The 250,953-nt window shown below is 37.6% G+C and overlaps 2 protein-coding genes, 6 long non-coding RNA genes and 1 pseudogene across 8 annotated transcripts; 4 read left to right on the plus strand and 5 right to left on the minus strand.

The window, feature by feature from the left end:
* Positions 1 to 14,514: 14,514 nt before the first annotated feature.
* Positions 14,515 to 15,493, minus strand: LOC145734902 (uncharacterized). The gene is made up of 2 exons (XR_014179546.1): positions 15,361 to 15,493; positions 14,515 to 15,297 (listed from the first exon to the last, which is right to left on the minus strand). It is a non-coding gene; the product is annotated as an uncharacterized LOC145734902 (long non-coding RNA).
* A 1,715-nt stretch (positions 15,494 to 17,208) lies between these two features.
* Positions 17,209 to 18,788, plus strand: LOC145734901 (uncharacterized). The gene is made up of 3 exons (XM_081988527.1): positions 17,209 to 17,415; positions 17,508 to 17,681; positions 17,739 to 18,788. The coding sequence occupies exons 1-3, from the start codon at positions 17,344 to 17,346 to the stop codon at positions 17,850 to 17,852; spliced, it is 360 nt and encodes a 119-aa protein (XP_081844653.1). The 5' UTR covers positions 17,209 to 17,343; the 3' UTR covers positions 17,853 to 18,788.
* A 13,656-nt stretch (positions 18,789 to 32,444) lies between these two features.
* LOC145734361 (uncharacterized) lies at positions 32,445 to 146,439 on the minus strand. Its single transcript, XR_014179416.1, has 2 exons — positions 144,778 to 146,439; positions 32,445 to 36,272 (listed from the first exon to the last, which is right to left on the minus strand). It is a non-coding gene; the product is annotated as an uncharacterized LOC145734361 (long non-coding RNA).
* Positions 60,699 to 101,549, minus strand: LOC145734860 (uncharacterized). Its single transcript, XR_014179533.1, has 2 exons — positions 101,365 to 101,549; positions 60,699 to 61,008 (listed from the first exon to the last, which is right to left on the minus strand). It is a non-coding gene; the product is annotated as an uncharacterized LOC145734860 (long non-coding RNA).
* On the plus strand, positions 98,143 to 100,076 carry LOC145734859 (myb-related transcription factor, partner of profilin-like). Its single transcript, XM_081988479.1, has 3 exons — positions 98,143 to 98,525; positions 98,618 to 98,791; positions 98,849 to 100,076. Exons 1-3 carry the CDS (start codon positions 98,337 to 98,339, stop codon positions 98,960 to 98,962), a joined length of 477 nt encoding a protein of 158 aa, XP_081844605.1. The 5' UTR covers positions 98,143 to 98,336; the 3' UTR covers positions 98,963 to 100,076.
* Positions 128,505 to 133,937, minus strand: LOC145734362 (uncharacterized). The gene is made up of 2 exons (XR_014179417.1): positions 133,703 to 133,937; positions 128,505 to 128,820 (listed from the first exon to the last, which is right to left on the minus strand). It is a non-coding gene; the product is annotated as an uncharacterized LOC145734362 (long non-coding RNA).
* An 834-nt stretch (positions 146,440 to 147,273) lies between the features above and the next one.
* Positions 147,274 to 147,693, minus strand: LOC145735043 (uncharacterized). Its single transcript, XR_014179579.1, has 2 exons — positions 147,413 to 147,693; positions 147,274 to 147,353 (listed from the first exon to the last, which is right to left on the minus strand). It is a non-coding gene; the product is annotated as an uncharacterized LOC145735043 (long non-coding RNA).
* A 3,274-nt stretch (positions 147,694 to 150,967) lies between these two features.
* LOC145734363 (uncharacterized) lies at positions 150,968 to 152,948 on the plus strand. The gene is made up of 2 exons (XR_014179418.1): positions 150,968 to 152,809; positions 152,869 to 152,948. It is a non-coding gene; the product is annotated as an uncharacterized LOC145734363 (long non-coding RNA).
* A 36,182-nt stretch (positions 152,949 to 189,130) lies between these two features.
* LOC145734904 (uncharacterized) lies at positions 189,131 to 190,057 on the plus strand (annotated as a pseudogene).
* The last annotated feature ends 60,896 nt before the right edge of the window (positions 190,058 to 250,953 follow it).

Raw genomic sequence — 250,953 nt, forward strand, 5'->3', positions numbered from 1 at the left:
ATAGGTAAAACTACACAAAACTTAGATAACGGGGTAAACCTGAAACTTCGGTCTAAAAATAGATTGGCACGGTCACAAGCAAAGCAAAAGGGCAAAAGGTTAAAAATTCAACGATAGTACGATAAACCAACAATTCCAAACTGGACACTCTTTAATTCAAGAATAAATTATCTAAACTATCAACACGTCTGGCACCGTGAAAAAAACTAAGTCAATATTGTAGCCATGCAAAAATACACATGCACAAACAAGGCAGTCTGATAACCCACAATCCAAGCGTGCTCAATCCACTAAAAATCAAAAAGGCCCTACACGTGGTCGCCACATTGTTAAGATGAACACTCACGTTAATGAGATTTCAACATTTTGAAATTAGATAGCTCAAGGTCGTGGAATAATTGCATGAGTTCATAAGTATCTATAAATGAACACACTTGGATATTTTGCAGGAAATACAAACCGTTAGTTGTATATGTACACGTGTTTATTTACAAATTAAAAACAAAACTACAATATTTACAACTTAACGAATATTTACAAAATTTACAAAAGTTGCCACAAAAAGGTTGAAAATAAAAGAAAGTTAGATTTTAAATAAAGGAAAAAAAAACAGGAAACAGTTTTTCCCAGTGCCCAAACTGTAACTGACTGCCCTTACCAGTTGTAAAAAGACGATGTTTGGGTCCTGGACCTCCAGTATCATCTCCCAGTAGTCAGTAGTGGCCACCGCTGATTTCCAGGTAGGAAATGGGGTCCAGAGACTGGTGACAGGTACCTAAGGCAGAAAACAGCAGAACACCAGGGAAAACGAACAAACAGCTTCAACACTTGTTCCGGCAACCAAAAAGGTGACCAGAGGTGATGACAAGTGTTGAAGTTGTTTAAAGCAAAACTAATATAAACTAAAAAGAAATAAAATAAAATTAAATAAAACTAAATCAAGTGAGGAATTGTGGTGGTTCGACTCTGACCTTCCGAAACTCTGTGGCCGGTGGTCGGCTCTTCCAACACGTGGATTGGTCCGGAAAACTCTGGACAAAGCAGTCCCGGTCAGGCTTATTCAATCCCCGATTGAAATGTTCTTTGGTCGGGAAAACCCTTAGATCTTTGGTCAGAAAACCCTTGGATCTCTGGTCGGAAAGCCCTTGAAATTCCGGTCGGAAAGTCTTTGGATCTCCGATTGGAAAAGTCTCTGAATCTCCGGTTGGAAAAGTCTCTGAATCTCCGGTTCGAAAAGTCTTTGAATCACCGGTTGGAAAAGTCTTTGAATCTCCGGTTGGGCCGAACACAATGCTGTGTTGGAAAATTGGGCCGATACAAAATAATTCAAAAGAACTAACAACAAAACCAATTTCAACACGACCACAAACCGACGCTTCCCCGACAAAAATCGAAACTAATCACGTGACTAAGGCACCTGATAACTTATCAGGTCACGCACCCACATTTACAACAAAATGTGCACAAAGTGCAATTGGAGGATTTAAGCAATCGGAATCGGTCTACTAGTGTAACTAGGCCCACGGACATTAAAAACACAAACCAAACGAGGTACGGACGAAAACTCTATTTCGTACGTAACAGTTTATCTCCAAAAAATTGGAAAGAAACAGAACGCAGACTGCTGGTTCTGCGGAGAACGAGATACTCCTGAATATACAGTGTTTTTATGCGGCAAGTTCAACGATCTAAGGAGGATCACAAATATTGAGTGTGTCGTAACGCTAACTAAAGAAAACATTAGCAGCGTAATGACGGAGAGCGAACACAACTGGCAATTAGTCACATCAATGTTGGAAACAGTAATGAAGAGCAAAGTCAAAGAAGAGAAACGCCTGGAAGGCATGAGATAAGCGGGATTCCCCCGAAGTATTGCTGGAAGGCGGTTCCGGGGAAGGGTGGCAGAGGGCTCCGCCTCCACCAGCGAAGTTTTTTAGTGGGTCGGCACTACATCGCCACCCCCACACTACCTGGCGATGGGGATTACTAACAACGATCCCCCCGGTGCCTGTTTGCAGGTTTTTCTTCGCTATAAAAAAAAAAGGTTAGGTTAGGTTAGGTTAGTTTAGGTTAGAATAGGTTGAAGTTCCAATCGAGACACCGTGCGGGTCGGACGTGATTTCTCGTCGCTCCGAAAACGTGCCTTGTTTAATTTAAAAAATAGTGGAACTTCGGAGTTTTAAAAAAATTAAAATTGAAAATTGGGAGGATCGCGGATCGGATTCCGGAACATAATCTGGTTAAGGACTGGCGTACGTTAATTTGCTGAATCGAGTAGGTAAATCATACGCTAAGTTACTTTAAATAGCCAAGGTCAGGGCACCACAATCGACGATCGAACCATTTATTGCAACCTTGTCGATTCAGGGTTTTATAGTAAAGTAAATATTGAATATAGGTCAAATACTGTAAATATAAATTAACCCATAAACGCGACCCCTGGGAACGGACAGACCGCACGACGCGACACTGTCGCTCTTAAATGAATTTCCTGCCCACAAAAAAGCCGACACGACAACGTGTCAGAGAGCATCCAAACTGTCGCCCCTGCTCCTTTAGACATCGAAAAGCCCGCTCTGCTGAAAACTCAACATGCCCAGCTTCTGGATGACAAAACGCGGAGACAGGGCCAACACCAGCGACTTGGAAGAATTTCCAGGGAAGGGGGCAACCCCTGGAAGTGCACACCCGGCTCAAAAAAGCCGGCACAATTACAATTACAGAGACAGGGCCAACACCAGCGACGACGAAGAACTAATGCCCTGGCGATCCATGACCCCGAAATTGAGCACAACCACGTCCCCACCGTGGTCAAACAAAACTTAAAACCCAAAATCGAAAGATTCCGTGACCCCAAGCAAAGTGGCGTGCGTCGACTTGTGCTGGGACGACGCGAAGGGTAATCCATCAAAAAAGAAAGAGGGAATAATGACAAGATGACAACTTCTAGTAGTACAAAGGACGACACCGACTTTCAAACAGAAGAAAAAGCCAAATTAAAAAAACTAAAACCAGCTCATCAAATCTCTGGATGAAACTACAAGGGAACTGTCCAAAATCGTGGCCAACAACCAAAATACTAAAAAATAAATTACAAGCGCCGTCTCTAAACTTACACCAAACGCTACCATGTGTGGACTCTCATAAACGGCCTCCGTATTGGAGGAGAGCTAAACGAAGACAGAAACACTTCCACTATAGACAGCTCAACTCAGACGACACAGACACCACCACAAAACACATCAACGACCCGGACAACAACCACAACACCATCCGGTCTCAACTGCGGAAATCAGAGCAAATCGAGGACATCGTCAAGTTATCAACCTAAAATGGAACAACAACTGCTACGTTAAAACAAGCCATGAGACGGGAAACCCGCTCTCCACAGAACTTAATACAATAGTTATCGCCGACTCAGGAAACCAACCAACGCAAAATTGGATAAAAAAAAGACTGAGTAACTTATACCCCCAAATAAAAAGCCTTCTGGAGGGCGGAAAACCTGCAGAAGGTAAGTCTATCTGCATAGACACTACTGTAATGACCGACGAGGCCGATGATACAAACAAGAGAAAATCCATATACATACTAGGCGCAAAAAACCCAGAAACTGGAAATGAACCGAGGAATTCATAAAAAGCTGGTCAAACCTACTTCAAGGAGTAACAAACCTTGTGAGAAAAGAACAGCAAAAAGGAAATAATAAAATAGTACTTTACAATGCCTCCGGGGTTGACATTGTAAAAATCAGAAAACAAAGAAGAAGAGAAGAAGAAAAAGTCCCATCACGGACAATTCAACAACGTATAACAAACCTACAAAAAACGCATCCAAACTCTACAACGCTTCCCAAACAGACAGAGTAAAAATAAGGAGATTAGCAGAAAAAGCCCTTCAAGACTACGACCTAAAAATTACAATCATTACATACAACACAAACCAACAAAACAACTTAACCACCCTGAACCAACGTACAACAAGGACCAAATACCCGTCTCCCATTAGACAATCCGCAGAGTTGGACCGAAATCAAAAACCGAAGGAAAAACGAAAGCGACAAGGATTTTATCAACGAAATCTCAAAAAACATCGACAAAAACATGAAACTGCACTTGTCAGCCCACTAAAACATCTTTATAAAATATATGACTCACTCTACAAGCAAAGTGAACTGGAAGAGGCACTAATCGACACCCTAAAATAACCACTACAGACAGCTTACAAATACAAATGGCACAGAAACCAAACAAAAATAACTTTAATTTAGTGCCTTTAGTAAAACTCCCGACTGACCAAGCCACAAGCTTTATACAATCCAGGAAAATCAGATAGGCTGCGAATTACTGCCGTGTGGAGGAAACCAACCAACCCAAATTATGGAAAGAAGTAGTAGTCCATATTCTTTCAGTGGAGTCGCAAGAGTACGAAAGGAAGGAAATGACAAACAGTCTTCTCCACAATACTTTATTATGACCTTAGATGGTAAGGTCTGCTCAACAAGTTTCGGTCACATAAATGACCATCTTCAGGAGCTTAAATCGATCGATCAATGTGACTACTGTCTTTTTACAAGGGGAGAGACAGAGAGACCCATGTTATAACGAATTAGTGACTATAACATAGTTAAGTAGGTGAACAATGCTCATTATGGAGAAAAAACTAACTATAGCACATTAAATTAAAATTAAACAAAAAACTTAAACTAGACCCATTTAGGGCTGGGTGAGACCCTAGGGGGAAAAAAAGATCTTAAAACTCGTGCACCATCCACTGAAGAAGGTTCAGTGGATGGTGCACGAGTTTTAAGATCTTTTTTCCCCCTAGGGTCTCACCCAGCCCTAAATGGGTCTAGTTTAAGTTTTTTGTTTAATTTTAATTTAATGTGCTATAGTTAGTTTTTTCTCCATAATGAGCATTGTTCACCTACTTAACTATGTTATAGTCACTAATTCGTTATAACATGGGTCTCTCTGTCTCTCCCCTTGTAAAAAGACAGTAGTCACATTGATCGATCGATTTAAGCTCCTGAAGATGGTCATTTATGTGACCGAAACTTGTTGAGCAGACCTTACCATCTAAGGTCATAATAAAGTATTGTGGAGAAGACTGTTTGTCATTTCCTTCCTTTCGAACCCAAATTATGCCTAAACTGATATAAATATGGCCACGTTACAAAAAACTGTACTATAGAGAGCAGAGAACGCTCCTGCCTCAAATGCTGCTCAAAAGAACATGGCATCAAAAACTGCAAAGAGAAACCAAAATGCCTAAACTGCGGAAAGGACCACAAAACTTACAGTTTTGCGTGTCCCACTTACAAAAAAGCACTTAAGGACATGAGACAGACAAGATTATATTCTAAATATAATTTATGACACCAAAACAGAATTTGATTGTTAAGAAGCTGGATCAAATTCTGCAAAAAGGAGACAATAACAGAAGAAGCCACTCTCCATCTAGAAAAGATGTAAAATGTTACAACTGTGGACGCAAAGGACACTACAGTAGGAATTGCAGGCAGCGGTCTCGTTCACCAAATCCACATTACCGAAGTAACCAGGACCAGGAAAATTCGAGGTTGCCGGAGTAAGGGGGCGACCCCTGACAAGTAACCCTTCAGCCCCCAAATTAAGGATTTTTATGATAAAGAGGTGTAATGGTAGTTTAATCGCTCAAGGACTATTGAACAACAAAGAATGTGATTTTACCATTGACAAACGCCTATTTTGGGAGACATCGAACGGTGATCGAATAGTTGTACCTGGCGAAGCAGTTGTACAGGTAACAATTGGCAGCTTTAAACATCAAGCTAAAGTCCTTGTAGCTGATATCGTCGACCCATTCATTTTGGGACTAGACCTAATGGACGAACCGGACGTGAAAATCGACTTTAAGAACAAGCTTTTAAGGATTGGAAATGAAGAAATAGTTTTCTCGGCTGAAGAAACACCGATAGGACGACGTGAACGGATTAAACTGATTTTGGACCAAGATACAGCTATCCCAGCGAATTCAGAGATTATTGTAAAAGCCCACTTGGAAAGGGAAACAGACTTGGGTTTGGTCATCGTAGAACCCCTTGAACATGAAATGGAGGATCTTTTAACAGCAAGATGCTTACTGGATTCGAGCGATTCTTCACATACTATTCCAGTACGAGTTGCCAACCTCAAGGACAACCGGATTAGTTTAAAGCAAGGAAAAGCATCTGTGAACCAATTGTACGTGTGGCACGCTGCAGCTAGGATGTTCAAAGGACAGCATTACGTCATCCTACCACAGAGGAACTGTGGTGCTAAAAAAAAAAACCTTCAAGAAAACCTGGACGCATCTGGACCAACATCAAATGGCAAAGGCTGTTGAATTTATTTATTCTGAAGCAGACGTCTTTGCATGGGAGAAACTTGAAGGACGTACATGTGAAGGTTGTACCATTGTTGTACAACATGGCATCAATTCCCGACTAGAGCAACCCATTCGACAACCACCCATGCGACTTCCTTTTATGCGACAAAAAACGGGTTGTTTATTGTATTATTGTTAACGGGATCATTGAAAAATCTAGCAGTCCATGGTCATCTCCAGTCGTACTTGTGACAAAGAAGGATGGTACAACTCGCTTCTGTGTTGACTATAGGAAGCTTAACGACATCACGAAGAAAGACAGCTACCCACTGCCGCGTATCGATGACACATTAAACACACTGGCTGGTTCCAGATGGTTTTCTACCTTGGACCTGAAGAGCGGCTATTGGCAAGTGGAAGTTCATCAGGACGACAAAGAGAAGACAATCACTTCAATCAATTCAACGTTATGCCATTCGTTTTGTGTAACGCACCTGCCACTTTCGAACGACTAATGGAGCTTGTTTTACATGGACTTACGTGGGAGACGTGCTTGGTTTACCTGGATGACATAATGGTTATTGGAAAAGACTTTAAAGACCACATGCGTCACTACTGCGTCACTCGTAAAGAACTCTTGGCAGTTGGGAAAGCTGTAGAACATTACCACAGCTTCTTATACGGGAGGAAATTTCTTATCCGATCAGACCAATGAAGGAAATAATCAGTTTGGAACGGCTCTCATTGGTCGAACTAAAAAGGTTTTTTAATTTTATGGGCTCCCAGTACAATGAAGGAAATAATCAGTTTGGAATGGCGCTCATTGGTCGAACAAGAAAGGTTTCTTGAATTTTATTGACTCATAGTAAAATGAAGGAAGTAATGAATATTTTACGGCGTCCAATGATGGAACTAAGGTTTCTTGAATCTTATTGGCTTCTAGAACAATGAAGGATACAATCAGTTTGGAACGGCTCTCATTGGTCGAACTTAAAAGGTTTTTTAAATGTATGGGTTCTCAGTAAAATGCAGGATTTAATCAGTTTGGAATGGCTCTCATTGGTCTAGCAAGAAAGGTTACCTGAATTTTGTTGGCTCCTAGTAGAATGAAGAAAATAATGAATATTTTACGGCTTTCAATGGTGGAACTACAAAGGTTCCTTGAATCTTATTGGATCCTAGCGAAATTAACGAAATAGTCAGTTTGGAACGGCTCTCATTGGTCTAACAAATAAGGTTTCATTGACTCCTAGTAAAATTAAGGAAATAGTGAATATTTTACGGTTTTCAATGGTGGAACTACAAATGTTTCTTAAATCTTATTGGCATCTAGAACAATCAAGGAAATAATCAGTTTGGAACGGCTCTCAATGGTCGAACTAAAAAAGTTCTTTAAATTCATGGGCTCCCAGTAAAATGAAGGATTTAATCAGTTTGGAATGGCTCTCATTGGTCTAGCAAGAAAGGTTACCTGAATTTTATTGTGGTACAAAGATTCCTTGAACCCTATTGGCTCCTTGTGAAATGAAGGAAATAAACAGTTTGGAACGGTTCTCATTGGTCTAAAAGAACAAGTTTTATTGACTCCTAGTAAAATTAAGAAAATAATGAATATTTTACGGCTTTCAATGGTGAATCTACAAAAAATCCTTGAATCTTATTGGCTCCTAGCGAAATGAAGAGGTTTTAAAAACTGTTCTGCACAAATCTTCATTTGACATACTCAAAAGAATTCCTTTGAGTAACAACACTGTACAAAGACGTATTGATGAAATGAGCTCTGATATTGAACGTTTCTTGTGTACTTATCTACAAAAAACTCATTTTTCTATTCAACTGGACGAGTCAACTTTACCTGGTAATGAAGCATTATTATTGGCATATGTTCGATTTGTTATGGACGAAGAAATTCACGAAGAGCTACTATTTGCAAAAACTTTGAAGACGGACACTAAAGGTGAATCAATAATTCTGAGTGATTTTTTTAAAGAAAAGTCGATTCCAATCACAAACGTTCTGATTGTCATTGAGATTCCAGCCTCCACGGGCGAACGTGACTTCGGGCCTCGCGAATGTATATATTTTGAAAATCGATTTGGCTGAAACTTTCAGGACCGACATAATTTTTTCCGTGTCAAAAAAAGGGTTGGGTTCATACGCAGTAGGATTTCAGAAAATTTCTGCGCAGCGCATTACTGCACTTCTGCGCAGTTGCCAAGAATCGATGCAGGAGGGGGGTCTTATTATATACTGCAAGTTTCATGACGGCGACTCAACCCGTTCGGGAGTTATGGAGGTCTTGCTTCCTTAATTAGACAGGCTGTTGTGCCCAGGTTTATTTACGCATGCGCGAATTGTTTTTAGCTCATAACTCGGAAACCCCTTGACCGATCGGGATGAGCTTTGGCATGGGGGGAATCTTGGGACGGCCCGTTGGTGGCTCCCAGTTAGGGGCGGCACCGGGGGCGGCAAGGGGTGGCAACCATTGAAAACCGTAAAATATTCACTATTTCCTTAATTTTACTAGGAGTCAATAAAACTTTTTTTGTTAGACCAATGAGAGCCGTTCCAAACTGATTATTTCCTTCATTTCACGAGGAGCCAGTAGGGTTCAAGAATCCTTTGTACCACCATTGAAAGCCGTAAAACTTTCATTATTTAATTCATTTTACTAATGGTCAATCAAATTCAAAAAACCTTTCCTGTTCGACCAATGAGGGTCGTTCCAAACTGATTATTTGTTTCATTGTTCTAGGAGCCAGTAAGATTCAAGAAACATTTTGTACTTCGACCATTGAAAGCCGTAAAATATTGATTATTTTCTTCATTCCACTAGGAGCCGATAAGATTCAAGAAACCTGTGTCGTTCCATCATTGAAAACCGTAAAATATTCACTATTTCCTTAATTTTACTAGGAGTAAAATAAAGCCTTTTTTTAGACCAATGAGAGCCATTCCAAACTGATTATTTCCTTCATTTTACTAGGAGCCCATAAACTTAAGAAACCTTTCTAATTCGACCAATGAGAGCCGTTCCAAACTGATTATTCCTTTCATTGTACTAAGAGTCAATGAGAATCAAGAAACCTTTGTAGTTCCACCATTGAAAGCCGTAAAATATTCATTATTTCCTTCATTTTACTAGGAGCCGATAAGATTCAAGGAACCTTTGTAGTTCCACCATTGAAAATCGTAAAATATTGTTACGATTTTCCCGTGGGTTTACACAAAGTCAATTTAACTCAACAATTAATAAATTTATTCACACTTTAAAACACTCCGTACAATAATTAACTCAGCTACTGAAAACACCACTACAATTCAACAATTATTCCACTATTTAGACTTTACCGCGTTCCCAAATTAACAACTCCCGCGGTCGACACCGCTTCTTTTATATTCGCAAACCACGCTCTAGAATGACCGCGAAACGCTTCGCGATTTGCCTCGAATATTAAAGATTCTTCCAGGTGTGGCGCTTCCTAACTGTGGCCTACTTTAACACGCGCCCGGCCAGATATTGCGGCGCATCGGTTTCATCCCGAAGCGAGCGCTCGTTCAGAAGTATCGAGCATAGTAGGCCCAAACCGTAACAATATTAATTACTTCCTTAATTTTACTAGGAGTCAATAAGACCTATTTTAGACCAATGAGAGCCATTCCAACCTGATTATTTCTTTCATTTAACTAGGAGCCGATAAACTTAAGGAACCTTTCTAATTCGACCAATGAAAGCCGTTCCAAACTGATTATTTCTTTCATTGTACTAAGAGCCAATAAGAATCAAGAAACCTTTGTAATTCCGCCATTGAAAGCCGTAAAATATTTTTTATTGCCTTCATTTTACTAGGAGTAAATAAGATTCAAAGAACCTTTCCTGTTCTACCAATGAGAGCCATTCCAAACTGATTATTTCCTTCGTTTTACTAGGAGCCCATAAACTTAAGGAATCTTTCTAGTTCCACCAATGAGAGCTCTTCCAAACTGATTATTTCCTACCTTGTTCTAGATGACAATCAGATTCAAGAAACCTTTGAAGTTCCACTATTAAAAGCCGTAAAATATTCAATATTTCCTTCATTTCACTAGGAGTCAATAAAATTCAGGAAACCTTTCTAGCTAGACCAACGAGAGCCATTCCAAATTGATTAAATCCTTTATTTTGCTGGGAGCCCATAAATTTAAAGAAATTTTTCAGTTCCACCACTGAAAGCCCATCCAAACTGACTATTTCCTTCATTTCACTAGGAGCCAATAAGATTCAAGAAACCTTTGTAGTTCCACCATTGAAAGCCGTAAAATATTCATTATTTTTTTCATTTTACTAGGAGTCAATAAAATTAAAGAAACCTTCCTTGCTATACCAATGAGAGCCATTCCAAACTGATTATTTCCTTTATTTTTTTTCATTCTAGATGCAAATCAGATTAAAGAAACCTTTAAAGATCCACCCCTGACAACCGTAAATTATTCATTATTTCCTTAATTTTACTAGGAGTCAATAAAACCTGTTCTTTTAAACCAATGAGAACCGTTCCAAACTGTTTATTTCTTTCATTTTACTAGGAGTCAATAATATTAAAGAAACCTTTTTTGTTCGACCAATGAGAGCCGTTCCAAACTGATTATTTCCTTCCTTGTTCTAGATGCAAATCAAATTCAAGAAACCTTTAAAGATCCACCCCTGACAACCGTAAATTATTCATTATTTCCTTAATTTTACTAGGAGTCAATAAAATCTTTTTTAGACCAATGAGAGCCATTCCAAACTGATTATTTCCTTCATTTTACTAGGAGCCCATAAACTTAAGGAACCTTTCTAATTCGACCAATGAGGGCCGTTCCAAACTGATTATTCCTTTCATTGTACTAAGAGTCAATGATAATCAAGAAACCTTTGTAGTTCAACTATTGAAAGCCGTAAAATATTCATTATTTCCTTCATTTCACTAGGAGCCGATAAGATTCAAGGAACCTTTGTAGTTCCACCATTGAAAATCGTAAAATATTAATTATTTCCTTAATTTTACTTGGAGTCAATAAGACCATTTTTTAGACCAATGAGAGCCATTCCAAATTGATTATTTCCTTCATTTTACTAGGAGCCCATAAACTTAAGGAACCTTTCTAATTCGACCAATGAGGGCCGTTCCAAACTGATTATTCCTTTCATTGTACTAAGAGTCAATGATAATCAAGAAACCTTTGTAGTTCCACCATTGAAAGCCGTAAAATATTCATTATTTCTTTAATTTTACAGAGTCAATAAAAAACTGTAACTTCCAAACTGTTTATTTCCTTCATTTCACTGGGAGCCAATAAGGTTCAAGGAACCTTTGTACCGCCATTGAAAGCCGTAAACTTAAGGAATCTTTCTAGTTCCACCAATGAGAGCTCTTCCAAACTGATTATTTCCTTTCTTGTTCTGGATGACAATCAGATTCAAGAAACCTTTGAAGTTCCACTATTAAAACCGCCATTTGTACCGCCATTGAAAGCCATAAACTTAAGGAATCTTTCTAGTTCCACCAATGAGAGCTTTTCCAAACTGATTATTTCCTTCCTTGTTCTAGATGACAATCAGATTCAAGAAACCTTTGAAGTTCCACTATTAAAAGCCGTAAAATATTCATTATTTCCTTCATTTCACTAGGAGTCAATAAAATTCAGGTAACCTTTCTTGCTAGACCAATGAGAGCCATTCCAAACTGATTAAATCCATCATTTTACTGGGAACCCATAAATTTAAAGAACTTTTTTAGTCCGACCACTGAGAGCCGTTCCAAGCTGATTATTTTCTTCATTGTTCTAGAAGTTCATTCAGGAAGCCTTCATCATTTTTATCACACAGTTGGGCAAATAAACGCGTATTCAATGCATTGCTTTTTATTTTGTTAATTGCATTAATCACAAATTGAAGCGATTGATGCAATCTATCACTCAAATTTTTAGCTACTAGGTGTTGTCGGTGGATGACACAGTGAATTGCAGTTACTTCTGGTATAATTCTTTTAAGATAACTTACAAACCCACGATATCGCCCGACCATGGCAGGGGCTACATCTGTTGCCACCGACATAACGTTTGTGATTGGAATCGACTTTTCTTTAAAAAAATCACTCAGAATTATTGATTCACCTTTAGTGTCCGTCTTCAAAGTTTTTGCAAATAGTAGCTCTTCGTGAATTTCTTCGTCCATAACAAATCGAACATATGCCAATAATAATGCTTCATTACCAGGTAAAGTTGACTCGTCCAGTTGAATAGAAAAATGAGTTTTTTGTAGATAAGTACACAAGAAACGTTCAATATCAGAGCTCATTTCATCAATACGTCTTTGTACAGTGTTGTTACTCAAAGGAATTCTTTTGAGTATGTCAAATGAAGATTTGTGCAGAACAGTTTTTAAAACCTCTTCATTTCGCTAGGAGCCAATAAGATTCAAGGATTTTTTGTAGATTCACCATTGAAAGCCGTAAAATATTCAATATTTTCTTCATTTTACTAGGAGTCAATAAAATTAAAGAAACTTTTCTTGTTCGACCAATGAGAGCCATTCCAAACTGATTATTTTCTTCCTTGTTCTAGAATTTTTATAAATTCGTCAATGTCAAAATTCATGTCGTTGGATTGAAGATGCGATTCAGGCATATCAACCAAAAGCTCGGGGTTGTTGCTTGTCCATTTTCTGAGTTCAAACCCGGCGGAACCCAGCAGTGAAATTAGCTTATTGCGGATTACGAGTCCCTCACTCACGGTTTGCGAAAACCCGGTAATTACATCGTCAACATAGATATCTTCGCTTAGAATGCTCGCAGCTTTCCGCAAGCGGAAACCTTCATCTACAATCAACTGCCGAATACACTTGTTGGTCAAGTATGGAGAACTTTTAATGCCAAATAAAACACGTTTAAAATACTGTCTCATAAATTCTAAATTTTAGTAAAATTGCGACAAGGTCTTTTTAGAGTTTAGCAGCACCTGTCAGTAATGTGTCATTCAAAGAAATTCCGTCCCACATTTTCGCACTTGCGTTAAAAACGATTCTAGTTTTCCCAGGCTTTATTATGCAGGTATGCGGGATATAAAAGAAACTAGTTGGATTGCCAGTAGATTTCTCGTCGAGCAGCTCGACTATATCAGTGTCTATGTATTCTTGAATAATATTGTTATACTGAGTGCGAATATCTTTATTGAGTGATAAACGTCTTCCTAAGTAAACAAGTCTTATATACTCAATAGAATAACAGCTATTTGGATCAAATGTAGGCTCATTAGGTTCTTTAAAAGGTAGTTTTACTATATATCTGCCACTCGAACATGCGTGTCTTCAAAAATTTGATCGCAAAGCTCGTCCTCAGGAGATAACAAGGTCTTTTGAGGAATGCTTTCAATCTCCCAAAACCGTTTCAGGGTCTTTTCCAGATCATTTAAATCGTTATCAATTGTACTATGAGAAAGTGAAATAAAGAAGTAGTACAAGTTGAATTTTTAAAATTAGGAATCGTTCCCATAAGAATATAGCCGAAAACAGTGGGTAAAGCGACGGGCTCGTTTTCTTTGCCCGGTATAGGAAGTCCATTCAAGAGGTACGGGAAATCCTCAATGCCTAATAAAATATCAATGGTGCGCGGTTTAAAGAATTCAGGGTTCGCTAACTTTAAATTAGCAGTATGGGGCCAGCTATTTGACCCAAGAACGTGTGAAGGTTTAGAAGGACATAGTTTTGGTAGTATGATAGCTTCAAAGTTAATGCGGGGGTTTGTTTGACCGGAAGGTTTAATTGTACAAGAAACTAACCTTTTAGACGTGGTTTTGTGACCTAAACCCTGAATGTAGAATGACCAGTCGGTACGGGACAGTCTCAACCTTTTGCATAGGTTTTCTGAAATGTAATTTGTCTGACTCCCACAGTCGAATAATATACGGACTTTGTGTGTATGACCTAATGAATCATAAATGTCAACTACAGCGGTTGATAGTAGTGCGGAAGTTTGTGAATGTGTTCGCTGACTGTTAGTTGAGTGTGTTATGATGAAACCTCACGTTAATGAGATTTCAACATTTTTTAATTAGATAGCTCAAGGTCGTGGATTAATTGCATGAGTTCATAACTAGCTATAGATGAACACACTTGGATATACTGCAGGAAATCAAACGAACCACTTGTTGTATATGTACACGTGTATATTACAAGTTAAAAAACAAAACTACAATATTTACAACTTTACAAAAATTTACAAAATTTACAAAAGTTGCCGAGAAACAAATTATCAAAAGAATTTAAATTAAAATAAAAGAAAACAAAATTGAAGTTAAATTTAAAACAAATGGAAAAGAAACAAGAAAAGTTTTCCCAGTGCCACACTGTCTCTAATTGCCCTTACCAGCTGTCAAAGACGATGTTTGGGTCCTGGAACCTCCAGTATCCTCTTCCCAGTCGTCAGTAGTGGCCACCGCTGATTGCCAGGTAGGAAATGGGGTCCAGAGACTGGTGACAGGTACCTAAGGCAGAAAACAGCAGAACACCAGGGAAAACGAACAAACAACTTCAACACTTGTTCCGGCAACCAAAAAGGTGACCAGAGGTGATGACAAGTGTTGAAGTTGTTTAGAGCAAACTAATATTAACTAAAAAATAAAAATTAAATTAAACCAAACTGAATCAAGTGAGGAAATGTGGTGGTTCGATTCTGACCTTTTGAGACTCTGTGGCCGGTGGTCGGCTTTTCCAACACGTGGGTTGGTCCGGAAAACTCTGGACAAAGCAGTCCCAGTCAGGCTGATTCAATCCCCGATTGGAATGTTATTTGGTCGGGAAAACCCTTGGATCTTTGGTCGGAAAGCCCTTGAAATTCCGGTCGGAAAGTCCTTGAAATTCCGGTTGGAAAAATCTCTGAATATCCGGTTGGAAAAATCTCTGAATATCCGGTTGGGCCGAACACAATGCTGTGTTGGAAAATTGGGCCGATACAAAATAATTCAAAAGAACTAACAATAAAACCAATTTACCTGTAATTCGGCCAGATGATCACGGATTAAAAATTCACACGCGCCACACCGCTCAGAAAAAAGATCAGATGTCGGCAGTTCGAGTGCTGTAGTGGTAAAGAGACCGATATCACAAAGTGGGGTGATTAAATAGGCACATGGCACCTGACACAAAGAAACACGACCACAAACCGACGCTTCCCCGACAAAAATCGAAACCAATCACGTGACTACGGCACCTGATAACTTATCAGGTCACGCACCCACATTTACAACAAAATGTGCACAAAGTGCAATTGGAGGATTTAAGCGATCGGAATCGGTCTACTAGTGTAACTAGGCCCATGTACATTAAAAACACAAATCAAACGAGTTAACGGACGAAAACTCTATTTCGTACGTAACAAGTGAAACACATTTGTCTGAGCGGAAGGCAAGGTATTTCTTTGCGAATTAGAAGCGGTACAATTTAGAAATTCGTGTGATTTAGTTGATTGATCTCCGCAGTCTGTAGAGATAGGAACATGCTGTTGATAATTATTATCGACAGCGTTTGTTTTCAATAGATGAAGAAGAGAATGATGCTTCTGCGAACAAGTGCGACAAGTAGACTTAGAATTGCAGTTTCTCGTTGCATGTTGAGGACTTAAGCAGTAAGTGCATATGGAGTTGATTTTGGCATAAACTAAGCGTTCTAAAGAGTTTATTTTAAGAAAATCTGGGCATTTGTAAAGAGGATGATTTAATGGGCACATTTTACATTTTATATTGTAGTTGTAACCAGAAAAGCCTCTACCAATTGTAGGTCTTTTTACCTTTTGCACTAGATCCGTTTGACCGAAATCAACAGAATCCAAAGCATTGCACTGACGTAATACAAAACTTTTTAAAGAATCAAAAGTTGGAATTTTAAAGATATTAGTGCATTGTTCAATTTGGTATTTTTCCATGGTTTCCTGATCAAGGTGTTTACTAAACAAGTAATGTAAAATAAAACTCTATTCCACAACGGAAAACTGCAGATTCTTTAGAGCAGAAAAGTTTTCAAAAAATGTGTCACATAATTGTCGAAGCACCCTAGGACTTCTAGAACTACTACTAATATATGGTGTGTTTTCTATAGCTTTTAAGTGAGATAGAGCAATAATTCTTTTATTGTCATAGCGGTTTATAAGCGACTCAAAAGGCGTTCCATATTTATTTGCGGTTATAGGTGTACATTGCACCAAAGTCAAAGGTGGGCCTTCTAGAAGTGAGATTAATTATATACCAGGTGTCCAAGAGCACCCTGGACATAAGAGATTAACATGGGAAAACGGTTTTGATTTTTTTGCGCCTGTACGGTTGATTTGATTGAAAAATTGTATTAATGAAAGTTGTAGTACCTATCACGGATTAGTTTTATGTATTTTTTTCAGATCTCCAACTTGAGCCAAAACACGAACAAAAATGAGAATATTTAAACTTTTAGCCTGCACTGTATAAGCGGTTGTCGCACAACGGATAAACAGCAGTGGGATTGCGAACGCTCTATTCGATTCGTATCGGTCACGTTTCGAAGTGAAACGCGATTGGGAACCTTTATTTGTCGATACGATATCAACTCGATACGAAGCCAAAAACTCGATAGCTAAGCAGTCATCGAATACACACCGAATGGTTTCGAATTGGACCATTTTGCGAAAGAGAAGACTTTTTTGTAGTTGTTTTCTTTTTCTAATAAACTTAACCTAACATAGTTTAGACTTTAGAGTTTGTTGTTTGTTTACTGTTTTGCTTTGAGGTTTGATTCATAGGATTCACTGCTTCACATAATAACTATTATAGATATTCATTATAAAATCGCTATTGATTTATTTATAGAAAAGAAACTCTAAAATGTCCTGTAAGTTGACCAATGATCATTGGGAAGTGTTGGTGACTTTCATGGAAAAGCACCCACAGTTCGCAAGAGGGCAATCATCAATCAATTTCAGGCCCGTCTGGAAAAATTAGCCAAAAAAAATGTGGGAAGAATTGGCTGCAAGACTGAATTCGTTGGGCCATGGAGAAAAGACTACTGAAAAATGGCAAAAGGTAAGTTTTTGGTAGTTAAAAGTAAGTATAGCTATACCACTGTTATTATTGTGAGTATTGCATCAGCATTCCTGACCTTTTTGTATTTTTAGACATGGTCTGACATAAAATATGCAATTAAAAAGAAGGCTAGTACAAATAAGTCAAATTTATTCAAAACTGGAGGAGGACCTTGCACAGCCAAAAAGTTAACTGAATATGAAGAGCGGATTTTAGCCCTTTTGGGCAAAAGTTTTTCTGAGGGTGTTGGTGTTCCAGAATGTGGTGTAAAACAGGTCATAGTGTCGAAACAATAAGATTGTTTAGATATTTTGATTTTTCAGCTTCCGAATTCTGGTTCTATGCAAGTTCCCTGTCATTCATCACCCTCAACATCAGTGTTAGAATCTTCAGTTCAAGTAATTGAGGTAGAAACGTGCAAGGCAAGTACAAAATAAATAGTAGTAAGTAGAAATAATAAATGAGTTCCCTTTTCTTTTATTAATTAAGACTTATCTTTAAACTTGACTTAATATTTTTTATTTTACAAAGTTTATAGGTATTACTATCTGGTTCTTTTCTAAGGGCATATAGGTCAAGGAATATATGGGGTATTTATTGTTTTTGTGGATAATCTGTTAAAACACACACTAACTTGTCTTAGGTCCCAGCAACAGAGTTACAAATTGAGCCTGACCATTCAGAATTATTTACTCTACCCTTGGATACTACAACCTATGTTAATTATGATGAAAATCCAATAGATGTTACTCTTGCTGACCATACTTATATAAAAGCCACACCAAAGAAAAGGAAAAAAAACATAACAGCAGAAGAAGGAGAAAATGCCTTTTGTGAGGAATCAGTCAATGAACTGAAGGAAATTAGAAAAGAGCTTCAAATATTAAACCAAAACATGAATACAACTTTTAGAGGATTTTCACCTTAATTATTTAACATAATAAAATTCAGCTGAAATAAATTAAAAATAAAGTCACATTATCATGATGTGTGGGTCTTATCGTCTCATTCGAGTAGTATGTGTGTTGAATGTGTTAAATATCACTTCAGAAATACCTTATTACAAATGTATGATTTTCCATTTGTATCAAAAAAAAAACTTGAGTCACTTTTTAAATCAGTTGTCATTTTTTCATAGTAAAAACAAATTTAATTATTCTTAGTCAATGCAACATTTTGACTTGTTATTCCATGTAGGTAGGTAAATTATCATGTGCATTTAGAAAAAAAAAATTAAAATTTATCAATCAGCAGTTTTCTTATCGACACCTTCGCGGCGATGCGACTAGACGAGTGCAATAAGGCAAGTCGGTCACACCGGCACGCGGCGTCAAATAGAACTAATTAGTCTGCTTTACTTGATTTTCCACTAATGTCGCAATTTTTGGAAGCAACCAAATAATAACCTTCGGTTTATTATGTACAGTTCGTTTTCAACGGTGGAAACATGGCGCTATCCTGCTGCTTGCTTTTATTTAAAGCGGGTACTACACATAATAAGTAAAAAATTATTTATCGACAATTAGAAGTTTTATTCCGGCACATTTTTTGTCGTTATCGGGAATGCTTGACTTCGACATCGAAATATCACAATCCGCTCTTTTACAGTGTGGATTTAATTTGTTATTTCCGATTTAGAAGACATGTAAAAATTTGTTTAGTAGCATGTCGCAGTATGTAAAATTCTATTTTTTCTCCAAAATATTTGATTCCTAGTTTGGCACTTGGTCACCTACTGCTCCACGTTACGTTACACAATAGGCATACCCAGACTAACCCAGAGATCAGTCAGTGACCTCCCTCTGGGGAGACCCCAGAGTTCGGTAATCTGTACGTGCTTTTGGTGCATTATTTATACCCACATCATGACCCCAATTCGCCAATCTTGCTGTGAATTATTTGGGTCCAAAGTCCTAGTAACGCTTTTGTGACTCCCAAATGTTGCACTATTCCTGGTCGTTGTATTTCTTAGTGTAATTCTCATAAATGGTATAAAGTCATGTCATACAAATGTAATTTGACATTTATGTCCGAAATACATCGGGCATAATATAAAAACATCACTATCCACTCATTTCTTCAAAACTTTCGATCGGCAATTATTCAAGGAAATGCACTTGCGGTACTATTACGGTACTTCACTAATTAAAATGCAAATTCATGTCAGCACTTTTACGGGACGCATGCGGTCACATATTATTTATTTGATGCACTTTATTTTGACCGAATACATTATGCTGGTAAAAAAAAATATCCAACACTAAAATAAAACGAAACTCGTTATTTTAATCGGTCTACCCCCCAATATCACATACCCCTGACATTTATATTTATTCAAGTATTAACTGGTTCGGCACATACGGCATTTCCCGATATATTTAACGTCCCTCGTATTTTTGTCTAAGTATGCCATTTCAATTATATCATTTTCCATTGTAGTCAAATATCTTGTAACACGCGCGCTTAAATAATCATTCATTTTACACACTTTTGGTAACTGCGGAAAATTAGACTAATGTCCGTTCGTGAATTTTTCAATTGCGCATTAAATTCAGACGCGGATAAGAGAATAAAAATCCCTGAGCTCAGTAACTTAAAATTTTAGGTACAACTCGGTATGTGAAGTTTGTACCCAACAAACGTAATATGTGTATTTCAACAAAATTAATACTTTGTATACAATCTTCATGTCAGTTAGGGATAGACGGTGCCTTATTATCGTTTATTTATTTTACTTATGCGGCACTGCATTCACAGCAGTTTTGTCATTTTATGGACGAAACGGTCCTTTACATTTTCGTCTCCAGTCACTTTCTTTGTGAGTCTTAGTGAACAAAGTTGTTTCTCTCCGTTCAAAACCAATAATTTTCCTTTTTTTTTCCCTCTTCCTTGTAACCTCGTGTTTTTCCTTTATTTTATAGACAATTCTTCACCACGATTTACACCAACTCCCGACAGTGGGTGCGCGGGAGCGGTTTCAGAAGACTTTTAAGTATCGCTCACAATATAAAAGTAACGTGTGTAATTGCGGTGATTTAAATACATTTACATATTTTTCTGGTCGATTATGTTACATGCTACAGTAATTCCAGTGATGCGTAACTGATAGTAGAGCTGGACTGGATTTATCGATAGGTCAGTTCCTCGAAATTGTTTCCCAGTGATTTTCTGGGAGAATTTATACAAAAATTATTTTAATATCGTTTTTACATGATGATTCCTAACTAAACTAAGAAAAAACAAAACAATCTTAATCTTGAATATAGTCCAATTTGGAACAGTGATCAAAAATTGTACCTGTAGGATGATTTTAATTTTACAACTCTTGAGGATGATTCTTAAGAATTTGAGATAAAAAATTGAATAATATTATCCCAAAAAGCTTATACAAAAGAGGTTTCTGATGAAAACTCTATATCTTCTAGGCAACGAAGCAAACAACTGCTAGAAAATACTTGAAATAGCCTGAAAATTTCAAACAAGATATTTGGTACGGAAAAACTACACATTTCAAACAGTTGTCTATTCAGAAAGTGTCAAATAGTCTGAAAATTTAAATTCTTAAAATAGTAATCTAAAAATGTTGGTTGGAACCAAAAAACGTGTCAGTTGACAAAAAAAAAGTCGAAATTTAAGCTTGACTAGTCTGACAATTTAAGAAATAAATTTAGACTTGATTACAAGGTTATACAGGGTGTCACAAATAATCTGGTTGATTGTACCTTCAGGCTTTAAACCTTCTAGATCAAATTAAGTATCTACATCTGTCTGTATACAAACGAAATTCTCAAAAACCACCCCTTAGTGGATTTGCATGGAGGGGTAGTTTCGATAACACCGACAACCAACCATCAATAACCGATAGACGAAATTGCATCACCAGCATCCCAGAGTGGCAAAGCACCGCCCATTTCTGGGATTCCCCCACCCTTCTACACGGTACCGCCCTACCCCCGCCAGCCCCTCTCGGTGCAGTCTTGGCATCTTTCACGAAATCCCACACCTGACTCACTGAAGGCTCGATCTATGGTAGTACCGCACCGCACGGCAGTACTTTAGTTTTGAAATCCAATTCAGTACGAGAATACTGTGACGTATGCGATACTTGTTTGGCGTCAGTTCGGGGGTGACTCTGCACGCTGTTGACACAGTGTTGTGAGGTGATTTTGAGTGCTAGTAGGATGCAATCAGTGAACGAGATTAATAAAGTGAAGAGTTGTCATCATTATTCCACAGACGGATTTAAGGTTTATATTTTAGTTTTTACACTAGTTAGGTTGAGTCTGGTACTGTCTCAGTCCAGTTAAGTTAAACTACCCTCAACTGCTTAAGTAGGTTAGCAGTTTTTCACTCAATTACTGCCTGTTTGTGAGTTAATGAGGTTTGAATGTGACAGATCCGGTGATGACAGTATAAACTAAACTCACGCATCGCCGCCCTATAGGTCATGGGCTGCATGGGGCGCCCGTAGGGATGGTGAAAGGGGTGAAACCAGTTCCCGACCACCCACGCATCGCAGCAATCCGTGGGTGTCCCCTGAGCCGTCGAGGCCTGCGACGCCCCCGGCCCAAGAGCAGGAACCTACAAAAACGGGAGACAGGGCTGCAACCACTGCGACACAGCCCGCTGCTGAGGAGGCCCCTCTCCTAAGCATGGAGCCACAATATTCATCACTGGGTCCAATTGCACAGTTAATTTTAATTATTATTGATTTTTTTTTATTTTTTATTTTTTTTTTCCGTTCTTTTTTAAACAAAATGTTTCAATCACAATAAAATCTTTGGTGTGTAAAGTTGTTTCTTTTGTGTGTCCTTTCCCATATTTCTTTGTTCTATAAAGGCGTGCATTCTGGGGCCAGGGATCATAATAGGGTAATATTCTGCTTACGTGCACAACTTCTCTCTTTGCTTTATCTGATCTACCTTTTTGTATCTCATAGTCCACGTCCGACATCTTTCATCTTATATAATAAGGTACGAACCACCTAAGCAGCAATTTTTCACTTTTCCCAACATTCCTTACCGGGGTGAGGACTTTCACTTGGTCACCCACATTAAATTATTATCTGGTTGCAGTACCGGATATCTACTTACACAGTCAGCGTCTTTGTGCGCAATCCCTGATTTATGGCACACCGTGTAATCAAACTCTGACAGTTTTAATGACCATCTGGCTAATCGACCTGTGGTATCTTTTAATGTTTTTAGCCAACATAAAGCATGATGATCAGTTACGATTTTTACAGGTTTACCATAAATAAAGTGTCTTAAGTATGAGAGTGCCCAAATAACGGCTAATCCTTCTAATTCAGTTATAGAATAATTTTTCTCCGCTTTGCTAAGACTTCTGCTTGCGTAAGCGATAGGGTGTAACTTATTTCCTGTATCTTCCTGCAATAATATAGCGCCAATTCCATCCTTACATGCGTCAACGCGTAACACACATTCCTTGTTAGGCCGAAAATGAGCTAATACAGGTTCACTAATCAATTTGATTTTTAATTCTTGAAAAACCGTTTCAAGCTCTGTGGTCCATACGAATTTATTATGCTTTTTTGTCAACTCATGCAATGGACGTGCAATTTTCGAAAAATTTTGTATAAACTTAGTAATTACAGAGTCCTAGAAAACTTTGAACATCTTTGATATTTTTCGGTTTTGGAAAATTTTCAACTGAAATTATTTTGTTTTTGTCGGGAAAAATCCCATCTTTAGAAATTGTGTATCCAAGGATATTAATTTTTTCCTTTAGATATTCTCACTTTTTAGGTTTTAGCGTTAAACCTGCGCTTCTCAAACGATCAAAAACTTTGCGTATTTTTTCTAAATATTCACCTATTGTTTCTGAAAAATTATTATGTCATCCATGTAAATTAAAATTCCTCTCCATTTTAAATCCCTAAACACAACATCTCCAAGTTGCTGAAAAGTAGCTGGAGCGTTGCACAAACCAAATGGCATTACATTAAATTCCCATAGACCATGTCCAGGAGCCGTAAATGCTGTAAGTGGCTTACATTCTTCCTTCACTTTAACTTGCCAATAACCGGAGTACATGTCTAATGATGAAAAATATTTTGCATTTCCCAAATAAGTCAACATGTCATCTATATTCGAGCTAGACCAAACATTTTTTATAGTGACATTATTTACCTTATGATTCTCAACACAAAATCGTGTTTCTCCGGATTTCTTCTTTACCAACACTACTGGACTTGACCATGGAGAATTACTCATTCTTATTATGTCATTCCTTTCCATTTCCACTATTTGTTGATCTATAATTCTCTTTCTTTTTGTGAAACGCGATAAGCCTTTTGCTTCTTTGGTTTGGCATCTCCCACGTCAATTTCATGCTCAATAACGTCCGTTTTTCCCATGTATTTTGGCGATTTCGAAAAAACATCCCTATATTCCAAAAGTAATGTTTCCAATTTGTGACGTAATTCCACATCATCGATGTTGGCCAAATTATGGTAAGCTATGCTTACCAACTCGCTATCTCTTTCCTCCTCGGTTACGCAATAGATTGGTATTTTCGTCATGTCCATTTTAATTGTTTTCTCGAGATTACCAATCGTGGAATTTTTTATTACAAAAATTCTACGATGACCGACATTTTTAAGCCTAATATAAAAATGTCCATTCTGCAAAAACGGCAATTCTACGCAAATAAGACCTCTCGGTCGTAAAAAACTATCTTTCTCAATAAAACAATATTCTGCTAAGTCGGTCGGTCGCAGGTTCAAGTTCAATCGAGTAATTATATCATTTCCGGGCTTCAACACGTAGTCGGTGGCGACGGTAATTTTCAGGAAATTTACTGTCGGCTCGTTTGCTATGTTTACGAACAAATCTTGCTGTGGCTCGCATTCTTAACAAATCTTCGCTTTTAAACAATCATTTAACGGTAAAGGTGTATGATTATTATTTAGGTATATTAATTCAATCAATTTATATTAATTTTAGCCGGACAGTCCCGTTTGCCCAAGGAGATTTTTCTCGTTAAGTCTTTTTAAAGACTCCGAAAAATACCTAACTCAATCAAGGTAAAAACAGTTAAATATTTAAGTTATTATATTGTTGTTCCGGCAGAATACCTACTGAAGTAACAGTTCAGTGATTGGTTAATTATGAACCATAGTCGGGTATCTTTTAACATCAACATATTTGTAGTAAGATCAATAAAAAATGATGTGAAAATTGAGTTAGATAGGTTGGAAAAATTAGATATAATAAGTAAAGTTGAGTATCCTACAGATTGATGTCACCCACTATTAGTAGTTAGAAAACTATCAGGCAATGTGAGAGTCTGTCTGGATCCTAAAGAATTAAATAAGGTAATTTTAAATTCTCTAAAATTGATTTTTCTGGTGTATCAACAAATTAAACTTACCGAAGAGTCAAAAAAATTGGTTACAATTTCTACACCTAAAGGATTATTTTCCTATACACGGCTACCTTACGGAATAACATGCGCACCTGCCATTTTCCAAAACATTATGGAGCAATTGTTTACAATGCCGGGAGTGTGTTTTTTGGACGATATTCTTGTTACGGGAGAAACCGATGCGTTACACATTGAGCGTTTAGAGAATGTTTTTTGTAAGCTACAAGAATGCGGTCTGAAACAATCTGTACAATATTTAGGACATAGAATTGGCCAGCATGGTTTGCATACTACAGATGAAAGGGTTTCCGCAATAAATGATTGTAAAATGCCTAAAAATGTAACTGAACTTAAATCCTTTTTAGGAATGGTTAACTATTACTGCAGGTTTATTAGAAACGCTTCCTCAATTTTAAAACTTTTATATGACCTGTTAAAAAAATGTTAAGTGGAATTGGACGATTGTACAAACACGTTTCTTTAACGCAAAAGAAGTGTTATTGTGGTCAAACGTTTTAACTCATTTTGATCCAGTCGTAAAGATCAAATTATCAGTTGACGCGTCACAGTTTGCATTAGGAGCTACTTTAAGTCACGTGTTTGAAAATCAACAAGAAAAACTTGTTGCTTTTGCGTCACGATTGCTGAATAAAGCAGAAATGTCATATTCGCAAATAGAAAAGGAAGCTTTAGCTATCATTTTTGGTGTTTAAAAGGTTCAATTCAGTTTTTCAATATTGGTACAATCAGAAATGTACTCTTGTTACAGATCATAAACCGTTGCTGGCGATCTTCGGAGATAAGAAAAGTATTCCAGTTTTTGCAGCAAATCGTTTGCAAAGGTGGGAACATATTTTGTCTGCTTTCCGGTTTGATATTAAATAAGCAAGTTCGTCTCAAAATACAGCTGATTTTTTATCTCGAGCACCGTCTAGAAAACCGGAATCTGAAAATGATAGTAGGATGCTGTTTTTTTAAATTAATAACTCAGCATCTTATCTACTTTTGATAAAACAATCTAATTTTCCGATGATTTTTTACGAGTAAAACAGGAAACTAATAAAGATCCTGTATTAAAAAAGGTTACTTTTTATTTAAGATTTGGTTGGCCTCGAAATTGCCCTGGCAATAATTTTAAACAGTACATTTTAAAGAAAAACGAGCTCAGCGCTGAACAGGGTTGTATCTTTTGGTATAGGATAATTTGTTATGATGAAACCTCACGTTAATGAGATTTCAACATTTTTAAATTAGATTGCTCAAGGTCGTGGATTAATTGCATGAGTTCATAATTAGCTATAAATAAACACACTTGAATATTCTGCAGGAAATCAAACGAACCGTTAGTTGTATATGTGCACGTGTATATTACAAATAAAAAAAAAAACTACAATATTTACAATCTACAAAATATTAATAAAATTTACAAAAAGTTAAATTTGAAATAAAAAGAAAACAGGAAAAGTTTTCCCAGTGCCAAGCTGTCCCTAATTGCCCTTACCAGTTCTCAAAGACGATGTTTGGGTCCTGGAACCTCCAGTATCCTCTCCCCAGTAGTCAGTAGTGGCCACCGCTGATTTCCAGGTAGGAAATGGGGTCCAGAGACTGGTGACAGGTACCTAAGGCAGAAAACAGCAGAACACCAGGGAAAACGAACAAACAGCTTCAACACTTGTTCCGGCAACCAAAAAGGTGACCAGAGGTAATGACAAATGTTGAAGTTGTTTAAAGCAAACTAATATAAATTAAAAAAAATTAAACAAAACTAAATCAAGTAAGGAATTGACCTGGTGGTTCAACTCTGACTGAGGCTCTGACCTTCTTAAACTCTGTGGCTACTGGTCGGCTTTTCCAACACGTGGGTTGGTCCGGTAAACTCTGGACGGAGCAGTCCCGGTTAGGCTTATTTAATCCCCGATTGAAAAGTTCTTTGGTCGGGAAAACCCTTAGATCTCTGGTCGGAAAACCCTCGGATCCCTGGTCGGAAAGCCCTTAGATTTCCGGTCAGAAAGCTCTTGAATCCCCGGTTGGAAAGTCTTTGGATCTCCGGTTGGGCCGAACACAATACTGTGTTGGAAAATTGGGCCGATACAAAATAATTCAAAAGAACTAACAATAAAACCAATTTACCTGTAATTCGGCCAGATGATCACGGATTAAAAAACTTATGACACACACGCGCCACACCGCTCAGAAAAAAGGTCAGATGTCGGCAGTTCCGGTGTTGTAGTGGTAAAGAGACCGATATCACAAAGTGGGGTGATTAAATAGGCCACATGGCACCTGACACAAAGAAACACGACCACAAACCGACGCTTCCCCGACAAAAATCGAAACTAATCACGTGACTACGGCACCTGATAACTTATCAGGTCACGCACCCACATTTACAAAAAAATGTGCACAAAGTGCAAATGGAGGATTTAAGCGATCGGAATCGGTCTACTAGTGTAACTAGACCCACGGATATTAAAAACACAAACCAAACGAGTTACTGACGAAAACTCTATTTCGTACGTAACACACTCCCCTAAGTAACCAAAAAAAAAGTTACTTAGAGTGAAAAAGCACCTCGAAACTGACCTGAAGAAAAGCAAACCAAAACGGTAAACCACCAAAATCAAGAAAACAAATGATGGGCGCCAGTATACCATTTGAAGGAGGCATACAACCTTTCAAGCAAAAATTAACCTCATCACAGCTATAAAGTAGCTCTGAAGAGGGACAAAAAAACACAAGGTACCAGTTGACTCGCTCCAGTCTCCCACTCAAACAATATTCCCAGGAGAATTCGTCATGACCCTACAAATCTCTAACCGGTTTATGTCCAGAAAATTGAAACGGGGTTGAACATGAAACCAACGTTGCGTAAACCTCGTTATGTGAGAGGAAACCTCATTCATTGGTCTCGGTAGAGATAAACAGAGACAGGACTCAACGCTCAGGAAAACCACAGAAAGAGAAACCAAAACAAATCACCTGGCTGGTGGAAATGAAATAAAGAAAACTAACAGGAAAGAAGACAATCGTCCACCAACAAAAGGAAAGGTTTTTGATAGGAACCCTCTCTAGAAAACCCGAAAAATACACCGAACGGTTAGTGTATTAGTAACCACACAAAAATTAAATCTACTGGGGTGCTCCGAACGAAACCACTGACGCCAAATCTCACGTAACCAAGCAATTGGGGCTGAGGTCGAACACAGTAGAAAGTCCCCGTACTCCAGGGCCATTAAGGTACTGATAGGGACTCTGAGACTTTCCCCCCATGAACTACCCTCCCAAAAACCTTAGAGGTTAAGTGACTATGGCGGCACCCAATTCCGCTCCGCCCTTTACAACAAAGCAAAGTGGTTACAATGTCAAATCCGGTAAAAGTCAAAATCAGGTAAATTGTCAAAACTGACAACAAGACAAAATAGAAAATAGAAAAAAAAACGAAATTCCCTACATGTACGCAAGATTAAACATTAACGCATACAAGTTGCGGTGAAAAACAATTGACACAATCGAGCAAAAGAAAAATTGACGCCCTGACACTCCTAAATCGTCCCAAGAACCCTGACCACACGGTAACACTCGATCCTGAACAAAAAACTAAGAGGAGTATCCAAAATGGGAAAAATGAAAAAAGACACAATTGAGACAAAATATACTCCCTGACACTCCCAAATCATTCCAGGAACCCTGACCACACGGTAACACTCATTCTAGAACAAACAAATAAAAGGGAGTATCCAAAGCGGGAAAATCAATTAATTAAAGTCACACATAATAAACAAGTCAAATTAAATTAAATTAAAAATGATACACGATGTTAAAATGTGTTATTCTGGGTAATACGGTATCCACAGAATCTTTCAATTAAACAATTGAGTATATAAGTACCCTCCACTGTCCCTTAATAATGACACTTATTGAAAAAGGTGTTAGGTAACAAATGTCATTATCACCAAATCAAGAAAACACAAACTTGTTCATTATGAATTCCATCAATTAGAAAAACATACGACCGACTCAATTCGTGTACACCTATTAAACCAACGGAATTGCATACAAAGTTAGAGTCAATCCTAACAAAAACTAAATCTCAACAAACAGGAGTCAGATGAATGAGCATCAGAATGCTCAGACTCGTCATTTAAAGTCACATCCGGTTTAATGTCGGATACATGCCAATCTCCCAAATTATTTCCATCCCTGTCAACCAAACGGTATACTAAATTAGAGAGGACTTTAGAAATAGTACACGGAATGTACCTAGGTGCCAACTTGGCAGCAAAACCGTCTACTGCTTTAGATAAAACATAATTTTTCTTCCAGACCTGATCTTCAACATGATACTCAACATCTCTCTTTCGAAAATCATAACGTTGTTTACTTTGAATGTAAGATCTATGAAGTCGCTTCCGAACTTCTTCATAGATGTCTTCATAGATGTGAGGTAATTCCTGAACTGTATTGGGGTTATGCACTTTATCAGAAATTTCCACCTTATTGTCAGCATTATCACTGATTAAACCATAAAATGAACCATCAACAGGTATATTCCTGCCAAAGTTTAAAAATGCAGGAGAGAAACCAGTAATTTCATGTTTAGCCAGTCTAATAGCCTGGGCAACTTGGAAAATAGATTTATCCCAATCCCTGTGATTTTCATGAATGTAGGATCTTATTGCAGTGATTATCACTTGGTTGACTCTTTCAGTATGGTTCACTTGTGCATGATATTTAGCGTTATACCAAATTTTCTGGACATTATACTTAGTCATGAGATTTTTAAACTCATTGCTAGTAAACTGACTACCATTGTCACAAGAGAAAATTTGGCAAACCCCAAACAAAAGAAAAACTTGATTTTCAATGAACTTAATTATGGCCTTAGAAGTCGCTTTCGCCATAGGGTGCACAAGTACAAATTTAGTGAACCAATCCACCACAACAAGGACGTACTGGTTTCCCGATTTTGATCTTGGATAAGGACCAATAAGATCAGCTGACAATAACTGGAAAGGAAAATTAACATTTCGGTATTGACCCATAAGACCTGCCTGGGGTAAATGACTAGATTTACTAGCAGCGCAAATAGAGCATTTTCTAACATAACGGTAAACAGAATCTCGCATATTTGCCCAATAATACACTTCAGCAACCCTAGACAACGTTTTAGAGATGCCTAAATGACCGGCTGTTCCATGATCGTGAAACTTTTCAAGAATTTCTCGTCTATGAGCCGTAGGCACAACAATTTTGCAATTGGAAACATTGCCATCCAAGTTGTACTTAGAAAATACATGTTTATAAAGACAATTATTTTTCATCCTAAAAGTAGGAAATTTATCAGGTGATTCTTGAACTTTCACTAACATGTCACGATACCATTTATCCAAAATTAGATTGGTCAAATTTAAAACTGCAACATCTCCCAAACTTCTCGAAAGAGCATCAGCTACAGTATTGGCAACACCCTTTCTATGCACAATATTAAATGAATACTGAGATAACTTAACAATCCATCTAGCTATACGAGCAGAAGGATTTTTCATGTAATTCAACCAAACTAAAGAGGAATGATCAGTATGGACCGTAAAATGTGTCCCTTCCAAATAATATCGGAATTTTTCAATGCCAAACAAAACAGCTAACAATTCCTTTTCAGTGGTTGTATATTTACGTTGACATTTGTTCAAAGTTCTACTCGCATAGGCAATAGGGTGTTCCAAACCGTCCTCCTCTTGATACAACACACAGCCAACTCCTGTGTCAGAAGCATCACACATTAAACTAAAAGGCTTGGTATAATCAGGGCTGGCAAGAACAGGAGCAGTAGTAAGTGCCTCTTTAATTTTAGCAAAAGCAATGTTTGCTTCAGGGGTCCAAACAATAGGTTGACCTTTTTTACGCCCTTTCAAAAGATCGGTAATTGGACTACATAGAGACGAAAAATCCTTAAGAAACCTATCAAACCGACAAGTCTACGAATTTGCGTAGTATTTTTAGGAACAGGGTAATCCAAAATAGCAGAAACTTGATCAGGGTTGGTCCTAAGCCCATCACGATCAACAATATAACCTAAAAATTTGAGAGACGACCTACAAAATTGACTTTTGTCCAAATTAATAGTCAAACCAGCATCCTTAAGACGCATAAATAATTTTTTCAAAATCTCACAGTGTGTGTCAAAGTCAGGTGTGACAATAATAATGTCATCAAGATAATAAAATACATAAAGCTCTAAAGCCGGTCCTATAACCATGTGCATTAATCGACACATACTTTGGGCACTATCATTCAATCCAAAAGGTAAAACTTTATAATGGAAAAGCCCTCTACCATGCACTGCAAAAGCGGTTTTCTCTTTTGAATTGTCATCAAGTGGAATTTGATGAAAAGCTTGCTTTAAATCAATTGAAGACAGGAACTTCGCATCTCGAACCTTGGTGACAAAATAGAATCAATAAGAGGCATTGGATATGCACTAGGAATACTAACAGAGTTAAGCTTCCGGGCATCCAAGCACACTCTAAATGAGCAATCACTTTTTTTGACAAGCCACATAGGCGAACACCAAGGTGAATTAGAAGGTTCTATTATACCAAGTTCCAGCATTTCATCCACCTGCTCGTTAAGACACTTTTGCATTGCATATGATAATGGGTATTGTCTCTGTTTGACAGGCTTTTCATTACCGGTGTTAATGGTATGTTTAATTAAATGGGTTAAACCCAATTTATTTTTTGGTGCAATAGTTTTATACAGATCCTTGATCTTATTAAGTTCTTCAGTCTGTGTCAAAGTTAACTCTTCAGCAGACTGAATCTTATTTATAACAGACACTGAATTAAAGATTGATTTATATGACAAGTTTCTAAAATTTAATTGAATATTAAATGCTTTAAGAAAATCAATGCCCAAAATGAACTCATGTTTTAAAGAAGGAATAACTAAAATTTTCAAAAGTCTGGTAACATTACCTAAAGTTATAGGAGCCCAAAAATATCCTGACACACTCTGTAAGTTCCCGTCAGCAGTAGTGACCTGAAATGACGAATCTTCGGTCAAACATAAGTCTACGTCCTTAAGTATCTGCAGACCATCAAAACCCAAAATAGAGATTGAACTACCACTATCAATCAAAGCCAAAAACGAACAATCAGAAATTCTAACATTTAAATATGGACGATCATCAAACGATTTTTTAGCGCAAACAGGGTTAACGGAAATTTCCGTGGACAAAGACAACGCACCGTCTTCAGTAACTTGACTATCACCAACAATAGGAACTTTTTCAGACATAAAAAATTTCACTTGGTCCAACCATTTATGCCAATCCAAAAGATCAGTCACTACTGACTGTCTTTTTTGTTCTCTTCCTTTTGAGAATTTTTTGTCGACCTGACAGAAGGATTGTTGGTCTTCCTGCCAGGTCTTGTGACGTTTTTTGAACAATTAGGACAGTTGGACTTCGTAAAATTTTCTTTACCACAACTGTAGCAATACAGACTCCTTTCGGCAGTACATTCAGTGTTTATATTGTCACGTTTAATTTATGAGCCCTTTCGGATTCATTAATTAAACTGACTCACGACGATAAACGTCGTGCCGGGATCTCAGTTTTAAGGATGGAATCAAACACTGAGTTTTCTATTAAACACTTAAATCTATTAACCAAACAATACAGTCATGAACACACTAAAAGTTGACAATTTAACAATTCGTACTTACATATCATAAGCTAAGGACTTAGCATTTTCTGGCGGCTGGCTTGGTCACTTTGGAGAACGGACTACTTAACTTGATCTTCTTGACCGAGGAGAGTCGACATCGCGACTTCCTGGGTCAGCTGGCCGCACTACCGTCGATTGGTTCACACTCTCCTTATACTGCTAAAATCGGCGTATTTTATACCCGATTGATCGGCTGACGCAGTTTGTTATTGTCGCTTGTTTTTCACATTTCTGCAAAGCAGGTGGTGGTGACTCATCACCGATACGGTGCACTCGGTGCATGACACATTCGGTGCATCGTGATGCGACCTTGCCTCGTGCGCTTATTATTTCGCAATCCTCGAATACTCTTATGTTTTTTAAGTTAATCAGTCCATCTTTCCAATTAACGGATTTTCCATTCGTGACATATGCCTCCGCCCCAGAAAAACTGGTCCCCAGTTTTAAAATAAAGGACACTTATATACTCCCTTTAAAAACAACCATCTTGAAAAAATATCTAACTTGTAACAGTATTATACAATTAAACCAAAATTTCAGATTGACGTACATAAAAACCATTAGAACAATCGATAAGCTACGGTACTATTAAGTACATTATGATTAAAGCATAGTATTGCTTATGATGAACACAAATAACTTACTAACACTAATAAACCCAGAAAAGGATAATGGAGTAGATTTATAAAGAAAGAAGTATCTAGGCTTCGAAAATACCAATTATTGAATGTGCGTAAAATACTTTACTCCATTTGCCTTACATCGCTTCCATTTAAATAATTTTTTAAATCTAACATAGTTTAATAGCGCAACACAGAGCACATTATTGTTAAGCCGAGAATAGTTCACTCTTACCACGAAGATGTTCACTGCGCATAAGTAAATGCCAACATAATGTTACGTGTTCCTTATTACTTGCATCAAATTGATGGATGTGACGTGGGTAAAAGTCCAATGACGTGTTGGTATTGCGTGTGGACTATGTTGTATACCAACGTCAACAGTCGTGGAAGAAATTAAATGTCTTCAGCAGAGCAGGATCAACGTGTGGTATTGTTTCGATCTGGCTTGTTGACTCTCATGTGTGCGTTTACATGAAATAAAAATAGGAACAAAGGTTAATATGTGTTCATTAAGGCTTAATATACTTATATCCAAAGTATACTCTGCATGCAGTGTTACGTATTACTTTATGAAGTTAACTGACATGTTAAAATAAACAGGAATCCGGTCCTGAAACTAAAAAGTTTGAACTCCGTAAGTATGAGACGCTCTAGTTTTCATTTTATGGAAAGTAGAACGTATCTGCCGGTTTAAAAAAAAACAGAAACATTAACCGTTCCTAATTAACTTCAAATCCTTTTGGAGAAGTTTGTTTTAAAAAAAAATTGGATGTAATATCTTCAATCAAATGTTTTTCCTTCATTGATTTTTGTAAAAATAACAATATGCCATTAGTATGTAAATGCAAGTAGGTATTAAATGATCAACTTAAATCCTTTCTGGCGTATTAAAAAAACTCTAATTATTGCATTACCACAAATTTGCATTGTTTGTCTTGGTTTCACTTTGCCTTACAAAGCTGAATCAAGGCTAAAGTTTGTCTTACTAAAAATGTCACGTTTAAAAACTCAGATGTCAAGTAGACCTTATCAATCAAATCAAAATGTCAAGTAGACCTTATTGCTGCTCATAAGCAGAGTATGGAATATTCTTCCCTATATTTCCAAAAGGCTCTAACTGAGCAACAAACGGCTGTGCTACCGCTTGCTCTAGATCATCTCTAGTTTGAGGATTAATGGGCCCCCCTGCTCGCACTTGCGCCTGGTTATCCGGATTCGGGCACAGTGCCGGATTGCGGACAACCTGACTTGCGTGGGATTCAGGTGGTCCCATAAGTTTGTGGTCCAAACGCACCTCCAGAAGATGCGCCAGCGGAATTCACTTCTGATGTTTCAACCCTTTGTTGTGTTTGGGGTACTACTGGTACCCGAAACTGGTGAAACGTAGCATTCGGTATATAAGTATGCGTGTATTGGGAATGATTCGGTTGATTCAAAAATTACGTAATGAAAATCAATATGCACATAATGTAAACCGTCTTCCTAACTCGGACTATTTAAATTAGTCATTTATTTATGCGCGCAGCGACACATTCATTTCTCATCGCTCGCGAATTAGTTGCGTTCCTCGCAAAAATGCATAAACAACTATATGTTCAAGGTGATTATTACACCGACAATATTAATTTTTTCATATATTTACCTTTATTCGTTGGTAGGTACCTACATGGTCTCATTGAGATATTCCGAATTGGTTAACCAGCGAATTCCATGGTTTTAAGCATGGTGCACTCATTAACCTTTGGGAAAAATTTCTCTGATAACCTAATATGACAAGTGTTCAAGTTTCAAAATTTGCTACTAGTATCTTGACATCTTGACCGTGCAATACAGTCTTTACTTGTCAATGTTCAATAATTATTTAGCCCAGTTTTATTTCGTAAAGTCTTCAATCAATCCATTTACTCATACAATAAAAAATCACGATACAAAACTCAAGTGTACACTTTTTAACTTTTATAACAACAATGGCCATTTCTCTTAATTATTCTCATATGCTAAAAATTTGCATGTCAAAATGAAATTACAATGATATTTATCCATACGCAGTTTTTTAGACGCGTCGTTACCACGATGACTTAAATAACAAAGTGATTACCATACTGTATGCGGCATAAGAAAAGAATTATCTAATCAATTGGTTAGGTACTTACGTACCTATATATCGCATTTTTTCATGTGCACAAAAAACAAAATATATCCTACTGTAGGATAATTCATTTAAGCAAATAAAAGTAAATCATTTTCATAACTTAATTATGAGCATTTTGACTTTATCGGGCTTGTAACTTGTAACTTTGAATTATTCAGCAGTTCAATATTTGTTTTAAAAAGTAGTCGTAGTCAGTCTGCTAGAAATTTGTACAACTTATTGTACATCGTAATGAGACGATCCTATAAACGGAATTAAGGTAAACGATTTAAGCAACTAATACGCAAACTTCCAGGATAACGTATAACCGGTTGCTGTCAGGAATAGGAATCTCCGTTGCCTGAAAATATTGACAAATTTAGCTACTTTATATGGACCTTTTTATATCCGAGTTTAAAGAAGTCTAGTATCAATTTGCTTCAAAGACCCAATTTTCAAAACATATGTTAAGGTGTAGCATACACACAATCATTTCAGCCTGCTACTAATTTCGCATTCAACGAGTATTTTTGGTTTGTTCCTTAAGAAAAATTCATGCACCGCCCTAACCTCGCTAACAGCAAACAGTATTGCTGTGTGGCACTAAAACAAATATTTATCAACATGTACAGACCTTTCTGTATCAGAAACTTCTCAACTGAGAAGGGAAAAATCAGAAACAACTACTTTGAGAGCTAATACTCCTACCAACATTGAATTATACTGTTTTTCCTGTTGAATTCTTGAGTATTTAAATTACTCCTTTATAAAAGATACCAATATTTTTTCATTGGCAATTCAATAATTATTTCATTTAATTATGAATCCTGAGCTGGACATCTTCGTACAGATGCACCAAAAATAGTTCAACTGCATGTAAGTTGAAACTTTATTACTCATAAAACTCATTACAATGGGTCGGTTAAAGAAACAAACTCTATGTGCCACTTACATAATAAGGTATTACGCTCAGCTAGCGTTTTTCACCTTAATTATTTAACTTAATAAAATTCAGCTGAAATAAATTAAAAATAAAGTCACATTATCATGATGTGTGGGTCTTGTCGTCTCATTCGAGCAGTATGTCTGTTGAATGTGTTAAATATCACTTCAGAAATACTTTATTACAAATGTATGATTTTCCATTTGTATTAAAAAAAAAAACTTGAGCCACTTTTCAAATCAGTTGTCATTTTTTCCATAGTAAAATAAAATTTAATTATTCTTAGCCAATACAATATTTCGACTTGTTATTCCATGTAGGTAAATTATCATGTGCATTTAGAAAAAAAAAACATTAAAATTCATCAATCAGCAGTTTTCTTATCGACACCTTCGCGGCGATGCGACGAGACGAGTGCAATAAAGCAAGTCGGTCACACCAGCACGCGGCGTCAAATAGAACTAATTAGTCTGCTTTACTTTATTTTCCACTAATGTCGCGATATTTGCAAGCGACCAAATAATAACCTTCGATTTTTTATGTACTGTTCGTTTTCAAATGGTGGAAACATATCGAAATCCTGTTTTAACTCTGCACTACGCTTTTATTTAAAGCTGGTACCTACACATAATAAGTAAAAAATTATTTGTCGACAATTAGAAGTTTCATTCCGGCACATTTTTTGTCGTTATCGGGAATGCTTGACCTCGACATCGAAATAACACAATCCGCTGTTTTACAGTGTGGATTTTATTTTTTAACTTTAGATTTAGAAGTCATGTAAAAATTAATTTAATAGCATGCTGCAGTATGTAAAATTCATTTTTTTTTTCAAAATATTTGATTTTTTAGCTTAATTTCTATACAAACTTCTACTAAATAGAAATGCTAAAAGCATACATTTTGCTTTGAATATTGTAATCCATAAAATTGGGATACTGGGAATGTTACATTTTTTTTTTACAAAACATTTTTTGGATCATTTACCTATTTTTGATACCAAACTTGTGCTGGTCGGTCCAAATAATTATTAAAATAAAATCTTTAAAGAATAAGTCCAGTTGTTTAATCTTGCGGACTTTTCATATTTATTTAAAAATATAATGGGGCAATCACTTGATGGATTAAACGTAGGTGGACACGTAAATTTAGGGATGGCCGGGGCTTTTTGTTCGGCCAGTGCTGTACGTAAAGTTATATTAGCCATTAATTTCTTGACTTTTTTAACATAAAACACGATCGTTTCAGTAATACCGACATGCTTTTAACAATTTAGAAAACAAATATTCAAAATGACAATGTAGGACAAAATTAATTATGCAAAAAGAAAAATATATTTTTGTTTTAAAGAGGTAATTTTCATTCACGATAAGAAAAATCAAAAATATTTTTTCTGGTTTAAAAATTCACTTTTTTTTAACAGTGTTTTTGTTTTTATTTGATAATCCTCCGCTGTTTCCTGCTTGAGAGATAATAATTTCTTCCTCTTTTGAAGATGTACCACCCATATTAAACCAAAATTTTATCAAATGAGCGCTTCAATAGCAAAGGTAATCCCCAAAAAATCACTAAATAAATCAACGTTACTATCCCTAGCCAAAAGATAATAATACTTAAAATTTCTTTTATAGCCCACACATTATTTTCCTGAATCTGTATCATACCCCAAAAGATAAAATAAAAATAAAAAACTCAACTATTGTTTTTCATCCATCTCAAAACAGACCGGCGCCTCCACCAAATGTCACGTTTAATTTATGAGCCCTTTCGGATTCATTAATTAAACTGACTCACGACGATAAACGTCGTGCCGGGATCTCAGTTTTAAGGATGGAATCAAACACTGAGTTTTCTATTAAACACTTAAATCTATTAACCAAACAATACAGTCATGAACACACTAAAAGTTGACAATTTAACAATTCGTACTTACATATCATAAGCTAAGGACTTAGCATTTTCTGGCGGCTGGCTTGGTCACTTTGGAGAACGGACTACTTAACTTGATCTTCTTGACCGAGGAGAGTCGACATCGCGACTTCCTGGGTCAGCTGGCCGCACTACCGTCGATTGGTTCACACTCTCCTTATACTGCTAAAATCGGCGTATTTTATACCCGATTGATCGGCTGACGCAGTTTGTTATTGTCGCTTGTTTTTCACATTTCTGCAAAGCAGGTGGTGGTGACTCATCACCGATACGGTGCACTCGGTGCATGACACATTCGGTGCATCGTGATGCGACCTTGCCTCGTGCGCTTATTATTTCGCAATCCTCGAATACTCTTATGTTTTTTAAGTTAATCAGTCCATCTTTCCAATTAACGGATTTTCCATTCGTGACAATATGACCACGTTTCCTACAATTCCAACAAACCACACTGGAGGAAACAGAACTAATATTTCCAGAAAAGCCTGGCCTACTAAGATCAGGTTCCATTAAATTACCTCTATGTGTAGTTGGTCGGTACTGATTTGAAACATAGAGACTGTTCTCTATTCGTTTACACAAAGAAGTCAAGTCACTAACAGCGGTTATGTCATGCAATGCCAAAGTCCTAACATAATCCGGCATTAAATTTTCTCTGATAATGTCTACAACTTCTTTTTCAGAAGGAGCCTCAGTTAATCGATTAAAAAGACCCTCCATAGAACTAATAAATAAACAAACTGGTTCTTTAGGGTTTTGTTTCCTAGCTTTGATTTCTTCTAATAAGTTTCTATCATAGTGGTCACGCAAAAAAGTCTCTTTTAATTTACCCACTAAATCATCCCAATCAATAAAACGCCCCTTTTTATAATGATTATACCACCAAGTCCAAGCTTGTGAATCAAAAAGGTCTCCAGCAGAAGCAAAAACCTCATCTGTTGAGCAGCCACGAGACATTCTAAAGGTTTCTACCTTTTCAAGAAAAGCCATTAATGAACTCTCGCCAGTAAACTTTTGCAGTCCCCATTTATGTACAGGCACAGACTTGCTCACAACCTGAGTAACTGCATTAGCATTAAAACTGACAGAACCCAAATTTAGGTCGAGAGGAGTCGAAGCAGCTGGAAAAACTTTAGCATCGAGATCACCTTCTAAAGTTAATATCTCAACATATAAATCATTCTTCCTTTGAGTTTCCTCATCAGAAGTATGATTCATACGATTAAGTCGGCCTGAGACATGCCAGAGCCGAGTTGAAATGTTTTTGTATGAAGGATCACTGGATGTACCGGTAAAACCTACTATTTTAACCTTAATTGATGCAATAGATCACACCAGCTCTTTTTCATCAAAATCAAATTCAAATGGGTTCGACACTTGACAAATACTACGATTGGCATTTTATTGAGCCAACAGTCCCCTCAAAATTTTACGTCTCTGATCAACAGTACCCGATGGCTTAATAGATCTGATGGAAATTTCATAATCCAGCTCATGGGCTTGCAAGGCATTAATTTGGAGAGCCATTATTAAAATTTCTAGTTTAACCCCAAAAACTAAATAAACACAAGTGATATATAAATTTTACAGCTAAAGTGCAACAAAAACAACTGACTTGGACAACAATCAACAACTTGATCACTACCTGTGATCCAAGTTACTCAAAACTGATCAAATAAATCAATCAATCAATAATTAAACCTTTAATCAAATTAAGGAAAATTAAAATTGTCCAAATCGGTACAAATAAAATCTCTACCAAAAGAGAAAATTAATTCGCACTTTTAACTGCAAAACCGAACCACAATGTTATAGGTAAAACTACAAAAAAACTTAAGATAACGGGGTAAACCTGAAACTTCGGTCTAAAAATAGATTGGCACGGTCACAAGCAAAGCAAAAGGACAAAAGGTAAAAATTCAACGATAGTACGATAAACCAACAATTCCAAACTTGACACTCTTTAATTCAAGAACAAATATCTTAAACTATCAACACGTCTGGCACCGTGAAAAAACTAAGTAAATATTGTAGCCATGCAAAAATACACATGCACAAACAAGGCAGTCTGATAACCCACAATCCAAGCGTGCTCAATCCACTAAAAATCAAAAAGGCCCTACACGTTGGTCGCCAATTTGTTAAGATGAAACCTCACGTTAATGAGATTTCAACATTTTGAAATTAGATAGCTCAAGGTCGTGGATTAATTGCATGAGTTCATAAGTATCTATAAATGAACACACTTGGATATTTTGCAGGAAATCAAACCGTTAGTTGTATATGTACACGTGTTTATTACAAATTAAAAACAAAACTACAATATTTACAACTTACAGAATATTTACAAAATTTACAAAAGTTGCCACAAAAAGGTTGAAAATAAAAATAAAGTTAGATTTTAAATAAAGGGAAAAAAAAACAGGAAAAGTTTTCCCAGTGCCAAACTGTAACTGACTGCCCTTACCAGTTGTCAAAGACGATGTTTGGGTCCTGGAACCTCCAGTATCCTCTTCCCAGTAGTCAGTAGTGGCCACCGCTGATTTCCAGGTAGGAAATGGGGTCCAGAGACTGGTGACAGGTACCTAAGGCAGAAAACAGCAGAACACCAGGGAAAACGAACAAACAGCTTCAACACTTGTTCCGGCAACCAAAAAGGTGACCAGAGGTGATGACAAGTGTTGAAGTTATTTAAAGCAAACTAATATAAATTAAAAAAAATTAAACAAAACTAAATCAAGTAAGGAATTGACCTGGTGGTTCAACTCTGACTGAGGCTCTGACCTTCTTAAACTCTGTGGCTACTGGTCGGCTTTTCCAACACGTGGGTTGGTCCGGTAAACTCTGGACGGAGCAGTCCCGGTTAGGCTTATTTAATCCCCGATTGAAAAGTTCTTTGGTCGGGAAAACCCTTAGATCTCTGGTCGGAAAACCCTCGGATCCCTGGTCGGAAAGCCCTTAGATTTCCGGTCAGAAAGCTCTTGAATCCCCGGTTGGAAAGTCTTTGGATCTCCGGTTGGGCCGAACACAATACTGTGTTGGAAAATTGGGCCGATACAAAATAATTCAAAAGAACTAACAATAAAACCAATTTACCTGTAATTCGGCCAGATGATCACGGATTAAAAAACTTATGACACACACGCGCCACACCGCTCAGAAAAAAGGTCAGATGTCGGCAGTTCGGGTGCTGTAGTGGTAAAGAGACCGATATCACAAAGTGGGGTGATTAAAGAGGCCACATGGCACCTGACACAAAGAAACACAACCACAAACCGACGCTTCCCCGACAAAAATCGAAACTAATCACGTGACTACGGCACCTGATAACTTATCAGGTCACGCACCCACATTTACAACAAAATGTGCACAAAGTGCAAATGGAGGATTTAAGCGATCGGAATCGGTCTACTAGTGTAACTAGACCCACGGACATTAAAAACACAAACCAAAAGAGTTACTGACGAAAACTCTATTTCGTACGTAACACACTCCCCTAAGTAACCAAAAAAAAAGTTACTTAGAGTGAAAAAGCACCTCGAAACTGACCTGAAGAAAAGCAAACCAAAACGGTAAACCACCAAAATCAAGAAAACAAATGATGGGCGCCAGTATACCATTTGAAGGAGGCATACAACCTTTCAAGCAAAAATTAAGCTCATCACAGCTATAAAGTAGCTCTGAAGAGAGAAAAAAAAACACAAGGTACCAGTTGACTCGCTCCAGTCTCCCACTCAAACAATATTCCCAGGAGAAGTCGTCATGACCTTACTGTCGTTGAAGACCAGTAAAATTTGCTGGTTTAGGTTTTATCGAAAAATAATATAATTAAAATTCGAAAACGGCGCACCACCTTTCTGAACGGGACTCACCTGTCTAAAACTTCCTGGCTTGAAGGAGAGCGCTCTCGTTAAGAAATGTGGATTCGTCGGCTTGGATGGACTGGAGTGAGTAACACTCGCGAGTCGCGGTAATACGAAAAAAAGTCAAAAAAAGACGTGACAAGTTGAGTACGCTTTTAGCTTGATGCTGCTAGGTCGACACTTTGAATGGTACTGTCGCTATTGCGCACGGAGTTCTAGGTGTCCCTTATGATAGACAGTGTGCCGTATTGTCGCGAAAAAAAGGTAAAAAAAAGAAATACGAAATTTATAGGTCCTTAAGCGCATAAAAAAAGAGACAAGTTTTAGAGTTTATGAAACACAAGATCAAGTCAATAAATAAACTAAACAGTAATCAACATTCCACCCACCAAAACATATGTGTTTTAATCTAGTTAAAAAAAAAGAAAACAAATAAGCAAATAAAGATACTAAACTAAATTACGTGGAGTTGCAAAGACTTTAATTTATGGGTAAAGGACATACTTTTACTACGGGGCGTTGTAAAGTACCCTTGGCTGTTTTTAATGTGACCACTCGTACCACGCCGTCGTTACCGGGGTGCAATTTGAGCACTCTACCCAAATCCCACTCTAGAGGCGATTTTTGTTCGTTCCTAATGACAACCAATGTATTTTCCTGAATGTTCGGAGAATGACTTGACCACTTTGTACGTTGTTGTAAGGTATGAAGGTATTCATTGCTCCAGCGCTTCCAAAAATCGAATCGCATTTTCGACAGTAGTTGCCATCTAGATAGGTGACTAGTATGAATTTGTGTCAAATCGGGCTCTGGAAAACTCGAAAGGGGTTCAGAAGTCAGAAAATGGCCCGGTGTCAACGGTAGAAGGTCGTTTGGATCTTCACTTATTGGACCCAAAGGCCTTGAATTAAGAAGGGCCTCTATTTGGGTAAGAAGAGTGTAAAACTCTTCGTATGTCATGATTTGACCTCCAACTACACGAAATAGGTGAGTCTTGACGGACTTGACACCTGCCTCACTCAAGCCATTGAAATGGGGAGCCTCCGGGGGATTAAAATGCCAGCGAATGCATAATTTTGAAGCTGCGGCCTCCGCCAAAGAGGTGAGTTCGTTGCTAGCTCCTTTAAAATTTGTTCCTTGATCTGAATATATGTCAGATACGCGGCCTCTTCGAGCTATAAACCGGCGCAAACACGCTAAAAAAGCGTCCGTTGTCAAGTCTGAGGCAAGTTCTAAATGCAATGCCTTTGTGGCACAACACACAAAGACGCAAATATAGGCTTTATTTAGACTTTTGATGCCTCTGCGCTTGGTTGGGGTGACTGCAAAGGGCCCTGCGTAGTCAACACAAACACGAGAAAATGGTTTGACTTGAGAAACTCTATATGACGGGAGGTTTGCCATGTACGGTTGCAAGCTTCGAGGTTTTGTGCGGAAGCACTTTATGCATGTCGAAAGACAGCGATAAATTGCACTTCGCGGGCTAATGATCCAGAAATTTTGAAGAAGTTTATTATGTAGGGTTTTTAATCCTGGGTGTAGATTTTCTCGGTGGGCGTGTTCTATAATTAGATCGGTTAGTCTATGATTTTTAGGCAATAATATAGGATGTTTTGTCTCGAAGGCGAGAAGGGAATTTTTCAATCGACCACCCACCCTAAGGATACCCTGGTGATCCAGGAAAGGCGAAAGTTTTCGAAAAGGTTTCTGGATCGTCAAGGTATGTTTAACCGTACGAATAAGGTCAGAAAAACATTTTTGCTGTACGAATTTCACCAAGACGTGCATGGAAGTTTGCAGTTCGTCGGGTGAAACATTTTTCGAAGTTCTCGAGTGTAAAAGTCTATGTTTCGGATTGAGGCGAAGGATATAAGCGATAATGCGCTGAACAGTCTGAATGGCCGAAAATTTTGAGAGCAGAAGATCAATTATGTCCAGGTTCTCGATTGCGACGTGGTTAGTTAGAACGTTCTGTTCTTGCGATACATCTGGAAATTGTGTTGTATAAAATGCAGGCTGCTCAGGCCAAAGCTCAGGGGGGGACTCAAGAAATTCAGGTCCGTGCCACCACAAGTCAAAATTAACGAGCTCAGAGGGTGTAAGACCTCTGGAGACACAGTCAGCTGGATTTATTTCCGTGGGAACATAGTGCCATGTAGAAGCTTTAAGATTTTCTTGTATATAAGAAACTCTATTGGCTACGAAGGTTTTCCAGCGATGAGCAGAGCCCTTGACCCAAGTGAGCGCAACTTGGGAATCACTCCAGGCATAAGTAGCATCGAAAACATACTTATCGGAGGATGACTTCGTCACATAAACGATCAATTCGGTCAGAAGGTGAGCCGAGCAAAGTTCAAGGCGTAGAATCGATACAACTTTTAGTGGTGCAACTTTTGACTTTCCGGAAATCAAGACCACCTTTGGCGTTCCACAAGAGGTAATGAGGCGAAAATAAACAACGCATCCATATCCTATGGAGCTGGCGTCGCAAAAGCCATGCAATTCTACTCGTAAAACTGAATCAGACACAATCAAACGAGGAATTCTTATATTAGAAATATCGGGTAATTGTTCTTTAAAACGTTTCCAGACTTGTATGATGTCCTTTGAAGGCGTTTCGTCCCAGTCTGTTTTTGCAAGCCATAATTGCTGCATGATATGTTTGGCCGATAGAACACAAGGTGATAAAAGACCTAACGGATCAAAGATACGTGCGATTTGGGAAAGAATACTCCGTTTTGTACAGAGAGAGTCAATTGGGTTAAACGAGTAACTAAAAAAGTCGGACTTTGGATCCCACTGTAGACCTAAAACTTTCAGGAAAGTAGGACCATCACTGTCGAAGCTAATTTGAGTGTTTTCCGAAGGCACATTAGACAGAATATCTGGACAATTACTGGCCCATTTGCGTAACTCAAAACCTCCCTTTTTGAGGAGTAGAATCAAATCGTTCTGAAGGTTTAGAGCTGCTTTAAGATTATCTGCACCCGCAACGCAATCGTCAATATAGACAGAGCTTTGAATTACTTTCGAAGCTAATGGATAATTTTCCTGTTCAATTAAAGCTAGCTCCTTAAGCGTACGAAGGGCCAGGTAGGGAGCTGAGGAGATCCCGAAAGTAACTCTATTCAGAACATATTCTGAGAGAGCTTCTGACCTTGAAAAACGCCAAAGAAATCTCTGGTAATTTCTATGTTCAGGCTGAACGAGAATCTGACAATACATCTGTTTTATATCACTTATAAAGGCAATAGGATGAGTTCTAAATTTGAACAAAATATCAGTTAAATCTTGATGGAGTTTAGGTCCTGGAAATAGGACGTCGTTGAGGCTATAACCACTTGTAGTTTTTGCACTGGCATCAAAAACTATTCGGAGCTTCGTGGAGACGCTGTCAGGTTTGATGACGCAGTGATGAGGCAAATAAAATGCTGTAGAGCATTGATAATCGCGAGGGGAGATTTGAGATATATATCCTTGTTCGATGTAATCTCGAATGAAGTCGGAGTATGCTTTGTATAAATCAGGGTTTTTACTAAGTCGGGATTCCAAAAAATTAAAACGACGCAAGGCTTGGGTATACGAGTCGCCAAGGTTAGGTTTTGAATGTCGAAAGGGAAGAGACACAACAAAACGTCCCGACGAGTCTCTGTATACAGAACTTTTGTAGATATTTTCACACTTAATTTCATCGGCAGACATAATGTCAGAAGGACAAGAAGGATTTTCAATTTCCCAAAATTTCTGCATAAGCTGGTCAACTTGTGGCTCGAAGGACACATGACTGATCAACAAAGACGTGTGCTGGGCAGAAGGCATATCGGCTTTTCCTTGAAGTACCCAACCAAAAACTGTCTCAAGCGCGACAGGTTGCCCAGGCTTTCCGAAGATGCGACCCGGGCCGAGAATATAAGGCATAAGTTCTGCCCCAATGAGCATATCCACGGAACCTGGAGTATCAAAAGCAGGATCTGCAAGTTGCAAATTAGCAATATGATTCCAGTCGGTTTTCATAACCTGCACTTTGGGTTGATTTGAACAGACTTTTGGAAGAATGACCGCGTGAAAATTGAAAGTAGGCTCTTGGTTAGAACACGGTTTTATGAGACACTGCGCAACTCCTTTGTTAGATATTGAACGTTGATCGTTAATGCCTTCAAGCGATATGGACGAATGTTGGCGTCGCAGACCAAGGCGATTGACAAAACGTTCCGAGATAAAATTAGCCATTCCCCCTGTATCGAGGAGTGCCCGAATTTTGTGGAAGTTACCCTGATTATCTTTAATTTGAATGACAGCAGTTGAAAGGAGAACTGTAGATTGTGTGAATGAGTGGGGAACTGAACTGCTGCTGCACTGCAAAGCTTGCAAAGAACCCGAGTTCTCAGAAGAAACTGCAGAAGTACTTGCAGAATATTGTGGCCCTGTAATATCGTTAGAGGGATAAGAAACCGCAGGGTTTTGGTTTAGATGTAATAGGGTGTGATGTAACTGATTGCACACGCGACACCTTGTAGAAGACTTGCAATTGCGTGCTGAATGACGAGGGTGCAGACAATTTAGACAAAGACTATTAGATTTTGCAAAGCTGAAACGATCGTTGGGAGATTTGGAAGTGAAAATGTAGCAACGATAGAGAGCATGACTTTGGGAACACAAGGCACATTTGAAGTTGGAGGCTTGATTTGAACACCGCCCAGATACAGCATCTGAATTCAGAAAGACAGAGGAGGGTTTTCTGTTTCCATTACCCGAGGAAACGTGCTTGAAGTTAGTAGAGATTGAAGCATGTTGGACAGTCTCCAAAGCCATTGCCGTGGCACTTAAAAAGGCGGTAAGCATTTTATACGTGGGAATAGTTTCTTGGTTATGTTGGAGTTCAAACTCTGTTCTGGATTTTGTATCTAATTTGCGAGCCAAAATATTGAAAAGCACAAAATCCCAACCGTCCGTATCAATATTTTGAGCCTTTAAAGCATCTATATTTTCCGTAAAGGTATTTAATAAATGTCGAATATCTTTTGGAGACTGTTTTTGTAAGCAAGGAGCGTCAAAAATTTCATTTAAGTAGGCAGTGGCTAAAAAACGTTTATTTTCATAACGAGTTACAAGAGAATTATAGGCAGTTTCATAATTGTCTTCAGTTAGGGGTAAGCCCTTAATAAGATTCAGTGGTTCCTGCTTCAATGAAGTAATCAAATAGTGAAACTTTTCGACATTCGATAAATTAACATTAGTGTGAATGATGCTCTTAAACAAATCGAAAAATGATGGCCACATTTTAATGTTGCCCTCAAAAATAGGAATATTGATTTTTGGAAGCCTGGCGGCCGACAGAGGTGAAGTATTTTGCGAAGTGTTAAAATCAGAGGCAGCGGGAGCTTGTGCAGGCGATTGAATAGAACGGACCTTGGACTTTACATCATAGAGATATTTATCTGCTAATTTTCTTATTTTGTCTTGGGCAGCAAAGTCAGTATCACTGGCAATTAAAGAAATAATGTCATTGTGAATTGATTGAAAATCAGCATAAATTTCCTGCAGAAACTCCGCACGTGAAAGTAAGTTTTCCTTGTAGAATGAGTCCGTGGTAGAGTTCGTTCCATACTCATAGATCTCTTTAAGCCTATTAAAATGTACCGTGCGCTGAAAAGTCAATTTTGCGATTTCCTTTTCAGAAGTAGCCATAATTAATTATGTAAACGAAAAAACTTTCGAATTGTAAGTAAAGTCACGGAAGATCAATCGCACGGAGCGAACTATACCTAAGAAAATTATTAAAAATCTCCGAACGTCAACAAACACAATGTTGCAAAGTGTAAAGTTAAAAATCGATATGGTATGTGGTATATTCTGCTAAACCTGGGCGCAATGGAATGTTGTTTATTAGACCTGATAAAAAAGAAACAATGAAATGAAGAGAGTGTAGTTTGAACGAGGTGATAGCAAAATGGCTGATTTTAAAAGTTTAAGTTAATTTTATATGTATTTTATAAGTAAAAATTTTAAATTTTCAAAGAAAATAGAAAAGTGGATAGTGATATCCGGCTCGAAGGACCATAAATGTCGTTGAAGACCAGTAAAATTTGCTGGTTTAGGTTTTATCGAAAAATAATATAATTAAAATTCGAAAACGGCGCACCACCTTTCTGAACGGGACTCACCTGTCTAAAACTTCCTGGCTTGAAGGAGAGCGCTCTCGTTAAGAAATGTGGATTCGTCGGCTTGGATGGACTGGAGTGAGTAACACTCGCGAGTCGCGGTAATACGAAAAAAAGTCAAGAAAAGACGTGACAAGTTGAGTACGCTTTTAGCTTGATGCTGCGCTCGGTCGACACTTTGAATGGTACTGTCGCTATTGCGCACGCAGTTCTAGGTGTCCCTTATGATAGACAGTGTGCCGTATTGTCGCGGAAAAAAGGTAAAAAAAAGAAATACGAAATTTATAGGTCCTTAAGCGCATAAAAAAAGAGACAAGTTTTAGAGTTTATGAAACACAAGATCAAGTCAATAAATAAACTAAACAGTAATCAACACCTACAAATCTCTAACCGGTTTATGTCCAGAAGATTAAAACGGGGTTGAACATGAAACCAACGTTGCGTAAACCTCGTTATGTGAGAGGAAACCTCATTCATTGGTCTCGGTAGAGATAAACAGAGACAGGACTCAACGCTCAGGAAAACCACAGAAAGAGAAACCAAAACAAATCACCTGGCTGGTGGAAATGAAATAAAGAAAACTAACAGGAAAGAAGACAATCGTCCACCAACAAAAGGAAAGGTTTTTGATAGGAACCCTCTCTAGAAAACCCGAAAAATACACCGAACGGTTAGTGTATTAGTAACCACACAAAAATTAAATCTACTGGGGTGCTCCGAACGAAACCACTGACGCCAAATCTCACGTAACCAAGCAATTGGGGCTGAGGTCGAACACAGTAGAAAGTCCCCGTACTCCAGGGCCATTAAGGTACTTACAGGGACTCTGAGACTTTCCCCCCATGAACTACCCTCCCAAAAACCTTAGAGGTTAAGTGGATGGCGGCACCCAATTCCGCTCAGCCCTTTACAACAAAGCAAAGTGGTTACAAAGTCAAATCCGGTAAAAGTCAAAATCAGGTAAATTGTCAAAACTGACAACAAGACAAAATAGAGAATAGAAAAAAAACGAAATTCCCTACATGTACGCAAGATTAAACATTAACGCATACAAGTTGCGGGGAAAAACAATTGACACAATCGGGCAAAAGAAAAATTGACTCCCTGACACTCCTAAATCGTCCCAAGAACCCTGACCACACGGTAACACTCGTTCCTCAACAAAAAACTAAGAGGAGTATCCAAAACGGGAAAAATCAATAAAGACACAATTGAGGAAAAATATACTCCCTGACACTCCCAAATCATTCCAGGAACCCTGACCACACGGTAACACTCATTCCAGAACAAACAAATAAAAGGGAGTATCCAAAGCGGGAAAATCAATTAATTAAAGTCACAATCGAGAAAAATTAAATCCAATAATAAACAAGTCAAATTAAATTAAATTAAAAATGATACACGATGTTAAAATGTGTTATATCAATTAAACAATTGAGTATATAAGTACCCTCCACTGTCCCTTAATAATGAAAAAGGTGTTAGGTAACAAATGTCATTATCACCAAATCAAGAAAACACAAACTTGTTCATTATGGATTCAATCAATTAGAAAAACATACGACCGACTCAATTCGTGTACACCTATTAAACCAACGGAATTGCATACAAAGTTAGAGTCAATCCTAACAAAAACTAAATCTCAACAATCAGGAGTCAGACGAATGAGCATCAGAATGCTCAGACTCGTCACTTAAAGTCACATCCGGTTTAATGTCGGATACATGCCAATCTCCCAAATTATTTCCATCCCTGTCAACCAAACGGTATACTAAATTAGAGAGGACTTTAGAAATAGTATACGGAATGTACCTAGGTGCCAACTTGACAGCAAAACCGTCTACTGCTTTAGATAAAACATAATTTTTCTTCCAGACCTGATCTCCAACATGATACTCAACATCTCTCTTTCGAAAATCATAACGTTGTTTACTTTGAATGTAAGATCTATGAAGTCGTTTCCGAACTTCTTCATAGATGTTAGGTAATTCCTGAACTGTATTGGGGTTATGCACTTTATCAGAGATTTCCACTTTATTGTCAGCATTATCACTGATTAAACCATAAAATGAGCCATCAACAGGTATATTCCTGCCAAAGTTTAAAAATGCAGGAGAGAAACCAGTAATTTCATGTTTAGCCAGTCTAATAGCCTGGGCAACTTGGAAAATAGATTTATCCCAATCCCTGTGATTTTCATGAATGTAGGATCTTATTGCAGTGATTATCACTTGGTTGACTCTTTCAGTATGGTTCACTTGTGCATGATATTTAGCGTTATACCAAATTTTCTGGACATTATACTTAGTCATGAGATTTTTAAACTCATTGCTAGTAAACTGACTACCATTGTCACAAGAGAAAATTTGGCAAACCCCAAACAAAAGAAAAACTTGATTTTCAATGAACTTAATTATGGCCTTAGAAGTCGCTTTCGCCATAGGGTGCACAAGTACAAATTTAGTGAACCAATCCACCACAACAAGGACGTACTGGTTTCCCGATTTTGATCTTGGATAAGGACCAATAAGATCAGCTGACAATAACTGGAAAGGAAAATTAACATTTCGGTATTGACCCATAAGACCTGCCTGGGGTAAATGACTAGATTTACTAGCAGCGCAAATAGTGCATTTTCTAACATAACGGTAAACAGAATCTCGCATATTTGCCCAATAATACAGTTCAGCAACCCTAGACAACGTTTTAGAGATGCCTAAATGACCGGCTGTTTCATGATGATGAAATGACCGTAAAACTTTTCAAGAATTTCCCGTCTATGAGCCGTAGGCACAACAATTTTCTAATTGGAAACATTGCCATCCAAGTTGTACTTAGAAAATACATGTTTATAAAGACAATTATTTATCCAAAATTAGGTTGGTCAAATTTAAAACTGCAACATCTTCCAAACTTTTCGAAAGAGCATCAGCTACAGTATTGGCAACACCCTTTCTATGCACAATATTAAATGAATACTGAGATAACTTAACAATCCATCTAGCTATACGAGCAGAAGAATTTTTCATGTTATTCAACCAAACTAAAGAGGAATGATCAGTATGGACCGTAAAATGTGTCCCTTCCAAATAATATCGGAATTTTTCAATGCCAAACAAAACAGCTAACAATTCCTTTTCAGTGGTTGTATATTTACGTTGACATTTGTTCAAAGTTCTACTCGCATAGGCAATAGGGTGTTCCAAACCGTCCTCCTCTTGATACAACACACAGCCAACTCCTGTGTCAGAAGCATCACACATTAAACTAAAAGGCTTGGTATAATCAGGGCTGGCAAGAACAGGAGCAGTAGTAAGTGCCTCTTTAATTTTAGCAAAAGCAATGTTTGCTTCAGGGGTCCAAACAATAGGTTGACCTTTTTTACGCCCTTTCAAAAGATCGGTAATTGGACTACATAGAGACGAAAAATCCTTAAGAAACCTACGATAATAACCTATCAAACCGACAAGTCTACGAATTTGCGTAGTATTTTTAGGAACAGGGTAATCCAAAATAGCAGAAACTTTATCAGGGTTGGTCCTAAGCCCATCACGATCAACAATATAACCTAAAAATTTGAGAGACGACCTACAAAATTGACTTTTGTCCAAATTAATAGTCAAACCAGCATCCTTAAGACGCATAAATAGTTTTTTCAAAATCTCACAGTGTGTGTCAAAGTCAGGTGTGACAATAATAATGTCATCAAGATAATAAAATACATAAGGCTCTAAAGCCGGTCCTATAACCATGTCCATTAATCGACACATACTTTGGGCACTATCATTCAATCCAAAAGGTAAAACTTTATAATGGAAAAGCCCTCTACCATGCACTGCAAAAGCGGTTTTCTCTTTTGAAGTGTCATCAAGTGGAATTTGATGAAAAGCTTGCTTTAAATCAATTGAAGACAGGAATTTCGCATCTCAAACCTTGGTGACAATAGAATCAATAAGAGGCATTGGATATGCACTAGGAATACTAACAGAGTTAAGCTTCCGGGCATCCAAGCACACTCTAAATGAGCCATCACTTTTTTTGACAAGCCACATAGGCGAACACCAAGGTGAATTAGAAGGTTCTATTATACCAAGCTCTAGCATTTCATCCACCTGCTCATTAAGACACTTTTGCATTGCATATGATAATGGGTATTGTCTGTGTTTGACAGGCTTTTCATTACCGGTGTTAATGGTATGTTTAATTAAATGGGTTAAACCCAATTTATTTTTTGGTGCAATAGTTTTATACAGATCCTTGATCTTATTAAGTTCTTCAGCCTGTGTCAAAGTTAACTCTTCAGCAGACTGAATCTTATTTATAACAGACACCGAATTAAAGATTGATTGATATGACAGGTTTCTAAAATTTAACTGAATATTAAATGCTTTAAGAAAATCAATGCCCAAAATCAACTCATGTTTTAAAGAAGGAATAACTAAAATTTTCAAAAGTCTGGTAACATTACCTAAAGTTATAGGAGCCCAAAAATATCCTGACACACTCTGTAAGTTTCCGTCAGCAGTAGTGACGTGAAATGACGAATCTTCGGTCAAACATAAGTCTACGTCTTTAAGTATTTGCAGACCATCAAAACCCAAAATAGAGATAGAACTACCAGTATCGATCAAAGCCAAAAACGAACAATCAGAAATTCTAACATTTAAATATGGACGGTCATCAAACGATTTTCTACAATTCCAACAAACCACACTGGAGGAAACAGAACTAATATTTCCAGAAAAGCCTGGCCTACTAAGATCAGGTTCCATTAAATTACCTCTATGTGTAGTTGGTCGGTACTGATTTGAAACATAGAAACTGTTCTCTATTCGGTTGAAAATGGTGAGGTTTTGTTTTTTGTTTATCAATCCCAATCCTCTGACCGGTTTCGCCGTATTACGGCTCATCAGAGAGGCTATAGGGCTTGATAACCAAAGAACAAAACCTTCGTTCCAGTATAGTCAACTGGATGCCAGAAATGATAGTTGTGTGCAACATCTGGTGACATCTGTACTCAACTCTATGAGTTAGAAAGTACAGATGGCGTTCCAAAATCTAGGAACAGCACCATTAATGCCGCATCATAAAAAAAAAAAAAAAAAAAACAAAAAACAAAACCTCACCATTTTCAACCAATCAGATCGGTGTTTACCGAATGATGCGGCATTAATGGTGCTGTTCCTAGATTTTGAAACGCCATCTGTACTTTCTACCTCATAGAGTTGAGTACAGATGTCACCAGATGTTGCACACAACTATGTGTTCTCTATTCGTTTACACAAAGAAGTCAAGTCACTGACAGCGGTTATGTCATGCAATGCCAAAGTCCTAACATAATCCGGCATTAAATTTTCTCTGTTAATGTCTACAACTTCTTTTTCAGAAGGAGCCTCAGATAATCGATTAAAAAGACCCTCCATAGAACTAATAAATAAACAAACTGGTTCTTTAGGGTTTTTTTTCCTAGCTTTGATTTCTTCTAATAAGTTTCTATCATAGTGGTCACGCAAAAAAGTCTCTTTTAATTTACCCACTAAATCATCCCAATCAATAAAACGCCCCTTTTTATGATGATTATACCACCAAGTCCAAGCTTGCGAATCAAAAAGGTCTCCAGCAGAAGCAAAAACCTCATCTGTTGAGCAGCCACGAGACATTCTAAAGGTTTCTACCTTTTCAAGAAAAGCCATTAATGAACCCTCGCCAGTAAACTTTTGCAGTCCCCATTTATGTACAGGCACAGACTTGCTAACAACCTGATTAACTGCATTAACATTAAAACTGACAGAACCCAAATTTGGGTCAAGAGGAGTTGAAGCAGCTGGAAAAACTTTAGCATCGAGATCACCTTCCAAAGTTAATATCTCAACATATAAATCATTCTTCCTTTCAGTTTCCTTATCAGAAGTATGATTCATACGATTAAGTCGGCCTGAGACATGCCAGAGCCGAGTTGAAATGTTTTTGTATGAAACATCACTAGATGTACCGGTAAAACCTACTATTTTAACCTTAATTGATGCAATAGATAACGCCAGCTCCTTTTCATCAAAATCAAATTCAAATGGGTTCGACACATGACAAATACTACGATTGGCATTTTCTTGAGCCAACAGTCCCCTCAAAATTTTACGTCTCTGATCAACAGTACCCAATGGCTTCATAGATCTGATAGAAATTTCATAATCCAGCTCATGGGCTTGCAAGGCATTAATTTGGAGAGCCATCATTAAAATTTCCAGTTTAACCCCAAAAACTAAATAAACACAAGTGATATATAAATTCTACAGCTAAAGTGCAACAAAAACAACTGACTTGGACAACAATCAAAAACTTGATCACTACCTGTGATCCAAGTTACTCAAAACTGATTAAATAAATCAGTCAATCAATAATTAAACACTTAATCAAATTAAGGGAAATTAAAATTGTCCAAATCAGAACAAATAAAATCTCTACCAAAAGAAAAAATTAATTCGCACTTTTAACTGCAAAACCGAACCACATGTCATAGGTAAAACTATAAAAAAACTTAAGATAACGGGGCAAACCTGAAACTTCGGTCTAAAAATAGATTGGCACGGTCACAAGCAAAGCAAAAGGTAAAAATGCAACGATAATACGATAAACCAGCAATTCCAAACTTGACACTCTTTAATTTAAGAATAAATATCTTATACTATCAACACGTCTGGCACCGTGAAAAAACTAAGTAAACATTGTAGCCATGCAAAAATACACATGCACAAACAAGGCAGTCCGATAACCCACAATCCAAGCGTGCTCAATCCACTAAAAATCAAAAAGGCCCTTCACGTTGGTCGCCAATTTGTTAAGATGAAACCTCACGTTAATGAGATTTCAACATTTTGGAATTAGATTGCTCAAGGTCGTGGATTAATTGCATGAGTTCATAATTAGCTATAAATAAACACACTTGAATATTCTGCAGAAAATCAAACAAACCGTTAGTTGTATATATGCACGTGTATATTACAAATAAAAAAAAAACTACAATATTTACAATCTACAAAATATTAATAAAATTTACAAAAAGTTAAATTTGAAATAAAAAGAAAACAGGAAAAGTTTTTCCAGTGCCAAGCTGTCCCTAATTGCCCTTACCAGTTCTCAAAGACGATGTTTGGGTCCTGGAACCTCCAGTATCCTCTCCCCAGTAGTCAGTAGTGGCCACCGCTGATTTCCAGGTAGGAAATGGGGTCCAGAGACTGGTGACAGGTACCTAAGGCAGGAAACAGCAGAACACCAGGGAAAACAAACAAACAGCTTCAACACTTGTTCCGGCAACCAAAAAGGTGACCAGAGGTAATGACAAATGTTGAAGTTGTTTAAAGCAAACTAATATAAATTTAAAAAAAATAAACAAAACTAAATCAAGTAAGGAATTGACCTGGTGGTTCAACTCTGACTGAGGTTCTGACCTTCTTAAACTCTGTGGCTACTGGTCGGCTTTTCCAACACGTGGGTTGGTCCGGTAAACTATGGACGGAGCAGTCCCGGTTAGGCTTATTTAATCCCCGATTGAAAAGTTCTTTGGACGGGAAAACCCTTAGATCTCTGGTCAGAAAGCCCTTGAATCCCCGGTTGGAAAGTTTTTGGATCTCCGGTTGGGCCGAACATAATACTGTGTTGGAAAATTGGGCCGATACAAAATAATTCAAAAGAACTAACAATAAAACCAATTTACCTGTAATTCGGCTAGATGATCACGGATTAAAAAAACTTGACACACACGCGCCACACCGCTCAGAAAAAAGATCAGATGTCGGCAGTTCGGGTGCTGTAGTGGTAAAGAGACCGATATCACAAAGTGGGGTGATTAAATAGGCCACATGGCATCTGACACAAAGAAACACGACCACAAACCGACGCTTCCCCGACAAAAATCGAAACTAATCACGTGACTACGGCACCTGATAACTTATCAGGTCACGCACCCACATTTACAACAAAATGTGCACAAAGTGCAAATGGAGGATTTAAGCGATCGGAATCGGTCTACTAGTGTAACTAGGCCCACAGACATTAAAAACACAAACCAAACGAGTTACGGACGAAAACTCTATTTCGTACGTAACAAATTGTACCTCAAAGTTTACAGGTAGATATTCTAAATCAATTACATTCCACCCATCTGGGCATTGTGAAAATGAAAATGATGGCAAGGGCATACTTTTGGTGGCCTTCTTTAGATACGAAGTTGCTATATAGACAACCTACTGCCAAATTTTAGAATTGCTCCTATTCGACGTAACATCCCCATGACTTGATTAGATTACTTCAACAGAAGAAAAAAAACCTGCTTGTTGCACTGGTGCTACGAACCCCAATTAAAAGGGGACCCGATCAGGAGGATGACGTGGAATGTAAAAAAAGTGATAGAAATATTTTGTATGTCCTGGATCTGGTATCGTGGTTGTCGCATTATGTCACATACGCGTACCAAATTGCGCAAATTCTTTTTCCTCTTGTGCCCTGTGCTTAGCCGCACGTTGGTGATTGTCTGTACTCTTCATACAATGTGCCGAGTGCCGTTCTCGGCTCTTCGAAATATGGTTACTGCGTCGCTGATGTTCGTATGTTTCTTAGCCAGGAGTTTTGCTTTCTTCGTGGACCTCGATGCCTCTATATTTTTCTTGTAGATTTAGTGTAGGAATGTGATATTGGCCTCCTGTAAGGATAAGGCCGAGGTAGGAAACTTTTCTTTCTTTAACCATGTTAAGTATTTCTAGTTCGTAGACTGCAGTTCTTAAAATTTCTTCATTCGTGGCATTTGCGGTAAACGGCACGCGCAAAGGTATCCGGTGGGTTCACATTTCAAAAGCTTCGATGCGGTTCAGGGTTACAGCTTTGAGAGACCACGTTTCTGCGCCGTATAGTAAGATGGGCCATATGTAACACTTTACTACCCGTAGTCTAAGTGCTAGCGGCAGACTGCAATCTAATAGGAAGTTTTAAAGTTTGAAAAATATTGTTTTTGCATAGTTCCTTCTAAGTTTAAGCGCGACTACAACCAGACAAAGAACACCGAACAGGTGGAGGTTGGTAAGGCATAAATAAATTCGGTAAGTAAGTTTGATAGATATTGTTACGATTTTCCCGTGGGTTCACACAAAGTCAATTTAACTGAACAATTAATAAATTTATTTACACTTCAAAACACTCCGTACAATAATTAACACAGCTACTAAAAACACTACTACAATTCCACAACTATTCCACTATTTAAAGTTTACCGCGTTCCTAAATTCACTACTACTACGGTTGACACCGCGTCTTTTATATTCGCAAACCACGTTCTAGAATGACCGCGAAACGCTTTGCGGGTTGCCTTGACCATTCAAGAATTTTCCAGGTAGCGCTTCCTAACTGTGGCCTACTTTAATACGCGCCCGGCCAGATATTGCGGCGCATCGGTTTCATCCCGAGGCGAGCGCTCGTTAAGAAGTATCGAGCATAGTAGGCCCAGACCGTAACACTGCCCCCCTCTTAAAGCTGATCGTCCCGATCCGCTTCATCTAATCCCTGGTATTTCTTGAGTCTGTCCAGAGGGACAATTTTCATCTTGCCTTTGGGGCTGCGTTGGACTCAGTATGCGACGTCGTTTAACCTTTTTACCACATTGTAAGGTCCCTCCCAGTGTCGTTGCCATCTTTGACTTAATCCTTTGCTCCTCCTGGGTTGAAACATCCACACAGCATCACCTTCCTCATAATTGCCACCAGTTGGTCTGTGGTCCAGTTTCATCTTCATACGGTCGTTGTTTGGTTTCATCTTCTCTCTCTCAAGTTCCCGAATTGTGATGGATCCCTTCTGTAACGAACACTGGTCACACCGTTTACACCATTCCTCAACGTCCTTTCTTAAGTTAATCCAGTAAAATCGATCTCTTATTCTAGCCAAAGTCTGGTTTACTCCAAAGTGTCCTCCTCCGCGACTGTCATGTAGTTCTCGCAGCACATTCTCTTTGCAGGAATTGGGCACTATTGTTTGGTAAACAAAGCGTTTTCCGTCTGGACTTTCCCATTTGCGAGTAATTAAGTCATCTCGCAGTCGAAGCGAATTCCACTGCAACCAGTAACCCCTTACTGTTGGTCCATATCTGGAAATCTGTTGCCAATCCGGTTTCAAATCCTTTTCCAACCATCTTCTGATGACTTTCAAATCAGAGTCTGAGCGCTGTCCTTTTATTATGTCCTCCTTAGAAACGCTGCTCTTCATTCTTTTTGTAGCCTCTTTATCTGTCACCATCGCGATTTGACCAATCCTCCAACCATTATGAATTTGTCCTTTCCGGTACCTTAAATCACTATCAAAAGCTTGACGATCCTCTACATATCGCGGTAAATGTCCTTCCGGGTTCTTCATTTCCTGCTCCTGGTTACGCCAATTCTGCGGGGTCGGTAAACGAGACTGCTGTCTGCAATTCCATTGGTAATGTCCTTTACGTCCACAAACATAACATGTAATGTTTCTTTTAGCAGAGGAGTTCCGGTGATTTGTTCTGATGTCCTGGTTTCGTCGACACTGTGGGTTTGGAGAACAAGACCGCTGTCTGCAATTCCTTCTAATGTGTCCCGTACGTCCGCATCGATAACACTCCACTCTCGTGATCGGGCGTGATCGTTCTAATTGTGTGGACTGACTATTTCCTGATGCTGCCATTTGTTGCACTAATTGGCCTACCATTGCTTTAATTTCATCTAATGTAGCAGCATGATCGGCTGGCGGTACTCTTTCCTCTTGATTAGGCTCTGGCTTTAAATCATTGCACGCAGCTTCAATTTCCAGCGCTCGAATCAGTAATTCGCTGTTGTTGCTCCCTTTGAACATCTTCAGCCATTTCTTTACCTCCGGATCTCGAATCCCATCTACAAAATACTGTGCCACAAGTTCTTCTTGGATTTCATCCGGGACGGCTGGGTAAGCCAGATGCACAAGGCGACGAATTTCGGTTTCAAACTCTTCTAGATTTTCACCAGTTTTCTGCTGTCTTGCCATTAATTGCGTTCGATACAGTCCTTTCTTATGTTTATCCCCATAACGACGTTCTAATGCAGCTACTAATGCGTCATAGTTGCTTTGTTGGGCGATAGGCAGAGTCTGTAACAGCTCCAATGCAGGTCCTCGTAATGCCACCACCAGTGCTACAGCCATTTCCTCGTTACTCCATCTATTTGCATTTGCAGCGGCCTCAAATTGGAGTTGGTACGTTGCCCATGAAGTTTGACCATCATATGTGGGAGGCTTGATCTTGTTGAACCCGTTTCCGGTGAACACTGTAGAGCTGACTCCTCTGCTGTCAATTTTCTGCTCTAAGTCGCGTAGCTTTATCTCAACATCATTCTGAATTTTATTAATGTCGTCCCGAACATCATTTAATTTTCCCTCAACATCACACTCCATCTTTTTGAGACTATGGGTTACATACTCTTGGATTTCTGTCTTGTTCCGTGCTAGAACGTTCAATATTTCTACGTTACGTTTTTCTTGCCGCTCTCTATCTTCTTGACGCATTTCTATATCTTGTTGTAGCATTCTTTCTTGTTGTTGTCGAATCCTTTCTTGTTCTTCCTTCTCTTGTTGTCGAATCCTTTCTTGTTCTTCCTTGTCTTGTTGTCGAATTCTTTCTTGTTTCTCTTCTTGTTTTTCAAGCATTGCCATAATAGCTGCAAATTGGGCCTCCATGTTTGCACTTTGACGTCTTGTTATTGGCATAAAATAAATTTAACACACCACTGTTCCGAAAATCTCTAGTCCGGTTCTGAACACAAGTCTCTAACCCGAAGTTTAGTTCCAATTCACGTCGCACTAAAGTCTGATCCCACTTCTGACACCAATTGTTACGATTTTCCCGTGGGTTCACACAAAGTCAATTTAACTGAACAATTAATAAATTTATTTACACTTCAAAACACTCCGTACAATAATTAACACAGCTACTAAAAACACTACTACAATTCCACAACTATTCCACTATTTAAAGTTTACCGCGTTCCTAAATTCACTACTACTACGGTTGACACCGCGTCTTTTATATTCGCAAACCACGTTCTAGAATGACCGCGAAACGCTTCGCGGGTTGCCTTGACCATTCAAGAATTTTCCAGGTAGCGCTTCCTAACTGTGGCCTACTTTAATACGCGCCCGGCCAGATATTGCGGCGCATCGGTTTCATCCCGAGGCGAGCGCTCGTTAAGAAGTATCGAGCCTAGTAGGCCCAGACCGTAACAATATTAATGGCTGATTGCTTGTCTTTGTTCACTCCCAATGCCAACTTCTGCATAGTTACTCAGTTCGCCATGCGTAGATTGACATTAAAAGGAATGACACTTTCCCTAATACATATTACTGACATTAAATACGAACTCTTCGGTCAAATACTGTGGAGCTGACAAAAGAATAAATAACCCACATAATAAATGCTGCATATGGCAATACAGTACAAGAACGGTAATAGAAAAGTAAAATAGAAAATAAAACTATACACAACTCAGCCGACCATCTTTAGTTTATTATTAAAATAAATAAGAATTCCATGCTATGAAATTCCATACATTTATTTATTTTTTAGCAGATGCATTGAACCTTTTTCAAGGCCAAAGTATTTTTGGTACCTATACTTGGTATAGATCACAATTGCTAATTCGGGTTGCCGACAGAAGTACTTGCAGGATTGTTGATGTTGGTGACATTTGACCTCGTGACGATCCTTTCGCGGTTCTAAGCGCGTCAAACATTTCTAGTAAGGTTGTTATGCGTCATGATCCACATTTGAAAATTGTTTACACAGCAACTTGTGCCTGAAATAAAAACTAGTTTACCATCAATTCTCAGCCAACGTAAATGTAATTTGTGAAAGAACAGAATATGTATATTTATTAAAGTGTCTCAATATATAAAATTTGATAAAGTCTTACAAAACTTTTTTTGACCTGTTTTTGCAATAGATATGGCAACCAAAAGATCGATGGCCACGCACATACATCATCAGTTTTAAATAAACCTCAACTCTGGTATTAAACAAATTAAAGCATTTCAGCCATGTGAATATAGATATAATAATTTTTGAGCTGGTGTTGAGCGCTTTTGCTTAAGGAAACACTGAATAAGTTCAAATACAGAAAAAAAATCATAAAAATATGATGTAGAGTTATATTCTGCTGGACAAACGCTTGAATTAATCTAATCATTGCATACCTTGGTTATAAATTCTACTTTTCATAATAATGTTTGAGGTAGATTGGTTTTAACCACGGTGTAAGTTCTAGTATAGTGCGTTGCAAAGAAAGAGAACTAACCTGCCGCTATCTAGTTGGTGAACACAGAATTGCTTGCCGCTGCAAAATCCCTAAATTCTAGTAGGTTTTAAGTAGTTTCTTTTTATCGAGGTTTTTCAACGAGGTAGGTTAAACTCACTTTCAGCGGTAAAAACCGGGATTTCATCGATGTGAATAACAGTTTATGCAATAGTAAAGTGATCTGATTGGATGGAAATGCCACGTTAAATTGTGAATAATACCTATTACACGCGAGGCACGGTGGTAAATCTGGGAATCTATTTGGACATAAATGATGTTTTTTTCTGCAGAACTAAACATTTTTATTATCTACAGTTAAGTAGTTAAATACGTTTTTTTTTTTAAATTGGTGGTGTATAACTTCAAGCATATGTTACTGAAGTATTGAAAAGGTGTAAGGACTTTAAGCTTCACAATTTATTACAGATGAATCGGATGACAAATTTCCAGTTTAAATTTTGTTCTCATCCGGTGGTTAATTAATTGATTGTTACTTTGAGAGTTATTAAAAAATACAGTGAATACCACACTTTGTAAATAGCGTCTTATTTCCTAGAGAGATTATTGTGCATATTTGACATTTTGTATGGTTTACTTGTATTTTGTTTTGTTCGTTTGCTTGAAATAAATTTGTATGGAGCCACTTGAAAAATACTTTATTTTTTACCACAAAACCGTAAAATTTAGATGATTAATAGCTATTTATATAACCAGTTACGAAAAGTGCGATTTTGTGTAAGGAATGAATGTTTGCAGGACGAGCAAAGCGAGTTCCTGCAATTTGAATGAGTTACACAATTAGACATTTTCGAAACGTGTTTTATACATGATTTTTTCTAGTTTTGGATGGTAAATAGTTAAAAGTGGTACAAACTAATGTAACGAAGTTACTAAGTTTTCGCTGATTTAGTTAAAATACGCGTGACCTTCACTGCTGGGTGCTAGACCGCGGCCGTCGTGGCGTCGATTCTATCGGGACCGTCCGGGGCCGTTTGAAATGGTTCGGTGGGCGCTGAGAGTGGGTACCGCCACTAACAGCCCCCACCGTGGGATTTGTGTATAAAAGAAGGCCCCGAGCCGGAAAATAGGGATTCTTCGATCATCAAAAGATCGAAACCAGCCAGCTAAGCCGATCCGTGCCGACCGTTATCTCTTATCTCCGCGAATTTGTAAGTAAAAAATAGACACATACCGACCGTCCGGTATTTGTTCTGTTTGCTGTTTAAAACCCGTACCGTTAACTGTACATATTTTAATAGACTGTAAATTGGGGCATTTTCAGTATTTTCCCGGGGTTTCCGTTTGGGGCATTTTCAGTATTTCTCCGGGGATTTTCATTTGGGGCATTCACTGAATTTGTCCGGGGTTTTTTTCATTTGGGGCATTCACTAAATTTGTACGGGGATTTTCATTTGGGGCATTTGCTATATTTTTCCGGGGTTTTCCGTTAGAGGGTATTTCTGGTGAAACGGCGCCGGCTTCAGTTACTTTGTTTGTGAAACAGTCAGGTAATCCTTCTGGTCCTGTTCCTGTTTGTTGAACACCGGGGAAACGGTGTAGCAAGCGGGAACGGTGAAACCTGTGACTCGTTTGCTTAGCTCCGGGGAAACGGAGCAGTAAGCGGGTTTGGGGATACTGGAGGGATTAGCGGCTGTGTGACTGGCAACGTCACGAGACTTCAAACCTCTGTTGCCTGCTTGGGGAAACAGTGTGCAACGGAGGCTCTATTTGTCGAACCCCGGGGAATCGGGGAGAGGCACCTAGAGGTTAGGTCGAGTGACGGGAACACCGCTGGTCACGTAATTGGGCCTCTTTGGGTTTTGGAACGAATTCCGGCGCCGAATAGTCAGTTTTACATAACCGTACCGTACCGCTGTTCTTTCACCGTGTCACAGTCAGTCTTAATCTACCGTAGTCAGGCTAATCAGTAGTGAAGGGTCCGTAGGTAGTTTTCATTATCGTTACACGCTTTCCCCGTACCACCGTATAAGGTAATTTCCGTTTCATTGGGTATTCGTTACCGTGAGTATTTACTGTAAGTATTGAGAGCCGTAATACAGTGCAATTAGTGAAAACAGTTGTTTTAATTTTGTTTTCTTCCCGAACCCTTTGGAACTTTTCTCCATCTGTCTAAAGGCTACCCAGGTACCGCAAAGTGGACCTTCAGCCACTATAAATAACGAAGGTGGCGCCCGAGGCAACGTAACCGAAGAAAACCGCGAGAAAAGCGCTACAAATTTGGCGCCCGAGCAGGGACCGATTTTGTTTTTTCCCCTTTATTATAGACTGTTTTCTTTTGCCGGTTTTCTTTAGCTGAAAAGAAATGGACGAGGAAGGCTACAGCGGAGACAGGGCCGCTGGTGGAGTGACCGAGGGTCGAGACAGCGACAACATGGAGTTGTCAGTAGTACCGGGACCGACTGACGTGAGGGTGAGTTGGATTTACGGGTTGAAAAAGGAAGAGTTGCAGGGTCAACTCAGTAAGTTTTGCCTGGATGTGACTGGGACCGTGGAAATGTTGCGTAGACGACTGGTGCGTTACATGCGTGAGGGTGTGGCAACACCGTCCCCACACTTGCAACAGTTTGCGTTTCCTGCAGTACCGGTTGTTGGGTTTCCAAACCACCCACTGTCACCGCCAACCACTACCGCCGTAACGTCGACGACCACCCGGTATTTTACGACTGTTACAGGTACTTCTGTGGTGACAACGCCTCCTGTCACTATGACAGGCTTGCCAGCCGTCACGTTTGCCCTGCCGCCGACCGTTCACTCACCGCCCGCCGTTTCTGGATCCCCGTTTACCACCGTACCGCCGCCGACTGCCCATGTGCAAGTACACAACTGGAAAGTGTACTTTGATGGCCGAAACGACCCCGTGGCGTTTGTGGAGCGTGTCCAAGAGCTCTGTGACGCTCAAGGCATTTCCATGGACGTCTTATTGCCACATATGCCTGATTTGTTACAGGGTGAGGCCGCTTTGTGGTTCCGTAACAACAGGGGAAGTTGGCGATCCTGGGGGCAGTTTCTGGCTGATTTTCGCAGCTTCTACTTCCCCATAAATTATGCCGAAGATTTGGAGCTGGAAATCAGTCGGCGACGTCAGCGACCGAATGAATCGGCTGGTGCGTATATAACTGAGCTGCAGACGTTAATCCGCCGTCATGGGGGAATTAGCCCGGAAGAAGAGCTGAGGTGGCTCTATCGTAATTTGTTGCCGGAGTACCGCCAACAAATCCGTCGGGGCGATTTTTCGGATCGCACCAGCTTTGCCCGATCGGTTCGAGAAACCGAACTATTGTTCAAGGAGCTGCACTCACCGCCGCCGCCTATAATTCCCGCCTCCGTACCGTCGTCACGGCCATTCTCAGGGCCCCGAAATTTTACTAACACCCGTCAATTTACAGAAAATCAAGCAAACCGGGCAATTAGGCCAACGACAGTGCCGCCAGCTAGACCATCCACTGGGACCGAAGAACGAGCCGGACCAAGCCAACAGGCTACGGATAACGGCCCTCAATGCTGGAACTGCGGTCAAAAAGGTCATTACCGTTCGGCCTGCAGAAACCAGGCAAGGCTGTTTTGCTCCCGTTGTGGCAAGGCCGGTGTATTGAGCCGGGATTGCACCTGCCGGACGGGAAACTAGATCGGTGTTGCATTGCAGCAAGGTCCGTCCAGCACCGTCAAACCGAAACCTTGCCTGTCCGTACAAAAGAAGATTGCCGTCCGCACCTGCCTGTTACAATTTTAGAAACACCGTTTAGTGCATTAATAGATACCGGAGCAGCTCATTCTTTCATAGGTGACGCCGTTAGGGAGTTGTGTGTTGCTAAACGTTCGCAACAGATCACCCCGCACACCAGTTCCGCTCAAGTCGCTAGTGGAGGCGTGGTCAAGATCACCGAAGCTTTCCGGCTTACCGTCTCTATTAATGATCTTAGTTTGCAGGCAGATCTCAGCTATTTGCCAAATCTCACTTCCGACGTTGTGTTTGACATGGATTTGTTAAAACAACATGCTTTTCAGATTGATCTAAGCACCAGTCAGGTTACCGTAGTACCGCTGCCTCTTCCATGCAGTCCGTTGGGTCTTACCGCACCGCCGAAACTGTTGCTAACCGCCGATGAAGAGGTCCGACTTCAGAACTTTTTGGCCGCCGAACTACCCGGTTTTGAGTCTATAGAGGGCACAACACTGCTGATTTACCACCACATTAACTTGACACAAAGCGACCCCATAAAACAAAGATACCACCCCCGCAATCCGAAAATGCAGGAAGTGATCAACACAGAGGTTGATCGGATGCTGGAAGAGGGCGTTATTGAGCCTTCCATGAGCCCTTGGAGCTCGCCGGTGGTGATTGTCAAGAAAAAGGATGGTAAGCACCGGTTCTGTATCGATTTTCAGAAAGTGAACTCTGTGTCTCGTCCGGATGCGTACCCGTTGCCGTTTATCAACGCAATACTAGACAAGCTGCGCAGAGCCAGATACATTTCTAGTATAGACTTGAAACAGGGTTATTGGCAGGTACCGTTGACGGAAGAAAGTAAACCGATTACCGCGTTTACCGTACCGGGTAGAGGCCTGTTCCAGTTCCGAGTAATGCCGTTTGGTCTTCATTCCGCCCCCGCCACCTTTCAGCGCCTAATGGACCGTGTGATCGGGCCTGAGTTAGAGCCGTACTGTTTCGCCTATTTAGATGATATAATAGTACTGGGCGAGACATTTAACGAGCATTTACACTTTTTAAAACAGGTATTTGACCGTCTACGAGCCGCCAACCTGAAACTGAATCCAGAGAAGTGTCAATTCGGGCGCCGGTCGCTCCGGTATTTGGGTCACTTTGTCACATCCGAGGGAATCCGCACTGACCCGGAAAAGGTCTCGGCAATACTCAGTTTACCGCCGCCGACTAACGTGAGGGGCGTCCGAAGATTTCTGGGAATTGCATCGTGGTACCGCCGTTTTGTGGAAAATTTCTCACACTTAGCCGCCCCGTTGAACCACCTGTTGAAGAAAAACGTACGCTGGCAATGGCAGGAGGAACAGCAGGCTGCATTTGAGCAGTTAAAAATCCGGCTTTCAGAGGCGCCCGTATTAACCTGTCCTGACTTTACCAAGCCGTTTATTTTACAGACCGACGCCTCCGACGCTGGATTAGGGGCAGCTCTGATTCAGCATGACACCGATGGTGACCATGTCATTGCGTACGCCAGCCGTAGTCTGTCCGCCGCCGAAAAGAAGTACTCCGTGACTGAAAAAGAGTGTCTGGCCATAGTTTGGGGCACCGAAAAGATGAGACCGTACTTGGAGGGCTACCGGTTTACCGTAGTGACTGACCACCAGTCGCTCCGCTGGTTACACTCCTTAAAGAGCCCGTCCGGCCGTTTGGCTCGATGGAGTGTGTATTTGCAACAGTTTGACTTCGAAATTAAATACCGTAAGGGAATACTTAATAAGGTAGCCGATGCTTTATCTAGGAGTCCGGTAGGCAAGCCTGAAGACGATGTGGACCCCGTTTCCGCTCTCGAAGACTTCGTACCTTGTCCTTGGTACAGTTCGAAGAAAACCGCCGTGGAAAAGAACCCCGAAGCTTTTCCGGATTTTTGTGTGCGCAATGGCCGTCTCTATCGACATTTCTGGGACACGACCGACTTGACTGAGAACGAAATGGCCGATCCATGGAAGGTTTGCGTGCCTAAAGATGCTCGAAGAGCTGTACTGGATGAAAACCACTCTCAACCGACCGCCGGCCATCAGGGCATAGCCAAGACAATAGCCCGCATTGCCCGCCGCTATTATTGGCCAGGGATGTTCCGAGATACCGCTCGGTTCGTCCGGAATTGCTCTGTTTGTCAGCGATTTAAGGGTGAATCTCAGAAACCGCCTGGAAAGATGCAACCGTCCCGCAACTGTCAACCGTGGGAAACCGTTAGCACTGACCTAGTGGGGCCGTTACTGAGGTCCTCTAAGGGTAACTCTTATTTGGTTGTGTTTCAGGATAGGTTTACAAAGTGGGTCCAGTGCAAAGCCATCCGCAAAGCTACCGCCAAGGCCGTCAGTCAAGCTTTACACGAGGAAGTCTTAATGCGCTTTGGGTGTCCGAAAACCGTGATTTCCGACAACGGGACCCAGTTTACTGGTAAACTGTTCCGTGGTTTACTGAAGGAAATGGGAATAAACCACCGTCTGACTCCGCCGTACACACCGCAAGCAAACCCGGTAGAGTGTACAAATAAAACTTTGAAAACTATGGTGGCTTCCTTTTGTGAGGAAAACCACAGAAAGTGGGATGTTTATCTTACAGATTTGGTTTTCGCCGTGAACACGTCCCGGCATGAGTCTACAGGGTTTACTCCGGCTTTTCTGAACTTCGGCCGAGAGTTGGAGCCGCCCGCTGCATTGTCCCGTCCGCCCGTCACCGACCTTACAAACGACCGCCCGTCCGCCGAAACCGACTACCAAGGCTATACCGAACATCTCCGAAAGCTTGCTGAAGTTTATGAGTTGGTCCGAGTTAATCTGGGCCGAGCTTTCTCCGCTCAGAGCCGTAACTACAATTTGCGCCGGCGAGAATGGAGATGTAAAGTTGGGGACCGAGTTATGAAACGGGAAAATCCGTTGTCATCCGCCGACAAGGGTTTTGCTGCAAAGTTAGCCCCGAAGTTTTCCGGACCGTACTTGGTAAAACGAGTTGTGTCACCGGTGGTGTACGACTTAAGGGATGAGAACGGAAAATGGTACCGCCGTATACATATCAAGGACTTAAAACCATTAAGTTCTGCGGAGGTGATGTATTAATGTACCGTAGAGTCCCGGGGGTTGTAATTGAGGTTGTGCCGTTTTTTTTTGTATCGTCTAGTGATTATGTGGGCAGGTAATGTGCCGAAACACCCGTATTTTACGACTATGTTTACAGAGAATGACTCCGCCGCCGTCAAAGCGCCCCTGTCTCGAGCAGTTTCCCCACCTTCGGGATTGGCCAGAGGAGCTGCTCGAGTTCCTCGGCGATTTAGGGGAGCCGGACAACCGGGTGTTCGCCCCGCCGTCGCGACCGTCACCGCCGACCGTACCGCCACCCCCGCCGCCGTTGACCGACTTATTTGGCCCGCCGACGCCGCCGCCGTCTGTGCCGTCCCCGTTTGCGTCGCCTCGAACGCCGCCGCTGCCATGTCTGTCCCCCATGCCGCCCTTATTGTCACCGTTGCCGCCGTCGCCACCGCCGCCGCCGACATGGAGGTTAATCCCGGTCACTCTGCCGCCCCCAATACCCGGCCTGTCGGCGGCCGAACTACTACTGGCACGGTATGGCGGTCGGGCACCGCGCGACGGAGAGGCTTGGCCGGACCACCTGGTTGCGGACTTTGCCGGAGTGTATCCGGACCCGAGGGACTGGCCACCCGATCTTGTGGCGGCATTGGGGGGAAGGTTCTCGGCGCCCAGCGGACGCCGCCGGGTCCTATTGACAAGCTCCACTGGGGCGCGGGTACGCGTGACGCTGCCTAGACGGTCGCAGGCACCGCCGTAGGGCACCGAAGAAAAAAAAAAAACAGTTGGTAACACCGTAATGTAGAAAAGGGGGTAGCAAGCATTGTGGGAGTAGATTGTGTTGTCTATTCGTTCTGTTCCTGGGGTACTGTACCGACACTTATTGTTTTTTGTATTTTTTTTGTACTAGCCGACATGAGCGACAGTGACGCGTCGTCAGATGTTTTGGTGGTAGTCCCAACGGGGGGTGACCCCTTCTATCGGGAGGTGGACCGCCACGCACCGTCGCCGCCGCCCCCGAGCCGACCCGAGACGCCAGTGGCAATCCGGCGCCTCCGAGAGGAGACACGGTGGATGGAGGACCACCGGGTAACGGTGCACCCAGACTCGTGCTGGAGGTGCGGTCACCGGGGGCATTACCAGACTGAGTGCCAACTGTCGCCTCTGCTGTTTTGCTCGCAGTGTGGGAGGCTGGGTGTCACCACCCGTCGATGCTGCCCACAGCCGCTGCCGCCTCCGCCGCCACCGCGACCTTCGCGCTCCCGCAGGTCGCCCGCCAATCCGTCTCCTGTCCGCCGCCGATCCTCGTCCCGGGGTTGCCCACGGTGTGGGTGCCCCGAGAGACGCCACCGTCTAGTCGATTAGTTTTAGATTAGGTTAAGTTAGGTTAAGCTTAGTTAATTATCCTAGAGTTTCTTTTTTTTTTTGGTTTTTTTTTTCTCGTTTTCTGTTAATAAAAAAAAAATATTATGTTGGGGTAAATATATTTTTTTTTTCCGTAAGAAGGGGGGGTGTGTAACGAAGTTACTAAGTTTTCGCTGATTTAGTTAAAATACGCGTGACCTTCACTGCTGGGTGCTAGACCGCGGCCGTCGTGGCGTCGATTCTATCGGGACCGTTTGAAATGGTTCGGTGGGCGCTGAGAGTGGGTACCGCCACTAACAGCCCCCACCGTGGGATTTGTGTATAAAAGAAGGCCCCGAGCCGGAAAATAGGGATTCTTCGATCATCAAAAGATCGAAACCAGCCAGCTAAGCCGATCCGTGCCGACCGTTATCTCTTATCTCCGCGAATTTGTAAGTAAAAAATAGACACATACCGACCGTCCGGTATTTGTTCTGTTTGCTGTTTAAAACCCGTACCGTTAACTGTAGATATTTTAATAGACTGTAAATTGGGGCATTTTCAGTATTTTCCCGGGGTTTCCGTTTGGGGGATTTTCAGTATTTCTCCGGGGATTTTCATTTGGGGCATTCACTGAATTTGTCCGGGGTTTTTTTCATTTGGGGCATTCACTAAATTTGTACGGGGATTTTCATTTGGGGCATTTGCTATACTTTTCCGGGGTTTTCCGTTAGAGGGTATTTCTGGTGAAACGGCGCCGGCTTCAGTTACTTTGTTTGTGAAACAGTCAGGTAATCCTTCTGGTCCTGTTCCTGTTTGTTGAACACCGGGGAAACGGTGTAGCAAGCGGGAACGGTGAAACCTGTGACTCGTTTGCTTAGCTCCGGGGAAACGGAGCAGTAAGCGGGTTTGGGGATACTGGAGGGATTAGCGGCTGTGTAACTGGCAACGTCACGAGACTTCAAACCTCTGTTGCCTGCTTGGGGAAACAGTGTGCAACGGAGGCTCTATTTGTGGAACCCCGGGGAGTCGGGGAGAGGCACCTAGAGGTTAGGTCGAGTGACGGGAACACCGCTGGTCACGTAATTGGGCCTCTTTGGGTTTTGGAACGAATTCCGGCGCCGAATAGTCAGTTTTACATAACCGTACCGTACCGCTGTTCTTTCACCGTGTCACAGTCAGTCTTAATCTACCGTAGTCAGGCTAATCAGTAGTGAAGGGTCCGTAGGTAGTTTTCATTATCGTTACACGCTTTCCCCGTACCACCGTATAAGGTAATTTCCGTTTCATTGGGTATTCGTTACCGTGAGTATTTACTGTAAGTATTGAGAGCCGTAATACAGTGCAATTAGTGAAAACAGTTGTTTTAATTTTGTTTTCTTCCCGAACCCTTTGGAACTTTTCTCCATCTGTCTAAAGGCTACCCAGGTACCGCAAAGTGGACCTTCAGCCACTATAAATAACGAAGGTGGCGCCCGAGGCAACGTAACCGAAGAAAACCGCGAGAAAAGCGCTACACTAAATTATAGTTTCACATCCAACATCTATTCCTACCTCCCAATCCCCCACCAGTTGTTCCAAATGAAATATCCATAGTGACTTGTGCGTGTATTATTAATATATCAAAATTTTGCCAGGTCAAATATTGTTTATGCTGTAAACAAACATTGCGAGAAATTTTGCGACAGATATTTAATGGTGCGATAATTTAACTGAAAAATGAACTTAGATTCAGAATTACCGAGTGATATCGAAGAGGCTGCAAGAAAAGTTGTGCTGACTCTCATTCCCGAAAAATCTAAGTCGCTGTACAATACAGCTTACGAAAAATTTTAAATATGGCTTAAATCAAAAAAGGTAAAACCCATGATTCCAAGTGACTGTTAGCTAAGGTAGGCCTAAACTATTACACAAAATTTCGATATAATCACTTAGATCATTATTTTCATATTTCAGGTGGTCCTTATTGTAGGTGTAGCAGGCGCCTGTCGAAAGGTGGAATTAACGTTTCTTCGGAATGAAGATGTAATAGATGCACGCATTTTCGGGTTAACATTCCAATCACAAAACCAAAAACATCACGTGAATTTGTCATAACGGAAGGAGGTATTGAGGGAATCAGTTTTGTAGATATACTAAGAAGATACATAAATATGCGACAAAAAAATTGGAGCACAACAGATTTTTTATTAACTACCTACATGGTAAATGCAGTATACAACCAGTAGGTATTAATAGTATTGGCCAGTTAACAAAGAAAATTGCTGAATTACTTGGTTTAAAAAATTCAGGATTATTCACTGGACATTGCTTTCGAAGGTCGTCTGCTACATTTCTTGCAGACTCTGGAGCCAATTTGTTGAAAATAAAACAACATGGGGGATGGAAATCGAACTCTGTTGCCGAGGGATATGTTGAAAACTCGATTGAAAACAAAAAAAGCATTTCTGCTAGCATTCTTGGTGAAACAAGCAGTGCCAAATCACTTGCTGTAACAACAAATTCAAGCAACAGCAAGACAAATTCGGGCATCAACTTGTCGAACTGTACAAATTGTGTAATTAATATTTACAATAACTGATTTTTTAAATTGTTATGTTCCTTTTGATATTAGATTGTACTTATTTTTTACTTTCACAGAAAAGCTAATAAATTGTCCTATTCATTTATTAACTAGTTAAGAAATGGCCATTTCATCACTAGTTATAAAAAGTGCTACTTTTCATAACTAGTTACGAAAAGTAGGACGTTACGTCACTGTTGTCAGTTTCGAAAAGTGCCAATTTATATGTAAAAATTAGAAGAAAAAATATATGGATGAATGCAATCTGTAACACGCGACAGGTTACAAAACGTCATTGAACATTTTTATTATAATTCAAGCACATTTTTAGCCTTTAATCAAATAAAAAATTGATCATTACGTGAAATTGTAGTTTCCTTTAATGATTAGTAGCTGCCAAACTGTACAAGTTAACCATACAACATGTTTCATGAAATGTGATCAGAATGAGAGACCGAATCAGAAAATGTCTTTGAAACATAGTCATTCCATAAGAAAAAACTTAACATCAATTCATTGCCATCTTGTGACTTACCCTGTAAATTCATTAATCACATAACGGTAAACGTTTAAAACGCGTAAATTTTTAAATACAATGTTTTTCAAATTGTAGAATATTTTTCGAAACAATTAAGGCTTGCCGGTTATTTTACACACATTTTTTAACCAAAATACATTTTTAGTAAGTAAACTACAAATTCCGACATTTCAGACTCAGCTTTCCGATTTATATGTAATCAAACGCAGTTTTAAGTTATGTGGGATATAACTAAACTACGATAAATGTAATATGAAATAAAGGAAATCTAAACTAAACTTACTATCAATGCAAATAAACTCAATTTAGTCCTAATATGGTAAATTCTCCAATATTGTCCCGTTCGCTTGTCGATAGGTCTCGAAATTTTTAGCAAACTGATTTAGATAATTTTTTAAAATTATTTTGGATGTTTGATGAAAACGACATTGATTAAGTACTATTTGCATGTCACTGCTACCTTAAAAATTGATTTTTATTTATTTTTTTTTTTAATATTGTTACGGTTTGGGCCTACTATGCTCGATACTGGATGAAACCGATGCGCCGCAATATCTGGCCGGGCGCGTATTAAAGTAGGCCACAGAAGGAAGCGCCATACCTGGAAGAATCGAGGCAAATCGCGAAGCGTTTCGCGGTCATTCTAGAACGTGGTTTGCGAATATAAAAGAAGCGGTGTCGACGTCGGTGTAGTGTGAGAGTAGAGTAGTAGTGAATTTGAGAACGCGGTAAAGTTTAAATAGTGAAATAGTTGTGGAATTGTAGTAGTGTTTTTAATAGCTGAGTTAATTATTGTACGGAGTGTTTTGAAGTGTAAATAAAGTTATTAATTGTTGAGTTAAATTGACTTTGTGTGAACCCACGGGAAAATCGTAACAATTGGTGTCAGAAGTGCGATCAGACTTTAGTGCGACGTGAATTGGAACTAAACTTCGGGTTAGAGACTTGTGTTCAGGACCGGACTAGAGATTTTCGGAACAGTGGTGTGTTAAATTTATTTTATGCCAATAACAAGACGTTGAAGTGCAAACATGGAGGCCCAATTTGAAGTTATGCTTAAACAAGCCAAAGAAGATCTAGAAAAGATTCGAAAACAAAACAAGGAAGAACAAGAAAGGATTCGACAACAAGAAGAAAGGCTTCGACAACGAGACAAAGAAGAACAAGAAAGGATTCGAAAACAAAACAAGGAAGAACGAGAAAGGATTCGACAACAATACAAAGAAGAACAAGAAAAGATTCGTAAACGAAACAAGGAAGAACAAGAAAGGATTCGACAACAAGACAAAGAAGAACAAGAAAAGATTCGAAAACGAAACAAGGAAGATCAAGGAAGGATTCGACAACAAGAAGAAAGAATTCGACAACAAGACAAAGAAGAAGACAGAGAGCGGCATGAAAAGCGTAACGTAGAAATATTGAACGTTCTAGCGAGGACCAAGACAGAAATCTATGAGTATGTAACCCATAGTCTCAATAAAATTCAGAATGATGTTCGGGAGGACATTAATAGAATTCGGAATGATGTCGAGATAAAGCTACGCGACTTAGAGCGGAAAATTGACAGCAGAAGAGTCAACTCTACAGTGATCACCGGAAACGGGCTCAACAAGATCAAGCCTCCCACATACGACGGTCAAACTTCATGGGCAATGTACCAACTCCAATTTGAGGCCGCTGCAAATGCAAATGGATGGAGTACCAAGGAAATGGCTGTAGCACTAGTAGTGGCATTACGAGGACCTGCATTGGAGCTGTTACAGACGGTGCCTATCGCCCAACGAAGCAACTATGAAGCATTAGTAGCTGCATTAGAACGTCGTTATGGGGATCAACATAAGAAAGGACTGTATCGAACGCAATTAATGGCAAGACAGCAGAAAACTGGTGAAAATCTAGAAGAGTTTGAAACCGAAATTCGTCGCCTTGTGCATCTGGCTTACCCAGCCGTCCCGGATGAAATCCAAGAAGAACTTGTGGCACAGTATTTTGTAGATGGGATTCGAGATCCGGAGGTAAAGAAATGGCTGAAGATGTTCAAAGGGAGAACAACAGCGAATTACTGGTTCGAGCGCTGGAAGTTGAAGCTGCGTGCAATGACTTAAAGCCAGAGAGTATTCAAGAGGAGAGAGTACCGCCAGCCGATCATGTTGCTACATTAATAGATGAAATTAAATCAATGTTTGGCCAATTAGTGCAACAAATGGCAGCATTAGGAAATGGTCAGTCCACACAGTTAGAACGATCACGTCCGATCACTAGAGTGGAGTGTTATCGATGCGGACGTACGGGACACATTAGAAGGAATTGCAGACAGCGGTCTTGTTCTCCAAACCCACAGTGTCGACGAAATCAGGACATCAGAACAAATCACCGGAACTCCTCTGCTAAAAGAAACATTACGTGTTATAATTGTGGACGTAAAGGACATTACCGCTGGAATTGCAGACAGCAGTCTCGTTTACCGACCCCGCAGAACTGGCGTAACCAGGAGCAGGAAATGAAGAATCCGGAAAGACATTTACCGCGATATGTAGAGGATCGTCAAGCTTTTGATAGTCACTTAAGGTACCGGAAAGGACAAATTCATAATGGTTGGAGGATTGGTCAAATCGCGAAAGTGACAGATAAAGAGGCTACAAAAACAATGAAGAGCAGCGTTTCTAAGGACATAATAAAAGGACAGCGCTCAGACCCTGATTTGAAAGTAATCAGAAGATGGTTGGAGAAGGATTTGAAACCGGATTGGCAACAAATTTCCGGATATGGACCAACATTAAGGGGTTACTGATTGCAGTGGAATTCGCTTCGACTGCGAGATGACTTAATTACTCGCAAACGGGAAAGTCCAGACGGAAAACGCTTTGTTTACCAAACAATAGTGCCCAATTCCTGCAAAGAGAATGTGCTGCGAGAACTACATGACAGTCGCGGAGGAGGACACTTTGGAGTAAACCAGACTTTGGCTAGATTAAGAGATCGATTTTACTGGATTAACTTCAGAAAGGACGTTGAGGAATGGTGTAAACGGTGTGACCAGTGTTCGTTACAAAAGGGATCCATCACAATTCGGGAACTTGAGAGAGAGAAGATGAAACCGAACAACGACCGTATGAAGATGACACTGGACCACAGACCAACTGGTGGCAATTATAAGGAAGGTGATGCTGTGTGGATGTTTCAATCCAGGAGGAGCAAAGAATTAAGTCAAAGATGGCAACGACACTGGGAGGGACCTTACAATGTGGTAAAAAGGTTAAACGACGTCGCATACAGAGTCCAACGCAGCCCCAAAGGCAAGATGAAAATTGTCCATCTGGACAGACTCAAGGAATACCAGGGATTAGATGAAGCGGATCGGGACGATCAGCTTTAAGAGGGGGGCAGTGTTACGGTTTGGGCCTACTATGCTCGATACTGGATGAAACCGATGCGCCGCAATATCTGGCCGGGCGCGTATTAAGTAGGCCACAGAAGGAAGCGCCATACCTGGAAGAATCGAGGCAAATCACGAAGCGTTTCGCGGTCATTCTAGAACGTGGTTTGCGAATATAAAAGAAGCGGTGTCGACGTCGGTGTAGTGTGAGAGTAGAGTAGTAGTGAATTTAGGAACGCGGTAAAGTTTAAATAGTGAAATAGTTGTGGAATTGTAGTAGTGTTTTTAATAGCTGAGTTAATTATTGTACGGAGTGTTTTGAAGTGTAAATAAAGTTATTAATTGTTGAGTTAAATTGACTTTGTGTGAACCCACGGGAAAATCGTAACAATATAAAACAAAGTTTTTCTTAACATGTTATACCTGGTGTCCAAGAGCACCCTGGACATAGGAGATTAACATGGGAAAACGGTTTTGATTTTTTTTGCGCCTGTACGGTTGATTTGATTGAAAAATCGTAATAATGAAAAATAATTTTTCAATCAAATCAACCGTACAGGCGCAAAAAAATCAAAACTGTTTTCCCATGTTAATCTCCTATGTCCAGGATGCTCTTGGACACCTGGTATAGGGTAATTCACGTTAATGGTAGATTAAAAGTATCTAGAGACCGACTCAATATTTTGTGTTGAAATTTGGCGTGTAGCTTAGGTTAGGTCCAAACTCTCTATCTAAAATATTTTGAACTTTGCGGCGTTGCCAGATCATTCGGAAAGAATATCAACTTTTGATTCTCAAATGGGGCACCCTGTTTCTAATCTCATTTTTGAGTTCCTCGCATGAAGACTAGTAATTAATGTTAATGTTTTGTGGTTTACGATCCTCGGTTGAACGGTTGATGTTAGGTTTCGGGAGTTGGATCATCAATGTCTTGAAATCAAACTTCACAGAGTAGCAAGGTTGGCTACACTGAAAAGTTTGATTTCAAGACATTGATGGTGGATTTGTCAGCAAAACGGTAGTCTAAACATTAATTAAATTCTCAAGTTCTGAAAGGTTTGCTTATGTGACCTTTTGTCTTCAGTCAGACAATACCACATGGTGGAAAAGCCCAGAGACTAAAAATGAAAAAACCTACAGGGTGGTCAATATTTACCTTTATCGGACAGATAGAAAAACTACCAGAAGTTCGTTTTATAAATGGATACACTAATGTATTATGGTTTGTAATAAAAGAACATTAAATTTAGAACTAATCTATGTATACTCTTATACATAACCGTTGCTGATTTATTAAGAGTTTTTCCTTAAAGTGCGTATAAAATCGTGATCCATACTGTAATGGCCCAAAAATGCCTTCTTCCAATTTTGGTTCTTACAAGCTTATTTTTGGGGTTCGAGGGGCAAGCGCTATACCCTAAATGACACAACCACCAATTTCGGATCAAACATTCATTCAGGTTCCAAAAACATATGAGATGAGTGTGAAAAAAAAAATCGTATATCGTTGAATTGGCCTTTATAAGTACTCTTAAAAGCTGAAGTAATATACAGTGTGTTAGGTTTGAATTAAGAAAGTTGGTATACTTTGTGACTGACCCTGTATACTTGCGAACCTCATTTCACCCTCACGTCATGCGCTGTTATTTACTATAACAAGACGCAAATTTTGAGAAAAATAAAATCAGCAGTTTTCGAGATATTTACAATATTCCAGACTTTTTAGACACCCTGTATAATTACTCAGCTAGGTACGGTTCGGTTCCAGCGACTTAGGTCTAGTTAGCAATTCTGGCTTTAACGTACCTTCTGGACATGTTGAGTTGCGTTGGACAAGTGACCGACTTTAGGTCAAGCGGCTACGTGGTTTGTTTACGAGAATTTTGAAAGGTTTTCCAAACACCTTAGTTTCACAGATCTTGCACACTTAAGAATTTTGGTAGAACTTATTTTGCACTACTGAACATAACTAGAACTTGACCCCATTGGGTCTTTTTTGGACTTTAACCGACTTTTCACACTTGTCTTCGACTTGACGACGTTTCAGTTCTGACTGCCCGATTCTGACTGACTGTTTGCCAAAATGGTGGAAATATTTATACTACGAAATTTACGTCATTCTGGGAGCAGGAATGCGTCAGTCAAAAAGAAAATTGCTAATATTTTCCCGGAGCATCACAATACTAATCTGAATACGGACACCTGCTTGTGCTCAGTTTAAACCAGGGTGAATTTGACAAATATCTGTCAGAACATGTTGTTGTTATAGAAACGACAACTGGTCATTAAGCCCAAGCAGGTGTCCGTATTCAGAGCAGTATGGATTACGATTGTATGCGCCCTTTAAGGAAAAACTGTTAGTAAGTCAGAAACGGTTGAAGTAAGGTATAGGAAGTGTATACATGGATTTGTTCTAAATTTAATGTTCTTTTAATACAAACCATAAAACAACGATGGATCCATTTAAAAAAACGAATTTTTGGCAGTTTTCCTATCTGTCCGACTAAGAGGTAAATATTGACCACCCTGTAGGTTTTTTCATTTTCTCTCTCTGGGGTTTTTAACCATTTAGTATTGTCTAACTGAGGACAAAAGGTCATATCAGCAAACCTTTCAGGACTTGAAAATCTAATTAATGTTTAGACTACCGCTTTGCTGACAAATCCACAATTTTTATGAAATATCTAAGACACGATGCAAGATAGGTATAAGTATTAATATTAATTACTAGCCTTCTTACGAGGAATTCAAAAATGAGATTAGAAACAGGGTGTTCTATTTGAAAATCAAAAGTTGGTGTTCTTTCCGACTGATCTGGCAACATCGCAAAGTCCAAAATATTTTTTTGGAAAGAAAGTTTGAACTCAGCCTAGGCTACACTCAAAAAATATGAAGTCGTTTTCTAAATACTTCTAATATACCATCACCGTGAATCACCCTGTATACTTTTGTGACGCTATATATTCGGGTGTTCGAATTAAAGGGTGTTCCAGGACAAAAGTTAATAAGAATTGCCTCGGGCGCCACCTGGTTGCAAGAAAGTATTTAGAGTTTTCGAAATGTGAACCAGGAAACACAATTCGTATGCCTTGGTAGCTTTTAAACAGCTGGAGACAAGGTTCCCGTCAATCTGTGGTAACAGTGGTTCAGTTGGTGACAACGCTAATAAAAGCCAAAAGTACCAATCAACCAACGTTTATTTTCTTTGCTTAGTCTAAAGCGCCAGCAAACTTAACCAAATCAATTAATTATTCAAACAAGCGTATCTTAAATCCCCCCTCCCCTTAATTAGACAAGAACGAGAGTGGGAGTGTGCAACTTAGTTACGGTACGGGTCCGATGCGATGCAAGACAGGTCAACGGTATAATGCAGTAACTTAAAAGCCACGCAATATGTGACGCGTTTTTGAAAATCCTTTTAACCAACCGCTTTGGACTCGGGCGCCACCTACTGAATTGTTACGTGCCAGCAGGAACACGTTTGCCTTCGGGCTGCTTTTAAACAGTGGAGAACGAAGTTTCTGGGTTTGTGAGCTCCGCAAGAATGAGTAAAACAAACTGGTAACAAATCAACTTTCTTTATTCGGGAAAGTAAACATACGGTGAAACTTAAAACAAACTTAAAACTCCGCACGGTGCAAGAAACTTAAAAAGTACCCCTTAACCATAAACTTCCGGTCTTATACTAGCGAACGCGTGGTAACCTACGGTGCCTAAAACTAACGCGGTAATGTTCGGCGGCCGTCTCGCTTTGGTGAGAACTACCATAATAGAGAACAAGAGACGGTTTCCGACACTACGCCAGGACCCAAAAGGACGAACGTCCGTACGACACTACGCCATACTTGATTCGGGACAGGACCACGTTCGACCATACGCCAAAACGTGTTGCGGTGGGGTGACGTCATGCGAACTACGCCACCAAGCCACGGTACTTACGGTTACGGACGGACGGAACGGTACGAATTGGTTTACCAGAGAGGGTCTTGCGAAGGCGGTGCGAGACTGCCTGCTTAGTGCTACGGGGCCACATTTATACTATTCTCAGGGCCCCCACTATAATGACGCGTCGGTAGTGGGGCCGCCCACTCAACGCAGGAGCGCCACAGTTTCGATCGGCTCGTCGCTCGAGGCTTACCCCCTCCACAATTTCGCCAAACCGCACACGGAAGCGTATTCACAATATTCCACGGGGCACAGTTTCACCCGCTTGGTTGAATATGAGTAACGAATCTAAAAACTTCGTTACACACCCCTCCTTCTTTCGGAAAAAAAAGCGATCAAGAAACTGTTGTACCCCGGCTTCCCTTAAAACAACCTTTATTCAACTATATCTAGAATAATGCGGAAAACTAAAACAATGCGGAAAACTAAAATAACGTGGAGCACCACAACAATGAGGAAAACTAAAATAATGCGGTGACCTAAGCTCTAAATAACGGTAAGAAAAACTTATTTACAAAACGTACAACGGCATGCTTGCTGAATTTTCTTTCTGAATTCTGTGTTGACTATAGGAAGCTTAATGACATCACGAAGAAAGACAGCTACCCACTGCCGCGTATCGATGACACATTAAACACACTGGCTGGTTCCAGATGGTTTTCTACCTTGGACCTGAAGAGCGGCTATTGGCAGGTGGAAGTTCATAAGGACGACAAAGAGAAAACAATCACTTCAATCAATTCAACGTTATGCCATTCGTTTTGTGTAACGCACCTGCCACTTTCGAACGACTAATGGAGCTTGTTTTACGTGGACTTACGTGGGGGACGTCCTTGGTTTACCTGGATGACATAATGGTTATTGGAAAAGACATTAAAGACCACATGAAGAACCTTATTCCTCTAGAACCTCCCTAGAACCTCTTAAAGAGTTATCTCAAGGCTCAGGAATGCTCATTTACAATTAAATCCAAAGAAATGTTAATTTTTCCAAGAAAAAGTTAATTTCCTCGGACATGTCGTTTCTTCAAATGGAGTGGAAGCCGACCCAACTAAAATCGAATCTGTGAAGAATTGGCCCATACCCAAGACTAAAGGAGATATCAGAAGCTTTCTTGGATTGTGTAGCTATTACCGAAGATTTGTAAAGGGTTGTAAAGGTGTTGGATTTATACTTCTCGTTTGTAGTGGACTGTATGATTCGATTGTTTTAATGAAATGAACTTTTTTGCTAATTAAACGATTATATTCGGGAATTAAAAAACGGTAACGTGTCGGCACGGCGACGGCTTCGTACGAGAGAGAGAGATGCAGCGTTGCCAGTTATTAAAGTCCAACTTTAGGCATCTCTTGGTGTGGGTAAAATTATAGGGCGCTACTCTCCCTAAGGGTTCAAATATTTACAATGTTTACAACATGCCGCCGGCCTTGAAATACAAAGATATTTCAACAGTTCGAACAACATGTCCATAGTTAAAAGAAAAATAATTTAAGAGAACAAATTCTTAAGAAAACATTAACAGTCACTGCCATTGTCCGTTATCGGCAACGGACATATTTTCGTAATAGCGCGTGACAGAACACCTTTCTTCGTGCGCACTGACACTACACGCACTAATTTATCAGCTCCGGGGTGAACAGCCACTATGCGACCCATAAGCCAATGCAAGGGAGGTTCATTTTCTTCCTTGAGTAGTACGAGAGTTCCGATCTTGATGTTTTCTTGTCGAGTCTTCCACTTGGCTCTCTGCTGTAACGTGTTGAGGTAGTCTTTACTCCTAAGACTCCAAAATCGTTGCGCTAACTTTTGCAGTTGTTTGTACTGACGTAATCGGTTGGTTGGAATGTCACTGTCGTGGGATTGGGGTACAGCGACTAGACTCTCGACGATTAAGAAGTGTACAGGAGTGAGTGCATCAATATCTGTAGGGTCATTGGATAGGGGTAGGATAGGTCGAGAGTTTAGGATGGCTTGAACTTGTGTAAGAAGCGTATAAAATTGTTCAAAATTTAAATGATTATCCCCAATGACACGTTTCAAGTGATATTTAAACGAACGCACCGCAGACTCTCAAATACCTCCATGATGAGGTGATCGCGCCGGTATAAAATTCCAATTAATTCGATGATCAGAAAAGTAGTTAGAGTATTTATTAGAGACGCAATCTGGCACAACCTATCAAAGTCTAAGTAATTCACGGTTAGCACCCACAAAATTGGTTGCATTGTCACTAAAAATATGCTGACATAAACCGCGTCTCGAGACAAATCGTTTGAAGGCATTAAGAAATGCTTCAGAGCTTAAGTCCGTTACAAGTTCGACATGAACAGCGCGGGTATGTAAAAACGCAGGTAAATAAAAACGCAAATATATGCCTTAATAGTTACCCGATTCCGCGTTTTACCATCTTTCAGACAATAAGGGCCAGCATAATCAATGCCGCAATGAGAAAAAGGTCGAGATGGTACGACTCGAGGTTTTGGTAATGCTCCCATTAGTTGATTGGGGCTTGACGGTTTTATTCGGAAACTAATAACGCATTTCCTTAACACCTTTCGAACTTCGTTTCTTCCGGTAATAATCCAAAATTTGTCCCGAATTTGATTTAGAATGAATGACGGACCTGCATGTAGAAATTTCCGATGATAGTGATTGATTAACAACTGAACAAATGCATGTTTAGATGGTAAAATAATAGCATGTTTCCTTTCAAAATTCAAATTAGAATTTATTAATCGTCCGCCTACTCGTAGTAATCCTTGTTCATCAATGAACGGATGAAGAGAAAGAATTCGGCTATTTTTAGGCAAAACTTGAGAATTCTGTAAGCAACGAATTTCTTCCGAAAACCTTTCAGTCTGCACTAGCTTACATATTTTGTAAATAGTGCTGTCTAACTCACGGATAGATAACGGCCCTGAAAGTTTTTCCTTATTTCGAAGAAATAAGGAAAAGTCCTTTAAGACCATCTAAAAAATATCTCATTAGGATTACCGATGATTTGTTTTACGGTAGAAAAAGATAAGTTCATATTTTGTTTTCGCGCTTCGTGCAATGCTATTTTGACGTTTGGACATTTAGGCCACTGCTCACAATCTGTCAATAAAAAAGGAGGACCATGCCAGCAAAGAGGTTGAGTTTGAATGGCTACAGGATCGGAACCTCTGGAGACTATGTCAGCGGGGTTGATATCAGACTCTATCTGATAACAAGTCATATTTGCGGTAAGTCGTTGGATTTCGGCAACTCAATTTGAGACAAACACTTTCCATCAACTCGGTTCAGAATTTAGCCAATCCAGAACGATCATAGAATCGGTGAAAAGATTTACTTGATGTATGTGAATTTCTAGAGACTTTAACAGCTTGTCGACTAATTGAGCTAATAACAGTGCTCCGCACAGTTCTAAGCGTGGCAAGCTCATCGAACTTAATGGCGCTAATCTAGATTTAGAACAAATCAGATGTGAAGAGGGTTTGTTTGAATTATCGCAAGATACGAGATAAATGCAAGCTCCGTAAGCGAGCTGTGACGCGTCCGAAAAACCACAAAGTAAAACTGATCTATAACTTATTTCGGTATCTATCACGCAACGTGGAATGTGTATAGAATTGAGTTTAGGCAATTGGTAGACAAAAATTGACCATTGATCAGCTATAATTGCAGGCACTGGAATTATAGCTCCCAATCTAGTTGACTTTTCCAAACCTCTTGTAAGATTAATTTAGCTGTCACTATTACAGGATTAATTAAACCCAATATGTCGTAAATCTGTCCAAGGGTTGCTAGAATGGTTCTTTTAGTTATTATAGAATGATCAATTTTTAATTGAAAATTATAATGAATAGTATCAGATTTTGTATTCCAAGCGGTACCTAACGTTTTTGTTTCATCGTCTCCTAGTATATAAAATTCTGTATTCTGTGAATCGCCAGAGTTTTTGATCACGCGGGGATTATTTGACACCCATTTTCTTAATTGTAATCCATGTTTAGACAATGTTTTGTTGATATTTGCTTTTAATTCAATTGCTTTGTCAAGGTCGTGGTGCCCAAAAATTAAGTCGTCCATGTAGAAATTGTTTAAAATTATTTTACTAACTTCGGGCTGTCAATCTTTATATTTAAGTCCGATGCGCTAGCTGTGCCGTACGTCACGGTATTTAATTCGTAATAAACGAGGTTTCCAGTGACGTCATCTCTCCAAAGAATGCGTTGCAATTTTCGATGGGATTTGTCAATCTATAACATACGGTACATTTTTTCAATGTCTGCGTCAATCAAAATTGGGTAAGTGCGCAAACGCAAAACCATATCGAATACGTCCTTTTGAACTTTGGGCCCTATCTTGAGCACGTCATTTAGACTATAGCCAGAATTAGTTTTCAAATTTGCGTTGAAAACGACGCGTAATTTTGTAGTGCTACTACTTTCCCTTATGACGGCATGATGGCTGAGATATACGCAAATTTCACCTGGTAAATCTAAATCGTAATGCGGGACATATGACCCATTTTCTCGTATTCCTTTAGAAAGTCAGTGTACTGGGTTTTTAACTCGATATTCTTTTCCAAACGTCGCTCCAAAGAAAGTAAACATTTTAATGCGATCGAATAAGATTCTCCTAACTCTACATAATTTTGCTTTAAAGGAAGTTTAACTGTATAACGTCCGTCTGTTTCGATTTTATGATTATTTCGAAAATCTAACTCACATTCGAGTTCTTCATTAGTTAGCTTATCTTGTTTGCTTCCTACATTTTCAATTTGCCAGAATTTTTGTATGGTGTTATGTAGGTTTTCGTAAGATTTATTGAGATTCAAAAAACAATGACTGATATTTTTCTTTCGGTACACGGTATAAGTTTAAAGGACCAACTAAAACCCATCCGAACTTGGTATTTTGCAAGATAGGACCGTCTTCACCTAACATAATTTTTTGGTCATTTAAACAACGGAAAAATAATTCGGTTCCGATTAAGATATCAATTTCGTTTGAGTTACAAAAATCGGAATCCGCTAATTGAATGTTTTCGGGCAAGTTAAGAAAAGTAGGATCGAAAGAAATTTGCGGCAATTTAGTGGTAATTTTATTTATAATTAAAAATTCAGCCTTTGCCTGGAATGAATCATTTAACGCTTTAACCGTTGTTTTGACTTTGACTGACACATTACAGGACGCGCCTCCTACTCCAAGAACAGGAACGTTTACTATACATCCTGGTAAGTTCAACTTTTGATACAAAGCTTCAGAGCAAAAGTTGGATTGACTCGCAGAATCCAATAACGCGCGACACTTTAAAGCTTGCCATTTGTGTCTATAATGTTAACGATTGCTGTTGCAAGCAAAATTTGAGTTTCACCCGAGGAATTAGTGTTGTGACAACGAGCAGCTGATGACGCTGTTGCATTGCTGACCGTTTCGTTAGCACCTGTATTTATGCTAGGTACATTGCCTCTGAAGTGAACTATCGAGTTCTTGTATCGATTGACGCGTACTGTTGTAATTTTGATCGGACATTTGCAAGATTCTGGAACCTTGTTCGCTATTTTCAAGATTAACGGTATTTTCAGAACTGACGTTTGTGGGACTAATGGCGGTAAAGGTATTATTGTTATTATAAGGAGTGTTTCGATTAAATTGGAAATTAGAATCATGTAAAATGGAGTTATGTTTACGCTTGCCAATCCTACATGTTTTACCTGTACAATTTTCATTATTGTGACCACTTCTTAAGCAATTAGTGCATATTCCTAAACGCTTCAGCTCAAGATAACGATCTTTACAGGATAACGCAAGTAATTTAGGGCACTTGTATGTATAATGATTCTTTTCTTTACAAACGTAACAATAAAAATTATTAAATTGCCCTTGATTTGCCGAATTCTGATAAAACTGTTGTGTGGAATCTCTTGTGTTTACATGAGCTACTGTACTGCGGTTTTGAGGAGCTTTTTCGTACGCGTTGTGTTGTTTATTGTCAATAGTTTCAAGTTCTTGACATTTATTTTTCAAGAAATTTAATAACTCATCGAGCATTGGCGAATCTTTATTGTTCAACACTTCCCACTCTTTACGGGTGTGATTGTCTAACTTTTGTGAAATTAAATATATTATCAACGTATCCCATTGGTCTACTGGTTGACCAAGACTCGTTAATGCTCGAAGGTTTCGAACTACGCTGTCTATGAGTTTTCGTAAATTTTGATGAGATTCTCTAGATACTGAGGACATTTCAAATAAATTTCGAACATGATTGTGAATTAACATGCGCTTATTTTCATATCTTTCACGTAGTAACTTTAATGCCTCATCGTAATTAGCTTCGCAGATTTCTAGAGATTGTAATACTTGTGTTGCCTCACCGCGAAGGCACGACTGCAAGTAATAAAATTTCTGAATTTTTGTTAAGTCGCTGTTTTTATTAACTAACGCTTGAAATACTTAGTAGAATTGAATCCACCCTTCGTACGATCCACTAAACTGTGGCAGGGAAATAGATTGTAACTTTGCGTTATTATTACATTTAAATTTGCTCCAGCACTCGAAACTACGTTATGTTCTTGTTGTTCAATTAAATCAAGCGCTATCGCAACGCTACTGTAATAATTGTCTTCAAACGACTGTCTTTCAACATCCTGTTTTGAATCTAATTCTTCGATTTTTGATTGAATGTCTTGAAACTCTGCCCAAGTTGTATCGAGATCTTTTACACGCAATTTTAAGCTTGTATATCCGGGATTTGGACTGTTCAAAAAATTAGTAAAACGAATTAGAGTTGCCTTTAATTGGCCTCTTCGAAATACCAACCTTTTAAGCTCGTCTGTTCTTGAATCGACACCATTATCTGTGTCATCGGGCATTGTAAAAAATTGATGTAAGTTGACCGTTTAGACGTTTTTAAAAAACTAAATCTGATTATTTGCTTTAAGCTTCTCACACAAACTTTAGCATGCAGATGGATGTGTTCAGGTAGGAACACTAACGGAAAGGACCTACTTTATATTTTGACGTCTTGCTTCTTTCTCGCTGCTCTACGTGGCAACGCTGTGTATGGCTCGCTGTTGTTGATCTTGCACCCGTTCACGGAACACGGCACGCGGAATTTACATCAAACCGATGCTTTTTGAGGTTACTTATCACTTATCACTTTGCAATCCGCTCGTATGTACCAAAATGTATGTTGGATTTATACTTCTCGTTTGTAGTGGACTGTATAATTCGATTATTTTAATGAAACGAACTTTTTTGCTAATTAAACGATTATATTCGGGAATTAAAAAACGGTAACGTGTCGGCACGGCGACGGCTTCGTACGAGAGAGAGAGATGCAGCGTTGCCAGTTATTAAAGTCCAACTTTAGTCATCTCTTGGTGGGGGTAAAATTATAGGGCGCTACTCTCCCTAAGGGTTCAAATATTTACAATGTTTACAACAAAAGGGTTTTGGACAGATCGCGAAACCTCTTCATCGACTGACAGAGAAAAACAACCAATTTTCCTGGACAACAGATTGTCAGCAAGCTTTCACGGAATTGAAGAAGCGTCTTATCACAGCCCCTATTCTGGCTTATCCATCGCAAGAAGGGACGTTTGTTTTGAACACAGATGCTTCGCAGTATGGTTTAGGAGCCTTTCTTTCTCAGATCCAAAATGGCCAAGAAGTGGTCATTGGCTATTACAGCAAGTCGTTGGGAAAATCTGAGAGGAACTACTGCGTCACTAGTAAAGATCTCTTGGCAGTTGTGAAAGCTGTAGAACATTACCACAGCTTCTTATACGGGAGGAAATTTCTTATCCGATCAGACCAATGAAGGAAATAATCAGTTTGGAATGGCTCTCATTGGTCGAACAAGAAAGGTTTCTTGAATTTGACTCATAGTAAAATGAAGGAAGTAATGAATATTTTACGGCGTCCAATGATGGAACTAAGGTTTCTTGAATCTTATTGGCTTCTAGAACAATGAAGGATATAATCAGTTTGGAACGGCTCTCATTGGTCGAACTTAAAAGGTTTTTTAAGTTTATGAGCTTCCAGTAAAATAAAGGAAATAATCACTTTGGAATGGCTCTCATTGGTTTAGCAATAAAGGTTTCATTAATTTTATTGACTCCTAATGAAATGAAAAAAATAATGAAAATTTTACGGCTTTCAATGGTGGAACTACAAATGTTTCTTAAATCTTATTGGCATCTAGAACAATGAAGGAAATAATCAGTTTGGAACAGCTCTCAATGGTCGAACTAAAAACGTTCTTTAAATTTATGGGTTCTCAGTAAAATGAAGGATTTAAACAGTTTGGAACGGTTCTCATTGGTCTAAAAGAACAAGTTTTATTGACTTCTAGTAAAATTAGGAAAATAATGAATATTTTACGGCTTTCAATGGTGGAATTACAAATGTTTCTTGATTCTTATTGGCATCTAGAACAATGAAGGAAATAATCAGTTTGGAACGGCGCAGCGCATTACTGCACTTCTGCGCAGATGCCAGGAATCGATGCAGGAGGGGGGTCTTATTATATACTGCAAGTTTCATGACGGCGACTCAACCCGTTCGGGAGTTATGGAGGTTCAAACTTTTGAACCCCCCAAAATGCTACTTGCTTCCTTAATTAGACAGGCTGTTGTGCCCAGGTTTATGGGGGGATTCTAGCCAATTTTGGGGGTCATGTTAAGGTCCCCAAAAACTTTTTATGTAAGACTTAGTTTTTCCCCCCACAAAGTTTATACCTGTATCTCGGCAGAGTCATGACTTGGTGGCGAGTTGAGCCCGGCACTGTTGTCCACTTGCGCACTGCGTTCGAACGAAAAGAAGAATTTTTTGTACGCATGCGCGAGTTGTTTTTAGCTCATAACTCGGAAACCCCTTGACCGATCGGGATGAGCTTTGGCATGGGGGGGAATCTTGGGACGGCCCGTTGGTGGCTCCCACTTAGGGGCGGCACCGGGGGCGGCAAGGAGTGGCAACTTTTTTACAATCATGTGCACGCGTTGTCCCTTGGGGAGGTGTTAGTCCAGGGCCCGAATGGTGTCCAGAAAATAATTGGTGTCAATTTTGGGGGGCGGCAACCTTCGTTCCGGGGGCGGCAAACACTTTGAGGCTCCATAACTTAGAGGGGATTAGATCTAGGACCAGCAAACATGAGGGTCATATAGAAGAGTCGGGGGGCAAAGAGGGGTCATCCCCCCAGCCCCCCCCTTTGCACATTTTTTTGTATCGGACACAATATAACTTTCGTAGAGGACGCCTCAAGGTTCTTGAGGTCCCTATGACCGATCTACTGACCCCCCCGAAGGTCAACTTTCTGCGCAAGCGCGTAAGGTGGCTACAGTTTATTGCCCGAGACCTAAGAAACCTTGATGCGATCAATTTGTACCTTGGGATGTAGGCGTAGTTTGGGGGGACCATTTGGGGCACCACTTCCTTTTTGCCCTCGGGGATTGAAAAGGGGGGATAAATCCTCATCTTTGGGATATCTAAATTTTAACTCCGTCGCTATAGAAATGGTCTCCCGCAGACCGACCTGCCAAAATTTAAACTCTTTTCCATCTCCCTTTTGAAAGTGGGGGGGAAAAAACCGGTTTGCGGATCGGATTTTTGAAGATTACGCCGGAAGGAAGCTGCGAATGCGCCTGACATCGATCAGAAGCATGTCTACAAACGAATTACGCACATTTTTTATAGGGTGGGAAATTAATTTTCCAGGGGTGAAATTTGGGGGGAATTTTTTTAAAAAAATTGGAAAATTGCATATTTAACTTCGTAGGGTTGTAGAGCGACCCGATTTAGTCAAAAAATTTTTGTCCCAAAATTTTCCGGGGAAAAATACGCCCAGGTGGGAAAATTGAAAAAATTGGATTTCATTTTCAGTCATTTTCCGACCTGGTCCGGGCATATTTGTATAATGCAAGTTTAGTTTATATGACTCAGGAGGTCCTAAGAAATCGCTAGAGCCAATAAAAATTTTCTAACTAATTTTGGACTTATTTTTTTGGATTTTTATGTTCAAAAAAAAAATATTCAAACTAAAAATATAAAAAAAAACATAAACTTATTGAACCTTTCTAGTTCTACCAATGAGAGCTGTTCTAAACTGATTATTTCCTTCCTTGTTCTAGATGACAAAGAGATTCAAGAAACCTTTGAAGTTCCACTAGTGAAAGCCGTAAAATATTCATTACTTCCTTCATTTGACTAGGAGTCAATAAAATTCAAAAAACCATTCCTGTTCGACCAATGAGGGTCGTTCCAAACTGATTATTTGTTTCATTGTTCTAGGAGCCAATAAGATTCAAGAAACATTTGTACTTCGACCATTTAAAGCCGTAAAATATTGATTATTTCCTTCATTTCACTAGGAGCCGATAAGATTCAAGAAACCTGTGTCGTTCCACCATTGAAAACCGTAGAATATTCACTATTTCCTTAATTTTACTAGGAGTCAATAAAGCCTTTTTTTAGACCAATGAGAGCCATTCCAAACTGATAATTTCCTTCATTTTACTAGGAGCCCATAAACTTAAGGAACCATTCTAATTCGACCAATGAGGGCCGTTCCAAACTGATTATTCCTTTCATTGTACTAAGAGTCAATGAGAATCAAGAAACCTTTGTAGTTCCACCATTAAAAGCCCTAAAATATTCATTATTTCCTTCATTTCACTAGGAGCCGATAAGATTCAAGGAACCTTTGTAGTTCCACCATTGAAAATCGTAAAATATTAATTATTTCCTTAATTTTACTTGGAGTCAATAAGACCTTTTTTTAGACCAATGAGAGCCATTCCAAACTGATTATTTCCTTCATTTCACTAGGAGCCAATAAGGTTCAAGGAACCTTTGTAACGCCCTGGAAAGCCGTAAAATATTCATTATTTCCTTCATTTTGCTGGGAGTCAATAAAATTATAGAAACCTTTTTTGTTCGACCAATGAGAGCCATTCCAAACCTTTCTTTTCTTGTTCTAGATGCCAATCAGATTCAAGAAACCTTTGTAGTCCCACAATTGAAAGCCGTAAAATATCCATTATTTCCTTCATTTTACTAGGATTCAATAAAATTCAAAGAACCTTTCTTGCTAGACCAATGAGAGCCATTCCAAACTGATAAAATCCTTCATTTTACTGGGAGCCCATAAATTTAAAGAACTTTTTTAGTTCGACCATTGAGAGCCGATCCAAACTGATTATTTCCTTCATTGTTCTAGATGCCAATAAGATTTAAGAAACATTTGTAATTCCACTATTGAAAACCGTAAAATATTCATTATTTTCTTTATTTCACTAGAAGTCAATAAAATTTAGGGAACTTTCTTGCTAGACCAATGAGAGCCGTTCCAAACTGATTATTTTTTTCATTGTTATAGATGCCAATAAGATTCAAGGAACCTTTGTAGTTCCACTATTGAAAACTGTAAAATATTAATTACTTCCTTAAATTTACTAGGAGTCAATTAGACTTTTTTTAGACCAATGAGAGCCATTCCAAACTGATTATTTCCTTCATTTTACTAGGAGCCCACAAACTTAAGGAACCTTTCTAATTCGACCAATGAGAGCCGTTCCACACTAATTATTCCTTTCATTGTACTAAGAGCCAATAAGAATCAAGAAACCTTTGTGGTTCCACCATTGAAAGCCTTAAAATATTTATTATTGCCTTCATTTTACTAGGAGTCAATAAAATTCAAAGAACCTTTCTTGTTCTACCAATGAGAGCCATTCCAAACTGATTATTTCCTTCATTTTAGTAGGAGCCCATAAGTTTAAGAAACCTTTCTAGTTCCACCAATGAGAGCTGTTCCAAACTGATTATTTCCTTCCTTGTTCTAGAATTTTTATAAATTTGTCAACGTCAAAATTCATGTCGTTGGATTGAAGATGCGATTCAGGCATATCAACCAAAAGCTCGGGGTTGTTGCTTGTCCATTTTCTGAGTTCAAACCCGGCGGAACCCAGAAGTGAAATTAGCTTATTGCGGATTACGAGTCCTTCACTCATGGTTTGCGAAAACCCGGTAATTACATCGTCAACATAGATATCTTCGCTTAGAATGCTCGCAGTTTACCGAAAGCGGAAACCTTCATCTCGGAAACTGCCGAATACACTTGTTGGTCAAGTATGGAGAACTTTTAATGCCAAATAAAACACGTTTGAACTTATACACTCGAACGGGTTCCTCAGGTGCGAATCTCCAAAGAAAACATTGATAAGTTTGATGATCTTTCGATACCATTGTTTGATTGAACATATTTTTTATGTCGCATCGCAGCTAAATACTGTCATAAATTCTAAATTTTAGTAAAATTGCGACAAGGTCTTTTTGGAGTTTAGCAGCACCTGTCAGTAATGTGTCATTCAAAGAAATTCCGTCCGACATTTTCGCGCTGGCGTTAAAAACGATTCTAGTTTTCCCAGGCTTTATTATGCAGGTATGCGGGATATAAAAGAAATTAGTTGGATTGCCAGTAGATTTCTCGTCGAGCAGCTCGACTATATCAGTCTATGTATTCTTGAATAATATTGTTATACTGAGTGCGAATTTCTTTATTGAGTGATAAACGTCCTTCTAAGTAAACAAGTCTTTTATACGCAATAGAATAACAGCTATTTGGATCAAATGTAGGCTCATTAGGTTAATTGTACTAATTAACTAATTGTACTATGAGAAAGTGAAATAAAGAAGTAGTACAAGTTGAACTTTTAAAATTAGGAATCTTTCCCATAAGAATATAGCCGAAAACAGTGGGTAAAGCGACGGGCTCGTTTTCTTTGCCCGGTATAGGAAGTCCATTCAAGAGATACGGGAAATCCTCAATGCCTAATAAAATATCAATGGTGCGCGGTTTAAAGAATTCAGGGTCCGCTAACTTTAAATTAGCAGTATGGGGCCAGCTATTTGACCCAAGAACGTGTGAAGGTATAGAAGGACATAGTTTTGGTAGTATGATAGCTTCAAAGTTAATGCGGGGGTTTGTTTGACCGGAAGGTTTAATTGTACAAGAAACTAACCCTTTAGACGTGGTTTTGTCACCTAAACCCTGAATGTAGAATGACCAGTCGGTACGGGACAGTCTCAACCTTTTGCATAGGTTTTCTGAAATGTAATTTGTCTGACTCCCACAGTCGAATAATATACGGACTTTGTGTGTATGACCTAATGAATCATAAATGTCAACTACAGCGGTTGAGAGTAGTGCGGAAGTTTGTGAATGTGTTCGCTGACTGTTAGTTGAGTGAAACACATTTGTCTGAGCGGAAGGCAAGTTATTTCTTTGCGAATTAGAAGCGGTACAATTTAGAAATTCGTGTGATTTAGTTGATTGATCTCCGCAGTCTGTAGAGATAGGAACATGCTGTTGATAATTATTATCGACAGCGTTTGTTTTCAATAGATGAAGAAGAGAATGATGCTTCTGCGAACAAGTGCGACAAGTAGACTTAGAATTGCAGTTTCTCGTTGCATGTTGAGGACTTAAGCAGTAAGTCCATATGGAGTTGATTTTGGCATAAATTAAGCGTTCTAAAGAGTTCATTTTAAGAAAATCTGGGCATTTGTAAAGAGGATGATTTAATGGGCACATTTTACATTTTATATTGTAGTTGTAACCAGAAAAGCCTCTACCAATTGTAGGTCTTTTTTCCTTTTGCACTAGATCCGTTTGACCGAAATCAACAGAATGCAAAGCATTGCACTGACGTAATACAAAACTTTTTAAAGAATCAAAAGTTGGAATTTTAAAGATATTAGTGCATTGTTCCATTTGGTATTTTTCCATGGTTTCCTGATCAAGGTGTTTACTAAACAAGTAATATAAAATAAAACTCTATTCCACAACGGAAAACTGCAGATTCTTTAGAGCAGAAAGATTTCAGAAAATGTGTCACATAATTGTCGAAGCACCCTAGGACTTCTAGAACTACTACTAATATATGGTGTGTTTTCTATAGCTTTTAAGTGAGATAGAGCAATAATTCTTTTATTGTCATAGCGGTTTATAAGCGACTCAAAAGGCGTTCCATATTTATTTGCGGTTATAGGTGTACATTGCACCAAAGACAAAGGTGGGCCTTCTAGAAGTGAGATTAATTATATACCAGGTGTCCAAGAGCACCCTGGACATAAGAGATTAACATGGGAAAACGGTTTTGATTTTTTTGCGCCTGTACGGTTGATTTGATTGAAAAATTGTATTAGTGAAAGTTGTAGTACCTATCACGGATTAGTTTTATGTATTTTTTTCAGATCTCCAACTTGAGCCAAAACACGAACAAAAATGAGAAAATTTAAACTTTTAGCCTGCACTGTATAAGCGGTTGTCGCACAACGGATAAACAGCAGTGGGATTGCGAACGCTCTATTCGATTCGTATCGGTCACGTTTCGAAGTGAAACGTGATTGGGAACTTTTATTTGTCGATACGATATCAACTCGATACGAAGCCAAAAACTCGATAGCTAAGCAGTCATCGAATACACTCCGAATGGTTTCGAATTGGACCATTTTGCGAAAGAGAAGACTTTTTTGTAGTTGTTTTCTTTTTCTAATAAACTTAACCTAACATAGTTTAGACTTTAGAGTTTGTTGTTTGTTTACTGTTTTGCTTTGAGGTTTGATTCACAGGATTCACTGCTTCACATAATAACTATTGTGGGAAATTATAAGTTGCCGCTGCCACTGGCAAAAGCCAGACGGACGAGAGGAGGCGAAGGGGACGCGGGCAGTGTTGCCAACCGTAGCGGAATTCCGCTACTGTAGCGGATTTTCGATCTATGTAGCGGCGTAGCGGCGGAATTAACATATTGTAGCTCGGGTAGCGGAAATTTAAATATTTTCAGACATTAAAAATTAAGCAGTGGTATGTTAAAAAAAATAACCACATATTAAAAATTAGATTATTACGCATTTAACTGCATAACAGTTTTATAAAGGTTTGGTATTCGGTGAACTCCCTTCTTGATTTACTTGTTCCGGTAATTCCCCCAGTACCCAGTAGCCTTGTCAGTTTTTAAAGACGATGATTTGTTTTAGATAGGGGAATCCCCTGTCGATTTCGTGTAATTTCCCTATTTCGGATTTTTACTTTTAGTTTAGTCAAAAGGGACAAAAGGTTGTGAGTAGTAATTAGTGCACGGTGCTCACGCTTCTTTTTATACTGCGAATCGGAAACGAATAAAATTTCTCGTCATTTTGTGTGTGTACTGTGTGTCTAGTTTACAATGGATCAGGTAATCTAAAAAACAGACTAAAAGTTTCAAAATAGTTTAACATATTTTTACTACGTATTAAAGATTTCAAGCGACTCGGAAAACTTAAGCGACAGCAATGAAGCCAAACTGATAAAACAGGCAAAAAGAAAACGCCGCCTTCATAAACAATGTTCAAGAGGAAAACAAACTCCTAGTAGCCCTAGTCCGAACAAATCGAGCGCCGAACCTGCAGAAGATATTGAAATTCAGCAATGGACTTCTTTGGAGATGTTGGAAAATACTCGGACAATGAGCACTGCCAGCACCTCTGCCAGCACTCTCCAAGATGAATCTTCTCCAACTACTCAGGTGAAACTTAAGAGAGTTAATCCGGTTAGTCGAATTCAAAAATTTTCGCTGAAATGGTTAACGGACCCAAAATTACAAAACTGGATTGAGGCTTGTGACCCTTGGGATGGTGAAGACAACACATATGCCAAATGCAAAGTGTGTTTGGTTAAACTCAAGGCTAAATACAGTGACTTAGTTTATCATTCCAAATCAAATAAACATCAAATAGCAGAAAGAAATATTAAATTTTCAAAAAAAATCGATTCTATGATGAAAACTAATCTCGCACAAAATCGAGAACATGTAGACGTTGTTTTGGCAAACCTTCGGTCTTCACTATTGGTAGCTGAGCATAATTTAAGTTTTAACGTTGTGGATCACATTACAGAAGTTAGTAAAATAAATTTTAAAGATTCGAAAGTGGCCAATTATTTACAATTAGGCCGAACAAAATGTACAATGATTATTAAAAATGTCTTAGCTGATGTCATAAAAAATGAATTAAAACAACAAGTAAAAGACAAATATGTATCAATTCTATTAGACGAGGCTAGTGACGTTAGTAATAAAAAAATATTATGCATTTTAGTTAAGTTTATACAAGGAAATGAAGTTAGAACTCAAGTCCTTGGTATGAAGGAGGTGGACAGTGATCATGGCACAGCAAAAGGGCTATATTCGCTGCTAAAACAGTCACTAGAGGAATTTGAAATTGAAGAAAAAAATGTAGTTGGTTATTGTGCAGACAATGCCAGCGTAATGATGGGCAAGAAAGAAAGTGTCAAACAGTATTTATTAAATTCCAATCAGTTTTTGATCTCTAATGGTTGCATTTGCCATTCTATCCACTTAGTGGCAGTTTCAGCAGCAGCCTGTTTGCCTGATCATTTGGAGAACTTGCTTCAAAATATTAGCACATATTTTTCCCGCAGCCCAAAACGCCAATCAGTGCTTGAATCATTTCAAGAATTCATGCAAAACGAGAAATTAAAAATTTTAAAACCAAGTGCAACCCGTTGGTTAGCTCTTCATAAGTGTATTGAGCGGATACTAAATATGTGGGATGTTTTAATTGAATTATTTAGATTAGCTGATTTTGAGCGAGAATCTGAAGTTGCACAAGTAATATTTAACCAATTGTGTAATCCTGTTAACAAAGCATACTTGTTATTTTTAAATTATATTTTGCCACTTTTTAATCAGTTTAATGCCTTCTTCCAGTCCAAAAAATCGTTAACTCCAACAATTTATTCAGAATGTCTAAGATTTTTAAAAACATTAGGTAGCAATTTTTTGAAAAAAGAATATATTACAGATGAAATAATATATATAAATTGTTACCATCCCCATCACCTTTTACCATTAGAGTGTATACAAGCTGGTCCTGCAACATCTGATTTAATAAAAACATTTGACAACAAAGTAAAAAATCAATTTCTATTAAAGTGTGTAACTTTTTATCAAAAGGCCTTTGAAAATTGCTTAAGTAGGTTTCCCTTAAACAATTTTTTTTAAAATTTAAGTTTTGTTAATATTAATGATGCTTTAAATCTTAACGTAGAAGTTGATATCAAGTGTGTAGCAGAACAAATTAACCCTCAAAGAGTAGAACAATGCACCTTAGAATACAACCAATTAAAAATATACTTTTCAGAAACAGAAAAATCAATGCTTCCAACAAATCCCATAGAATTTTGGCAATTTTTGAGTTCTGTTAAAAATTTTAATGATGAACATATTTTCAAAAATATATCGGAGCTGGCTTTAATAATTTTTACCATTCCACATGGAAACGCGGATGTGGAAAGAATATTTTCTACGGTCACTGATATTAAAACTAAAAAAAGAAATAAATTATCGACAGAAATTCTTGAGGCAGTTGTTAGAATTAAGGTAGATTTAAAAGAAAAAAAATTATGTTGTCATAATTATAATTTTACTCAAGATCACTTTGATCGATACAACAGTAATATGTATTCGTTTAAAAAATAATTATTTAAGCTTATAAATAAGCCATTATTTTTAGTAGTGTTAAGTTTAGGCTTATTAAGTTTATTTTACATAATTTGTTTCGAATGTTTTACAGTGCTTAAAACATTTGATTGGTCGTCCATATGTACGTTTTCAGTGTTTTCAGTTTTTTATATATATACAGATAATCTTATTTCTAAGTTTTAATATGTTGCAATAATGTATATTTTAAATAAATGATAAAATATCAATCCTGTATTATTTTCTGTAACGTATACCTAGGTAGTTTAATTTTAATAGGGTATACAGTTAAACGTAAATCTGCAGTTTTACCAAAAAATTTTACAATTTAAACTACGCATTAAAGTTAAACTGAACAAATAAAACTAATTCTCAAATAAAATACCATTTAATCGCGCTTATGCTACTTTTTTTTGCTTGTAGCGGAATTTTGACAAATGTAGCGGAATATTCGATAGCCGGTAGCGGCGAAGAACGTGAAACGGTTGGCAACACTGGACGCGGGTCGAGATGGTGTAAACAACAAAGTGCGCGAGCGTGACCGCGACAGTGAGTAGTAAGACGTACGAATTGAACAACAAAACGACGCGTAAACGTTTACTAAACGACGAACGTTTTATTAATTTCTATCATAATTACCATTTCCTCAATATAGTTATTTTGTTTTACGGGTGTGTCTTTGCGTTATCCACAACAACCCACACTATTATAGATATTCATTATAAAATCGCTATTGATTTATTTATAGAAAAGAAACTCTAAAATGTCCTGTAAGTTGACCAATGATCATTGGGAAGTGTTGGTGACTTTCATGGAAAAGCACCCACAGTTCGCAAGAGGGCAATTTTCAGGCCCGTCTGGAAAAATTGGCCAAAAAAAAATGTGGGAAGAATTGGCTGCAATACTGAATTCATTGGGCCATGGAGAAAAGACTACTGAAAAATGGCAAAAGGTAAGTTTTTGGTAGTTAAAAGTAAGTATAGCTATACCACTGTTATTATTGTGAGTATTGCATCAGCATTCCTGACCTTTTTGTATTTTTAGACATGGTCTGACATAAAATATGCAATTAAAAAAAAGGCTAGTACAAATAAGTCAAATTTATTCAAAACTGGAGGAGGACCTTGCTCAGCCAAAAAGTTAACTGAATATGAAGAGCGGATTTTAGCCCTCTTGGGCAAAAGTTTTTCTGAGGGTGTTGGTGTTCCAGAATGTGGTGTAAAACAGGTCATAGTGTCGAAACAATAAGATTGTTTAGATATTTTGATTTTTCAGCTTCCGAATTCTGGTTCTATGCAAGTTCCCTGTCATTCATCACCCTCAACATCAGTGTTAGAATCTTCAGTTCAAGTAATTGAGGTAGAAACGTGCAAGGCAAGTACAAAATAAATAGTAGTAAGTAGAAATAATAAATGAGTTCCCTTTTCTTTTATTAATTAAGACTTATCTTTAAACTTGACTTAATATTTTTTATTTTACAAAGTTTATAGGTATTACTATCTGGTTCTTTTCTAAGGGCATATAGGTCAAGGAATATATGGGGTGTTTATTGTTTATGTGGATAATCTGTTAAAACACACACTAACTTGTCTTAGGTCCCAGCAACAGAGTTACAAATTGAGCCTGACCATTCAGAATTATTTACTCTACCCTTGGATACTACAACCTATGTTAATTATGATGAAAATCCAATAGATGTTACTCTTGGTGACCATACTTATATAAAAGCCACACCAAAGAAAAGGAAAAAAAACATAACAGCAGAAGAAAGAGAAAATGCCTTTTGTGAGGAATCAGTTAATGAACTGAAGGAAATTAGAAAAGAGCTTCAAATATTAAACCAAAACATGAATGAAATGAATACAACGTTTAGAGGATTTTCACCTTAATTATTTAACATAATAAAATTCAGCTGAAATAAATTAAAAATAAAGTCACATTATCATGATGTGTGGGTCTTATCGTCTCATTCGAGTAGTATGTGTGTTGAATGTGTTAAATATCACTTCAGAAATACCTTATTACAAATGTATGATTTTCCATTTGTATCAAAAAAAAAACTTGAGTCACTTTTTAAATCAGTTGTCATTTTTTCATAGTAAAAACAAATTTAATTATTCTTAGTCAATGCAACATTTTGACTTGTTATTCCATGTAGGTAGGTAAATTATCATGTGCATTTAGAAAAAAAAAACATTAAAATTCATCAATCAGCAGTTTTCTTATCGACACCTTCGCGGCGATGCGACTAGACGAGTGCAATAAGGCAAGTCGGTCACACCGGCACGCGGCGTCAAATAGAACTAATTAGTCTGCTTTACTTTATTTTCCACTAATGTCGCAATTTTTGGAAGCAACCAAATAATAACCTTCGGTTTATTATGTACTGTTCGTTTTCAACGGTGGAAACATATCGCTATCCTGCTGCTTGCTTTTATTTAAAGCGGGTACTACACATAATAAGTAAAAAAATATTTATCGACAATTAGAAGTTTCATTCCTGCACATTTTTTGTCGTTATCGGGAATGCTTGACTTCGACATCGAAATATCACAATCCGCTGTTTTACAGTGTGGATTTAATTTGTTATTTCCGATTTAGAAGACATGTAAAAATTAGTTAAGTAGCATGTCGCAGTATGTAAAATTCTATTTTTTCTCCAAAATATTTGATTCCTAGTTTTACCATTATACAACCTTCTACTAAATAGAAATTTTAAAAGTACACATTTTGCTTTTAATATTGTAATCCACAAAATTCGTATAATGGGAATGTTACATTTTTTTACAAAACATTTTTTGGATCATTTACCTATTTTTGATACCGAACTTGTGCTGGTTCGTCCAAATAATTATTAAAATATGAAATCTTTCAAGAATAAGTCCAGTTGTTTAATCTTGCGGACTTTTCATATTTATTTAAAAATATAATGGGGCAATCACTTGATGGATTAAACGTAGGTGGACACGTAAATTTAGGGATGGTCGGAGCTTTTTGTTCGGCCAGTGCTGTACGTAAAGTTATATTAGCCATTAATTTTTTGACTTTTTTAACATAAAACACGATCGTTTCAGTAATACCGACATGCTTTTAACAATTTAGAAAACGAATATTCAAAATGACAATGTAGAACAAAATTAATTATGCAAAAAGAAAAAAATTATATATTTTTGTTTTAAAGAGGTAACTTTCACTCACGATGAGAAAAATCAAAAATATTTTTTCTGGATTAAAAATTCACTTTTTTTAACAGTGTTTTTCATCCTTAGCTGACCATGAATTATCTTTTCCCGAATTATTTGATAATCCTCCACTGTTTCCTGCTTGAGAAATAATAATTTCTTCCTCTTCTGAAGATGTACCACCCATGTTAAACTAAAATTTTATCAAATGAGCGCTTCAATAGCAAAGGTGATCCCCAAAAAATCACTAAATAAATCAACGTTACTATCCCTAGCCAAAAGAAAAAAAATACTTAAAATTTCTTTTATAGCCCACACACCCCAAAAGATAAAATAAAAATAAAAAACTCAACTATTGTTTTTCATCCATCTCAAAACAGACCGGCGCCTCCACCAAATGTCACGGTTAATTTATGAGCCCTTTCGGATTCATTAATTAAACTGACTCACGACGTTAAACGTCGTGCCGGGATCTCAGTTCTAAGGATGGAATCAAACACTGAGTTTTCTATTAAACACTTAAATCTATTAAATGTAGTATACATAAATGGGTCTGCACAATACGGTCATAAACACACTAAAAGTTGACAATTTAACAATTGTACTTACATAGATTCATAAGCTAAGGACCTCAGCATTTTCTGTCGGCTGGCTTGGTCACTTTCGTGTTGGAACAATTCTGGAGAATGGACTACTTAACTTGATCTTCTTTTCCGAGGAGAGTCGACATCTCGACTTTCTGGTTCAGCTGGTCGCACTACTGTCGATTGGTTCACACTCATCCTATACTGCTGAAATCGGCGTGTTTTATACCCGATTGGCTGACGTAGTTTGTTATTGTTCGTCGCCTATTTTTCATATTCCTGCAAAGCAGGTGGCGGGGACTCATCACTGATATGGTGCACCCGGTGCATGATACACTCGGTGCATCATGGTGCGACCTTGCCTCGTGCGCTTAATATTTCGCAATCCTCGAATATTCTTATGTTTTTAAGTCAATAAGTCCATCTTTTGAATTAATGGATTTTCCATTCGTGACAATATAATATAGATATAATACATGAAACAATACTGTTTCACTTGTCTTGTTCGGTTTGGGTCCCTCCAGGTATCTCCTGATCAGTATCAGTGTTCAACTGGTTTTCCACGTACACGTGTATGATTAACTCTTCTTCGAATAGGCGTGACAGTCACCTGCCGAATCCAATTTGGCGTATTTGCTTCGTTTGCTGTATTTGGTGCTGGCACAACGGGGTTCCAATTCGATCGCATAGTCACCCTCGGCACTTCAACTAACGTCGGTTCACGTTTTGATGGCACCCTAAATTGATGTCCTATCATTCTAGGTGGCAAATGGGGTTGTGGAGGTTGATATTGTCACGTTAAGGGTTGGTTGAGGGGGAAGAATACACAGGATTCCACAGGTAACCCACTTTTATTAAGTAATAGTGCCTTAATGACTAGACCCCAGATGGCCAAGATGGCGGGGAGCATGATGTGATCTGGCTTCTAGGCAAAGGGTACACGGGGGGCAGCGCTTTAGCGGTGATGAATGAACCCTAGACTTAGGTCCGAGGGCATTCACCGAGCCGGCAAAGACGTGAAGAACCTAACAAAGGGAGGTAAGTAGGAACGGCAACTTAAGCTGCTCGCCCACACTATTTCCTTTGCTAGTGCTGATCTAGGGTGTGGCACTTGGTCACCTACTGCTCCACGTTACGTTACACAATAGGCATACCCAGACTAACCCAGAGATCAGTCAGTGACCTCCCTCTGGGGAGACCCCAGAGTTCGGTAATCTGTACGTGCTTTTGGTGCATTATTTATACCCACATCATGACCCCAATTCGCCAATCTTGCTGTGAATTATTTGGGTCCAAAGTCCTAGTAACGCTTTTGTGACTCCCAAATGTTGCACTATTCCTGGTCGTTGTATTTCTTAGTGTAATTCCCATAAATGGTATAAAGTCATGTCATACAAATGTAATTTGACATTTATGTCCGAAATACATCGGGCATAATATAAAAACATCACTATCCACTCATTTCTTCTAAACTTTCGATCGGCAATTATTCAAGGAAATGCACTTGCGGTACTATTACGGTACTTCACTAATTAAAATGCAAATTCATGTCAGCACTTTTACGGGACGCATGCGGTCACATATTATTTATTTGATGCACTTTATTTTGACCGAATACATTATGCTGGTAAAAAAAATATCCAACACTAAAATAAAACAAAACTCGTTTTTTTAACCGGTCTACCCCCCAATATCACATACCCCTGACATTTATATTTATTCAAGTATTAACTGGTTCGGTACATACGGCATTTCCCGATATATTTAACGTCCCTCGTATTTTTGTCTAAGTATGCCATTTCAATTATATCATTTTCCATTGTAGTCAAATAACTTGTAATACGCGCGCTTAAAAAATCATTTTACACACTTTTGGTAACTGCGGAAAATTAGACTAATATCCGTTCGTGAATTTTTCAATTGCGCATTAAATTCAGACGCGGATAAGAGAATAAAAATCCCTGAGCTCAGTAACTTAAAATTTTAGGTACAACTCGGTATGTGAAGTTTGTACCCAACAAACGTAATATTTGTGTTTCAACAAAATTAATACTTTGTATACAATCTTCATGTCAGTTAGGGATAGACGGTGCCTTATTATCGTTTATTTATTTTACTTATGCGGCACTGCATTCACAGCAGTTTTGTCATTTTATGGACGAAACGGTCCTTTACATTTTCGTCTCCAGTCACTTTCTTTGTGAGTCTTAGTGAACAAAGTTGTTTCTCTCCGTTCAAAACCAATAAGTTTCCTTTTTTTTCCCTCTTCCTTGTAACCTCGTGTTTTTCCTTTATTTTATAGACAATTCTTCACCACGATTTACACCAACTCCCGACAGTGGGTGCGCGGGAGCGGTTTCAGAAGACTTTTAAGTATCGCTCACAATATAAAAGTAACGTGTGAAATTGCGGTGATTTAAATACATTTACATATTTTTCTGGTCGATTATGTTACATGCTACAGTAATTCCAGTGATGCGTAACTGATAGTAGAGCTGGACTGGGTTTATCGATAGATCAGTTCCTCGAAATTGTTTCCCAGTGATTTTCTGGGAGAATTTATACAAAAATTATTTTAATATCGTTTTTACATGATGATTCCTAACTAAACTAAGAAAAAACAAAACAATCTTAATCTTGAATATAGTCCAATTTGGAACAGTGATCAAAAATTGTACCTGTAGGATGATTTTAATTTTACAACTCTTGAGGATGATTCTTAAGAATTTGAGATAAAAACTCGTTGAAGACCACGTTTTCCAATAATATTATCAAAAAAGCTTATACAAAAGAGGTTTCTGAAGAAAACTCTATATCTTCTAGGCAACGAAGCAAACAACTGCTAGAAAATACTTGAAATAGCCTGAAAATTTCAAACAAGATTTTTGGTACGTAAAAACTACACATTTCAAACAGTTGTCTATTCAGAAAGTGTCAAATAGTCTGAAAATTTAAATTCTTAAAATAGTAATCTAAAAATGTTGGTTGGAACCAAAAAACGTGTCAGTTGACAAAAAAAAAGTCGAAATTTAAGCTTGACTAGTCTGACAATTTAAGAAATAAATTTAGACTTGATTACAAGGTTATACAGGGTGTCACAAATAACCTGGTTGAATGTACCTTCAGGCTTTAAACCTTCTAGATCAAATTAAGTATCTACATCTGTCTGTATACAAACGAAATTCTCAAAAACCACCCCTTAGTGGATTTGCATGGAGGGGTAGTTTCGATAACACCGACAACCAACCATCAATAACCGATAGACGAAATTGCATCACCAGCAACCCAGAGTGGCAAAGCACCGCCCATTTCTGGGACTCCCCCACCCTTCTACACGGTACCGCCCTACCCCCGCCAGCCCCTCTCGGTGCAGTCTTGGCATCTTTCACGAAATCCCTTACCTGACTCACTGAAGGCTCGATCTGTGGTAGTACCGCACCGCACGGCAGTACTTTAGTTTTGAAAACCAATTCAGTACGAGAATACTGTGACGTATGCGGTACTTGTTTGGCGTCAGTTCGGGGGTGACTCTGCACGCTGTTGACACAGTGTTGTGAGGTGATTTTGAGTGCTAGTAGGATGCAATCAGTGAACGAGATTAATAAAGTGAAGAGTTGTCATCATTATTCCACAGACGGATTTAAGGTTTGTATTTTAGTTTTTACACTAGTTAGGTTGAGTCTGGTACTGTCTCAGTTCAGTTAAGTTAAACTACCCTCAACTGCTTAAGTACGTTAGCAGTTTTTCACTCAATTACTGCCTGTTTGTGAGTTAATGAGGTTTGAATGTGACAGATCCGGTGATGACAGTATAAACTAAACTCACGCATCGCCGCCCTATAAGTCATGGGCTGCATGGGGCGCCCGTAGGGATGGTGAAAGGGGTGAAACCAGTTCCCGACCACCCACGCATCACAGCAATCCGTGGGTGTCCCCTGAGCCGTCGAGGCCTGCGACGCCCCCGGCCCAAGAGCAAGAACCTACAAAAGCCGGAGACAGGGCTGCAACCACTGCGACACAGCCCGCTGCTGAGGAGGCCCCTTCTCCTAAACATGGAGCCACAATATTCATCAGTGGGTCCAATTGCACAGTTAATTTTAATTATTATTGATTTTTTTTATTTTTTATTTTTTTTTTCCGTTCTTTTTTACACAAAATTTTTCAATCACAATAAAATCTTTGGTGTGTAAAGTTGTTTCTTTTGTGTGTCCTTTCCCATCTTTTTTTGTTCTATAAAGGCGTGCATTCTGGGTCCAGGGATCATAATAGGGTAATATTCTGCTTACGTGCACAACTTCTCTCTTTGCTTTATCTGATCTACCTTTTTGTATCTCATAGTCCACGTCCGACATCTTTCATCTTATATAATAAGGTACGAACCACCTAAGCAGCAATTTTTCACTTTTTCCAACTTTCCTTACCGGGGTGAGGACTTTCACTTGGTCACCCTCATTAAACTCCACATGTCTATGTTTACAATCATAACGCAGTTTGTCTATATCCTGTCTTCTTATATTTTCAGCTGCAAAATTACGTATTGCCCGACTAGTTTCCCTAAGTTGATTGCTATCTAGAGGTTCAGTATGCGGCATAATATTTGCCTCAGTTGGTAAAACAGGTTCTCGCCCATATACTAGCATAAAGGGTGAGAATTGCGTGCTGTCTTATTTCGCTGAATTATAGGCAAAAGTTACATGTGGTAAGTATTGGTCCCAATTTGACTGATTTGTGTTGGTGTACATTGCCAACATATTTGCAAGTGTCTTATTAAATCGCACCGTAAGACCATTTGTTGCTGGGTGATATGCCGTTTTAAATTACAAGTCAATTTCTTTCAATAGTTTTGTTACCAATTCTGATTGAAACACTTTTCCTGTCACTTAATAATCCCTTAGGCGCTCCATGCCTCGTAATTATTTTTTCCAAAATAAATTTTGCTACGGGCGCTGCTTTTCCACTCGGTAAAGCATCAGTTTCTGCCCAACGTGTTGCATGGTCTGTTGCTACCACTAGCGGTAGCCATTCCTTTCCATAATCCTATCGGTTTTTGATTCTGCTGACCTTTCCTAGCTTGACAATCGGAACATCCTTTTTGCCAAACCCTTGCCAATAATACCGTTGCTTAATTTTTGATTGAGTTTTTGCTATTTCCAAATGACCACTCAGCGGTTCCAAATGGTGAGAACACAAAATTTCTCCCACTTACTGTTGTGGTATTACTAACAGCTTATCTCGACCTAAATCATTCGGATTTACTCGGTATAAAATTCCGGATTCGATTCTGAAGTTTTTTGCCTGCTTACGTATCCCAAAAGTAGCATTTTCTGGTTTTTTGATCGCCATTATTATTTGAGGAATTTTTTCATCTTTCTTTTGTAACTCCTCAATATTACGAATATCCAAAACAAATGTTGGTATTTCCTCAACGTTGTGTTTATCCGTATCTGGTTGCAGTACCGGATTTCTACTTACACAGTCAGCGTCTTTGTGCGCAATCCCTGATTTATGGCACACCGTGTAATCAAACTCTGACAGTTTTAATGACCATCTGGCTAATCGACCTGTGGTATCTTTTAATGTTTTTAGCCAACATAAAGCATGATGATCAGTTACGATTTTTACAGGTTTACCATAAATAAAGTGTCTTAAGTATGAAAGTGCCCATATAACTGCTAATCCTTCTAATTCAGTTATAGAATAATTTTTCTCCGCTTTGCTAAGACTTCTGCTTGCGTAAGCGATAGGGTGTAACTTATTTCCTGTATCTTCCTGCAATAATATTCCATCCTTACATGCGTCAACGCGTAACACACATTCCTTGTTAGGTTGAAAATGAGCTAATACAGGTTCACTAATCAATTTGATTTTTAATTCTTGAAAAACCGTTTCAAGCTCTGTGGTCCATACGAATTTATTATGCTTTTTTGTCAACTCATGCAATGGACGTGCAATTTTCGAAAAATTTTGTATAAACTTAGTAATTACAGAGTCCTAGAAAACTTTGAACATCTTTGATATTTTTCGGTTTTGGAAAATTTTCAACTGAAATTATTTTGTTTTTGTCTGGAAAAATCCCATCTTTAGAAATTGTGTATCCAAGGATATTAATTTTTTCCTTTAGATATTCTCACTTTTTAGGTTTTAGCGTTAAACCTGCGCTTCTCAAACGATCAAAAACTTTGCGTATTTTTTCTATGTTCACCTATTGTTTCTGAAAAATTGTTATGTCATCCATGTAAATTAAAATTTCTCTCCATTTTAAATCCCTAAACACAACATCTCCAAGTTGCTGAAAAGTAGTTGGAGCGTTGCACAAACCAAATGGCATTACATTAAATTCCCATAGACCATGTCCAGGAGCCGTAAATGCTGTAAGTGGCTTACATTCTTCCTTCACTTTAACTTGCCAATAACCGGAGTACATGTCTAATGATGAAAAATATTTTGCATTTCCCAAATAAGTCAACATGTCATCTATATTCGAGCTAGACCAAAAATTTTTTATAGTGACATTATTTACCTTATGATTCTCAACACAAAATCGTGTTTCTCCGGATTTCTTCTTTACCAACTCTACTGGACTTGACCATGGAGAATTACTCATTCTTATTATGTCATTCCTTTCCATTTCCACTATTTGTTGATCTATAATTTCTCTTTCTTTTTGTGAAACGCGATAAGCCTTTTGCTTTTTTGGTTTGGCATCTCCCACGTCAATTTCATGCTCAATAACGTCCGTTTTTCCCATGTATTTTGGCGATTTCGAAAAAACATCCCTATATTCCAAAAGTAATGTTTCCAATTTGTGACGTAATTCCACATCATCGATGTTGGCCAAATTATGGTCAGCTATGCTTACCAACTCGCTATCTCTTTCCTCCTCGGTTACGCAATAGATTGGTATTTTCGTCATGTCCATTTTAATTGTTTTCTCGAGATTACCAATCGTGGAATTTTTTATTACAAAAATTCTACGATGACCGACATTTTTAAGCCTAATATAAAAATGTCCATTCTGCAAAAACGGCAATTCTACGCAAATAAGACGTCTCGGTCGTAAAAAACTATCTTTCTCAATAAAACAATATTCTGCTAAGTCGGTCGGTCGCAGGTTCAAGTTCAATCGAGTAATTATATCATTTCCGGGCTTCAACACGTAGTCGGTGGCGACGGTAATTTTCAGGAAATTTACTGTCGGCTCGTTTGCTATGTTTACGAACAAATCTTGCTGTGGCTCGCATTCTTAACAAATCTTCGCTTTTAAACAATCATTTAACGGTAAAGGTGTATGATTATTATTTAGGTATATTAATTCAATCAATTTATATTAATTTTAGCCGGACAGTCCCGTTTGCCCAAGGAGATTTTTCTCGTTAAGTCTTTTTAAAGACTCCGAAAAATACCTAACTCAATCAAGGTAAAAACAGTTAAATATTTAAGTTATTATATTGTTGTTCCGGCAGAATACCTACTGAAGTAACAGTTCAGTGATTGGTTAATTATGAACCATAGTCGGGTATCTTTTAACATCAACATATTTGTAGTAAGATCAATAAAAAATGATGTGAAAATTGAGTTAGATAGGTTGGAAAAATTAGATATAATAAGTAAAGTTGAGTATCCTACAGATTGATGTCACCCACTATTAGTAGTTAGAAAACTATCAGGCAATGTGAGAGTCTGTCTGGATCCTAAAGAATTAAATAAGGTAATTTGCAGTAATTTTAAATTCTCTAAAATTGATTTTTCTGGTGTATCAACAAATTAAACTTACCGAAGAGTCAAAAAAATTGGTTACAATTTCTACACCTAAAGGATTATTTTCCTATACACGGCTACCTTACGGAATAACATGCGCACCTGCCATTTTCCAAAACATTATGGAGCAATTGTTTACAATGCCGGGAGTGTGTTTTTTGGACGATATTCTTGTTACGGGAGAAACCGATGCGTTACACATTGAGCGTTTAGAGAATGTTTTTTGTAAGCTACAAGAATGCGGTCTGAAACAATCTGTACAATATTTAGGACATAGAATTAGCCAGCATGGTTTGCATACTACAGATGAAAGGGTTTCCGCAATAAATGATTGTAAAATGCCTAAAAATGTAACTGAACTTAAATCCTTTTTAGGAATGGTTAACTATTACTGCAGGTTTATTAGAAACGCTTCCTCAATTTTAAAACTTTTATATGACCTGTTAAAAAAAATGTTAAGTGGAATTGGACGATTGTACAAACACGTTTCTTTAACGCAAAAGAAGTGTTATTGTGGTCAAACGTTTTAACTCATTTTGATCCAGTCGTAAAGATCAAATTATCAGTTGACGCGTCACAGTTTGCATTAGGAGCTACTTTAAGTCACGTGTTTGAAAATCAACAAGAAAAACTTGTTGCTTTTGCGTCACGATTGCTGAATAAAGCAGAAATATCATATTTGCAAATAGAAAAGGAAGCTTTAGCTATCATTTTTGGTGTTTAAAAGGTTCAATTCAGTTTTTCAATATTGGTACAATCAGAAATGTACTCTTGTTACAGATCATAAACCGTTGCTGGCGATCTTCGGAGATAAGAAAAGTATTCCAGTTTTTGCAGCAAATCGTTTGCAAAGGTGGGAACATATTTTGTCTGCTTTCCGGTTTGATATTAAATAAGCAAGTTCGTCTCAAAATACAGCTGATTTTTTATCTCGAGCACCGTCTAGAAAACCGGAATCTGAAAATGATAGTAGCATGCTGTTTTTTTAAATTAATAACTCAGCATCTTATCTACTTTTGATAAAACAATCTAATTTTCCGATGATTTTTTACGAGTAAAACAGGAAACTAATAAAGATCCTGTATTAAAAAAGGTTACTTTTTATTTAAGATTTGGTTGGCCTCGAAATTGCCCTGGCAATAATTTTAAACAGTACATTTTAAAGAAAAACGAGCTCAGCGCTGAACAGGGTTGTATCTTTTGGCATAGGATAATTTGTTATGATGAAACCTCACGTTAATGAGATTTCAACATTTTTAAATTAGATTGCTCAGGGTCGTGGATTAATTGCATGAGTTCATAATTAGCTATAAATAAACACACTTGAATATTCTGCAGGAAATCAAACGAACCGTTAGTTGTATATGTGCACGTGTATATTACAAATAAAACAAAAACTACAATATTTACAATCTACAAAATATTAATAAAATTTACAAAAAGTTAAATTTGAAATAAAAAGAAAACAGGAAAAGTTTTCCCAGTGCCAAGCTGTCCCTAATTGCCCTTACCAGTTCTCAAAGACGATGTTTGGGTCCTGGAACCTCCAGTATCCTCTCCCCAGTAGTCAGTAGTGGCCACCACTGATTTCCAGGTAGGAAATGGGGTCCAGAGACTGGTGACAGGTACCTAAGGCAGAAAACAGCAGAACACCAGGGAAAACGAACAAACAGCTTCAACACGTGTTCCGGCAACCAAAAAGGTGACCAGAGGTAATAACAAATGTTGAAGTTGTTTAAAGCAAACTAATATAAATTAAAAAAAATTAAACAAAACTAAATCAAGTAAGGAATTGACCTGGTGGTTCAACTCTGACTGAGGCTCTGACCTTCTTAAACTCTGTGGCTACTGGTCGGCTTTTCCAACACGTGGGTTGGTCCGGTAAACTCTGGACGGAGCAGTCCCGGTTAGGCTTATTTAATCCCCGATTGAAAAGTTCTTTGGTCGGGAAAACCCTTAGATCTCTGGTCGGAAAACCCTCGGATCCCTGGTCGGAAAGCCCTTAGATTTCCGGTCAGAAAGCTCTTGAATCCCCGGTTGGAAAGTCTTTGGATCTCCGGTTGGGCCGAACACAATACTGTGTTGGAAAATGGGGCCGATACAAAATAATTCAAAAGAGTTAACAATAAAACCAATTTACCTGTAATTCGGCCAGATGATCACGGATTAAAAAAACTTATGACACACACGCGCCACACCGCTCAGAAAAAAGGTCAGATGTCGGCAGTTCGGGTGCTGTAGTGGTAAAGAGACCGATATCACAAAGTGGGGTGATTAAATAGGCCACATGGCACCTGACACAAAGAAACACAACCACAAACCGACAAAAATCGAAACTAATCACGTGACTACGGCACCTGATAACTTATCAGGTCACGCACCCACATTTACAACAAAATGTGCACAAAGTGCAATTGGAGGATTTAAGCGATCGGAATCGGTCTACTAGTGTAACTAGGCCCATGGACATTAAAAACACAAATCAAACGAGTTACTGACGAAAACTCTATTTCGTACGTAACACACTCCCCTAAGTAACCAAAAAAAAAGTTACTTAGAGTGAAAAAGCACCTCGAAACTGACCTGAAGAAAAGCAAACCAAAACGGTAAACCACAAAAATCAAGAAAACAAATGATGGGCGCCAGTATACCATTTGAAGGAGGCATACAACCTTTCAAGCAAAAATTAAGCTCATCACAGCTATAAAGTAGCTCTGAAGAGAGAAAAAAAAAACACAAGGTACCAGTTGACTCGCTCCAGTCTCCCACTCAAACAATATTCCCAGGAGAAGTCGTCATGACCCTACAAATCTCTAACCGGTTTATGTCCAGAAAATTAAAACGGGGTTGAACATGAAACCAACGTTGCGTAAACCTCGTTATGTGAGAGGAAACCTCATTCATTGGTCTCGGTAGAGATAAACAGAGACAGGACTCAACGCTCAGGAAAACCACAGAAAGAGAAACCAAAACAAATCACCTGGCTGGTGGAAATGAAATAAAGAAAACTAACAGGAAAGAAGACAATCGTCCACCAACAAAAGGAAAGGTTTTTGATAGGAACCCTCTCTAGAAAACCCGAAAAATACACCGAACGGTTAGTGTATTAGTAACCACACAAAAATTAAATCTACTGGGGTGTTCCGAACGAAACCACTGACGCCAAATCTCACGTAACCAAGCAATTGGGGCTGAGGTCGAACACAGTAGAAAGTCCCCGTACTCCAGGGCCATTAAGGTACTTATAGGGACTCTGAGACTTTCCCCCCATGAACTACCCTCCCAAAAACCTTAGAGGTTAAGTGGATGGCGGCACCCAATTCCGCTCCGCCCTTTACAACAAAGCAAAGTGGTTACAAAGTCAAATCCGGTAAAAGTCAAAATCAGGTAAATTGTCAAAACTGACAACAAGACAAAATAGAGAATAGAAAAAAAACGAAATTCCCTACATGTACGCAAGATTAAACATTAACGCATACAAGTTGCGGGAAAAACAATTGACACAATCGAGCAAAAGAAAAATTGACTCCCTGACACTCCTAAATCGTCCCAAGAACCCTGACCACACGGTAACACTCGATCCTGAACAAAAAACTAAGAGGAGTATCCAAAATGGGAAAAATGAAAAAAGACACAATTGAGACAAAATATACTCCCTGACACTCCCAAATCATTCCAGGAACCCTGACCACACGGTAACACTCATTCCAGAACAAACAAATAAAAGGGAGTATCCAAAGCGGGAAAATCAATTAATTAAAGTCACACATAATAAACAAGTCAAATTAAATTAAATTAAAAATGATACACGATGTTAAAATGTGTTATTCTGGGTAATACGGTATCCACAGAATCTTTCAATTAAACAATTGAGTATATAAGTACCCTCCACTGTCCCTTAATAATGACACTTATTGAAAAAGGTGTTAGGTAACAAATGTCATTATCACCAAATCAAGAAAACACAAACTTGTTCATTATGAATTCAATCAATTAGAAAAACATACGACCGACTCAATTCGTGTACACCTATTAAACCAACGGAATTGCATACAAAGTTAGAGTCAATCCTAACAAAAACTAAATCTCAACAATCAGGAGTCAGATGAATGAGCATCAGAATGCTCAGACTCGTCATTTAAAGTCACATCCGGTTTAATGTCGGATACATGCCAATCTCCCAAATTATTTCCATCCCTGTCAACCAAACGGTATACTAAATTAGAGAGGACTTTAGAAATAGTACACGGAATGTACCTAGGTGCCAACTTGGCAGCAAAACCTTCTACTGCTTTAGATAAAACATAATTTTTCTTCCAGACCTGATCTCCAACATGATACTTAACATCTCTCTTTCGAAAATCATAACGTTATTTACTTTGAATGTAAGATTTATGAAGTCGTTTCCGAACTTCTTCATAGATGTTAGGTAATTCCTGAACTGTATTGGGGTTATGCACTTTATCAGAAATTTCCACCTTATTGTCAGCATTATCACTGATTAAACCATAAAATGAACCATCAACAGGTATATTCCTGCCAAAGTTTAAAAATGCAGGAGAGAAACCAGTAATTTCATGTTTAGCCAGTCTAATAGCCTGGGCAACTTGGAAAATAGATTTATCCCAATCCCTGTGATTTTCATGAATGTAGGATCTTATTGCAGTAATTATCACTTGGTTGACTATTTCAGTATGGTTCACTTGTGCATGATATTTAACGTTATACCAAATTTTCTGGACATTATACTTAGTCATGAGATTTTTAAACTCATTGCTAGTAAACTGACTACCATTGTCACAAGAGAATATTTGGCAAACCCCAAACAAAAGAAAAACTTGATTTTCAATGAACTTAATTATGGCCTTAGAAGTCGCTTTCGCCATAGGGTGCACAAGTACAAATTTAGTGAACCAATCCACCACAACAAGGACGTACTGGTTTCCCGATTTTGATCTTGGATAAGGACCAATAAGATCAGCTGACAATAACTGGAAAGGAAAATTAACATTTCGGTATTGACCCATAAGACCTGCCTGGGGTAAATGACTAGATTTACTAGCAGCGCAAATAGAGCATTTTCTAACATAACGGTAAACAGAATCTCGCATATTTGCCCAATAATACAGTTCAGCAACCCTAGACAACGTTTTAGAGATGCCTAAATGACCGGCTGTTTCATGATCGTGAAACTTTTCAAGAATTTCTCGTCTATGAGCCGTAGGCACAACAATTTTGCAATTGGAAACATTGCCATCCAAGTTGTACTTAGAAAATACATGTTTATAAAGACAATTATTTTTCATCTTAAAAGTCGGAAATTTATCAGGTGATTCTTGAACTTTCACTAACATGTCACGATACCATTTATCCAAAATTAGATTGGTCAAATTTAAAACTGCAACATCTCCCAAACTTCTCGAAAGAGCATCAGCTACAGTATTGGCAACACCCTTTCTATGCACAATATTAAATGAATACTGAGATAACTTAACAATCCATCTAGCTATACGAGCAGAAGGATTTTTCATGTAATTCAACCAAACTAAAGAGGAATGATCAGTATGGACCGTAAAATGTGTCCCTTCCAAATAATATCGGAATTTTTCAATGCCAAACAAAACAGCTAACAATTCCTTTTCAGTGGTTGTATATTTACGTTGACATTTGTTCAAAGTTCTACTCGCATAGGCAATAGGGTGTTCCAAACCGTCCTCCTCTTGATACAACACACAGCCAACTCCTGTGTCAGAAGCATCACACATTAAACTAAAAGGCTTGGTATAATCAGGGCTGGCAAGAACAGGAGCAGTAGTAAGTGCCTCTTTAATTTTAGCAAAAGCAATGTTTGCTTCAGAGGTCCAAACAATAGGTCGACCTTTTTTACGCCCTTTCAAAAGATCGGTAATTGGACTACATAGAGACGAAAAATCCTTAAGAAACCTATCAAACCGACAAGTCTACGAATTTGCGTAGTATTTTTAGGAACAGGGTAATCCAAAATAGCAGAAACTTTATCAGGGTTGGTCCTAAGTCCATCACGATCAACAATATAACCTAAAAATTTGAGAGACGACCTACAAAATTGACTTTTGTCCAAATTAATAGTCAAACCAGCATCCTTAAGACGCATAAATAGTTTTTTCAAAATCTCACAGTGTGTGTCAAAGTCAGGTGTGACAATAATAATGTCATCAAGATAATAAAATACATAAAGCTCTAAAGCCGGTCCTATAACCATGTCCATTAATCGACACATACTTTGGGCACTATCATTCAATCCAAAAGGTAAAACTTTATAATGGAAAAGCCCTCTACCATGCACTGCAAAAGCGGTTTTCTCTTTTGAAGTGTCATCAAGTGGAATTTGATGAAAAGCTTGCTTTAAATCAATTGAAGACAGGAACTTCGCATCTCGAACCTTGGTGACAATAGAATCAATAAGAGGCCTTGGATATGCACTAGGAATACTAACAGAGTTAAGCTTCCGGGCATCCAAGCACACTCTAAATGAGCAATCACTTTTTTTGACAAGCCACATAGGCGAACACCAAGGTGAATTAGAAGGTTCTATTATACCAAGTTCCAGCATTTCATCCACCTGCTCGTTAAGACACTTTTGCATTGCATACGATAATGGGTATTGTCTCTGTTTGACAGGCTTTTCATTACCGGTGTTAATGGTATGTTTAATTAAATGGGTTAAACCCAATTTATTTTTTGGTGCAATAGTTTTATACAGATCCTTGATCTTATTAAGTTCTTCAGTCTGTGTCAAAGTTAACTCTTCAGCAGACTGAATCTTATTTATAACAGACACTGAATTAAAGATTGATTGATATGACAAGTTTCTAAAATTTAATTGAATATTAAATGCTTTAAGAAAATCAATGCCCAAAATGAACTCATGTTTTAAAGAAGGAATAACTAAAATTTTCAAAAGTCTGGTAACATTACTTAAAGATATAGGAGCCCAAAAATAACCTGACACACTCTGTAAGTTTCCGTCAGCAGTAGTGACCTGAAATGACGAATCTTCGGTCAAACATAAGTCTACTTCCTTAAGTATCTGCAGACCATCAAAACCCAAAATAGAGATAGAACTACCACTCTCAATCAAAGCCAAAAACGAACAATCAGAAATTCTAACATTTAAATATGGACGATCATCAAACGATTTTTTAGCACAAACAGGGTTAACGGAAATTTCCGTGGACAAAGACAACGCACCGTCTTCAGTAACTTGACTATCACCAACAATAGGAACTTTTTCAGACATAAAAAATTTCACTTGGTCCAACCATTTATGCCAATCCAAAAGATCAGTCACTACTGACTGTCTTTTTTGTTCTCTTCCTTTTGAGAATTTTTTGTCGACCTGACAGAAGGATTGTTGGTCTTCCTGCCAGGTCTTGTGACGTTTTTTGAACAATTAGGAGAGTTGGACTTCGTAAAATTTTCTTTACCACAACTGTAGCAATACAGACTCCTTTCGGCAGTACATTCAGTGTTTATATGACCACGTTTCCTACAATTCCAACGAACCACACTGGAGGAAACAGAACTAATATTTCCAGAAAAGCCTGGCCTACTAAGATCAGGTTCCATTAAATTACCTCTATGTGTAGTTGGTCGGTACTGATTTGAAACATAGAGACTGTTCTCTATTCGTTTACACAAAGAAGTCAAGTCACTGACAGCGGTTATGTCATGCAATGCCAAAGTCCTAACATAATCCGGCATTAAATTTTCTCTGATAATGTCTACAACTTCTTTTTCAGAAGGAGCCTCAGTTAATCGATTAAAAAGACCCTTCATAGAACTAATAAATAAACAAACTGGTTCTTTAGGGTTTTGTTTCCTAGCTTTGATTTCTTCTAATAAGTTTCTATCATAGTGGTCACGCAAAAAAGTCTCTTTTAATTTACCCACTAAATCATCCCAATCAATAAAACGCCCCTTTTTATAATGATTATACCACCAAGTCCAAGCTTGTGAATCAAAAAGGTCTCCAGCAGAAGCAAAAACCTCATCTGTTGAACAGCCACGAGACATTCTAAAGGTTTCTACCTTTTCAAGAAAAGCCATTAATGAACCCTCGCCAGTAAACTTTTGCAGTCCCCATTTATGTACAGGCACAGACTTGCTCACAACCTGAGTAACTGCATTAGCATTAAAACTGACAGAACCCAAATTTAGGTCGAGAGGAGTCGAAGCAGCTGGAAAAACTTTAGCATCGAGATCACCTTCTAAAGTTAATATCTCAACATATAAATCATTCTTCCTTTGAGTTTCCTCATCAGAAGTATGATTCATACGATTAAGTCGGCCTGAGACATGCCAGAGCCGAGTTGAAATGTTTTTGTATGAAGGATCACTGGATGTACCGGTAAAACCTACTATTTTAACCTTAATTGATGCAATAGATCACACCAGCTCTTTTTCATCAAAATCAAATTCAAATGGGTTCGACACTTGACAAATACTACGATTGGCATTTTATTGAGCCAACAGTCCCCTCAAAATTTTACGTCTCTGATCAACAGTACCCGATGGCTTAATAGATCTGATGGAAATTTCATAATCCAGCTCATGGGCTTGCAAGGCATTAATTTGGAGAGCCATTATTAAAATTTCTAGTTTAACCCCAAAAACTAAATAAACACAAGTGATATATAAATTTTACAGCTAAAGTGCAACAAAAACAACTGACTTGGACAACAATCAACAACTTGATCACTACCTGTGATCCAAGTTACTCAAAACTGATCAAATAAATCAATCAATCAATAATTAAACCTTTAATCAAATTAAGGAAAATTAAAATTGTCCAAATCGGTACAAATAAAATCTCTACCAAAAGAGAAAATTAATTCGCACTTTTAACTGCAAAACCGAACCACAATGTTATAGGTAAAACTACAAAAAAACTTAAGATAACGGGGTAAACCTGAAACTTCGGTCTAAAAATAGATTGGCACGGTCACAAGCAAAGCAAAAGGGCAAAAGGTAAAAATTCAACGATAGTACGATAAACCAACAATTCCAAACTTGACACTCTTTAATTCAAGAATAAATATCTTAAACTATCAACACGTCTGGCACCGTGAAAAAACTAAGTAAATATTGTAGCCATACAAAAATACACATGCACAAACAAGGCAGTCTGATAACCCACAATCCAAGCGTGCTCAATCCACTAAAAATCAAAAAGGCCCTACACGTTGGTCGCCAATTTGTTAAGATGAACCACGTTAATGAGATTTCAACATTTTGAAATTAGATAGCTCAAGGTCGTGGAATAATTGCATGAGTTCATAAGTATCTATAAATGAACACACTTGGATATTTTGCAGGAAATCAAACCGTTAGTTGTATATGTACACGTGTTTATTACAAATTAAAAACAAAACTACAATATTTACAACTTACAGAATATTTACAAAATTTACAAAAGTTGCCACAAAAAGGTTGAAAATAAAAAGAAAGTTAGATTTTAAATAAAGGGAAAAAAAAACAGGAAAAGTTTTCCCAGTGCCAAACTGTAACTGACTGCCCTTACCAGTTGTCAAAGACGATGTTTGGGTCCTGGAACCTCCAGTATCCTCTTCCCAGTAGTCAGTAGTGGCCACCGCTGATTTCCAGGTAGGAAATGGGGTCCAGAGACTGGTGACAGGTACCTAAGGCAGAAAACAGCAGAACACCAGGGAAAACGAACAAACAGCTTCAACACTTGTTCCGGCAACCAAAAAGGTGACCAGAGGTGATGACAAGTGTTGAAGTTGTTTAAAGCAAAACTAATATAAACTAAAAAGAAATAAAATAAAATTAAATAAAACTAAATCAAGTGAGGAATTGTGGTGGTTCGACTCTGACCTTCCGAAACTCTGTGGCCGGTGGTCGGCTCTTCCAACACGTGGATTGGTCCGGAAAACTCTGGACAAAGCAGTCCCGGTCAGGCTTATTCAATCCCCGATTGAAATGTTCTTTGGTCGGGAAAACCCTTAGATCTTTGGTCAGAAAACCGTTGGATCTCTGGTCGGAAAGCCCTTGAAATTCCGGTCGGAAAGTCTTTGGATCTCCGATTGGAAAAGTCTTTGAATCTCCGGTTGGAAAAGTCTCTGAATCTCCGGTTGGAAAAGTCTCTGAATCTCCGGTTCGAAAAGTCTTTGAATCACCGTTTGGAAAAGTCTTTGAATCTCCGGTTGGGCCGAACACAATGCTGTGTTGGAAAATTGGGCCGATACAAAATAATTCAAAAGAACTAACAACAAAACCAATTTCAACACGACCACAAACCGACGCTTCCCCGACAAAAATCGAAACTAATCACGTGACTAAGGCACCTGATAACTTATCAGGTCACGCACCCACATTTACAACAAAATGTGCACAAAGTGCAATTGGAGGATTTAAGCAATCGGAATCGGTCTACTAGTGTAACTAGGCCCACGGACATTAAAAACACAAACCAATCGAGGTACGGACGAAAACTCTATTTCGTACGTAACAGTTTATCTCCAAAAAATTGGAAAGAAACAGAACGCAGACTGCTGGTTCTGCGGAGAACGAGATACTCCTGAACATACAGTGTTTTTATGCGGCAAGTTCAACGATCTAAGGAGGATCACAAATATTGAGTGTGTCGTAACGCTAACTAAAGAAAACATTAGCAGCGTAATGACGGAGAGCGAACACAACTGGCAATTAGTCACATCAATGTTGGAAACAGTAATGAAGAGCAAAGTCAAAGAAGAGAAACGCCTGGAAGGCATGAGATAAGCGGGATTCCCCCGAAGTATTGCTGGAAGGCGGTTCCGGGGAAGGGTGGCAGAGGGCTCCGCCTCCACCAGCGAAGTTTTTTAGTGGGTCGGCACTACATCGCCTCCCCCACACTACCTGGCGATGGAGATTACTAACAACGATCCCCCCGGTGCCTGTTTGCAGGTTTTTCTTCGCTATAAAAAAAAAGGTTAGGTTAGGTTAGGTTAGTTTAGGTTAGAATAGGTTGAAGTTCCAATCGAGACACCGTGCGGGTCGGACGTGATTTCTCGTCGCTCCGAAAACGTGCCTTGTTTAATTTAAAAAATAGTGGAACTTCACAAAGTGAGTTTTAAAAAAATTAAAATTGAAAATTGGGAGGATCGCGGATCGGATTCCGGAACATAATCTGGTTAAGGACTGGCGTACGTTAATTTGCTGAATCGAGTAGGTAAATCATACGCTAAGTTACTTTAAATAGCCAAGGTCAGGGCACCACAATCGACGATCGAACCATTTATTGCAACCTTGTCGATTCAGGGTTTTATAGTAAAGTAAATATTGAATATAGGTCAAATACTGTAAATATAAATTAACCCATAAACGCGACCCCTGGGAACGGACAGACCGCACGACGCGACACTGTCGCTCTTAAATGAATTTCCTGCCCACAAAAAAGCCGACACGACAACGTGTCAGAGAGCATCCAAACTGTCGCCCCTGCTCCTTTAGACATCGAAAAGCCCGCTCTGCTGAAAACTCAACATGCCCAGCTTCTGGATGACAAAACGCGGAGACAGGGCCAACACCAGCGACTTGGAAGGATTTCCAGGGAAGGGGGCAACCCCTGGAAGTGCACACCCGGCTCAAAAAAGCCGGCACGATTACAATTACAGAGACAGGGCCAACACCAGCGACGACAAAGAACTAATGCCCTGGCGATCCATGACCCCGAAATTGAGCACAACCACGTCCCCACCGTGGTCAAACAAAACTTAAAACCCAAAATCGAAAGATTCCGTGACCCCAAGCAAAGTGGCGTGCGTCGACTTGTGCTGGGACGACGACGAAGGGTAATCCATCAAAAAAAGAAAGAGGGAAATAAATGACAAGATGACAACTCTAGTAGTACAAAGGACGACACCGACTTTCAAACAGAAGAAAAAGCCAAATTAAAAAAACTAAAACAGCTCATCAAATCTCTGGATGAAACTACAAGGGAACTGTCCAAAATCGTGGCCAACAACCAAAATACTAAAAAATAAATTAAAGAGACCGTCTCTAAACTTAACACCAACGACATGTGTGGACTCTCATAAACGGCCTCCGTATGTATTGGAGAACTAAACGAAGACAGAAACACTTCCACTATAGACAGCTCAACTCAGACCGACACAGACACCACCACAAAACACATCCAACCGACCCGGACAACAACCACAACACCATCCTGTCTCAACTGCGGAAATCAGAGCAAATCGAGGACATCGTCAAGGTTATCAACCTAAAATGTAACAACAACTGCTACGTTAAAACAAGCCATGAGACGGGAAACCCGCTCTCCACAGAACTTAATACAATAGTTATCGCCGCAAAATTGGATAAAAAAAAGACTGAGTAACTTATACCCCCAAATAAAAAGCCTTCTGGAGGCCGGAAAACCTGCAGAAGGTAAGTCTATCTGCATAGACACTACTGTAATGACCGACGAGGCCGATGATACAAACAAGAGAAAATCCATATACATACTAGGCGCAAAAAACCCAGAAACTGGAAATGAACCGAGGAATTCATAAAAAGCTGGTCAAACCTACTTCAAGGAGTAACAAACCTTGTGAGAAAAGAACAGCAAAAAGGAAATAATAAAATAGTACTTTACAATGCCTCCGGGGTTGACATTGTAAAAATCAGAAAACAAAGAAGAAGAAAAAGTCCCATCACGGACAATTCAACAACGTATAACAAACCTACAAAAAACGCATCCAAACTCTACAACGCTTCCCAAACAGACAGAGTAAAAATAAGGAGATTAGCAGAAAAAGCCCTTCAAGACTACGACCTAAAAATTACAATCATTACATACAACACAAACCAACAAAACAACTTAACCACCCTGAACCAACGTACAACAAGGACCAAATACCCGCCTCCCATTAGACAATCCGCAGAGTTGGACCGAAATCAAAAACCGAAGGAAAAACGAAAGCGACAAGGATTTTATCAACGAAATCTCAAAAAACATCGACAAAAACATGGAAACTGCACTTGTACAGCCCACTAAAACCATCTTTATAAAATATATGACTCACTCTACAAGCAAAAGTGAACTGGGAGAGGCACTAATCGACACCCTAAATACCACTACAGACAGCTTACAAATACAAATGGCACAGAATCCAAACAAAAATAACTTAATTTAGTCCTTTGTAAAACTCCCGACTGACCAAGCCAACAAGCTTATACAATCCAGGAAAATCAGAATAGGCTGGAATTACTGCCGTGTGGAGGAAACCAACCAACCCAAATTATGCCTAAACTGATATAAATATGGCCACGTTACAAAAAACTGTACTATAGAGAGCAGAGAACGCTCCTGCCTCAAATGCTGCTCAAAAGAACATGGCATCAAAAACTGCAAAGAGAAACCAAAATGCCTAAACTGCGGAAAGGACCACAAAACTTACAGTTTTGCGTGTCCCACTTACAAAAAAGCACTTAAGGACATGAGACAAGACAAGATTATATTCTAAATATAATTTATGACACCAAAACAGAATTTGATTGTTAAGAAGCTGGATCAAATTCTGCAAAAAGGAGACAATAACAGAAGAAGCCACTCTCCATCTAGAAAAGATGTAAAATGTTACAACTGTGGACGCAAAGGACACTACAGTAGGAATTGCAGGCAGCGGTCTCGTTCACCAAATCCACATTACCGAAGTAACCAGGACCAGGAAAATTCGAGGTTGCCGGAGTAAGGGGGCGACCCCTGACAAGTAACCCTTCAGCCCCCAAATTAAGGATTTCTATGATAAAGAGGTGTAATGGTAGTTTAATCGCTCAAGGACTATTGAACAACAAAGAATGTGATTTTACCATTGACACTGGGGCAACAAGATCTATTGTGAAGCTTGACCTGATAACATCTACGCCGATGCAGAAACTTCGACAAACGCCTATTTTGGGAGACATCGAACATCGACAAATCGTTTATTATGTAAGTTGCGCCACTTAGCAGAAGAGTTATAGTTAAAAAAAATATTCTCAGCATTTTCTCTTTGCCACATTAGTTATATATATATTTTTTTTTCAAAGTTGTCTTTCATAGTTTTTGAGATATCGCCGATGACCTCTGTTAGTGGAAGACCCGGTACATAAAACTGTGGAGTTTAATACCAGAAAAGATGTAAGTAAACTTTCAATTGCACGTAAAATAGAGTGTGCTGTAGTGGTCTGTCATTTTCAGGGGGTAACAAGGGGTTAGGGTAGTTTGTATTTATAGGCCACCTTCGGGTGATTTCGTTTTTTTTGAAAAGTAATTGAAAAACTGAATGCCGGTATGGGACAAAAACCCAAAACAATTTGCATAGCAGGAGACTTTAATGTTGAATTGCTAAAAGATAATAAGCTTAAATTGAATATGCTATCAATGCTGGAATCACAAGGATTTAGACAAACTATCTTGAATACTGGACAAAACAATAACTCTGCAACATGCATTGAAAATATTTGTGTAAATAGTAGTTTAGACTATCTAGATAGCGATACTCTGGAAACGTGTATTTCCGATCATATGGTTCAAATTATTGTTTTGTAATTAGAGGCACCTAGTATAAATATGGCATCTTATAGGCGATTCTATAGTAAGGAAAATAAGTTGTATTTTGTCAATTACTTGAAAAATGATTATTGGTCTTTAGTATATAATAACGGAAATGAAAACATTGATTCACAATGGAATATTTTTATTCGAGATTTTATTAACATCTTTAATTATAGTTTTCCTTTAAAATTAAGTAATAAAAACAAGTCAACACGACAAATCGAACCCGAAGGTACAAGATTGCAAAAATAGATTGGACAGTAAATATAAAACTCAGTACAAAGTAGTAAAAAAAGAATATGACAATCTTTTGCAAATTACTAGGTCTGAGCGGTATCAAAAATGTATTTTGACATCTGATAACAAATCTAAATGTATGTGGGCAATATATAGGGAAAATATAGGCAAAGAAGAACACTCGGATATTGGTATTGGTGAGAACATAGAGCAGTTGCCTACTCTTTATAATAAATTTTTGTTGAATAAAATTCCAGATATAATAAAAATATTAAACAATGTTAAGACTGATGTTCAAATTAATCCTAATAGCCGGTCTATGTTATTAAGGCCAGTGTCTGAGGCCGAGGTATGTGGAATTGCTACCAAAATGAAGAGTACAAGAATAAGTACAATGCTGGTGTGGATGAGATTCCTGCTAGTATTGTAAAGATGACAGTTCCATACATTTGCCATGTTTTGTCATTTCTGATAAACAATGCTTTGGAGCAGGATGTTTTTCCTGGCCAGTTAAAAACAGCAGTAATTAGACCGATCTTTAAGAAAGGCGATCCAACAGTTTTGGACAACTACAGACCTATTAGTATTCTGCCTTCCTTTGCAAAATTATTTGAAATGGTAATGTGTGATAGACTTTTACACTTTATGAATAGGTCTAATTTAATACAACCCATTCAACATGCATATTTGGCTGGATCATCAACATACACTGCTGTGTTTGAATTTACAAGAAAAATATTAGACCTTGGAAAAAGGCTGTTTAGCAATGAGAATATTCTTAGACCTATCTAAAACATACGACTGTGTAGATCCACATCTTCTTCTAGACAAACTTGAATTGTATGGGGTCAGGGGAAATGCCCTAAGTCTGTTTAATCAAACTTAACTGGGAGAAGGCAGATTGTTAGAGAGTCCACATGTGGAAAAAAATATTGCTCAGCGTCTATGTCAACTAGTCCGGATGAGGCTATTACTTGTTATGCAGATGACACTAATCTTCTTGTAGGGAATAGACAGTTCACAATCAAAAACAGAAAGACAGCAGTTTTTGTCGCTTTGGGACTTCTTGGGACTTCTTCTTCTTCTTGTGGTTCCTATCCGTTACGGATGTTGGCAATCAGCATGGCGAGCCTAACCTTGTTTACGGCAATGCGGAAGAGTTCGGTTGATGTTTTTCCGGTCCACTTCCTGAGGTTATGCAGCCAAGATATTCTTCTCCTTCCTGGACCTCTTCTTCCATCGATTTTTCCCTGGATGATTGTCTGGAGTAAGGAGTACCTGGAGTCGTTTCTCATGATGTGGCCCAGATATTGCAGTTTTCGGATCTTGATGGTGTTCATAATTTCTTTTTGTTTATTCATCCTTCTTAGTACCTCTTCATTAGTGATATGTTCGGTCCATGATATCCTCATCATTCTTCGATAGAGTCGCATTTCGAAGGCTTCTATTTTCTTGGATGTGCTTTCATTGAGTGTCCAAGATTCCGTCCCGTATAAGAGGATAGAAAAGATGTAACATCTGAGAAGTCTCATTTTTGTTTCCAGTGTAAGATCATGGCTTCTGAAGAGTTTGCTCATTTTGTTGTAGGCGGCTGTGGCTTTGGCGATTCGTGATTTGATTTCTTGAGTTGCGTCCCAGTTCTCGTTTATACGTGTTCCCAGGTACGTGATGTGTGGTACTCTCTCTATTGGTTGGTTGTTGATGGATAACTGGATGTTGTCGATCTTGTTTTTGCTAATGACCATAATTTTGGTCTTTTGTATGTTTATGTCCAAACCATATTCCTTACTAACTCTTGCTATTTTGTTGATAAGTTGTTGTAGTGCTTGTGGGCTATCTGCGAACACGATGGTGTCGTCCGCGTATCTTATATTACTCAATTTCTTCCCATTTATTGAGATGCCCTCCTCTTCTTCGTCGTCGAGCGCCTCTTTAAAAATCTGCTCGGAGTAGATGTTGAATAGCAGGGGTGAGAGTACACAGCCCTGCCTCACTCCTCGCATTATTTTGACGGCCTCAGTTGTTTCTCCGTCGACTCTTATTGTTGCCGACTGGCCCCAGTACAAGCTACTTATGATATTCAGGTCATTGGTATCGATCCCTGTCTTCTTTAATATTTCCATCATTTTGCCATGTTGAACCCGGTCAAATGCTTTGGCGTAGTCAATTAAACAACAGTAAACGTCAAGGTTAACGTCTCTGCATCTCTGGACAAGGACTTGGACAGCAAAGAGTGCTTCTCTGGTTCCCATCGCATTGACGAACCCGAACTGGTTTCGGGAGATTAGGTTATCGCATCGATTGTATATTCTTTTATGGATGACTTTGAGAAAGGTTTTCAGCAGGTGGCTCATCAGACTTATCGTTCGATATTCTTCACATCGTTTTGCGCCTTGTTTCTTTGGCAGTGCAATGAACTCTGAGACTAGCCATTCTTGTGGTATTTTACCTGATTTGTAGATGTTGTTGAAAAGTTTGGTGATCTTCTTTAATCCATTTTCGTCTAGAAGTTTCAGGAACTCTGTCTGGAGGTCTTGGGACTTGCTATGGATGAATTTCTGAACTGGGATGAACATGTGCAAGGGTTGATACATAGACTTGCTTCAATATGTTACGGAATAAGGATTACATCTAGGTATCTGCAGGATACAAATAGCTTGAAAATTTTGTACTGTGCAAACTTCGAGTCCGTTATTAAATATGGGATTATTTTCTGGGGTTGAAACAGTTCAATGAACAAAGTATTTGTTGCTCAAAACCGCGCTATAAGAGTTATACTAAAGATGGGCTTTAGGGATTCTTGCAGAAGTAAATTTAGGGAAAATCGTCTATTAACAGTTTTTGGACTGTATGTATATGAATGTGTCATTCTTTTTTAAAAATAAGAGTAGATTTAATCTGGAAACGTTTCATACTTACAGCACCAGAACAGCAGATGTAAATTACCATCAACACAGATCAACTTTGTTAAAAAAAGTCCTGTATACATGTCCTTAAAATGCTTTAATCTCCTACCAGATCATATTAAAAGAATAACGACCTTTAAGTGTTTTTAAAAAAATGTAAAAAATGTATTATTAATTCTACTCGATGAATGACTTTTTTTATTATGGATCCTTTTCATGAAAAAGCAAAACATCGATGGAAATGCTACTTATAAGGAGTACAAATTATTACAGGAAGTGTATACTAGATGTAACAGTACTTTCTATGTGATAGAAAGGATCCTGAAAGTTAACGATTCAATTGAGAGAGCAATATTAAAGTTAAGAAAAGCACCTCAACCTCTCTCAGTTGATGCTTCGAATTACCTTTTCATTGGTGTTATGTCGAGTTTTTTTATATTGACATTAAGTATACTTTCTAATTATTATTAAATATCTGGAAAACATAATAAGGTGTCTTCTTGGTTTTTAAAATTTTTACATTTAAAAACTCAAAGTTGCTATATACACAACCTTTTGCCATCTAACTTATCAAGTTTTAAAATTGCTCCCTTTCGACCCCTCATGACTTGATTAGGTTACTTCTAATTAAAAGTGACCCCGATCAGGAGGATGACATGAAATGTAAAAAAATTGAGAGAAATATTTTGTATGTCCTTGATCTGGTAAGGCAGAACGAGGTCCGATATAGACCGTGCAGCATTATGTCACATACGCGTACTTAATTGCGCGACTGCTTCTTCTTGTGCCCTTTGCTTATCTGCACGTTAGCGATTGTCTGTACTCTTCATACAATGTGCCAAGTGCCGTTCTCGGCTCTTCCAAATATGGTGACTGCGTCGCTGATGTTACAGCAGTCCGGTATGTTTTTTAGCCAGTAGTGTTGCTTTCTTCCTCGACCTCGATGCCCCTACATTTTTCCTTGTAGAATTAGTGTAGGAATGTGATATTTGCCACCTCTAAGGATATGGTCGAGGTAGGAAACTTTTCTTTCTTTAACGATGCTAAGTATTTCTCGTTCGTAGCCTGCAGTTCCTAAAATTTCTTCATTCGTGGCATGTGCGGTCCACGGCACGCTCAAGAGTCTCCGGTGGGTCCACATTTCAAACGCTTCGATGCCGTTCAGGGTTCCAGCTTTGAGAGGCCACGTTTCTGCGCCGTACAGTAAGATGGGCCATATGTAACACTTTACTACCCGTAGTCTAAGTGCTAGCGACAGACTGCAAGCTAATAGGAAGTTTTTAAGTTTGGAAAATGTTGTTTTTGCATAGTTCTTTCTAAGTTTAAGCACCACTACAACCGGGCAAAATAAGAACACCGAACAAGTCAAGGAGGTCGGTAAAGAATAAATAAATTCAGTAAATAAGTTTGGTAGATATGAATGGCTGATTGCTGGTCTTTGTTCACTCCCAATGTCAACTTTTGCACAGTTACTCAGTTCGCCATGCGTAGATTGACATTAAAAGGAATGACACTTTCGCTAATACACATTACCGACATTAAATAAGAACTCCAAATAAGGCCAAATACTGTTGACCTGACGAAATAATAAGTAACGCACATAATAAATGCTGCATATGGCAAAACAGTAAAAGTACAGTAATAGAAAAGCAAAATAAAAAATAAAACTACACCCAACTCACCCGACCATCTTTAGTTTATTATTAAAATAAATAAGAATTCCATGCTTTGAAATCCCATACATTTATTTATATTTTATCAGATGCATTGAACCTTTTTCAAGGCAATAGTATTCGTGGTATACTTGGTATAGATCACAATTGCTAATTCGGGTATCAAGTTGCCCACAGAAGTACTTGCAGGATTGTTGATTTTGATGAAATTTGACGGCATGACGTTCCTTTCGTGGTTCTAGGCGCGTCAAACATTTGTAGTAAGGCTATTTTGCTTCATGATCCACATTTGGAAATTGGAATTGTGTACACAGCAACTTGTGCCTGAAATAAAAAATAGCTTACTATCAATTCTCAACCAACGTAAATATAATTTGTGAAAGGACAGAATAGCTATGACTTTATGTACATTTATTATAGTGTGTCAATGTCCAAAATTTGATAAAGTCTTAAAAAACCTTTTTTGACCTGTTTTTGCAATAGATATGGTAACCAAAAGATCGATGGCTACGCACATTTATTAAAATACAGTGAATACCACACTTTGTAAATAGCGTCTTATTTCCTAGAGATATTCTTGTGCATATTTGACATTTTGTATGGTTAACTTGTATTTTGTGTTGTTCGTTTGCTTGAAATGAGTTACCATCTCGATAACCAGATTTGACGCTTCTACAATTATTTCCATGGAGCCACGTAAAAAATAAGGTATATGCTACAAAATCGTCAAATTTAGATGATTTAAAAATAATAATTATGGATGATTGCAACTGTACAAGTTAACCATACAACATATTTCATGATATATCAGAATGAGAGACGGAATCAGAAAATGTCATTAAAACATGTCATTCCATAAGAAAAAACTTAACATCATTTCATTGCCATCTTGTGACACCCTGTAAATTCATTAATCACATAACGGTAAAACGTTGAAAATGCGAAAATTTTTATATTCGATGTTTTTCAATATGTATAATATTTTTCGAAATAGTTAAGGGTTTCCGGACTTTTTACTCACAGTGTATGTTTATTTTTTAACCAAAAGACATTTTTTTCGAAATAAACTACAAAATTCCGACATTTCAGACTCAGCTTTCCGATTTATATGTATTCAAACGCAGTTTGACGTTATGTGGGATGAACTATAAACTATAATGTGAACTATTTAGTATTACTTTAGCTTTAGTGTTTTTTTCTCCATAATAAGATTTTTTAAGCACAACAGTAATGTTTGGCCTTACGGCATATTAATTTTTTAAAAAAACTTGGGTCTTGCTGTCTCCCCTTTGAAGAAAGACAGCCGGCGTTTCACCTTGTCATATGGGCTCCTGAAGATGGGTACTTATGTGCCCGAAACATATGTCGAGCGACCCCTCTAACATTTTTGGGGGGCTTGAATAAATTTTTTGTGGAGAAGGCTGTGTGTTTTTTCCCATCACTTTTACACTTACACCTCCACTTTGAGAAAAATGGACTACTACTTCACACTATAAACTAAATGATGAAAAATGTAATATGAAATAAAGGTCTAAACTTAACTGACTATCAATGCAAATAAACGCCATTTAGTTCTAATCTGGTAAATTCTCAAATGTTGTCCCGTTCGCTTGTCGATAGGTTTTGCAATTTTTAGCTCACTTATTTAGATGCTTTTTAAAAATTATTTTGGATGTTTTGACGAAAACGACATTGCTTAAGTAGTATTTGCAAGTCAATGCCACCTTAATAATTGCTTTTTATTTATTTTTTTTTAACATAAATACAAAGTTTTTCCCAACATGTTATACAGAGTGATTTACGCTGATGGTATATTAGAAGTATCTAGAGAACGCCTCCATATTTTTTGTTTAAATTTGAAGTATAGCCTAGGTTGGGTACTACCTAGGTTTGGATCTAAAATATTTTGGACTTTGCGGTGTTGTCAGATCATTCGGAAAGAACAGAAACTTTTGATTTTCAAATGGAACCCACTGTTTCCAATCTCATTCAAGAAATCAAACTTGACAGTGTAGCAACGTTGGCTACCCTGTAAAGTTTGATTTCAAGACATTGATGGTGGATTTCTCAGCAAAACGGTAGTCTAAACATTAATTAAACTCTCAAGTCCTGAAAGGTTTGCCTATGTGACATTTTGTCTTCAGTCAGACAATACCACATGGTTGAAAAGCCCAGAGACCGAAAATGAGAAAACCTACAGGGTGGTAAATATTTACCTTTAAGTCGGACAGATAGAGAAACTACCAGAAATTCGTTTTTTTAAATGGATCCTATAATGTATTATGGTTTGTAATAAAAGAACATTAAATTTAGAACAAATCTATGTATATTCTTCCTATACGTAACTTCAACTGTTTCTGACTTATTAAATGTTTTTCCATAAAGTGCCTATAAAATCGTGATCCATACTAATCTGAATACGGACACCTGCTTGTGCTCAGTTTAAACCAAGTTGAATTTCACAAATATCTGTCGGAACATGTTGTGGTTATAGGAATGACAACTAGTCATTAAGCCGAAGCAGGTGTCTGTATTCAGAGTAGTATGGATTACGATTGAACGATATATATATACGATATTCTTTTAATACAAACTATAAAACACCGATGTATCCAATAAAAAAAACGGACGTTTGGCAGTTTTTCTTTCTGTCCGACTAAAAGGTAAATACTGACCACCCTGTAGGTTTTTTTTTCATTTTCTCTCTCTGGGCTTTTCAATTATGTAGTATTGTCCAACTGAGGACAAAAGGTCATATTAGCAAACCTTTCAGGACTTGAGAGTTTAATTAATGTTTAGACTACCGTTTTGCTGATAAATCGACCATTTTTTATGAAATATCTAAGAAACGGTGCAAGATAGGTATAGGGAAATATTACCATTAATTACTAACCTTCTTACGAGGAATTCAAAAATAAGATTAGAAGCAGGGTGCTCTATTTGAAAATCAAAAGTTGGTGTCCTTTCGGACTGATCTGGCAACATAGCCAGATCCAAAATATTTTGGAATAAGAGTTTGAACTCAACCTAGGCTACGCTCAAAATTTCAGTGTAAAATGTTGAGTCGTTTTCTAGATATTTCTAATATTCCATCATCGTGAATCACCCTGTATACTTTCAAAGCAAAAAACGTGCTTTTCGAATTTCGTTCATAGGAAAAAAAAGTTGATCTTATAATATCTTGCAAAACCGAAACGGGGGAACTGAAAAGCAAATACTCAGGAAAATAGTCCTTAAAAAGTTGCTCTAACAATGTTTAAGTTAAATTTTAAAAATTTTCAAATTAGCTTAATCATTGCAACACAACACTTTTTTCAAAATGCTCGTTTATGATTTTTTGAAAATAACTCAAGTACGAAACAGAAATGAATGATGAATGGTTTTGGTTGCAAATGGTGTTATATTGACCATTAAATTCAATAAATTATTTCCCATTTTAAAATTCCATCCTTCTGGTGACCAAATTATTCAAATCATAGCTACTATGTAACCAATTGCCGGCATATCTAATAAAATCTGTCAATTTAAACTAAAAAAGGTTATATTATAGAAATGACAGTAGATTTTTATTCGGGATATAGTCCACAAAATACGTTTCGTGTATGTAAAAGTTTAGAAAATCTTGCATTCAGACGTCCTAAAGAATTATAATTATATTCGATAAAAAAATCATATCAAATTTAAAATGAAACTCATTAGTATGTATTGCCAAAAATTTTATAATAAACATACTGGAAACATTAATATTTTTTTTTGCAAACTGCTGCAACTGATGATATGAAATATTCAGGATACAAAGTATAGATAAAATATTTAATAATATTATATCGTATGAATTCACACTTTTTTAGTTTAGGTTAAAGCTGTTAAATGCTTCGTTAAAGAAATACAATGTTGAAGTTTTAATTTTCTTGTAGTTGTAGCTCCCCAAATTGTTTTCTAGTGAGCCAATAATGCTTTTTTCTTAAAAATTCAAAGTTCTTATTCGATTTAGAAACTTTTTTATATCATTTATTGATTCCGTATCTGTAACCGTTCAAACAATTTTTTTTAAATTTTATTTTCAGAAATAAACATCTGAATTTTATAATGCAAATTGGTAGAGAATTTTAACATCCTGTATTTCTTTAACAGAGCATCTTTGGAATATAGTTTACTTTACAAACAATAGTTATTTTTAGACATAGATTGCACGGTTTAAGTTTGCGTATTAAAACCTGAAACACCCTGTATAAGTATAAGAATGTATGTTGTATTGTATAAAACACCTAAAACGCGGTTAGAAAGATAAGCTTTGAATCTAAACCTGTGAAATATGTGTATTTAACATGTTGTGTTTTATTAGCGGTGTCTACATTTCTTAAGTAGTATAAATTGTTAGCTTAGGAAAAAATGAAATATAGTGCATATAGACTGCTCACGATCTTTTTGGATATCTATCCTATAAATAGATTTTTTCCTGTATAATGAAACGACAACAATTTTTAAAACGCCGAGGAAGAAATTTTTTGGTTTATTATTCAAAGAGTTCAAAACACTGAACGTTGTCACATTTAAGTAAAGAATTGTCATTATTTGGCTGTATAAAAACCAACAGATTAAAGAACAATTTTAGTACGGATTAATTAATAAGTAATAGATGTCTATCATTAAAACACCAATGCTTGCTGTCCTTGAAATAACCGATTTAACAAAATAAAACAAGTTACTTAATATACCTATATTAATTTATGAATCTTGTTTAACTCTAAGAAGAAGACACTTGTATTATCGAACATCTCATTGTTAGTTGGCAACACGGCAATGAAATTGAAAGAAATATTTTCCTATAACCTCAAATAAAAATCGTTGTTAAAAATATACAGGGGGCAAAAGTTCAAAATTCAAAGCGTAGAGTAGAGCCAAGGTCGTGAACCGACTATAAGTAGTATAATAAAGACTAATTAGTTAAAACGAGCAAAAAAAATAAATTTTTTAAACTTGAATTTCTTTGACCAATTATATGTAATATTTCGTTATGTTTTCTTGGTCAACTTTTCAGGCCAGTTTACTTCATTCAGTTCATGAAACAGCATTCAAGTCAATTTTTTTTTTAATGTTAACGTTTTGGACTTCCTCTTCAACACAAGATTACGGGTGAACAATAGCTAGAAGGTTGTACATTTCAATAAAAAAACTATAAAAAGGTTTTTATAAATAGACTTACCTATCGACAAAAAGCAGCACACAAAAACACATAAAAGTGACAAGAAAATTTTGACCATGCAGGCAGCAAAATATGACGTCATATTAATTTTTATTTGTTTTAAATAATTTATTTTGAAGGGTTATATTTTAAACATTTTGGCCATATTGTCAGTAGCCTTGAAATTCAGCAGGCTCAAACTGAACAGTCTATTTGTTGGAACCAAAATTTGTTTATATTAACAACATTCCTCAGATAAAACCTGAAACGCTCTGTCTACCCTTCCACATTAGCATCAATTAATTATACCAGAATAAATTTTACATATACATGGTGGTCCAGTTTTAAATGTCAATAATCCACTATTCGATAGTAACATCAAAAAATAAGTTGACATACCATACATTATGTCATTTTGCTCCTAAGAAAGATACAGTTCTCCAAAATTTAGTTAAATTAAAAAATCGTTTTTTGCTATAACTGTCAGACCGTTGGAGCAATTTTGATCAAATTTTGAACAAGTACTTATGAATGTAATGCTCATTATGTGATGTGAATGAAGTTTTGTCAAGCTTGTTAAGTGGCGTAGATACCGAAAGATTAATTTTTCCACTATATTTCATACGCTGACTGGATATTTCACAAAAATGACAGTGTTTTAGAGAGATGATGTATCTGCTGTAAAATTTTTATTCAAAATTTATCAAAGGGTCATATCCGGGCAGCAAAAAATTGTAAAATTTTATTTTATAAAAATAAATCTACAAGAAGTGGATTCTTCTTCAAAAAATGAGTTGTTATGTTTTTTGTCATTTTATAAAAGACCTCATCCTAGGAGAAATACAGCCCTCTAAATTTCTGAAAAATCGTTGTCTTTTGTTATAGTCTCAGACCGTTGAAAGTAAAAACCGATCAAATTTGGTACAGGGACTTGAAACTGATGCTTATTACCGGGTGTTAAAGCCACCTACAAAAAACCCTTCATTATAATCAATTATCATCCCTTTGAAGTCCAGAGGTATAAAAATTAATGTAGCTCAAAATAAGTGAACCAATTATTTTGTATCTACATGGACAGCTTAGACCAAAGTTACTTTCGTTCAATAATGAGTATTAGCTTTATAAATACTTGAACCAAAGTTGATCTAAATTGCTTCTACGGTTACAAAAAAAAAACGATTTTTGAAGCTGAATTTTGGAAGGCTGTATCTTCCTGGGACCGAGTTCTTTTAAAAAAGGAAAACATGCATGTCTGCTTATTTTTTGAAGAACGAACCACTGACAGTTCATTGATTATAAAACAAACTATACAATTTTTGCCCGGCCAGATATCAGTTTTTTTTTGGGTTTTTAAACGTAATAACTGAATTATCTCGTGGACGAAGTTTCAAATTACAATGTTACAAGAAATACTTCATTTTTGAACTTGAACCATAAATTAAAAAATTAGTGTAATTTTTGAAAAATGTCCAGTGACAGTAGAAAATAAGACGGGAAAATGAAAATCATTTCCCTGTATCTACGCAACTGAACAATTTTGATAAACGTCATTACCATCACATAATGAGTATTAATTTCAATAGTGCTTGTTCCAAATTTGATCAAAATCGCTCCAACGGTCTGACAATTATGACCAAAAAACTTTTTTAAACTGAAATTTGGGAGACTGTATCTTTTTTAGGAAGCATTTTTTACAAAAATTACATAATGCATGTCAACTTATTTTTTTTGATGGGCTATCGAATGGTGAATTATTGACATTTAAAACTGGACCACCCTGTCGTCATAAAACGAACAACCAAAAACGAAGACATTAGAAAAACAGCTACAAATTATTCTCGAGAAATAGATGCTGCTCTTACAAGTAAATCTGAGGTTAAAGCATTATTTGGTTTGCTGTACATACATGGCTGGAGTTCTAAAATCAAGTCGCTTGCATGTAAGCGAGAGAGTATGCAAGGAACGGCCGTAGAACTTTTTCGCCTGGTAATGTCAGTAAACAGATTCTAGATCATTCTTCAACATCTGAGGTTTGATAATGCTGAAACCAGTAATGAAAGAAAGAAATAGGCAACCTATTAGAGGCGTATTTGATGCATTTGTCACAAACGGCAAAAATGGGTACTCACCCTTTCACTACGTTAGGGTGGATGTAAAATTAGAGGCTTTTAGAGGACGATGCTCATTTAGGCAATATATTCCCAACAAACCAAACAAATATAGAATAAAGATATTTGCTTTAGTAGACTCTAAATGTTATTTTACCTCTAATTTGGAAGTTTATGTCGGGAAGCAGCCGGATGGGCCTTATGCGGTAAGGTATAACAAATGTAACAGTCCACACTCCATCAGAAGAAGGGAATTTCTTCGAAACCTAGCATTGCCGCTAGTCAATAATCATCTACATCAAAGGTCTGAGCTTAGTTGTTTGCCGCAAGTACTTCATTACGAATAAAGGAAATTATTGACTATGAAAGGCCCACACAACCAGCAACAACTACAGACACTGTTCTAAAAAGAGGCCGTTGTAGTTACTGTGACCAAAAAAAGAATAGACCAACTAAATATAGTTGCACAAATTGTGAAAAATAATATGTTTGATCTGTTCTGAGTAATTGAAAATAGATGATAATGCTTATGTGAGCTCTAATACTATTTTTATAAAATCCTTGTTAAAACTGTTATTATTTAACTTGACTAGTTTATGACTGCCCGCATCAAAGTAATTTCATGTCGTATTTAAGATAGGTGTTATTTTTTAAATGTAATAACCAAAAAAATGCTCATGTGAACTTATGCTAATCCACTGGCCGATCACATAAAGTATCAATAATGTGGTTACATCGCAATGGTTATTTTTTAACTAAAATAAAAAAAAATGCTAGGTGAACCTATGCTAACCCAGTGACTGATCACATATGGTAATCAAATAAATATCCTGTTCTCAACATCTCAATTTCTAATGTTTTTCTTGCAAAATAATGTATTCTATATTATTAGTTTGTTTACTTCCAAATCTAAATTGGTGCAATCCAACCAAAGACGTCATCCGACTACGTTCGGTTGCGTTCTACCGTACCGCCACTAACAGCCCCCACCGTTGGTTTTGTGTATAAAAGACGGTCGCGCACCGGAAAACGGGGTTTCTTCGATCGCTAAAAGATTGAAACCAACTAGCCTAGCCGTTCCGTGCCGTGGATATCTCTTATCTCCGCGTATCTGTAGGTAAAAAATAGGCATATATTGTCCGTCCGGTATTTGTTCTGTTTGCTGTTTTAAAACCGTACAGTTAACTGTAGTTATTTTAAAACCTGTAAATTGAGGGCATTTTCAATATCTTTTCGTGGTTTTCCGTTTGGGGGTATTTCTGGTAAGACGGCGCCGGCTACAGTAACTTTCTTTTGAAAACAGTTAGGTAATCTTTCTGGTTCTGTTCCTGTTTGTTTGACACCGGGGAAACGGTGTAGCAAGCGGGAACTGTAAATCCTGTAGCTCGTTTACTTACTAGAGGGATTAGCGGCTGGGTGACTGGCGACGTTACGAGACTTGAAACCTCTGTTGCATGATTCTGGGGAAACAGTGTGCAACGGAGGCTCTGTTTCTCGAACGGGGAATCGGAACGACATAGAGATATTAGGTCGAGTGACGAACACCGCTGGTCACGTAATTAGGCCTCTTTGGGATTTTGGAGCAAACGCCGGCGCCGAGCAGCCAGTTCTACAAAACCGTACCGTGCCGCCGTACTTACACCGTGTCTTAGACAGTCATAACTTTCAGTAGTCAGGCTAAACAAGTAGTAAAGGGTTATATCGGTGGTCGGGGGAACCACCGAACAGTGTAGCTTTCGATACATTAGGTAACCGTTACCGTAAGTATATGCTGTAAGTTCAGAGAGCAGCAATACAGTACATTTAGTGAAAACAGTTGTTTTAATTTAATTTATTTCCCGAACCCCCTGGAACTTTCTCCAGCTGTCTAAAGCCTACCCCGGCACCGTAAAGTTGACCTTCAGCCACTATAAATAACGAAGGTGGCGCCCGAGGCAACGTAACCGAGGAAATCCGTAAGAAAAGCGCTACAACCTAACCGATTTATTAAACATCTTTTTGGCTCTGTACTATTTGGCTATCTTGAAATGAACAAACATATTGAAAAATTAAACAGCTTAATGGCTATATATCTTATTGGCTAAATGTTTTTGTGACTGTTGTGTGGACAATCGAGGATCACAAACCTCAAAATATAAAATCAGTCAGTCATATTGTCACGTTTAATTTATGAGCCCTTTCGGATTCATTAATTAAACTGACTCACGACGTTAAACGTCTTACCGGGATCTCAGTTTTAAGGATGGAATCAAACACTGAGTTTTCTATTAAACACTTAAATCTATTAAATACAGTATACACAAATGGGTCTGCACAATACGGTCATGAACACACTAACAATTAACAATTCAACAATGGTACTTACACAAATTCATACGCTAAGGACTTAGCATTTTCTGGCGGCTGGCTTGGTCACTTTCGCGTTGGAACAGTTCTGGAGAATGGACTACTTAACTTGATCTTCTTGACCGAGGAGAGTCGACATCTCGACTTCCTGGTTCAGCTGGTCGCACTACTGTGGATTGGTTCACACTCTTCCTATACTGCTGAAATCGGCGTGTTTTATACCCGATTGATCGGCTGACGTACTTTGTTATTGTTCGTCGCCTATTTTTCATATTCCTGCAAAGCAGGTGGTGGTGACACATCACCGATACGGTGCACTCGGTGCATGACACATTCGGTGCATCGTGATGCGACCTTGCCTCGTGCGCTTAACATTTCGCAATCCTCGAATATTCTTATGTTTTTAAGTCAATCAGTCCATCTTTTGAATTAATGGATTTTCCATTCGTGACATATGCCTCCGCCCCAGAAAAACTGGTCCCCAGTTTTAAAACAAAAGGTACTATATACTCTCCTTAAAAACAACCATCTTGAAAAAATATCTAACTTGTAACAGTATTATACAATTAAACGTACATAAAAACCATTAGAACAATCGATAAGTTACGGTACTATTAAGTACATTATGATTAAAGCACAGTATTGCTTATGATCAACACAAATAACTTACTAACACTAATAAACCCAGAAAAGGATAATGGAGTAGATTTATAAAGAAAGAAGTATCTAGGCTTCGAAAATACCAATTATTGAATGTGCGTAAAATACTTTACTCCATTTGCCTTACATCGCTTCCATCTAAATAACTTCTTAAATCTAACATAGTTTAATAGCGCAACACAGAGCACATTATTGTTAAGCCGAGAATAGTTCACTCTTACCACGAAGATGTTCACTGCGCATAACTAAATGCCAATATAATGTTACGTGTTCCTTATTACTTGCATCAAATTGATGGATGTGACGTGGGTAAAAGTCCAATGACGTGTTGGTATTGCGTGTGGACTATGTTGTATACCAACGTCAACAGTCGTGGAAGAAATTAAATGTCTTCAGCAGAGCAGGATCAACGTGTGGTATTATTTCGATCTGGCTTGTTGACTCTCATGTGTGCGTTTACATGAAATAAAAATAGGAACAAAGGTTAATATGTGTTCATTAAGGCTTAATATATTTATATCCAAAGTATACTCTGCATGCAGTGTTACGTATTACTTTATGAAGTTAACTGACATGTTAAAATAAACAGGAATCCGGTCCTGAAACTAAAAAGTTTGAACTCCGTAAGTATGAGACGCTCTAGTTTTCATTTTATGGAAAGTAGAACGTATCTGCCGGTTTAAAAAAAAAAAAACAGAAACATTAACCGTTCCTAATTAACTTCAAATCCTTTTGGAGAAGTTTGTTTTAAAAAAAAATTGGATGTAATATCTTCAATCAAATGTTTTTCCTTCATTGATTTTTGTAAAAATAACAATATGCCATTAGTATGTAAATGCAAGTAGGTATTAAATGATTAACTTAAATCCTTTCTGGCGTATTAAAAAAACTCTAATTATTGCATTTCCACAAATTTGCATTGTTTGTCTTGATTTCACTTTGCCTTACAAAGCTGAATCAAGGCTAAAGTTTGTCATCATTTGGATTATCAGCCGGACGAAGTAGAAATAAGCGATGTACGCTTTCGTTTTAGTCCAGGAACTGATGTATTTTTGTAACTCTCTACTTTGTGTGGTTTAATTCATAATATACCATGTATCTGTCGTACTATTTTCCAAATAGTATAAAAATCAGAATAGGTAATAAGTAGTATCTTGTTATTGTATTATCCCTATATTTTCAAAAGGCTCTAACTGAGCAACAAACGGCTGTGCTACCGCTTGCTCTAGATCATCTCTAGTTTGAGGATTAATGGGCCCCCCTGCTCGCACTTGCGCCTGGTTATCCGGATTTGGGCACAGTGCCGGAATGCGGACAACCTGACTTGCGTGGGATTCAGGTGGTCCCATAAGTTTGTGGTCCAAACGCACCTCCAGAAGATGCGCCAGCAGAATTCACTTCTGATGTTTCAACCCTTTGTTGTGTTTGGGGTACTACTGGTACCCGAAACTGGTGAAACGTAGCATTCCGTATATAAGTATGCGTTTATTGGGAATGATTCGGTTGATTCAAAAATTACGTAATGAAAATCAATATGCACATAATGTAAACCGTCTTCCTAACTCGGAATTTCGTAAAGTCTTCAATTAATCCATTTACTCATACAATGAAAAATCACGATACAAAACTCAAGTGTACACTTTTTATCTTTTATAATATCAATGGCCATTTTTCTTAATTATTCTCATATGCTAAAAATTTGCATGTCAAAATGGAATTACAATGATATTTATCCATACGCAGTTTTTTAGACGCGTCGCTACCACGATGACTTAAATAACAAAGTGATTACCATCTGTCTGCGGCATAAGAAAAGAATTATCTAATCATTTGGTTAGGTACTTACGTACCTATACAGGGTGTCTCAGTTTTAAGTGCCCAAACTTTAATGTCGGATAGTACGTCGAAAAATAACAACACTTTGCTATATAAACCTATATCCAATAGGGCGTCGTTACTGATATACAGGGTGTTAAAGTTTTTTAAAAAAATTGCTTATTTGAGAATTTCTCGAAAACCGTTGGAGATATTGTAATGAAATTTTTGTGTGAATATCTCCTGTTCAAAACGTCTTCAATGAAATAAAAAATTGAACTGTGACGCAACCAGTGTCGTACTTACCGACGTACGCCTAGGTACTTTGGATAAAAAAAATGTTACGCCACTGCCTTTTTGGAAATTAAAATTTGTTTTTGAGATGACTGTTTAATTTGGGAGACAAAAGTCCTCTTGTGTTTTTTCGGATTGACGCACCATTTCAGAGTAAAAAAAGGAAAGGTGACATCATTGCATGTCTTAATTACATGGATTAATTAAATTTTATCGTTTGGATGACTTCCCATTCTGGTTGGTGACAAATGTCGAACTGACAGCACATTATAATAACGTTCAATTTCAACACTTTAAAGTTTGTTTAGTTCTTTTTTTAAAATGCCACACTTATTTACTAATGCCGAGTACGCTGACATACATTTTATTTATGGATACTGCAACGGAAACACTAACGAAGCGTGCCGAGAATATGCTAGACGATTTCCAAATCGAAGGTGTCCAAATAAAAAGGTTTTTATGAAGGTTCATCACTTGTTGAGAGAGTTTGGATTACGCAAAAACCCAGATAGACCTAGAAGACCACATGGAAGATTTGAGGCAAACATTTTAGAAGTGTTCGATAACAACCCCACAGAAAGTTGCAGAAATGCCGCTAAGCAATTACGAGCGCGCAATATTCCAGTCTCAAAGGATGTAGTCCATCGAACCTTACGAAAGAATGGAAGAAGACCTTACCATTTGCAGCCAGTGCAATATTTAATGCAAGAAGATGGACCGAGGCGTAGAGAATATTGCAGTTGGCTGTTGAGATCAATCCAAATTGATCATTTGTTTTTGCGTAAAATTTTATTCACTGACGAAGCCACATTTACCAGAAGAGGTGTTGTGAACTTTCATAACTTGCACGTTTGGGGGAATGTAAATCCTCATCAAGTCAGACCCCGAACTTTTCAACAAGAATTTAGTGTTAACGTTTGGATAGGTGTGATAGGTAACCATTTAATTGGTCCCCATTTTTTACCTCCTCGCCTGAATTCTCACCTCTTTCTTCAATTCTTGGAAAATGACTTGGGTAATTATTTAGAAGACGTTCCACTCAACGTGAGACAGCAAATGTGGTTTCAAATGGACGGCGCACCTGCTCATTACGGAGTAAATGTTCGACGCTGGTGTGATTTGCACTTTCGGGAGCGCTGGATAGGTCGTGTAAATAATGCACATAACCATGATTATGTTCCTGGTACAGGTCCAGCCGCTTGGCCCCCAAGGTCACCCGACCTGACAGTTTTAGATTTTTTTATATGGGGCTTTCTCAAAGACAAGGTGTATTCCACTCCAGTTCACACCGAACTGGAATTAGTAGGTAGGATTGAAGCAGCCTGTGAAATTCTTCGCAATAATCCCCATCAAATATCTGCAGCGGTCAATTCTACACGTCGTAGGTGTCAAATATGCATTGAGTCTGATGGTTTCCATTTTGAACAACTATTGTAAACTTCGTCACAGATTAATTACCATTTGCGCGAACGTTTTAACGGGAACTAGTTAAGAGTTAAGTATTTTGACTGAGACAAAGAGCCATAAGAATTGTCACAGTCAAAACTTAACGTAAGCTTTCCCTAAAGTATCTCTGTCCAAAAGGCACTAAATAACTTTTAATTTGTTAAGTTTTATTTAATTTGTTTCCTAATTTAAGTTATGTGATAATAATAAATTTTTATACCATTATAACCTTTCCTTTTTTTACTCTGAAATGGTGCGTCAATCCGAAAAAACACAAGAGGACTTTTGTCTCCCAAATTAAACAGTCATCTCAAAAACAAATTTTAATTTCCAAAAAGGCAGTGGCGTAACATTTTTTTTATCCAAAGTACCTAGGCGTACGTCGGTAAGTACGACACTGGTTGCGTCACAGTTCAATTTTTTATTTCATTGAAGACGTTTTGAACAGGAGATATTCACACAAAAATTTCATTACAATATCTCCAACGGTTTTCGAGAAATTCTCAAATAAGCAATTTTTTTAAAAAACTTTAACACCCTGTATATCAGTAACGACGCCCTATTGGATATAGGTTTATATAGCAAAGTGTTGTTATTTTTCGACGTACTATCCGACATTAAAGTTTGGGCACTTAAAACTGAGACACCCTGTATATCGCATTTTTTCATGTGCACAAAAAACAAAATATATCCTACTGTAGGATAATTCATTTAAGCAAATAAAAGTAAATCAGTTTAATAACTTAATTATGAGCATTTTGACTTGAAACATATCGAAATCCTCTTTAACTCTGCACTATGCTTTTATTTAAAGCTGGTACCTACACATAATAAGTAAAAAATTATTTGTCGACAATTAGAAGTTTCATTCCGGCACATTTTTTGTCGTTATCGGGAATGCTTGACCTCGACATCGAAATAACACAATCCGCTTTTATTTTTAACTTCCCATTTAGAAGACATCTAAAAATTAATTTAATAGCATGCTGCAGTATGTAAAATTCATTTTTTTTTCTCAAAATATTTGATTTTTCAGCTTAACTTTTATACAAACTTCTACTAAATAGAAATGCTAAAAGCATACATTTTGCTTTGAATATTGTAATCCACAAAATTGGGATACAGGGAATATTACATTTTTTAATTCGACTTGGTCGGCTGTGTCTCTATTTTGGTGTGAAGTTTTACGAGTTGATTTAATAATCGCAACTTTTCTTCGATAATCTATATTATCGATTTCATTTATGTTACTTGTCTGTAAATTAGGATGTAACATTTTCGATTGAACAGGAAAATCGGACTGAAACTTATTAGCAGTTTTTGATTTGCGTTTTTCTGAAATGCATAACATTGAATCCTTTGTCGTATTTGTGTTGATTGATTCATTAACGTCGAATTTACCTATAACAGAATGCTTTAAAATAGGAACTGTTCTAAATCCCTTATTGACAATTTTAATGTATAAATTGTGCCCATTTTGCAAAAATGGTGTGCCTACACACAGATTTCTTGGACATAAATAACTGTCTCTTTTAATAAAAATGCATTTTGTTAAATCAGGCTCATTATTCGCGGTTTTCAATTTTAACGTTATTTGCGTATTTGGTTTTACAATATACTTTCGAGCAACTTTTAATTTTATTACAGGTTTTACTGTGTTTTTGACGTCAGAAATTTCTACACCCATTAGATACTCTTTCTGAAATTGGTTTTTAGATGTAACATCTAAATCAGGTCGATTGAGATTAACTGTTACTTTATCGTTGTTGTTTGTTGAAAAACTCAAAATATTTTTATTGTTATCAATTATTGCGTTAAAATTTGATAGAAAATTATGTCCCAGAATTAAAGGTTTAGAAAGGTTTTTCACTACTAATGCTTCAACTTCCAACTTTATGTTGTTAATTTTTAGAGTTACTTTTGAAGTACCTATTGGGTTAACAGTATAACCTCCTACTGAAGTTAATTGGATTTTCTCTGATGATAAAGACATGTTAGTTATAAGATTTAAATCAATTAAATTTGGTTCACATCCTGTATCTAAAATTACATCAAACAAATTGTCTTCGTTATTTAAAGAAGCTTTGATTGACAATAAATTGCTATCTTTACTGTTTGTCGAGTTTATAGCAACTTCATCGACACTTAACATTGAGTTTTCACATTTACTAGGATACTGATGTGTAGAAACATTCTTATTTCGTCCAAAATTGTAAAACTTGTTGCTACCTCGATTAAAATTTTTACATTTTGATGAACAATTATTTCTGGTATTATTATTTCTTATACCGCGATTTTGATCAAACCTAGAATAATTTTGCTTTTCTCGTGACACGTTTTGATAGTAAAAATCATTTTTGTTTAACTTGGTCCCTTTGTAATTATTATTTCCACAATAATTGTTGGACTGAAATTCACAATTTTTACAATACTTATTTGACCAAGTGCGATTACCATCGAATTTGTTTTTCAATCGATCATTACGAGACCGAAAATTCATTCCGTCCGAAATGTAAAATTTACTTTGCCGATTCATTTGACTAAATAATACACGCTCTTTAATATCACTTATTTTCAAGACTAGTTGGTTTAAATCACTCAAATTTTTATTATTAGAGCTTAGCAAATAATACATTTCAAAACACGACGGATTTAAACCGTTTTCAAAATAATCTCTAAAAGTTTCAAAAGACATGTCTGGGTTAATTTCATTTGCCAAGGTAAATAAGTCATAATAATAAGTTTTAATGTCTTCATTGTCCCGATGTTTACGCGTGTTTAATCTAAATTTCAATTTACGAAATGGTTGGTCACCTGCGAATTCTTTTAGAAAATCTGTTCGAAATATTGCCCAAGTATTCAAAACATTTTTTGGATCATTTACATATTTTTGATACCAAACTTGTGCTGGTCCGTCCAAATAATTATTAAAATATGAAATCTTTAAAGAATAAGTCCAGTTGTTTAATCTTGCGGACTTTTCATATTTATTTAAAAATGTAATGGGGCAATCACTTGATGGATTAAACGTAGGTGGACACGTAAATTTAGGGATGGCCGGGGTTTTTGGTTCGGCCAGTGCTGTACGTAAAGTTCTATTAGCCATTAATTTCTTGACTTTTTTAACATAAGACACGATCGTTTCAGTAATACTGACATGCTTTTAACAATTTAGAAAACAAATATTCAAAATGACAATGTAGAACAAAATTAATTATGCAAAAAGAAAAATTGTATTTTTGCTTTAAAGAGGTAATTTTCACTCATGATGAGAAAAATCAAAAATATTTTTTCTGGTTTAAAAATTCACTTTTTTTTTTAACAGTGTTATACACACATTTACACACATTATTTTCCTGAATCTGTATCATACCCCAAAAAATAAAATAAAAATAAAAAACTCAACTATTGTTTTTCATCCATCTCAAAACAGACCGGCACCTCCACCAAATGTCACGTTTAATTTATGAGCCCTTTCGGATTCATTAATTAAACTGACTCACGACGTTAAACGTCTTACCGGGATCTCAGTTTTAAGGATGGAATCAAACACTGAGTTTTCTATTAAACACTTAAATCTATTAAATACAGTATACACAAATGGGTCTGCACAATACGGTCATGAACACACTAACAATTAACAATTCAACAATGGTACTTACACAAATTCATACGCTAAGGACTTAGCATTTTCTGGCGGCTGGCTTGGTCACTTTCGCGTTGGAACAGTTCTGGAGAATGGACTACTTAACTTGATCTTCTTGACCGAGGAGAGTCGACATCTCGACTTCCTGGTTCAGCTGGTCGCACTACTGTGGATTGGTTCACACTCTTCCTATACTGCTGAAATCGGCGTGTTTTATACCCGATTGATCGGCTGACGTACTTTGTTATTGTTCGTCGCCTATTTTTCATATTCCTGCAAAGCAGGTGGTGGTGACACATCACCGATACGGTGCACTCGGTGCATGACACATTCGGTGCATCGTGATGCGACCTTGCCTCGTGCGCTTAACATTTCGCAATCCTCGAATATTCTTATGTTTTTAAGTCAATCAGTCCATCTTTTGAATTAATGGATTTTCCATTCGTGACAATATCCTTATATGACGAATTGACTGCTCGTATGACGAAAATATTTAATTCTGTTAATCATATTACTATAACAGAAATCTGGACCTACGTTTCTACGCAGGGCCACATAACAGTAACAGACATTTTGTTCATAAAAGAGCACTCAGAACTGTAGTTCTTGAAACAGCAAATTGGAAAGTCGCCATACAGCTGACTCATTCAAAGATTATTGTTATACACTGTATTTTATTATATTATGTAAAACCACACATAAAGAGAAAAAAAAACACTTATTTCAAAATTGTCAGGTCTGACGAATCCGTCGACAAATTTTGAGTAAAATGTGCCAGTAACAATGCGTCCAAAAGAGGACGGACATTATTTACTGATATTTTCTATAATATTATCTTATTATTGTACCGTCGTACTCCTTAATAACACACTTCTTGTACAACACTGTATATTGTTTACAAACAATAAACTGACACTGACTTTTAACCTCGTTATCTGACAACTTCGACTTTACTACAACAATCAACTCAACAACTAACTAACCAGGCCTGGTTCAGCTGCTTATATAGGCTTCCATGGTTTCTAGAAAGTTCCCCAATATTCATGAAATTGACTTTCTCTCTCACACTCATTAAGCTATAACATAAATCTCTCTCTATATAAGCAACGGAGCCAGGATTTTCTAGAACACAGACAAAAGAATGTAGAACGTAAACAAAGCAACGTAACATACAGGGGTAACAACGAATAACTAAAGAAATCCTAACTAATAATCAAAACTAGTAGTCCATATGCACACAGTGGAGTAGTGAGTGTAAGTGAAATCAAAACTCAGAGTCGATCTCCACAAATATTTATTAAAAGGTTGTTAATTGCCTAACATGTTTCGGGTGTATTCAGACACCCATCTTCAGAGGCTGTAAGTTATACAGTGTGTTAATTAAAAACTTATAAAACTAAGGATATGGAAGCCTACCTTAACTAGATCACTAGTCTGCTGACTGTCATTCTAAAAGGGGGGACAGCTGAACCCAAATGTACCAAGGTGGTTTTTTATTCTGCACGGGGGAAAAAACCTTGATCAAAAACCCAGTTCTGGTACAGAGGTGACAGGTTGCTCCGTTTTTTATTCTCGAAGGGGAAAAAACTTAATCAAAACCCAGTGTTGATGTCAAAAAGTGAAGTTACTAGCTCGGTTTTTTATTCTTTAAGGGGGAAAAAACTTAATCAAAACCCGAAGTTGAATGATGTAAAAACTGCATGTCTATCTGTAATAAAAAGCGTGAGTAGAAATAGGATGTCCTGAAGGGGTGTATATGTAATGGGGGGGGGGGCGGCAGATAAATTAAAGTCAAAAGATAAAATGAAAGGCAAGTCAAAAGGGGCTAAACTGTATATCTTACCTGAAGGAGACCAAATGGACACGAAAAGGGACGTCACACAACAAAAAACCGCGGTGGACACTCACAAGTTCAACATATAACAGATTAAAATGGGGGTGACTTTCCCTTTGTCACTGTGGAGGTGTGACCGTGCAGGGCAACATGGCTTGGGTGCAGCAGGACATGGAGTGGCCAAAATGGCTTCCAACCCACACCAAGGGCAGGTTGCAGGAAGCGGAAGTCTAGGGGGCAGCAACATATTGCCAAATTCGAAAAAACCCAAAAAACCAAATCCCCCAGAGAACTGAAAAGGTCAAAACCTCCAGAGCCGGACATGACAGACAGCTGACAGCAGACAATACATGTGTGATCGGTCCACTCATCAAAACAATACAGTATAAACAAATAAAGTTAGGTTAAATTAGCACTTAACACTAATTATCCGACGGCCTAATTATAGGTTTTAAAAAATAATGTAATGGTTAATCAATAAATGAAAGCAAAAAAACAAAATTAAAATTAGATTAACGTTAAGTAATGAGCAACCTTCAACCTAGGGACACAAAAGCACAGATTAAACACCGTTCTTGAGCATAGGCAAAAGCAAACGTAAGTATCAAACAGTGGGAATTGATTAAGGGTAAATGGGGGTTGAATCAAATGTAGGGGGACGGGAAAAGTGTCTGGGGAACTAGAAATTGAGGGATCTGAAGAAAGGAGTGGAGCTATGTCTAAGCTGGTCATTAAGGCAGACCACCTTATCGTTGGATGAAGCCTTGTGGATTTCAAGGACCTCCAGAAGGTCCAGCAGATTGCCTTTTCCACAGAAATGGAGGGGCTTAAAGCCCTCATCAACGTTGAAAGTATGGTTATTAAGGCGAAGGTGGCGTGAAAATAGTGATTTCATGTAGCTAGTGTTCAAATTTGGGTTGTTAATAAATTTTTCAAACTCTCTCTTGTGTTCATGTATTCGAGTTGCAAATTTTCTACCTGTTTGACCAACGTAGACAGCTTCACAGTTGGCCGTGCAGCAAGAGAGCTGGTAAACACCAGACTTATTAAGGAGCGGAGTTGGATCTTTGGAGTTGACAAGAAAACGGGATGCAGAGTGTGATACTTTAAAGCAGATGGAAATGCCATAGGACTTGAACAGGGACTTGAAACCAAGAGAAAAAGGCCCCAGGTAAGGTATTGAGAAGTATCTAGTCTCAGTGTCATGCTCTCCAATTGTGAGCCTTTTGTTGACAAATTTCTTGAAGTGGTTGTAGTAGATTTTGTTAACTAAACTAGGAGGGAAACCATTGTTGGTAGCCACCGTTCTGATCCATGAAAGTTCCCTGTTAAAGCTGGGCTCCAGCAGAGGTATGCTAAACAATCTGTGGAAAAAGCAGTTCAAGGAGGCAGTCTTTTGAGAAAAAGGGTGATTAGAGGAGAAAGGAATGATACTATCTGTGCTAGTGGGTTTGTGGTATATTGAGAACTCAATCCTGTTGTCTACTCTGGAAATCAAAATGTCAAGAAAGGGCAGTGATTGTGAAGACTCTAGTTCCATAGTGAACGTGATAGAATTATGCAAGGTATTAAGAAAGTCAAAGAATTGGTGGAGCTCAGGCAAAGTGCCATTAAAGATGCAAAAGATGTCATCTACATATCTCTTGTAAAAAAGAATTTTGGAGAATAAAGGGGATTTATCAAGGGATGATTCAATGTTTGACATAAAGATTTCGGATAAGAGAGGAGAGAGACCAGAGCCCATTGCCAGACCGTCCTTTTGAGCGTAAAATCTGTCTTTAAATTGGAAAAAGTTTTGATCGATGACAAGTGAAACCAGGGCAATTATGTCATTAATGACAGGTGGAGCGAGATTACCGGGATGGGAGAGAATATTTTCTAGAAGGGGGATGCATTGTGTGGGGGGTATACTGGGAAACAAACTGGACACGTCAAAAGAGACCATAAGCGCTGTAGATGGAATGTTAATGTCTTTGAGTAGACCGCAAAGTTCTGTAGAATTTTTAATGGCGTATTTACTCTTAAAGTTAGAAGTAAGTAAAATAAAGTTATTCAACCATTCCGCTAGGCGGTGACATGGTGAGCCACAAAAGGAGACCACAGGTCTGATTGGAGTGTTCAGCTTGTGGATTTTAGGTAGTCCATAGAGTTTAGGAACTGAAGGATTGACAGGGAGGAGTCTATATTTGTTGCAGTTCAAAGAAGAGAGGGTGCTTTGTGCTGTGTTGATAACTGATTTAAACTTGGAGAGGAATTTGTCAAGAGGGGATGTAGATAGAACCTGAAAAGAGGGAGTATTCAAGAAATCAAGAACCTTAGTGTCATACTGTTCCCTGTCCATCACCACCACACAGTTACCCTTGTCCGCCCTGGTCACTACCAGGTCATGGTCCTTAATTCTGCGGCGCAGAGACATGAGATTTTTGTTTAGATTTGAAGTAAGAGGAGTTTGTGTTTGTTCAGAGAGTTGCCGGTGGTATTTATTTAGATAAGAGGCACATGAGGAACGCAGAGCGCCCTGTGCTGTTTCAGGAAGACCTCTAGAGATGACATTTTCTATGTTTGCGGCAAGGGTCTGTAAGTCCAGTGCTCTCGGTTGAAAATTGTAGTTAAATTTCAAACCCAAGTTGAGAATCTCAAGATCAGAGTCGGAAAGAGCAAAATTGGACAAGTTTAGTGTGCGGCGATGGAAAGGGAAGGTGGAGGGTTGGTGAGGTGGGATTCCGAAAGTACCATGAAAAATGTCATTGTCAAAATTGGGGTTGTCATCGTTGGTAGGTGAGTCAAGTGGAGGATGAGGGAGAGGAGTTGGGGGTGAACATGTAGTAAGGTTGTGGGGGGGGCTATCTATGAGGATCATTGGAGGTGGGTGTCTAAGAGCAAAGGGGGGGGGGTTTTGAGTGAGGTGTGAGAGTTTACCAATTAGGACACTGTGCTTTTTGTCGCCCAAGTCAGATACATAATCTAGTAGAGAGTGGTGTAAGACATCAAATTCAATCGAATGTAATAAACTAGTAATTTTGAAATAAATACATTTGAGCTTAAGCTCAGTGGTGCTTAGTCTAAAGTACAATCTTTTTACCTCCTCTTTGATCCAGATCCTCGAGGCATGATGGAGTGCCTTCTTGGAGGCTGAGGTGTTGGAGTTGGATCGCCCTTCTTCTCAAAAGGCTGCCTCCTTAAACTGCTTTTTCCACAGATTGTTTAGCATACCCCTGCTGGAGCCCAGCTTTAACAGGGAACTTTCATGGATCAGAACGGTGGCTACCAACAATGGTTTCCCTCCTAGTTTAGTTAACAAAATCTACTACAACCACTTCAAGAAATTTGTCAACAAAAGGCTCACAATTGGAGAGCATGACACTGAGACTAGATACTTCTCAATACCTTACCTGGGGCCTTTTTCTCTTGGTTTCAAGTCCCTGTTCAAGTCCTATGGCATTTCCATCTGCTTTAAAGTATCACACTCTGCATCCCGTTTTCTTGTCAACTCCAAAGATCCAACTCCGCTCCTTAATAAGTCTGGTGTTTACCAGCTCTCTTGCTGCACGGCCAACTGTGAAGCTGTCTACGTTGGTCAAACAGGTAGAAAATTTGCAACTCGAATACATGAACACAAGAGAGAGTTTGAAAAATTTATTAACAACCCAAATTTGAACACTAGCTACATGAAATCACTATTTTCACGCCACCTTCGCCTTAATAACCATACTTTCAACGTTGATGAGGGCTTTAAGCCCCTCCATTTCTGTGGAAAAGGCAATCTGCTGGACCTTCTGGAGGTCCTTGAAATCCACAAGGCTTCATCCAACGATAAGGTGGTCTGCCTTAATGACCAGCTTAGACATAGCTCCACTCCTTTCTTCAGATCCCTCAATTTCTAGTTCCCCAGACACTTTTCCCGTCCCCCTACATTTGATTCAACCCCCATTTACCCTTAATCAATTCCCACTGTTTGATACTTACGTTTGCTTTTGCCTATGCTCAAGAACGGTGTTTAATCTGTGCTTTTGTGTCCCTAGGTTGAAGGTTGCTCATTACTTAACGTTAATCTAATTTTAATTTTGTTTTTTTGCTTTCATTTATTGATTAACCATTACATTATTTTTTAAAACCTATAATTAGGCCGTCGGATAATTAGTGTTAAGTGCTAATTTAACCTAACTTTATTTGTTTATACTGTATTGTTTTGATGAGTGGACCGATCACACATGTATTGTCTGCTGTCAGCTGTCTGTCATGTCCGGCTCTGGAGGTTTTGACCTTTTCAGTTCTCTGGGGGATTTGGTTTTTTGGGTTTTTTCGAATTTGGCAATATGTTGCTGCCCCCTAGACTTCCGCTTCCTGCAACCTGCCCTTGGTGTGGGTTGGAAGCCATTTTGGCCACTCCATGTCCTGCTGCACCCAAGCCATGTTGCCCTGCACGGTCACACCTCCACAGTGACAAAGGGAAAGTCACCCCCATTTTAATCTGTTATATGTTGAACTTGTGAGTGTCCACCGCGGTTTTTTGTTGTGTGACGTCCCTTTTCGTGTCCATTTGGTCTCCTTCAGGTAAGATATACAGTTTAGCCCCTTTTGACTTGCCTTTCATTTTATCTTTTGACTTTAATTTATCTGCCGCCCCCCCCATTACATATACACCCCTTCAGGACATCCTATTTCTACTCACGCTTTTTATTACAGATAGACATGCAGTTTTTACATCATTCAACTTCGGGTTTTGATTAAGTTTTTTCCCCCTTAAAGAATAAAAAACCGAGCTAGTAACTTCACTTTTTGACATCAACACTGGGTTTTGATTAAGTTTTTTTCCCCTTCGAGAATAAAAAACGGAGCAACCTGTCACCTCTGTACCAGAACTGGGTTTTTGATCAAGGTTTTTTCCGCCGTGCAGAATAAAAAACCACCTTGGTACATTTGGGTTCAGCTGTCCCCCCTTTTAGAATGACAGTCAGCAGACTAGTGATCTAGTTAAGGTAGGCTTCCATATCCTTAGTTTTATAAGTTTTTAATTAACACACTGTATAACTTACAGCCTCTGAAGATGGGTGTCTGAATACACCCGAAACATGTTAGGCAATTAACAACCTTTTAATAAATATTTGTGGAGATCGACTCTGAGTTTTGATTTCACTTATAATAATCAAAAGTTCGCTTAGGCTTTATTCACATCATGTGGTTGGCTCTGGTGATAAGGTTAAATGTCATCTTTAATGGTCGTCCAATACTGGCTGTGCACAGTGCCACTTAGTGCAGTGGCTTCTTACAGCTCCCTCAAGCGGTTTTTTACATGTAATGAAAACAAGAACAAAGGTTAATATGCGTTACTTAAGGCTTAATAACAATATATAATAATATTACACGCATATTTCAATTAAATTAATAACCGAGTGAATTTTATTCACTGATATACCTTAAACCGATTGCAAGCACTTCTGCATATGTTCAACTAATACCCCAATTTCCATATCAACTAAGTTGCTCTAAAAACTGGAACATATTGAACGTTCTAACTTTATTTCAAATCCGTGCGGAGAAATATTTTATTTATCCAAAAAAAAACTAAATTGACGATAACGTTTGATTGCTTCTCCCCTAGATTATCTGTAAACAAAAATAAGAAAGTAAGTTATCAAAACACGTCAACAAAAATTACGGTAAAAACCATATGGTTTGAAATGCACTCTACTTAAGTAGTGTAAACAACCTCGACTCGGTTTATCTTGTCCTGGCAGCGGTTTTGAGGTAGGTCAGGGTAACGGTTGTGTCGTCATTATCATATTAATAAACAGTAACGCCGTATTACGCCTTTATTAACATTACCCATCTTACCTTTAATTAAACAAGAAAAATGGTCAAATATCGTTTATTTTCTTTGTGCCACAATATTCATTATTATATAGACAAAATTTAAATATACAATATTGTCACGTTTAATTTGTGAGCCCTTTCGGATTCATTAATTAAACTGACTCACGACGTTAAACGTCGTGCCGGGATGTCAGTTCTAAGGTTGGAATCAAACACTGAGTTTTCTATTAAACACTTAAATCTATTAAATGTAGTATACATAAATGGGTCTGCACAATACGGTCATAAACACACTAAAAGTTGACAATTTAACAATTGTACTTACATAGATTCATAAGCTAAGGACCTCAGCATTTTCTGTCGGCTGGCTTGGTCACTTTCGTGTTGGAACAATTCTGGAGAATGGACTACTTAACTTGATCTTCTTTTCCGAGGAGAGTCGACATCTCGACTTCCTGGTTCAGCTGGTCGCACTACTGTCGATTGGTTCACACTCATCCTATACTGCTGAAATCGGCGTGTTTTATACCCGATTGGCTGACGTAGTTTGTTATTGTAAGTCGCCTATTTTTCATATTCCTGCAAAGCAGGTGGCGGTGACTCATCACTGATATGGTGCACCCGGTGCATGATACACTCGGTGCATCATGGTGCGACCTTGCCTCGTGCGCTTAATATTTCGCAATCCTCGAATATTCTTATGTTTTTAAGTCAATAAGTCCATCTTTTGAATTAATGGATTTTCCATTCGTGACAATATAATATAGATATAATACTTGAAACAATACTGTTTCACTTGTCTTGTTCGGTTTGGGTCCCTCCAGGTATCTCCTGATCAGTATCAGTGTTCAACTGGTTTTCATTTCTTTCCTCACGTATAGGCACTTGATACGGTGCCGTACCACGTACACGTGTATGATTAACTCTTCTTCGAATAGGCGTGACAGTCACCTGCCGAATATTTGGCGTGTTTGCTCCGTTTGCTGTATTTGGTGCTGGCACAACGGGGTTCCAATTCGATCGCATAGTCACCCTCGGCACTTCAACTAACGTCGGTTCACGTTTTGATGGCACCCTAAATTGATGTCCTATCATTCTAGGTGGCAAATGGGGTTGTGGAGGTTGATATTGTCACGTTAAGGGTTACGTTAAGGGTTACGTTAAGGGGGAAGAATACACAGGATTCCACAGGTAACCCACTTTTATTAAGTAATAGTGCCTTAATGACTAGACGATAATCTTACCCCCAGATGGCCAAGATGGCGGGGAGCATGATGTGATCTGGCTTCTAGGCAAAGGGTACACGGGGGGCAGCGCTTTAGCGGTGATGAATGAACCCTAGACTTAGGTCCGAGGGCATTCACCGAGCCGGCAAAGACGTGAAGAACCTAACAAAGGGAGGTAAGTAGGAACGGCAACTTAAGCTGCTCGCCCACACTATTTCCTTTGCTAGGGCTGATCTAGGGTGTGGCACTTGGTCACCTACTGCTCCACGTTACGTTACACAATAGGCATACCCAGACTAACCCAGAGATCAGTCAGTGACCTCCCTCTGGGGAGACCCCAGAGTTCGGTAATCTGTACGTGCTTTTGGTGCATTATTTATACCCACATCATGACCCCAATTCGCCAATCTTGCTGTGAATTATTTGGGTCCAAAGTCCTAGTAACGCTTTTGTGACTCCCAAATGTTGCACTATTCCTGGTCGTTGTATTTCTTAGTGTAATTCCCATAAATGGTATAAAGTCATGTCATACAAATGTAATTTGACATTTATGTCCGAAATACATCGGGCATAATACAGTGCGTTTTTTTTAACGCGCAACATAGGATTTTACGTGTTAAATTTTTAAGCCCATGTTAGACCATGTTATTTTGGAACTACAAGTATAAAACTTGACGGGTGTGTCTTTAGTACCCTGAAGCTTAAGTAAGTCTACCAATTTGGTCTAAAAAGTGATTTAAAACTGGAAAAAAATCATTTTTTTCGAAAAGATTTTATCCTTTCATACTCCCTGTATGCATTGTTGTTCCTTGTTGTTTTTGATACTGGCAGGGCAGGTAGCAGGTGAAGTTACTTATTTTGACTGCATCACGACCCGACATCTTTTAAACGTCAAAAGGGCATTTTATGATTGTTTGGAATATACTGTTTGGCTTCAAACGGAGGTCAATTTGAACAATTCACCTATAAAAATACTTCTTTTGTTCTTAACTTTCTTGATATAAAGTTAATGATCACCCTGTTTTACTTTCTACGCCAAATTTTACCTGCTACCTGCCCTGCCAGTATCAAAAACAACAAAGAACAACAATGCATACAGGGAGTATGAAACGATAAAACCTTTTCGAAAAAAGATGATTTTTTGCAAGTTTTTTAACACTTTTTAGGCCGAATTGGTAAATTTACGTAAGCTTCAGGGTACGAAATAGCCACCCGTCAAGTTTTATACTTGTAGTTCCAAAATAACATGGTCTAACATGGGCTTAAAAATTTAACACGTGAAATCCTATGTTGCGCGTTAAAAAAAACGCACTGTATAAAAACATCACTATCCACTCATTTCTTCTAAACTTTCGATCGGCAATTATTCAAGGAAATGCACTTGCGGTACTATTACGGTACTTCACTAATTAAAATGCAAATTCATGTCAGCACTTTTACGGGACGCATGCGGTCACATATTATTTATTTGATGCACTTTATTTTGACCGAATACATTATGCTGGTAAAAAAAATATCCAACACTAAAATAAAACGAAACTCGTTTTTTTAACCGGTCTACCCCCCAATATCACATACCCCTGACATTTATATTTATTCAAGTATTAACTGGTTCGGCACATACGGCATTTCCCGATATATTTAACGTCCCTCGTATTTTTGTCTAAGTATGCCATTTCAATTATATCATTTTCCATTGTAGTCAAATAACTTGTAACACGCGCGCTTAAAAAATAATTTTACACACTTTTGGTAACTGCGGAAAATTAGACTAATATCCGTTCGTAAATTTTTCAATTGCGCATTAAATTCAGACGCGGATAAGAGAATAAAAATCCCTGAGCTCAGTAACTTAAAATTTTAGGTACAACTCGGTATGTGAAGTTTGTACCCAACAAACGTAATATTTGTGTTTCAACAAAATTAATACTTTGTATACAATCTTCATGTCAGTTAGGGATAGACGGTGCCTTATTATCGTTTATTTATTTTACTTATGCGGCACTGCATTCACAGCAGTTTTGTCATTTTATGGACGAAACGGTCCTTTACATTTTCGTCTCCAGTCACTTTCTTTGTGAGTCTTAGTGAACAAAGTTGTTTCTCTCCGTTCAAAACCAATAATTTTCCTTTTTTTTTCCCTCTTCCTTGTAACCTCGTGTTTTTCCTTTATTTTATAGACAATTCTTCACCACGATTTACACCAACTCCCGACAGTGGGTGCGCGGGAGCTGTTTCAGAAGACTTTTAAGTATCGCTCACAATATAAAAGTAACGTGTGTAATTGCGGTGATTTAAATACATTTACATATTTTTCTGGTCGATTATGTTACATGCTACAGTAATTCCAGTGATGCGTAACTGATAGTAGAGCTGGACTGGGTTTATCGATAGATCAGTTCCTCGAAATTGTTTCCCAGTGATTTTCTGGGAGAATTTATACAAAAATTATTTTAATATCGTTTTTACATGATGATTCCTAACTAAACTAAGAAAAAACAAAACAATCTTAATCTTGAATATAGTCCAATTTGGAACCGTGATCAAAAATTGTACCTGTAGGATGATTTTAATTTTACAACTCTTGAGGATGATTCTTAAGAATTTGAGATAAAAACTCGTTGAAGACCACGTTTTCCAATAATATTATCCCAAAAAGCTTATACAAAAGAGGTTTCTGAAGAAAACTCTATATCTTCTAGGCAACGAAGCAAACAACTGCTAGAAAATACTTGAAATAGCCTGAAAATTTCAAACAAGATATTTGGTACGTAAAAACTACACATTTCAAACAGTTGTCTATTCAGAAAGTGTCAAATAGTCTGAAAATTTAAATTCTTAAAATAGTAGTCGAAATTTAAGCTTGACTAGTCTGACAATTTAAGAAATAAATTTAGACTTGATTACAAGGTTATACAGGGTGTCACAAATAACCTGGTTGATTGTACCTTCAGGCTTTAAACCTTGTAGATCAAATTAAGTATCTACATCTGTCTGTATACAAACGAAATTCTCAAAAACCACCCCTTAGTGGATTTGCATGGAGGGGTAGTTTCGATAACACCGACAACCAACCATCAATAACCGATAGACGAAATTGAATCACCAGCATCCCAGAGTGGCAAAGCACCGCCCATTTCTGGGACTCCCCCACCGTTCTACACGGTACCGCCCTACCCCCGCCAGCCCCTCTCGGTGCAGTCTTGGCATCTTTCACGAAATCCCACACCTGACTCACTGAAGGCTCGATCTGTGGTAGTACCGCACCGCACGGCAGTACTTTAGTTTTGAAAAACAATTCAGTGTTGTGAGGTGATTTTGAGTGCTAGTAGGATGCAATCAGTGAACGAGATTAATAAAGTGAAGAGTTGTCATCATTATTCCACAGACGGATTTAAGGTTTGTATTTTAGTTTTTACCCTAGTTAGGTTGAGTCTGGTACTGTCTCAGTTCAGTTAAGTTAAACTACCCTCAACTGCTTAAGTAGGTTAGCAGTTTTTCACTCAATTACTGCCTGTTTGTGAGTTAATGAGGTTTGAATGTGACAGATCCGGTGATGACAGTATAAACTAAACTCACGCATCGCCGCCCGATAGGTCATGGGCTGCATGGGGCGCCCGTAGGGATGGTGAAAGGGGTGAAACCAGTTCCCGACCACCCACGCATCACAGCAATCCGTGGGTGTCCCCTGAGCCGTCGAGGCCTGCGACGCCCCCGGCCCAAGAGCAGGAACCTACAAAAGCGGGAGACAGGGCTGCAACCACTGCGACACAGCCCGCTGCTGAGGCGGCCCCTCCTCCTAAGCATGGAGCCACAATATTCATCAGTGGATCCAATTGCACAGTTAATTTTAATTATTATTGATTTTTTTTATTTTTTATTTTTTTTTCCGTTCTTTTTTGAACAAAATTTTTCAATCACAATAAAATCTTTGGTGTGTAAAGTTGTTTCTTTTGTGTGTCCTTTCCCATCTTTTTTTGTTCTATAAAGGCGTGCATTCTGGGGCCAGGGATCATAATAGGGTAATATTCTGCTTACGTGCACAACTTCTCTCTTTGCTTTATCTGATCTACCTTTTTGTATCTCATAGTCCACGTCCGACATCTTTCATCTTATATAATAAGGTACGAACCACCTAAGCAGCAATTTTTCACTTTTCCCAACTTTCCTTACCGGGGTGAGAACTTTCACTTGGTCACCCTCATTAAACTCCACATGTCTATGTTTACAATCATAACGCAGTTTGTCTATATCCTGTCGTTTTCTTATATTTTCAGCTGCAAAATTACGTATTGCCAGACTAGTTTCCCTAAGTTGATTGCTATCTAGAGGTTCAGTATGCGGCATAATATTTGCCTCAGTTGGTAAAACAGGTTCTCGCCCATATACTAGCATAAAGGGTGAGAATTGCGTGCTGTCTTATTTCGCTGAATTATAGGCAAAAGTTACATGTGGTAAGTATTGGTCCCAATTTGACTGATTTGTGTTGGTGTACATTACCAACATATTTGCAAGTGTCTTATTAAATCGCTCCGTAAGACCATTTGTTGCAGGGTGATATGCCGTTTTAAATTACAAGTCAATTTCTTTCAATAGTTTTATTACCAATTCTGATTGAAACACTTTTCCTGTCACTTAATAATCCCTTAGGCGCTCCATGCCTCGTAATTATTTTTTCCAAAATAAATTTTGCTACGGGCCCTGCTTTTCCACTCGGTAAAGCCTCAGTTTCTGCCCAACGTGTTGCATAGTCTGTTGCTACCACTAGCGGTAGCCATTCCTTTCCATAATCCTATCGGTTTTTGATTCTGCTGACCTTTCCTAGCTTGACAATCGGAACATCCTTTTTGCCAAACCCTTGCCAATAATACCGTTGCTTAATTTTTGATAGAGTTTTTGCTATTTCCAAATGACCACTCAGCGGTTCCAAATGGTGAGAACACAAAATTTCTCCCACTTACTGTTGTGGTATTACTAACAGCTTATCTCGACCTAAATCATTCGGATTTACTCGGTATAAAATTCCGGATTCAATTCTGAAGTTTTTTGCCTGCTTACGTAACCCAAAAGTAGCATTTTCTGGTTTTTTGATCGCCATTATTATTTGAGGAATTTTTTCATCTTTCTTTTGTAACTCCTCAATATTACGAATATCCAAAACAAATGTTGGTATTTCCTCAACGTTGTGTTTATCCATATCTGGTTGCAGTACCGGATATCTACTTACACAGTCAGCGTCTTTGTGCGCAATCCCTGATTTATGGCACACCGTGTAATCAAACTCTGACAGTTTTAATGACCATCTGGCTAATCGACCAGTGGTATCTTTTAATGTTTTTAGCCAACATAAAGCATGATGATCAGTTACGATTTTTACAGGTTTACCATAAATAAAGTGTCTTAAGTATGAAAGTGCCCATATAACGGTTAATCCTTCTAATTCAGTTATAGAATAATTTTTCTCCGCTTTGCTAAGACTTCTGCTTGCGTAAGCGATAGGGTGTAACTTATTTCCTGTATCTTCCTGCAATAATATAGCGCCAATTCCATCCTTACATGCGTCAACGCGTAACACACATTCCTTGTTAGGCCGAAAATGAGCTAATACAGGTTCACTAATCAATTTGATTTTTAATTCTTGAAAAGCCGTTTCAAGCTCTGTGGTCCATACGAATTTATTATGCTTTTTTGTCAACTCATGCAATGGACGTGCAATTTTCGAAAAATTTTGTATAAACTTAGTAATTACAGAGTCCTAGAAAACTTTGAACATTGATATTTTTCGGTTTGGGAAAATTTTCAACTGAAATTATTTTGTTTTTGTCTGGAAAAATCCCATCTTTAGAAATTGTGTATCCAAGGATATTAATTTTTTCCTTTAGATATTCTCACTTTTTAGGTTTTAGCGTTAAACCTGCGCTTCTCAAACGATCAAAAACTTTGCGTATTTTTTCTAAATGTTCACCTATTGTTTCTGAAAAATTATTATGTCATCCATGTAAATTAAAATTTCTCTCCATTTTAAATCCCTAAACACAACATCTCCAAGTTGCTGAAAAGTAGCTGGAGCGTTGCACAAACCAAATGGCATTACATTAAATTCCCATAGACCATGTCCAGGAGCCGTAAATGCTGTAAGTGGCTTACATTCTTCCTTCACTTTAACTTGCCAATAACCGGAGTACATGTCTAATGATGAAAAATATTTTGCATTTCCCAAATAAGTCAACATGTCAATTATATTCGAGCTAGACCAAAAATTTTTTATAGTGACATTATTTACCTTATGATTCTCAACACAAAATCGTGTTTCTCCGGATTTCTTCTTTACCAACACTACTGGACTTGACCATGGAGAATTACTCATTCTTATTATGTCATTCCTTTCCATTTCCACTATTTGTTGATCTATAATTTCTCTTTCTTTTTGTGAAACGCGATAAGCCTTTTGCTTTTTTGGTTTGGCATCTCCCACGTCAATTTCATGCTCAATAACGTCCGTTTTTCCCATGTATTTTGGCGATTTCGAAAAAACATCCCTATATTCCAAAAGTAATGTTTCCAATTTGTGACGTAATTCCACATCATCGATGTTGGCCAAATTATGGTCAGCTATGCTTACCAACTCGCTATCTCTTCCTCCTCGGTTACGCAATAGATTGGTATTTTCGTCATGTCCATTTTAATTGTTTTCTCGAGATTACCAATCGTGGAATTTTTTATTACAAAAATTCTACGATGACCGACATTTTTAAGCCTAATATAAAAATGTCCATTCTGCAGAAACGGCAATTCTACGCAAATAAGACCTCGGTCGTAAAAAACTATCTTTCTCAATAAAACAATATTCTGCTAAGTCTGTCGGTCGCAGGTTCAAGTTCAATCGAGTAATTATATCATTTCCGGGCTTCAACACGTAGTCGGTGGCGACGGTAATTTTCAGGAAATTTACTGTCGGCTCGTTTGCTATGTTTACGAACAAATCTTGCTGTGGCTCGCATTCTTAACAAATCTTCGCTTTTAAACAATCATTTAACGGTAAAGGTGTATGATTATTATTTAGGTATATTAATTCAATCAATTTATGTTAATTTTAGCCGGACAGTCCCGTTTACCCAAGGAGATTTTTCTCGTTAAGTCTTTTTAAAGACTCCGAAAAATACCTAACTCAATCAAGGTAAAAACAGTTAAATATTTAAGTTATTATATTGTTGTTCCGGCAGAATACCTACTGAAGTAACATTTCAGTGATTGGTTAATTATGAACCATAGTCGGGTATCTTTTAACATCAACATATTTGTAGTAAGATCAATAAAAAATGATGTGAAAATTGAGTTAGATAGGTTGGAAAAATTAGATATAATAAGTAAAGTTGAGTATCCTACAGATTGATGTCACCCACTATTAGTAGTTAGAAAACTATCAGGCAATGTGAGAGTCTGTCTGGATCCTAAAGAATTAAATAAGGTAATTTGCAGTAATTTTAAATTCTCTAAAATTGATTTTTCTGGTGTATCAACAAATTAAACTTACCGAAGAGTCAAAAAAATTGGTTACAATTTCTACACCTAAAGGATTATTTTCCTATACACGGCTACCTTACGGAATAACATGCGCACCTGCCATTTTCCAAAACATTATGCAATTGCAGCAAGCAATTGTTTACAATGCCGGGAGTGTGTTTTTTGGACGATATTCTTGTTACGGGAGAAACCGATGCGTTACACATTGAGCGTTTAGAGAATGTTTTTTGTAAGCTACAAGAATGCGGTCTGAAGGTTAAGAGAGAAAAATGTAAATTCTTTCAGGAATCTGTACAATATTTAGGACATAGAATTGGCCAGCATGGTTTGCATACTACAGATGAAAGGGTTTCCGCAATAAATGATTGTAAAATGCCTAAAAATGTAACTGAACTTAAATCCTTTTTAGGAATGGTTAACTATTACTGCAGGTTTATTAGAAACGCTTCCTCAATTTTAAAACTTTTATATGACCTGTTAAAAAAAATGTTAAGTGGAATTGGACGATTGTACAAACACGTTTCTTTAACGCAAAAGAAGTGTTATTGTGGTCAAACGTTTTAACTCATTTTGATCCAGTCGTAAAGATCAAATTATCAGTTGACGCGTCACAGTTTGCATTAGGAGCTACTTTAAGTCACGTGTTTGAAAATCAACAAGAAAAACTTGTTGCTTTTGCGTCACGATTGCTGAATAAAGCAGAAATATCATATTCGCAAATAGAAAAGAAAGCTTTAGCTATCATTTTTGGTGTTTAAAAGGTTCAATTCAGTTTTTCAATCAGAAATGTACTCTTGTTACAGATCATAAACCGTTGCTGGCGATCTTCGGAGATAAGAAAAGTATTCCAGTTTTTGCAGCAAATCGTTTGCAAAGGTGGGAACATATTTTGTCTGCTTTCCGGTTTGATATTAAATAAGCAAGTTCGTCTCAAAATACAGCTGATTTTTTATCTCGAGCACCGTCTAGAAAACCGGAATCTGAAAATGATAGTAGCATGCTGTTTTTTTAAATTAATAACTCAGCATCTTATCTACTTTTGATAAAACAATCTAATTTTCCGATGATTTTTTACGAGTAAAACAGGAAACTAATAAAGATCCTGTATTAAAAAAGGTTACTTTTTATTTAAGATTTGGTTGGCCTCGAAATTGCCCTGGCAATAATTTTAAACAGTACATTTTAAAGAAAAACGAGCTCAGCGCTGAACAGGGTTGTATCTTTTGGCATAGGATAATTTGTTATGATGAAACCTCACGTTAATGAGATTTCAACATTTTTAAATTAGATTGCTCAGGGTCGTGGATTAATTGCATGAGTTCATAATTAGCTATAAATAAACACACTTGAATATTCTGCAGGAAATCAAACGAACCGTTAGTTGTATATGTGCACGTGTATATTACAAATAAAACAAAAACTACAATATTTACAATCTACAAAATATTAATAAAATTTACAAAAAGTTAAATTTGAAATAAAAAGAAAACAGGAAAAGTTTTCCCAGTGCCAAGCTGTCCCTAATTGCCCTTACCAGTTCTCAAAGACGATGTTTGGGTCCTGGAACCTCCAGTATCCTCTCCCCAGTAGTCAGTAGTGGCCACCGCTGATTTCCAGGTAGGAAATGGGGTCCAGAGACTGGTGACAGGTACCTAAGGCAGAAAACAGCAGAACACCAGGGAAAACGAACAAACAGCTTCAACACTTGTTCCGGCAACCAAAAAGGTGACCAGAGGTAATGACAAATGTTGAAGTTGTTTAAAGCAAACTAATATAAATTAAAAAAAATTAAACAAAACTAAATCAAGTAAGGAATTGACCTGGTGGTTCAACTCTGACTGAGGCTCTGACCTTCTTAAACTCTGTGGCTACTGGTCGGCTTTTCCAACACGTGGGTTGGTCCGGTAAACTCTGGACGGAGCAGTCCCGGTTAGGCTTATTTAATCCCCGATTGAAAAGTTCTTTGGTCGGGAAAACCCTTAGATCTCTGGTCGGAAAACCCTCGGATCCCTGGTCGGAAAGCCCTTAGATTTCCGGTCAAAAAGCTCTTGAATCCCCGGTTGGAAAGTCTTTGGATCTCCGGTTGGGCCGAACACAATACTGTGTTGGAAAATTGGGCCGATACAAAATAATTCAAAAGAACTAACAATAAAACCAATTTACCTGTAATTCGGCCAGATGATCACGGATTAAAAAACTTATGACACACACGCGCCACACCGCTCAGAAAAAAGGTCAGATGTCGGCAGTTCCGGTGTTGTAGTGGTAAAGAGACCGATATCACAAAGTGGGGTGATTAAATAGGCCACATGGCACCTGACACAAAGAAACACGACCACAAACCGACGCTTCCCCGACAAAAATCGAAACTAATCACGTGACTACGGCACCTGATAACTTATCAGGTCACGCACCCACATTTACAAAAAAATGTGCACAAAGTGCAAATGGAGGATTTAAGCGATCGGAATCGGTCTACTAGTGTAACTAGACCCACGGACATTAAAAACACAAACCAAACGAGTTACTGACGAAAACTCTATTTCGTACGTAACACACTCCCCTAAGTAACCAAAAAAAAAGTTACTTAGAGTGAAAAAGCACCTCGAAACTGACCTGAAGAAAAGCAAACCAAAACGGTAAACCACCAAAATCAAGAAAACAAATGATGGGCGCCAGTATACCATTTGAAGGAGGCATACAACCTTTCAAGCAAAAATTAACCTCATCACAGCTATAAAGTAGCTCTGAAGAGGGAAAAAAAAAACACAAGGTACCAGTTGACTCGCTCCAGTCTCCCACTCAAACAATATTCCCAGGAGAATTCGTCATGACCCTACAAATCTCTAACCGGTTTATGTCCAGAAAATTAAAACGGGGTTGAACATGAAACCAACGTTGCGTAAACCTCGTTATGTGAGAGGAAACCTCATTCATTGGTCTCGGTAGAGATAAACAGAGACAGGACTCAACGCTCAGGAAAACCACAGAAAGAGAAACCAAAACAAATCACCTGGCTGGTGGAAATGAAATAAAGAAAACTAACAGGAAAGAAGACAATCGTCCACCAACAAAAGGAAAGGTTTTTGATAGGAACCCTCTCTAGAAAACCCGAAAAATACACCGAACGGTTAGTGTATTAGTAACCACACAAAAATTAAATCTACTGGGGTGCTCCGAACGAAACCACTGACGCCAAATCTCACGTAACCAAGCAATTGGGGCTGAGGTCGAACACAGTAGAAAGTCTCCGTACTCCAGGGCCATTAAGGTACTTACAGGGACTCTGAGACTTTCCCCCCATGAACTACCCTCCCAAAAACCTTAGAGGTTAAGTGACTATGGCGGCACCCAATTCCGCTCCGCCCTTTACAACAAAGCAAAGTGGTTACAATGTCAAATCCGGTAAAAGTCAAAATCAGGTAAATTGTCAAAACTGACAACAAGACAAAATAGAGAATAGAAAAAAAACGAAATTCCCTACATGTACGCAAGATTAAACATTAACGCATACAAGTTGCGGTGAAAAACAATTGACACAATCGAGCAAAAGAAAAATTGACTCCCTGACACTCCTAAATCGTCCCAAGAACCCTGACCACACGGTAACACTCATTCTAGAACAAACAAATAAAAGGGAGTATCCAAAGCGGGAAAATCAATTAATTAAAGTCACACATAATAAACAAGTCAAATTAAATTAAATTAAAAATGATACACGATGTTAAAATGTGTTATTCTGGGTAATACGGTATCCACAGAATCTTTCAATTAAACAATTGAGTATATAAGTACCCTCCACTGTCCCTTAATAATGACACTTATTGAAAAAGGTGTTAGGTAACAAATGTCATTATCACCAAATCAAGAAAACACAAACTTGTTCATTATGAATTCAATCAATTAGAAAAACATACGACCGACTCAATTCGTGTACACCTATTAAACCAACGGAATTGCATACAAAGTTAGAGTCAATCCTAACAAAAACTAAATCTCAACAATCAGGAGTCAGATGAATGAGCATCAGAATGCTCAGACTCGTCATTTAAAGTCACATCCGGTTTAATGTCGGATACATGCCAATCTCCCAAATTATTTCCATCCCTGTCAACCAAACGGTATACTAAATTAGAGAGGACTTTAGAAATAGCACACGGAATGTACCTAGGTGCCAACTTGGCAGCAAAACCTTCTACTGCTTTAGATAAAACATAATTTTTCTTCCAGACCTGATCTCCAACATGATACTCAACATCTCTCTTTCGAAAATCATAACGTTATTTACTTTGAATGTAAGATTTATGAAGTCGTTTCCGAACTTCTTCATAGATGTTAGGTAATTCCTGAACTGTATTGGGGTTATGCACTTTATCAGAAATTTCCACCTTATTGTAAGCATTATCACTGATTAAACCATAAAATGAACCATCAACAGGTATATTCCTGCCAAAGTTTAAAAATGCAGGAGAGAAACCAGTAATTTCATGTTTAGCCAGTCTAATAGCCTGGGCAACTTGGAAAATAGATTTATCCCAATCCCTGTGATTTTCATGAATGTAGGATCTTATTGCAGTGATTATCACTTGGTTGACTCTTTCAGTATGGTTCACTTGTGCATGATATTTAGCGTTATACCAAATTTTCTGGACATTATACTTAGTCATGAGATTTTTAAACTCATTGCTAGTAAACTGACTACCATTGTCACAAGAGAAAATTTGGCAAACCCCAAACAAAAGAAAAACTTGATTTTCAATGAACTTAATTATGGCCTTAGAAGTCGCTTTCGCCATAGGGTGCACAAGTACAAATTTAGTGAACCAATCCACCACAACAAGGACGTACTGGTTTCCCGATTTTGATCTTGGATAAGGACCAATAAGATCAGCTGACAATAACTGGAAAGGAAAATTAACATTTCGGTATTGACCCATTGCCCCCCCTGCCTGGGGTAAATGACTAGATTTACTAGCAGCGCAAATAGAGCATTTTCTAACATAACGGTAAACAGAATCTCGCATATTTGCCCAATAATACAGTTCAGCAACCCTAGACAACGTTTTAGAGATGCCTAAATGACCGGCTGTTCCATGATCGTGAAACTTTTCAAGAATTTCTCGTCTATGAGCCGTAGGCACAACAATTTTGCAATTGGAAACATTGCCATCCAAGTTGTACTTAGAAAATACATGTTTATAAAGACAATTATTTTTCATCTTAAAAGTCGGAAATTTATCAGGTGATTCTTGAACTTTCACTAACATGTCACGATACCATTTATCCAAAATTAGATTGGTCAAATTTAAAACTGCAACATCTCCCAAACTTCTCGAAAGAGCATCAGCTACAGTATTGGCAACACCTTTTCTATGCACAATATTAAATGAATACTGAGATAACTTAACAATCCATCTAGCTATACGAGCAGAAGGATTTTTCATGTAATTCAACCAAACTAAAGAGGAATGATCAGTATGGACCGTAAAATGTGTCCCTTCCAAATAATATCGGAATTTTTCAATGCCAAACAAAACAGCTAACAATTCCTTTTCAGTGGTTGTATATTTACGTTGACATTTGTTCAAAGTTCTACTCGCATAGGCAATAGGGTGTTCCAAACCGTCCTCCTCTTGATACAACACACAGCCAACTCCTGTGTCAGAAGCATCACACATTAAACTAAAAGGCTTGGTATAATCAGGGCTGGCAAGAACAGGAGCAGTAGTAAGTGCCTCTTTAATTTTAGCAAAAGCAATGTTTGCTTCAGGGGTCCAAACAATAGGTTGACCTTTTTTACGCCCTTTCAAAAGATCGGTAATTGGACTACATAGAGACGAAAAATCCTTAAGAAACCTATCAAACCGACAAGTCTACGAATTTGCGTAGTATTTTTAGGAACAGGGTAATCCAAAATAGCAGAAACTTGATCAGGGTTGGTCCTAAGCCCATCACGATCAACAATATAACCTAAAAATTTGAGAGACGACCTACAAAATTGACTTTTGTCCAAATTAATAGTCAAACCAGCATCCTTAAGACGCATAAATAGTTTTTTCAAAATCTCACAGTGTGTGTCAAAGTCAGGTGTGACAATAATAATGTCATCAAGATAATAAAATACATAAAGCTCTAAAGCCGGTCCTATAACCATGTGCATTAATCGACACATACTTTGGGCACTATCATTCAATCCAAAAGGTAAAACTTTATAATGGAAAAGCCCTCTACCATGCACTGCAAAAGCGGTTTTCTCTTTTGAAGTGTCATCAAGTGGAATTTGATGAAAAGCTTGCTTTAAATCAATTGAAGACAGGAACTTCGCATCTCGAACCTTGGTGACAAAATAGAATCAATAAGAGGCATTGGATATGCACTAGGAATACTAACAGAGTTAAGCTTCCGGGCATCCAAGCACACTCTAAATGAGCAATCACTTTTTTTGACAAGCCACATAGGCGAACACCAAGGTGAATTAGAAGGTTCTATTATACCAAGTTCCAGCATTTCATCCACCTGCTCGTTAAGACACTTTTGCATTGCATATGATAATGGGTATTGTCTCTGTTTGACAGGCTTTTCATTACCGGTGTTAATGGTATGTTTAATTAAATGGGTTAAACCCAATTTATTTTTTGGTGCAATAGTTTTATACAGATCCTTGATCTTATTAAGTTCTTCAGTCTGTGTCAAAGTTAACTCTTCAGCAGACTGAATCTTATTTATAACAGACACTGAATTAAAGATTGATTGATATGACAAGTTTCTAAAATTTAATTGAATATTAAATGCTTTAAGAAAATCAATGCCCAAAATGAACTCATGTTTTAAAGAAGGAATAACTAAAATTTTCAAAAGTCTGGTAACATTACCTAAAGTTATAGGAGCCCAAAAATATCCTGACACACTCTGTAAGTTCCCGTCAGCAGTAGTGACCTGAAATGACGAATCTTCGGTCAAACATAAGTCTACGTCCTTAAGTATCTGCAGACCATCAAAACCCAAAATAGAGATAGAACTACCACTATCAATCAAAGCCAAAAACGAACAATCAGAAATTCTAACATTTAAATATGGACGATCATCAAACGATTTTTTAGCACAAACAGGGTTAACGGAAATTTCCGTGGACAAAGACAACGAACCGTCTTCAGTAACTTGACTATCACCAACAATAGGAACTTTTTCAGACATAAAAAATTTCACTTGGTCCAACCATTTATGCCAATCCGAAAGATCAGTCACTACTGACTGTCTTTTTTGTTCTCTTCCTTTTGAGAATTTTTTGTCGACCTGACAGAAGGATTGTTGGTCTTCCTGCCAGGTCTTGTGACGTTTTTTGAACAATTAGGACAGTTGGACTTCGTAAAATTTTCTTTACCACAACTGTAGCAATACAGACTCCTTTCGGCAGTACATTCAGTGTTTATATGACCACGTTTCCTACAATTCCAACAAACCACACTGGAGGAAACAGAACTAATATTTCCAGAAAAGCCTGGCCTACTAAGATCAGGTTCCATTAAATTACCTCTATGTGTAGTTGGTCGGTACTGATTTGAAACATAGAGACTGTTCTCTATTCGTTTACACAAAGAAGTCAAGTCACTAACAGCGGTTATGTCATGCAATGCCAAAGTCCTAACATAATCCGGCATTAAATTTTCTCTGATAATGTCTACAACTTCTTTTTCAGAAGGAGCCTCAGTTAATCGATTAAAAAGACCCTCCATAGAACTAATAAATAAACAAACTGGTTCTTTAGGGTTTTGTTTCCTAGCTTTGATTTCTTCTAATAAGTTTCTATCATAGTGGTCACGCAAAAAAGTCTCTTTTAATTTACCCACTAAATCATCCCAATCAATAAAACGCCCCTTTTTATAATGATTATACCACCAAGTCCAAGCTTGTGAATCAAAAAGGTCTCCAGCAGAAGCAAAAACCTCATCTGTTGAGCAGCCACGAGACATTCTAAAGGTTTCTACCTTTTCAAGAAAAGCCATTAATGAACTCTCGCCAGTAAACTTTTGCAGTCCCCATTTATGTACAGGCACAGACTTGCTCACAACCTGAGTAACTGCATTAGCATTAAAACTGACAGACCCCAAATTTAGGTCGAGAGGAGTCGAAGCAGCTGGAAAAACTTTAGCATCGAGATCACCTTCTAAAGTTAATATCTCAACATATAAATCATTCTTCCTTTGAGTTTCCTCATCAGAAGTATGATTCATACGATTAAGTCGGCCTGAGACATGCCAGAGCCGAGTTGAAATGTTTTTGTATGAAGGATCACTGGATGTACCGGTAAAACCTACTATTTTAACCTTAATTGATGCAATAGATCACACCAGCTCTTTTTCATCAAAATCAAATTCAAATGGGTTCGACACTTGACAAATACTACGATTGGCATTTTATTGAGCCAACAGTCCGCTCAAAATTTTACGTCTCTGATCAACAGTACCCGATGGCTTAATAGATCTGATGGAAATTTCATAATCCAGCTCATGGGCTTGCAAGGCATTAATTTGGAGAGCCATTATTAAAATTTCTAGTTTAACCCCAAAAACTAAATAAACACAAGTGATATATAAATTTTACAGCTAAAGTGCAACAAAAACAACTGACTTGGACAACAATCAACAACTTGATCACTACCTGTGATCCAAGTTACTCAAAACTGATCAAATAAATCAATCAATCAATAATTAAACCTTTAGTCAAATTAAGGAAAATTAAAATTGTCCAAATCGGTACAAATAAAATCTCTACCAAAAGAGAAAATTAATTCGCACTTTCAACTGCAAAACCGAACCACAATGTTATAGGTAAAACTACAAAAAAACTTAAGATAACGGGGTAAACCTGAAACTTCGGTCTAAAAATAGATTGGCACGGTCACAAGCAAAGCAAAAGGACAAAAGGTAAAAATTCAACGATAGTACGATAAACCAACAATTCCAAACTTGACACTCTTTAATTCAAGAACAAATATCTTAAACTATCAACACGTCTGGCACCGTGAAAAAACTAAGTAAATATTGTAGCCATGCAAAAATACACATGCACAAACAAGGCAGTCTGATAACCCACAATCCAAGCAAAAAGGCCCTACACGTTGGTCGCCAATTTGTTAAGATGAAACCTCACGTTAATGAGATTTCAACATTTTGAAATTAGATAGCTCAAGGTCGTGGAATAATTGCATGAGTTCATAAGTATCTATAAATGAACACACTTGGATATTTTGCAGGAAATCAAACCGTTAGTTGTATATGTACACGTGTTTATTACAAATTACAAACAAAACTACAATATTTACAACTTACAGAATATTTACAAAATTTACAAAAGTTGCCACAAAAAGGTTGAAAATAAAAAGAAAGTTAGATTTTAAATAAAGGGAAAAAAAAACAGGAAAAGTTTTCCCAGTGCCAAACTGTAACTGACTGCCCTTACCAGTTGTCAAAGACCATGTTTGGGTCCTGGAACCTCCAGTATCCTCTTCCCAGTAGTCAGTAGTGGCCACCGCTGATTTCCAGGTAGGAAATGGGGTCCAGAGACTGGTGACAGGTACCTAAGGCAGAAAACAGCAGAACACCAGGGAAAACGAACAAACAGCTTCAACACTTGTTCCGGCAACCAAAAAGGTGACCAGAGGTGATGACAAGTGTTGAAGTTGTTTAAAGCAAAACTAATATAAACTAAAAAGAAATAAAATAAAATTAAATAAAACTAAATCAAGTGAGGAATTGTGGTGGTTCGACTCTGACCTTCCGAAACTCTGTGGCCGGTGGTCGGCTCTTCCAACACGTGGATTGGTCCGGAAAACTCTGGACAAAGCAGTCCCGGTCAGGCTTATTCAATCCCCGATTGAAATGTACTTTGGTCGGGAAAACCCTTAGATCTTTAGAGGGTGTCAAAAATTTGTTTGAATATAACTAAGTCGGCTTAGATCGACATATTTTGACGTCAGGAGTCTGTCGTCAAACGTTGTACACGTATTTTCCGGACACCCTGTATATATTTGTTGATTTTCTTTATAATAGAAAAGAACAATAATTTACAGCAAAAAAGTTCTATACACAGACATAACACTAGGACAAAGAGTGAGTTTATTCTTCCTAAATGTAGATTGGCAATTTCGCAAACTGATCAGAACTATATGGGCATTAAATGTTTGAATAAATTGCAGAAAATAACCTGTTTATTTGATGGTTTCTCAGTAAATAAAAACTTTAAAAATAAGTTGAAGGATTTCCTTATAAATAGGTGCTACTATACAGTAGCAGAATTTTTTGATAGCGATGAACTGTGAATGGCCGCTTCCAGATAGAGAAAATGGTTTTATCAATACCTGTGCCCTGTGCCCGATAAAAAAACCTGGTTTTTAATATTGTGATATTTTTAAGACCGGGTGGTTCAGCAATACCCTTTTCCAACTCTTTTACCGACCCGTGACACCGTAACTTTATTTGCACTAGGACGGTTAATTGCTTAGTTGTAAACGTAGACCTGCATTGTCCCTGTAATTAACTTTGATTCATCTTGTACCTGTAACATTCATTGCATTGCGTGGCTTTTTAACTTTCTGCATTATACCGTTGACCTGTTTTGCATCGCATCCGACCCGTACCGTAACTAAGTTGCACACTCTCACTCTCGTTCTTGTTGAATTAAGGGGAGGGGGGATTTAAGATACGTTTGTTTGCATAAGTATTTGCTTTAGTTAAGTTTGCTGGCATTTTAAGTTAATCACAGAGAATATACGTTAGTTGATTGGTACTTTTGGCTTTTATTAGCGTTGTCACCAACTGAACCACTGTTACCACAGATTGTCGGGAACCTTGTCTCCAGCTGTATAAAAGCTACCAAGGCATACGAATTGTGTTTCCTGGTTCACATTTCGAAAACTCTAAATACTTTCTTAAAACCAGGTGGCGCCCGAGGCAATTCTCATTAACTTTTGTTCTAGAACATACTTCAATTCGAACTCCCGAATAAATAGCGTCACAAAATTTAGTGCGACGTGAATTGGAACTAAACTTCGGGTTAGAGACTTGTGTTCAGAACCGGACTAGAGATTTTCGGAACAGTGGTGTGTTAAATTTATTTTTTGCCAATAACAAGGCGTCAAAGTGCAAACATGGAGGCCCAACTTGCAGCTATTATGGCAATGCTTGAAAAACAAGAAGAGATTCGACAACGAGACAAAGAAGAACAAGAAAGGATTCGAAAACAAAACAAGGAAGAACAAGAAAGGATTCGACAACAAGAAGAAAGAATTCGACAAGACAAAGAAGAAGACAGAGAGCGGCATGAAAAGCGTAACGTAGAAATATTGAACGTTCTAGCGGGGACCAAGACAGAAATCAAAGAGTATGTAACCCATAGTCTCAGTAAAATTCAGAATGATGTTCGGGAGGACATTAATAAAATTCAGAATGATGTTCGGGAGGACATTAATAAAATTCAGAATGATGTCAAGATAAAGCTACGCGACTTAGAGCGGAAAATTGACAACAGAAGAGTCAACTCTACAGTGATCACCGGAAACGGGCTCAACAAGATCAAGCCTCCCACATACGACGGTCAAACTTCATGGGCAACGTACCAACTCCAATTTGAGGCCGCTGCAAATGCAAATAGATGGAGTAACGAGGAAATGGCTGTAGCACTGGTGGTGGCGTTACGAGGACCTGCATTGGAGCTGTTACAGACTCTGCCTATCGCCCAACAAAGCAACTATGACGCATTAGTAGCTGCATTAGAACGACGTTATGGGGATCAGCATAGGAAAGGAGTGTATCAAAGACAATTAAAGGCAAGACTGCAGAAAACTGGTGAAAATTTACAAGAGTTTGAGGCCGAAATTCGTCGCCTTGTGCATCTGGCTTACCCAGTCGTCCCGGATGAAATCCAAGAAGAACTTGTGGCACAGTATTTTGTAGATGGGATTCGAGATCCGGAGGTAAAGAAATGGCTGAAGATGTTCAAAGGGAGCAACAACAGCGAATTACTGGTTAGAGCGCTGGAAGTTGAAGCTGCGTGCAATGACTTAAAGCCAGAGGCTATTCAAGAGGAAAGAGTACCGCCAGCCGATCATGTTGCTACATTAATAGATGAAATTAAATCAATGTTCGGACAATTAGTGCAACAAATGGCAGCATTAGGAAATGGTCAGTCCACACAGTTAGAACGATCACGTCCGATCACTAGAGTGGAATGTTATCGATGTGGACGCAAAGGACACTATAGAAGGAATTGCAGACAGCGGTCTTGTTCTCCAAACCCACAGTGCCGACGAAATCAGGACATTAGAACAAATCACCGGAACTCCTCTGTTAAAAGAAACATTACGTGTTATATTTGTGAACGTAAAGGACATTACCGCTGGAATTGCAGACAGCAGTCTCGTTTACCGACACCGCAAAACTGGCGTAACCAGGAGCAGGAAATGAAGAATCCGGAAAGACATTTACCGCGATATGTAGAGGATCGTCAAGTTCTTGATAGTGACTTAAGGTACCGGAAAGGACAAATTCATAATGGTTGGAGGATTGGTCAAATCGCGAAGGTGACAGATAAAGAGGCTACAAAAAGAATGAAGAGCAGCGTTTCTAAGGAAGTCATAATAAAGAGACAGCGCTCAGACTCTGATTTGGAAGTAATCAGAAGATGGTTGGAGAAGGATTTGAAACCGGATTGGCAACAGATTTCCAGATATGGACCAACATTAAGGGGTTACTGATTGCAGTGGAATTCGCTTCGACTGCGAGATGACTTAATTACTCGCAAATGGGAAAGTCCAGACGGAACAAACAACAAACGCTTTGTTTACCAAACAATAGTGCCCAATTCCTGCAAAGAGAATGTGCTGCGAGAACTACATGACAGTCGCGGAGGAGGACACTTTGGGGTAAACCAGACTTTGGCTAAAATAAGAGATCGATTTTACTGGATTAACTTCAGAAAGGATGTTGAGGAATGGTGCGACCAGTGTTCGTTACAGAAGGGATCCATCACAATTCGGGAACTTGAGAGAAAGAAGATGAAACCAAACAACGATCGTATGAAGATGACGCTGGACCACAGACCAACTGGTGGCAATTATAAGGAAGGTGATGCTGTGTGGATGTTTCAACCCAGGAGGAGCAAAGGATTAAGTCAAAGATGGCAACGACACTGGGAGGGACCTTACCATGTGGTAAAAAGGTTAAATGACGTCGCGTACAGAGTCCAACGCAGCCCCAAAGGCAAGATGAAAATTGTCCATCTGGACAGACTCAAGAAATACCAGGGATTAGATGAAGCGGATCGGGAGGATCAGCTTTAAGAGGGGGGCAGTGTTACGGTTTGGGCCTACTATGCTCGATACTCGATGAAACCGATGCGCCGCAATATCTGGCCGGGCGCGTGTTAAAGTAGGCCACAATTAGGAAGCGACACCTGGAAGCATCTTGAATATTCGAAGCAAATCGCGAAGCGTTTTGCGGTCGTTCTAGAACGTGGCTTGTGAATATAAAAAAAGCGGTGTCGACCGCGGGAGTGTAGTAGTGTAGTAGTGAATTTGAGAACGCGGTAAAGTTTAAATACCGGAATAATTGTGGAATTGTAGTAGTGTTTTTTCTAGCTGAGTTAATTATTGTACGGAGTGTTTTGAAGTGTTAATAAATTTATTAATTGTTGAGTTAAACTGACTTGACGGGAAAATCGTAACAATATGTACATTGAACCTTTCGAAATAATTTCTTGTAAACAAATCCATCAAGAAAATAGGAATTTAAAATTAAATTTGCTAGAAGAATTAGGTATTAACTACACATTTAAGCTTCGTGTTTTAAATTGGCATAATGATTTTGATGCTCTTATAGGCACACGAGATTTGAAGAACTTAAATGCTAATTTATGCTATAAAACTAAAACTCAAACCCCTAATGGCATAAAAATCCCCTTTTCTCTTGCATACAACAAACCTCTAACTAGACCAATAGAAAATTTAAACAACAACTTTTTAGTCATACCAGTAAACTATGAAAAAGGTACAGCAATTTTACCATCTTTTAACATAAATGAACATATTATACCAGACTCACTAGTCGAAGTAAATAATGGTTTATGTAAAGTTCCTAATCCAACACCAAATGTACAAGTTAATTTCCATCAAAGAATAAAAGTAATCCCGCAAGACCAATTCGATTTACTTGACCCACCGACAAGTAATATAAAATTTAACCCTGAACAACAACAAAAATTTTACCACTATGTCATGAATTTAAAAATATAATGTACAATGAAGATTGTGATTTGACATTTACAAGTCAAACAAAACACTTCATACGAACTACAGACGATAGACCAGTCTATGTAAAATCCTTTAGACACCCCCCAAGCATGAATCAAGAAATTCAATCGACCCTCAATATCACCATATTCTGCCTCTGTTTGGATAGTTCCTAAATAACAAGACGAATTTGGTAAACGGAAATTTCGGATGGTTATCGATTATCGAAGACTAAACGATGTTACTGTTGAAGAAAAATACCCATTACCCAGAATAGAAGAAATTTTAGATAATCTTGGTAAATGTACTTATTTTACTACACTTGACTTAGCTCAAGGTTTTCATCAAATTGAAATGGATCCTTCATCTATTGAAAAAACAGCTTTTTCAGTAAATAATGGCCATTATGAGTATCTGCGCATGCCATTTGGCTTAAAAAACGCGCCAGCGACCTTTCAAAGGATGATGGATGAAATTTTACGCGATTATCTCTACCGATTTTGTTTTGTGTATATGGATGATGTAGTAATATTTTCGAAAACTCTATCAGAACATATTGATCACATCAGAATTATATTCAAAACGTTCAAAGAAGTAAATCTCAAAATTCAATTAGATAAATCCGAATTTTTGCGTAAAGAAGTGGCTTTTCTTGGACATCTTATAACGTCCGAAGGTATTAAACCAAACCCTTTAAAAATCGAAGCAATCCAACGATATCCAATTCCTAAAACTCAAAAAGAGGTAAAGGCTTTCCTAGGACTAGTTGGTTATTATCGCAGGTTTATTAAAAACTTTTCTAAAATTACTTTTGCAATGACAAAATGCCTTCGTAAAGGAAGTGAAAATTATATCGGAAATCAAGAAGTTAAAGAAGCTTTCCAGAAATGTAAGGAACTTATTAGTAATTCACCTGTTCTTCAATATCCAGATTTTAACAAACCTTTCAAATTGACAACTGATGCATCCAATGTAGCAATAGGTAGTGTTTTATCTCAAAACGACCATCCTATAGCTTTTTACTCTCGAACTCTCAATTCTGCTGAGAAAAATTACTCTACTATAGAAAAAGAACTTCTTTCAATTGTACAAAAAAGGAAAAGAAAATGTCATTGCCGAAGCATTGGCTCGGATAGACATTAATACGAAAGAAACTCGATCTTGCGTTGATAACGAGTTTCAGTCGATTGTACCTAACACCGCCGAGACAGTTGCAAATCTTGAAGACTTCGACTTAGCTGACTATGTGTTAAATCAAAGATACCTTAATGAAAATGATCCGAACACAACACCACAGTCTACCACTGATAAACAAAGGAAAGGACATGAAACTTTGACTGATACCACTGTTCACTCAAATAATGACCCCGAAGGAAAATACCTTCCTATTTCCGAATTACCAGTAAATCACGCTTCTAATCGATTAATTATCGATTACGGCAAAAATTTCGAACACAAATTCACAAGACCTTTTAATAAAAATCATCAATTTGTTCGCATTTCCCAAGAAGACAGACAAGAACATATTTTGATAATCCTAAAAGAAATAATTAAACCAGACGTGACTTTTACAGTTCATATTCCAAATACAGAGTTACGGATTGAATTTCAAAGATTAATCGCTGCAAATTTAAATACCACCGCTAAACTTGTTTTATCAAACATATACTTAACCGATGTAACGAATACAGAACAGTAGATAGAAATAATTTCACAATACCATCAACACAAGCATAATGGTATAACTGAGACCTATAACCACCTTAAACAAAAATATTATTGGCCAAAATTAAGATAAAAGGCAAAGAATTTCAGAATAACACCTTCAAAGAATTTTATCAATTATTTAATATAGAAATTCATTACACTACACCAGGAAATTCATCATCAAACAGTCCAATAGAAAGATTGCATTCAACAATACTTGAGAAATTAAGAGTACTAAAAATGCAAAATCCAGATGAAACACCTAACATTCAAACGGATGATACTGTGTACAGAAAAAAACCCGCTTCGTAACAAAATGAACCCTGAGTACATTCGCACGAGAGTTACGGAGACTAACAGAAATAAAATTACAGGTATTTCTAAAACAGGACCTGTAAACGTTCAATTAAGAAAAATCAAAAGACTTCCTTCAAAGGAAAAATCCTACTTCTTTTCAGCCTCCTGATCCTTCAGACGCAGGCCCTTCAAGTACACCGACTACCTAATACAGGGTACTACATGGAAAATGTATCCCCATCGCTTATTACTAACCATTATCATACTACGTATATACCATTTAACATATCTAGTATTAAGTTTACTTTATCTCAGTTCTTAACTAACATTTTAGTCTTAAAACCTTTAGTAGATGAACAAAATAACAAAGCAGTAACCACTTTATATTTTCATACATACAAGCTTATGCAAAGTTAATGCAAAGCAAAAATCGCAGGAAGCGAGGACTAATAAACTTTCTTGGAAGTGGTATTAAATTTATCACGGGCAACCTAGACGATAAAGACCTGGATACAATTACTCAGAACTTTGATATACTAAAGCGAAATCAACTAAATTCGATGCATAAGATCAACGAACTTAGTTCCTTTGCAGATAATATAATGAATAAATTCAAGGATACTTTAGATATCATCAATAAAAATTCAAACACCATTAAAATGGGTTTTTCAAAACTATCGAATGAATTAACATTAAACTTGTGTTTACAAGATCAATACATCCAAATAAATGATCTAAATCAACTATTGGAAAAATTATTAAGGATGATATCTTTTGCACACTTAGAAACACTAGATTTGGAAATTTTGTCTCCAAGCGAAATAAATGAAATTTGGAAATATCTAAAAATTCATTATCCTAAAAAAGCTCTATGGCCCATACAACATATCACAGAATTAACCCTAATCTGTAAAACTGGTCTATTAATAATGGACGATATGGTCATTCTTGCAATCAAAATACCAGTGTTTGAAGTGAGTGCTTGTGATTTAAAATTTGTTTACCCCGTACCCAACAACGAGTCGCAAATTGTGATTACACCTAGCTAGTTCTATTGTAATGAACTTTGGTATAAAGTTTGTAACGAAATAAGTGTCAAGTGGATATGTTCGAACCCACTTATTGATAGCTGTATTTTATCCAAAAATTGTCAATATGCTTTAGTTCACAATAATTATAAAGTTCACACATTAACACATGCACATGCTTTATTGTTCTGTACAAAAACATCAGAAATAATTTATGAAGATTGTTTTAGATTTGAAAAAATGTTAATATATGGCTGTACACTTTTACAAAGTAAATGTGATGTAATTATTGATAAGCAAAAGTATTCACTAGCTATTAATAATGTAACCACACTTTTACCAGATGTACCAAGTTTACAAATTACCAACTTTTCTCTAAATCTTAAAATTAAACACTTAGACGTCCAGGTCAGGTTCAAGACGATCTTTTAGAACCTATTAAATTTGAAGAATTACTTTTGCAGAATAACTTGCAATAACCATATATGCACCTAGTATTTTTTCACCCAATATTTCTGCTGACGCTAGTATTAAGTTTTATAAAGGCAATTGTAACGCTGCAACCGTAATCATTAAGACCGTGTCAAAGCTTCAGGCTGTTCGGCTTAATTGTTCACCATAATTTTAAGTTTTTAGTTTAGTAAACGTCCTATTTCAACAAATAAAGTCTTTTTTAAAAGTTACTCCGTCTGACTTCTCATTTAATTCGCGGACCTGGTTAATATCATAACGGCGAAAACCAGTGATTTCAAAAACGGAAAAATAAGGTTCAATGTTAAAGACAGTACAACAGTCAGCAGGGTGATGGGCGAGATTCTCCTTAGGTATGGGAGAATGGAGAGGAAGGTTTTAGGTTTACAAAAAGACTGCGAAAAGGAAAGGAAAAAACAGGAATTGATTAGGGACATTTATGATAAGGAATTAGAAAAGAGAGATAGGGCACTAGAAAAGAGGGAAAGTGAAATAGAGAAGTATAGGGAAGGGGGATTAGGAGGGGAAGTCCTGGAGAGGCTTATTGATAAGTATCAGGCAATGAACGGAAAAGACGGACATGAGAAGGGGGCAGTTGAGAGTAAAAAAAGGAGTGGGGGGGAAACGATGGGGGTGCAGATAGAGGGGGTATCAAGAAGCGGGGGGGTAACAACAGGGGCAATTAGGAAAACTGGTAGGGGGGTGACACGCAGGCAGGTTTCTACCGATACGTCAGGGGATGAAGGGGCGAGGGCGGAAGACGAGGGTGAGGAAAGAGGTGGGGAATGGACAAGGGTCCAGAGGAAAAAAACCTATGCGGAGACGCTGGGGAGGGGAGCAAATAAAGGGGGGGAAAACAAAGAGGGGTGGAAAACTCCACCAAGGAGAGAAATTGAGAGGTGTGAGCTCACCATAGAAAGGGAAGGGAAAAAAGGGCAAGAGCTAGTGAGGGAAGTGAAAAGCATGATAAGGGGGGCGGGAGTATCGGTGGTCAAAAGCGTGAGGGTGGTTAGAGAGGGCAGAGTAATGGCGGTCTTTGACAATGACACGGAAAAGGAAAGGGTAAGAGCCAACTTGCAGGGTAGGGCAGAGGTGAGGGTTAATGAGAGTAGGGGGGTTAACCCGAAACTTAAGATAACGGGGGTTGAAAAAGGACTAAAGAATGAGGAAATCAGAATGGCCCTCTACGAGGAAAATGCGGAACTGTGGGAAGGGAGAGAGTATGGGGACTGTATGAATGGGGCAAGGGTCCTCTTCAGGAGGCCTGGCAGGCGAGAGGGGTTTGAGAACGTGGTTGTAGAACTAAAAGGGGACACTTTTAGACGCTTAGTCAAAAAAGAGAGAGTGACGGTGAGTATGATGGTGTATGTGGTCGAGGAGTTTGCGGATCTGGCGGTGTGCTACAGGTGCAGCAAATTTGGCCACACTGGCGCCAGATGTGTGGATGGGAGGTGATGCAACAGGTGCGGCGGGGATCATGAGGTTAGGGAGTGTTTGGTGAAGGATGAGTGGGACTGCCCAAATTGCAAGAAGGTTGGTGTGGCAAGGAAGGAGAGATGCCACAGTGCCTTTGACAAGAAATGTCCCTTGTAAATGCGGAAAATTAAACAGAGGTTGCAGAACACTAATTACCGCTAATGGCGGGCTTTCTTCAGACAAATTTGGGCAGGAGAATAGAGGCGACTGAGCGTATGAGGGAGTTCGGACGGGCGAACGGAGTGGATGTGGTTTTGCTTTCGAAACCGTTCAAACGCGAGGCGGAGTGGAAGGGGTTTAAGAGATTTGGCAAACCAAATGGCTCGAGATCAGATAGTTGTGAGGTGGCTGTTGGTACACCGCAGGGGTCCTGCCTATCTCCTACTTTATTTAACGTCTATATAAACGATTTGGCGGATTCATTAAGAGAAATTGGCTTTCCCATAATATATGCAGATGGCTGCAGTGTCATAATAACAGCTAATAGTTTTCAAAATCTTATAGAAAGGTGTCAGTTAGCGACTTCTACCATGGCGACGTGGTGTCAAAAAAATGGTTTAAAGCTGAACACAGATAAAACATACGCAATTCAGTTTACCACAAAGAACAAATCGATAAACTGTAGCCCTTTAATCTGGACAGAGGGTGGGTCGATACAGAGCGTCGATGGCGTCAGATTTCTGGGCATCACTGTAGATCAGAAACTTACATGGGGATTGCATGGCGACATGATTAACTCTAAATTAAGTTCATACTGCTATATGATCAGAAATATTAAAACAACGGTGTCTCTGGAGGTGTTGAGATTGCTGTATTTTGGCTTGGTGCAGTCTCGCTTATCTTACGGTTTGATATATTGGGGTCACTCTCGTGCTGCCGGGTCGGTGTTTATTTTACAAAAAAGAATAATCAGAGCTATGGTTGGTCTGCGTCCCATGGAATCTTGTAGGAATGCATTCAGAACCCTGAGAATAATGACGTTGTCTTGTTTGTATACAGGGTGTCCGGAAAATACGTGTACAACGTTTGACGACAGACTCCTGACGTCAAAATATGTCGATCTAAGCCGACTTAGTTATATCCAAAATTGTCTCGTTTAGCCGGTAGAGGGCGTCAAAAATTTGTAAAAATATTGGGTACAATTTCATTTCTTAAAGAGTATTGATAAGTGTATTCAGCAAGATGGCGGTCATTTTACACATTTGCTTAAGTAATGTTTTTGGTTTACTTAGTTTCTTACAATAAATAATTTCAACTTTATTATACCTACTTTGATGTATGCAGGTAATTGTAAATTTTTTTTTTCTGGCGAAACAGCTCATCCACCGGGAAATATTAAAGAGGTAAAATAGCTTCAAAATACTTCACGGTCACTCGACAAAAATATCTGGGTTGTCATAACGCCGTTCATATAAAAAATGAGGAGAAATGTTGACGTATTATATCACTTTTATAACACTTCCACTTATTTACAGCCGGTGACTATACTACTAGAAAACGTCATTTTATAGTATTAGTCTACATACTAAAATTCATTAAAATCCATTAGCAGGTTTTCACGTAATTTAGTAAAAAAACAATATTTTTACAAATTTTTGACGCCCTCTACCGGCTAAACGAGACAATTTTGAATATAACTAAGTCGGCTTAGATCGACATATTTTGACGTCAGGAGTCTGTCGTCAAACGTTGTACACGTATTTTCCGGACACCCTGTATATATTTGTTGATTTTCTTTATAATAGAAAAGAACAATAATTTACAGCAAAAAAGTTCTATACACAGACATAACACTAGGACAAAGAGTGAGTTTATTCTTGCTAAATGTAGATTGGCAATTTCGCAAACTGATGCGAACTATATGGGGATTAAATGTTTGAATAAATTGCAGAAAATAACCTGTTTATTTGATGGTTTCTCAGTAAATAAAAACTTTAATAATAAGTTGAAGGATTTCCTTATAAATAGGTGCTACTATACAGTAGCAGAATTTTTTGATAGCGATGAACTGTGAATGGCCGCTTCCAGATAGAGAAAATGGTTTTATCAATACCTGTGCCCTGTGCCCGATAAAAAAACCTGGTTTTTAATATTGTGATATTTTTAAGTGTTTTTTTGTGACGGACTTTGTGTTGGTGTCGTTTATTCTAATTATTATACATGTTAGAGAAGTATACCTATAAATTGACGATCCCATAATGTTACATTGTTCTGTTGTAAACATTGAGTGGAATTAATAAATCAAATAAAAAAAATAAATAAAAATAAAAAAATGCTAAATCGGTCATATGGGTGAGAGAGAGTCTTAGGGCGTGGATGTCGGATAGTGAGTCGAGTGAGAATGTGGTCAGTATAATACTTAAATTCAGAGATAAGGAGGTGAGAGTGGTTGGTGTGTACGACGAGCCAACGGCAGGCAGTCGTACAAACCATAGAATGAGAGAGAGGGAGAGAATGTGGAGGAGAGTTAAAGGACCCATGCTTCTGGTTGGGGACTTTAACGCCAAAAACCAAGCATGGGGAGGAGAGACGATGGATGGAAGGGGAGAAGAACTTATGGAGATGGCAGTTTTGTATGGATGGGAGCTCGCGAACGATCGGAACCAGGGTCCGACGTTCGAGAGCGCGAACGGCAAGAGTTGGGTGGATGTGACGTGGGCAAGAGATTTTGAGATAGGGGAATGGAAGGTGAGAGACACGGAGACTCACTCAAGTGATCACAAATACGTGACATTTGGAGTCAACGGTCTCTGGTCAACTGGTGGAAGGGAAAGAGGGTGAATGGGAGTATGACTTTAATTCGACGGATTGGGAACGGTTTCGGGAGCATCTGAGTGGGTTTAGGTGGGGAAATATCGAGGCCGTGGAGGATCTCGAGGCGGAAGCCGGAAGGATGCAACACTTTTGCAAGGATGCGTGTAAGTTGATTAAAAGGAGAATGATGATTGGGAGAGCCGCTAACAGTTGGTGGGACGACGACTTGAGCGGCAGTAAGAGAGAAGTGGAGAGAATGAGGAGGCAGTATCGGGGGAGTAGGGGGAGTGTGAATGAGGGAGTTATGAAACGCGAATATTACGCAAAACGGAAAGAACTACAAAGGGCCATTAGGATAAAAAAAGAGAGAAAAGAGAAGGGAGCAGATAGAGGAGTTGACCACCGATAACTCGTGGACAGAGTGTGGGAATTAATAAATAAGGGGGGGGTTCGCGGGGGGGAATCCGCACTTAGGACTAGGGACGGTAGGGAGATAGGGACAGGGGAAGAGTGGGATAGGGAGATGATTGAGAAATACCACCCGGATCTGACTGTAGATGAGAAGGACGAATGGGAAACGTACCAACGTACGAGAAGAAAGGGGAGGGCCAACGTCAACTTCGACGTTGACCTCAGAGTGGAAGAACTGGAAGGGGTGATTGCCGGTTTGAAAAGGAAAAAGGCGTATGGGGACGATAGGATCCCCAACGAGTGCGTGAAGCATGTCTGGGAAGTCTGGAGAGAGGGAATGATGAGAGTGTATGGGGCGTGTTTATCAAGGGGAGTTTTTCTGCAGGTGTGGAAGGAGGTTAGGGTCAGGTGGCTGCCAAAGAAGAGCGGAGGGCACAGGCCAATCAGTCTGTTACCGACGCTCGGTAAGTTGCTTGACCGGCTGGTCAACGCCAGGATAGTCAACTGGTATGAAAGGGCGGGCTGTCTCAATGAGAGGCAGTTTGGTTTCCGGAGGTCTAGAGATACATTAATGGCAATAGAGAGGATGAGAGAGAAATTGAGGGAACCCAAAGAGGCAAACTGGCACGTACTGGTGGTCACGCTGGACCTGAAGAACGCCTTCAACATTGCGTGGCCACCGTTCTTTGACCAGAGGATGGAAGAGGATGGAGTGCCGGGGCTCCTCAGGGAGATAGCCTGGCACTTCTTGAATGAAAGGGTAGCGCCTTGTGCAACTTTCTGTTATTCCCGGAGTGACTACCTGGCATCCCGTTTTAATTGACTTGGTTCAACATATTTAAACGTTTTTTCACTGGGTGGTGTTACGGGTTGATTTGGCAAGAATAGATTTGTCTGGGAGTACGTAGTATTACCAGCTCTACGTGACAACATCGCATTGCAGTTTCGGTCACATACGGTCGTACCTACGCCGGATTGGGCTAACGTACTGCCCGCTTTCTGAGGAGTCTGCGCCCTCTTGCTCGTACGAGTATTGATCGACGCGACAGGTGCTTTCTTCTTGAATCGCGCCTTCGACGTTGCCACGAGATATTCTTTCTCTGTCTTCGTTTGGCTTGTGGACAGTAGATTGTCGTTGAAGGGTCATTTTTTTTTGCTGGTAGAGATATTCACTTTTGGTTGAGGGAAAAGGGAATCTAGAGAGGGCTTTTTGACAAAACCTTTTCACGTGTGAAGTTCGAAAAATGGAGGCAATTCTATTTAGAATCCTGAATTGATTCTACCCCACTGATTGGGACTTTGTATAGCCTCTGTTTTTATCAATTAATTGCCATAGTTTTGGTAGCATCGCCGTATGAGTTTTAGCGATCGCATTGTGTTCTGGAGGCAATTAATTAGCCGCATGGTGGCGTTATAAAGGTTCGAACTTCGGCCATTTTAAATCGGCTATATTATCGGCGGTTGTCTTAAAGACGCGGATCTTTAATTTTTGGTGTTCCTCGTTAAACGAGGTAAATAATTGGTTTTAGTTTGTGTATTTGTATTATATATAGGGTTGTACTTACAGGAACTAGTACCAGGACTAAGGTCATTTAGTCCAGAAGGCTTTTCCAAAGACGTTTGGATTAGTTCATATAGGTAAATTGGGAATTGTATTTGTCTATGGATGTACGGAGGGTCTGAAACACTGAGACCGGAGTTGGGGAGAACCGTTTTCACGCACCTTTTTCACCTAACAAGTCACCAGAGTATTTCACGAGTTGACCAATCGGGATAGCTTCATATGTGGGTCAATGGATGGTTTAATTAATCTAAAACGTCACTAGATTCGGAGGTCTGTCAAGATAAGTACCTATATCTAAGTTTCTGTTAGTGTAATTTGATCATACAACAACTAATTACTTCATTTATTACTGGCTCTACAAATTTGTATTTGCTCAACATATTGATAAGGGTTTTCATATTTTAATTGCTTTGACCCAGTGTAAAAAAGCTAATCACAGTCGACTATGGTTTCTTTTGGGGGTGTACTCAGGGTACATAGTGCTATATTTGGTAGCGTAATTACATTTTTAAGTGTTTAACCTACAGCGGTGTAAACCCACTCATTTATTGTTTTTATTACTGTTTGGTAGCGTCCGCAGGGTGCCCAGCGTTGTAATTATTTGCTGCACACCTTTGCTATTTGTTTTGTCATTATTCCGATAATGATTAAATGTATTTTGTTCACTTAATGGTGTGGCCTTTCTTTGATTAGATTTTGAAGCCATATTACGGGCAACAAGTCAGTATTTGTTTTCCATATTTTGTTTAGGGTTTGTTGCAGCTAACTTTAAAGAACTTTAGTTGTTAAATCAAAATTTCGGTGGCGCCTAAAACTTATTCTCGATTTTGACAAAGCAGCAGTTTGAAATACAGAGGGAAAAACCTCACGAACCCCCGTCTAAGCTAGAGTATTTTAAACACCACCTAGGGGAGGAAATTTGTTGGTAAGTTGGTTTATCGGCAACTTAATATTTTGGGTGAATCCACACTCTTCCTGTTTCGGGCTAAGGAAGGTTGCAGCAATTTGCTTTGGGTAGTGCTATAAACGCCTACGTGTTATAATTGCGTTACAGTGGGTTACCCATCGCAAACCCAGAAGGGCAGAAGTTATTAATTTTCCGATTGGCGCGTGTTAGCGTGCACGGTCCGAGGTGCTTGTAGCGGTCTGCGTGTACTCGTGTCTTGGCGGAGTGACCGTCGGACTCGCCCGTTACCTTTAATTCAACGAAAGCACGAAAGCACGATGAGCGTCACTCGGCGTAACACGCACCCCTATAATACGCGACAAAACCCCACGAGAAACCTTACAGCGTACACCCCTAGCTACTGTACCCAAAACCGCATTCAGGAGTTGAGATACCCTGAAGAAGACGACACGCCCTCTCATCAAGAGGAAGTGCCTCGCCCTTTGGCTATGTCACAACCGTCGTCGATGCCGCGTCAATGGCTCAATGTGTATACCGTTCAGTGTGAAGACGTAAATGAGCAATGGCGAGTCTTTATGTTCAAATTTAATGGTATGTTTAATCAACATTTTCCAAAAAGGATATTTAATAGCGGATATAAATATTAAACAAGTGTCAATATCTAAATAAAGTTGAAGTAATTAAGAGTAAAAAGAAGCGGAACAACTTGCTTATGTCGTCTAAATTAAGACATAAAATATCTATTATAAACAAAAATATAACAATACCGAAAAGAACAGGATAACTTACTGGTTTCTCAAAGAATTCAATCATATACTAACTTAGAAATGTAGCCTATTAATAAAAGCAAGCGCACATGTCATGAGATTCTGTATTGTAATTGCAGAAAAAACTTGAAAAGAAAAACAGTTTTGGGAAAGATGTGATTCCCACGAGTATTTTAAAATATCTCATTGAAGCACTTGCTGTTGTTATCAGTTTTATCATAAACAATGCATAAAAATTTGGAGTGTTTATAATTTTGTGATTATAATGTGTAGAATTAATATTTTTTCATATCACTGCCAATTACTCTCTGGTACACAGATACAGTATGGATTGCAAGATAGATCAACAATTATCGCTATATTGTACCGGGTGTTCCACTAACAGAGGTCATCGGCCATATCTCGAAAATTATGAAAGATACAAGTTTGGAAAAAAAAATTTTATAACTAATGTGGCTAAGAGAAAATTCTGAAAATATTTTTTTTAACTAACTAACTGCTAGAGGGCACTTTTTCAAAAAAATCGCAATTTTTTTGCAATTATCTCAGAAAACTTAAATGAAATTGTACCTTTTTTATATTTTAGATAGAAAGAGCATACAATTTTGATTACGTCCTGAAAGTTTCAAGTCGCTATCAATATTCGTTTAATAAATATGCATGTTATTACATCTGACCTACGGTAAGAATTTTGCAGTGCCTAGGTATCTTGATTAAAAATATGTAGTAGGCTGCGGAAACAAAAGAAGCGGAGTTTTTTGTCATAAACAAATTTAAATGGCGTTTTGTTGATAGTTTCCTAAAAATACAGATTTTATCACTTTTTCGGCTTTTCCTTTTTTTGGCATTGTTTATGGTATATAACAGTTAAACCACCCATACCATACCCGGTTTGTCCACGTTTCACTTTATTGAAGTTATTCGAGGTGTTTTTGTGATGTTTATTTGGACCCATTAGCTAGAATTACTTATTAAATAAAATAATAACAATTACTCCAACATTATAATACATTGAATGATTCATATTTAGACTACATCCGTATCATATGGTTCGCCATCAAGTTGTTTATATAGAAGATTTTGACCGTCGTTTAATCCATTGCCATTGGATGCTAAACATGCTTGCGCAAGACCATAGATTCTTATACCGAATATTATGGACCGACGAAGCAACGTTTCACATTGATGGAACAGTAAATCAGCGTAGTACTAGGTATTGGTCGCGTACCAACCCTCGATGGTTACATGAGGTTCAAGCCCAAGGTCGCTGGCTTTTAAACGTATGGTGTGGAATTTTGAGCGGTCAAATTATAGGACCGTTTTTTTTCGAACAAACGCTGAATGGCGAGAGGTACTTACATTTCCTCGAAAATAATTTACCTCTTCTGTTAGAAGATGTCTGGACACCCGTCAGAACATGTTTTTTCAGCATGATGGTGGATGATGATGTCCTGCACATTATACGCAAAATGTTCGGCGCCATTTAGATGTTTCTTTTCCTAACCGCTGGATTGGAAAAGGCAGTTTATTTCGGTGGCCTCTTATATTAATCATCACTTAAGTATACCTACCTGTTTAAAGGTCTCCGGAGTTAACCTGCTTAGATTTTTACCTTTGGGGAAAAGTAAAGCATGAGGTTTATTCGTCCAAACCCGCTACAAGGGAAGATATGATGCAAGCAATAGTTTAATGCATAGGTAGAATTCCTGAAGTAGAAAAAAAATCTGCTGTCACATCAACTAGAGACAGGCTACTTATGTGCATCGAGAACGACGGGCGTCAATTTGAACATTTAGGACGGCACTAGAGGACTTTTTTCATTTATTTATCTGCTTTTTTCAATCATTCCTGTTATATAATTTAAGTGCATACGTTAAACACTATTTTTAAGTTTAACTCGTTATTAATATTAAGGTATGAAGCCCGTTCATTTTATAACCTAATAACTATAGGCATAGTTTTTTAATTTAATATGTTTACGGCGCATCGATTTTAAACATGCATATTTATGAAACGAATATTGATAGCGACTTGAAACTTTCAGGACGTGATCAAAATTTTATGCTCTTTTTATCTAAAATATAAAAAAGGTTCCATTTCATTTAAGTTTTCTGAGATAACCGCAAGAAATTGCGATTTTTTGAAAAAGCGCCCTCTAGCAGTTAGTTAGTTAACTACAATAAATTGTGTTAGACCATTAAATAGAGCAAACCAATACCTTTCTAACGAGCTATTACTTCATTAAACAATAATTATCCGTTATCAAGATATTTAAATTTTTCTGTGACGAGATTCGCAGCGCCCTCAACGGAAAACGCGTGAAGTTAGAGAAAACTTTCTTATACAAAAAATGTGTAGAATTGCTTCGAAAACGTAAGTGTGTTATTTTAAACATAGCTTTTCATTTAGATTTTCACAGTTATTTCACTTTTTTTGCGTTTATTATGTAAGTTGCGCGACTTAGCAGAAGAGTTAGAGTTAAAAAAAATATTCTCAGCATTTTCTCTTTGCCACATTAGTTATATATATTTTTTTTTTCAAAGTTGTCTTTCATAGTTTTTGAGATATCGCCGATGACCTCTGTTAGTGGAAGACCCGGTACATAAAACTGTGGAGTTTAATACCAGAAAAGATGTAAGTAAACTTTCAATTGCACGTAAAATAGAGTGTGCTGTAGTGGTCTGTCATTTTCAGGGGGTAACAAGGGGTTAGGGTAGTTTGTATTTATAGGCCACCTTCGGGTGATTTCGTTTTTTTGAAAAGTAATTGAAAAACTGAATGCCGGTATGGGACAAAAACCCAAAACAATTTGCATAGCAGGAGACTTTAATGTTGAATTGCTAAAAGATAATAAGCTTAAATTGAATATGCTATCAATGCTGGAATCACAAGGATTTAGACAAACTATCTTGAATACTGGAGAAAACAATAACTCTGCAACATGCATTGAAAATATTTTTGTAAATAGTAGTTTAGACTATCTAGATAGCGATACTCTGGAAACGTGTATTTCCGATCATATGGTTCAAATTATTGTTTTGTAATTAGCGGCACCTAGTATAAATATGGCATCTTATAGGCGATTCTATAGTAAGGAAAATAAGTTGTATTTTGTCAATTACTTGAAAAATGATTATTGGTCTTTAGTCTATAATAACTGAAATGAAAACATTGATTCACAATGGAATATTTTTATTCGAGATTTTATTAACATCTTTAATTATAGTTTTCCTTTAAAATTAAGTAATAAAAACAAGTCAACACGACAAATCGAACCCGAAGGTACAAGATTGCAAAAATAGATTGGACATTCTTCTTATGTTATGTAGATTGGACAGTAAATATAAAACTCAGTACAAAGTAGTAAAAAAAGAATATGACAATCTTTTGCAAATTACTAGGTCTGAGCGGTATCAAAAACGTATTTTGACATCTGATAACAAATCTAAATGTATGTGGGCAATATATAGGGAAAATATAGGCAAAGAAGAACACTCGGATATTGGTATTGGTGAGAACATAGAGCAGTTGCCTACTCTTTATAATAAATTTTTGTTAACAATGTTAAGACTGATATTCAAATAAATCCTAATAGCCGGTCTATGTTATTAAGGCCAGTGTCTGAGGCCGAGGTATGTGGATTTGCTACCAAAATGAAGAGTACAAGAATAAGTACAATGCTGGTGTGGATGAGATTCCTGCTAGTATTGTAAAGATGACAGTTCCATACATTTGTCATGTTTTGTCATTTCTGATAAACAATGCTTTGAAGCAGGGTGTTTTTCCTGGCCAGTTAAAAACAGCAGTAATTAGACCGATCTTTAAGAAAGGCGATCCAACAATTTTGGACAACTACAGATCTATTAGTATTCTGCCTTCCTTTGCAAAATTATTTGAAATGGTAATGTGTGATAGACTTTTACACTTTATGAATAGGTCTAATTTAATACAACCCATTCAACATGCATATTTGGCTGGATCATCAACATACACTGCTGTGATTGAATTTACAAGAAAAATAATAGACCTTGGAAAAAGGCTGTTTAGCAATGGGAATATTTTTAGACCTATCTAAAACATACGACTGTGTAGATCCAAATCTTTTTAAATCATACTTAACTGGAAGAAGGCAGATTGTTAGGGAGTCCACATGTGGAAAAAATTATTGCTCAGCGTCTATGGCAACTAGTCCGGATGAGGCTATTACTTGTTATTATGAAGATGACACTAATCTTCTTGTAGGGAATAGACAGTTGAGTCAGGTAACTCGCGGTGGAACAAAATTTGGTGAATTCAGTGGTTCTCAGGAAATAAACTTTTGCTTAACAATGATAAAACCAATGTCGGACTGAACAATCAAAAACAGAAAGACAGCAGTTTTTGTCTCTTTGTGATAGTGAGTTCAGCGTCTTGCATAGTACAAAGTTCTTGAGACTTGCTATGGATGAATTTCTGAACTGGGATGAACATATGCAAGGGTTGATACATAGACTTGCTTAAATATGTTACGGAATAAGGGTTACAATTAGGTATCTGCAGGATACAAATAGGTTGAGAATTTTGTACTGTGCAAACTTCGAGTCCGTTATTAAATATGGGATTATTTTCTGGGGTTGAAACAGTTCAATGAACAAAGTATTTTGTTCATTTTGTTCTGTTAGCTTCTTGCAACTGGGCATTGGATGATTCGCTTAACATGATTGAAATTTTAATTTTAAATTCTAAGGGTCGCTCCGACCTACTTAACACACATTGATTATGTTAATTAGTTAGTGTTTACTTTAGTTTTTAGTGTTTTCTCCACAATATTTTTTTTTTTTAAACTTCTTTAAGTACGACTGTAATGTTTGGCCTTACGGCATATTAATTTTAAACTTGGGTCTTGCTGTCTCCCCTTTAAAGAAAGATAGCCGGCGTTTCACCTTGTCATATGGGCTCCTGAAGATGGGTACTTATGTGCCCGAAACATATGTCGAGCGACCCCTCTAACATTTTGGGGGTTTGAATAATTTTTTTGTGGAGAAGGCTGTGTGTTCTTTCCCATCACTTTTAAACTTACACCTCCACTTTAAGAAAAAATGGACTACTACTTCACAAAGTATTTGTTGCTCAAAACCGCGCTATAAGAGTTATACTAAAAATGGGCTTTAGGGATTCTTGCAGAGGTAAATTTAGGGAAAATCGTCTATTAACAGTTTTTGGACTGTATGTATATGAATGTGTGTCATTCTTTTTTAAAAATAAGAGTAGATTTATTCTGGAAACGTTTCATTCTTACAACACCAGAACAGCAGATGTAAATTATCATCAACACAGATTAACTTTGTTAAAAAAAAAGTCCTGTATACATGTCCTTAAAATGATTTAATCTACTACCAGATCACATTAAAAGAATAACGACCTTTAAGTGTTTTAAAAAAGATATAAAAAATGCATTACTAATTCTACTCGATGAATGACTTTTTAAATTAGATATACCTAATTCTAGATTTAAGTTGTTTGTATAATACCTTAGACATACTTATATGTTCGCACTGTCGACGTGTACATTCTTAACGCTGTTTCCTTTTATGTTGTATGTTTCATAGTGAAATATATTTATGTAATTGGAAATAAAGATTATTACTATTACTATTATTATTATTATTACTAGCGGACATCAGTAATTAAAAATGTAGTTTTTTTTTTATTTTCAGTCTCTGGGCTTTTCAACAGTTTTCAGTCAGTTGAATTTTGTTGTATTGTGTAACTGAGTGCAAAAGGTCCAATCAGAAAACATTTCAGGACTTGAAAATTTAATTATTGTTTATAGTGTTTTACTGACAAATCCACTATTTTTATAAAGTATAAGAAATGGTGCAAAATAGGTATAAGGAAGTATTAACTATAATAATTAATAGCCTTCTTGTGAGAAATTCAAAAATGAGATTGAAAACAGGGTGTTCCATTTAAAAATCAAAAGTTGGGATTATTTTTGGCTAATCTGGCAACACCGCAAAGTCCAGATATTGTAGAAAGAGAGTTTGGACCCAACCTCGGCTACACTTCAAATTTTAACGAAAAATATTGAGCTGTTCTCTATGTACTTCTAATATATCATCACTCTGTGTATTTATGACATTGATACTTTTTATTATTATTATTATTATTATACTGATTATAGTAATACCTATATACTGATTATAGTATAAATATTATAGAAGATGAAATGTGTCACAGCAGCAATTCTACACTTGTGAGAGTGACAATAGATGTGTTTTTGAGTTGCTCTATGCACATAGCTAAGTTAATTTCAAAATTGAGTCAAGTAGGTTATAACATTAGGCTCCTTAGCAAGTAGGTGGAACACCCGATACACTAAAGATTTTTTATTATGCAAACTTCTAATCATTGATAAAATATGTCATAATATTGTAACATAGCAATTACACTATGTTCCGTACCTAAATTTGCTTCGGTCTCCCCCAATACCAGACTAATGTAAACAAGATCGGCGAATTGGGGTCATGATGTAGGTATAAATACAGCTTCAAAGCACGTACTAATTACTGATCTCTGGGTTAGTCTGGGTTCACCATCTGTGTAGCTTTTAGTGGAGCAGGTGGAGACCAAGTGCAAGCACCCGGGAATCAGCCTGTTAAAGGAAATAGCACGGGCGAGCAGCATTAGTTGCCGTACCGGCTTACCTCCCTTTAACAGTACCATAGCGTCTTATTCGGCGTGGTGAATGCCCTGGGACACTAGTCTAGGGTTCTATTCACCCCCGGTAAGCGTGCGCCCTCCGCGAACCTCCACAACCATTCCCACAGACACCCCGCACATCATGATCCTCACCTTCTTGGCAATCGGGGGGTAAGACCATTGTAGTGTTATCTTAAATAAAAGCGGATTACCTGTATACCTGTGGTTTTCTTCTTCTGAGCTACCCCTTAACGTGACAATATTCTGGGGATGCAATACAGATACTCAATCTGTATTGTATTACAAAAACAAATAATTAGAATTAATAACAAAATTGATTATAACAAAAGTTGTAGAGGTATTTTTTACGAAGAGAAAAATCATGACTGTTTATGCACTATACATATATGAATGTTTATTTTTTATTTTCAAAAATAGGCTATCTATTATATATATTATTAGCAACGAGAGTAGCAATTATTACAGCACCAGAACAATGGATTTAAAATATCCACATATATTCCTTGTTCTTAATTTGGACGGATAAGAAAACTATGTATAAGTCAGTCAAAACATCTGGTCACATTTTTCAAGTGGCTATGGAACCCTTCATGAAAAAGCAAAACATTGATGGAAATGCTACTTATAAGGAGTATAAATTATTACAGGAAGTGTATACTAGATGGAACAGTACTTTCTATGTGATAGAAAGGATCCTGAAAGTTAACGATTCAATTGAGAGAGCAATATTAAAGTTAAGAAAAGCACCTCAACCTCTCTCAGTTGATGCTTTCAATTACCTGAATTTCATTGGTGTTGTGTCGGTTTTTTTATATTGATATTAAGTATACTTTCTAATCATTATTAAATATCTGGAAAATATAATAAGGTGTCTTTTGGTTTTCAAAATTTTTACATTTAAAAACTCAAAGTTGCTATATACATAACCTTCTGCCATCTAACTTATCAAGTTTTAAAATTGCTCCCTTTCGACTCAACATCCTCATGACTTGATTAGATTACTTCAACAGAAGAAAAAAAAACCTGCTTGGTGCACTGGTGCTACGAACCCCAATTAAAAGTGACCCCGATCAGGAGGATGACGTGGAATGTAAAAAAAGTGATCTGGTAAGGCAGGACGAGCTCCGATGTAGACCGTGCAGGTACATCGTAGTTGTCGCATTATGTCACATACGCGTACCGAATTGCGCAAATTTTTCTTCTTCTTGTGCCCTGTGCTTAGCCGCACGTTGGTGATTGTACTAGTTGTTGGGTAGTGTACTCTCCATACAATGTGCCGAGTGCCGTTCTCGGCTCTTCCAAATATGGTGACTGCGTCGCTGATGTTACAGCAGTCCCGTATGTTTTTTTAGCCAGGAGTGTTGCTTTTATCCTCGACCTCGATGCCCCTATATTTTTCCTTGTAGAATTACTGTAGGAATGTGATATTTGCCACCTCTAAGGATATGGTCGAGGTAGGAAACTTTTCTTTCTTTAACGATGCTAAGTATTTCTCGTTCGTAGCCTGCAGTTCTTAAAATTTCTTCATTCGTGGCATGTGCGGTCCACGGCACGCGCAAGAGTCTCCGGTGGGTCCACATTTAAAACGCTTCGATGCCGTTCAGGGTTCCAGCTTTGAGAGGCCACGTTTCTGCGCCGTACAATAAGATGGGCCATATGTAACAATTTACTACCCGTAGTCTAAGTGCTAGCGGCAGACTGCACGCTAATAGGAAGTTTTTAAGTTTGAAAAATGTTGTTTTTGCATAGTTCTTTCTAAGTTTAAGCGCGTCTACAACCGGACAAAATAAGAACACCGAACAAGTGGAGGTCGGTAAGGAATAAATAAATTCAGTAAATAAGTTTGATAGATATGAATAGCTGATTGCCGGTCTTTGTTCACTCCCAATGTCAACTTTTGCACAGTTACTCAGTTCCCCATGCGTAGATTGACATTAAAAGGAATGACACTTTCCCTAATACACATTACTGACATTAAATAAGAACTCTTCGGCCAAATACTATAATTGTACTATATATTGTAATATAATTGACCTGACAAAATAATAAATAACACACGCACATAATAAATGCTGCATATGGCAAAACAGTAAAAGTACAGTAATAGAAAAGCAAAATAAAAAATTAAACTACACCCAACTCACCCGACCATCTTTAGTTTATTATTAAAATAAATAAGAATTCCATGCTATGAAATCCCATACATTTATTTATTTTTTATCAGGTGCATTGAACCTTTTTTAAGGCAATAGTATTCGTGGTATACTTGGTATAGATCACAATTGCTAATTCGGGTATCAAGTTGCCTACAGAAGTACTTGCAGGATTGTTGATTTTGATGAAATTTTACGTCATGATGATCCTTTCATGGTTCTAGGCGCGTCAAACATTTGTAGTAAGGCTATTTTTCTTCATGATCCACATTTGGAAATTGTGTACACAGCAACTTGTGCCTGAAATTAGAAATAGTTTACTATCAATTCTCAACCAACGTAAATGTAATTTGTGAAAGGACAGGATAGCTATGACTTTATGTACATTTATTATAGTGTCTCAATGTCCAAAATTTGATAAAGTCTTACAAAACCTTTTTTGACCTGTTTTTGCAATAGATATGGTAACCAAAAGATCGATGGCTACGCACATACATCGTTAGTTTTAAATAAACCTCAACGCTGGTATTAAATAAATTAAAGCATTTTAGCCACGTTAATATAAATATAATAATTTTTGAGCTGGTGTTAAGCCCTTTGCTTAAGAAAACACTGAATGAGTATAAATACAGGAAAAAAATATCATAAACATATGAAATAGAGTTATATTCTGCTGGACAAACTAATGTTTGAGGTAGATTGGTTTTAACCAAGATGTAAGTTCTAGTCTAGTGCGTTGCAAACAAAAAGAACTAACCTGGCGCTATCTAGTTGGTGAAGACAGAATTGCTTGCCGCTTCAAAAACCCTAAATTGTGTAGTTTTTTTAATCAAGGTCTTTCAACGAGTCAGCTTAAACTCACTTTCGAAACGATGTTTTTTGCGTATACGTAACTAAATATTTGACGTTTAGTGTGTGATCAAAAAGGTGGTGGGTAACAATGTAACTGGTTATATTTCCCTAACAACACTGATCTGAAAATCAAGATTTTTACCGCGGTAAAAACTGGGATTTCATCGATGTGAACAACAGTTTATTCAATAGTAAATTGATCTGATTGGATGGAAATGCCACGTTAAATTGTAAATAATACCCATTACACGCGAAGCACAGTGGTAAATCTGGGAATCTATTTGGACACAACTAAAAATTTTTATTATCTACAGTTAAGTAGTTAAATACGTTTTTTTAAGGAAGTTGGTAGTGTATAACTACAACCATATGTTACTAAAGTATTGAAAAGGTGTAAGGACTTTAAGCTTTACAATTTATTACAGATGAATCGGAGGACGAATTTCCAGTTTAAATTTTGTTCTCATCCGGTGGTTAATTAATTAATTGTTACTTTGAGAGTTTTTAAAAAGTATAGTGAATACCACACTTTGTAAATAGCATCTTATTTCCTAGAGATATTCTTGTGCATATTTGGCATTTTGTATTAATTGAAATATGATCAGAATGAGAGACGGAATCAGCAAATGTCATTGAAACATGTCATTCCATAAGAAAAAACTTAACATCATTTCATTGCTATCTTGTGACTCACAAACGTTTAAAATTCGAAATTTTTTATATTCGATGTTTTTCAATATGTAGAATATTTTTCGAAATAGTTAAATGTTGCCGGACATTTTACACACAGTGTATGTTTATTTTTTAACCAAAAGACATTTTTTTCGAAATAAACTACAAAATTCCGACATTTCAGACTCAGCTTTCCGATTTATATGTATTCAAACGCAGTTTGACGTTATGTGGGATGAACTATAAACTAAATAATGAAAAATGTAATATGAAATAAAGGTCTAAACTTAACTGACTATCAATGCAAATAAACGCCATTTAGTCCTAATCTGGTAAATTCTCAAATATTGCCCCGTTCGCTTGTCGATAGGTTTCGCAATTTTTAGCTCACTTATTTAGATGATTTTTAAAAATTATTTTGGATGTTTTGACAAAAACGACATTGCTTAAGTACTATTTGCAAGTCAATGCCACCTTAAAAATAGCTTTTTATTTATTTTTTTTTAACATAAATACAAAGTGTTTCCTAACCTGTTATACAGGGTGATTTACGCTGATGGTATATTAGAAGTATCTAGAGAACGCCTCCATATTTTTTGTTTAAATTTGGAGTGTAGCCTAGGTTGGGTCCAAACTCTCCATCTAAAATATTTTGGACTTTTCGGTGTTGTCAGATCATTCGGAAAGAACACAAACTTTTGATTTTCAAATGAATCATTTCAAACACTGTTTCCAATCCCATTTTTGAGTTCTTCGAATGAAGACTAGTAATTAATGTTAATGTTTTGTGGTTTACGATCCTCTGTTGAACGGTTGATGTTAGGTTTCGGGAGTTGAATCATCAATTTCTTGAAATAAAACTTCACAGAGTAGCAACGTTGGCTACACTAGAAAGTTTGATTTCAAGACATTGATGGTGGATTTGTCAGCAAAACGGTAGTCTAAACATTAATTAAACTCTCAAGTCCTGAAAGGTTTGCTTATGTGACATTTTCTCTTCAGTCAGACAATACCACATGGTTGAAAAGCCCAGAGACCGAAACCTACAGGGTGGTCAATATTTACCTTTAAGTCGGACAGATAGAAAAACTACCAGAAGTTCGTTTTTTAAATGGATACACTAATGTATGATGGTTTGTAATAAAAGAACATTAAATTTAGAACAAATCTATGTATACTCTAATACATAACCGTTGCTGATTTATTAAGAGTTTTTTCTAAGTGCGTATAAAATCGTGATCCATACTAATCTGAATACGGACACTTGCTGGTGCTCAGTTTAAACCAGGTTGAATTTGACAAATATCTGTCAGAACATTAAGCCCAAGCAGGTGTCCGTATTCAGAGCAGTATGGATTACGATTGTATGCGTCCTTTGAGGAAAAACTGTTAGTAAGTCAGAAACGGTTGAAGTAAGGTATAGGAAGTGTATACATGGATTTGTTTTAAATTTAATGTTCATTTAATACAAACCATAAAACACCGATGGATCCATTTAAAAAAAAAATTTTTGCCAGTTTTCCTATCTTTCCGACTAAAAGGTAAATATTGACCACCCTGTAGGTATTTTTCATTTTCTCTCTCTGGGGTTTTCAACCATGTAGTATTGTCTAACTCAGGACAAAAGGTTATATCAGCAAACCTTTCGGGACTTGAAAATCTCATTAATGTTTAGACTACCGTTATGCTGACAAATCCACAATTTTTATGAAATATCTAAGAAACGTTGCATGATAGGTATAAGTATTAATATTAATTACTAGCCTTCTTACGAAGAATTCAAAAATGAGATTAGAAACAGGGTGTTCAATTTGAAAATCAAAAGTTGGTGTTCTTTCCGACTGATCTGGCAACATCGCAAAGTCCAAAATATTTTGGAAATAAAGTTTGAACTCAGCCTAGGCTACACTCAAAAAATGTGGAGTCGTTTTCTACATACTTATACCATCAATGCTGTTTTAAACTAGATGAAAACAAAATTTCGTCCATAGAAAAAAATAAGTTGATGATAATATCTTAAAACCGAAACGTGGGAATTTAAATCCAAATACTCAGGAAAATAGTCCTTAAAAAGTTGCTCTAACAATGTTTAAGCTAAAATTTTAAAATTTTTCTAATTAGCTTGAACATTGCAACAAAGAACTTTTTTGAAAATGCTTGTGTATGATTTTTCGAAAATAACTCAAGAACGAAACAGATATTGAATGGTGTTGGTGGCAAATGGTGTTAAATTGCTCAATAAATGCAATAAAATATTTCCCATTATAAAATTCCATTCTTCTGGTTACCAAATTGTTGAAATCATAGCTACTATGTAACAAACTGGCGGCATATCTAATGAAATCTGTCAATTAAAACTAAAAAAGGTTATATTATAGAAATGACAGTATATTTCTATTCGGGATATAGTCCACAAAATACGTTTCGTGTATGTAAAATGTTAGAAACTCTTGCCTTGTTGCCCTAAAGAATTATAATTTGATAAAAAAATCATATCAAGTTTAAAATGGACTGAACTCATTAGTAGGTATGGCCAAAAATTTTGTAATAAACATACAGGAAACATAAAAAATTAATATATTTTGTTGCAAACTGCTGCAACTGATGATATAAAATATGCAGGATACAAAGTATACAAAAATATTTAAAAATATTATATTGTATGAAGTCACAAGCTGTTAAATGATTGTCAAACCTGTTAAAAGATTCGTTAAAGAAATACAATGTTGAAATTTTCATTTTCTTGTAGTTGTAGCCCCTCAAATTGTTTTCTAGTGAGCCAATAATGTTCTTTTCTTAAAAATTCAAAATTCTTATTCGGTTTAGAAACCTTTTTGTATAATTTGTTTGAGAATTTAGGGTGGTTTTTCTGATAAATTTGTAACTAACTTGTAACTGTGACAGGAACGGATAAAATTAAAGAGGAATAAAAGATGCTTAAGTAAATGTTTGTGAACCCCAAACCCCCAAAAAAGACCTTATCTTATATCCCCAAAATAAGAACTCGTCTTATCCAATGATGCATGGCATTATAAAATACATATAGTTCAAATTTTGAGCTAAATGTCTCAAAAACCGTAAGAACCATAAGGAAAAAACTAAAATAAAAATAAAACTTTAACACCCTGTATTTCTTTAACAAAGCATCTTTGGAATACTGTTTATATAGCAAACTATAGGTATTTTTAGACGTAGAATACGCAGTTTAAGTTTGCGTATTGAAGCCTGAAACACCCTGTATAAGTCTGAGAATGTATGTTGTATTGTATAAAACTCCTAAAAAGCGGTTAGGAAGATACCTAATCTATGAAAATAAACCTGTAAAATATGTGTACATGTTGTACTACGTACAACACAATATTTCTTAAGTATGATAAATTTTTAGCATAGAAAAATGAAATACAGTGCATGATCTTTTTGGATATCTACCCTATCCATGGAATTTTCTCTGTATAATGAAACGACAACAATTTTTTAAACTCCGAGAAAGAAATTTTTTGGTTTATTATTCAAAGGGACACTGAACGTTGTCACATTTAAATAAAGAATTATCATTATTTGGCTGATGTATAATACCAACAGTTTTAAGAACAACTTTTGTACGGATTAATTATTAAGTAATAGATGTCTATCATTAAAACACCAGCTTACTGTCCTTGAAATAACCGTTTTACCAAAATAAAACAAGTTATTTAATGTATATTAATTTATATATCTTGTTTAACTCTAAGAAGAAGACACTTGCATTATCAAACATCTCATTATTAGTTGGCAACACGGCAATGACATTAAAAGAAATATTTTCCTATAACCTCAAATAAAAATCGTTAATAAAAATATACAGGGGGCAAAAATTCAAAATTCAAACCATAGAGTAGAAACAAGGTCGTGAACAGACTATAAGTAGTACAATAAAGAACTAATTAGTTAAAAAAAGCAAAAAAAATAATTTTTTTAAGCTTTGAATTTCTTTGACCAATTATATGTAATAATTCGTTATGTTTTGTTGGTTTTTGGTGAACTTTTCAGACCAATTCACTAATAAAACAGCATTCAAGTCAAAATTTCTTCTAATAACGTTTCGGACTTTATTTAAATTAAATACTTTTCCAACACAAGATTACGGGTGAACAATAGCTAGAAGTTTCTACATTTCAATAAAAAAACAATAAAAAAGTTTTTATAAATAGACTTACCTATCGACAAAAAGCAGCACACAAAAACACACATAACACACACACATAAAAGTGACAACAAAATTTTGACCATGCAGGCAGCTAAGTATTGCGCCATATTATTATTTTTTTTTTAATAATTTATGTTGGGTTATATTTTAAACATTTCGGCCATACTGTCAGTAGACTTGAAAATAAGCAGGCCCAAACTGAACAGTCTATTTGTTGGAACCAAAATTTGTTTATATTAACAACATTCCTCAGATAAAACCTGAAACGGTCTATCTACCCTTCCACATTAGCATCAATTAGCTATACCAGAATAAATTTTACATACAGGGTGGTCCAGTTTTAAATGTCACTAATCCACTATCCGATAGCACCATCAAAAAATAAGTTGACATACAGTATGTCATTTTCTTGCAAAACGCTTCCTAAAAATTTAGTTTAAAAAATCGCGTTTTTGCTGTAACTGTCAGACCGTTTAAGCAATTTTTATCAAATTTTGAACAAGTACTTAAGAAATGAATGCCCATTATGTGATGTGAATGACGTTTTGTCAAACTTGTTGGTAAGTGGCGTAGATACAGGGAGATTAATTTTCTCACTCTATTTTCTAAGATGACTGGATATTTCACAAAAATTACAGTTTTTTAGAAAGGGAGATGATGTATCTGCTGTAAAATTTTGATTCAAAATTCGTTTTGAAAAAAAAACCTTCATTATAATCATTTATCATCCCTTTGAACGAAGTCCAGAGGTATAAAAATTAATGTAGCTCAAAATAAATGAACGAATTCTCTTGTATCTACACGGACAGCTTAGATCAAAGTTACTTTCGTCCAGTAATGAGTATCAGCTTTATAAGTACTTGAACCAAAGTTGATCTAAATTGCTTCTACGGTCTCAAAATTCATTGATTATAAAATAAACTATCCAATTTTTTCCAGCCCAGATATCATTTTTTTTTAGGTTTTAAAACGTAATAACTCAATTATCTCGTAGACGAAAATTCAAATTAGAATATTACAAGAAATACTTCATTTTCCAAATTGAACCATAAATTTACAAATTAGTGTCATTTTTGAAAAATGTCCAGTGACAGTAGAAAATAAGGCGGGAAATCAAAATCATCTCCCTGTATCTACGCAACTGAATAATTTTGATAAACGTCATTAACATCACATAATGAGTATTAATTTCAATAGTGCTTGTTCCAAATTTGAACAAAATTGCTCCAACGGTCCGTCAGTTATGACCAAAAAACTTTTTTAAACTGAATTTTGGAATTTTTTTTTTTAATGGGCTATCGAATGGTGAACTGTTGACATTTAAAACTGGACCACCCTGTATAAAACAAACAACAAAAAACCAAGATATTAGAAAAACAGCTACAAATTATTCTCGAGAAATAGGTGCTGCTCTCACAAGTAAATCTGAGGTTGAAGCATTATTTGGTTTGAGAACTTCCAGAAGAATTTGCTCGTCCTGAAAAAAACCGCCCAGTAAAATTTTGTATGTTTGGTTTTCGACAAAACGCAACGCTCTTGTCCTACAAACCAAATTAGCAGATAAAAATGTTTTACTTGTGTCCAGCCTGCATCATGTTAGCAATATAGATCAAAATACGGGAAAACTAGAAATAATTATGAACTACAATAACACAAAAGGAGGAGTCGACAGAGTAGAAAAACTGCGCAGCGTATGACTGTGCAAGAAATATAAAAAGATGGCCTATGGTTGTGGACTTGTGTCCAGCCTGCATCATGATAGAAATATAGATTAAAATACGGGAAAACCAGGAATAATTATGCACAACAATAACACAAAAGGAGGATCGGAAAGGTCGACACAGTAGACAAACTGTGCGCAGCCTAAGACTGTTCATGGTGATGATGGCCTATGGTTGTGTTTCATTTACTTTTAAATATTGCTGATATCAATACAATGGTAATTCACGAATGATGGATGGACTTTCTTCGAAACCTAGATTTGCAGCTAGTCAATAATTCAAAGGACCGAGTTTAGTTGCTGGCCGCAGGTACTTACATTACAAATAAAGGAAATTATCGACTATGAATGGCCCACACAACAAGCAACAACTACAGACAATCTTAGTCCGTGAATTTAAGAAGAATCTACTGGCGAGGAAGCTTACTCAACTACACATCTGGTTCAATGGTGAATGCCTGAGGAGGAATCTGAAGCCTAGGTACATCTCACTACGATGCAACTCCAAGTCTACATCATCAAGGAAGGTTATTCAACTAGCCACAAGGGTCTGGATCAAGAATGAAGTCCAGAGGTTATATTTTAAACTTAGTAATACTGACCTGAAGCTTAAGTGCTTATATTTCAAACTAACTAGTATTCTGCACCCTGCTGAGTTTGATTAGCTGCACCATTCTTTATTGCAATTTGTGTGTGACATGGGGACAGTAAGTTCGATTTTACAGCGTATACTATCAAGGCTGAACCCCCTACCAGTGCCAACACTTAGCTACATCAATCAGCCCACTTCCAACATACCCCTAATGTAACCCTTTACACCTCCTTCTACCCCAAACCTAGCTTCCCGTAACCTTCCACATAGTCCGACAGATGAGACCACCTTTGACAACAACATCTTTATTGGTAATTTTGGCGTCATGCCTCCTCAAAGTTCAGCTTTTTCTTTCCACCCTCGAACTCTAAACCTGTCAAACTGTGTTCTATCCCAAAACGATTTAAGTATTTTGAATTTAGGACTTAAATACAATTTTACCTTTCAACCTAAAGTCAATGATTTACAAGTTTTTTCTGTCCATTTGGAAAACGTAATTTCTAGAAGTCGTCCTGAAGGTTCACAAGGTGCAGTTTGATCTGCTTGCACCGTCCATCTCAATAGGTTTCACGCCGGAAATCTCTCTTCAGTGCATCCTGCCTAGTGCAAAGCGGAGAACAGGAACTTGTCCACACTGAAGAAAATAGTCAAAGACAACGACTTGGTGGTAACAAAGGCCAACAAGGGCAATTGCGTAGTAGTTCTTGACAGAACTCAGTATGTGGAAAAGGTCTTGGACTTCCTAAGTTCAGACTCATTTGAAATTCTAAACACATCCCCACTGGACAAATTCCTGGTGAGATTTAAGTCAATTATTAATAGAGTCCAGACTACACTAACACCACTGGGATTTAACAAATAACTTTTTTTTCTGACTGGTTGAATGATATTATCCTTAAAACAACCGGATTTAAAAGTAAATACTCCATAAAAAATTCATTTGAACTTTGCTCACAACTAAAAGACTTAACCATCCCTGATACAGCAATCATGGTCTCCTTTGATGTTTCCAACCTCTTTCCTAGCATCCCACCCCTCGATTGTTTAAACTTTGTCCGAGATCTGTTGTCTGCTTCCAAAAGTCTGGACCCTTTCCAGGTGGAAGACTTACTAACCCTGGTGGCTCTGGTACTGGATCAAAACTTTTTTCAGTTCAACAACACCTTCTATTCACAGTCCGGGGGCCTGGCTATGGGTTCATGTCTTTCCCCTCTACTAGCAGAAATTTTTATGTTCAACATCGAACATTCCCTAGAATCCTACCCCTCCCTCAATAAAATACTCGTTTTCAAAAGATATGTGGATGACATTTTTTGTATTTTTGACGGGTCCCCTAATGACCTTCAACAACTATTCATATTTCTTAACAATTTACACCATTCAATCTCATTCACCATGGAATTAAAGTCATCCTATATACTACCTTTCCTTGATATTTTGCTTTACAGGTCTTATAATCACATTGAGTTTTCCATGTATCACAAACCCACCAGTACGGACTGCATTATCCCCTTCCAATCCAATCATCCTCTCAATCAGAAAGTTGCGTCCCTAAACTGTTTTTCATTCCAATGTCTGAAACAAATTTTAACTTGGAACTTTCTTGGCAACTGTTGCAATCAACAATAAATTTCCCAACACACTAGTCAATCAAATTTATTTTAACCATTTTAAAAAATTTGTTAATAAAAAATTAATACACCAAGACACGTCTGAAGATCCAAAATTCTTCTCCATTCCCTTTTTAGGCCCTCTTTCACTTCAGATGAAAAACATTTTCAGGTCTAATAACATAAATATTTGCTTCAAAGTTTCCCATACGGACATTTCCTTTTTAACTCCAAAGATCCTACTCCCCAACTGCACAAATTACATCGTTTACCAACTGTCCTGTTGCACTCCCGGATGTAATGCTCTCTATGCTGGTCAGACGGCCAGGAGGTTCTTCACTCGTATTCACGAGCACACGGTTCAGGTTTCACTCGTATTCACGAGCACACTCGGGAGTTCTTGAAGTTCACCAACAACCCTAACCTAAACACCACCTATATGAAATCAAATTTTTCTCAGCATCTTCGTCTGAATGGCCACACCTTCAATGCTGAACAGGGTTTCAAGACTCTGCATGTGTGTGCAAAGGGCAGCCTCCTCAACCACCTTGAGGTGCTTGAGATCAACAAGGCCTCTGATGATAGTGGGCACACCTGCCTGAATGATCAGCTTATGAGATGTATGGTTCATCAACTAACTTCCTTTTTTAGATCTCTAACCTTTTAATGCTTCCTAATCCCTTACAAACACCCCCATCACCCCATCTTCCACCATCCCTCACTAGCGTGTTGGTCGGTGTTTGCACTTTCTCCGGGGTTTACCACCTTATTTGAGCCTTTAGCTACCCTGATTTTGCTCATTTCGTTGTCCACCTGCCACCTGTTTGCTGGTTTGGTGCATTGTTTGTCTATTTTTAACTTTACATCTTATTGTATGAATGGTTGCGGCTTTAATCTTTTTATTGTTACCCTTTGATTGATTTGTGGGTTGCAGAACTACTTACCTGTTGTCGCTTAGGTTATTGATTTTACTGTAATCCCCTCTTAAACGTTCCCCCTGCCTTCGAATTAACGGCTTATCACTGCGCTTTTTTCAAAAAATGTTACATCTCCATTTTGTTTCCTGTTCGATCGCCTCTGCCGTGGATGGTGGATTAAACCTAAACTTATCTTTTTCTCCCCATAGGGTCTAACTCAGCCCTTAAAAATGGGTAAAAATTTTTCTGTTTCTCAATTAAATATGTAATGTCAGTTTTTTTCTCCATAATCAGGTATTTATTCAATTTTAAACCCTTTTAATTTATACTACATGTGTTAAATTTTATAGCTTTATTCCCCACTTTAAACAACTATTTAAATTCACCAAAATCTTTATAACATGGGTCTCACTGTCTTCCCCTTTATAAAAAGACAGCCGGCGCATTGATTGTCGAGTTGAGGTAGGTTTTCTTGTTTCTTAAACACCTGTTACACATAAGTAGAGTAAGTTATTCTTGTAGCTCCTGAAGATGGCCATTTATATGTCCGAAACTAGTAGAGCAGGCCTTACCTTTTGAAGGTCGAAATAAAGTATTGTGGAGACGACTGCGTGTCATTCCCTTCCTTTTGTACTTGTACAACTCCACTGAAAGAATATGAACTACTACTTCTTTTTAAATTAAAGTTGATATCACATACACTTAAAAAATATCAGGTATTGCGTCTAACTGGGTTTACTAACCTCCAAGAGCTATTTAAAGTAGCACTTTAAGTGATTCTGTAACAAATCACTTCTTTAACTACTGATTATTAAACGAAATTTATAGATTTACACAAGATGGGAAACTATCAATTAATCCATTCAGAATGAACAACTAGTTTTTGGTATTTGAACAAGGTTTGTGTTATAAAGTCAATCTATAAATCCACGTTTACATCAATAAATATTTAACAGTAACTATCATAATAAGTGAAAATATACAAGTACGTTCATTTGTACAGTGTACTATTAAACTTCTAGAAATTGGCCTTTGATAGTTGTTCCAACAGCCGAACCACTTATAATTAAAGCTGACTTATTGACCTATTTATAAACGATCTAATTTCAACACTCAACTGCAGTACACTGGCGTATGCTGACGACATGAAAATATTTAATCGCATCGATACTTCGGCAGATTGCACCTTCTTGCAGGAAAGCATATCCGTTCTCAGTCAGTGGTGCCTGGCTAGCCGGCTAAACCTCAACATCTCGAAATGTAACGTAGTCTCTTACTCACGAAGTCGGGAATTGCAGTCACTCTAGTTTCTCTATAAACTTACCAACTCTAAAATAGAGTGCCCATATTTGTTAGAGCGGGTTTCGTTTAATATTCCTCGTATGCGGTCAGGCATCAACCAACTTTTTCATTGGTATTTGCGAGGTCCAACATCCTATCCCAAGCCAATATACACAAAGCCTGTTACAGCTATAATCCTGTTGTCCACAAGCACATATCCTTTGCACCTAACTCCCCCTACCTTTTTGTGATTGTATTGTGAAACTTTATTCTTGTTCATCTTTTTTTTTAGTTTTCAGTATTTAGTTATTAATTATTTAAGTTTGAGTTCGTATACTATCTTTCAATTTCCTGTAAGTGGGCGTCGGCCTGTTGGAAATAAAAGGCTTTATTATTATTATGATTATTGTTTGAGTAAAAGCTAAAAAAAAACAAAACTAAACATGCGTTTGTTAAAAAAAAAACCATCCAATGCCCTACATGTTTCGAGCACAGATGCAGCTCATCTTCAGGGGCTAGAAGAACAATTGTTAAGTTCAAAGTGTAGCGAGGTAGTGGAGAGCTAGGGGTCGCTTAGGGGTGCGGAATCGTTCGTAGAGGGTTACTCACTTAGAAAAGCTCAAAAACTAAAGGCTGAACATAAAGTGATATTTATTGTAGCCAGAAATTAACACAAGTCATCTAGTCTGATCTAATCTAAATTTCTTCCACCTAACCTAAGTCTTCTCTTTGTTTTCTTGGCGGTCGGCCTTTTCTACCGGCAACCCAAATAATAGAGATGTGGGAATTATTTTCGTTACAGACTCCCCCTTTGCATCACACTACCGTCCTCGGGTGTGGTGCAACTGCAGGTAATAGCCCATGAACAACAGGCACATGTTCTTGGAGCCAGTCGTCGTCGGGGTCGTCTGTTCTCCTCGATATCGATATTTTGGCTATCCTTTGCCATTGGGCTGTCACTGGTAGTGGGAAGGTCGTCATCGGTAAGTCCATTTGAGTCATCTACTCGTACATTCCGAGAGGTATCAGGGTCTTCTTCGTCCCTTCGTCCCCTTGTGCGTCTGTTTCTTCCAACCTGGGGTTCTCTGCATAGTCAGTCTTGGTCAATGGTGACAGTCTACGGGGTCTCCCTCGAGAACGCCATGGCCGCTCAGGTTTAGGGTCTCCTCCTTCTGGTTCTTTGTAAGATACCAAATCACTTACGAGGTATTTTCCCAACGTAATTTCAGGAGCGTCAAGTGATGAAATGTAGTAAGTGGTAGAGGTAACCGTCTTCTGTATCAGGTAAGGCCCGTCACGTTTAGGAGCAAACTTTGCAATATACTTCTTGTCAGCATTACTTAAAGTGTGCAGAACAACTAAGACTTTGTCTACTTCTCTGAAGCTGCATGATCGTCTTTCGTCGTCTCATTTTTATAGCCATTTCTTGTAGCTTGATGTCTTTTCTGCTGGTCACGTGCTTCTTGTAATGTAAGGCTTAAGGTCCGTAGGTATGGTGGTGTAATTTGCGGGACGAAGTTGTCGTTTTGGATCACTGCACGTACATCTCGATGTACATCATCTGGTGTTCGCATTTCTCTACCAAAGGTGAGGTAAGCTGGGGTGAAACCAGTGCTCTCACACCGAGCAGTATTCATGGAGAATCTGATGGCCGGCAGTTTAGTCGCCCACTGGGTGTGGTCCAAAGAGGTAAGCATTGCTAGTTGTGCCTTCAAGTCTCTGTTTTTTCGTTCTACTGGGTTCGCCTCTGGATGGTAAACAGGAATTAGATTTTGTTGGAAATCCAGGCAGAAGGCTACTTGCTGCATCACTGATCCAACAAATTGACTTCCATTATCACTAATGACTCTTCTTGGGACGCCAAATCTGAGTATAACTTCGTCTATGAAGCTTCGGGAAACAGCTTCTGCAGAGGCGACCTTGAGAGGAATTAGCTCCACCCAGCGTGAAGCGATATCTTCAACGACGAAAATCCAGCGGAGATGGTTTCAGTCTCCGGCAGTGGACCAAAGAGGTCTATTGACATTACCTCAAATCTGCGAGCCATGGCAGGAGTCAGTAGTGCCCCTGCGGGTTTCAGGTTAGTTGGCTTGAAGCGTTGACACACGATGTAATGTCCAACATAATCAGTAATAGTCCTCCTCATACTAGGCCAATAGTACTTTGCTGCTAATCTTTGGTAGGCACGTTCAATTCCTGGGTGTCCGGCAAGTTCAGAATCATGATATTCCTTGAGTACATCCGGGATTTGTGTCTTTGGTACAACTTGTTGTGGTTCTTCCTCGTCGATCTCTGGGGCGTAGCGGTGCAGAATGCCATTTACCATAATGCAACCACGTTCACACCAAGTTTTAAAGTCAACACCTGGTTCTAAGGCTTCTAGTCCTAGGATAATGTTTTCTAGGTCTGGGTCTGTTAGTTGTTCTCTTCTGATGTCACTAGCTGCTTTGGTTGGAAAGTCCGTAGACACCATGTTCACTAACTCCGTTTCTTCAGTGTCAGAGAGTGATGGCCTCGATAGCGTGTCAGCTATGACATTTCTTTTCCCTGGGATATAGTCAATATGAAGGTTAAATCCTTGCAGACTAAGGGCCCACCTGGCAAGGCCCGTTGGAGTCTTCAGATTCATCAGCCAGCGCAGTGGTTGATGATCGCTTTGAATTTTCACCATAGAGTTTTCGATAAAGCCACGGAACTTCTGTACTGCCCAGACAACTGCGAATGCCTCACGTTCCGTGGTACTGTAGTTACGGTCAGCTGATGTGAGTAGTCTGGAAGCATATTCGATTGGTCGTTCGTCCGTGCCCTCCCCCTGGAGCAGACATGCACCAAGAGCGTAGTTGCTTGCGTCTGTCCGGAGTGTGAATGGTAGGTTTGGATTTGCTTGTCGGAGTATTGGGGATGAACTTAACAGCTCCTTAAGTTTCTCAAAAGCAGCTTCTTGGCTAGGACCCCACTGCCATTTAGCATTTTTTTTAGTAAAACATGTGAGAGGCTGTGAGAGCTGTGCAAAGTTCTCAATAAAGCGGCGAAACCACGAGCAGGTCTGCATAAAAGTCAATAACTGTTTAACGTTTCTTGGACGTGGCATGTTCTTAATGGCAGCTACTTTTTCTTCATCCGGTCGTATTCCTTGTGGGGTTATTAGATGTCCAAGCTATCGCACGGAATCACAGCAAAAAGAGCATATGGATCGATTAAGTTTAAGTTTAAACATGTTGCTGCATTCTCTTCTTCAAACTGGTAGGATTGTTCAGGATTTTCACCAAAATGGTAAGTATTGTTAGGCACATCCAAAATAAGATTGGCAGCTTTGATAAAATTTACACCTACCAGTGTGCGGCTGTGGGTGTGTTCAGGAACACCCAAAATGTTGATTGTTAGAGCTTGGTTCTGCAGGATAATGGGAATTTCAAACTTGTATCCTGTGACTGTTCTTGCAACACCATCTGCAAGAGTCATGTTGAGGTTGTCTATGACTGTAAATGGAATTTCATCTTGAAGTAACAGTTGAGTCAGCTTTGAATCAGCAATACTAGATTTTGCCCCTGTACCTATGTATGCATAGCCAAAATGAGTTGCAATTTTTACTGGAACCAATGGTCGGCTACATGACACATCACTTGAAAACAGACTGCAAATAAACTCAGTTGTCATGGCAGAAGTGTTATTTAATGTGCGCTGCTTCTCAGAGCATTTTCGGCAATTGCTCCTCACAAAGCCAGGTGCGCCACATCCATAACAGGACACAGAATTTTGGGTTGGCTTGTTGGTAACTGTAGGAGGTCCAGTACTAGCAGCAAAGTCACTACGGTTGGTCTGTTCAGTCTTCAACATTTTTAATTTTCGGCATTCTTCTTTTAAATGTCCCAGATTCTTACAATAAGAACACCTTTTCTTGTCTTTAAAACCTGTTTCAGTAGGTTTAAGTTCAGCAGGAGCAAACGTCTCTTCAGCCAGTCGAGCTTGCGTCAGAAGTTCATGAAATGAAGCAACTGATTCTCTAGGTACTTTCTCCCTGATTTTCCGGTGAAGTAGACCATACACCATGTCTAACTGTACAGGTTCAGGTAGTGTGTCTTCAGGTAAATGTACTAATATAGCACGAGCTTTGCATATAAAAACATCAGTATTGGTTTTCAAGTCTCGTTCCTGACTAAATAATTCCCTGTAGATACGATAGGGAGGCTTTGTAGGTCCAAATGTGGTTCTAAGTAGGTCTATAGCTTCATTCCAGGTGAATATAGTACCTTTAACACCACGAAACCAAGTAGCAGCAACGGTATCGAGGAGCATTGGCAAGCCTTTAAGCGCAATGTCATCACTAACTTGTGTACATTCTTTAAAAATTAAAACAGCATCAATAAAAGCATTTACATCCATTTCCTTAGTGCCATCAAACCGTGAACTGCATTTTGAAAAGTTGCCACTGACAACAGCTGGCTGTTGAGCTGTTTGCTGTGGAACCATAGTCAGACGTGCCATCAGTTCTTGGAACTGCTCGTTTGTCAATGTTACAGTCATATTTTCAGAGTTGGGCTGTTTTGAACGGAGTAAATAAGGGCTTCTTGCAAAATTTGATGAGTTTTCAGAGATAACAAGGGAATCCTCCTCTTGTATGTTTGAAAGGCTAGAGTTCATATACTTGGATAATGAGATATCATTAAATGAACTTTAGTGATTGCAGTAGACCCGGTGTTTATAGAAATTCGGTGCAAATGAACAATTTGAATTGTTGGTATTGTCCTACAAGTAGAAGCAACACTCACCTCGAAACAGGGCAATGTGATTGTTCGGCGATTGCAGTGGAACCGTTTTCTTGCATAAACTCGGTGCGAATCACGAAAACTAAAGTTTTTGGGCACTTTAAAAGTTGTTTTGATTTCAGCTCGAAAGTTGGGCGCCAGTGTAGCGAGGCAGTGGAGAGATGAGGGTCGCTTAGGGGTGCGAAATCGTTCGTAGAGTGTTACTCACTTAGAAAAACTCAAAAACTAAGGGCTGAACATAAAGTAATATTTATTGTAGCCAGAAATTAACACAAGTCATCTAGTCTGATCTAATCTAAATTTCTTCAACCTAACCTAAGCCTTCTCTTTGTTTTTTTGGCGGTCGGCCTTTTCTACCGGCAACCAAAATAATAGAGATGTGGGAATTATTTTCGTTACAAAAGAAGCTTTCTTAAATATTTAGTATATAAAGAAGATAGTACTTATCTTCATCGAGGAATTAACAACAGTATACTACTAGCCAGATTTCATTTGGATTCACTAGAAAAACGTAGAAATATGGACTCTTGTATGTTTTTGTGTAACTTAATAAACGGAAATATCGTATGCACACTGTTAGAAACTTAACTTCCATATTCCGAAACGAAAAAAAAATTTTTTGTCACCTGTATACAAAATGTGTTCGACCTACAATAAGATATCGAAATAATGTGATTTTAGCGTTCCTCAAAAATCTTGTAGACAATTGCTGTCAAGTGCGCTAGTTTAGTTAGTATGTAAGTTAGGTTTAGGCGACTCTATTAGCTACATATTGTTACGGGTTTCCCGTGGGTTTACACAAAGTCAATTTAACACGACAAGAAATAAATTTATTTACACTTCAAAATACCTCAAAACACTCCGTACAATAATTAATTCAGCTATCAAAGAAAAACACTACTACAATTCCACAATTATTATTCTACTATTTAAACTTCACCGCGTTCCCAAATCCACTACTGCTCCACCGTCGAAACCGCTCTTTTTTATTCGGCAAACCACGTTCTAGAACCACTGCGAAACGCTTCGCGATTTGCGTCGAACATCGAAGACGCTTCCCGGTGTGTCGCTTTCCAACGGCGGCCTAATATAACACGCGCCAGGACAGATATTGCGGCGTATCGGATCCATCCCGAATAGAGTGCTCGTTCAGTAAGTATCGAGCATAGTAGGCGCCAAACCGTAACAATATGTTGGGTCCTGTATTTAAATAAATAAATAAATCCCCCGCTAAGCGTTCGCCCTCCTCACCCTCTGTTTGTTTTAGTACAATAAAGCGAGTTACCTATGGACCGAGTATTCTTTCCCCCGAGCTACCCCTAACGTGACATGGTGGAGGTGTCCCCGTCTGCTAATCCTAAGGGTGTGTCTGCGAGAGAAATTAGGACACAGAGAAAAGGGAAATGAATGAAGACGGTTCATTCCGAGATCCACAAAATCTGACAGCACGTTTCAAAAAAGGTACAGACGCTCAAGTGTAGAAGACAAATACGCTAAGACAAGCGCCAGGAAGGTATCAGAATTACGTCGAAAAATACCTAAAAAAAAAAGGTGATAACACATCAAATAGAAGAGACATAGCGAAAACGAAATAAAGAATCAACAGAGTTTTGAAGGGCTAGCCTGCAGGTCCACAGTTGCTTGAACTGAGTAGGGCAATGTCAAGAAGGACTTCTAGAACACTCTAAAACGGCAACCATAGCGCGAAATTTGTAGTGCGTAGCAGCACATTATTTTTGTATTATATTTGGTAAGGTAAAAAGCAAATTTATATAGTTAGGTTTTCTCAAAAAGTGTATAGTTAGCGCAATTATTTACGTTATCTCAATTTCTAGGTCAGTGACGTTATTCCCGACCTAGGTACTCTGCTGTGTTAGCGAAATTGCGCAAGTATGATGTGTTTTTTGTTAACAGGGTCATGTCCGAACACATGTTCATTTATTATGTTATTGGAATTTTGCTTGGTTACGGTATACCGAAATTGTTGATTTTAGGGACCGCCTGATGACCTTGTTGCGTCTATCCACCAATTGGCACACTTATTTAAAGATGCGAAAACAAGAGCAGCAATCAAGTCTTAGAGAAACCAGCGTCTTTGGATGGGTCCCGCCGCAATGGTTCTATACCCGTGTGTACCCACAGTCCCTGAAATGACAGGCTGAAGAAGGTTCTCCAGATAGGCTTAGAAATGAAGAAGTATGATAGTCCAAAGGAACGTGTGCTAAAAGAGAGTATGCAAAGAACCAAAGATGTCGCAGCTAAGCGATGGATTTCATCTTAGACAATGCATTGCCGAGAGAAAGTACTAGAAGATACATAGATATATACTAAATTTCGCTTAAATAAGAAGGCAAGAAGATGGAAGAAGATGGTATTACATTGCGTTAGACTCAAAATAATGGCAACATACACTGGTTGAAATACCACGTTTTAACTACAAGTAATCGTTCAACCTACTTTTAAAGAAGTAGAGGCAGGAACTTTAGAATGAAAAAAACAGAAACTATGGCCCTAGAAACGTCTTAAAAGATTTCTAAGATTATTTTTGTAATAATTATCTGTTTAGTTTTATTTCAATTATTTCTTTGCTGGGTATTTAAAGATCAGGTGATCCTGTTTGGTATGGTGATGATTATGCAGTACATTACATTGCTTATATCAATGTTAAAGCAGTACTTGTTTTTTCAACTGTGGTGACTACACATAAATTATCACTACTTCAAACATGTATGCATCATACACAGTATGCATATTGTCAGCTGTATGACCAGTACTTTGCTTTCTCTATAGCCGACGCAAGAACATTGACAGCGACAGTTAATGACTAGTCTATTGTCACTACTCCTTATGTCTGTCGAAACCACAATTTCTTCGGAGTGAGTAACGTGTTGTGAGTTATGAACCCATAACAGCTGACCAGTGTCTAGTATAGTAGAAGTGCTTAGCTTAGCAGTGCATAGGTATTAAGTATAGCCCATTGTATCAAATCAAATCATTCTTTAGACCGCTTTGCTATAGTTCACATCCAAGTTAGAGAAATAAAAGTTTTTAAAAACGGATTTTGTATTTTCAAACTTATAATTTGTGCCTCGGTGCTGTTTTTTCTCTATGAATGTTCTGACTCTAGATTTATACTACTCCATGTGTTTCTACATCTACTTCAACAAAGCAATTTTTGATCCTTTTTGCTGTTACGGTAAATATTTTGTGAATTGATTATGAATTCCTTTGTCAGTTAGTTTTTCTGGCCGCAGTATCGAAACAAAATTCAATTTTTTTTTACTTCCAACTTTAATGTAAATGGCAGAGACGTTAAAAAGACCAGTGTTAGAAAAATTTAGTGTGATGCAAAAATAATATGTGTATGTGTTAAAGCCGCTGCTTGGTACTACATTGCGTTAAATTGTAAATTTTATATTGCATCGAGAGTAGCAATGATTACAGTACCAGAACAATGGATTTAGAATATACACAAATCTTCCTTGTTATGTCCACAGTCTTAATTTGGAGAATTAAGAAAACTATGTATGAGTTAGTCAAAACTTCTGGGCAAAAACTGTAAAAGCATTGTCACATTTTTCAAAAGCAGTACAGTGGCTATGGAACCCTTTATGAAAGAGCAAAACATTTGCTGAAATTGAAGATGCTACATATAAGTAGTACACATTTTCACAGGATGTGTATACTAGATGGAACAGTATTTTCTATGTGATAGAAAGGATCCTGAAAGTTAACGATTCAATTGGGAGAGCAATATTAAAGTTAGGAAAAGCACCTCAACCTCTCTCAGTTGATGCTTTCAATTACCTGAATTTCATTGATGTTATCTCGAGTTGTTTTTATATTGACTTTATTCTTTCTAATTATTATTAAATATCTTGTAGTAAACTTGTGTTGTTTATGTGGTCTAAGTATAAGAACGGTTAATGAAACAGTTTTGGTTATAAAAACATTCATGACAGATGTCAATGCGTCATGTGTCACTTGAAAGAGACTTGAAAGAAAGAGATTTAGCAAGATGTGATGTTACTTTATGTATTCTCGAGAACCACTCATGTGTTTTTTTAATTTTAATATACTTCCAATTAATTTATGGCAATCTTTATTTGAACAAACGCCCAAACTACAATCTGGGAAACCCAAAAAGGTGTCTTCTTGGCTTTTAAAATTCTTACATTTAAAAACTCAAAGTTGCTATACAGTGCGTTTTTTTTAACGCGCAACATAGGATTTCACGTGTTAAATTTTTAAGCCCATGTTAGACCATGTTATTTTGGAACTACAAGTATAAAACTTGACGGGTGGCTATTTCGTACCCTGAAGCTTAAGTAAATTTACCAATTCGGCCTAAAAAGTGTTAAAAAACTTGCAAAAAATCATCTTTTTTCGAAAAGGTTTTATCGTTTCATACTCCCTGTATGCATTGTTGTTCTTTGTTGTTTTTGATACTGGCACGGCAGGTAGCAGGTAAAATTTGGCATAGAAAGTAAAACAGGGTGATCATTAACTTTATATCAAGAAAGTTAAGAACAAAAGAAGTATTTTTATAAGTGAATTGTTCAAATTGACCTCCGTTTGAAGCCAAACAGTATATTCCAAACAATCATAAAATGCCCTTTTGACGTTCAAAAGATATCGGGTCGTAATGCAGTCAAAATAAGTTACTTTACCTGCTACCTGCCCTGCCAGTATCAAAAACAACAAGGAACAACAATGCATACAGGGAGTATGAAAGGATAAAATCTTTTCGAAAAAAAATGATTTTTTTCCAGTTTTGAATCACTTTTTAGACCAAATTGGTAGACTTACTTAAGCTTCAGGGTACTAAAGAAACACCCGTCAAGTTTTATACTTGTAGTTCCAAAATAACATGGTCTTACATGGGCTTAAAAATTTAACACGTAAAATCCTATGTTGCGCGTTAAAAAAAACGCACTGTATAGACATCCTGCTGTCATCTAACTTATCAAATTTTAAAATTGCTCTTGCTAAAACAGAAGAAAAAATACCTGCTTAGTGCACTGGTGCAACGAACCCCAAGTAAAAGTGACCCCGATCAGGAGGAGGACGTGGAATGTAAAAAAATGTAGAGAAATATTTTGTAAGCCCTTGATCTGGTAAGGCAGGACGAGGTCCGATGTAGACCGTGCAGGTCCATCGTGGTCGTAACATTATGTCACATACGCGTACCAAATTGCGGGACTTCTTCTTCTTGTGTCTGCACTCTTCATACAATGTGCAGAGTGCCGTTCTCGGCTCTTCGAAATATGGGGTCTGCGTCGCTGATGTTACACCAGTTTCGTATGTTTCTTAGCCATGAGTGTTGCTTTCTTACTGGGCCTCGAGACCCGTCTATTTCTCCTTGTGTAGGTAGGAATGTTATATTTGCCTCCTCTAAAGATATGGCCGAGGTAGAAAACTTTCCTTTCTTTCTTTAACGATGTTAAGTATTTCTCGTTCGTAGCCTGAAGTTCCTAAAATTTCTTCATTCGTGGCATGTGCGGTCCACGGCACGCGCAAAATTCTCCGGATGGTCCACATTTCAAACGCCTGGATGCGGTTCAGGGTTCCAGCTTTGAGAGACCCTTACTGGGCCGTATAGTAAAATGGGCTATATGTAACACTTTACTACTCGTAGTTTAAGTGCTAGCGGCAGACCGAAGTTTCAAAAATGTTCTTTTTGCATTGTTAGTTCTGAGCTTAAGCGCGACTTCAACCGGACAAAATTAGAAGAACACCGAACAGGTGGAGGTTGGAAAGGAATATATAAATTCATAAAACTTGCTGTAGAATGCCAATCAGTTGGAAAATAAATCGTAAGTTTGATAGATATGAATGGCTGATTGCTGGTCTTTGTTCACTCCCAATGTCAACTTCTGCACAGTTACTCAGTTCGCCATGCGTAGATTGACATTAAAGGGAATGACACTTTTCCTAAAACACATTACCCACATTAAATAAAAACTCTTCGTCTAAATACTCTGGAGCTGACAAAAGAATAATAAATTACATAATAAATGCTGCATATAGCAAAACAGTAACAAGTAACAAGTACTGTAAAAGAAAAGCAAAATAGCAAATAAAACTACACACAACTCACCCCTCCATCTTTAGTTTATTAATAAAATAAATAATTCCATGCTAGGAAATACATTTATTTATTTTTTATCAGATGCATTGAACCTTTTTCAAGTACTCTTAAGATCTTCTAGCATTCAAAGTTTTTTAGCAATAAATATTTTTGTATCCCTGCTGTTTACCGTTTCATACATTTACTTTATACAAATAACGTAGCCACCAGTTGATTTGATAACTATAAATTCACTATCGAACTTTTAACGATAGTCTGAGTTCTAATTAAGAAATTACGGACATGGTCAATTATTATCTTTAACCTTATTTACCGATTTTCATGTCATTTATTCATTTGAATTCGCCATTAGATTTGTTCGAAACAATTTCTTAAACTGTCACCAACGTCAAAACTTTGATTAGTCAGTAGATAGTTAACAAAATAACTGGCGGCTACATTATTTGCAATGAAAATTTGTAAAATGATAAATTGCACGGAGACAGAAAAACATTCTGGTTCTGGTAATTTTTGAATGAACTGAAGAACTTGCCACCTGCTAAAGACAGATATTTTGTTAATCAAAACATGAGCCTTACTTACAGACAAGACCGGAGCGAGATTCATTAAAATCCATAGAAACGTTCTCAAAATATTTCTGAAAATATAAAAAAAAATTTTTCAAGAAATTTGACTATCAATAGCAGTGGAACCAGGCACTTTTTCCTAATGACAATTACGTCAAATCGTTATTTTTTCACCTAAAGAAGGTGACGGTACCTTATTGATCATATATAATATTGTTGTCGGAGCCAGCAAATTATTGTTTAAAAAGAATAGATCGTTGTTTGTGGCAGCTATCAGTTCATTTTTCATACGGTAGGCATGATTCATACGCGTCGATTAGTTGACGGCGTGTGTATCGCGGGCAAGAAAAGAGAGAGTTGTTGTTGATAGAACCAAAGTAGGGGGATTTAACACGTTTTGGGGTTTTCCGAGTATTTTAAGGTCTCTTGTTATTAAACCAGTGTTCTTTTTGAAACGGGTTGTTTTATTGTGCTCACTCATCAAAGACCGGACAGTGATTACCAGGATCACCTTACGTACGTGGCTTCCGGAAAAATTTTCATTTTTAATGAATGTCCGCTTAGCTATAAATTTTCTATGTACCTGATTAAATTACGAACGAAAATTCTCACTTTATCATTAATTTTTTATTATTCCAAAAAAAATATAAAATCGGTTCAAGCCAGATTTTTGTATTATTAAAAAATAGCAGGAAGATAGCAACATTGTAACCTTCCTTTTATTCAACTTGTAATAAAATCAGAGGGCCTAAGCGAAAAACAAAAAATCTTTCTTTAATTGTCTAAGCAACAAAAGTCACAAAAATTAATAATTATGGCACTTAGTTAAATAAACAGGTCACATAGCGTATTTATTATATTGTAACATAAAGACCTAAGTTACCCTAAATTGCCCCGGTCTCCCCCAGTACAATGTATGTGTAAGGAAGATCGGCGATGTGAGGTCATGATGTGGGTATAAATACGGTACCAAAAGCACATACAAATTACCGAACTCTGGGGTCTCTCCCAGAGGGAGGTCACTGACTGATCTCTGGGTTAGTCTGGGTACGCCTATTGTGCAACGCAACGTGGAGCAGTAGGTGATGAAGTGCCACACCCTAGATCAGCCCTAGCAAAGGAAATAGTGTGGGCGAGCAGCATAAGTTGCCGTACCTACTTACCTCCCTTTGTTAGGTACTTAGCGACTTTACCGGCTCAGTGAATGCCCTCGGACAAAAGTCTAGGGTTCATTCATCACCGCTAAAGCGTCGCCCCCCGTGTTCCTCCCGTCAAACCCGGACCACATCATGCTCCCCGCCATTTTGGCAATCTGGGGGTAAGGTTATTTCCTAACTATTAATTATTACATTCAAATAAAAGTGTGGAACCTGAGTATTCTTCCCTCTGAGCTACCCCTTAACGTGACAATATCCCACCATACAAATAATTGTTAATATACTATTAATATCTTGGCATAATATCGGTTTGTATATTTTCTGTAAAAATTGCCAAAAAACGCTTATACCCATTTGTCAATTCGACGTCGACATTAAGAAGCATTTATACGCGCCAACCAAAACAAAAACATAGCTGGGTAAGGGTACTGTTCTGTGAGCTGATGCTGTACAAAAATGTATAAACAACTTAAATGTTTACTTAAAATAATTAGGAGAAAACTTTCACTTTACATTAAAATTACTTTTAAGGTGTGAACCCTATTATGTTATTATTTTAGAAATTTTCACAAAATATTTACCTCATATTTTGCCAGTGTGAGCCCTAATATGATTTGAAATAGAAACTTTCGCAAAACATTCTTTGACACATGACAATCTGTACATTTAAATGGCTTTTTACCGGTGTGAATATGAGAATTTAAAGTAGAAACATGGTCAGTGCATTTATCACAATGTTTACATTTAAATGTCTTTTGAATTTAATTGTATGTGGTATTATATGGTGTATGGATTATGTGATTTATAATAATAAATAATAATAATTTTCCGCACACATTGCAATCAAACTGATGATCATCTAAGTTGTGTGTTAAAGTCAGGTTGGAAATGAAAATTTTTATTACAGAACTTGCAAATGATAATCTTTTTTTTTAATAGTTTTTCAAGACATGGGTGATATTATGATGATTTTTTTTTGCCAGAGGTATGGGTGTTTGGTTTTTTCTTTTAATAACAGTTTGCACTTAAGATTGGTTCAGAAATCGAAGGGATTTCTGGGTGCTTTTTTACATCAAAAGCTTACATTTAAATCAGTTTACATAACGTCAGTCCCAGAATTTGAATCTGGTAATTGATGTGATACAATTTTTCAATGGAGCTCTTTTGAAAAACAAAACAAAACAGTCGCATTTATACTCGGGTTCTGGTTCATAGTATATGCTGTGTCGAATGACTGTTAATTTGGATATAAAGTTGCCGACAGAAGTACTTGCAGAATTGTTGATGTTGGTGACATTTGACCTGTCGACGATCCTTTCGCGGTTCTAGTCGCAACAAAGATTTGTAGTAAGACCGTTTTGCTTCATGATCCACATTTGAAAATTGTGTACACAGCAACTTATGCCTGAAATAAAAACTAGTTTACTTTCAATTCCCAATCAACTTAAATGTAATTTGTGAAAGGACAGAATATCTATGACTTTACGTATATTTATTAAAGTGTCTCGATATCTAAAATTTGATAAAGTCCCACAAGACCTTTTCTGACCTATTTTTGCAATAGATATGGTAACTATAAGATCGGTGGCCACCCACATACATCTTCAGTTTTAAATAAACCTAATATAATTTAATAAATAATAAATTTTAAGCTGGTGTTGAGCGCTTTTGCTTTAGGAAACACTAAATAAGTACAAATACACAAAAAAAATCAGAAAAATATGAAGTAGAGTTATATTCTGCTGGACAAATGCCTGACTTAATGTAATCATTACCTACCTTGGTTGTAAACTCTACTTTTCATAAAAACGTTTGAGGTAGAGTGGTTTCAACCAAGGTAGAGCTTACTACTCTAGTGCGTTGCAAAAGATTAACCTGGCGCTATCTAGACCTGTTAATAAACATAGAATTGTTGGCCGCTTCAAAAACACTAAATACTGTAGTTTTTTTAATCGAGGTTTTTCAAGGAGTCAGCTTAAACCACACTTAAACTCACTTGCAAAACGATATTTGTTGCGTATACGTCAAACTAAATATTACTAGTACGCACTAAATATATTATTATGGATCACACCCCAAGAACCTACCCACATTTGTAGTCTATCTGTTCCAAGAACGACGCCGCAACTTTCACACAATAAACTAAATATTTGACATTTAGTTTTTAATCATCGATGTGAATGAACAACGGTTTATTCAAAATTAAATTGATCTGATTGAATGATAACGCCACGTTTCTATAAATGAGTGAATTTTTGACAATAAAACTGAAACCGAAGAAACTATGAGGAAAATTGTGAGTAATACTGATTACACGCAAAACTATAAGCATGTTACTAAAATATTGAAAAGGACTTTAAAATTGTTTTTATACACTTTATTAAAGATAAATCGGAAAGCAAATTTCTAGTTTAAATTTCGTCCCCATTCGTTGGTTAATTAATTGATTGTTACTACCTTGGGAGTTATTAAACAAATACAGTGGAAACAAAACACTTTGTAAATAACATGTTACTTCCTAGTTTCGCTAGAGACATATTCATGTACATATTTGACATTTTGTATGGTTAACTTAAACTTTGTTTTGTTCGTTTGGCACCTATTTAATTATTAAAGAAAACTTTGCTTCAAGTTGCGAAAATTCATTTTATGTGTTGTTGCTAATCTAAAGACCTTAATAGTCTAACGCACGATAGTGTGCCGGTTTGTTTGTTTGTTTTGTCTGGAAATTGCCGTACTCTCATTGGTGGAAAAGCGTCACCTGAAGGCGCTATACGGAAGACGAACCATATTAGGTTAAAAATAAGCATGTCAGAAATTGGGTCATTCCGCTTCTTGCAGATTTACGCTTCGGTCTAAATTAAAAATAGTGCTGATATAATCTCTTAATCCATTATTTTACTTTGTACTAACACTCTATGTTATTTAAGTAATACTCCGTCATTTAAGCTCAATTATACCTTTGATATCGGACAATAAAGTGCAATTAAATACCACAAAATAGTGCCATTGCTGTATTATTGTGTACACCAGCACTCCTTGGAAAAATCAGTGACACTACATTATTCAACAAATGGTAAAAGCAAGTTACCTTTTCATAAATTAAACAGAAGAATCATGGATTAATGCATCCTATAACACGCGACATTTTACAAAACGTCTTTGAACATTTTTATTTTAATTCAGGCACATTTTTAGCATTCAATCAAATAAAAAGATATTTACTTGAAAATGAGGTTTTCTTTAAAATTAATAGCTGCCAAACTATTCAAATTAACCATTGTAGATTGTGTAGATGGATTTACAACACAACCATATAACATGTTACATAAAATGTGACCAGAATGAGGGACCGAATCAGAAAATGTCATTGAAACATCGTAATTCCTTAAAGAAAAAACTTAACATCAATTCATTGCTATCTTGTGGCCCAGTAAATTCATTAATGCGTACATTTTTATATACGATGTTTTTCAATAATTTGAATATTTTTCGAAATAATTTAGGGACATTTTACACACAGTGTATGTTTATTTTTTTCGAGTTTGTGTTCTAACTTTCAAATTTTCATAATTTTATTTTTACATTAGTAAAAATGGTCAAAATAATCAACACACAAACAGAGACTACTTTCGAGAAGATCAGACAATATCATAAACTCAATAAAAATATTGTTACGGTTTGGGCCTACTATGCTCGATACTCCATGAAACCGATGCGCCGCAATATCTGGCCGGGCGCGTGTTAAAGTAGGCCACAGTTAGGAAGCGGCACACCTGGAAGAATCTTTAATGTTCGACGCAAATCGCGAAGCGTTTTGCGGTCATTCTAGAATGTGGTTTGCGAATATAAGAGAAGCGGCTTCGACGACGGCGTAGTAGTGTAGTAGTGAATTTGGGAACGCGGTAACGTTTAAATAGTGGAATTGTAGTAGTGTTTTTAGTAGCTGAATTAATTATTGTACGGAGTGTTTTAAAGTGTAAATAAATGTATTAATTGTTGAGTTAAATTGACTTTGTGTGAACCCACGGGAAAATCGTAACAATTGGTGTCAGAAGTGGGATCAGACTTTAGTGCGACGTGAATTGGAACTAAACTTCGAGTTAGAGACTTGTGTTCAGAACCGGACTAGAGATTTTTGGAACAGTGGTGTGTTAAATTTATTTTATGCCAATAACAAGACGTCAAAGTGCAAACATGGAGGCCCAACTTGCAGCTATTATGGAAATGCTTAAACAAGACAAAGAAGAACAAGAAAAGATTCGAAAACAAAACAAAGAAGAACAAGAAAAGATTCGAAAACGAAACAAGGAAGAACAAGAAAGGATTCGACAACAAGAAGAAAGAATTCGACAAGAAGACAGAGAGCGGCAAGAAAAGCGTAACGTAGAAATATTGGACGTTCTAGCGGGGACCAAGACAGAAATCCATGAGTATGTAATCCATAGTCTCAATAAAATTCAGAATTACGTCGAGATAAAGCTACGCGACTTAGAGCGGAAAATTGACAGCAGAGGAGCCAGCTCTACAGTGATCACCCGAAACGGGCTCAACAAGATCAAGCCTCCCACATACGACGGTCAAACTTCATGGGCAATGTACCAACTCCAATTTGAGGCCGCTGCAAATGCAAATGGATGGAGTACCAAGGAAATGGCTGTAGCACTAGTAGTATTGTCACGACTAGCGTGACGTGTTGAATTTAATTCAACTTATTTGCCTGGGATCTCGTTTCAGCGTGAAAATAAAACACAGTTAACTTTACCATCAAGTTCTATTGAATACGTACTTAAGCCTAACAACTCCTAACTTACTAACTAGTAAAATAACAGGTTTCCTAACCCAACGAAAACGTTACTAACTCCCAATAAAATCATAATAAACCAGGCGTAAATTAATACACAACATAGAAGTACAATAAACATACTTACATCTCTATAGAAGACAGAATCTTGGAGAGAGGCTTGTCACTTGGAGCGCGGTTCGCGATTAACTTTACTTGAGCGTTACGGACATGTCTAATTGACATTTGCGGTTCGATCACCAACGTGGTGCACAGCAAAACTGGACTGACTGGACAGAACTGGACTGAACTGACTGAACCTTCTTTAGGGTACAACTTCCTTTTTATAGCATTCCAGACACTGGTTCCACCAATCAAAACTCCCAGACCTGGCCTCGTCTAGCCGACAACTCGTGACGACCTTCGACCATCGGTACTTGGAAAACATTCCGCATTATTTCGCAAATTCAGCAAATGCATCTTAATTGCAGTTGCACTCCGACCGCATTCCACAATTTTAATGTTTCCGCTCAAGTAATATAAACATTCCACATTTTTAATGTTTCCTTTCAAGTGAAATAACTTTGATTTATTATCCTTCGTGACATTTGCCCCTTCTCCATGAAACTGGCCCTCCAGTTTAAACCAAGAGAGGTAATTCCTATATTTGACAATTCTAATTACTAACCTAAGTTACCGCTATCCTTATATAAAATTCATCTTATTATAATATCATTTGAAAGATGGAGTAAGCGAAAATTTTTAATTTTACTTTTTATCATATATTTTCTAAAATGCTTACTTTCTCCATTTTCCGTCATCGCTTCGTCGTACCCAAAACTTATAATAATCCTAATCATTAAAGTAACCCTTAAATTAACATAACACATTTGAAACTTTGGGTAGCCCTTAAATATGCACCATATATTTCAATATAAGTAGCTCTGATGTTGCGACTTTTATTGCGCCATTGTTCGCACAAAAATGTTTGTCACAATCATATATTGCCCTGACTATGACTTAACACATCGTCTTCCACTGGTCACCAAATAGTCCAGTAGCTGAAGTCTAGCAATGTCCATTCCATACTCCATAGTCTCTTCTGCTTAGGCTTTATTTTCATCATGTGGTTGACTCTGGTGATACTGTTAAATGTCATCTTCAATGGTCGTCCAATACTGGCTTTGCACAGCGCCATTTAGTACATTGGCTTCTTATGGCTCCCTCAAGCGGTTTTTACATGTAATGAAAATAAGAACAAAGGTTAATATGCGTTACTTAAGGCTTAATAATAACATATAATAATATATAATATTTTACGCATATTTCTTTTATATCTCAATCAAATTAATAACCTTCAACCGAGTGAATTTTATTCACTGATATACTTCAAACCGATTGCAATAACTTCTGCACATGTTTAACTAATGTCCCAATTTCCATATTAACTAAGTTGTTCTAAAAACTGGAACATTGACCGTTCTAACTTCATTTCAAATCCGTGCGGAGAAATATTTTATTTATCCAAAACAAAAAAATAAATTGACGATAACGTTTGATTGCTTCTTCCCTAGATTATCTGTAAACAAAAATAAGAAAGTAAATTATTAAAACGTAAACACAAAACAAAATTTACGGTTGTCTAATGACCCTATGGTTTGAAATGCCCTCTACCTAAGTAGTGTAAACAACCTATACTCGGTTTATTTTGTCTTGTCAGCGGTTTTGAGGTAGGTCAGGGTAACGCTTGTGTCATCATTATCATATTAATAACAGTGACGTACTTGACGCCTTTTAAAACTTATTACGCCTGTATTAACTTTACCCATCTTACCTTTAATTAAACAAGAAAAATGGTTAAATATCATTTATTTTCTTCGTGCTACAATAGTCATTATTATATAGATAAACTTTAAATATATAGTATATAATATTGATATAAAATATTGAACAATAACTGTTTCACTTGTCTTGTTCGGTTTGGGTCCCTCCGGGTTTCGCCTGATCAGTGTTTAACTGGTCCTCATTTCTTTCCTCACGTATAGGCACTTGATATGGTGCCGTACCACGTACACGTGTACGATTTATTTGTCTTCGAAGAGGCGTGGCAGCCACCTGCCGAGTCCAATTTGTCATGTTTGCTGTATTTAGTGGTGGCTCAACGGGATTCCAATTCTGTCGCAAAGTCACCCTCGGCACTTCAACTAATGTAGGTTCACCTCTTGATGGCACCCTAAATGGATGTCCCATCATTCTTGGTGGCAAATGGGGTCGGGGAGGTTCATGTAGTTCACGCCGCCTGAATTGTGAATTCCTTCTGAACGAACAAACATTGCATGCGCAACCATCCACAAACAGACTTCCCCAAATTTCCCAAAATTGTCTTGGTTGATAGAATGGCACCCTCGGAGGTGCGCAGATTGCACAACCACATCTTTCCGTAGGGTTTCTTCCTTGTCTCGTCAATAAATCAATATGTATCATCTGGTATTCCATGTGAATTATTTGGGTCCACAGTGCTAGTAACGCCTTTGTGACTCCCAAATACACTATTCCTGGTCGCTGTATTTCTTGATGTAACTCCCATAAATGGTATAAAGCCATGTCATATAAATGTAACTTGACATTTATGTCCGAAATACATCGGGCATAATATAAAAACATCACAATCCACTCCATTTTTTATAAACTCTCGATCGGTATTTTTTCAATGAAACGCACTCGCGGTACTATCACGGTACTTCGCTAACTAAAATGCAAATCACAGCGATGTAATTATTTATATTCTCTTAATTTCATGTCAGCACTTTTACGCTTGCGGACGCATATTATTCATTTGATGCATTTTTCGATCGAATACATTATGCTGATATTCAAAAATATCCAACACCAAAATAAAACGAAAACTCGTTATTTTAATTTGTCTATCCCCCCATTATCACATACCCCTGACATTTATATTTATTCAAGTATTTACTTGTTCGGCACCTATGGCATTTATCGATATATTTTACGTCCCTCGTATTTTTTGTTTAAGTATGCCATTTTAATTATATCATTTTTTCCATTGTAGTCAAATAACTTGTAACACGCGCGCTTAGATAATCATTTTACACACTTTTGGTGTAACTGCGGAAAATTAGACTAATATCCGTTCGTGAATCTTTCAATTGGCCATTAAATTCAGACGCGGATAAGAGAATAAAAATCCCTGAGCTCAGTAACTTCAAATTTAGGTACCACTCGGTATGTGAAGTTTGTACCCAACAAACGTAATATTTCCACTTCAACAAAATTATTACTTTGTATACAAAGTGTTACAATCTTTATGTCAGTTAGGGATAGACGGTGCCTTATTATCGTTTATTTATTTTACTTATACAGCACTGCATTCACAGCAGTTTTGTCATTTTATGGACGAAACGGTCCTTCACTTTTTTCCTCTCCAGTCACTTTCTTGTGTGCCTTCGCGAGTGCAGTCGTTTTTTCTTGTTACTCCATTTGAGTGTAGTAGTGTTTTTTTTTTTTTTTTTTTTTCGTGTTTTCATCATGAACCGTAAGTAAATTTGTTGGCTTTGTTATTCACATTATAAAGTAATCCAATTTGTTGTTCTTTTCAAAACTAAAGATCCGCAATCTTGCCCCCCAAGTGACAACCAAACTGGGTTTGGAAGGGGTTGCCGTCTCCGGCACTTCCGGAGACTTTTAACGATGCGCCGCCCTGGTGAAAGGCTCGCCGACGTTTGGTCTGGTAATGACAGGGACATCGGTGCCAGGTCCGCTTCACCGTCCATTGGGCGCCACCAGGGTGTTACCTATCCTACACCCACATCCAACACTTCTGCGTGGGGGTCACCAATACCATCGAGGCCATCGACGCCCCCGGTCCGCAAAGAGCGGCTCCCGAACGGGATTCCTGCTCCGACGGCGGACAACAATATTGAGGAGACAACCTCAGGAGACAATTCTCCAACTTGGTGGTCTGGTGACCAGGTAACCATAAATGGTACTGGTCACCGCATCTACTTCCACCATCACCATTACTGAGGTTTTTTTTTTTTTTTTTTTTTTCACATTACTTTTCTTAGCAATTTTTATTAATTTTATTGTATTTTTTTGTAAGTGTGTAATTTTAATTGTATTTTTTTTTCCTTTTTTATTATTGTTATTATCTTTTTTTTTATTATTATTATTTTATCTTATTTCGTTTGTTTGTTTCTTTTTTTTTTTTCTTTAGTAGTAATATACTCTTTAGTTATTCAAAGTTGTCTCTTTTGTGTGTTTTTCCCATCTTTTTTCCTTATAAAGGCGTGCATTCTGGGGTCCAGGGATCATAATAGGATAATATTCTGCTTACGTGAACAACTTCTCTTTTTGCTTTGTCTGATCTGCCTTTCTGTATTTCATAGTCCACGTCCGACATTTTTCGTCGTATATAATAAGGTCCGAACCATCTAAGCAGCAATTTTTCACTTTTCCCGACTTTCCTTATTGGAGTGAAAACTTTCACCTGGTCACCCTCATTAAACTCCACATGTCTATGTTTACAATCATAGCGAAGTTTATCTATGTTTTGTCGTCTTTTTATGTTTTCAGCAGCAAAATTACGTATTGCCAGACTAGTTTCCCTCATTTGATTGCTATTAAGAGATTCAGTATGCGGCATAATGTTCGCTTCAGTTGGTAAAATAGGTTCTCGTCCATATACTAGCATAAAGGGTGAGAATTGCGTGCTGTCTTGTTTCGCTGAATTATAGGCAAAAGTTACATGTGGTAAGTATTGGTCCCAATTTGATTGATTTGTGTTGGTGTACATTGCCAACATATTTGCAAGAGTCTTATTAAATCGCTCCGTAAGACCATTTGTCGCTGGATGATATGCCGTTGTAAATTAGCTTGTAGTGCCCATTTCTTTCAATAGTTTCGTCACCAATTCTGATTGAAACACTTTTCCTCTGTCACTTAATAATTCCTTAGGCGCTCCATGTCTCGTAATTATTTTTTCCAAAATAAATTTTGCTACGGGCCCTGCTTTTCCACTCGGTAACGCCTCAGTTTCTGCCCAACGTGTTGCATAGTCTGTTGCTACCACTATCATGGTTTTACCATTGCTACTTCGGCGAAAAGGGCCTAAAAGGTCAATTCCTACCTTTTCAAATGGTGTTCCCACAGGAATTGGGTGTAAAAATCCTATCGGCTTTTGATTTTGTTGACCTTTTCTAGCTTGACAATCTGGACAACCCTTAACAAAATTTTCAACATCCTTTTGCAACCCTTGCCAATAATACCGTTGCTTAATTTTTGATAGCGTTTTCGGTATTCCCAAATGACCACTCAGCGGTTCCGAATGGTGAGAATACAAAATTTCTCCCACTAACTGTTGCGGTATTACTAATAGCTTATCTCGACCTAAATCATTCGGATTTACCCGGTATAAAATTCCGGATTCAATCCTGAAGTTTTTTGCCTGCTTACGTAAACCAATTGTAGCATTTTCCGGGTTTTCGATTGTCATTATTATTTGGGAAATTTTTTCATCTTTTTTCTGTAACTCTTCAATATTACGAGTATCCAAAATAAATGTTGGTATTTCTTCAACGTCGTGTTTATCCGTATCTGGTTGCAGTACCGGATATCTACTTACACAGTCAGCATCTTTGTGCGCAATTCCTGATTTATGGCACACCGTGTAATCAAATTCCGACAGTTTTAATGACCATCTAGCTAAACGACCTGTTGTGTCTTTTAATGTCTTTAGCCAACATAAAGCATGATGATCAGTTACAATTTTTACAGGTTTACCATAAATAAAGTGTCTTAAGTATGAAAGTGCCCATATAACTGCTAATCCTTCTAATTCAGTTATAGAATAATTTTTCTCCGCTTTGCTAAGACTTCTGCTTGCGTAAGCGATAGGGTGTAACTTATTTTCTGTGTCTTCCTGCAATAGCTCCTATTCCATCTTTACATGCATCTACCCTTAACTCACACCCTTTGTTTGGCTGAAAATGTGCCAACACTGGTTCACTAATTAATTTCTGTTTTAGTGTTTCAAACGCTTTGTCATGAATGTCCTGCCAATCAAATTTATTTTGTTTCTTTGTCAGATCATGTAAGGGACGTGCAATTTTTGCAAAATTTTCTATAAACTTCCGGTAATAGTTACAAAGTCCTAAAAAGCTTTGTACACCTTTTACATTTTTTGGCCTTGGAAAATTTTCAATTGAAATTAATTTTGATTTATCAGGAAAAATTCCATCTGTCGAAATTGTATAACCAAGAATATTAATTTTTTCTTTTAGATATTCACATTTTTTAGGTTTTAATGTTAGGCCTGCACTTCGAAGTCTATTGAAAACTTTACGTAATTTTTCAAAATGTTCATCTATTGTTTCAGAAAAAATTATAATGTCGTCCATGTAAATTAAAGCTTCTTTCCATTTTAAATCTCTAAACACTACGTCCCCTAACTGTTGAAATGTTGCCGGGGCATTGCACAATCCAAAAGGCAGTACATTAAATTCCCATAATCCATGACCTGGCGCCGTAAAGGCAGTAAGTGGTTTACTTTCTTCTTTTACCTTGACTTGCCAATAACCTGAATACATGTCTAACGATGAGAAATACTGGGCGTTTCCTAAGTAAGTCAAAATATCCTCAATATTAGATCCTGACCACGAATTTTTTACTGTTACATTGTTTAACTTGCGATAATCGACACAAAATCGCGTCTCTCCAGACTTTTTCTTTACTAATACGACGGGACTTGCCCAGGGCGAGTTACTTTGCTTTATTATATCGTATTGTTCCATTTCCCTTATTTGATTATCTATTATTTCTCTTTCTTTTTGTGCTACCCTGTAAGGTTTTTGTTTTATGGGTTTAGCATTTCCTACGTCAATTTCGTGTTCAATTACATCTGTTCTCCCCATATATTTTGGCGTTTTTGAAAAAACGTCACTATACTCCGCAAGTAGCGTTTGCAATTTATTATGTATTCCTAAGTTTGTTATATTACTTAGACTATGGTCATTCATGGTAATTATTTCTTCATCATTTTCGGTTTCATTAATACAACAAATTGGAATTTTTGTCATGTCCATTTTAATTGTTTTCTCGAGATTACCAATCGTGGAATTTTTTATTACAAAAATTCTACGATGACCGACATTTTTAAGCTTAACATAAAAATGTCCATTCTGCAAAAACGGTAATCCTACGCAAATAAGACTTCTCGGTCGTAAAAAACTGTCTTTCTCAATAAAACAATATTCCGCCAAGTCAGACGGTCGTAGGTTCAAGTTCAATCGGGTAATTATATCATTCCCGGGCTTCAACACGTAATCGTTAGCGACGGTAATTTTCAGGGAATTTACTGTTGGCTCGTTTGTTATGTTTACAAACAAGTCTTGCTGTGGCTCGCATTCTTCAGTTGAATCATAATCTCCAAAATTTAGGATTAATTTGTCCGAACCATGCTGCAATGTCACTTTATTGTTATTATTTAAAGATTATTTGGCGGAGTTAGGGACAAATAAGTTCTACCAGTTCTTGGCCAACGTTTCGATATATTAAACATATATCTTCATCAGGGCTAAAAGGTATAAAATGTTACAAAAGATGGTGAAACATGTACGGACCAAACGCTTACCTCGAACTGTCTTAAAATATGCACACAATTCATATGAGATGTTACAAACGTGTACGTGCACAATACACAATCATGTAATAAAAGGTTAAAACAACACATAACAAACTAATTACAAACACAAATGGGGAATTGTCAAGAAAACGTACGGTCGGGACCCACCGTTAGACTGCAACAGAACGCATAGGATGATGGCCCACTGACCATTGACCCACAAAAAGTTGTTTTTTTTGTGTCCGTTAAATATAAACATTTAGCATATTTAGGTGTACGAATGAGTGTAAGCGAGAATTATTATTATTATTATTATTAATGTTTATTTCCACAAGAGTTAGATCGGTCTGTTCATAAAATTGTCAATTAAGTTCGAATAAATGACGTTTACATTTTCTATATCTACGTAGATGACATCATAACTTGCGTGCCTTCCAACACTTGTGATAGGGTCTTGAATATTTTTAATTCTTTTGAGCCACACTTACAATTTACTTGTGAAGTGGAGGAGCACCAATGTATCCCATTTTTGGATGTATTAGTCATTAGAAATAATGACAATACCCTTCTTACTGACTGGTACCAGAAACCAACTCACTCTGGAAGAGTTATTAATTTCAAGTCTACGCATCCCCTGTCACAGAAAATTGCCATATTGAAGTCCTTGAAGAATAGAGTCACAAAGTTGAGCCACGAGAAGTTCTGGAAGACTAACTTTGATAAAATCAGACACATTGCTAATCTTAATGAATATCCCCCCATCGTAGTTAACAAAATCTTAAGTCAATCGGACTCTCGTGCCCAACGTACCAATCAACATCAGACAACACCAAATTCAGAACCTGATCTACATTATTATAAAATACCTTTAATCTCAGGTTTAAGCAACCAACTAACGAGAATCTTGAATAATGACCAGATAAGATTAGTCACATATCCCAAAAAAACAGTAGGGGATCTGTTCTCAAAGATAAAGGATGAAATTCCGCTGTTGGAGAGATCTGGCGTAGTTTACCTAATTCCTTGTAAAGATTGTAACAATAACTACATTGGGCAAACAAAAAATAAATTAAACCTAAGACTAAAACAACATCAATATGATTGTACTAGGTTGACACACAATGGAGGAGAAGGTACAACGGCTCTTGCGTGTCATTACCAAAACAACGGCCACACATTTGATTTTTCGCAGCCAAGGATACTGGATAGTGCAGCGAATTACAAAAAACGGGTGATTTCCGAAATGCTGTGGATAAACAAGTGGAGGGACAAAGCCGTAAATTTTAGAACTGATACCCAAAATTTAAACGTCATTTATTCGAACTTAATTGACAATTTTATGAACAGACCGATCTAACTCTTGTGGAAATAAACATTAATAATAATAATAATAATAATTCTCGCTTACACTCATTCGTACACCTAAATATGCTAAATGTTTATATTTAACGGACACAAAAAAAACAACTTTTTGTGGGTCAATGGTCAGTGGGCCATCATCCTATGCGTTCTGTTGCAGTCTAACGGTGGGTCCCGACCGTACGTTTTCTTGACAATTCCCCATTTGTGTTTGTAATTAGTTTGTTATGTGTTGTTTTAACCTTTTATTACATGATTGTGTATTGTGCACGTACACGTTTGTAACATCTCATATGAATTGTGTGCATATTTTAAGACAGTTCGAGGTAAGCGTTTGGTCCGTACATGTTTCACCATCTTTTGTAACATTTTATACCTTTTAGCCCTGATGAATATATATGTTTAATATATCGAAACGTTGGCCAAGAACTGGTAGAACTTATTTGTCCCTAACTCCGCCAAATAATCTTTAAATATTCACATATTTGGGACGCCACTACTACGATTTATTGTTATTATAGTCAATGACTGACTTTGTCATCGTCAAAAAGTTATGTCCCAAAATTAAAGCTTTGGACAAATTTTTTACCACTAATGCTTCAACGCGTATCTCTTTATTATTAACTTCAATCGTCACTTTTGAATTTCCAATAGGTGTAAGAGGGTAACTGCCTGCCGTAATTAATTCAACTTCATTTTCCAAAGGATACATGTTATTAATATAATTTAAATCCACAATATTTTTACACGCTCCGGTGTCTAGAACGACATTTATATTTTCTTGATTATTTACTTTTAAATGCACATACAATAACCCTCCTTTGACGCCCTTTGATGACAGGTGGACAATCTCGTTAGGGCTTCCTATTGACGAAATTGTCCTCTTTCGTTTGGGTTTTGGTATACCCGATCATTTCGACGGTTATCTGAATTATTTCTGGAACTGTTTGCATTCCAGTTGCACGATGCATGCCCAATTCTTTTGCAATTAATGCATCTAATGCGTCCATCGTGTGTTCTTGTATTCGGTAAATAGCTATTACCTCGATTTCGGTAAGGTCCTCTGTTTCCATAGTTTGGACCTCTGTACTCATTATTTCTATTCCCTTGCATATTCTGATTTTGGTAATATGGCCGTTGACCGCCATTATTTGAATCATTATTAATGGCATTGTTCCTTGGTGGTATATTTCTTGTAAAATTTCCACGATAATTGACAAAATTCCTGTTCGGACCGTTACTGGCGACATTCCTGTTATCTCTGAAATTTCTTCTTGTGCTATTACTATTATAATAGACTCGATTTCTATTTTGATTGCCATCTCTGCGTGGAAAATTTGTTGTATTTCCCGGTCCGCTCCTGACTATTTGATTCTCGTTATTTAACGCATCGGACACGGAAAGCAGTGCCGTATCACGTGTCATCTGATTTACTAGGGTTCTCTCTTTAATGTCACTCAGCTTTAACACTAGCTGTTTTAAGTCATTAAAATTTTGATTACCTGAACTCAGCAAGTAATACATCTCATAGTAGGATGGGTGTAAACCATTTTCAAAATGGTCCCTAAACGTGTCAAAAGACATTGTCGGGTCAATTTCCGTTGCCAACGCAAGTAAATCAAAATAATATTTTTTAACATCCTCATTGTCTTGATGTTTTCGTGTATTTAATCGAAACTTTAGTTTTCTTAATGGCTGTTCACCAGAAAATTCTTTTAAAAAGTCCGTTTTTATATTTGTCCATGTTTTTGCCTGGTTTGCCGGTTCGTTAATATAACCATCAAACCAAGTCTGAGCCGGGCCTTCCAAGAAATTTGCTAAGTAGGAAATTTTGTGGTTTTCCGACCAGCTGTTTGCAATCGCTGCTTTTTCATATTTATTCACAAAAATAATGGGAGAGTCTATAGATGGGTTAAATGTAGGTGGGCATGTAAACTTTGGTGTGGCTGGAGTTTTTGGCTCAGCCAAAGCTACCTGTAAAGTCATGTTAGCCATTGCTGCAGGATTGTTAGGACGTATATCACTGTTTCTCTCTCGAATTACAGGGGGTGGGCAAGGATTATTACAACCTTGTAACAAATCTGTGGGGCGGGATGAGGTAGGCTCTGGCACTACCACTTCTCTCTTCTCTGGCACTACCACTTCTCTCTTCTCTGGCACTACCACTTCTAAGGGACTTTCTTGCCAAGACCTTTCTAATTCTCGCGGTTTAGGCGGAGTCCTACTCAATGAAGCTCTTGGCTTAAAAAACTGTTCTGGGGATCGTGATCCTGCCTTGGAATCTTTAGTTTTCTGAACTTGGGAAGTCGAAGCTTTTGTTGTTCGAATTCGCGGGGTCTCAATTTGAGCACTTACGACAGTTTTTTCGAAAGGGCTCTCGTCCTCACTACTTGTTACACTGACAATAGAAGTTGTTCTGTCGACTTCTGGGGCACCTGCAGAAGCAGAGGAACCGACAGTTGAGCTATGATGCGCGGGTTTAAACTCTCTCAACTCTTTTAAGACTTTTTCGGGGTTTTTCCCTTGGGCTAGTGCTTGTTGCAAAACAAATTTTTCTTTGTCTGATACACTTTGAGCTCTACTGCGAGTTTGTACTCGTGATTTGTCACTTGGTTCACTCATGAAAAATTAATACGAAATGTTTGGCAGTATTTTTAATTATTTCGATTTTTCAAGCTTTTGGACAAAATTTAAACGATTTTCTTAAACAATTTGATTATTTCTAGCAATTTCTTTGCGAATTTGCTTATTCATCAAACTAATAATTTTTTTGACGCTAAAATACACAAGCATTAACACCCCCATGCACAGAAAAATAATAATCAAAATTTCCTTAGTTGACCATAAATTATCTTTTTCTTGAGACGCTTTATTAGAAATACCGCCGCTATTACCCGCTTGAGAAATAATTATTTCTTCTTCTTTTGATGAAGTACCCCCCCATTTTAAATAGAACGATTAAAATTTAAAAAAAAAATAAAAATTATGTTTTTTTCCACCCTGAAACGTAGGCGCCTCCACCATATGTCACGACTAGCGTGACGTGTTGAATTTAATTCAACTTATTTGCCTGGGATCTCGTTTCAGCGTGAAAATAAAACACAGTTAACTTTACCATCAAGTTCTATTGAATACGTACTTAAACCTAACAACTCCTAACTTACTAACTAGTAAAATAACAGGTTTCCTAACCCAACGAAAACGTTACTAACTCCCAATAAAATCATAATAAACCAGGCGTAAATTAATACACAACATAGAAGTACAATAAACATACTTACATCTCTATAGAAGACAGAATCTTGGAGAGAGGCTTGTCAATTGGAGCGCGGTTCGCGAGAAATATCCCTAAACCATATATGCACCTAGTACTTCTGCTGATGCACCCAATATTTCTGCTGACGCTAGTATTAAGTTTTATAAAGGCGATTGTAACGCTGCAACCGTAATCATTAAGACCGTGTCAAAGCTTCAGGCTGTTCGGCTTAATTGTTCACCATAATTTTAAGTTTTTAGTTTAGTAAACGTCCTATTTCAACAAATAAAGTCTTTTTTAAAAGTTACTTCGTCTGACTTCTCATTTAATTGGCGCAGTAGTTTGTTCAGTTGCATTCCAAGTAAGAAGAGTACCAAGAAGTCATCCCGAAAAGACGAAGATTGACGTTCCAAGACAAACAAAAACCCCAGGACATCAGCCACGCCTTTATAGGACTCCTATGGTTGTGAACCGCTGCAGTACAGGCTTTATGGATTCTTCCTTGACTCTACTGTAAGTTTTTGCTGAATGACCATTGTTTTTCATGTCTCAAGCGTCAAAACGACTAAAAGAAATTTTGTATAGAAATAGGGCTCGTTTAGGTTTAGTAAAAGAACGAAACAGTTCAGATTCAAGTTCAAGTGAGAACGAAAGCTCAGATAGCGAAGAGAAAACAAGATACGATTCAAATCCTCAACAAAAGGAATTAGTAGATTTATTTGACAACTTAATTTTAGAGAACTCTAGTCATACAAGTAAGGAGGTACAAAGTAGTAATAATATTAACTTTAAAATGGAAAATATTAGATTCCATACCTCTCTTTTGCCCACTTTCTCTGGCAAACAGGAACACCTTGAAAGCTTTATTCTAGCTATCGACGAATTTTATGCATTATATTACGGCAATAGTGAAACCCAAAAACAGCTCGTAACAGCTGCAATTAAATCAAAGTTAGTTGATGATGCTAGAAATTTCTGTCTTTCTAGACCAGATTTAAATGATTGGCTTGCTATTAGAGCAGCACTTAGACAAAAGTTTGGCGATCCAGTGACTTATCTTGTTTTAATGCAACAAATGCAATACATTAAAATTAATAGAAATGAATCAATGTTAGAATTTGTTGACCGATTAAAAACCTTTGTGCAACGAATTATTGCTAAAATTCAATGCGAAGTTACCGATGTCACTTCAAAGACAACTTTACTTTCTCAAGTAGAAAATACATCTGTTTTATTACTAACTGCAAATTCACCACAAACTTTAAAAACCATGTTAATGATACAAAGACCTAACATATTAGACACTGCTCTTCAACATGTCATTAACTATAATATGATTGAAGCTCAAGTAAATTTTACTAACAACCATTCTCCTATGCGAAATCATATGGAAAAACCACACCAATCATTAAATCACAATAACAGAGGTTTTAATAATAATTTTATTAACCCTCATACAAATCAACATAATACTAACCAAATTCGACCTCAACCTTTTCCAAGTCAACCTATAAATGTTCAGCCTAGATTTGTTCCGAGACATTATCCCACAAACTCACAAGTTTTTGGCAAGTCAAGACAAACACCTCAACAAAATAGACCTAGACAAGATACACCTACACCTATGTCTATTTCAACTGCCGGTCCTTCTCGTTTCTTACATCAACAAAGACAACCCCTAGTGAGACATAATACGTTTATTCCTACAGGACCAAGTAACTTTATATCTCAAGAACTTACCAACGTTGAAGTTAACTCACAGACTCCCCTATATGATGACTCCTCTATGTATAATCAATCTGATGAAAATTACCTTCAACAGCAAAACGACGTTTTTCCTCTAAATGATTTTGAACAAAACCTTGCGTTTCAAAATTATTGTGACACAAACTATGAAACTTGTCAAGAGACAGAGGAAATAAATAAGGAAAATTTTCAGAAAGCAGCTTCGGAAATACCCTTGACTTAAATAATATCGCTCAAATGATTGAGTTGCCTTACTTCCAACTACCCCGAAAACAAATGACAATTCTTATAGACTCCGGAGCATCCGATTCTATAATTTCACCAAAATTTGCAGAATTATTTTCAAATAATATGTACATTGAACCTTTCGAAATAATTTCTTGTAAACAAATCCATCAAGAAAATAGGAATTTAAAATTAAATTTGCTAGAAGAATTAGGTATCAACTACACATTTAAGCTTCGTGTTTTAAATTGGCATAATGATTTTGATGCTCTTATAGGCACACGAGATTTGAAGAACTTAAATGCTAATTTATGCTATAAAACTAAAACTCTAACCCTTAATGGCATAAAAATCCCCTTTTCTCTTGCATACAACAAACCTCTAACTAGACCAATAGAAAATTTAAACAACAACTTTTTAGTCATACCAGTAAACTATGAAAAAGGTACAGCAATTTTACCATCTTTTAACATAAATGAACATATTATACCAGACTCACTAGTCGAAGTAAATAATGGTTTATGTAAAGTTCCTAATCCAACTCCAAATGTACAAGTTAATTTCCATCAAAGAATAAAGGTAATCCCACAAGACCAATTCGATTTACTTGACCCACCGACAAGTAATATAAAATTTAACCCTGAACATCAATTACGACTTGATCATTTAACTCATCTAGAAAAATCAAAAATTTTACCACTATGTCATGAATTTAAAAAGATAATGTACAATGAAGATTGTGATTTGACATTTACAAGTCAAACAAAACACTTCATACGAACTACAGACGATAGACCAGTCTATGTAAAATCCTTTAGACACCCCCCAAGCATGAATCAAGAAATTCAATCTCAGATTCAAAAACTGCTTGACAACAAAATTATTCGACCCTCAATATCACCATATTCTGCCCCTGTTTGGATAGTTCCTAAAAAACAAGACGCATCTGGAAAACGGAAATTTCGAATGGTTATCGATTATCGAAGACTAAACGATGTTACTGTTGAAGAAAAATACCCATTACCCAGAATAGAAGAAATTTTAGATAATCTTGGTAAATGTACTTATTTTACTACACTTGACTTAGCTCAAGGTTTTCATCAAATTGAAATGGATCCTTCATCTATTGAAAAAACAGCTTTTTCAGTAAATAATGGACATTATGAGTATCTGCGCATGCCATTTGGCTTAAAAAACGCGCCAGCGACCTTTCAAAGGATGATGGATGAAATTTTACGTGATTATCTCTACCGATTTTGTTTTGTGTATATGGATGATGTAGTAATATTTTCGAAATCTCTATCAGAACATATTGATCACATCAGAATTATATTCAAAAAGTTTAAAGAAGTAAATCTCAAAATTCAATTAGATAAATCCGAATTTTTGCGTAAAGAAGTTGCTTTTCTTGGACATCTTATAACGTCCGAAGGTATTAAACCAAACCCTCTAAAAATCGAAGCAATCCAACGATATCCAATTCCTAAAACTCAAAAAGAGATAAAGGCTTTCTTAGGACTAGTTGGTTATTATCGCAGGTTTATTAAAAACTTTTCTAAAATTACTTTTCCAATGACAAAATGCCTTCGTAAAGGAAGTGAAAATTATATCGGAAATCAAGAATTTAAAGAAGCTTTCCAGAAATGTAAGGAACTTATTAGTAATTCACCTGTTCTTCAATATCCAGATTTTAACAAACCTTTCAAATTGACAACTGATGCATCCAATATAGCAATAGGTAGTGTTTTATCTCAAAACGACCATCCTATAGCTTTTTACTCTCGAACTCTCAATTCTGGTGAGAAAAATTACTCTACTATAGAAAAAGAACTTCTTTCAATCGTAGAGTCAACTAAACATTTTCGTTGCTATCTCTATGGTGTTAAATTTGTAATTGAAACTGACCACAATCCTCTTGTTTGGCTTTCAAAAATTAAAGAACCAAACTCAAGATTAATACGTTGGAAATTAAAACTAGAAGAATTCAATTTTGAAATTAAGTTCAAAAAAGGAAAAGAAAATGTCATTGCCGACGCATTGTCTCGGATAGACATTAATACGAAAGAAACTCGATCTTGCGTAGATAACGAGTTGCAGTCAATTGTACCTAACACCGACGAGACAGTTGCAAATCTTGCAGACTTTGACTTAGCTGACTATGTGTTAAATCAAGGATACCTTAATGAAAATGATCCGAACACAACACCACAGTCTACCACTGATAAACAAAGGAAAGGAAATGAAACCTTGACTGATACCACTGTTCACTCAAATAATGACCCCGAAGGAAAATACCTTCCTATTTCCGAATTACTAGTAAATCACGCTTCTAATCGATTAATTATCGATTACGGCAAAAATTTCGAACACAAATTCACAAGACCTTTTAATAAAAATCATCACTTTGTTCGCATTTCTCAAGAAGACAGACAAGAACATATTTTGAAAATCCTAAAAGAAATAATTAAACCAGACGTGACTTTTACAGTTCATATTCCGAATACAGAGTTACGGATTGAATTTCAAAGATTAATCGCTGCAAATTTAAATACCACCGCTAAACTTGTGTTATCAAACATATACTTAACCGATGTAACGAATACAGAACAGCAGATAGAAATAATTTCACAATACCATCAACACAATCATAATGGTATAACTGAGACCTATAACCACCTTAAACAAAAATATTACTGGCCAAAATTAAGAGAATCAATAACCAATTACATAAATAAATGTGAAATATGTTTACAAAATAAATACGAAAGACACCCGTATAGAATTGCATTCGAAGGTCCACTACTATCAGATAAACCTTTTAAAACTCTTCACATAGACATTTTCCAATTTTCGAACTGTCAATTCCTAACCATCATTGATTCTTTTTCAAAATACGCCCAAGCATATTACATTACAGACAAAAACGCTGTAACAATTTTGAATAAACTTAGACATTACTTTGCTCATCATAACACTCCTCAAAAAATAGTTTCGGATCAAGGTAAAGAATTTCAGAATAACACCTTCAAAGAATTTTGTCAATTATTTAATATAGAAATTCATTACACTACACCAGGAAATTCATCATCAAACAGTCCAATAGAAAGATTGCATTCAACAATACTTGAGAAATTAAGAGTACTAAAAATGCAAAATCCAGATGAAACACCTCAAAATCTCATGATATCGGCAATCTTAATTTACAATCAAAACATTCATTCAACAACTGGACATTCACCTTTTTCAATCTTGTACGGTCCGTATTTCAATGAACCTAGTTTAAATAATGATTTAACTATTTATGAGCAGTATAACGACAAAAGAAAGAAAGAACTTTTACCCTTTTACGAGCAGGTTTATAAGACAGCACATACAAAACAATCCCAAAATACCCAAAAACAAAACAAAAATCCTGAACAAACACCTAACATTCAAACGGATGATACTGTGTACAGAAAAAACCCGCTTCGTAACAAAATGAACCCTCAGTACATTCGCACGAGAGTTACGGAGACTAACAGAAATAAAATTACAGGTATTTCTAAAACAAGACCTGTAAACGTTCATTTAAGAAAAATCAAAAGACTTAGGAAAAATCCTACTTCTTTTCAGCCTCCCGATCCTGATCCTTCAGACGCAGGCCCTTCAAGTACACCGACTACCTAATACAGGGTACTACATGGAAAATGTATCCCCATCGCTTATTACTAACCATTATCATACTACGTATATACCATTTAACATATCTAGTATTAAGTTTACTTTATCTCAGTTCTTAACTAACATTGTAGTTTTAAAACCTTTAGTAGATGAACAAAATAACAAAGCAGTAACCACTTTATATTTTCATACATACAAGCTTATTAACCATACATATAGCAATTATGAGAAACTAAAGTTAATGCAAAGCAAAAATCGCAGGAAGCGAGAACTAATAAACTTTCTTGGAAGTGGTATTAAATTTATCACGGGCAACCTAGACGATAAAGACCTGGATACAATTACTCAGAACTTTGATATACTAAAGCGAAATCAACTAAATTCGATGCATAAGATCAACGAACTTAGTTCCTTTGCAGGTAATATAATGAATAAATTCAAGGATACTTTAGATATCATCAATAAAAATTCAAACACCATTAAAATGGGTTTTTCAAAACTATCGAATGAATTAACATTAAACTTGTGTTTACAAGATCAATACATCCAAATAAATGATCTAAATCAACTATTGGAAAAATTATTAAGGATGATATCTTTTGCACACTTAGAAACACTAGATTTGGAAATTTTGTCTCCAAGCGAAATAAATGAAATTTGGAAATATCTAAAAATTCATTATCCTAAAAAAGCTCTATGGCCTATACAACATATCACAGAATTAACCCTAATCTGTAAAACTGGTCTATTAATAATGGACGATATGGTCATTCTTGCAATCAAAATACCAGTGTTTGAAGTGAGTGCTTGTGATTTAAAATTTGTTTACCCCGTACCCAACAACGAGTCACAAATTGTGATTACACCTAGCAAGTTCTATTGTAATGAACTTTGGTATAAAGTTTGTAACGAAATAAGTGACAAGTGGATATGTTCGAACCCACTTATTGATAGCTGTATTTTATCCAAAAATTGTCAATATGCTTTAGTTCACAATAATTATAAAGTTCACACATTAACACATGCACATGCTTTATTGTTCTGTACAAAAACATCAGAAATAATTTATGAAGATTGTTTTAGATTTGAAAAAGTGTTAATAGATGGCTGTACACTTTTACAAAGTAAATGTGATGTAATTATTGATAAGCAAAAGTATTCACTAGCTATTAATAATGTAACCACACTTTTACCAGATGTACCAAGTTTACAAATTACCAACTTTTCTCTAAATCTTAAAATTAAACACTTAGATAATCCAGGTCAGGTTCAAGACGATCTTTTAGAACCTATTAAATTTGAAGAATTACTTTTGCAGAATAACTCGCACTTAACTTTAGTTATTATTACTAGTATTTGTATTATAGTTTTAAATTGTGCTTTTTGTGTAATATTTTACCAATGGAAAAAACATAAAGATGTTAAAGTTATTCCTTTAAAAACGCTTGAAAATATTATCAACGAGGACGTTGAATTAACTTAGGGTGGAGGAGAAATATCCCTAAACCATATATGCACCTAGTACTTCTGCTGATGCACCCAATATTTCTGCTGACGCTAGTATTAAGTTTTATAAAGGCGATTGTAACGCTGCAACCGTAATCATTAAGACCGTGTCAAAGCTTCAGGCTGTTCGGCTTAATTGTTCACCATAATTTTAAGTTTTTAGTTTAGTAAACGTCCTATTTCAACAAATAAAGTCTTTTTTAAAAGTTACTTCGTCTGACTTCTCATTTAATTCGCGATTAACTTTACTTGAGCGTTACGGACATGTCTAATTGACATTTGCGGTTCGATCACCAACGTGGTGCACAGCAAAACTGGACTGACTGGACAGAACTGGACTGAACTGACTGAACCTTCTTTAGGGTACAACTTCCTTTTTATAGCATTCCAGACACTGGTTCCACCAATCAAAACTCCCAGACCTGGCCTCGTCTAGCCGACAACTCGTGACGACCTTCGACCATCGGTACTTGGAAAACATTCCGCATTATTTCGCAAATTCAGCAAATGCATCTTAATTGCAGTTGCACTCCGACCGCATTCCACAATTTTAATGTTTCCGCTCAAGTAATATAAACATTCCACATTTTTAATGTTTCCTTTCAAGTGAAATAACTTTGATTTATTATCCTTCGTGACAGTATCATTACGAGGACCTGCATTGGAGCTGTTACAGACGGTGCCTATCGCCCAACGAAGCAACTATGAAGCATTAGTAGCTGCATTAGAACGTCGTTATGGGGATCAACATAAGAAAGGACTGTATGGAACGCAATTAATGGCAAGACAGCAGAAAACTGGTGAAAATCTAGAAGAGTTTGAAACCGAAATTCGTCGCCTTGTGCATCTGGCTTATCCAGCCGTCCCGGATGAAATACAAGAAGAACTTGTGGCACAGTATTTTGTAGATGGGATTCGAGATCCGGAGGTAAAGAAATGGCTGAAGATGTTCAAAGGGAGCAACAACAGCGAATTACTGGTTCGAGCGTGGAAGTTGAAGCTGCGTGCAATGACTTAAAGCCAGAGACTATTCAAGAGGAAAGAGTACCGCCAGCCGATGATTTTGCTACATTAATAGATAAAACTAATTCAATGTTCGGCCAATTAGTGCAACAAATGGCAGCATTAGGAAATGGTCAGTCCACACAGTTAGAACGGTCACGTCCGATCACTAGAGTGGAATGTTATCGATGTGGACGCAAAGGACACTATAGAAGGAATTGCAGACAGCGGTCTTGTTCTCCAAACCCACAGTGCCGACGAAATCAGGACATTAGAACAAATCACCGGAACTCCTCTGTTAAAAGAAACATTACGTGTTATAATTGTGGACGTAAAGGACATTACCGCTGGAATTGCAGACAGCTGTCTCGTTTACCGACCCCGCAGAACTGGCGTAACCAGGAGCAGGAAATGAAAAACTCGGAAGGACATTTACCGCGATATGTAGAGGATCGTCAAGCTTTTGATAGTGACTTAAGGTACCGGAAAGGACAAATTCATAATGGTTGGAGGATTGGTCAAATCGCGAAGGTGACAGATAAAGAGGCTACAAAAAGAATGAAGAGCAGCGTTTCTAAGGAAGACATAATAAAAGGGCAGCGCTCAGACTCTGATTTGAAAGTAATCAGAAGATGGTTGGAGAAGGATTTGAAACCGGCAACAGATTTCCAGATATGGACCAACAGTAAGGGGTTACTGGTGCAGTGGAATTCGCTTCGACTGCGAGATGACTTAATTACTCGCGAATGGGAAAGTCCAGACGGAAAACGCTTTGTTTACCAAACAATAGTGCCCAATTCCTGCAAAGAGAATGTGCTGCGAGAACTACATGACAGTCGCGGAGGAGGACACTTTGTAGTAAACCAGACTTTGGCTAGAATAAGAGATCGATTTTACTGGATTAACTTCAGAAAGGACGTTGAGGAATGGTGTAAACGGTGTGACCAGTGTTCGTTACAGAAGGGATCCATCACAATTCGGGAACTTGAGAGAGAGAAGATGAAACCAAACAACGACCGTATGAAGATGACACTGGACCACAGACCAACTGGTGGCAATTATAAGGAAGGTGATGCTGTGTGGATGTTTCAACCCAGGAGGAGCAAAGGATTAAGTCAAAGATGGCAACGACACTGGGAGGGACCTTACAATGTGGTAAAAAGGTTAAACGACGTCGCATACAGAGTCCAACGCAGCCCCAAAGGCAAGATGAAAATTGTCCATCTGGACGGACTCAAGAAATACCAGGGATTAGATGAAGCGGATCGGGACGATCAGCTTTAAGAGGGGGGCAGTGTTACGGTTTGGGCCTACTATGCTCGATACTTCTGTACGAGCGCTCGCATCGAGAGGAAACCGATGCGCCGCAATATCTGGCCCGGCGCGTGTTAAAGTAGGCCACAGTTAGGAAGCGGCACACCTGGAAGAATCTTTTATGTTCGACGCAAATCGCGAAGCGTTTTGCGGTCATTCTAGAACGTGGTTTGCGAATATAAAAGAAGCGGCGTCGACGACGGCGTAGTAGTGTAGTAGTGAATTTGGGAACGCGGTAAAGTTTAAATAGTGGAATAATTGTGGAATTGTAGTAGTGTTTTTAGTACCCACGGGAAAATCGTAACAATATAACCCAAAAACGGATCCCGCTTTTGGTAATCGGCTAATCGGTAGATGCTGCCAACCGTCAGACCGCCATAGCTAATAAAACTACTGAAGGTTTACGTCATACACGCGGCAAAATCGTCGATTTGAATTTATTAACTCATTTTCAAAGTCCTGTAAATTACCCAAAGACTTTTTTGTAAATAAACTACATATTCCGACATTTCAGACTAAGTGTCCCGATTTATTTGTATTCAAACGCAGTTTTACTTTATGTGGGATTAACTAATATTAAATGTTAAAAAATTATATAAAGGTCTAAACTGATTATCAATATAATTATACAAATTTAAAAAAATATAAACGCAATTTAGTCCTAATGTGGTACATTCTCAAATATTGTCCCGTTGGCTCATCGACAGTTTTTGCAATTATTTAGCACACTTATTTAGTTAATTTTTTTAAATTATTTTGAAGATATTTTAATTGGCCAACTTAGATAGAAACTACTTTTTATCCTTATTAAAATAAAAACAAAATTTTTTGTAACATATTATATTCTTTTATAGCAAAAAACCAAATACAAGCAAAATGGAGTTCATGGAAAACAAAAGTTGAAGATAGTAACTTGAAGCCGAAACATGGGAATTGAAAACCAAATACATAGAAAAATAGTCCTTAAAAAGTTGATCTAACAATGTTCAGGAAAATTTTCAAATTAGAGATAATACCTACAGCACTTTTTTGAAAATGCTCGAAACAAAAATTGAATGGTGTTTGCGGCAAATGGTGTTAAATTGCCGATAAAATGCAAACACATAACATTCTAAAACATTCCCCATTTGTGTCCCCAACACTGTATACCAATAAGCATAGAATAATACGTCTGAACATTGTAGTCTTTTATTTAGAACGTGCCTTGGAATATACGTTTCCAGTTCTTCAGCAAAGCCGTTATTGAGACATTACTGAACAAAAAATATATAAAAAAAAATTTTTGGGTGGTAAATTTCCTTTTTGGTTGCACAAAAATTGTCAACGTATACAAGGTGTCGATCGATATAAGAAAGACGATAAATAGAAGAGTTTTGAAAACTTGGCAACATAGTAAAGCCACCATCTCAAATTCAACTTGGAGTGCCATAGGTTTAAAGAGGTCGTGAGATAGAGGAATAGTATATTACATACTCAGGTGGAAAGTGTTTGATTTCTGTCGAGGGATTAGGTAGTTCGCCGGGACGAAGTGAAGGTTAACTTTATTTCGAGACAGAAATTAAACTTTCTACCGTTGTTTGTATACTATTTTATTTTCAACCATTTATCCAAATCTTTTAATAAATCATTCAGCTGAAATATTGATTGCTAATAGTCTCTAACAAAAAGGTAGTATAGGTTATTATGATGAAACCTCACGTTAATGAGATTTCAACATTTTGAAATTAGATTGCTCAAGGTCGTGGATTAATTGCATGAGTTCCTAATTAGCTATAGATGAACACACTTGGATATACTGCAGGAAATCAACCGAACCGGTATATGTACACGTGTATATTACAATTTTAAACAACCACAACATTTACAATCATACAAAATTTACAAAGTTGCCAAGAAACAAATTATTGAAGGAATTAACAAGAAAAAGAAAAAGAAAACAAAATTGAAGTTGAATTTAAAATAAAATGAAAAATCAAGATAAATTTGAAATTTAAAAAAACAGGAAAAATTTTCCCAGTGCCACACTGTCTCTAATTGCCCTTACCAGCTGTCAAAGACGATGTTTGGGTCCTGGAACCTCCAGTATCCTCTTCCCAGTCGTCAGTAGTGGCCACCGCTAATTTCCAGGTAGGAAATGGGGTCCAGAGACTGGTGACAGGTACCTAAGGCAGAAAACAGCAGAACACCAGGGAAAACGAACAAACAGCTTCAACACTTGTTCCGGCAACCAAAAAGGTGACCAGAGGTGATGACAAGTGTTGAAGTTGTTTAGAGCAAACTAATATAACTAAAAAAAAAAAATAAAATAAAATTGAATAAAACTGAATCAAGTGAGGAATTGTGGTGGTTCGATTCTGACCTTTTGAGACTCTGTGGCCGGTGGTCGGCTTTTCCAACACGTGGGTTGGTCCGGAAAACTCTGGACAAAGCAGTCCCAGTCAGGCTGATTCAATCCCCGATTGAAATGTTATTTGGTCGGGAAAACCCTTGGATCTTTGGTCGGAAAGCCCTTGAAATTCCGGTTGGAAAAGTCTTTGAATCTCCGGCTAGGAAAGTCTCTGTATCTCCGGTTGGAAAAATCTCTGAATATCCGGTTGGGCCGAACACAATGCTGTGTTGGAAAATTGGGCCGATACAAAATAATTCAAAAGAACTAACAATAAAACCAATTTACCTGTAATTCGGCCAGATGATCACGGATTAAAAATTCACACGCGCCACACCGCTCAGAAAAAAGATCAGATGTCGGCAGTTCGAGTACTGTAGTGGTAAAGAGACCGATATCACAAAGTGGGGTGATTAAATAGGCACATGGCACCTGACACAAAGAAACACGACCACAAACCGACGCTTCCCCGACAAAAATCGAAACCAATCACGTGACTACGGCACCTGATAACTTATCAGGTCACGCACCCACATTTACAACAAAATGTGCACAAAGTGCAATTGGAGGATTTAAGCGATCGGAATCGGTCTACTAGTGTAACTAGGCCCATGTACATTAAAAACACAAATCAAACGAGTTAACGGACGAAAACTCTATTTCGTACGTAACAAGGTGCACGAGTAGGTATGACTTCAACCATAATAAACGACTGGTGATTTGTTTACAATCTTGACGGCATTATTGTG

This window comes from Ips typographus, linkage group LG10 (assembly GCF_016097725.1).
Source record: "Ips typographus isolate SLU linkage group LG10, UJ_Ityp_2.0, whole genome shotgun sequence".
Taxonomy (NCBI): Eukaryota; Metazoa; Arthropoda; class Insecta; order Coleoptera; family Curculionidae; genus Ips; species Ips typographus.

What these genes read in the sequence shown, in the direction of transcription:
- LOC145734901 (XM_081988527.1), top strand. Translation starts at nt 17,344, where the DNA reads ATGTGGGAAGAATTGGCTGCAAGACTGAATTCGTTGGGCCATGGAGAA. An exon ending in CTACTGAAAAATGGCAAAAG is followed by an intron (nt 17,416 to 17,507) that starts GTAAGTTTTTGG and finishes TTGTATTTTTAG; the next exon opens with ACATGGTCTGACATAAAATA. An exon ending in TTGGTGTTCCAGAATGTGGT is followed by an intron (nt 17,682 to 17,738) that starts GTAAAACAGGTC and finishes TTGATTTTTCAG; the next exon opens with CTTCCGAATTCTGGTTCTAT.
- LOC145734859 (XM_081988479.1), top strand. Translation starts at nt 98,337, where the DNA reads ATGTCCTGTAAGTTGACCAATGATCATTGGGAAGTGTTGGTGACTTTC. An exon ending in CTACTGAAAAATGGCAAAAG is followed by an intron (nt 98,526 to 98,617) that starts GTAAGTTTTTGG and finishes TTGTATTTTTAG; the next exon opens with ACATGGTCTGACATAAAATA. An exon ending in TTGGTGTTCCAGAATGTGGT is followed by an intron (nt 98,792 to 98,848) that starts GTAAAACAGGTC and finishes TTGATTTTTCAG; the next exon opens with CTTCCGAATTCTGGTTCTAT.